General features: G+C 37.6%; 5 protein-coding genes across 15 annotated transcripts in view; 1 reads left to right on the forward strand and 4 right to left on the reverse strand.

Annotated features, from left to right (window-relative positions):
- Nucleotides 1-2137: 2137 nt before the first annotated feature.
- rad18 (RAD18 E3 ubiquitin protein ligase) lies at nucleotides 2138-64806 on the reverse strand. Of its 8 annotated transcripts, XR_014530221.1 has the most exons (15): nucleotides 64610-64806; nucleotides 62256-62334; nucleotides 61637-61698; nucleotides 61381-61451; nucleotides 47284-47621; nucleotides 45721-45820; nucleotides 45247-45291; nucleotides 43975-44156; nucleotides 40975-41045; nucleotides 40819-40879; nucleotides 31814-31936; nucleotides 31260-31398; nucleotides 11491-11537; nucleotides 10526-11126; nucleotides 10471-10495 (listed from the first exon to the last, which is right to left on the reverse strand). XR_014530221.1 is itself a non-coding variant. In XM_083521219.1 (14 exons), the coding sequence occupies exons 1-13, from the start codon at nucleotides 64658-64660 to the stop codon at nucleotides 11513-11515; spliced, it is 1347 nt and encodes a 448-aa protein (XP_083377345.1). In that variant the 5' UTR covers nucleotides 64661-64806; the 3' UTR covers nucleotides 2138-2362; nucleotides 11491-11512. The 8 variants fall into 8 exon arrangements, 6 of the variants coding, with proteins under 6 accessions (XP_083377345.1, XP_083377343.1, XP_083377347.1 ...); XM_083521219.1 differs by lacking the exons at nucleotides 10471-10495; nucleotides 10526-11126 and adding an exon at nucleotides 2138-2362; XM_083521218.1 differs by having other exon boundaries at nucleotides 10458-11126.
- A 49448-nt stretch (nucleotides 64807-114254) lies between these two features.
- On the reverse strand, nucleotides 114255-233550 carry srgap3 (SLIT-ROBO Rho GTPase activating protein 3). 2 transcript variants are annotated; one of them, XM_083570729.1, is made up of 22 exons: nucleotides 232889-233550; nucleotides 197072-197267; nucleotides 174864-175026; nucleotides 166509-166571; nucleotides 158506-158691; nucleotides 156396-156524; nucleotides 152487-152708; nucleotides 151420-151521; nucleotides 148210-148407; nucleotides 143414-143498; nucleotides 140951-140978; nucleotides 138499-138529; nucleotides 135634-135694; nucleotides 134353-134430; nucleotides 133411-133545; nucleotides 133187-133292; nucleotides 130485-130712; nucleotides 129044-129117; nucleotides 126760-126940; nucleotides 124886-125035; nucleotides 122401-122716; nucleotides 114255-119582 (listed from the first exon to the last, which is right to left on the reverse strand). In XM_083570729.1, exons 1-22 carry the CDS (start codon nucleotides 232953-232955, stop codon nucleotides 119142-119144), a joined length of 3240 nt encoding a protein of 1079 aa, XP_083426855.1. In that variant the 5' UTR covers nucleotides 232956-233550; the 3' UTR covers nucleotides 114255-119141. The 2 variants fall into 2 exon arrangements, with proteins under 2 accessions (XP_083426855.1, XP_083426854.1); XM_083570728.1 differs by lacking the exon at nucleotides 138499-138529 and adding an exon at nucleotides 138951-139053 and having other exon boundaries at nucleotides 232889-233548.
- An 8198-nt stretch (nucleotides 233551-241748) lies between these two features.
- On the forward strand, nucleotides 241749-262639 carry hemk1 (HemK methyltransferase family member 1). Of its 3 annotated transcripts, none has more exons than XR_014530256.1 (12): nucleotides 241749-241983; nucleotides 243777-243938; nucleotides 246004-246095; nucleotides 247482-247575; nucleotides 247768-247890; nucleotides 250060-250124; nucleotides 251938-251987; nucleotides 253888-253993; nucleotides 255023-255118; nucleotides 255754-255864; nucleotides 257373-257540; nucleotides 262412-262639. XR_014530256.1 is itself a non-coding variant. In XM_083521448.1 (11 exons), exons 1-11 carry the CDS (start codon nucleotides 241891-241893, stop codon nucleotides 257404-257406), a joined length of 1026 nt encoding a protein of 341 aa, XP_083377574.1. In that variant the 5' UTR covers nucleotides 241749-241890; the 3' UTR covers nucleotides 257407-257776. The 3 variants fall into 3 exon arrangements, 1 of the variants encoding a protein (XP_083377574.1); XR_014530257.1 differs by lacking the exon at nucleotides 262412-262639 and adding an exon at nucleotides 259754-259903 and having other exon boundaries at nucleotides 241773-241983; XM_083521448.1 differs by lacking the exon at nucleotides 262412-262639 and having other exon boundaries at nucleotides 257373-257776.
- cisha (cytokine inducible SH2-containing protein a) lies at nucleotides 259966-263993 on the reverse strand. The gene is made up of 3 exons (XM_083521625.1): nucleotides 263159-263993; nucleotides 262443-262606; nucleotides 259966-261908 (listed from the first exon to the last, which is right to left on the reverse strand). The coding sequence occupies exons 1-3, from the start codon at nucleotides 263176-263178 to the stop codon at nucleotides 261418-261420; spliced, it is 675 nt and encodes a 224-aa protein (XP_083377751.1). The 5' UTR covers nucleotides 263179-263993; the 3' UTR covers nucleotides 259966-261417.
- A 15775-nt stretch (nucleotides 263994-279768) lies between these two features.
- The window catches only part of LOC310736374 (G-protein coupled receptor 22-like), an 11170-nt gene continuing 2580 nt past the window's right edge, over nucleotides 279769-288358 (reverse strand). Inside the window, exon 2 of the mRNA XM_083559852.1 lies at nucleotides 279769-281527. Within this exon, the coding sequence (XP_083415978.1) occupies nucleotides 279914-281383 (1470 nt within the window). The 5' untranslated portion in view covers nucleotides 281384-281527 and the 3' untranslated portion in view covers nucleotides 279769-279913. The remainder of the gene's footprint in view (nucleotides 281528-288358) is intronic.

A 288358-nucleotide genomic window follows, 5' to 3' on the forward strand; every position in this document is an offset into this window, starting at 1 on the left:
ACTCTTACTCTTAGCACACCAATTTATTAATAGAATTATATTAATGAGTCAATTACTGATTAATATTCATAAAAATTATTATGAGCCCAAAACCTTCTTTTCAATGACTGCAAAAAAATTGTGTTGTGGCAAGTTAGTGTCGGGAGTTTCTTCCATCATTTATTCCACTCAAAAAAATCTGCTTGCTGTGAACTGATGCTGAACTGTATGTTGGTGATAAGTAGATACCGGCAAGCTGCAATCAAAACAAGTTCAAAACAGAGCGCACACTCTGGCTTAGTAGTAACTAAGCCAAAGCAAAGTCTAACATCAAGGTGAAATACAATTTAAACAGAATTTTGTAAATCATATATTGGGCTGTCAGCTATATATTTTATAACACTGTTTTGTTTTGTTGGTTTGATCTAGTAAAACAAGCAGAACAAACATACAAATAATATGAATATATAAACTTCAGTTCGTATGACTTTGTGCTTGCTAGTGTGGATGTAGAGTAAGAAAGTGTAAACAGTGTTTCCACACTGCTGTTCCTGATAACTGTTCACATAGCAACACCCTCTTCTATATGTTGCTGCTGTGTTGGGAATAAACTCTGGTCAACTTTGCTTGTTACAGTGATCCTTTTCTTTTAGTCGATGGTGTAAAGGAAATAAATGTTGCATGATAACTGATGGGCTTCATTCAGTTAATGATTACCAATAAAGTGCACCTGCCTTTTCCAGCTGTATGTGAATCTTCCCCTGTTAACACAAAATCAGAGGCACACAATTTTATAGGATGTCTTTGGAGGTGAAAGCATTTAATGTTTCTTTTATTTGATCCTGGAGACCCAAACCTGTTCCAGAATGATGACCCCCCTGTACACAAAGCTATCTCCATGAAAATTCTTTACATGGGTTGGAGTGAAAGAATCTTGAGTGGCCTGCTAAAGAGCTCTGACCTCAACCTTATTGAACACCTTTTAAGATGAATTGGAACACTGACTGCACCTCAGGCCTCCTCAAACTCAATCAGTATCTGACTAATAAAGGGGCTGAATGAGCACAAATCTCCACAAGCACTCTCCAAAATCTAGTGATACATGTTCTAGTCTCCAAAATCTAGTGATACAGAAAAGTGAAGGTTATTTTAACAGCAAATGGGGACTAATGAGTTGTTCAAAAAGCACACAATAAAATCTAATGGTCACAAACTTTTGATGGCAAGGCAGGTGTAATAAACAGGCCTGAAAACAATACCGGTCTCGAAGGACTAGGGAGTAGCTTTCTCTGCCTTCGTTCCGTTTTTCATTTAATTATTTCAAGGGCTACCATTTGGCTTTAATAAGAGACAGAAATTAGAAGCACAGATCAGGCAGTACCTCAAGGCCAAAAGTACCATGTTCCTCAAAGCAAACACGTCAATCATTTCTACAAGATGTCCTGTTAGAATGCTTACCTTTGCTTGTTGTCTTTCTAAATATTCACCTAAATGCAGGTCCAAAGCTGTGTACAGCCTTCAACTTTTTGCAGATGTCAAACGCAAGGGGAAATATGATTCTTTAAGACACAGGGTCATTACTGATGGGAAAGATGAAGAAAGAGAAAAACATTCACTGAGAATCCCCATATCCTCATATCTGAATCTTTGGCTGGATCAAGACCAGTTTCCTGCTTGTACTTACAAGAAGCATGGAGTTAATCTTGTTTATCCTATAGGGTCAATACAAGGACTGCTAATCCTTTTAGCACACACAGAAAAGTGCATCAAGCAGAAAAAGACAACGGTCTGATAAGCAAACAGTAAGAAGAGGCCAAGGGATTTGCAGGCTCAGCTAGAAATAAGCCAAACAATATGGGTATCCATGCTGTGTGAATTAATACTCTTTTAGATTTTTAAACTCAAATTGCAGTGTACAAGCAGATAAAAAGGTTTTGATGATAACCAGTAGCTGGTTATTCTGCACAAAATCATCTGTTCATATTTGTGCTTCTATGCACGGTGACATTTTGCTAATTTTTCTGTGTTTGTTCTATTTTAATTATATGCCTGGATGCTACCAAAATATTAAATTGAATAATTTCATTGTTAAAAGTAATAGTTTTAATAAGTAATGATTAATCATAAGTACAAAATTTACATGAAAACATCAGAAACATTTTTAATAGATTTTATTGTTCAAAATCTATGTACAAATCCCCCACTGAAATTAGAGGATTACAGGTAAAAGGTATAAAAGATCTATTTAGAGTTCATTTTAAATTGAACCCAGGTGTCACGCTGGTTCCGTTTCGCCTTGAGTGCAGTTTCCCTCGCAATAAGAGGATTCGACTCCCAGGAGCCTGGGGCTCTGTGCTAGCCTCTTGGACCGCTCTCTGGGACTCTGTGGAAAGAAAATCAGAGAGTTGACCTGTCTGGCCCAGCGGTAATACCCAGCTCTAGTGAGTAGAAGGAGATATAATCAAAGAAAAATGAGTGTTACAAAAAGGCAAAGAAACATCAAATGTCTAGACTTGAAAGGCTTTCACATCGACCAAAAGTATACTTCATATCGAGAAAAAAGTTAGTGTCCCCTTGAGTGGTTTCATTACACTGCCGTGCTCAATCGGTATCCTTTTTCCTGTGAAAGTCCGTCAATTATTTCACTACAGTCCCAGGCCAGAGGGCCAGGTTTTTCCATATCTCTTTAAAATTTAATTCAAGAGCGACATGATGGCTCAGTTGCTATCCTTGCATCCTCACAGCTCCAGGGTCTTTGGTTCGATCTTGATCTAAGGTTACTGTCTGTGCCTGGATTTTATGCATGTTTCGTCAGGGTTTTTCAGTTTCCACCCAGCTCATTGGTTACACTAAACTGTTCCAATGTGGTTGCGTTTCTAGATCCACCATGACTAAGAGAAATAAAGAAAGGTGCTTTTTTACTTCACATGTACTTTAGGACAAAGTGAAATTCTTTCTTCGCATATCCCAGAGATGTTAGGAAGCTGAGGTCAGAGCGCAGGTTTGGCCATGATGCAGCACCCCTGGAGCACAGAGGGTAAGGGCCTTTGCTAAAGGGCCTAAGAGTGGCAGCGTGGTGATACTAGGGTTGAACACCCAACTTTCAGATCATTAAATCCAGAGACTAATCCATTGAGCTCTTTATTAAAACACCTGTAGACCTACCGATTTCTACTAATTATCTAATCATCAGAAGTGCAAACTTCTGGCTAAGCAAAAAAAGACTGGGTTGTTCTCTCTGTAAAACTGTAATGACATGACAAGCATCTCAAAATACATGTCAAAATGTTCACCATCAGAAGATTAAAATACCAGAATCTGGCTTTACTTCTGTCAGCCAAGAAAAAAGCTGAGGCTGTAGTGGGCAAAGAACGCCTTGGGGATATTTCAAAGCATTTTACATAAATTTTTAATCAGTTACTAAAACCAGATCTCTTCATAAAAAAAATCCTCTACAAGTTTAGTTGCAGCCTGTTAATTTTTATTTTTTTCTTTATTTTTTACTCTTTAGCCTTCTCTCTGCTCAAGTGCTTCTGTGATCACTTGCAGAAATATTGAGCTGAATCACATGGCTCTCTTGAGAAAATTAATTGTGAAGGTAACACTACAACTAAGCGGCTTCGAGGTCAATAATCCATCTACATCATTTCCTGCAATCATTTCGAGCAAGACAACTCAAAGAGGCGTGATTGGAAAGGAAGTGGGATAAGAAGCAAGCGAGAGGCAGTCAAGTGAAAAAAACCTGCAGGAAGGCAATTTCAAAAGTAGATCAGCACACAGCACCTGTGGAAGATCACAACCTGTGAGGAGAGGTATTCTGGAGCAGAATTAACCAGCACATTCAAACATCAATTTACTAATTAATTCTGCGGTGTGTAGCAATATATGTGGATACACTTCATAACACTTTGCTGAAGATTAGATGTAAGGACTTGGCTGAGCTACCACATCCTCAGGGCTCAAGTGTTTGAAGTAAGGCTTCTGTCTCTAATAATCTGTGTGGATCAAGCCAGCTGTGAGCTACGTCTGCTTCTGGTCTCTTTTCTGAGGTTTGATTGTGTCTGACACATGCTAATACCTAATTTCATCAACTTATGCACTTTTACACTCTGTGACATTGAGCAGTGACTTTAATTCAGAGCTGTTTTTAAAATACACTACAACATGAGAACCAAGGCAGAAAAAAGTAGTGGCAATTCACCTTCCAATAAACTTGCTAATATTTAATGAGTGTTTAAGGATCCAGTCAGTGATTTATTATATACGTATGTATATCAAGTGTATTATATCACTAAGAAAACCTATATGTGCTAGTTTATGTTTAAACTGGTGTGTCAGTCATTTGAACACTTCTTAATGCCACATCTCGATTTAAAATTAGCAAGCACCCAGTGCAGCCAGATAATTCTCTTCTGAGAAAAAAACTAATAAAATAAAAAAAAATAAAAAAATAAACACAAAACCTATGTGGCATTTTAAAAACCCTACAGACATTAAAGTGGAATGAACACTGCTTGGGATTTTCCACAATGGAGTAAATGTATTGCAGACCTCTGGGAAAGGGTGGTAAACAAAATTGTTTTACAGCATTAAATTGTATGAATGGCTTGTTTTACACAGCAACAAAACATAGAAGCAAAAGCTCTTATAAATCAGGATGAGTCAAATGTCATACATTTAGTGCTGTAACTTGCCATTCAATGAGCCGAATAGCCTGCTGTTTAGATAAAAATGTAAAAGGGGTTAATACCAAACATTAGAAGCCTAACATTATTATAAACCACTGCACTTAGGACCATTCCCATTAATCAGAATTAGACAATTTGAGGATTGTGGAGAGAAGTGTTTTATTTAAAAAAATATATACATTTTCATGCAATTGCAATTATTGCACACCAAATCTGCACATCTAATAAACCTAAACCACCCATTCCAAAAAAATTGGGATGCTCTGTAAAAGTAACAAAAACAGAATGCAATTTTTTGCAAATCTCATAAACCCATGTTTTATTCACGATAAAACATTCTATTGTGGGAGAAAATGTACCTGCGAAGAATGATAATTGAATAACTGAAGTTTTAAAAACCTTTCAAGAAGATGGGATGCTAGTCTCACAGCTGGACAGAGTGGCAGTCTTCTTGGTAGCTGCACACGGGTAACAAGCTGCATAGTAAAAGCCACTAAAACCCACAGTGAGAAGGTGACTTCTCCTCTGCACCACACACCCTCTGACTGAGGACACTTTTATTACAACAGCTTTACTGCAGGGAAGCGAAGTGGCCTCACAAGTATGTTTTCATTACTCCTAGAATAGCTAAAGCTCTTTAAAGCCTCTCCTCAGGAAAACCAGGCAACTCGACTATTAATCAAAGTCGCCATGGAGGGCAACGTAACCGTTTGGAATATCATCTCTCTGTGGGCAATTTTCTGGGGAGATTTCTTTTAACAGATTAGCCAATAAGGTCAAATATTTTTCCAATCGGTTTGTAACAGTGGAACTAATCAATTTTGGCCATCTGAAATAGAACGTCTTTGAGCCGTGAGAGATAGCATGCCAAGGACTTTTCTCAGATGCTGCGATGGCAGAGTTAAGGAGACTGCAAATCTAAAGAGACGTGCATAAATTGAGCATGTCTGTGGATCGTCTATTTCCAAGCCTTTTATCAGACCAAAAGTCTCAAGACAGATGGGAAATTGGTTTGTAATCCACTGAATAAGTGAATAATGTTTTGAGATGATAATTTTCCTAAATACAATGCAATAGCATTTTATTTTTTATTCTAGTACATTTGAGGACCTTTAAAAGACAGCAAACAACATGTAAAACCCAAATGCAGTGACTTTACTTAATTTAAATCATCATCTTCTTTCGGCTTCTCCCATTAGGGGTCCCCACAGCAATCATCTGTCTCCATACCCCCCTGTCCACTACCTGCATGTCTTCCCTCTCCACATCCATTACCCTCCTCCTTGGCCTTCCTCTTTTCCTCCTTCCTGGCGGCTCTATTCTTAGCATTCCCCTACCAATATACCCCATGTCCCTCCCCTCTGCACATGTCCAAACCATCTCAATCGCACCTCCCTCACCTTATCTCCAAAACGTCCTACATTTGCCATTCTGTCGTTCCTACTGCACACTTTACTCCTGTCACACTGTCCTCATACATGTCCTGCACCACCCTCACATACTTCTCGGACACGCCTGACTTCCTCATACAATACCACAATTCCTCTCTCGGCACCCTGTCGTACGCTTTCTCTAAATCCACATTCTTCTGACCTTCTCTATACTTCTCCATCAACATTATCAAAGCAAATAATGCATCTGTGGTGCTCTTTCTCGGCATGAAACCATACTGTTGTCCACAGATGGTCACCTCTTCTCTCAGCCTGGCTTCCACTACTCTTTCCTATAACTTCATGGTGTGACTGATCAACTTAATTCCACTGTAGTTACTGCAGGTCTGCACATCTCCCTTATTCTTGAAGATCGGTACCAGCACACTCCTTCTCCATTCCTCAGGCATCTTTTCACCTTCCAGGATCTTGTTAAAAACTCCACTGCCATCTCTCCTAAACATCTCCATGCTTCTACCGGTATGTCATCTGGTCCAACCGACTTCCCACTCTTCATCCTCTTAAACCCAGCTCTCTTTTCCTCCCTACTAATCCTATCCACTTCCTTCTTCACCATCTCCACCTTCACCTCATCCAACCTTCTCTCTCTCTCTCTCTCTCTCTCTCTCTCTCTCTCTCTCTCTCTAATCAGTACAAATCCTTTTCTCCTTCCTTAGTGTCCAACTTCTCATACAGCTCCTCCATTACCTTTTTCTTGGCTTTTGCCACATCCCTCTTCACCTGCTGCTGCATCTCCTTGTACTCCTGCCTATTTTTCTCATCTCTCTGTCGATCCCAATTCTTTTTCGCCAACCTCTTTCTCCTTATGCTATCCTGCACTTCCTCATTCCACTACCACGTCTCTTTGTCTTTCTTTCTATTTCCAGATGTCACACCAAGTGCCTTTCTAGCTGTCTCCCTTATCACTTCTGCAGTAGTTACCCAATCATCCAGCACCTCTTCACCACCACCGAGCCCCTGTCTGAACTATTCCCTGAATCTCACACTACAGTCTTCAGTTTCCACCATATTATTCTTTTTTCAGTCCTCACTCTCGTCCTCTTATTCTTCACCTCCAAAGCCATCCTACAGACCACCATTCGATGCTGTCTAGCTACACTGTCCCCTGCCAACACCTTACAGTCCCCAATCTCCTTCAGGTTGCATCTCCTGCATAGCATATAATCCACCTGTGTGCACCTTCCACCACTCTTATACTTCACCCTATGCGCCTCCTTCTTTAAAATAAGTTTTCACCACTGCCATTTCCATCATTTTAGCAAAATCTACCACCATCTGCCCTTCCACATTCCTCTCCTTAAAGCCATACCTACCCATCACCTCCTCATCACCTCTGTTCCCTTCACCTACATGCCCATTAAAATCTGCCCCAATCACCAATCTTTCATTCCTAGGTACACCTTCTACCACTTCATCTAACTGAATCCAGAATTTTTCCTTCTCCTCCATCTCACTTTAAATATCTAAATTAAATTTGCGAGCAAAATACAGCAATAAATATATAAATCAAGTAAGGCTGAAATGATTCCTCAAGTATTTCGTATACAAAAAAACCCCTAAGACTTTGTTTAGTCCATTTAATTACACAAGTAGCATTGGGTTTCCCACCAGACCATAATTACTGATTCATCACCTGCTAAACTCTGAAATGCTCTGTACAGGTAAGACAGAAAACTCTGCAGAATGAAAATTGGAGAAACGGGAAGAAAACAGCGAGGGAAAGATTCATATGGAAGCGCGTTACCTCTAAATAAAAAAAAGTTTGCCTAATTACGAATTTTTTTCTCTCAATTCAGACTTAATTTCTCGCAATTCCGTATTTTTTTTAGCCAATCAGGCAGCGTCGGCCCCTCTGTAGTGCCAGTTAACTTTACACATTGAAAATGAAATGGGCTACAATCAACAGAATCGCATAGTATCAAACTAAGCCTGTGATCCCTGGAAAGATTGTCTAACAATCAACTCTGGGGAAGATGGAACAAGACAGATGAAGCAGAGGAGCCTCATTCATGCACCAACAGCTTCAGACTTCAGACCGACAACATGGTTACCGGTGGATGCACCAGAAATGTTGGATGTTTACCAGAAATAAAGTCTCAATTGCGAGAAATAAAAAAAGTTGAAATTAGGCAAACTATCCAAACAGAAAGTTTCCGAGGTCCCCTGGTGGTCTAGTGGTTAAGATGCAGCGCTCCCACCGCTGCGACCCGGGTTCGATTCCCGGTCAGGGAACCATCCCCAGCCACTCTTAGTGCCGGTCCCAAGCCCGGATAAATTGGGGAGGGTTGCGTTAGGAAGGGCATCCAGCGTAAAACATGTGCCAAATCAAACGTGCGGAGGATCCGCTGTGGCGACCCCTAACGGGAGAAGCCGAAAAGAAAGTTTTATCCAAACAGAAAGTTTCCAAAGTTTGGGATCATTTCAAACTAATAAATAAAGAAAACATTGTACAGTGCATTTTTTTTTTTTTTGTAATCTGAAATGTATTTTTAAATTTTAAATTCGTTTTTTTTTTTTATATACTTGTGTTTATATTTTATTGTAAGAGGATAATTAGATGCGTTTAGTTTTCACAGATATTCTTGTATGAAATTTCAGAAATAACGTTTTTTTTTAAATGATTTTCTATTGTATATTTAGCATTGAGCTTAAATAAAGAAAAACGTACTTCATATCTGATTACTTGATTATTCTTTGGAATAATTGGTAAAATACTCGATTACTAAAATAATCAATAGCTACAGCTCCTAATAAATAATATATAAATAAATAAATCTCTACAGGACTAAAATTCGTTTGTGTATTAAAGCTGAATCACAGCAGCTAGTTAACATTAGCTTCTGTTTAACACACATAATATTCAGGTTTTATGTAATGTGTTTTTATAGAAACAGCAATCATTTATCAGATCTCACCTAAGACATAAAATTCAGACATCAGTATCAGACTGAAAATAAAAGATCCTCAGATGAAAATTAACCCCAATATTGTGATGCTAATGTTGCCAACAAACCAGCAGAAATTGACCAAATTGAATAATTAATAGAAAAGACCAGTTACTTCAAGAAACAGAATTCGGCCTTCTTGTTTACTTTTAACTAAACGATGTATGAATTTGTGAACTTTCAGTAAATAAAACCATATGGCTTTTAGTCGCCATAGCAAAGTTCAAACACTGTAAATTTTACAGCTATATGATTACACATCTACCCCATCCATTGCCAAATCGAATGAGTAGAGTCCATTGATTGTGTGTAAAAACACGTATTTACTGTATGCACACACGTGTGAGCCTGTGTGCACACAATCAATGGACTCAATCTAACGCACGCATGCACTTATGCTTAATTTCTGCTTGGGTGGGGAAAATAAAATAGGTGATTATGAATAAGGACAATTACAAGAATGATTAAGCTCCTCCCACATGCACTCACTGGTTTAACTCCTCCACTGCCTTTTCCACCTCTCACCAGGCTGACGGTGTTCCAATTAACAGCTGTGTTAGAGGCTTTATGACACAAGCTGAAAGTAGCAGATAAGGTTCCTCAGTGAAGAAAAATTCGCCCAGGTGAAATCTCACCCAGAATGCGACACTAAGCGTTTCACATTTCACATTCACAACGCTTTCACATCCCCAGAGCAGACAGTTTAAAAGAAATCCTGACAATGCAGTTGACGTTCGGTCGCAGCAATGACTACATTAGCCTTTAGACTAATCTGAGATGGAGCAGGAAATATTTTACAAAAACAATGTTAGTCACCAGGAAGACAAATACATTCACATTGTAAAAAAAAATACAACATAAATTACAAATACAACACAAAAATAAAGATAATTAAAATCCAACCGAGGTAATAAAAATCGAGGTCTTAATACTGTAGAAGTGTCCGTCTCCATTGCCCCATGCATCATTAACAAAGGTCAAGATCTGCCTTCTGTTTTAAATTATGAATCTTTTTCTCAACACTCATCATTCTATTATATTAAGCAAAAAGTAAACTTGCAGCAATAATTAGGCCTGAGGTGATCACAGCAAAAATGTATACATAAAATTAATTTTATATACAAAATAATATAAATAACAAAAATGACAAATGAGTGCAACCTATGCTTTTGAGATAAGCAGCTTTTATTTGGCTAAAACATGCAGCCCAATAAAGTATATTGGTTTGTCAATATACATAACACTCATGGCAGTGCTTAGATTCACAGATTCAGGTAAAAAATTTGATGTGAGCAATTCTGTCAACAGATCTGCTTTATCTGAATCATGTTATGCAATTACTTTTTATGTGCTGAAAGAAATAACTGAAATGTAATACAAGTTAGTAGCAAAAATTCATGCTTCATGCAGTTCTCATAAAATGTTCTGTGACCTCAAATGATTAATAATATTAAATTAACACCTGGTAATACATTCAAATCAATGAATGAATAAACAAATAATTCCCTCAGTTCAGATTTACAAACTAACAAATTAGGTTTAAATGTGCAAAATTATATGTAGTTTCGTTACTAGGGCTTGTTAAGCAACAGAGTCGCAATTTTTTTTAAATTAACATTAAAAAGACATTAGATTCCAATTGACATTATTTATAAGAGTTTGAATTTGTTGGGTTGTCGGACACCAATGACCAATGTGAATATAAAGAAAGAAAGAAAAAAAGTGTTTGACATGACATCAGCAAAGAACCAGCGCTTTGTATAATTTAACATATAGAAACAATAGTGGGTGAAAATAAAAGTATAAACATGAAATTTCCTCTCACTGATAATCCTTGGTATGAATAGACTGTTTAAGTGAATATCAAGTGAATCCGTATTTTACTTTAGAAAAAACAAATCAAAATAATAATAAATATCTAAATAAATAAATCAAAGGTTAAGCATAAAAAAGCAGCCATGTTTTCCACAAGTTCAGCGCTTGAAAGCCCGGAGGTCGAAAGTCTAATGGCGCAAAATCCGAACCAAAGCATCGTATTTCTCCTGCTAGTGTACATGCAGTCACTTAATCAGAAAGAGAAAACAAAGATGTTAGCTAGACCTGCATAATTCTTAGCATATGATAGTGAGGACACTACAGCTCACAGCCAAAACATGTCAAGAGCATAATTACAATGTGCCACATCAAAACATTATTAGGAGAGCAGAATGATCCCCTTCATGGAATTTTCAATGCGTTTGCCTCCTTTAGCATATATTGATGCCTCGCCAAACATTTATGGTGATTACGACTACGCAACATTTACTTTGCTTGGGCTACTGAATAACTAATTAATCATCATTTATTCACCTCATTATTATTGAATAAAATTGCAAAAAAAAGAAATAAACAGGAAAAGTAGATTAGAAGTAGATAAGAATAACTTACACAAGTAGCTTCTTTATGGTCTTCAATTGAAAACGTCAGAAATGGAGCTACAACACAAAAAACATAAATGTTTATTTAGTATTTGTACAATGTGGAGGTTCAAACAGTGAGACAGGGCATCCTGCTGTATTAGAACTTCTAAACAGTGATCACCAGCCCTATTCCTAGAGATACAACCAGAATTCAGTTTTCGAAGCTAATCCGGCTAAGCCGATCCAAGTAATCAAGTAGAAGGATTTTGCTGGAGCAGGTGTGTGGAATAAGGGCTAAAAGCGATCTCTGCAGAACCAGAGTTTGGGTCACCGCCATAGGGAGCTACGAAAGGACAAAAATGCCATCATGAGACACAAAGTAAACACACATCGAAAGTGTTTGGAATGAAGCCGTCCGCTTAGATTAGTGTGTCTCAAGTGTTTTGTGGTTCTTCAAATGCTAATCTATAGTAACAAAGAAGGGGCAGGCGGAGCCATTATCCGAGACGGAGGAAGATGAAGGAGCTGCCGTAGCAGACAAAATTAGTCGATGATGGACTGCAGACATGAATGCTTTCCATTAGCACTTTCATCAATCAGTGCTCAAGCGATCAAGAGAAGTGCCTGTTTTCCACAAAGCGCTGCTCTATGCAATGCCATAAAAACACTAGTATAAAGATAGAAAAATATACTGAGCAGTGTTAAGGCACTTTCAAGTAATGCAAGAGTTACACAAACACAAGTTCGCAACAATCAATCACCTTCTGAATGTGGCACGATTGAAAAAAAGAACAAGGGGGCGGGTCTAACTCCAGGTCTGTGTGTGTGATGATTACAATATTGTGTTGCACTAATGAAAAGCACACAAATAGAACAAAGCCACTTTCAGGCCAGGTAAAGCGAGGAAATTGCAAAGCTGGAGGTGGGGTGGTGAGCGAGGAGGCATCGCCACCCCAGTAATGAAAAGCGAGTGAAAGCAAAATTGAGGCAGGGAAAGAAAAATTGAAAAAGTCTTCCTATAAAGATGCAGTCACTCTGAAAGCATCAAATGATAGAGTATACATATACTGTTACAATACATTTTTGTATAAGTCATGCTTTTCCTTATTCACATGCTACTCTATTATTCTGTCTTTTTGCACATTTTCTCTTTTTTTTTTATATTCACTCACCATCTCTCTTCCTCTCAGTAATTCAGCTCTGAAATCAGTGAGTGAATTCATTTTTGATGGCAAAAAAAAAACCCCACTTACAGACATATACAGTTGTAATAAAGTATCTCCCTTTTCTTTTTTTTTTCATTCAGAAATATACACCTACAAACGCACATAATTTTCCGATGTTAGATATTAGATATTACTAAGCACACACACCTGCCTGGTCATGACCCTGCAACATATAAGCCTACAGGAGTACTGCCTCACCATGGCCATGAAATGAAGATGCAGAACCAGACTTAATTAATCAGTGACAGTCTGCATTTATGATCTATTTACTTTTAGCACTTTCATGCCTCATACACCTATATATCCTATCCTATCCTGTAGGAGACATTCGTCTTCGAGAAATAGCGAGTCATCCAGACAACGCACACATACAAACGACATCAAAGAACATCCCATGACATCCAGATCTGCAGAAACAGCAGAACACAGAATACTTGTTAGGGAGCAAAACCTAGCATGGAGGATGATCAAAATAAAGCCAGGGGAAAAAAAATTATTTACAGACTGAGACTTGCAAGAAAACAGGAAATTAAAAGTCCACACATGAGCAGCTTCACACGGGTGCATCGGAAATGTGCCACGACCAGAACGCTGTAATACGCTAGCGGTCATGTTGTTAACAGCGTAACAGTGAAAACTTACAAACTGTGTAAGCAACATGTTAATTATGAATAGATCCCTGGGGAATGCCTGTGCTGATGAATACCAGAGAACTGTTGTCAGTCTGTCTCTCAGGAACATTTTAGATAAACACCAACATACACTGTTTAGGGAAGAAGAACTAAATCAGGACAGGCAACAGTCCAATCTAGTGGGTGAAAGTCCAAGTTAACACAAATCAGGAGTCTGATCGCAATACAGTACTAGTTTCAGCAAACAGATTATACAGTTCCAAGTAATTCACTCCTGCAAGTACTTTCCCAAAGTAAACAGACACAGTGAAAAACCTAAGATTAAATTAAGACAGTCACATTGTAGGTCTGGCCCAGGTGAATTTCAGTTTACGGGCACCTTCTGTGTAGTGAGAGAAAACAAAAATAAGTTGAATCCACCAACTCAACCTGGTGTAGTTATCAGAGATTTTTAAAGACAATTATGCCAAGGTTCATCTGTATAACCCCATTTTTATTTATTGCCTATAGACCCTAGTAACATAAAGGCACAGTTGCTTGCAGTCTGAGACAGCAATTGTAAACATTTCCTTATTACCTGACCAAGGAAAATGGATGGATTTTGAATGTAAAATAACTGATGCAGAGAATATGGTGATTTTAATAAATGGCCCGAAGCACAGGTTGATGTAACATTAAAATGAGAACTATAACGAGAAATATAACAACAGCACAATAATTTAACACCAATGCAATTACAATGCACTACACATCAGGTGGTTGTCCCCTGTTTTCAATCATGTAATGCCCACCTAGCTATGGATTAATTCGGCAACTTAAACTCAATCCTATTGGCCACCATTTACAGGACAATATATATACTAGCAACAATATATTGGACCTTTAACTTAAAATAAACTAAACTTTGGTAGAAAACTGTACACTCATTTATCAAACATCTTAAAAGCTGCTTTAACTCAAATTTTACATTTAACTCAACTCAAGCTTTGTCATCATTCTTTCACATACACAGTATACAAAAAAAGAAATGCCATTAATACAGACCAAGGTGAGAGTAACATTATACATAAATAAATAAAGAGTTGACATAGCAGAGTTAAGGTGCGATACATATGAGGTAGATGTGATTGATATGAGGTTGGGATGTAGGTAATGTAAAAACAGATTTAAGTAAAGTTCTAGTGCACAGTCAGTGACTGCGTGCAATGTCTAGTATGTACAAGTGTACACAATGTATAAGTGTGTAATGCTTAACAGAATGGACAGATGTCTAAGGTGCATTTTTAATGCTTAGTAAAGTGGCTGAATGCGAGTGTGTGTCAATGTCCATTCATATCCATAGTGCACAATTAAGGAGGAAAATGCAAGGTCATGGGTGGCACCAGGGTGTTTAGGGCTCTGACAGCTTGGGGGAAGAAGCTGTTGCAGAACCTTGTAGTGTCTGATGCTAGGGTCTTGAACAGACTGTGGAAAGGGGTGAGAGGGATCCTTCACAATGGTAGAGGCTCTGTGTACGCAGCATGTATTAAAGAGGTCCTCAATAGAGGGAAGGGAGACCCCTATGATCTTCTCATGACCGTCCTCACTATGCGCTGTAGGGTCTTGCGTTCTGAGGTTTAGCAGTTTCTGAACCATACAGTGATGCAGCTGGCCAGGCCGCGCTCCATAGTAAATCTGTAAATCGTTTAATCGTCATTGCAGATGAGGCCCACTACTGTGTTTGGATTCTGACTTTGCCATACAGTCGTGGGTGAGCAGAGTGAACAGCAGTGGGCTTAACCTGTGTTCAGTGTTATGGTGCCTGATGTTCTGCTGCCGATGCGCACTGACTGAGGTCTCTCTGTCAGGAGGTCTAGAATCCAGTTGCAGAGTGGAGTGTTGAGTACCAGGAGAGAAAAGTAGATAAAGTTTCCCTACCAGTTGCTGAGGGAGGATTGTATTAAATGCTGAGCTGAATTCTGATATATGTGTCCTTTGTGTCCAAATGTGAGAGGACAGAGTGCAGGGTGTAGAAGATCATGGGGGGAGTGGTTGGAACAGTATGCAAATTGGATTTAGTCCATTAAGGTGGGCAGAGCAGAGTGAATGTGCCTCTTGACTTGACGCTTAAAGCACTTCATCATAATGGGAGTCAGTGCTACTGGACATTAATCATTAAGCCACTTACTGTTGACTTCAATTCAAAAGCTGGATTTATAAAACATAGTTTTGGTTTTAAAATCGGATTAGCTGTGGTGGATTTAAAGTCGTAACAATAAATAAATAATTGAAACTAATCAAATCATTATCATAAAGCTCTGTTCTCCTGTTTCACGTTGTACCAAAGACCACTCTTACGCTCAATATATTCACTGCAATTTACTCATTTTAGGTGAACCAGGATCTACATAACCATCTCATAATATAAGCAGTATCCTATAATACTTTCTATTTAGTGATTATACATATACATTCTACCCAGAGTTTTGCAGAATTCTCCTATAAGCCTATCGTGTATTACTGGTCACATTCTACCATGCATAAATGTAAATAATTCATCTGAATTGCTTTTCTGATGTGCAAATATAAGAAGTTCTAATCTTAAGTCACAACACAACAACAGCAACAAAGCTTTTATTATTCAGGAGTCAGAGGTTTAGACAGCAAACTGAATTATGCATGAGGAGCTGAAGATCTTCTACTTTATTTTAGCTAAGGCCAAAAAGAAAGATTCCACTGGACGGCGCAGCGTCTCCTGCAGTTCAGAGCAACTTGAATTATTGCACTTTCAGGATTGGAACACGGTTCAGTTTGGAGCGTTTATGAAATGGCAACGAACCACATGGAAAACTTACACATGCTGAAATAATAATATATTAGTAACGAGATATATGACGGTTCAAGCCTACTAGTGTTCCAGTTTATTTATTTTTTTTAAGTGTTGCACAGAAAGTGCTGGATATAAGCAGTAGTTCTTAGTTGAAAGAATACTAATAAAAATCTTAATTATTGTATTAATATCTAATATCAAATAAGGGATATTGGATATTAAATCCAGTAACAAATGGCAAAGATTGAAATAAAATTAAATAAAAAATGGGTCTTTCTTTTATGGAAAATTTATATTTTTCCTTTTTTTTTTTACACTTTAAAATATTGACTTTGTAAGTGATTTTTATGTAAACACAATTTACTTGCTTTAGGTAAATAACATTTAATTGTGCTGAAACTGAAAATGTCAGTAGCAATACCTGTATAAGGCAGAAATGAGTTGTCTCGTTATATCTGAAGTAATTATATGCATTTTTATACTGCATCATACATGTATACAACTCAAGAACACATTCCAAAATCCAAAACAGAAATCAAGAGGTGCCATTGTGGCAAATATGTCTCACTGATAAAGCATTTAAGTAAACAGAACTGTGAATAAAAGGACACAATAGAGTTGGGAGGGAAAAAAAAGAATAAAATAAAAATAGGATTGCATGCAAACAAATGGCCATAGAAGGCAAAAAGGCAGGTGCGTGGTTACACAGGGTGGTTAATTAGATGCAAATTTATTGAAATAGAACTGAGTGAACAGATGTGGGCTTGGCTTTTCGTCCAGCAGAAATAGACCAAAGACGATTTTGAGGAAAGGATTTACAAAACTTGGGAGCTATAATGCTCTGCCACATACTAAAGCCCAATGAAAACAAAGCACCACAGTCAACCTAAAGGATTTAAGTGTGAGTGCAGGGTTACAGGGATGCAGATGGTCAGCAAATGTATAACGTGCAGACACAACTGTTGATGAAGGTTTGGAGAAAGAAGTCATAGTTAGTGAACTGTTGTGTTTATAATTAGAATTCAATACAAACTCTAGTCCTACTTGTTATTGAATCAGTACGCCTAAACTACCATTGAGACACTTTAACCCTGTCTGGAGCAATTCTAAAAACGTTATGATTATTGAAACAATGATAATTCCATATAAAAAAATATACATTTTCTCATTTTTGAGATATTGTGCGGATGAGGACCTCAGAATGCATTACACTTCCAGCACCTATTGGCAGAGGCATAACAATGACAAGAATACAAGCACTTTCAGACAATTTAAACTGGACTCCTTCAGGGTCAATACACAGATTAGGATGAGTAACTAACCAACAAATCAAATGTGATTTGTTTCGTCAGTGGAAAAAAACTGGATCTCTTCCAGATCCTAATAAACAGTTGTGGAAAAACAACATATCAGGGCTAAAACTGAAAATGAACGGAAAAATTACTTAACCAAAAACGGCATATTTGAATATCTTAATGGTTTCAACAACAAATCGTTGTTCAGGAAATTAGCAAGAATTAAACAAATACATTTATAGGGCTCATGTGCCACTATTTACTTGTTTTATTTTGCTGCAGTGAACTGTAAGGGGGAGAGCAAGAAAGATGAAAAATCACTACTATAATCTTTATGTCCACAAAGCCAAAATCATGATAATGATTTAAACGTTTTGACATAAATTGAACACACAACAAGCTAACATATCAGAGGAACAGAAAATATATTTTTTAAATATTGTCTGGATCTCTATTTTTCCATGATAAATCTATCAGTCACACCTGATGCAGCTCATCAACAAGCTCATAAATGAAACTAGGATTGATAAAGCAGGGAGAGATCTACAGTATGTGCTAAATTCTTGCTAATTTGATCATTAAGCTTAATGATTTGTCATTAAACGCTTGGACTTATTTAAATATTTATTTTGCCTTGAAATATAAATCCAACTGTGATCAGTATAACAGTGAAAGCTCAGGACACGATGGTGAACTATGTACCCAAGGAGCAGTTAAATGTAAATTATGAGTTCACAGAAGACATCTCCAAGAAGTTCTCCAAGTGACCAGAACAGTGGGGGATTTACTGTAGAATATCTATAAAAGGTTGTATATCTAAGTCTGGACATGAACCATTAAGGGTAATACAAGCCAAAAAAAGACAGACCAAATATGGTGCAAAGAGAACACAAGGCCAAAAGTCAAAAACAGGTAATGTGTTAAGGAGCCACAGATGATTAGTCTTAGTGCTGAAGTGGTGATGAAAATCTGATTGAAAGTGTTCAAAAAGATATCTGTTCCCTGCACTTGGGTGGCATTGCTTCTTTCCAAAAGGTTTAACGATCAGAAGTGAGTTCTAGATTGGCCGATAGATATTTAGATCAGCAGGATCTAAATCCGATTTGTTGTGACTGCAGCCGTTTTCAGCATTTAACAGCACAGAGCCTGAGGCAAACGATGTGTTAAGAGCCATTTTATAGAAGGTTTCTTTAAACAAAGCTATATTGGCATAGTCAGGGATTGCATCGCTTCTTATAGTCTCAATTCTGTGCCATTCATAAATCTAAATAATATGAATAATTGTTGTTTGTTTTTTAATTGGTGTGAGTTCCTGCAGGACATTTGTTATGTGTTGTGAAAAATTTAATGTATAATCAGAAACCGTGGGCTGAAGTGTTTACAAGGGAAAAAAAATTGGTGATAGGTTATTAATAAATAAAAAAAGGGTTCTGGTACTTTATTACATTAACTATGGTGGAACAACAAAGCGAGTAGGCGGCACAGATTGTGATGGACAAGTTATACCATGCATACCAGTAAGGTGTTTTGATTTTTTTTTTTCTTTCTTTCTTTTTTTTTTTTTTTTAAACACACTGCTGAATTGAAGGCTTGAAGCTCGGGAGTGAATAAATAAAATAAAAGATGATTACTGCATAATTTTGAGCAGGTGCAAAGCAAATCTATGAGTAGGGAAAAGAAAAAATCTGAGAGGCATAAACAGCGACACTGCTTAGACTAGGAGAAGAGACTGTGGAAGTATGTGACAAGGACAACAAGTCGAAAAATGTACATGTTGAAAATTACGATGGCCTTACATTCAAGCGTGGCCATGAAATTTGACAGTATAATCCTGAATAATAAAATCACTTAACTGTAACAGGGGAGGATAACGCAGACGAGAGTGAATAGTTTAACAAACCAGAGCATCCCAATGTTACATACTATATATTAGTACAACCCTAAAAGCCTGATGAGGCTTTAAACAGGTTTAGGTGTAATTAAGAAGCAGCATATCCATTTAAATGTTAAGGATTATGTATGGGATCTATGTATTATGTAAGTTTGTTTTTTTTGGTGAAACACAATTTAACAGAGCAGAACAGACATTGTGCTCGGTCTTCTCACAGTAGGAGAGATCGCTAGGGAGAGCAAGCTGCCCTTTCTGCATAAATGATACACAACAAACAAGAGAGAGATTGAGAGCTGTTAAACAACTGTGCAACTAAAGCTGGCAATCCAGTTTGCAAAAAACAGCAGCTGGTCAAGAGTATCTGTGAGTCCGATACACTTGAAAGTGGCCGAGTGTTTACACCTTGAAGTTGATGCTACAGAGTACAATTGAACGCTGTGACAATGATTTTGCAGGCCAGTAACTTTGCACAAGCACTCTATTATAGCCTAATTGTTTGTCCACTAAAAAGTGAACCGCGGGGGTTACGTTCTAAGACCCGCCACGAGTTCAGAAAATCTGAGAATTTTGGACGCACCCATATGGTACCTTAGTGAATTCATCTAGACATTATGTCACTTTAAAAATGTGTACAGAATTTGACCAAATACACAGTTTAAAATCTTATTCCTAACATTTCTGAACATTCGGACCCGCTGCGGATTCCCACGAATTTTAAGAAAATCCGGAACTTGCTGTTAGTTAGATTCCAAATGAGAACCAGTGAATTTTCCGAACCGCAAATTCAAAATATCAGGTGGTTGACTGTACACTATATGGACAAAAGTATTGGGACACCGGACTTTTTTCAGCCATATGTGGTTCTTCTCTAAACTGTGACAACCACAACACGCAATTGTATAGGATGTCTTTGGCTGCGGCAGCCTGTTCCAGCATAACAATGCGCCTGTGCATAACGTCAGCTCAATGAAGATATCGTTTACATGGGTTGGAGTGAAAGATGTTGAGTAACCTGCTATAGAGCTCTGATCTCAGCCATACGGAACACTTATGGGGTGAACTGGAACGCTGACCTCTAACTGAAAGCTGCACCCCGGGCCTCCTCACCACATCCCAGAGTGGAGATTATAAGCACAGCAAATGTAAACTAAATGTGGAATTGGATGTTTAAACTCCAGATATCTCACATACAATGCTAGAACACGGTACCTCACAGGAGCCGTAGTTACTAGTAGTGCTGTGACAGACCCACCCATCAGGAGACTGATATGGGAAAGACAAACCGCCACAAGAAACTGTCAAACGTTGCTGGAAAATTGGGAGGCTCATTCATCATCCGTGCTGAAAAGGTGTTGCAGCACATCGGGCGGCAGCTCGGCAGTGGATCGGCTTCAGAAAATAGTGATGGAACGACACAGAGTCGCTCAATCACATCCAGTTCAGACACAGAATATAAACATAAGTTAGAGCTGATAAAAAAAAGTGCTGATACTCTTAAAGAAGACCAATCCTGTTAAATAAACTCGTGCACATGTGTGTCTCCTGTGACAATTCTGGGATTTCGTGTGAAAACTCATTAAGTGCAATAAAAACACAAGCAGCAGAAATTCAACAAGCTGAAATAAGAACAAACACTTCTATTTTAATAGAAATTTCTTTAAAATAGTATTAGCATACAGTCACTGTTCAACTGAAGGTAATTAATTATATATTTCTACAGCAGTGCACACGGCCATCCAATAATAATACTTTTTGTTGCTGCTTTTAAAGAGTATCTTTAACAAACTCTTCTAAACCAGACTGTCCTCAACCCTAGAGATCTAAAATAGATAGAAAGCATGAAGAATTAAGGACTATATAGACAGCATGCTTATTATTGTTGAATAGACAGTGTATTCACTGACAGTGGTTGTGCAAACACTAATAACTGCCAATCATGTCATAAACACACATGCTAAATCTATATTAGCACTATATAACACCCTGTCTGAGCTGGGTGAAAAACAGATCAAATAAAAAGACAGAATGAACAGCAAATGTGTTAACTATGTCACAAACTGTATTTAAAGGATCCAAAGTCAGTGTACAGTTCATTATATATATATATAAAAAAAAGTTGATTTGGCATTGGAACAGAAGAATCCTTTTCAGCAATCACAGTAATTGGACAAATCCCATTGCATAATCCTGCTTAAAGCCAATGTGATTATTTCCAATGGCTAACAAGCACGATAAAGTGCAGGGTAAAGAGATAAACCTCACTGTTATGTGATTCCAAAGCCTGTTTTGTGGTCACTAACAAACTATTTAGTGTACAGCACTGAAACTCAAATACTGTAGACCACAACCACACAGCATTAAATGGATCCTCTGTGATTTTTTTATGCATTTTGATATGACCATAATAACTGATTAGTTAGCAGTATTGTAATAAAATGAAGCATGCGGCATTCAAATGCCAATGAGGCAGTTAAAGAAACAAAAATGCAACACTGGAGAATAAGAATAAAAATGGAAAGCAGGTAAAAACCTGGAAGTGTGAATGTGAATGAGGGAATATGCCAAATAATGATTTTAATAAAAGCACATACAACAAAGTTTCAAAATTCAAGTACATAAATATGAAATTCTAAAATGCAACATATACGCAGTGCCTGTCAAATGTTTGGAAACACCTATTCTTTTATCTACCGTATTTTCCAGACTATAAGCCGCTACTTTTTTCCCACGGTTCGAACCCCGCGGCTTAAAGAAGCAGCTTATTTATGGATTTTTCCTGGGTTTTTTCCGGGTTTCACAAACTTCACGCCAAAAAACTGAGCACCATAACATTAGACCAATAAAATTGCCGAACGGGTTCAGGTAAGCCAATGAAATTCTTTATATTAAATCAGATGCGCGCCCACTGAATCGGGCCGCAACACATCATAAATATGAACGATGTTCCTCTGACGTTTGATCTGCCGCTCACTCGGACTGTCAACAGAAAATGCGAATCATTCGTCACGCTGAAAACAACCGGGCATGAAAAAAAAAAACGCACTTCACCTCTGTCCTGAGCTGCACGGCATCAGGAGAAAAGCTTCACCGATGGTGATTTTTAAACGCACAACGATGCCAAAAAATAAACTCCCGAGAGAAATAGTTGTAAAAGGAAGGAGGAAGACAGTGAACAATGACTTTCTTGGTCGGCTACTGTTTAGATACAAGCCGTTGTAAAGTATTTGAGTCAGGTTGAAGGGAGAGCTCACTAACTCCAGTTGCAATAAAATCATATAAGCACAGACAGGTTTCCAAAACTCGTGCTTTATTTTTCTTGGCAACAGCGTTACGGGTTAGTCAAAGAAATGAGCATCCGAAAATAATAAGGACATATTCCTCAGTCTTGCACATATGCAGTGATACCGGAAAAAATGCGGTGGCAGGCTATTCCCAAAATACCGCTCTGCTCTTAAAGGAGCCACAAAATATTTCACCCGTTACACCGTATAACAGACACTGTCTTTCATTAAAGCCTGTGTAAAGTTCATTAGTTTCAGTGTAGACAGGTGCGGCTTATTTATGTTCAAAATAAAAATCTTTGTAAAATTCAGTGGGTGCGGCTTATATTTGAGTGCGCTTATAGTCCGGTAATTAAGGTAGTTGTTTTATCTTTTATATACAACAAATTAAGTAACTTAACCATTATTTTACATAAAAAAATCAACAAGAAGAGTAGGTTTAATAAGGATTTATTTATGTTATTAAATAAATACATGTAGCTACATTGCACTTTACAAGGTTCTGTTTGAAGAACATGCAAACTCATTACATAAAAGTTAACTGGTGAAAGGAATACTGAACCAACATGGCTACTATTCCAAACTTGAATGCATTCAATTCTGTCTGGCTTGCAGCTTATTGAACTATACAAAGCATATGTCCAAAATCAGCAAGCAGTATTTAGAGGTATATAAACAGGCAGCTAGAGTGTTAGCTATCACGGATTGGCCTGCCCAGTCACCAGACCTAAATCCTGTTGAACTGCTCTGGGATGAACTGGATCACAAACCCAGAAAGGAATATTCAACTAACAAAGAGCACCTCTGAAAAGTTTTACAAGAGACATGGCAAAGTATTTCAGCTGAGTGTTTGAAGAAAGGAACCATCCAGGTGCCAAGTGTGTGTAAAGCTCTTATTCATGCTGATGAGGGATTGTTTTATGAAAATAAAGTTTAACATTTTTTTTTATATTTGTTTGGTTAAAGTAAATAAACATACTGTTTAATTATGTAGTATGCTTCATATAAACCAAAAGAAGCATGCATGTTTTCTGAATTACTTAATTCTTCAAAAAGTTAGTTAAAGTCATAGTTTTAGGGTGATGCAGATCACAAGAACAGACTGGGCACGTGGCTGTTATTTGGGTTGTGTATCTTGAAAAACCCGTGCTTTATTAACGTTCGCACACGACACATTGCAGCCGTAATTGATGTGGTGGTTATAAACAAGATATCGACTGTGCGAAACACAAGCGCTGGTGCACGAGGAAAAGTCCATATGCACAAGCATCCGAAACTGCTTCTTAACTATTGCGCCTGCTTGCATGAACACTCTTTGTTTTCTTTATGCCGGCAGTGTGCAGGCCCAAACAGACTGACTGGAACTTCAAATATCATTAGCTGCCTGCCAGTGTTACTAAAGTTACATGTTCTCTTCTTTTTCATCACGCCTCTTTACCAGTTGTTACAGGCTAGCCTTCGCATTCCTGGGCTGTTAGCACATTGTCTTTTAGAAATCTGTGTTTTTTGTTGACATAGTTGTTTTTACATTAATTCAATGCTACAAAAAATAAGTTGCCATTCCCTTTTAAAACCATTAGTAATTCTTTCTTGTCATTCTAAAGAACAACAAATCATGCTGCCTAATTTTAGATATGTATATATCATTTTTTAGATAACATTTGTTACACTTTTGCATCACCATATCACATTATTTAGCAAGTTATGCTATTTTATTCAATCTTGTGTGTGCACACTGCTCGGGCAGAACATTAAATGCACCTGCCTTATATTGTCTAGTTCCCCCTGTACTGCCAAAACAGCTTTGATCCATTAGGGCATGAACTCCACAAGACCTCTGAAAGTGTGCTGCGGTATCTGGCACCAAGACGTCAGCAGATCCTTTAAAACCTGTTGCATAATGGAGCACTTATGGATTTGACTGGTTTGTCCAGCAAGTCCCACAGATGACTTGGCCTTCAAATGCCAGCTTTAAATCCCATAAAGCAACACTTGTCATGTTCCCTAAGCCATTCTCGAACAATTTTCACTGTGGCATATACTGAAAAACACCACTGCCATAAGGGAATACTGTTGCTAACTTGGGCTGCAACAATATTTAGGTAGGTGGTATGTGTCGCATACCATACAAATGCCAGGACCCAAGGTTTCCTAGCACAACATGGGAGAAAAGTGAGAGGGGACAATAAGAAAACGAGAGAAAGAATAAAAAAGAGGAAAACACTACACACACTTAATTCTATTCCCACTGACTAAAATACAACCATCACCAGCCTTGGGCTTTTATTTACAATCTATCCTATTATAGATCTCCCAAATCTTTACTATTGCACTTCTGGGTGTCAAACTGCATGTTTTCATCCAAATTCTTGTGAAAAAATGTTTCGGATCAGCACAGAGATGATGAGATCATATTTTCCTTTTTTCTGTACCGCTCTCTCTGCCTCTGCACTTTCTGTAAGAAAAAAGAAGTGTCTTTAGAAAACAGTGTTAGTAATAGTCAAAGAAAGCAGCCAATGTGTGGTACAAACAAACAAACAAACAAAAAAAATGACCTTATTTTTTTATTCATTAACCTCGGCTTTATCAGTCTACATCTTATAAAATACTGCACTTGTAAAACAACACAAATTCTAAAACCGAGTTAAACATCCAAGTGCTTCATAGAACACGAATGCAAATAGCATCAAATAAAGCCAAATTGATCTGCATAAAATTTCCACTTCTCCACTCCAATTTCCTTTGCCACTATAATGAAAACCCTGCAGAGTAAATTAAAAACGGATTTGACAATTATTTCCTTCAGAAATACAGCTGGAAAACTGGTTTTACTGAGAAAATGAGGCCAACTTAAAACTATTTTTAATGTGTGGAAAATAAGAGAGGGGGGAAAAAAAAAAACACTACTGAATGCACATATACGAAAAGAGCAGAATTTCAGTATGATTAGGTTCGACGACATCCCAAAAAACACAACTGTGGTGGCAATACTAGGTCTATTGATGTCTTAAGGTAGACAAAGCTCACAATCTATCAATCTGTCATTTCTAGGGATGCTGAAGAACAGCTCTAAAAATCCATCTAGTGTGTGTAAAGCTCTTATTCATGCTGAGGAGGTATTGTTTTTATTTTTTTTATATTTGTTTGGTTAAAGTAAATAAACATACTGTTTAATTATGTAGTATGCTTCATATAAACCAAAAGAAGCATGCATGTTTTCTGAATTACTTAATTCTTCAAAAAGTTAGTTAAAGTCATAGTTTTAGGGTGATGCAGATCACAAGAACAGACTGGGCACGTGGCTGTTATTTGGGTTGTGTATCTTGAAAAACCCGTGCTTTATTAACGTTCGCACACGACACATTGCAGCCGTAATTGATGTGGTGGTTATAAACAAGATATCGACTGTGCGAAACACAAGCGCTGGTGCACGAGGAAAAGTCCATATGCACAAGCAAAATCATTTCCCGCTCTCTATCTGTCATTTCTACGGATGCTGAAGAACATCTCTGAAAATCCATCTAACTGTCTGATTGCCTTTAAAAAGCCTTTAGCTTCACACCTACATAAACTGAAATATAGTTTTTTTCCACATCAATTAACCAAAACTATCCAGAAGATCTATTATTTACCTGCAAAAGTTTTTTTTTATTTTTTTTTTTTTTGAGAATTCGTTTTAATTCCACTCAACATACCTGATATACCTCTACATTAGCAAGATAGTCAATGAAAAAAAAAAAACATTACTGCCCAAATTGAAAGAACGATAGTAAAAAGTCCATCCGTGACAGGCTCTGTCTCACCACCGGCTCGATCTCATTTAGACATGAGAATCACCGTTGTTCTGACTAATACCTAGATCAATCAAGATCTGTGAGAAAGTCCTCAATGACTAATCCAGTCAGCCCTGTTGACTAGATTTCCTTTAATTAGTTTTATGATGCCATGTAAACATTATTAAAAGTATTAACGTGATGACTCGTTAGGGATTTAGTTGGGATTTAGACAGATTGTATTACCTCTGTGTTTATAAAACGCTCTCCTTATTATATATGATCCGTTATCTAAAAGCTAGTTAAATATATTACACCCCAAACAAATTCCAAAACAAAAAACAGCGATGTAGGTTACACACCATCCCAAAAGGGAAGCAATCCATCTTAGCTTGATGACTTTGATCAATTATGCAAAGATATTCCCTAAAGTAATTATGTCGTATAAACAGGTCGATGATTCCCACAGCAAGAGGAACTGTGTCCAAGGCTTACTTCCATTAAAGGGACTGCAGGTCACACATCTTCAGCTGCACAGTGCATTGTTTCCGAAACAGTGAATAAAATAATCAACATCAGTTCATCGTAAATGATGGCATTGACTGCTGCCATATCATTCACAAATTGTTCAAGAGTAATAGTCACATATTTTGAGCGTTTAAATAACAAACGGCACTATTAAGAATAAATAGTAAAAATCCTGGCAAAAGTATTCATAAATGCAGAAACACATTAATATCTGCAAAGAGATAATGGAGACATAAAAAAAAGGAAAAAAAAAAGAAAGATATGAGCAGTGAAAGTGGTGATGATTAAAGGATGACTATAAGCCATTTATTCTTTGTCAGGGAAAAAAAAAATTATATTGGAAATACAAATGAAATCATTTAATAAAAGATATTTAACAGCACAGTCAACATCATTTAAACTCTAATAGGATGTAATAACCATTTTGTGTGTATGCCAGTTTGATAAGCAATATTGGCATTGGCATTTCATGAGAAGGCATAAACTCCTCAGGACTGCTTCTGGACAAATTCAGATCAGTGTTTCTGATGTTCTTAATCCACAATGAGTTGTAAACATGTTAGTTCACAGTGGGGGCCCAGTATTCTGCAACCATTATTAAAAATGCTTTTATTTTGCATTGTTGGCTAATTGAATTCACTTTTTTCCCCATTATAAATTATATCATCAGCAACTACAGAAGTAAAAGGTAGAATCTCCGATATATTCACATGAATTTCCCAGCATGACTTGTCTCCCCTTTAGCTTTATTGACAGTGTGCACTCTAGCTGACAAAACCTGATAATCCATGGTAGATTAAATCCACCAGCGTCGCCTGAACACGCACATCAATAGAGGGGATAATCCGTGGGTTCGCGGGTGGCACAAATAATGCACATCATCTAAAGAGTGCACGATCAAACCTCAATGATAATGCTACCACATTACATCCTAATACTGATTTGATCATTTTAAGATGCTACAGTCATTTCAATGGAACGTTAATTGCTCCTCAGCACACTGTAAGCCAGTCCAAATGAGAGTGTGAGAGAAAGTGAGAAAGTGACTGACACGCTAAGGGAACACAGATCACCTCTTTCCTCTCACTTTTTTTTTTTTTTGGGGGGGGGGGGGGGATGCTAAAAAAAAACAATTAATCAGACTGTTCCCATACCTAACTGAGTTCTAGACCATGCAATTCAAAAGCTGTTAATATTCACTGCAGACAGAGATATAGGAGCCAATGCACTGCACAGAATGGGGAAAAAAAAAAAGATTACCCTCTTACTCTGAAAAAGACTAGGACATGAATACAGAGTGTATCGAACAAAACAGGCCCAGTTTCAATACTACAATTTGCTAAAATGTTTCTAAATTGTCACATCAGCTTTGATTGCGACAAGCTGCCAATTATGTTGCTGTGAAGACTTGCGTATGTCATGTATGTGCATCCCAACAATGGTGAACCGGTCAGTCATGTAAGCTACAGATGAAACACTCTTCTTACTAAAAAGTCATTAAGAAGTATTTTAAGACTTTAGTGCAGCACAGTGTAGCACGAAAAGAAAAAAGGTGCTATGGCATAAAATGCACTATGTTCCATTCATCATTTCACCATTTAAGGACACAAGGCTTCAAAGCTTAGAACCTGGAAATAGTACTGCTATTGAATAATTCAAAATGGTGCATTTAAAAGCATGGCGTGCAATACAGTCACTTTCCTTTCGCCTCTAACCTACAAATTCTTCAAAATACCAGTTAAAGAGAGAAATAGTCAAGTTAAAATATGCAACAGGTCAAGAAAACTCACATGCCAGATTGGGCTGTCAGGATACCAGAATTTTGGCTTCGATGTCAATGCCAGAGGTATTATCACACTGAAATAAATGCATACACCTAAAATCCTACGATTAATGCCAAAAATACAATGTTGTACTTTCTTTGAATACATTTTATATAAAATAAAAAAGTAACTAAATTTAAAAATGGTTTTATATAATTTGCTCTGGCCAAACTGAAATCAGAGCATGTCCCTGTGGTTGAGCTGCTAGATTCTCCCCAAAAAACATGGTCACTGTTATAGTCTAATAGCTAATGAGCTCAAACTAACTTAATAACAGCAACCTGAAGCAGAAGGTTTGGGTATGATGCTTATCTGTCCGATTTCTTACTTCTCTTGACCTTTTTTTTTTTTAAAGCAATTTATACAGGTCTTGCTAAAGGGCTCAACACTGGTAACTTGGTTGCACTGGGGCTTGAACACACAATCTTCTGATCAGTAGCCCAGGGCCTTGGGCCCTGAGCCCCCACTGCCTTGAAGGCAGAAAATCGATCGAACTACTGATACCTCAGGCAACTTGAATAGCAAAAAAAAAAAAAAACAGACTTTCTTAGAGAGTAAAGGCATGTCTGACATGGTCAATCATATTAAATCACCACTAACTGATGCAAAATTATTCAAAAATACACTGTATTCATTAATACCTGGTACACACACTGTTAATTGGAAAAATAAAAATAAGTATATCCGTTTAGGAAAACTATTGCTCAAAACTTCCAAAATCCGTTATACAGTAATGGATAGGGTTTTCTGGAAACTTTCCATGGGGACTTCATCTGTGGAATTTTGGAAATATTCCAAGTTGGAAACAACAGGAATTCATGGGGATTAATTATAAATATGAAGAAGAGAAAGGGGGTCTTAAACATACATTTGTGTAATGTTTTTGTAATTTATGTGAATACTCTCCAAGATGGACATTTTATTTTATTTAAAAAAAATTTTTACATTATTTGTATGCAAGATACAAGAACTGCCGTGTGCATGTGATTGATAAATGTGCAGGGTAGGACTGCATGGTTGCATGACATACGGCTGTTATCAATTAGGGTGTACTCACTTTTGTTGCCAGTTGTTTAGACAATAATATCCAAGTTTCATATAATATAAAATATAATAGAATGGTTGCTTAAATATGAGGGGTGTATTCACTTTTGAGAGATACTGTAGTCTTGTACAGTAATCAAGAGGTATTGTCAGCCTTTTCTCCATGGGCAATATACAGTTCTACAGCTTCTTCAGTATGTGAGTACTTGAGCTGTTCATTCTCTGAGATGTCTCAATCCCTGAGTTGTACGATATTTTTTGGTGCAAAGACAACATTCATTCTCTTCAGCTATAAATGATGCCTTAGTCAAAACTGAAGGGATGATGACTAGTTTCGAATATCAAGATGTTATCGTCTATCAGAAAGTTAAAGATGAAGTCTTCCAATATAATAACCCCAAAACTCACCTCTCAAGAAACCTCTGGGTCAGCCTTCAGAAAAGTGAGATTAGCCCAGACCTCAATCTAACTGAGAGCTTATGAAATGACCTATAAGGATCTCATAAAAATGACCCCTGAGATGGTATGCCATGAGATCTTCTGGCAAAGCACTTCAACCTACTGCTAGGGACAGAGGAATAATTGTGCAAAGTCCAGGTGTGTAAAAAAAATGTAAAGATTTACTAAGAAAATGACTTGAACTGATGTCAGGCCCAAAGGATATATAACAAGAACTCTAAGGTGGATTAAAACAAGCCATGTTCGTGTATGTTTCATGATATGACATGGAATATTGCTGGTCTATAGTCAGTAAGGATCCAGTTTGTGCTGTTAAAATCCACTCAACTGCTCTGTCTGTGCAATTCCTTCTAAATACTGACGTGCGTCAAGCTCAGGGTGGATTATTATGTCTAAGGGCTTCACACAAGGAAAGAAAGGCAGATGTACTAAAAACAATCAATCTGTTGGAATAGAGTTTAAATGATGCAGATGCTGCTGCTGGCCAAAGCCCTAGGCAACAGAAGCAAACTAAATAACAGAAATAAAATAAATAACCAAAGGACACAGAGCTGCCATTGCGATAAACAAGAATGGAGACTACCCATGTGCTGATTTCACCCATGAACTCCTTCGTTAGGGAACAATTACATGAATTGAGAATCGCTTAAAAACCAGTACATTTATTTTAGCCTTAACGGTAAATTACAAGTTTTTAATTAGAAAAAGAAAATAATGAAAATAATGAAACATCTCAGATGATTTTCCTAAAGTAACGGCCTGTTGTTTTAGCAACTGTATGTCTCTCTCTAGAAAGAGTATACTGTCCAGCATAACTACATTCCATTTCATTTAAATTCTTTACTTACCCAACGCACCTCAGACAAAGAAGCAAAATGGGGCACAGGGCCAAGACATACTTTCTAAAAAAGGAATTCAGCCATTTTCACCCATGTTTTCTTGCAGTCATGATGAACCTGAATCTAATTTTGAGAGTTTATTTATACTGTACTTCAGAGGGCACAGTTAGTGTCTGTGCCAAAAAAAGCAAGTTTACCTGCTGACAGAGACGTCGCTGAGAGTAGGGCTTGGTGACCTTGACCCAACTTCTATAACAGAAGTGTTCTCATAGTTGCCAACATCTAACGTCGAAGAAGCCGAGGGCTGGGTTGTGCTTGAGACTACCGTGTCTTCAGCTAAAAGACAAAGGCCTAGCAATATATATCAAACAAATACAAATGTACAGAATAATGAACAATGTGTGTGCCTGATCAACTATTTTAATAGTTCTTTAAAAATATAAAAAGTTTGTCAAAACTGATTTTTTTTTGCTCTGTTCTTTATTGTTGGTAATCTCATATATACACAAGCATAAACTAGTTCTTGTGACTCGGAATCCATTTACCTCCAACTATTTGAATGAGCATGAGGAAAGCCAATTTCTAGAATTAATTCATTTTAAAACAGTTCTTAAGTTTAGTCGACAAGCAACGTCCCCTCAGACCAACAGAACCTAATTTTCTTCACTTTTGTTTATTATCCACTCTTAGTCTGTAGTTCACTTGTTTTGTTTAGAAGGCCTACTCCTGAGAGAAGTAATGCGGTCCTTACCGCTGCAGCATGATGCCTCGGACGATTTCCCTCCTTCCTGCTTGATTTGTGTTCTCCTAGATTTTTCCAAACGACCTCTGACCTGAGCAATTAAACGGGAAAACTCACTGCTGTGCTGTTTTCCTAAGAAGAGCATGAAAAGAGACAAGTGTTGTTAATAAAGTTGTAACGTTGATTCATTCAAATTGAATACTGAATTACAGAGTTCAACATATTGGCAGAACAACTAATCGACACTGTTCAGATCTAAACGTGAATTAACGATAATTGAGCATGTCAAATAAAAACAAGGAATCAAATAAATCAGTGGGAAAATCAAGACCATCTGTTGTACAGATATCTAAAGATAAAGCAACGAGTTGGAGGTTAAAATCAGAGCAGATGTTGACTAGTGATCATGATGAATGTGATCCTGAGTTTCCTTAGCACATGGTGTTGATACATGAGAGTGTGACATGGCTAAGTAATGTTCTGCATATGGAATTAGTGGCACTGTGTTATGAGAAGCAAAGAAAAAAAAATAAAACTGATAACACTGTATGAGGTTAAAAAGTTAAAAGCTACCATACATGTGCAAACAGCTTCTCTGAAAGGCCTTTTTTTCCCCCTTCAAATACTAACTGCAGAGGGGCTGCGATGATGATGCAGTAAAAAAGAAATCAGAGTAACATTATGTAACACATTTATAGATGTAGCATAATGCGTGCAATACTATGCATGAGACAGGATGCAATACAACCAATAAAAATTTTTTATTGTATTTCTGCTTTGAAGCAATAAATAAATAAATAAATAATCAATCCTTGATAATTTAATGCAACAACAATTCAGGGTTTTCCCCAAAATGGTGGGCATTAAAACAGACACCAGAAAATGATCAAAACCCTGATCCAAGTTTAAACTACCACAAATTTTCATTGCTACTGCTGATGTTTTAGTTTGACCGTGCAGACTATAATCTCTCATTAAAAAATAGCCTCAAATGTTCCAGCTGAGGAATCTTACAATTACATTTCATCTTTCTCCTCATAATCAAAGATCTGGGGCTGGCTAGAAGTGAGAGGAGAGAAGGGTGAAGAATGGAGCGCAAATGTCGCATTGCCTACACTAAAGAACTGCCACATCTTCCTGCTGAAAATGGGTTCACACACATTTTCGGTGCAAGTTTTATTAAAAGTGACAGCTCCTTTACCTTTTATTTTGTAATTATATACAAAAATATTTAATATATAAAAAGTTGGACAGTAATATACTGTGATTTTAACGAAGAGTGGAATCGGAATCTCCTTGTTCAGGACGTGTGCATAAATGTTTTATGACAACAGGGAGTATAACGCTGTCATTGAAATTTTGATATTCTCAATGGTTTACATCAGGGGTCACCAACCTTTTTGACACCGAGAGCTACTTCATGGGTACTGATTAATGTGAAGGGCTACCAGTTTGATACACAATTCTGAAATAACAAATTTGCTCAATTTACCTTTAATTATTTGTTATTATTAATAATTAATTATATTTATCTACAGTGAGGAAAATAAGTATTTGAACACCCTGCTATTTTGCAAGTTCTCCCACTTAGAAATCATGGAGGGTCTGAAATTGTCATCGTAGGTGCATGTCCACTGTGAGAGACATAATCTAAAAAAAAAAATCCAGAAATCACAATATATGATTTTTAAACTATTTATTTGTATGATACAGCTGCAAATAAGTATTTGAACACCTGAGAAAGTCAATGTTAATATTTGCTACAGTAGCCTTTGTTTGCAATTACAGAGGTCAAATGTTTCCTGTAGTTTTTCACCAGGTTTGCACACACTGCAGGAGGGATTTTGGCCCACTCCTCCACACAGATCTTCTTTAGATCAGTCAGGTTTCTGGCCTGTCGCTGAGGAACACGGAGTTTGAGCTCCCTCCAAAGATTCTCTATTGGGTTTAGGTCTGGAGACTGGCTAGGCCACGCCAGAACCTTCATATGCTTCTTACAGAGCCACTCCTTGGTTATCCTGGCTGTGTGCTTCGGGTCATTGTCATGTTGGAAGACCCAGCCTCGACCAATCTTCAATGCTCTAACTGAGGGAAGGAGGTTGTTCCCCAAAATCTCGCAATACATGGCCCCGGTCATCCTCTCCTTAATACAGTGCAGTCGCCCTGTCCCATGTGCAGAAAAACACCCCCAAAGCATGATGCTACCACCCCCATGCTTCACAGTAGGGATGGTGTTCTTGGGATGGTATTCATCGTTCTTCTTCCTTCAAACACGTTTAGTGGAATTATGACCCAAAAGTTCTATTTTGATCTCATCTGACTACATGACTTTCTCCCATGACTCCTCTGGATCATCCAAATGGTCATTGGCAAACTTAAGACGTGCCTGGACATGTGCTGGTTTAAGCAGGGGAACCTTCCGTGCCATGCATGATTTCAAACCATGACGTCTTAGTGTATTACCAACAGTAACCTTGGAAACGGTGGTCCCAGCTCTTTTCAGGTCATTGACCAGCTCCTCCCGTGTAGTTCTGGGCTGATTTCTCCCCTTCCTTAGGATCATTGAGACCCCACGAGGTGAGATCTTGCATGGAGCCCCAGTCCGAGGGAAATTGACAGTCATGTTAAGCTTCTTCCATTTTCTAATGATTGCTCCAACAGTGTACCTTTTTTCACCAAGCTGCTTGGCAGTTTCCCCGTAGCCCTTTCCAGCCTTGTGGAGGTGTACAATTTTGTCTCTAGTGTCTTTGGACAGCTCTTTGGTCTTGGCCATGTTAGTAGTTGGATTCTTACTGATTGTATGGGGTGGACAGGTGTCTTTATGCAGCTAACGACCTCAAACAGGTGCATGTAATTTAGGATAATAAATGTAGTGGAGGTGGACATTTTAAAGGGAGACTAACAGGTCTTTGAGGGTCAGAATTCTAGCTGATAGACAGGTGTTCAAATACTTATTTGCAGCTGTATCATACAAATAAATAGTTTAAAAATCATACAATGAGATTTCTGGATTTATTTTTTTAGATTATGTCTCTCACAGTGGACATGCACCTACGATGACAATTTCAGACCCCTTCATGATTTCTAAGTGGGAGAACTTGCAAAATAGCAGGGTGTTCAAATACTTATTTTCCTCACTGTATGTCAAACTCAATTGCACAGGGGGCCAAAACTCAAAGCACACTTTAGGTCGTGGGCCGAACAGGATAAACATTTATTGAACACACTAAAACAATGTTTTTTGAACATAAATATGAATAAAAACAGACAGGAATATTATTCCAGAATAAATAAACTTAAAATTTAAATAATTTAAAATATTTAGCTTTCCATAAAAATATCTAACTCCAGTCAAACATCAGACGTCTCACAGCTTCATCATGCAGCTCTTCAGAAACTCTCACAGAAGCTTTCACACCAGCTTCACTTTGTGATTTTGCTCTGGTGCTCTCTGCATTCAGGTTTTTCAGCTTCTCCTGATGTTTTGTCTCGTAGTTCCGTCTTAGATTAATTTCCTTAATTACAGGTCACATTCATTCCACAAATAAGACACACGTGTTTACCGCCAGTGGCAGTAAACATCTACTCAGAATCCCATCGGTTTTGAAAGGCTCTGTTTTCAGAATCAACTTTTCTCTTCACCATTGTGAGAAGCTTCACAATAACTGTACAATAGGGTTAAATAGATCAACAGAAGCTCGACTTGATTGACGCTGGAATGTTCCCAGGTCGCCTAGCGTTCGGTAAGGCAGCTGAAGCGCTGCATTATGGGATCTGTAGTTTGTGTTATCAGTGCTTCATATCGCCGGGACATTAATAACAATAATAATAGATCTTTATAAAATCATCTCGCGGGCCAGATATAATTGTACGTCAGGCCGGATTTGACACTGAGTTTCACACCCCTGATCTATGTGAAGACACTGATCATGTAAAAAGATTTCTCACAATAATTATCAACAATGATTTAACAAGGTAGGAAAAACTTTTTAGCACCACGTTGGTGACCCCTGGTTTACATTAATATACTTATTTTATATGCATTAATTTCTGTAATAAGAACTCACTCACAGGGATGTGCATGGCATAATGTGTTCTTTAAAATTTACTTTGGTAAATTATGGTCAAACTTACAATTTATACATTTATTTAACAATTCTAGGGGGGAAAATAAATCTGTGCTTTGCTAGGGTTAATAGACTTTCCAACATAGGAAAATCTTCAAGCTAGAGGAATTTATGCGTTCCGGTTCCTTGGAAACAAGACGAGCTGCATTCTTTCAAGAAGACAAAAAAAAAAAAAAAGAAAGAAAGAGGCTGGTGACTGCTATTGCAACAGACATGATAGTAGGAACGAGCACTACATCTAAATGTTCTGTAACAGAACAAAAATAAATGGGTTACAAAGCAAAGTGTCACTGGTTAATAAAATATAAATGAATATGTATTAACTGATATGCAATTCTTGGCAAATTGCAATGGTAAAAGAGCAATAAAACTCTTTGGAATGCGCATCTTCAGAAGAATAATCCACTTTTCGGGATTCTTCATTACTGCACCTCAAAGTGAATATTTTCCTATTACGACATGCTTAGTCAGCTTTTGTTGCTTAGTTAGAATATGCCATAACTTTACTGTATTGCAGTGGTTCTATGTTCTATTCCTGGATTAGTTCTTGGGGCATCTATTTCTAAAATCAAGAACCACTGTTCTAAAGTTGAACTGAAAAAGATTAATAGCAATGCTTTTCGATTTCAAACTATGACCTATTAGCCTTAAAATGTGGGGAAAAAATGATGCAACTCAAAACAAAACCTGCTTTTATACCAGTGGATTTAAGTGTGAAAATCCACACAGCTCGAACTTGACAATTTTCGTAAGACAGGGTTTTAGACACGTGGAAACTCCATGTCAGCACAAAATCTATTGGAAATGACTGGCAGTTTTCTGCACTTTCTCTTTGCACTACTTTGCGTGTGTGACCTTCAGTTCAGCACATCTGCTCGTTATGTTTGACGCCACTGATTCCAGTTTATTGTAGACACCAGATGCCTCAAGCAGAGGATAAATGAAAAGCAGAAAAGAAATCGAACTGTTTTGGATATATGTTTGTTTTAGTATGATGCTTTCTACAGGGATGCTGTAATAAAATTCGGCATGGCTTTAAGCTCTGCGCGTAATCAACGAAAGAATGAGGAAAAAAGCCATTTAAGAAACATCAGGTATGCTGATATGATGTTAGGATGAAAATAAAAGTTTACTACAAATTTTGAAACTTGTGAATAATAAAGAAAAAAAATTAAAACTCACACATGACCTGCACCCTTATGTTAGCTCGGGTGCACTTTTTATTACTCGCTTGATTTAAAAAAAAGACTGGCACAGCCATCGGTTAGCGGTTTTTATGAAATCGCAATAATGTACAAACAAAAGCAATCGTGAATTTTCGGCTTGTGTGTATCCAAATCTCTAAACAGCAGTGAACATTCCCCCGCTGACAGCCGCTGTGTTTAATCTCCAGAGTAACGAGCACAGACAGCACTTGTTACACAAAACACACAGGCGAAGAAACCAAAGAGGGTTAATTCATTATCTGGCAACTTTTTTCTTCTTAAGGCATTTCAGAAAGGTTCAAATGTTCTGCATTTGAAGAAAGCATGTTTTTCTAAACACAACACACATTTCAGCCAAATAATTTAATGGTGATTAAAGCCGTATTCAGCCTAAAGGCTGACACCAAACACAAAGTTCATCATTAAATAAATGCTCATGACTGTTTTATGACTATTTAGATACATAGTTTAATGTCCATGCTCTTCACATTTTCAGCTACACTGACAGAGCACCACGAAGCAAATTCAGACAGAAAAATTGCCTAAATTGGCACCATTATGTTTGACCAGCAAAGATGAACTATGACTCATCAATAGCCTTAGCAATGTCAGTGTTTGTGTTCACTCCCTTTGCATTCATTCTTGAACTCATGTTCCTGTTCATCATCTCTTTCACCAGGTCAGTGAGTGAGTCATTATGCCTTTCGCTGATTATTCAAGATGTTATCTCGGCAGGTCTGCTATTTATAGAGACCCCTGATGCTGCGCATCAATTTTTCAACATTCTTCCTATCGTGATTCTCTTCCTGCAAGCCCGAAATCACAGGCCGAATACCAACGGACGACTTCTGTCCTGCAAAATAAATAAATAGCACACTGAAATAATCTTAAGCTAATTCATTCTTTTACTTCAGGAAGCAGAAAATCAGGGCAAGCTGCAAAGAGTGTAGCCTTCAGCTTAAAGACATGAACATGCTTTATATTTACAGCACTCTAAAGGGTGGAGTTTGGAGGAAGCTCATTTTAAGGTTCTGTACACACACAGTATATGGTAGTCTAGGGATTAAATATGACACACTCTTAAGGCACTCAACTTTTTTTGATTTTTTATTTTGATTTATTACTGCATTTTGTTAACATGCCTGAGTGTGATTCATATGAATACGGTAATGTTGTATCTTTTCGGATTGTTCAGCATCTTGCCGTGTTAAAATACTGTATTGGGGGATTTTTGCAAGGTGGTGAACAAGATAGGAATGAACACTGCAATACATTTACTTCATAAAAAAAATACAAAAATAAAATAAAAAAGGCAGTTAATTATGTACTTAAAATATGTGGAGATCTGTCCAGGAGTCAAAAATCAAAAAATTAAAAGCATAATAAAAAAATATATATAAATGGGTTACAAAGCAAAGTGTCACTGGTTAATAAAATATAAATAAATATGTATTAACTGATCTGCAATTTTTGGCAAATTGCAATGGTGAAAGAGGAATAAAACTCTTTGGAATGCGAATCTACAGAAGAATATTCCACTTTAGGGATTCTTCATTTAGGGGTCCCTTTACTGTAATTTCCGGACTATTAAACGCACCCAAATATAAGCCGCACCCACTGAATTTTACAAAGATTTTTATTTTGAACGTCTATAAGCCGCAGGTGTCTACACTGAAATTAATGAACTTTACACAGGCTTTAACGAAAGACAGTGTCTGTTACACGGCTTGTATCTAAACAGTAGCCTACCAAGAAAGTCATTGTTCACTCTCTTCCTCCTTCCTTTCACAACTATTTTTCTCGGGAGTTTATTTTTTGGCATCGTTGTGCGTTTAAAAATCACCATCAGTGAAGCTTTTCTCCTGATGCCGTGCAGCTCAGAACACAGGTGAAGTGTGTTTTTTCATGCCCGGTTGTTTTCAGCGTGATGAATGATTCGCATTTCCTGTTGACAGTCCGAGTGAGCAGCAGGTCAAACGTCAGAGGAACCTCATCCATATTTATGATGTGGTGCGGCCCGATTCAGTGGGAGAGCATCTGATTTAATATAAAGAGTTTCATTGGTTCACCTGAACCCGTTCGGCAATTTCATGGGTCTAATATGTTATGGGGTTCAGGTTTTTGGCTTGAAGTTTGTGAAACCGGGAAAAACCCAGGAAAAATCCATAGATTAGCAGTAGGGTTCAAAGAGTGGGAAAAAAGTAGCGGCTTATAGTCCGAAAAATACAGTATATAGTGTTTATTCTATTTGAATTGGACAATTCAAAAACAAATTATAGTGCAGTTTAGAACAGTTAAAAAGAAAAAAAACCAAACAAACAAACAAAGGATGCATGAAATGAAACAAATTTGGTATCTGTGGATTAAAGAAGACATTCTTATCATGAAGGTCTATAAAAATGATCAAGCCAGACAACAGAGCTGCAATGTGTTCTGGTGGTTTGTCTTGAACAAAATAGAAAAAAATATATACACTGTATGTGAACAGAGAATATTTATATTATTATTTTTCCCATTTCTATGATATATTTCAGTATATTTCAGTATATTTTAGTTCATACTCAGTTCTGAGCAAAAAAAAAAAAAAAAAAAAAAAAAAAAAAAAAAAAAGAGGCAAAACAAAAACTTTTCCAAGTCTTAAAAACCGACCACTGGTGCACTCCTGAAAGCCCCTGTGCCATAATTTAGCTCTTTTATTTTTGCTGCCATGAAAAAGCCAAAAACAGGGAAATATACTTATATAGATTTCTTGTACTCGAAGGGAAAATCTGAACACATGACTGTGAAAGTCAGGTGTCCCAATACTTTTGTCCATATAATGTATTTGCTCAGACTGACAAGAGTAGAAGAGAAAGAGGGAAAAGAGACTTTAACTCAACTTAATGTTACATAATCAAAAGTCTCAGCTATAAGCTTTAATTTTTCCCCTCACAATCCATGAAAATATATTGATTGAACCCATATTTGCTCCGTAGTTTATTTTGCACATAACCGTGTTTGCCTGAGTCTGAAAAGTCATCCATCGACTGAATGAATCGGTCTTTCTGGCAGACAGACTGCTCGGCTGATGTGTGCACGATGTAAAACGCGGCATGCGAAACACACTAATGAATATTCAGAAGTGAAGTACAAGTGCAGATGTGGGAGAAAATAAAAACGTTTAATGCTCACTAAGCGACTTGGCTGAACGGCTCTATTGCTTTTATATTTACACCAACCTTAAAAAAAAAAGCAGAAAGAAATGCTTTTCATTTAACAAATAATAACCGCTTATTTAAGAATTATGCCGCATACCGCTCTTTAAGAAACCGTGTCTAGACTCTATACATTTCTCTTTTATTTCCAATACACCTTTTATACCTAGGAGAAAACACCCAATGATTTTAAGGGAAAAATGACAAAACTAATGTGTGTTTCAGTCTCATTTCTGGAAGAATCACAACACAGAATCCTTGCCTGCATTGTTTAGTGTCCATCATATCTTAACTGCCCGACTTGGATTATATTCAATTAAACTACACAAATTCTCTCAGAGTTGAGTAAAAATGGTAAAAACTAAATTGAGAAGAAAGTGAAATCAAATCCCAAAACAAGTTATGAATCTTAGGCTGCTGGACAAACTTGCACCCTTTATTCATTTGTTTACAATATATTGAAAAATCTTGAAAATTGGCCGACTTACGATAATCTGAATGCAGTTGTTCGATTTCTTCAACTTTGTGGTTTTTATTGATGAGTATTACCTGCAAAAATAAAAGAAAACACTGGCTTGAGGCTTTGAGTAAACGAATTGAATTTACACGCTTCATGAAAAGTAGAAGCAAGACAATGCACTTACAGGTTTACTTTCACTCTTTAGCTGGTTCCTCGTCTTCTCGTTGTTTTCAACTTCTTTTGCAATGTCCTCACCTGTCAGAATAATAAAAAAAAAAGCCATATATTAAGTACAATGCTGTTGCTGACATTGTACTAACCATACTAATCTAGAATCCATCTAGAAGACTGCAGATGTATTTAATACTAAAATTTCACCTCCGCATTCCTCAAAAAATAAAAACATATGCTCAGTCTAAAAACAAAGGAGGGGAAAAGAGAAACTTTACTGGAAATAATAAATATACCATATAATATTTACACTAAGGCTGCAGCTATCAATTATTTTAATAAATCAAGTATTTTACGATTATTCCATTGAATAAGAAGTACTTTTTCTTGATTACAGAGCAATACTAAATATACAAGAGAAAATAAGACAGGTCCCTGAAAATAACCAAGTAATAGAATAAGAAACTTTTTACTTTTTACTACAAACTTTTCTTTTTAACATTTTATTGCTGAATATATGTGAAAACTACACCAATTTATTGCATTAATAATAATTGGCATAATACATCAAAATGCAAATACCAATATATAAATAAAATATGTTTTTTCTTTATATTTTAGTTTAAAATTATCCCAAATTTTGGAAACGTTGTCATTTCCTTTGGCCTGAATTTCCTGGAGTAGTTAAGACATTTTCCCTCCTCACGTTTCTTTTTTTTCTTTTTCTCTCAATTGACTTAATTCCCCGTAATTCTGCCTTTTTTTTATCTCGCAATTGTGATCCACTGGTAACCATGTTGTCGGTCTGAAGTTTGAAGCTGTTGGTGTATGAATGAGGCTCCTCTGCTTCATCTGTCTTGTTCCATCTTCCCCAGAGCTGATTGTTAGACTGTTAGATTGTTAGTTATCTCCAGGGATCAGAGTTTAATAGCTTATTTTAATACCATGTGATTCTACTAATTGTAGCCCATTTCATTTTCAATGTGTAAAGCTTTCTAGCACTACAGGGGTGACGTGATGTGAAAAATGTCGTAATTGCGAGAAATAAAGTCAGAAGCGAGAAAAAAACTAATTGCCAGAAATAACGATGGGAAAAAGTCAGAATTAGGCAAAAAAATTGCCTTTCGATTGACGAAAAAAAATTCGGAAAGAAAAGTCTATATTTTAGGAAATAAAATCAAAATTACAAGGGGGTGGGGTTAGGGTTAGGGTGCTTCAATAATATAAACATGTTCTGTGGGGAAACAGTGCTCCATGTGTTGCTAAATAGACTAAACAAAGCATCGAGGCAAATAATAATAATAACAACACAAAAAACTAGAAAATAATTACATACAAATTTTATACTGATGTTATAATATTTTACTATTTCTAACCTTTTATTATCATTTACTCATACCTGAAAATGGGGGACATACATACATACATACATATATATATATATATATATATATATACATATACATACACACACACACACACACACACAGTACAGACCAAAAGTTTGGACACACCTTCTCATTGTAGATTCACACTGAAGGCATCAAAACTATGAATTAACACATGTGGAATTATATATGGAATTATATACATAACAAAAAAGTGTGAAACAACTGAAAATATGTCATTGTATTCTTCAAAGTAGCCACCTTTTGCTTAGATTACTGCTTTGCACACTCTTGGCATGCTCTTGATGCCTACTTTGAAGAACCTACAATATGACATATTTTCAGTTCACCTTTTTTGTTATGTATATAATTCCATATATAAATCCACGTGTGCAATGACATATTTTCAGTTGTTTCACACTTTTTTGTTATGTATATAATTCCATATATAATTCCACATGTGTTAATTCATAGTTTTGATGCCTTCAAACTTTTGGTCTGTACTGTATGTATGTATGTATGTATGTATGTATGTATGTGTATATATATATATATATATATATATATATATATATATATATATATATATATATATATATATATATATATATATATATGAATGAATGGGTCTTACAACGATTTATGTGCTATCAAATGGTGAAAGAAGAAAGCAATGAAAGGAAGATGATTTCTCTGAGCTGTATACATTTAGTTCCCTGTTTTAACATTCTAATTTTTGCCCTGATTATCCTTGCTGAAAAAGAACTATAAAAATACATTGCACTTCTGGTTTAGTCAAAGGAACTTTTTTTTATTTATTTTTTTTTTTTTTTATTATTAAGCATCTAATGCGTTTGGCAGACATCCTTATCCTGAGCATTATCAACTAGGGGCAGACATGGTCTGCACACAAAACCATCTTTTACCTGAAGACAGTTTTGCCAATATACACCCCGTGACTTATTGCGGAGAGAATCAAACATTTAAAAACAATCCTAAATCTTGAACCTTGAACTCTTGAAATTTAAATTATACTGTCAGTTTTGACTGCAATTTATCATAGAAAAAAGTAGCAGCTATAATTTAAAAAACTTCACCATCCAAGCAAAAAATAAGTAAATATAAATACGTTTTGTTTGGTTTTGTTTTTTTTAAACAAAAAAACGCTCTATTTCACTCAATGCTAGACAGCAGGTCAAAACTAAGTTGGAAAGAGCACAAGCAGACAGTGGATTTTACAAGCTTCATTTCCCTCCACTGAATGACTAACTGCACATCTATAAATTACTCGCTTACACTTAAATAACTTATGTTTATTACTCTATATTTTAACACAACATGAAAAACACACAATGTTTATGTACAAACCTTTTTGCAGACATACTTTTTTTCACAGCATGCCCAACAGAGAAAGCTAAAATAGCTAGTAAATTTCCTACTTTTGTTCCCATATACAAAAACAAGACAGGCATTTAGGTTCGTCTCAATAACCTGTGTCTCAAGTGAAAATATATTTGGTCTAATACGGAGATAAGAAACCCAAAGCAGGAGGTAAATTTTTTGGCAAACACTTACTTATTTAAAAAAAAAATAATTAAAACTCTCATTGAACAGTGAATATGTACTTAATCTGGGGTTGAGCGCATCACACTGTGCGTTGTAGATGTGCGTGAACTCCTGATGCCGTCGAATGAGCTGATCTCTGGAGCCTTGTGTGGACAGATGGCACTCTCTCAGCCTTCTCTTTAGCTCGCCCATTGTCAGCAGGTTGTACACCAGCTTAGCCATCGGCCTGCGCTTCCGACAACTGACATGGCACACAAACAGAATAATTGTTGGCATTTCAACTAAACATTAATATTTAGAACATTTTCCAACCTGCAAAAAGGTTAAAAATCACACTAAACGCCACATAGCAACCGTGTAAGGCAAAGCCAAGCTTTTTGAATAAGACATAAAATGGCTTTTTACTACACTAAGTCACTCATCAAATCCCATTTAGGAACAGGGCCTGAAAAACACCACGCATTAATTTGATGCAGTAAAGCAATGCATCATGTTTCCATCCATCTGCCATCAATCTTTCCGTGTGCATGCGGAGTGCTGAGATGCGCTAAAGGCCATTAGAATGCTGAAGCACAACCGCATTCATCAGACCTTCCATGATATTCTGCCGCAAAGCCAATCAGGCTGACCTCAGCTGCCAGAGTGGAGAATAATTGGGCTGCACAGAAACACGTTTACATAAACAAAATCCCGAAACCTGACGATCGCCTTTTACGAATCTGAGGGCAAATTTCTGCCTTGACATGAGGCAAAGAAATATATAAATGGTTTATAGCTGGGATTTGGCCACAACGCTGACAAAAGGAGAAATCCAGGGACATAAAAATGTGCTATCGAAAAATGTAGCTGTGCTCACTGATGACAGAAACACAGTTACAAAATAAAATATATTAGTTAGATAAATCAAACATTTTTCATTAACAACAGATTAGACTGAAAAGGCAACACTGCCCTTTAGCAATTATTTTTTTTTTTTACCTTTCCATCCCTATGATTCACTAAGCACATATTTTACAATCGAGCACTGATGTAAGACTTTATACATCTCTCCCATCGATGCAGAGTTTCTCACATTACAAATACTGTCAATAAAACATATTTGTGTGGTAGTGCTTAGTAAGATTTCTACATGGTGGTTTTCAGTGCTGTTTTCTACAGCAGCAGTGAGTGATCTGTAGAGGGCAAAGCAGCAGTGTGCTGATCGCATCTTCAGACAGACAAATGAGTAATGATGCTTTTTTACATCATCTACCAAGATGTTTAACGTGAGGAAAGAAAAAGAAAAAGCAACCCGTTACTTGTATTACTGTACGATAGCCTTAGACACTCACTTGGGCTCTATAAATGCAGAACAGGAAAAGCCTAGTTGGTCAGACCTAAGAGGAAAATAATACATTTTGTCAATAAAACTCTTCTTATACAGCGCTACAAAAAAAAGCTTTATGTAGACTAATCAAATCATTCTGCCCATGTCACATTATTATGCTTCACAGTGTCTTCACAAGCATAACCCTCACTTCAAAATCATATCTCACATAACAGAAATGAAAGCTGCTGCTGTATTTTCCGACTCTGAACTGTAGCAGAAACGCACTGCTACATATAACCAAAGATACAGGAATTCCGCACTTTGATGGTTCCACTCTACTGGAAGATTATATGACCATAAAACAACAGCAATAAAAAAAGTCCTAATTCCTTTTACGCATAAAAGACGTAAGTAACTCTGCTGCCATTTCTGCTACAGCAGCTACATGAAGGTTTCGGTCCATTTTACAGCAATAATATTAACTTCATTCCCAAACCTTCTAAGACTGTCCTTCTTTTCCCCTCTAGCCAGACACGTATCCAGATGTTTGTTAATGTGTTGCTGAGACACTCCCACGCCACACACTGGACACTCCACTGTAAGATAAAACCAAAGCAGAAACACAGCTTTAGTGAACAGTTTTAGATACTTATTTGTGTATAAAAGACGATTACAAATCGTACAAGTCCTTATGTTTTTATGGTAAAAAGTGGAAAAAAGACAACAATACAAAAACTCATAAGGACAAGAGTTCAACAGCTTCAACATCCAAGTAAACACAAAGATGCTTTAATAAGTGAAGCATAATGTAAAGACTAATGAAGCAAAAGGTTTCAGCATGTGAAGTTTACTCACATAAGAAACAGGTAAAACAAATACCTTCAGGCATCAACAAGCCTGAACCCTTTGAATTAAATAGATTAGCGCTCACCTGTTTTCTGTGTTGATATACTACAGGGATTTTTTTTTTTTTTTTAGTTGTAGTTGTTTGATTGTTGCTTCAGTTGCGAGTTGTTAATTTTAAATAAACTTGTGTGTCTAATTGTTCTGAAGATGATTATTTCTATCCATCACAATCGTTTCACTTCAATAAAAACTCTAAGGACCGCTTGGCACAAAATGTAGCAATTTTGGAGGCGTTAAAGCAGAGGTGAAATGGCCACGGTTCGGTTCATATCCTGCAGTTATGAAAGATGCTTTCCAGAATGCAAATGACAGAGTAAACTTTTAAGTAAACCTTCAAAAGGTGGTTAGGAAAGACACTGCAAATTCAAAACTCTTCAGCACAAATATTACCATTTGAGGTCACTGAGAAATCTTCTCTTCTCAGAACCTCACAGCAATGGGTAATTAGATGGAGAAGAATACATTTACATAATAAGCTGTTTAAAATGTATGTAACCAGCAACAAGCAAGTAATTAGGTTTACTTTATGACCTCAACTGTATACTGTCTTTAGTGAAAACAACTTAAACCATAAAACATTTAATGAATGTACCAAAACCTGCCACCAATTTAGTGAATATATAATTTTCAACAATTTGTGCTATTAATTATATCCTGTCTGCCAAGGACACATTTTTCAGGTATCAGTATTTTATGTGTATTTTTATCGCAGGAAACTTTTACTTCATTGTATCTGAATGTGGAATATCTACATCTTTACCCACTCCACTACATTGCAGAAAAGCATGCCTTTCCTCGCTACTTTGTTGTATATACATAAATTACGTTAAATGGAAATCTGCTGAGGGAACTTTTTCTGGTGAGAGTTTGTATAAAGTAAGGGTCTCATTATGTGCCTATTACAACAGAAATCTCTTAGGACATTGAATTGCACCAACAAACATTCAGAAGCGAGTACTTTTACTCAAGTGAGCACACTACTGCTAAATATCATTCGGATTCCATACGGATCGAGTTTCCTCTTGACTTAATTGATGTTAGATAAGATTTTATTTTAGTGGCACATGTTGGCGTTGTATCTACAGAATAAAGGGATGTAATGGTTATGAACATGAGCAAATATGAGCATGAGAGAATATAAGTAATGCATCACCTTTGACTACAGGTTTAATATCCTGTGATGTGGAGGGAAAAACAGGCACATCCAGCTTCTCTTCCTTCACTGCTGTGGTCACAGTCATTGCACTGTCAGGCAGCAGGGCTTCCTGCACACACACCTCCATGGGCTCCAGTTTCACTGGGTGTAGACCCTTAGAGCCTGACCGTGCTCCTGTGGAAGAGTTGACTGGGGCTCGTTTTTGGAAAAAGCGAGTCAGAGTAGCGCTTTCTTTCTTAAGGGCTTTCTGCCTCGCTGCTTTTCCTCCGACAGCCGTTGTCGGGGTCTTGGGGGAGATCGGCGGGGACTCAAAATTCGCCTGAGACAGCTGTTGCCTGGAGACAACACAGAGAGAGAGAAAAAAACACTTCAAGTTAGTAAGGTCAATCAGAAAAAGGCTGACACATATCAAATCACAACCACAAAGACACAACACATTATATATAATATTATATATATGCATTTACAAAACTGCTATTTTGCAGAGTGGGTTTGTGACACTAATGACAAAGCGAAAGCAATAGATGACTATCGGCATTCGTAAGAAACGTAGTAGGACATCATGGCTTGTATTAGTAATATAGATGACATGGAAATTTGTATTGAATTTACATGTGATAAACATGCATCAACACAATGTTCAAATATGGCAGTGTACTGCATTTCTCAGCCATGAAAAGGCAAACCTAATCACAGAACTGAGTTAGGTCAGCAAAGGAAACTTAAACAATAACATGAGCCTCCACATTTGGATAAAATGGGTAAGCTTTTCTGTGTTGATTCATTATGGTTGTGTGTTTTGGTAAAAAAATAAATAAATAAATAAAAAAAATAAAGTAGGACAGCAGAATAAATGTCTAACGAAAGTTTTTTCCACATTGTCCATCACTAATGATGCAAAAGAGCAGCTTTCTTCAGCTAATGCTGGAGCTAGAAGCTACTTGAGGGGTGCTATAACAAAAACTAGCATTGAGGAGTGAGTGACAGAGCAAAGACAGACACCAGCCCAACTCAAAGATGTCTGAAAACTAATCTGGTTTTAATATTTAATATTTTGCATTCATATTGCTCCCATTCTGACAGTGATATTTTTCTTGTTCTTATTTGTGAGAGTTCTGTTTAATGCCACTGCCAAACAAAGGGAGAAAAGAAAAAGTGCTTTTCACTTTTTTTCAATCTATTTTAGAGAAAGTAATCATAATTGCATTTTTCATTACAAAACAAAGTTATCCACCTCGTGAAATAAGAATTTTGTCCACATCACCCAGCCCTAGTGCATCTGAGTGATGGAATAAGTACGGGCTACGAGTCCCACAAGCTTATCCGGTGCATTAAAATATTCTTTATTGTTTTGTGTTATCCAGTTACACCAGGCCGAGGAAAGGATGAAAACCAAAAGCAGCTCTTAGGGAGCATTTGCTATATCCACACAGTGTGGATTACAACTGACACATGATGACTATCATTAGAACGGGATGGCTCACCACCAGAAGCTGCAACCTCCCACCAGAACAGCTTCCCTCACAGATCAGATGTAATGCACTTACTACCAGTACCGACTATTTTTGAATTACGTGTTCATTTTCCTTTGAACACCTTAAAAGAGCTTCACTTGTGCTTTTTCATGTAGGAAAGTACAAACCATTCATATTAAATGCTTAGTCAGCTCGGCCCTTAATAACCAAACAAAAATAAGCTTGTAATTAAAGCCTGGCAATCATAGTATATAGAAGGTGTGGCAATCAAAAATAGAATAGAATAGAATAGAATAGAATAGAATAGAATAGAATAGAATAGAATAGAATAGAATAGAATAGAATAGAATAGCCTTTATGTCACATATACATTACAGCACAGTGAAATTTGTTCTTCGCATATCCCAGCTTGCTCAGAAGCTGGGCTCAGAGTGCAAGGTTGGCCATGATGCGGCGCCCCTGGAGCACAAAGGTTTAAGGGCCTTGCTCAGGGGGCCCAAGAGTGGCAGCTTGGTGATATATGGGCTTGAACCCCCGGCATTACGGTCAGTAACCCAACACATTAACCACTGAGATACTACTCATAGAGAAGACCTAGTACATTCACACTATCACAGACTGTAATTGATATATAACCAATGTACATTTATAACCTGCTGCATTATATGTATAAAGCGAAGTTTTCCAATTTGCAGCCCCTTAAAAAAAAAGAAACACCTTGGTGTTTGGCAGTGTTGGCTGTTTGAAACATGTCCTGCCATTTTTGTAATTTGCTTTAAATATATATTACTATATAATCATAGTTTAGTTAAAGGGGTGAGGAGAAAATTCAGGCCAAAGAAAACAACAAGTTTCCAATGTTCAAGTTAAAGTTTATTTCTATAGCGATTTTTACAATGAACACTGTCTCAAAGCAGCTTTACAGAACTTAAGAATTAAAGGGAATGATGTGTATTTACCCCTAATGAGCAGCCTGGGGCAAATGTGGCAAGGAAAAACTCCCTTAGATGGTATCAGGAACAACCCATGAGAGGAACCAGACTCACAACGGGAACCATCCTCATTTGGGTGACAAAGAGTGTTTTTAAGATTTATAAATCTTAAAAAAAAAAAAAAGAAAAAAAAAAAAAGAAAAAAAAAAGGGGAGTGAGAACTACCATGAGCACTGCAATGTGATGAGTAATGTCCTTTCTACAGTCTAATACAGTCAGTTAATACCGTGGAACCAGGAGCTACTGAGCAACTCGTAAAATAGTTAAACAACTGAGATCATCATAGATCCAACAGCAACTCCTCCATGCCAGAGCTTTTAAACACTTAAAGATCATTTCAAACTAAAACATAGAAAACACTGCACAGTGCGTTTACCTTTTTTAAAGTCATTCAAAAAATTTTTTTTATATCTTTAGTTATGATTTTCTTTATATTTGCATTTTGATGTAATATGGCAATTAAATGCACTAAATGGGTTTAGTTTTCACAGACATTCTTGTATTCTTGTATTTTTTTAAAGAACTTATCTGATTACTTGATTAATAGGTTGACTAAACGGTAGAATACTCGACTACTGAAATGATCACACTGGATACTCTGGGGCTGTTGACATCTAAATTATGTGAACAGTGAATAACAAAGTTTGTTTTGTGTTCCATTGCCTGAAGCAGCAAAATGTCATTCATTCTTATTGTTAATACAAAAAAAGATACATTTTAATTATAAAATGAATACTTAAATAGATAAATATTTGCTAAGGACTTGTTAAAGTTATACATGCGTAGTGGTTTTCAGCTCACACTCAATACCTCTTACTGTTAACATTGTGCTTTTCACCTGTACACATTTAAAAATCATTCAGGAAATTCATTTGTTAGACAAATGAAAATATGTAGGAATGTAGGTCACCTTGTATACATTCCAGTCTGGAGTTACTGATAGTTAATTACAGCAACACGAGAGGAATTCATTGCAACAGTGGGTCATAATCAGGTGTTGGACTACCACAAGATGCAATAATACTTCAGCAAAGAACACCATTCTTGCAAAGAAGAATGACCTATTCGGCAACGTGAAGCCTCTGGGTTATGAGTTTAACTCCACTGTTTAACATGATGAAATCACCTTCAGATTCTCAACTAGGCCATGATCTGATGACAAAAGAGTATAGCATAATTGACATAATTTGCATACTCATCAAGCGTCTGCTCCAACTAAAGTCATATTCACACATAGCCAGCCACTGTACTGTGAAGTCGACAGTAGACATTGCTATTCTTTTTTATTACTGGGTGGCACAACTATTAATCCACAGGTGCTCCTCTGTTTTTACTCCTATTGGTAGTCGCTGCAGCGAGTCACTCCATAACTGTTAAAGATTTCTCAATTTCCCGTAATTTCCGGACTATTAAGTGCACCCAAATATAAGCCGCACCCACTGAATTTTACAAAGATTTTTATTTCGAACATAAATATGCCTAAATTGAAACTAATAAACTTTACACAGGCTTTAATGAAAGACAGTGTCTGTAACACGACTTGTATCTAAACAGTAGCCTACCAAGAAAGTCATTGTTCACTCTCTTCCTCCTTCCTTTCACAACTATTTCTCTTAAGAGTTTTTCTTTTGGCGTCGGTGTGCGTTTAAAAATCACCATCAGTGAAGCTTTTCTCCTGATGCCGTGCAGCTCAGAACACAGGTGAAGTGTGTTTTTTCATGCCCGGTTGTTTTCAGCGTGATGAAGGATTCGCATTTCCTGTTGACAGTCCGAGTGAGCAGCAGGTCAAACGTCAGAGGATCCATATTTATGATGTGGTGCGGCCCGATTTAGTGGGAGCGCATCCGATTTATTATAAAGAATTTCATTGCTTTGGTAAATACAATTTCAATAAATATAAAACTAGTTTATTTGAAGTACGTTTTGCTGAGCATACAGATATTGATCAATTTGCTTAAATGGTAAAAATTTTGGATTTATTTGCTAAGTTGATTACAAGAATGTCAAATGGATATCCCATTTCCTTTCTCTCCCTCCAATCACTTGCTTTTCTACTCTTGGGGTCTCGGGTCAAATCAGATGTATTGTTAAGAAGCATAAGACCAAGGCACAAAATAACTAATTGGGCATTGTGTGCACACGTAAACTGTGCGAGTCACAGTAACCGCACTGCACACTACTGTTTGTAGAAAACTGCAGTTCATAGTGGATCAGATGAGAAATCTGGCACACATGCAATTTCCTGACTGCACACTACAACAACAAACTACAACAGTGGTTAAAGAAATAATAATAAAAAAAAACACCAGCCCCACTGTTAAACCTGACATCTTACTGTGTCTGAAAGTCATATCAATAAATCAGTCAGTTGGTGTTTTATACTTTTGGAATCAATTCAATAAGGAACTTATTTAAATCCACTAAATAGAAAAAAGTATTAAATGATTTCACTACACAAATGTAAAAAAAAAAAAATCTGAAAATCAGAAAAGATCTGTCATTAATAATCTAATTTAGACCAGAACTTTTCACTCTGTACACACAGATGTCTTTAGGAGTTCACTGGTCAGTCACAAGCTGTGGGAGAAAGAGGACAGAGCAGACGGGGCAAGCACAATGGCAGATCAGAGAGAAAATCGATACTAAGGCCAGAAGCCCAATTATATCCCCATGTCCCCTCGGACTCAATTTAACTTATTGATGAATAGAAATGTAAATATGCAACACCAACTGTCAGGAATTAAACATTTGGGTACCCACTGCATGATAGGTAACCTTTTTAAGCCAAAAACTTCCTATTAAATTAACTTTATTTATTGGAACATAAAATCTAAAAAAATACAACCATTTGCCAATTAGCCAAGCTCAGATCGGGAAAGCTGTGTTTTGGCATCAGCAACCAGAAAAATGCAAAGAACCAAGTCAGTTGAAGCTATTATTAGAAGATATTATAGTGAGAAAGAAAGCAGAGGATGCTGAACATTCTTGCTGCGGTTACGCCTCCATTCCAGAAATTGACTGTAGGACAAAACTGCTCACATTAAAAACAATCACAACTTTGCCAAAGAGTGGACTTCATAACAGCATTTCCCCTGGGGCCACAATGAAAATAACTAAATGCTGACATTTCCCAAACACCATAAACACTTCTAGAAAATCATGCAGACTAACAATAAAGAGAGGAATGAACACAGAAAACAAAAACTGCATTTAATGAGCAGCCAAATATGCCATGACAACAACAATAATGATGATAATGCTCCACTTTGACTTTGGACAAGCTGGAAAAGGTCTGGAGAACTCTCAGGATGGATGAGTCTGTAAGTGAAACTGAAGTTTTGTGTTTGGCAAAGAGCCAACACAGACCACCACCATAAAATCATTTCCTTACAGTCAAGCACTGTGGATTAACTGTATTTACATGTGGCTGTTTTTTTGTTTTGTTTTTTTTGCCAGTCCCAGACTTCACAGAGAAAGTCTGAATTAATTTTTTTTATTCTAGAAAGAATGTCAGTAAATCTGTTTGTTAAAGAAAAAGTAAAAAACTAGGCTTGAGAGATTACAATTCATGTTTTTGAAAAAATAAAAAAATAAATGGTAAACAATTGAATCTGCTAGAAGCTAATAAAAGGACCTGAAAGTTTTTGCTGGCAGAAGTGTCATCATGCAGTCGATTTATAGAAGAACTAAGGCGTTATTGTAACGTCAATTTTTATTGTTGAAGAAGAATGTCTACGCCATCTTCAACCATTCTAAAGCCCATTAAATGCAGCTATTACAGACCTTTCTAAACAAAATATATTATCAAAATTATCTTCTTAATTTGTTTCCTTTTTACAAAAATGAACATTTTATTTTTGAAAATGCAGACAAGAACATCTGTCAAATTTGGTGCATTTAATTGCCATATAACATCATAATGCAAATATATAAATAAAAATCATAAATAAAAAAGTTAATTTCAGACTACTCAAAAAAAATTTAAAAGAAAAGAAAAATGTAAACACACTGTACGGTGTTTTCTTTATGTTTTAGTTTTAAATTAGCATTTTGGAATCTTTGTTGTTTTCTATGGCCTGAATCATATGGTAGCTCGTTTCCACAACAGAAAAATCTCAAAATTCTCTCTAGGAATCAGACGCTTTGTTATGATACCATGCGATTCTAAGAATTGTAGCCCATTTTATTTTCTATGTGTAAAGTTTCTGATACTACAGAGACTTGCCCGATCGGCTAAAAAAAAAAAAAAAAAGTTGAAATTGCAAGTAAAAAAGTCAGAATTGCGAGATTCTGCCTGTTCCTCAGTTTTTAAATCAGTTTTTATCTTCTGTGTTTACCTGTCTAGCGCGTTCCAGAGTTTAGTGGGTGATGTGCAAGTAATAATGTTCCGCAAAGAAACAGTCCTACGTGTGTAGTACGTTTCCGCACTATATGAAATAATTATGTTTGAAAAAAATACATGAGAAATTATGCAGAAATGATTCCCTGTATTTACTGACCTGCCAAATTCTTAGACTGCAGAAAGACTACTTGTGTTTCTGCCATTCACAGTAACATTATTTGCACAGCTTACAAAAATATAATTTTTTATGGAGTATAATTTTTTCCCTTTCGTACAACCAAAACCTGTCTGCACTATAGGCCAGATTCTGAAGGTCTGTGGTAGTAGAAAGTCTGATTAGGTAGTGGTCAGTGCAAACCCAAAGTAGTGAAGCAAAACACCGTTAGATCTTGTGTTTGAGACTGTAATGTCAGACCCCAATAAGCAGGGGTTAGGATCATTCTGTTCCCATTATCTAGCTGCAAGTTTTCTGCTGTAACGTAAAGCTGATTTGGTCTATTGGTGCACTACCACACTGGGATGAAATAGTATGTTTTATATGCAATAAAATGTGTACAAACCCCTCTGTTTGGTTTATAATTTGACTACAGTGCATACTTGTCACATCAATGAGCTAAAACTAAAAGAAATCAATTTTTGAAATCAATAAAGCAAGTGAAAAAAATTTGTAACATTTGCATGTTTAGTAGGTACATATTAAGCAGTTCATTTTTTATTTTTTTTTGTGTAAAACTGTGTAGGAAAAACGGGATCATCATAACTGTACGGGCATGAAAAGGGCAAACTACCATAAACAAGTAATCAATTCCAATAAAAAGCTTTGAATCCATTGTAGCAGAAATCCCTGACTGAATCCTATTACTATGCTGTCAGGACATGGTGTTTATCCAACAGATCCTTCAAGACTCACAGAGCAGGCAGGGTTTTGTAAAGAGAAGGGGGAGAAATCCATTAAGAACGATGTCAGAGACTGCTAATTGGTTATAGCCGGCAACTGTGTTAATTTATTACTGCTACAGGATAAGCCACAAGTTGAATCACTACAAGGGATTAATTTACTTTGACTAAATAACATTTGTTAAATATGACAGATTATGAGCTCCTTGAATTGTAACGCAAAAATGACAATTTATCATGATCGGATTTATGTATGACAGCAGATGAAGATTATTTTATTTACCCCACTCCAAGCATACAAAAAATTAGGAGCATTACTGCCACTTCATTAACACAAGGATTTAACGCAAGTTAGTTAAGTCAAGTCAAGTCAAGTTTATTTGTATAGCGCTTTTCACAACAGACATTGTCTCAAAGCAGCTTTATAGAAATCAACAGTAAAGGTGAATGGTGTGCATTTATCCCTGATGAGCAGCCGTGGCGACTGTGGCAAGGAAAAACTCCCTTAGATGTAATGAGGAAGAAACCTTGAGAGGAACCAGACAAACGTACAAGAGTGAGTATCTCCTTTAGCCATAATTTATGGTTAAGACATCATACTGGGTAGTTCCTTTACTTTTAATAGTCCATCGCTATATAATACTAAAACGTAAAGATGTGCATCATGGAAATATGCTCTATCAGCATTCTGTTACTAATGCATGCAATAAAATTGAACTGTTTGAACACCAGAGGTCCCAATTTGTGCATTCTGTAAAATTTTAATGTATATAGACTTCACAATTGACATTCAATAAAATTTTGTTCTATAGCTCTTAACATTGAACATCAGAAGTTTTACAAAAATGTAAAGATTGCAAATATAAATTTTAGCCTCATAAGTTTATCCCTATAGGCAGTGGCAAGGAAAAAACTTACTTTGAGACTTTGCGCTAGCGCTATGAATTCTTTAGTGTTTTATGTTACTCTTAAAAGGAAAAAATCTTCACACATCGAGGGAGTAAATAAATAAAAGAATGAAGACTTTTGTTAAAGTATTCTGAAATAAGCAGAACAGATATTATCTTTATTACCCAATTGGGCTTTAACAAATGTAAAGAATTTAATTTAATTTTTGCATTTATTTAATGTTAGTGAACCAATTTAATCAATATAATAAAAAAAAGTGTATTGATTAATTTGATTCGTTTGGCTCTTAATGCCTTTTACTTTTTCCTACGTATGACACTTTTTTTGTTTAATTGTTGTTACACTTTACCATAATTATCAAAAACTATTTTAAAGTCATGATCAACCTGTAGAATGTTTACAACGTCAGATAAAATAAGAGCAAGAATGAACAGGTGTACAGATATTCCCAGTGAGTGGTCAGTGCATATAAAAGTCCAACATTCAGAACATTCCATACTATCGGCCCAATCAATTCTCTAAACACAAACACACACACACACACACGATCAGATAAGATAAAAAAAAAAAAAAAAGGATCACCTATATTGCCTGTAAGGTCCATGATGTACTTTGCCTTTCGCGTCAGCAGGCTACAACAGGAAATTAAGCAACTGAGAGGAACACATATCTAAGGTACTGCTCTCCCCAGACTGATGGCCATCTTTTGTTCCAGCACGTAGTAAATTATCCCTCACACACCAGACAGAGTTGGAAAGACTGATGTCTGCTAGCAAACTAGACTCAAAGCACAATGTAGAGGAAGTCAGTGTTCCATTAGTAACCCAACTTATATGAAGAAAATTAATTGATTTCTCATCATTCACTGCTGCCTTGCATTCTCAATCATCACGACAGATTTCCACTATATCAGTCTTTCCGAGGTCTTATTCGAGATCAACCTTTATTTGCAGGGCTTAAAGAATGAGGTGCATGTGAAGAAGGGTTGACATTAAAGCAGCAATTATAAAATTCATGTCCATGTTCCAGCACATGACAGAGAAACATCACAGAACTCATGAGTGGGAGTGTGCTTTATCATTGCTCTCTGATCTTAGAAAAGTGTCACACTTGTTTCTGGTTGAAATTCTGTCTCTGTTCAGACCGAGTTATTATCTTTTTTGGATAATCCTATGAGAAGTGGACAGCTGAGGCATTTAACTGTTCAAAGCTAAAAATTTTTATGTCTCAAATCATCTATAATGACCATGTGATCATGTTTCATCAGTAGTGTGGTGCCAAAATGCACCCACTGTCATTTTAAAAGCATCACAGACAATCCTGACCAACACAAACTCAAAGGAAATGTTTCTATTCAACCATTCGACAACTTTTTCAAATGAAACCATCAGGTGTTTAGACTGGCACCAACCTTAACTTATACTGGCATCTGGGTGCTTGTTTTTGTACTAATCACACCCCACGTGCTTTTAACAATCACATGAGTTTAATAATTATGAGTTTCATTTAACAAATAGTTTCCCATCACCTACTCTACGTGGCCACTGCAGAGGGACTTTTTGAACGCACCAGTATTTGTATTTACATGGCTATTATTCACCAATACTCTTGTATGTAATTTTAGCAATAAAAATAAAAAAAATTCTAAAAAGTAAAACAAATTACTTGTTCGTTTTAAGAGACTTTAAATGTCTTTTCTTCTCCCTTTTATTTCGTATTGGAATAATCGTTAGAATAAAGGTAGTCCTCAGTTTACGATGGAGATACGTTACAACGACCCCATCGTAAGTAAAAAAATTATCCTTAGTCGAAGATGGTGCTATGACTGTGACCGTCTTTCCTGCTTAATGCTGATTTATATATATAATTTTTTTTGCTCTAGACTGATGGCTTTCCTCTTCTTATTTTCACGACAAGCAGGAGACATACTTGGGTGCTTGGAAGGCATGCTTTTATTACTAAAATTGCTGTTTGAAACAGAACAAAATACACACTGTCAGTGTGTGAGGACTTTTTTTTGGAGGTTGGGGGGAGGGGGGGGTGGTTCACAGAGGTCTAACTAGCCTGGTCACAGCTCAGAAAGCTAAAAACTCAAATACAATACAGTCGCTGTAATCTAATTAAATGATTAAAAGACCAATTTTTTAACATTAAGAGTTGTAATATTTTAATGTCATAGGCTGCAGTATATTTTTTTTAAATGCAATTTTAGATCACTGATATAAAGAGATAGTGTACATAACACAACTAAGTTGCTAATTCAGGCTATAATGTGAAATAAATGGTATATTAATGAGGTCAGGGACACTGTTATTTAGTTTACAAATGTAATGTGGTCACAAACATCTCTTAACAGCAACAAAAGTGCCCTGAGGGACCAGATAAGACAAATAAATAAAATAAAGATAAAAAAAATAAATACATTTTAAAAAAATACACAAATGTCATACAGTGTGAAAACACACTGCTCGTTTCTTTGACATTAAACATTAGGTCTGCGATGGTGATGCACTATAATTAAAACCAAAATTCAGAGTTTAAGCACAGAATTCTGAAAACACCACACTTAGCACTTGGACATTTCCAAGATTTAGAAAAATGCACCCCCTCCCCTGCTCCGGGATCATAGACTTTGTTTGCAACAAAAAAATAATGCCCTGAGCACATGCTGTTTAAATCTCTTATCCTAGACATAACATAAAAGGTGAAGATAGAAAGGGGAAACATGAGGAGAACGAGGAGAATGAGAATGAGGAGATCAGGATCAAACTAAGGATGCTGAATCTATGAGTGGCAATGATCCCACACCACTAAAACCCTCTCACTGCTCTAAATCATGTGTCAAATACAAGTGCCAAATTCAGCCTTTGTTTCATTTGGCCCCTGTGAACCTAAATACCTTAAACAATAAAGAAAACTTTAAACAGCCCATTGTACCGCACTGCACAACGTTTTACAGCAGAACTACGGTAGTTACTGCAAAATGTTTTACACATGTACACTCTGTTTTCTATAGACTGCAGACCGAAACTCAAATTAAAATAATCAACTGTGTACTGGGCTTGATGCAAGTCACATTCAGGTTAAAAAGCTATTCAGAAGCATGTGTGTGCTGTGCTGGTAATAGTATAACTAGTTAATCTATTAATTGACATACAGAATAAAATGATATTTATTTGCACAATGAGTGATGTGTTTTTGCATTTCAGGTAGATGTAGTATACTGTCAAAAATAAAACTAAGACTACTACTTTACTTTAGTAAACTTTACTCCATTTTTTAAAAAATAATAAAATAACATGTATCGAGGGAAAAGGACACTTTTTTGGGGGGCAATTCCTGCCCTTTTGTTCGCAGTAAGCAGGATACTTCACCAGATCTCTGTGCTTATAGTGCAGCTCTCGACTGTGTAGTTTTCAAACGGAAACAGAAAAAGAAAAATTGCACTCTCCCAAATGTTTCTCATCACAGCAGCTGATGCCCAATAAAATGTGATTTAACAAAGTGTTCGAAATGTTTTACTACTGTATAATCAGTATAAAAAATGTTATTACCCAATAGAGCCTATGCTTTCTTAGCTCTCCTTTTTCTAATAGAAACTTCATATAAATCAAGATCATTGGATTTGCAGGTATTTTGCACATTCGGATTACATATTTTTAGCCTCAGTTGATTTGGGTTAAAAGTCTTTTATAGAACAATTATTATCACGAGATGAAGACTTGGCAAAGCTTTTATTCCCCCTCTTTCTGTCAATCAGTGATCGCAAAAGGGAAAAAGATTTATGAATTTTCTTATCTACAGAGGTGTTGATCTGTAAAAGCATTTGAAATTGATTTATTCAAAATCCATCATTACCTACTTTTATCTTAAAATGAAAAAGCCATGTCTGATGCAAGAGCAAAAACTATAATATTTAGATAGGAATTAAGTGAATCTAAATTATATTAATTAAAAAAAAAAAATCAATAACCTTGGCCAGATCTCTGTATATATCATTTGTAGCTGTTTATTCTCAAAACCATGACAATGTTTAAAATCATAAGTCATAAGTATTATGTATTTTTTGGGAACCCAATGGTGTGACAAGTGCATAAATATACACAGTAATACAGCAAGGACAAAAATAATAGTTTCTGTATATTAAACATTTTCTACAGTAATACCATTCTAATGCAATTTATCTTTTTTTTAATGCAACTAACAGTCGACTGTGTGTCGTTATATTAGTGATTAGGATGAGAGAATTTGCATATGAGAATCTCTAAGCCTTGAATGGAGATTTAAACTGATTCATTGATTTTTGTTTTTTAATCTATTTTTTTAACTTCATCCATATTTCTAGTGAATAGAACCTATGGATGCACACACGCTTATTTAGACTCAAACATATGCACTATGTGAACAAAATTATTGGGACACCTGACTTTTTCAGCTATATGTGACTCTTCTCTAAAGTCTTCTCTCAAAATTGGAAGCACACATTTAAATAGAAGGTCTTTGCATGTGATAGAATAAAATGTTCCCCTCACTTGATCTAGGAGACTCAAACCTGTTCCAGCATGACAATGTCCCTGTGCACAAAGCCATATCCATGAAGATGGTTTGGAGTGAAAGACCATGAGTGCCCTGCTACAGAGCTCTAACCCTAATGAAAACCTTGGGATGAATTAAAATACTGGCTGGACCACAGCCCTCCTCAACCTACATCAGTATCTGACTTTACTACTAACAATTTGAATGACCACAAATCTCCATCACCACACGCCAAAATCCAACCTCCAGAAGAGTGGAGGTTATTATAACAGCAAATGAGAACTAAATGTAAAATGGAATGTTCAAAAAGCAAAAGCGACTCTTATGGTCAGGTCTCCACAAACGTTTGCCCACATATTCATGCGTCATATTGAGTCTTTCACTCTTATGCACATTTTACAGGAATTTTTAAATCATGACAACTTATAAGAACCATGTACAGTGGTACCTTGACCTACAAGTGCATTAATGTACGAGTTTTTCAAGATACAAGTGGTCACTCGGTCGATTTTTTGCTTATTGCACGAGCAACCAAACCCCCCTCTCCCCACCACCCCCACCCTCAGCCACCAGCGTTTTCAATAGCTCAAGTCGTCTCATCTCCAAGGTAAATAAACTGAATAAAATCTTATTATATCTTTACATACTCTTTCTATTATGTATTTATACAAGATTTGTTATTTAGAAATGTATTTTCCTAATTTAATAAAATGAAACATAAAAACAGGGTGGCATTTTGAGGGTTGGAACTGATTAATGCCATTTTAAGTATTTTCAATGGGGAAAATTGATTTGATGTGCGAGCAAATTGAGATACGAGCTCGTCCACGGAACGAATTAAACTCGTAGGTCAAGGTTCCACTGTAATGTCATATAATGTCTTGCGATAAGAAGAAATGATACTTTTCTTGCTGCACATCCTAGTTGAAATCATGAACATTACCTCACAGCTTGGAAGCTCCGAACAAGGTCATCTAACAGTCTGTTGTTTCTCAGCTCTTGTTCTGTCAGGGGCTGAAATTGAAAGTTGTTATTAACTTTGATACATATTCAACTTAATATAGTTACACCTTTACTCAAGGCATGATTTACAACACTAGTATTCTAAACTAACAAATAAATGATTTTAAATTACCAATATTATGTTACAGAACAATGGAATAGGCTATAGAGAGCAAGTGCAGTTGGGTAATACCCACCGTGTTGCAAACTGGACACAGCAACTTGTAGGAAAGAAATTTGCGTATACAGAGGGAGCAAACTGTGGAAAAAAGCAAACAACAATCTAATCAAAATAATTCTTTTTCACCATATTAAATCACATGCATACTGTGGCAGACATTTGGAAATATTTCAGTCGTTCGAAAACATTTTCGAGAAAGAGAGAAATAATCTGGTGGGGAAGTCATTTTGTCAGTTTTTTTATATTAATCCATATTTCAATATTAAGCAGTGTAGGTAACATGACGGGGCCAAACTGGAAATTGTTGTACAAATGTACAGAACGACACACACACACACACACACACACACACACACACACACACACACACACACACACATCTACTCCATATTACACAACACACCTTTTTTTGGTTGTAATTGTTGCTTTGTTTGTTGTATTGCTGTCTTTTTATGAACAGTGTGTGTCATTAAATTAAATGATGATTAATAATAAAAAAAAAGAAATATAAAAACATTTTGAAACAGAATTAAAATGTATTTGCCAAAGCCTGCAACATCAGAACACAGGACAAAATCAGATACTCATAAATAAATACTACTGTGACCAACTGCTGGGTTACATGCTGTACTTACAGTTATGAGAGCACTGAGTCATCATGGATATATTCAAGAAGTCGAAGCAAATGGGGCATCGGAGCAAAGTGTCGAAATTCTGTTTTTTAAAAAACAAAATCAAAAGAGAACTGATACAGAACAACTCTAATTCATTCATATGTAATATTATACATTTCTTAAGATGTACACTTCTGTATTCTGTATAAAACAGTACAACAACGATCCAGACATATTACGCATATAAAACATACACTAGTGTTAATGTAGGACTGCGACAGATCCCTTATACAGGATAAGGAGGCATCAGAGACTATTAGGACATCTTTTTTTGTTTTGCTTTGCTTTGCTTGATTAAGCGCTCATGTCACACTCAAATTTAAATGTGTAGTGCAGATTTAATAAACAGGATTACCACACAGAGCAGAACTTCTCAAACCTAATGCAGCCTGGGACCTGGAATGTATCGGAAAAACTAATACTAATTCCACACAGCTCCCTAGTACTGATTACATTTATAAATATTTGATTTAAAAATAAGGCTCATTATTTAAATGTGTATGTGGTATTTATTTACACCACAGAGCTTTTTAAAGAACCCAAGTTACTGAGCTTTAACCAATTAAACCTGTATAGCAAACTATTACACAGTATAACAGAATGGACAGAAAACACAGAATAGTACTTATGTTATTTGAAAATTTAATCTTCTTGATGTCTTCCTCTGCACAATCTTGCACAGTTATACTGTATATTAACACTATATACACAACAGTACCTACTGCACCTTCTGTACATGTCACTCTCAACCCTGTACAGTACATATGGACCCAAACCCTCATTTAACATATTGCTATTTATTTCTAATAGGCCACTTATGCACATCCGGTTGGATGCTAAATGCATTTCATTGGCTCTGTATATGTACCTTTCCCAATGAGAATAAAGTTGAATCTAATCTAACTATACTAGATATCGAATAATTATTTAACTTTCTTTCTCTCAACTACTATACAATTTATAGACAAAGGATTCTGTGCTTTTTTTTGAACATCCCATTCCACATTTAGTTCCCATTTGCTGTTATAATAACCTTCACTACTTTGGGAAGTCGTTTCATTACATTTTGGAGTGTGATTGTTGAGATATGTGCTTATTCAGAAGCAAAGGGCATTAGTAGCTCAGTGGTTAAAGCTCAGGGTTACTGATTGGAAGCTACCACTGTTGGGCCTGTGAGTATGGCCCTTAACCCTCTCTGCACTCTGTCCCCAGCTTCCCTAACAAGCTGGAAAGAAAGAATTTCAGTATATTGTAAGGTATATGTGACAAGTAAAACTTTTAGTAACTCATAAGGACAGGTACTGATGTAGGGTGAGGAGGCCTGGGGTGCAGTCATCGTTCCAATTCATCCCAAAGAGTAAGGTTGAGATCAGAGCTCAATAACAGGTCACTCAAAATCTTTCAACTTGTGATGACTAGATGTTTATGGAGTTGGCTTTGTGTACAGGGGCATTGTCTTGATGGAACAGGCTTGGGTCTCCAAGTTCAAGTGAAGGGAAATTGTAATGTTACCACATCATCATCATCATCTTCTTCCACAGCAGATCATCCATCTCCATACCACCCTGTCCTCTACATCTGCCTGTTTCACACCAACTACCTGCATGTCTTGCCTCACCACATCCATAAACCTCCTCCTTGGCCTTCCTCTTTTCCTCTGTCCTGGCGGCTCCATCCTCAGCATTCTCCTACCAATATAACTCATGTCCCTCCTCTGCACATGTCCAAACCATCTCAATCTCGCCTCCCTCACCTTGTCACCAAAACGTCCTACATGCGCTGTCCCTCTAATAATGTCAACACATCTAAAGATCCTATACAACTGCTTTCAAGATGAGCCACATATAGACTGGAAAAGTCTGGTGTCCTCAGACATTTATCCATATATGTCCAATTTGTCACAAACGAGTGAGATATCTTTGGAAACTTTTCAAGCGTGCTGTGGTCATTTAAATGCATTTAAGGTAGAATAACTCAGTCAAAAAAACTATCCTTCGGGCTCGGACTAACTCGGGTGTTTCCGTAAAAGCCACTGAAAGATTCCATAAATGCCGGAATGTTATTGTTGTGGATTAGCATAGCAAGCCTACTAATCAGCAGTCCTATTGAACAGATGTTAAACCCGGTTGTATGAACACAGTGAAACATTGTTTTGTTCATTTTTACTGTTATTATGTTAGATTCACTGTAACCCGTGCAGGATAAAAACACTACTGCCTGTAACTCTAGTTGCTAGCTGCTTAGCTTGCTACATGTCTAGCAATGTTGCCCGGGTTGGGATTTTATCGAGCTGAATTTTTATTGTCAGAACTTACTTTCAGGCATGACAAGTTCGGTGGTAAATCCGCTTCGACAGAATGAGACATTTTATCCAACAACTTGCTTATTTAGTTTGTTGGTTTGTTTAAATATACGCTATACACTCCACTACCCAACTCTCTTACTGAAACAAATGAAGAAATTCCGCGCGCACTTTTTTTCCTCCTCCTGCACTGACGTCACTTCCGCTTACATTTTCTCGCCTTAGAGTTTATGGATGTGATATTGGATGTTTGTTTGTTCGTTTTTTACTTTACCTTGTGATTTTTGTCTTAACTTGAGGGATTGTTCGTAGTTGTTAAACGATTGGTCTTATATTAGTTTTTATATTGTAAATTGAAATTATGTTAATTATTGTTCGAGTTCAAATCACAGTTAAAAAGTCTTTATCTACACTTTTTGCTGTTCTTCTACTAATTATATATTTAAAAATGTTTTCATTGCCTATTGTAAAAACAAATTTTGACCTTTATCTTGTTTTCTTTCACAAGATTGTTTATATGATATGAAACACATTAACTATACATACCCAGTGTTAAGACAAAGATAATGGAATTGAGATGGTATAATATTAATACTGTGGCATAACCTTGGTTTTTGCCTCGATTACTATGATTTCTATTACATAATTACTGTTACTATTACAGCCTTAATAAAACCATAGTAATATAACTATGGTTAGCAAATAAAAACCATTATAAAGGTAAACGTGGTCCCTGGCAGTCTGAGGCAATCACTAAATTACAAGATAAGGTAAAGAAAAGTTCTGATTATGTTTGCACTGTTTAAAAGAGTAAAGGCTTCACATAATTGCATAAATATATAAGAGTTCTTGATAAAATGAATGATGAGTGTGTATATATACGGCATATAATTGTTAGGATGAAATAGGTTTGAGTGTCATACTTCCAGTGAAAGGAAATCTAAATTTATTTCACTTTCAAACACATTCTAGAAATGTTGGTGCCTCCAGCAGATTTGAGAAAAACTACATATGGGTGCAATGGTTGGGTGTCCACATACATGACAAATCATTATTTGCTACAAATTTAGAAATGAATAGCTTATTTTTTAATGTTTATGTTACTGGCATATTTTTTACTGTGATGTCTATTTGATGTTTGCTGATGAGATGGAGAGGAAGTGATAGTGTTCACGGTTCATTCATTCAACTATCTTTAGTAATCACTTTATACTGCCGGTGATGCAGTGGGTTAAACTAACCACAAAGTGGGACAATGCACACCAGTTGGGATGCCAGTCCTTCTTAGGACGCTTTTCACACACAATCCCACAAACCTTTATATCTTTGTGCACATACATGCATTTTTGGGGAAGTAAAAAAAAACAAACAAACAGGGAACCTCAAATGGAAGGTGAAAGCAACATTAGCTAAAATGAACATAAGCTGCCAAATGGATGTGAGATAATGTTGAGCAATCAGAAAGAACATTTCAAGAACAATAACTGAACTCTATGAGCACTGTATCCAAAAGTGTAGTTTGCCAAAGTATAAATTAAAACATTAAGAAAGTACTTGTGTTGCTTACGAAAGCAAGAGGGAGGGAGAGCGAGGACAAGAGAGAAAGTAAGAAAGAGAGAGAGAGAACAACAGTATCAGCAATCACCTCCTGCCTGCTATTTTTAATTATTTGTTATTTGTATTTGCTCATTTAATAGTAACAATATTTGTATAAGGAAAGAAGTAGTTTAGTGGTTAAAACATTGGACACTACATAAATAATTATACAGTAGGTAAACAACACCAGCAGTTCACATATTAAATAAATGACTAACTTTTTGGTTATGGGAAATTAGAAAAGACTCTCTAATGTGTAATGTCTCTCCTGTGCAGGATTTGGGTTAGGAAATGAAAATGACTTTTATCAAATGAAATTGCTTTCGATTGACAAAAAGCATTTCCGTTCGAACTCGTATAGCAACATGTGTGCTGTCAACTGCTCTGATTGCATTAGGGAACCTGGACATTGCTGGTAATTGCTCTTTGAACCGCTTGATTCTGTTCACCCACCCTGTAAGGAAATCTCATGTACTGACTTGCCAATTTAACAATGCCAACCAAAATGACTGACAGAATGGAGCTAAAGGATTTCTGTAAACGGATATCTAAAAACTAAGAGCTAATCCTCTGTACCATTTGCCAGGAATCTGTACTGTTAAGTCTTGTAAGTGGAAAGATTCTGCCTGAGATATGCAACATTATTCTCTTTTAACCCGGACTCAGTTTAGAACATAGTTCCCCTTATTACAAATTAGTCATCTTCATGATGTTTGCTAACTTTATCTACCCATAATTACAAATAGGTATCGCTACAGCCCGGAGACCTCCAAGTGGGAGGAACTTCTGCTGCAAGTAGGCGCCACTCATCCAAGAGAGAGGAACTTCTGCCGCATGTAGGTTGGATTTCACAAAGAGGCGGGGTTTATGCGGTGAATGACGATTCCAGAAAGTAGGAACACACGCAGATGAAATGGTATTTTTTTATTTAGTATTTGTAGGTTTTTTTTTTTTTTTTTATCTTTTTTTTTTTCTATTGCTATTTTCAACAGCAATTTTATTGCTCAATATAAAAATAAATGTATGTATAGAATAGTCTCCATAAACCTTTATTGCATATTTTCTCTCCTGCATTTTTATTTCTTTTTATGAAAGTGAATGGAAACACAACAACATTATTTCTTACTTGTTACACAATTTAATACAATAATCAAATCTGAGGGTGGGTAACTGATTTTATTTTCAGTAAAATTAGCAAAACATTTACAAGTCACTCACGCAAACGTATCATTTTTAAAGAGAACATAAAGAATAGTGCCATGTTTTTAATGTATAATTAAAACTCATTGTAAAATATTATAACTCATTGGAAAATGTGGACTGCATGCACGGCAGATTTATTCTTCAGATCCTTTAAGGAGGGCTTCAGAATGGATTCCTTGGAGCAGAGACCTGCACTCCCATGGGACCCGGGACAGACAGAGAGACAGACAGACAGACAGACAAACAAACAAACAAACAAACAAACAAGCAAGCAAGTAAGTAAGTAAGTACATACATAATCATTCGCAGGACTCCTGCAAAATTGTCTTAAATATTTTAAGAAATAATAATAAAAATCCTAAAAATAAATTAACTGTTATGTATCTTCTGAACAAAAGCAACAATAGCAACTAAAAGAGCTAGAGGCACAAGGTCTGAAGCACAAGACAGAGGATAATCTCTGAGTGCTACAGATATTAATATATTTAATAATATTTTTATTATTTTATTATTTATTATTATTATTAAAGAAAGGAACATACAACACAACAAAACCTTGGCCTGTTGTTTTATAAGACATCGTTCCAGTTGTTGTTCATGTCCATGTTCATTTACACAAAAAGTCAAACTCAAATAATTTATTATTATTTTTCATATTTAAAAGGGAAACAAGTGAAATTAGTAGCAGAAAAAAGCACTACTTATAAGTAAAACTACTTATACGTTTAACTCGCGGGCTTTTGGGGGCGCAAGCGGGATTGAAAAATCTGTCTACATTGGAGCTCAACTAATACCTCAAAAGTCATAATCCACATCAATGTACCCAACTAATCAAAAAAAGTTGTGTGGATATAACTCTCCGAGCCCTTACTCTCTAACATGAGTCACATGTCTTCAAGGACTATCAGAACCGCCATGTAGCTGGTTCACATCAATGTGTCCATTTTATATATTTGTTCTCAATTATTTTGGACATTACCAAATCAAATCCTACTACAGTATTTGGTATGTCTTTTCTAGCATCATGTGTGTATTCAAAATTAACCCTGTCAAAAAAAAAATACAATTGTGATGGCTAGAACAAATTGATTTCTGCCCTATTTGGAAGACTGGATTCTATGTGCCACCAATAAGAGGAAGACCATCCAGAAAACATTTATCCTTCTTGCATACAATACAGAACTTGACCTCAGTGTGAACTTAAAAAAATGTCCCTAGCATGTCATTTATTGGCATGAAGCTGGATTCACTCAGAATGTTAACCACACTAAACATAACCATAATGTGTGGCAAATATAATGGCGTGGTGATCAAATACTGGCAGGTCACTATTTGTGGTACCACGGCCACAGCTGTAGTAACTTTCAGAAGTGGTTTACTACTTTTAATGCTGCAGTCTCAAATCATTTGGTCATAACACTTCTTTAGGAGTTTAGAGTCTTGCTTCAATTGGGGAAGCTTTAACTTGGCAACAGGGAACCGTGAAAAACTGTACAACACAATGCTTTCCTTTCAGAAAATCAATTCGAGCACTGGATTAGATTAAACTTTATTGTCATTGTGCAGAATACAAGTACAGGGCAAATGAAATGCTGTTAGCATCTGACCAGAAGTACAAATAGCAATGTATAAATAAATCTTATATAAATATATAAATATACAAATATACAAATATACAATACATGTACTATGGGATTGCAAATGTGCAATATATAATTACTATATATACATATGGAGCTGACAGGGGTTACGTTCTAAGACCCCCGAAAATCCGCGAATTTTGGGCGCACTCCCACAGCCCCTCTGCTACCTTAGAGAATCCATCTAGACATTATGTCACTTCAATACAATAATGTGTTTAAAAATGTTCATGAAATTTGTTATTGTTATGTTGGAAAAAGTTATACATATAATGTTTTATATTTTTATATATATATATATATATATATATATATATATATATATATATATATATATATATATATATATATATATATATATATATATATATAGGATAAATAATATCTAAAATATTTGAAAAATAATATAAATGTAATTTAAATAATAAATAGAATAAATAAAATTTATGCAATACTTTTTATTATATTGGTTAAATTGAGTCATCAATAAAAATTGCCACAAATTAAATTCTTTAAATAAATGTTAGTGTGTATGTTTTACATTTAATATTACATTTTCTAAAGATTCTAACTGTTCTACTGATTTCTGCATACTTTAACAAATGTTAAACAATAAATAGAATTGTCAGGATTTTTTACTTTTAAGAAAAATTATTGAAGCTGGACATAAAATGTTAAAGAATACATAGCGTTAGCATTAGCCACCTGCCACTTCCTGGTTCGCGGCTAACGCCAGCGCTGTGAATTCTTTCACGTTATCATGCATGAGCAAAACAAATCTTATTTCCGGTACGCCATAAGTACCCACAGTGACACTGCTCTAACTCAAGTAACTTTTTTTTAACCCTTGCATTGCTGTTTTCATGCTTAATAATAATAGTTTTATATTATTAATAGCTTAATAATAATAGTTTTATATTATTAATAGCTTAATAATAATAGGTCCCCTGGTGGTCTAGTGGTTAAGATGCAGCGCTCTCACCGCTGCGACCCGGGTTCGATCCCGGGTGAGGGAACCAGCCCCAGCCACTGTCAGTGCCGGTCCCAAGCCCGGATAAATTGGGGAGGGTTGCGTTAGGAAGGGCATCCAGTGTAAAACATGTGCCAAATCAAACGTGTGGAGGATCCGCTGTATATATATATATATATATATATATATATATATATATATATATATATATATATATATATATATATATATATATATATATATACCTTGACCTATGAGCGAATTAATGTACGAGTTTTCCGAGATAAGAGTCGTCACTCGGTCGAATTTTTTTGCTTTGTTACGCGAGAACAAAATTGAGAGTGCTAGATGGCGAAGTGAAGCCAGAAAGCGAAGACTGTGACGAAAATTAAGATGAACAAAGAAGAAAAAGTAAAAAAATTTAAAGTTCAGGGATACATAGTGTACAGTAGTGATAGAGAGTAGCAAAAAACGAGTTTTCCCTCCTCCTCCGCCTATCTCCTCTACCTGCCAGCGTCTTCGTTAGCTCCAGTCGTTTCATCTCCAAGGTAAATACACTGTATAAAACCTTATTATATCTTTAGATACTCTTTCTATTATTTATTTTTTTACAAGATTTGTTATTTAGAAATTTATTTTCATTATTTAATAACCTGAAATATAAAAACAGGGTGGCATTTTGAGAGTTGGAACATTATTAATGCCATTTTAAGTATTTCTAATGGGGAAAATTGATTTGATGTGCGAGCAAATTGAGCTACGAGCTCGGCCACTGAACGAATTATACTCGTATGTCAAGGTACCACTGTATATGTGTGTGGGTGGGTGTGTATGTATATATATATATATATAATAGCTGAAAGTACCCGTGCTTCGCTACGGAAGGCAGAACGCTAAGCAATATGGCAGTAAGCACTGAGCAGGACTGGATGATCAGAGATCAGAACGTAATGTCAACAAATAACGTACTACCCCTTTGTAGTACCGATACAGGGCAAACTACTGTGAAAATAATTTTTATCGTGCATCTAACATCTAATAAGAAACAATGTACTAAGTTTCATTAGGATCCGTACTGATATTCCGAAGAATGTACAATGCGTGAGAAATCGGGTTTTTCGCGAGTTAGCCGTGATCCAGGGCGAATTTTTCAAAACCCTTTCTTAGTGAGCACCTAAGACCCAAGAGGAAGGTATGTTCCAAATTTCATTGCAATCCGTTGATTTTTGAGATTTCGTGATGAGTGAGTGAGTCAGTCAGTGGTATTTGAGCTTTATATATATATATATATATATATATATATATATATATATATATATATATACAGTTTTTACTGCATAGGATGCGATATGTTTTTTACAGCTTTTTGCCACTGAAAAAAGTAGGATGCATGTTATTATGCACAAGGCAACATCCCAAAATCCTTTTGCCTTATTCAGTAAGAATGCACTCTGTATCTGCTCTAACACAGCAATGCTTTGTGACTGTATCTATCTCCCTAATGCAGCTTTCCTCATGCTGTTCCAGCATAAAAATCCTGCCCATAATCCTGAAATAATGAAATCAAGTTGTTGTGTACTTATCACACCTTCATAATTCAAATGCTGCAATGTTAATTCCATTAGATCTATTAGATAGAAATATGTATATTTTCTTAGTGTTTCACTCTCACTGTTTTAGTGAAAAGCAGTAACAACAAACCCTGTTCATTTTAAAAGTATTATATTTGACCTGTTTTTCTAAATTAGTTCTTGCAATATAAATTACATACATTGCTTACAGAATATGCCAGGGGCCACAAGCATATATAACTGGTTTAAAAAGCACTTAGGGAACTGGAAAAAGAGAATGCTAAGCATGGAAAGTACACCACAGTTCTATACCATTATGTAGCCTGAGGAGCATTAGCATACCGTAATTTCCGGACTATAAAGCGCCTATATATATATATATGTATGTGTGTGTATATATATATATATATATATATATATATATATATATATATATATATATATATATATATATATATATATATATAAGCATATATAAGCCGCACCCACTGAATTTTACAAATATTTTTATTTTGAACATAAATAAGCTGCACCTGTCTACACTGAAACTAATGTACTTTACACAGGCTTTAACGAAAGACATGTTACACACGGTGTAACGGGTGAAATATGTTGCGCTTCCTTTAGGAGCATAGCGGTATTTTGGGAATAGCCTGGCACTGCATTTTCCCGCTATTACTGCGTGTGTTCAAGACGAGGATTATGTCCTTATTATTTTCTGTTGCTCATTTCTAAGTTTCTTTGACTAACCCTTAACGCTGTTGCCAAGAAAAATAAAAAAGCACGAGTTTTGGAAACCTCTCTGTGCTGATATGATTTCTGTTGCAGCTGGAGTTAGCGCACTATCCCATGACCCAGACTCAACGCGTTACAACAGCTTGTATCTAAACAGTAGCCTACCAAGAAAGTTATTGTTCACTGTCTTCCTCCTTCCTTTCACAACTATTTCTCTCGGGAGTTTTTCTTTTGGCATCATCGTGGGTTTAAGTTTTTTCTCCCGATGCCGTGCAGCTCAGAACACAGGTGAGGTGCGTTTTTTTGTTTCCGTTCGGAAATTTCATTGGTCTAATGTTATGGGGCTCAGTTTTTTGGCTTGAAGTTTGTGAAACCGGGAAAAACCCAGGAAAAATTCATAAATAAGCCGCTTCGTTGTTTAAGCCGCGGAGTTCAAAACATGGGAAAAAAGTAGCGGCTTATAGTCCGAAAAATACGGTAAATATAATGAAAAATTATACACAGTGATTACTGATATCATGTCAAGCTGCTGCAATAAGACTTTATTTGTAATACCATACATTAGTGATAGAGCAGATAATTTGGACTGAAGTACTAATAAGCAAAATAGTCACTAATGTGAAACACAAAAAGTACCATACTGTAAAACAATAATTGTATTTATGAGAAGGCTGCAGAACCCAAGTTCGCTTCAGCTTGAGGTCATGAACAGATGGCCGGACAGTCTCCTTCAGGATTTTTTGGTAAAAAAAGGAAGAATTTATGGTTCCATTTATGACAGCAAGTCTTCCCGGTCCTGAAGCAGCAAAACAGACCCAGACTATCACACACTATTATACCACCATATTTTACTGTAGGTATGATGTTCTTTTTCTGAAATGCGGTGTTACTTTTACGCCAGACGTAATGGGGACACACTTTCCAAAAGGTTTAACTTTTGTCTCATCAGTCCACAGAGTATTTTCCCAAAAGTCTTGGGGATCATCAAGATGATTCCCGGCAAAATTGAGACAAGCCTTTATGTTCTTTTTGCTCAGCAGCGGTTTTTGTTTTGGAACTCTGCCATGCAGACCATTTTTGCCCAGTCTCTTTCATATGCTGGAGTCATGAACACTGACCTTAACTGAGGCAAGTGAGGATTGCAGTTCTTTGGATGTTGTTGTGGGGTCTTTTGTGATGAGTCTTAATGAGTCGTCGCTGTGGTCTTGGGGTAATTTTGGTCGGCCGGCCACTCCTGGGAAGATTCTCCACTGTTTCATGTTTTTGCCATTTGTAAATAATGGCTCTCACTGTGGTTCACTGAAGTCCCAAAGCTTTAGAAATTTATATATTACTTTTTCCAAACTGATAGATATCAATTACTTTCTTTCTCATCTGTTTCTAAATTTCTTTGTATCTCAGCATGATTTCTAGCTTTTGAGGATCTTTTGTTCTACTTCACTTTGTCAGGCAGGTCATTTTAAGAGATTTCTTGATTGCGAACAGGTGTGGCAGTAATCAGGCCTGGGTGTGGCTGGAGAAAATTAAACATGTTGTGTTCTCTTGTGTTATCTTTTACTAATGTTAGTTTGATGATCTGAAACATTAAAATGTGACAAACATGCAAAAAGAAAAAAGAAATCAGGAAGGGGGCAGACACTTTTGCCACACCACTGTACATGATGGTAGTTAGAGAGACCCTGATAACCTTTTTTTAGCTTTTTTTTCACAATTTATTTCCATAGTTTTGGTGCAGTTCCTGTACATTGAGAGAGCTGGACACTCCAAAAGGGACACGCTTTATTTTCTTTATGTAGAAGGTGGTGAGGAAGGAAAAGGGGAGTTTTCTACCTTTAGCCTCAGCAAACAATGGTTGGCCTTCTTACAATGACAGGTAGTGTTAAGAGTCCTTAATCATGTGCAAGCCAAAAAAATCTTGAAGGTTTTCACTTGCTCTACACTTGTACTGTTTATTTATAGGGCTCTACTAAGGTCTTTCCGAAGTCAACACAAATTTTTTATGGTCCTATCAACTATGAGAGAGACATTTTTGTCTCTACACCATCCTGCGAACTGCTCAATCTCCTGCCTGTATGCTTGTCATTCATTCACTTACCCATCAAGCTCACAACCTGAGAGTCATCAGCAAATTTAATGTGAGTTGAATACTGTCCCTGAGTAGCAGGTGTGTTCAGTGTGGCTGTATACGGTGTTGCCGATCCTAACAGAAAGAGATCTCCAAGTTAATGTGGAGAATCTAGTTGCAGGGGGAGCTTCTTAAACCCAGCTTTCTGATATGTTATTGTGTGATAATTGTAGTGAATTCTTAATTAAAGTCTTTGGACAGCATCCTTACATAATTGACCTTTTTGTCCAGATATGAAAGAGAAAAAGATGGATGGTGGCAAATATGACATCCTCTGTTCAGCACTTTGCATGGTGGGCATGCGGAAATGGGTCCAGTGTGGTAGAAAGACTGGTGTTTATGTGTTACATAAATAGAAGCATAGATAGCCACTTAAAGCACTTCATGATGATGAACAGTCAATTTTGAGGAGACAACAACAGTAAATACTAACAGTAAATTTTACACCTGCTTGTTTTCTAGTACTGTGTGTGATATTGTATTTAGACTATTTGGCCTAATTTCATAGGAAAGCCAATGTATATAGAATTTTTATTTTTTTGAAAGTTGAAGGATTTTTTTTGATGATTTCTCACAGACTAGGAGAGTCTTAATGTTTGTTTGGGCAATCTGCTAAGAACAAGACATGACATTGAGAAATACACAGAGAAGTAGCTTTATTCCAAAGTCTGGCAATCCTGATATATAATTTGTCTTTCTGCAGCATGCTATAGCCCTCATTTAATTCTCCTACCATTTAATACATTAACTAATATACAGGAAACTGAGAGTGACATTGGTATTGCAGTGATTTTAGCTTTAAATGATGGTAGACTAAATTTTTTTTTTGTTTCACAGACCTGGTTAGGTAAAAATGGGCCAACTACCTAAAGATTTCTAGTTCCAGAATTTTTTTTTTTTGTTATTGAAATACCATGGCACAATATATTTGTTTGTTTAAAAATTCAGTGTTTAATTAACAATCTTAAAATTAAGTGCACACAGCCTGCTGAAAAATCTTTTTTATTAGTTCCAGGGATGTGTGAAATAAAACATGATTAAGACTAAAGTTAGAAGAATAAGCAGAATTAACAGATGACTAATGAAAAATAGCTAGGCATTTCATACATTTGGTGATCACTAATGGTGTCCTTTTGGTAAAAATGTGCCTCTTAGCTGACATCAATGATATTTATATTGGAAGTGATCCTGCACATAAGGATTTCTGTTAACAAACCGGAAAGCATTTAAAAACATTCAAGGTTATCCAGAGAGTGTTGGGAAATATATGAAGGAGAACTTCATTGTTTTCCAGGCTGTTCTTTGTCCATCACATTTTTAGCATGTAAGTGATTTGCACAAAGAGGAATTGCTCTGTATTTGATTACACATTTTAAATTTCCTGGATAAATCGAATGAAATGAGTCCAGTTAAAGTACTAGTACACAGTGAAGTTTTGCTTTCAGGAGGTAAAACAAATAAAAAGTCAGAAAAATGAATTCCATATTAACTGGAATATAATGTATAACGATTACACATAAAAATTTTAACATTTACTAAGTTTTTGCTATCCATTAAGTTCACATGCATCATGAACTTGTTGTGAGAAATGTTTAAAGGCAATAACTGCACAAGTATCGCTTCAGTATCACTGTTCATACTGATTAAACAAAATCGAGTTTATTTTCATTTACTGATCAATTTTTAAGTGCTAATGTAATTTAGATGTTTTCATTCATCTGCATTAACTGCTTAATTCTTAATTGCTTAATTATTGATGCACTGGATCTGAGTCTGCCATTAGAGCCCTGGGAATATGAATGGGACACCAGTTTTTTGCTGTAAAAGTACTATTTAAAAAGGCACATTAAAAACTGTCTGAATCAAAAGAAGCATTTTGATCAGCTACTGTATTTTTATTATACATGTACGTACATAGCTGTTTAGATGTGTTTTACAAATCAGCAGAATCTGTATTTTAAAAAGCAGCTATTTATTATATTATGGTTAAATATGTAATGTTCATTCCAAATATCTGATAGTACTTTGATGCAAAATTTACTTTTTATTTTGTTTGTTAAAATGCCTAAATGATTAAGCAATAAAAATATTTATAATGCAGATAAAAACAGATTTAATGCAAAACAAATGACTCATTAACTGAATTAAAAGACTATGTTAATAATGTAGTTTTGTTTTTAAAAATGTTTAATACAATAGCAAACAAATAAATTGCCTTCTTAACTCTATATACACTCATCAGCTAGTTTCGTGTATAAATGAGTGCTAGCTCAGTGGTTAAGGTGCTGGGTTACTGATTGAAAGGTTGGGGGGGTTAAGCCCCCATATTGCCAATCTGTCACTTTTGGGCCCCTGAGCAAGGCCCTTAATCCTCTGTGCTTCAGGGGCACTGTATCATGTCTGACCCTGGCTTCCAGCAAGCTGGCATATGTGAAGAGAGAATTTCAATGTGCTGTAATGTATATGTGACAAATAAAGGCTGTTCTTCTATTCTAATGTGCAAGTAAAGAGCTTCACAGAGTTAGTTTTCATGGCGTGGTTGCTGCTAATGTTTATTTGAAAAAATGCTGTTCTCCTATCATTTTTAAATAAAACATTATGTAGAGTTGATATAAAGTTGTGAAAAAAATCCACTCAGTGTCAATCCATGTGAGCAGAGACATCTTGTTGATGAGAGAGGTCATATGGGTTCTAATTGACAAGAAGGCCATGGTAACTCAAATGATCACTTATTACATCTCTGTAATATATCATCTTGGAATACACAACAATCAATCACTGAGGCAGATGAGCTACAAAACAGGTGACTAGATTTTAAATGAATTTTAAAAATTGGCTTTTTATTTAAATGTCACTTATAGCAATAAAAAAAAAATCAACATTATTTCTAAGAAGCATTTGTTTGTGGTTCAGTATAAAGGCATTTTATTGCTGTTAAAATTAGGTTATATATCTGAATTCAGCATAATAAATATAGGTAATTTCTCAACTCTGACTGATTTTAAGATGCTTTAACAATATATCATTACAAGACTGATCTACTGTAAATTAGTTTAATCATCAAAGTTAAAATTAAGAAGAAAAAAAAAGTTTGATAATTGCAGGTTTAGTACAGGTCATGCCAACTTGTGCCTGCTTGGCATTGGGTAGCCAATGTCATAGTCTTGGCGAAGCATGCAAATATCTTGCCCATAATTAAAAAATTATTTTGTATTTAACAAGTATAAACAACCATCATCTCATTGTCTGGCTTATTACAATACTCTCTCTCTCTCTCTCTCTCTCTCTCTCTCTCTTGCTCTCTCTCTCTCTCTCTCTCTCTCTCTCTCTCTCTCTCTCTCTCTCTCTCTCTCTCTCTCTCTCTCTCACTCACACACACACACACACACACACACACACAAAAAATTATGAGTAGACTCCTTGAGCTGCAAGCATATTTAACTTCATTTCCACATTTCCATCTGTACAAAAGCAGTAGTGGTGTTGTTAATTTGCTCTTTTCTGGTAGGAAGGGGAGTTGGAATGGTATGTTAATGAGCCTACAATCAAATGAGGAGCCATTTTGCTCTGTATCTGTCCATAGGAGATAAATTAATGAGCTTCCCTCATTAAAAGCAAAGGTGACTAAAAGCAAATAAAGCCATTCAGCCATGTCCTTGGCCATCAGCTTGTCTATTAATCTGCTGCTTTACAGCCAGTTTTGACAAGATGTATTTTATAAGGTATTAAAGAAATGGCACTTCCTCTTTTGGAAAGCACAGCTAAATCAAACATATAGACATTTGAAAGGTCCTTTTTTTTAGCTGACTATTTCTTTTCTTTTTTGCCTTGTTATTTAGTGCTGCATATTTACATTTTATCCTCATTTCTTAAATTTCTCCATTTACTGCAAATATTATTCTTATTTCCTGAATCATTCATTGCCATGTTTGTTTCCTTATTTCTTTTAATTTCTGTATGTATTTGTCATTCTGATAATGACTGGGCTTCCAATCAAATCAAGTCTAATAAATATTAGACTTCATAAATTAACTGCTTTTACTTGTTGCTTCTGGTGGCTCGAATTGCTTTTATTGACGCCTCCTCCGTCTCAGGTCCGACAGGCTTTGACCCAGTAATCGATTCATGTCCAGCATCATTAAGGATATATTAATGCTTTGAGTGCACTTAGAGAGTCTTTTTTATTACACCACATTTTGTTATCCTACAAGTCACGCATCACTGGCATGCAGAAAAGGAAGGTATATCAGTCTCATTACAAAGGAAGCAGATAAGGCCTCCAGATAGCTGTGGATTATAATGATTGACTGGTGGGCACATGCCACGTTTATAGGAATAAAATGTGTGCTGGTTTCATCTGCTTATGAATATATGGTTTTGGTTGTGATTAGTAGATATGTTTGTGTGGCCAAATCCATATGGAACCACTGACACTGAGCATGCATGTTATACCCGAATGGCATAAGTTAATGTGAGGAATCCATCCAGAACCTGTGGCACTGAGCATGCATATTAGGCAGACATATCTGTATGGCATCAGGGAAATGTAAGAACTCCATCCAGACCCAGTGGCACTAAGCATGTATTAACATTCCTAGTGGGACTTGGTATACCTCTACTCACTGGGGAGGCTCAAGTTGCATTAGTTGGCAAGACTAACACATGACTGAAGTAATTGGAGTAATGCCACAGAAACATAAAATAATCTACAGTATTTTCCTGACTTTAAGCCACTACTTTTTTCCCACGCTTTGAACCCCGTGGTTTTTCCAGGTTTCACAAGCTTCAAGCCAAAAAACTGAGCCCCATAACATTAGACCAATGAAATTGCCAAACGGTTTAAAGTGAACCAATGAAACTCTTTATATTAAATCAGATGCGCTCCCACTGAATCGGGCCGCACCACATCATAAATATGGATGGGGTTCCTCTGACTTTTGACCTGCTGCTCACTCGGACTGTCAACAGGAAATGCGAATCATTCATCACGCTGAAAACAACCGGGCATGAAAAAACACACTTCACCTGTGTTCTGAGCTGCACGGCATCAGGAGAAAAGCTTCACTGATGGTGATTTTTAAACGCACAACGATGCCAAAAGATAAACTCCTGCGAGAAATAGTTGTGAAAGGAAGGAGGAAGAGAGTGAACAATTAATTTCTTGGTAGGCTACTGTTTAGATACAAGCCGTGTAACAGACACTGTCTTTCGTTAAAGCCTGTGTAAAGTTTATTAGTTTTAATGTAGTCACCTGTGGCTTATAGACAGGTTCAGCTTATTTATTGTCAAAATAAAAATCTTTGTCAAATTCAGTGGGTGCTGCTTCTATTTTGGTGCACTTAATATTCCGAAAATTACGGTACTCATTTATATGATATTGATTTTAAGTGGTATTATAGTGAACAAAAATGTCCTATTTTGTCACAAATTTTTCGGCCCTCACATAACTTTACTTCATATAGATAGAAGTAAAAAGAGTAAGGAATGCTGAGAAATGCAATGGAAATAAATTATAAAAATGCAAGCATCACAGCAAGCTTACCTTTGGTGGAAAGGTATGTTTTTTAACTCCCAAAAAACAGGTTGATCCAAGTCCAGGTAAAAAAAAAATGTCCATCTCAAGTGTATGCTCTTTTCAGGCTCAAGGTTATGATAAAATATTGCAAGTGCAAACAAAATAAAGAAGGAGTGGAGGGGATTAGTAAAAAATTCTAAAGAAGATGGTGGGATTTATATGTGGAAGTGAGTTTTAAAAAATACATCACAGAGTACAGATTTGAAAGACCAGAGCAACTTCAAAATATGCTGTGTTTATTAAAAACAAATTAATACACTGATGCAGGAAATGAAGAACACTGACACCGGAAATTAGGAACACAACTAAAGGTAATCAAATACTGATATATCTTATATTCTGTTTTGCTTTTCTAATTGCAAGTATAAAGCAATAATAACTGGTATTATCACAGTATCAAAAAAATGTCAGACTGTTACAGCAATTAAAAAGACGAGAATTGTTGTCATACCTTTTCAAAAAGCATTTCATTAACTTATGTATATTGGTATGTTTCCTTTGTATGTACGTGGGTTATTTTATTAAAACATTATATGTACTGATATATAGTGGTATAATGCTGCTATAATATAATGTGGTAAAATATTTTTGCGAAATGTTGCCATTGGCTGCATACAGATTTGAGACTCTTGGCAGACTTGAATACAAATGCTAGTCCAGATCTTTTGTGTAGTCATGGTCTTTTGTGTGGAGAGTCTGGCTAACAATATGTTTCTGTTTGGTGCTCCTGCTGATAAAAAGGCTGGCTATCAATTTGCTTTTGTATTTCACTCTAAAATTCTGGATATTGGGATATTTTTCTCACATGCTGTCTGTAAAAGCTCGGGGGGAGTAATTTATTGGCGGTTTTATTGTTTGTCTCACAAAGTAAACCTTTTTTTCATTGATGAACAAAAACGTCCATGAGCTAATGTCCTGAGCCACATTACTTGCTATCCTCCCTTCCTGCTGTGATTGATAAAATACCTCTTAGCACCTCAAGTGAGTAGCACAATGCAGGTGAGCAGATATATCTGAAAATAAAAACAACAGATTTTTCCTGCCACCAGTACATAACCAGAGGGCATGACATTTGTGGCCAGGATTTAGCAATTTAGCCCACATTTTCCTTCAGTGGCAGGGCAAAAGGTATGGTTGATTTTTTCAGCTGGCTGATTTCCTGATTAATGCTGGAGATTTGCTGTTGTGTTCCTGCCAGTGTACTTATTATTATACTTATTAAATTATTATAAGTAGAGTAGTAGTGCAATAATATACAGTCTGATGTCGTACCAGTTGGTGCAATATTAGTAAAGCGCAAAATATGCAGTAAATAGAGTGGCAAGGTACATGACAACAACCCCAAACACACAGCAATGTCATTAAAACTATCTAAAACTAGCTTAGAGAAAAATAGTAGTCCTGAAAGTATTAGTTTTGCCCCCACAGAATCCTTATCTCAACTTCTTCGAGTCTGGGATTACAGTACATGCAGAGACAGAAGGATTTGATGTAGCCTACATCCACAGAAGCTCTGCAGCAAATTCTCCAAGATGTTAGATACAACCTACCTGCCACATTTAAAAACTGTACCTAGAAGAATGTAAGCTGTTTTGCAGGCACTGTGTATATATATATATATAGTGTATCTCATTATATATGGGTATATACTGGTTGTGTATACTACTGTGATGAATATCGACATTTATATAAAGAAATTTATATAAAAAATATGCAAATAAAATGTTTAAAAGAACTATGTACAGAAAAGTGGATGCGTACAGGGAAAAGTACAGCACAAATGCAAAATATGTGGGGAAAAAAATGTGTGTATTTGACAGTTCTGGGCTGATGAGTGTGCCGTCGATGAGTGTGGTTAATGAGTCATTTTGAAATGAACCATTGGTTTTGGATCTTGGCAGTTGATCTGTGATGGAACCAAGAGACTTTTATGATGGCTTTTTTTGTAATTAAATGGCAAAGAATATTACAGATGAATGAAACAGTCACAACAGGAGAAAGACTCTGGAATAGTTAATCTCCATGACAATCCTATCCAGTCAATGCCCTGCCTGCAGGATGAATAGCCAATACAATTAGGAAGGCTGTTATTATCCAGGGAGAAAAGTCAGCAAAGATTATGACAGGATAGGTATGTAAAGGTTCAAGTTATGTAAATTCTGCTTTAATTTATCTCCAAATTCCCTTGTCACAGTTTATTTAAACACATAAATACTTTTTCCATTCTTTTTTAAGTATTTTTGGGTTCTTGAGAACGACTACGCTCATGTACCAATGTAACTCCAATTAAAAAAATTGTGTCCACTCTAATGTTCAAGCCTTTGATGGTGACCCCATTAGCCAAGGCATCATTGGGTATTACTTACTAAACCAATGTTATGCAAACATTCAGAGAATTTTCATCTGTACTAACTTCACTAACTTTAATCCACATACTATTCTCTAAAACTAGGCTACTCCTGAGCCTTGAGCAAGGCTTTTAACCCTCAACTGCTCGGTTCTCATAAATAAATTGAAACATAAGGTCTCTAAAAGCAATTTGTTGCTTTCATTTGGTGGCATGTTACATCTAGTGGATACCACTGAGGAACAATATAGCACCTTGCAAAATTGTATATTGATTGATTGTATATTGTATGTTGGTATCTATTGGACACCAATAGGGGCCATAAGGACATCATTAAGCATCCATATTCCAATAAGGTTGTATAATGGTTTTGATTTGGTGAGAACTAAATAATAATTAATGATAGTTATAATTATGGTAATAATGATTGATTGTAATAATGATCTTCTTCTTTCGGCTTCTCCCATTAGGGGTCGCCACAGTTAATCATCAGTCTTCTTACCCCCCCTGTCCTCCACATCTGCCTTTTTCAAACCAACTACCTGCATGTCTTTCCTCACCACATCCATAAACCGCCTCCTTGGTCTTTCTCTTTTCCTCCTTCCTGGCGGCTCCATAATCAGAGTTCTCCTACCGATATACCCCATGTCCCTCTTCTGCACATGTCCAAACCATCTCAATCTCGCCTCCCTCACCTCCTGCACACTTAACTGCTGTCACACTGTCCTCATACATGTCCTGCACCACCCTCACATTCTTCTCTAACACACCTGACTTCCTCATACAATACCACAACTCCTCTCTCGGCACGCTGTAGTACACCTTCTCTAGATCCCCAAACACACAATCAACTCCTTCTGACCTACTCTATACTTCTCCATCAACATCTCTTTTATTCCTAAAGATCGGTACCTGCAAACTCCATCTCCATTCCTCAGACATCCTCTCACTTTCCAAAATATTGTTGAACAACCTGATTAAAAACTCCACTGCATCTCTCTTAAACATCTCCATGCTTCTACCGTATGTCATCTGGTTGAACCGACTTTCAACTCTTCATCCGCTTAATTGCTGCTCTCTCTTCCTTCTTACTAATGCTATCCATTTCCTGTTACAATAACTCCACAACATCCAACCCTCTCTTTCTCATTTTCCTTGTTCATCATCTGCTCAAAATACTCCCTCCATCGTCTCAACACACTCTCCTCACTAGTCAACACATTTCCATCTCCATCCTTTATTGCTCTGACTTGCAGCACATCCTTCCCTGCTCTGTCCCTCTGCCTGGCCAATCGGTACAAATCCTTTTCTCTTTCCTTAGTGTCTCATACAGCTCCTCGTATGCATTTTCCTTGGCTTTCATCACATCCCTCTTTACCTGCTGCAGCATCTCCTTGTACTCCTGTCTACTTTTCTTATCACTCTGTCGATCCCAATTCTGTTTTGCCAACCTTTTTCTCCTTATGCTTTCCTGCACTTTCTCATTCATGAATATTTAACATACTGAGCAGTTAAACCAGAGCAGAAAATAAATGCTTACACAGCATCACCACAGAGCACTCAAGGACAAGGACAAAGAGAGTTGGCCATTGATTGCCCACAATCAGCTATGACCAGGTTGTCCCAGTTTAAAGATCAGTTAAGATCATCCTTTTTTCCAATTATTAGTCATCTCAGGTTCCTCACTAGAGGCCAGTCTTGATTAGTATTTTTTGTAGTAACAATTTTATTGATGCATTATAACTTCTACTTATTCAAAGTACTGTATAATTATTTTTTACATTTAGTTCTTGTTACCAAACTGATAATTTATTTAATCCTGCTTTCTCACACAATATTAAAACACATGCATGCACCAAATGCATAAATACAACTGTGCAAGTTTCTAATTGTGTATTTATTGAATCTTAAATGCTAACCCAGCCATTATGGATGCACAAGCCAGTGCACTCTTAGTGCCGGTCCCAAGCCCGGGTAAATGGGGAGGGTTGCGTTAGAAAGGGCATCCAGTGTAAAACGTGCCAAATATGCGGAAATGAGAATTTCATACCGGATCGGTCGAGGCCCGGGTTAACAACGACCGCCACAGGTATCGTTAGCCGACGGGGTACCGGTGGAAATTGGGCTACTGTTGGCTGAAGGAGGAGAAGGAGAGGAGGAAGACGTCTACAAAAACGGCAGGGAAAGGAGCAGTGTAGGAGAGTGGAGGTTCAGGTTGGTACGTTAAATGTTGGTACTATGACAGGTAAAGGGAGAGAGATAGCTGATATGATGGAGAGGAGAAAGGTAGAGATGTTGTGTGTTCAGAAGACCAAGTGGAAAGGGAGTAAGGCCAGGAACATTGGAGGTGGATTTAAACTGTTTTATTATGGTGTGGATGGAAAGAGAAATGGTGTAGGGGTGATTCTGAAGGAAGAGTACAGTAAGAGTGTAGTGGAGATGAAGAGAGTTTCTGATAGGGTGATGATCGTGAAGGTGGAAGTTGAAGGGATGATGATAAATGTCATCAGTGCCTATGCTCCACAAGTTGGCTGTGAGATGGAGGAGAAGGAAAGATTCTGGAGTGAATTAGATGAAGTGGTAGATGGTGTACCTAGGAAAGAACGATTGGTTATTGGGGCAGACTTTGATGGGCATGTAGGTGAAGGGAACAGAGGTGATGAGGAGGTGATGGGTAGGTATGGTTTTAAAGAGAGAGATGTGGAAGGGCAGATGGTGGTAGATTTTGCTAAAAGGATGGAAATGGCAGTGGTGAACACTTATTTTAAGAAGAAGGAGGATCATAGGGTGACGTATAAGAGTGGAGGAAGGTGCACACAGGTGGACTATGTGCTATGCAGGAGATGCAACCTGAAGGAGATTGGAGACTGTAAGGTGTTGGCAGGGGACAGTGTAGCTAGACAGCATCGGATGGTGGTCTGTAGGATGGTTTTGGAGGCGAAGAAGAAGAGGAGAAGAGTGAGAAATTAAAGAATAAGATGGTGGAAACTGAAGGAGGAAGAGCGTAGTGTGAGGTTCAGGGAAGAGGTCAGACTGGGGCTTGGTGGTGGTGAAGAGGTGCTGGATGATTGGGCAACTACTGCAGGAGTGATGAGGGAGGCAGCACGAAAAGTACTTGGTGTGACATCTGGAAATAGAAAGCAAGACAAGGAGACGTGGTGGTGGAATGAGGAATTGCAAGAGAGCATGAGAAGAAAGAGGTTGGCAAAGCAGAAGTGGGATAGACAGAGTGATGAAAAGTAGGCAGGAGTACAAGGAGATGCGGCAGCAGGTAAAGAGCGATGTGGCGAAAGCCAAGGAAAAGGCATATGAGGAGCTGTATGAGAGGTTGGACACTAAGGAAGGAGAAAAGGATTTATACCGATTGGCCAGGCAGAGGGACCGAGCAGGGAAGGATGTACTGCAAGTTAGAGCAGTAAAGGATGGAAAAGGAAATGTGTTGACTAGAGAGGAGAGTGTGTTGAGAAGGTGGAGGGAGTATTTTAAGCAGCTGATGAATGAGGAAAATCAGAGAGAGAGAAGGTTGGATGATGTGGAGTTGGTGAAGCAGGATGTAGATAGGATTAGTAAGGAGGAAGTGAGAGCAGCGATTAAGAGGCTGAAGAGTGGAAAGTCGGTTGGACCAGATGTCATACCGGTAGAAGCATGGAGATGTTTAGGAGAGATGGCAGTGGAGTTTTTGACCAGATTGTTTAACAGGATTTTGGAAGGTGAGAAGATGCCTGAGGAATGGAGAAGAAGTGTGCTGGTACCTATCTTTAAGCATAAAGAAGATGTGCAGTCTTGCAGTAACTACAGGGGAATTAAGTTGATAAGTCACACCATGAAGTTATGGGAAAGAGTAGTGGAAGCCAGGCTGAGAGAAGAGGTGACCATCTGTGAGCAACAGTATGGTTTCATGCCGAGGAAGGGCACCACAGATGCCTTATTTGCTTTGAGAATTTTGATGGAGATATATAGAGAGGACAGAAGGAATTGCATTGTGTATTTGTGGATTTAGAGAAGGCGTATGACAGGGTGCCAAGAGAGGAGTTGTGGTATTGTATGAGGAAGTCAGGTGTGTCAGAGAAGTATGTACGAGGACAGTGTGACGGCAGTGAAGTGTGCAGTAGGTACGACAGACTGGTTCAGGGTGAAGGTTGGACTGCATCAAGGATCGGCCCTGAGCCCTTTTCTGTTTGCAGTGGTGATGGACAGGTTGACGGACGAGGTCAGACAGGAGTCTCTCTGGACTATGATGTTTGCAGATGATATTGTGATTTGTGGTGAGAGTAGTGAGCAGGTTGAGAAGAGCCTGGAGAGGTGGAGATATGCGCTGGAGAGAAGGGGAATGAAACTCAGTAGGAGTAAGACAGAATACATGTGTGTGAATGAGAGGGAGGGCAGTGGAGTGATGCGGTTGCAGGGAGAAGAGCTGGAGAAGGTGGAGGAGTTTAGGTACCTGGGGTCAACAGTGCAAAGTAATGGAGAGTGTGTTAGAGAAGTAAAGAAAAGAGTGCAGGCAGGGTGGAGTGGGTGGAGAAGAGTGTCAGGAGTGATTTGTGATAGTAGGGTATCTGCAAGAATGAAAGGGAAAGTTTATAGGACTATGGTGAGACCTGCGATGTTGTATGGATTAGAGACAGTGGCATTGAGTAAAAGACAGGAGGCGGAGCTGGAGGTAGCAGAGCTGAAGATGTTAAGGTTTTAGTTGGGAGTGACGAGGATGGACAAGATTAGAAATGAGTTTATTAGAGGGACAGCGCATGTAGGACGTTTTAGTGACAAGTTGAGGGAGGCGAGATTGAAATGGTTTGGACATGTGCAGAGGAGGGACATGAATTATATTGGTAGAAGAATGCTGAGGATGGAGCCACCAGGTAGGAGGAAACGAGGAAGGCCAAGGAGGAGGTTCATGGATGTGGTGAAGGAAGACATGCAGGTAGTTGGTGTGAAAGAGGCAGATGTAGAGGACAGGGTGGTATGGAGACGGATGATCCGCTGTGGCGACCCCTAATGGGAGCAGCCGAAAGAAGAAGAAGAATTGAATCTTAAATGCTACAGTGAGTAAATTGCTCTAAGACTGTCTGTACAACAGACAGAATGTTCTGGCTTTCGAACGCACATTACGGGGAATAACAGGATTGGCCTAATGACTTCAGAGAATTGTTAAATCTTTTAACATCTGAAGGTCGGTGTATACAGGAATTGGTAAATATGCATTACCTAAATCTTACCCAGATTTCTATTTTGGCAAATTGCTATTCATATGTATCTGTTGTTTTTTTTTTGTTTTTTACAATATATTGATATATGTTTCAGTGAAGGAAGTCCTTAGTATTTGTTACATTCAGAAATATCAGGTTCAGTAGCAACATGCTGCACAGGCCATATAATTATAATAAATAGAAACTGCCATAAAAAGGATCTACTGTTCTCCCACTAATAACTTAATCATAAGTAGTTATATGGATGAAATATATCTGGTGTTGTTTTTCTCCAGCATTCGTTTATGTGTCAGGAGGTTGTAAATCCATGTACAGAGGTTTTATTAAAAATGATGCAAACATGATCATAAAAGAACTGGAACAGGAGAGGTCAATGCACAAGCACAAGAAAAACACAGTATCCAAAAAAATCTTAAAATGAGAATTAAATGAGCAGACCAAAATCAATGATAAATAAACCCTAAAAAACAGGACCAAATGATTTGGATATACTGAGTTTAGCGAGGATTGTGACAGCAAAGCATTCTGAAATAGAGCTGGGAGGATAAACCATCTTTGAAGAGAGGGAAAGGATGAACCATCAATGTCAGCATATTTTTTGCATTCTTTTTGAATTCTATTTGAATTGAATTTCTAATTAGAATTAAATAATTCAAGTTTCTAAAATGCCCTATCAGAAATATGCATAATGATGAATATGCTGTAGAAATCAGGTTACAAATGACATTTCTTTGGATCTTATTGAAGCAATTTTGGGTATTTAAACAACTCGGTACAGTGGCTTCTACATTTAACAGTGTTTGTTGAAATTAGCCCAATGTGAGTTCTGTTATTCACTGATGTGGCCACAGTCATGGGAGTGACACAGATTAGTTTGCATTTTACCAGTGGCGTACCGTGCATTTGTTACCTGGGCCTTCAGTGAGGACTTACCTGACTTAATCCACCTCGTAATACCACCACTATTACGTTGCGATTATAGAAACCATCAATAGTAAACAACACATGGCATTACAGAGAGAGACATTTGACATATAGAGGGTGAATAATATTTTAGTAAAGCAAGAAACCCAGTTAAGACAACTCCAAACCTTTACACTACCACCGCAACTGTGCCACCTACATCATCTGGAGTAGTTCATAATCAATATTTGTCTAATAACATGACAAAAACATAAAAAATCTAAATAAAATACAACCTACTTACCAGACTTGCAGACTCATAATTTGCACCGCTCCTCAGAGGCTGTAAGCCAGTGGTACCGCTCGTATTCACTGGTCTGGAAGTGGAGAACAAACCTTTTCCCGGGCTGAGACAAGCTAGCTAGCTTCAGGGTTGGCCGACCTCCTCACGATGTCTAGCTTTTCTGGAAAATTTATTTTTATTTATGTCCGAGACCAAATCAATTTCTCTTCCTCCTTAGGCATAATGAAAAGTCTAACTCAGATGTATTAATGTGTGCATGCAATGAGTGCTACACGTTTTTTGCCAGTCAAATTTGGCTGTAACAGTTTCCCTCTGACCAACCAACCAGAGGACGGAAAAATGCTGACGCTATTCTGGGCCAGCTAGCTGTGAGGCAAATATGAAATCTAATTGTTTAAAAAAACAGACCCAATGATAATATTCTTTATGGTAAAAGGGCCAGAAAGACAGACTTTGAAGGCCCTGAGCAGAAAACCGTAGATTGCAAAGGCAGCACATAGAGACTGAAATCTGATTGGACAAAAAACTATCATCCACCTACACTACTTTTGATAGTGTTTTGGTCAGCAGAGAAGGCTTTGCTGGCCCTGACCGCCCACCACTGCATATTACCCAACATTTTTAAAGTGAGGTATTGACCACTATTAGGTCAATAAAACTGTTCAACTATTTGGAGCTTTGATTATTAGGAATGACAGTTAAATAAATAGAATTGCTTTACCAACACGTTTTGAGATAAGCGTGTTAGAGGAAAAGGAGAGATGTGCTGTTGAAGCTCCCACTGGTTTCCTCCCTACCTTTCAAACTGGCGATAGAGAGTTTAGGTTAATGCAAACTGAAACCAGGTGAACAGTATCCATCAACTTTGATGAGGGTTAAGACTTTTGGCTGAGGTTGTAGAGAATTAACAATAGCTTTTTTGCTCCCTCAAGCCAGTGTCTCCATTCCTCTATTTCTGCTTTAATAGCTCCTGACTGTTCTTGGCTTTTCATTGTAAGAGTTCAGCTTTCTCAAATAAAATACTATTAAAAGTTCGCCTAAACTGCTATGATGCTGAGGTAGAATTGCTCCAGTCCTTTTTTAGAAGCAGTCTGCATTATTATTATTTTTTTGTTTTAGCATGGGGCTCTGATGAACCTGTCACTAGTGCTAGAAAGACATTTTCACTCCCTTTGTTCCACTTCTATCAATAAAAGTTTGCTATACTATGAAGTTTTGACCTTTTCCTGAATGGGAAATTTGCTCTGAGGTGAGCACTCAGTGAACACTACAAGCAATGACCTTTGTTATAGACTTTTTGTTTCTTCACCAGTTAAAATTTTTTATCCATTCTGCCTCAATAAATCTTTCCTCTTGAATAAATGAATCTTGCCTTATATTTTGAAGTAAGATAGTTTTTTACAATTGAATGAACAATAAACAGTTGAATATAATGGGGTGGAGTAATTAGGTATCCTTAGACACCCTTTTATAAGAGTTTGGCTTGAACTAGTTCAAAAAGTCAATGACACTATTTTGGGATTCCAGTCAATGTTTGCAGCCAGGATGTGGAAGGTGAATGCATAAATTGCTTTGGGGTTGCTACCTTGTCATGGTATGTTTGAAAATCTTCCTCTTCAAATTCAAATTTAATGTTACATACATAAGCATTAACAATACAACATGCAGTGAAAAGCTCTTTGACCTGTATCCATGATAATCCGATATCAGTTTGGGAGTCAAGGAAATTTGGTAGAGATAAGAACACATTAGAGAAAGTTAAATAAAATGTGTACTCACACATAAAAATAACAAGCCAGTACCAGTTATCAGTCATCTATATAGCCAGCAATGTCCCAATGTATAGCCACATACAATCTAAACCTAATCATGGTGCAGAGTCATCTCACCCTGCTTCCCATTCATAAATCTAGAAAACGTTTGGCATGTACTGTTGATAGAGGGATATCATCAATCTTATGACCACATGCCTTGCCAATCTCAAAACAGTGCATATGTCAGAGATAAGGGAAATGTTGTGTGGAAGAAAGTGACTGAATTTGTTGTTTTCTTTTGTGCTTTTGTGCAGTGTAATATTGAAACTTTTTAGCAATTAAATAATTCAAATAAATGTCCAGTTTTACAAATGTATAGCACTAACAATGTTAAATAAAGTCTATTTAAGATTCAGATATAAACAGATCAGATTTGATTAAATCCTTGTGTAAAACACATCAGAGAAAAAGATTTCTGGGATTATATTACTCTAAAACAAAACTGTAAATTTAATATACCTTGCATGTCTATTATTACATGAAACATATGTGGTAGCAAACTTAATGTACTACATCTTTGCCAAAGAAGCTTCAGTTTTTTTATTCATTATGTAAAAAACACATTTCTGAATATATATATGACATTTTCATGATATTTTAATACAAAAGCTTCACAATTACAGTAACTAGCTAGCTTTTCTATGTGTATAGTTTTGTGAAGCAATTTAAGACTTTGCTATTTAACAACTTGTAAAAGCTGGTAAGCACACATACAATATGCATTGTGTATTTGTCCTCTAAGCTTGTAAAATATTACTTACGACCACGATTGGGAGTAGAGTAGGCTATATTTACAGTACTGTGAAATGATGCCGGAAGTTGGTACGCATTGTCGTATGCCGCAGCTAGCGGCGTAGCCGAGGCGAACGACAGTCGTAACACGATTTGGTCATAAGTAGAGTAGGCTATATGTACAGTACTGTGAAATTATGCCAGAAGCTGGTACGCACTGTCGTACGCTGTGGCTAGCGGCGTAGCCACGGCGTACGACAGTCGTAACACGATTTGGTCATAAGTAGAGTAGGCTATATGTACAGTACTGTAAAATTATGCCGGAAGCATGTACACACTGTTGTACGCCGCGGCTAGCGATTGTGGTCGTAAAGTCGACGTCATAAGTTGAATAGGTCGTAAGTCGACGATTACCTGTATAGTAAATACTCCCCCTAAAGCACAAACTTGGAATATCACATCATTCTATCACATCATTCTATCACATCAACTAAAATATTAATTTGCACCTGTAGCAATAATGAATACTCAGGACTTATTAGATATGCACTATAAATAAATTTTTAAATGTGAGCTATTTTATTAGAGTTATTTTTTCTTAAATTTTTTTGGAATACAATAGAATGCAGTATAAATTTATATAGCGCTCATATAATTTTATTTGTCATTAATTATTAATTTGACATTATGGCTTCTCAACAGGAAAAGGTAGTTAATGTACTTTATGAATGTTATATGCAAAGCTATTAAAATGATTAATCTCTAGCTGGCAGGTAAGCATTTCTACCTTTAGATTAAAGGCAACATATGCACTCAACTGCATTTTTTAAAGCATTTTAACGGTGAGCCAGGGACACACAACATAACAAGTCTGTGTCTGTAAGTAATCTTGCATTTACTCAGATGATTTAAATAGCACGTTTTTTAACACAATGTCTTAGACTTTGGTTGAATATGGACGTCATACTCTTACTCTGTTTTTTTCTTAGGAAACTCGTAAATGTCACAACCGATCACTCCTCTTGTAAGGCAGACTGAATAAATAGCTGTAACCTAGGACTGTATATCATCAGCACTCACTTTTTCTTTTCACCACATATGCAATTAAAGACCATGTGAAATAGCGAAGAGCATGTTTTCATTTGTTCTGGATTAATTTAGAAATAAGTGTTTATATGAAAACCGCCAAAGTTCCTCTTTACTATTTAAGTGAAGTCTGTGATGCGAAGCTCCAGGGGCTTTTTTAGAAATGAATCTGCCATTATCGATATTACAGGATAATATTGTAATGCAATTAATTAATCAAATATTTGAATAACTGGGTTTTGTTCATGAAAAAATTTATTGATGTGTTCTGAGGAGTTTATTTTACCATTAATGGGTACTTTGTTACCGAATATATAGGAACCCCTGTATTAAATTATCACTGTGGCTTGAAAGTAGTATTTGAGAAACTAGAAAGTAGGATTCACTCCCTATAGAGAACTATATTCTGAAATGGTATAACTAGCAGGCAGGCAACTTCAGTGCCCTTACTGTGAGTCTGTAGACTTTGGAGCCACATTTTCATATGTTATTGCTGTAATCTGCTTTCTCCCTTTTACCATGAGCTGTTGAAATCCCTGCCACACAGCTTCTTCACAAATGCTTCAGCTTTCAGCTAGCACACAGGAAAACTTTAAAACTAAAAATGTGGAGATTAAACAGCACACAATGAAACTGTCAGGACTGGGGGATAAAGCCTAATGATAGTAAAACTAATCATTGGTGTGTGAAAATCTGTGTTTTATTTATTTATTTATTTATTTATTTATTTATTTATTTATTTATTTATTTAAATGTATTGGATTTTTGTGCAATTAGTCCCCATTTGTTGTTGTGTTAATAACCTTCAATCTTTTTGGAAGATTTTCCACTAGAATTTTGTCAGAGAACCACCAGCCACGTCTCCTACCTGCACTCAGCCCACTTGCTCAGCCTCTTCATCCTACCATTCTACTAATCTCCCACACCTGTTTCCAATCTACACTCCCCTTTATAAGTCCCCTGTTTCCACTCACTCACCGTCCAATCTAAAGGTTACTCTATAGATCTACACAGGACTACCTTATGCTCTGGATTCTGCCTGTTCCCAGGCTTCGCTTCTCTGGAAGTACTCTGCTTTGTGTACTAAGGCAAATAAAGCATTCATTCCAGCCTCTACCAGCGGGGTTTTACCAGCCCAATGGCTCTTCCGGCTTCGTATTCTGGAGAAGCGGCCAAGTGCAACGGCTTCCTCCTGCAAGTCAACTTGCAAATGTAAATGTAAATGACATCCTCATCTTCTCCCAGGACCCTGCTGAACATCGCGGCCACGTCACTCAAGTCCTGGAACGACTCCGGGAACATCAACTTTACCTAAATCTAGAGAAATGTGAGTTTCAGCAGTCCAAGGTGCAGTTCCTGGGGTATAACATCAGTCTGTCAGGAGTATGAATGGACCAGGGGAAAGTAAAGGCAGTGCTGGACTGGCCATCCAAGGTCAACCAAGGAGCTCCAGTGCTTTCTAGGATTTTCGAACTTCTACCGAAGGTTCATCTGGGGCTTCAGCTTGGTCACTGCCCTGCTCACCTCTCTCCTGAAGAGGGGAAGTCAAAGACCATTGTGTGGACCACAATAGCCGAGAAAGCCTTCCTGGAATTAAAACAGAGGCTCAGTACCCCCCCTCTCCTGCGACCCCCGGATCCCCAGCTCCCTTTCATAGTAGAAGTGGATGCCTCCTTCACTGGCACAGGGGCCGCCCTGTCCCAACAGGTAACGGGTAACCCTCCATGGCTCCAACCCTGCACCTTCCCTTTAGAACAGAACTACGACATCGGTAATCAGGAAATGCTGGACATTAAATTGGCACTTGAGAATTGGGGCCACTGGTTGGAAGGGGCGGCACACCCGTTCACAGTGATCACGGACCACAAGAACCTCCAAAACCTTTGGAAAGCCAAACACCTAAACCCCTGGCAAGCCAGATGGGCTCTATTTTTTTTTACCCACTTTCATTTCATGATCACATATCATCCAGGCTCCAAAAATGTTAAAGCTGACGCCCTGTCCCGATTCATAGCCTATCCATATCGTTTCCCCAATTTAATGTTAAGCCCCATTGTATGGAATTTAGAGGAGGAAATCCGGACAGCGACACAGGGAGAACCAGCCCCGACTGAGTGACCGGAAGGGAATTTGGAAGGGGGATTTGTTCCCGGGACATGCTGTCAAACCCTGCTGAGGTCGATCCACAAAGCCCCAGGTTACAGCCACCTGGGTAGGAGACACACCCTCCTCATGGTCCAATCACGTACTAGTGGCAAGGGATTACTGGTTCCGAGTCGGCACATACACAGCTTCAAAGAGCCTTCAGGACCACCCGGAGGTTCGCAGATCCTCGGAGATCGGCGGCCCCCCCTTACCAACCAGGAGATCTGGTGTGGTTATCGACCCGAGATCTGCGTCTCCGATTGCCCTGTAGGAAGCTTAGTCCACGCTACATCGGGCCATTCAAGATCGTCAGGCAGATCGACGAGATAGCCTATAGGCTCGACCTCCCCCTCCGGTACCACATCCATCCTACTAGTGTACTATGTCTGAGAGATTCTGAATTCACGGCGTAGGCGCTCCACCCTGGAATACTTTGTCGACTGGGAGGGGTACAGACCGGAGAAACACTCTTGGGTCGCCAGACAGGATGTCTTGGACCCAGTGCTCCTGGAGGAGTTTCACGCCAGTCACCCTGACTGTCCCGCACCCTGTGGTCGCGGGCATCCCTGGTGCTGAGTTAGGGTGTCAAAAGCAGCCCCTGAAGGAGAGGGTAATGTCAGAGAACCACCAGCCACTCCTCCCTCCTGCACTCAGCCCACTCGCTCAGCCTTTCCCTCATACTAATCTCCCACACCTGTTTCCAATCTACACTTCCCTTTATAAGGCCCCAGTTTCCACTCACTCACTGTCTGATTTAAAGGTTACTCTATAGATCTACACAGGACTACCTTATGCTTTGTATTCTCGCTGTTTCCAGGCTTCGCTTCTCTTGAGGTACTTTGCTCTGTGTACTAAGGCAAATAAAGCATTATCTACCTTACTCTCGGTTTCCGACTCGTGATCTTTGCGTGACAAATTCGGAGTGTTATTGTAGCCTGAGCTGCAGTCACCATTGCAGTTCATGCCTAAAGGTGTTCAATAACAAATCTTCCTAAACACGTTTCAAATGGGGTAGCGCACTATAGCATGCCACTTAAGACCTTCCACTCCAACCTATGTAAACTATACTGTATCTTCAGGGATTTAACTATTTTGGCTAATGGTTAAATGAAGAGACCCTGTCTAAATTGTTTAACATTTCTGAATTTAGATCACTGTCCCTGCTGTGCAAAATATATTCACTGTAACATTAATATAGTTTTAAATTATTTCAAAAGTAGAATCGTAAAAATATTAGCATTAGTTCAGAATTACAAACTCCCCCCTTTTTATATTATAAATATAAATATATATATATTTATAAAAATAAATATATAAATATAAATGGGATTTCTATTTTTTTTTATTTAACACATGTATAACACATGATCCACTATCTATAAATATTAGGCTTATCTTTGGCTACAAGTCTCTGTCTCTACCAAAATAAGCAAAAGTCAGATTAGATGAGGTCCTTTGGTGAATAGGAATTTTTTATTGCATTGCAGTCTAAACTTTCACAAAGTGTTTCTACCACATTCAGGTTCTTGGTATTTTAACCACTGCAGTGTAGTGCTGGCAGTATGCTCAGCATTATCCTGTCTGAAGGTAAATAACCACCTCATTTTCAAGAATTCAACTTGCATTCAATCCTCACCAGCTTTTCAGTCCTGCTGCTAAATAGCAAAATGGGGCCACTTTATTTAACCTTAAACTTTAAAACATGATGATTCATGTCAGTGCTTGATTAGCAGGCCCAAAAAGTCTCACCTTTCCTAGAAAGAAGTTATCAGTTAACAAATTATAAATATATGACCAGTGTTGTGCTCGTTACTAAAAAATAGTAACTAGTTAGTTACTGGTTACTTCATTCAAAAAGTAACTCCGTTACTTTGTTGATTACTTACACCAAAAAGTAATGCGTTACTGTTAAAAGTAACTTTTTTAACTTTTTTAAAGAACCTTCTTTAATGTTCCCATTAATGCCCATTTATGCGTTATGGTCTATACAAACACAAAACTGACTTAAACACAAAGTAATTTTTAAACAGTATTTTATTGAAGTCAGACCAGCACAAACTAAATATATCACAAGGATTTCTGAAATAAACAACAAAACAAGCTGAATAATATATTCACAATCAAAATCTAAAGTGGCTTCTGCTGTTGTGTTGAGCTCTTAAAAATGTTCCTTTCACAGCTGAATTATGAAAACTATCAACAATGTAGAACAGAACACCGGGTTAGCTTCTAGCTTCTAGCTCCTCAGGCAAGGAGGTCCTGGAGCAGCTTCAACAGATTGGAGTTGGAGTTTATCGCAGTAGATACGAGCTTCGAACCAGAGACACAACTTACATTAGACTTAAAAGTTTTTGTCTTTATACTCAACTAAAGTGAAATAATGAGCATATTTCCACTTTGAGAAACTCGTCTTGCTCTCGCCTCGACTCGCCATTACTGCCGCACAGACCTGAATAAACAGAGACACCCCCACAGTGCGTCTTCTTCGTGTATACAGAGGTTCATCCACCAATCCTACAGTGCGTCTTCTTCGTGTTTACAGTGGTTTATCCACCAATCCTAAAATGCGCCGCTGCTGTAAGCAGGTTAGACTGTAGTCTACACTTCAGCCGAAATGAATTAATTAAAAAAAGTAACGAGTAACGCACCATACGGTAACGGTAACGGAGTTACTTTATTTTTAAAAGTAACACGTTACAGTATTAGTTACTGTAAAAAGTAATGCGTTACTAGTATTACTGCCCAACACTGTATATGACCATTATAACAAATTTGCTTATTTTAAATAATAATTCATAATAAAAATAAATTATAATAAATATTTTACATTTTGACCTAGAAAGAGTGCCACATCTTGAATACTGAATCATCAATTTGGCACTTTTTTTTAATTTTTATTTAACAACTGTCATTTCATTTCCAGTCTTTGTGAAAAATTTTGAACATTTTCAATGTGCTCTCAGACTTTTGGATACTACTGTGTTTGTACAGTATATAAACACACAAAAACTTATGCACTACTGATTGTCAACAGTCAAAGATTTTTTATGCATTTTACCGAGCATGTGTCCCTCAATAAAAACGAATAGCTGGTAGAAGCTGCCTTTCGAAATGCTGAACTAGGGTTTTCAGGGTTTTTTTCTCCCTCCATCTTTCTGCACTGCAATGCTGGTAATGATATTTCTGAACAATTTCTCATAACCTTAATAATAAAATTGTTCATTAACCAAGGAAACTTTAAAACTTAAAGCATAAATGCCTAGCAATAAATGAAAAAGTCTTTCACTATATATTATTCTATTATGAACAGTGTCATTGTTTCAAATGAAACACTAAACGCTTTTATTGCAATTGAAAATAGTGCTGATGAATGCCAATGGGCACTTTATTATACTTGTGAGTGTTGCTGAACCAGCTGTCTTGTAAAGACCTCATCAGTTATACATGGCCTTCTGTCAAAGTGCAATATTTAACTCAGCGGGAACCAAGTCTTTTTAAGAGAAGGAAAAAACGATGCGTAAAAAAGGATTCTGCAACAAAGGAAGTGAAGGAAGACGTTCTTTTTTTTTAGCCTTTAAAGGTTCTGGGTTTGAGAAGTACATGACACTAGGTGTGCTTGTAATTCTAAATTCATGTAAATGGCATAGCATTGCTCAGAGAAATTGTGCACTTTTATTGCAGGTATGTTACATCATACAGGTCTCATCCTGGACTCAAAGCAAATCAGAGGGACTTCTATCCATGAATATTAGCATGAACAGTTTGTAGCACACTAGAGAAAGTAAAAAAGTGTTTGGTATTAAAGCCACAGTGGGACCTCTTTTATATTCTGTTTACTGTACATGTGTCAAATCTAAATCCAATGAGCAATGCTATGATAAAAAACTAGCTCTCCTGGCTAACTAGAGTTGAGAGACACCACATATGGAAAAGTGGCTTCTCCTGACTTTTTGTTAAAAAAATAAATAAATAAATCATATATATATATATATATATATATATATATATATATATATATATATATATATATATATATATATATATATATATATATATATTGTCATTCGTAAGTGAGCGAGGCGGAAGCCGAGGCACAGCAAACTGTCTTTAATGCACAAAACTTAGAAAAGCCAGAGCCAGGAACACACACACAGAGTCCAAACATGAACAATAACGGACAATGGAGTGGGGTGAGTGAGGCATTTAAGTAGCTGCGAGGGTGATGAGGAACAGGTGTGTGGAATCAGTATGACGGCGAGGCGCTCCGAGCGGGCGGGGCGCGCACGGGAGAAGAAGCAGGGTGATCCCTGACATACATATATATATATATATATATATATATATATATATATATATATATATATATATATATATATATATATATATATATATATATATGTGTGTGTGTGTGTGTGTGTGTGTGTGTGTGTGTGTGTATTTTTTTTTCAGTCAGCCAATTTTCTATTTATGAGCAACCAGGAAATTCTCACTTTAAAGCTATTTAAAGTACTTAACATGGTGCAACTCTTTTATCCATTGATTTTATTTGTATTGTCCATCAACATATCCTTACTGATGCCTTTCAGTCAATCTAAATATGCTCTGGGCATATGGTCAGATAAATGCCTGAAGCAGATAATGTATTCATAGCCGAGAGGAAGTCATTTAAGTAGGTCACCATGCAATTATGTGAATGACTCGGGGAAGTCAAGTCAAAAATGTTTACTCTATGTTCTCCCACTGCATGGTGGGAAATTATGTTAGCATCTGTAGACACCACTGTGGCTAACATCTGGTCCAGCATTGACATAGACTGACATAACAGGACAGATGGTTCTGTATTTACCTCCCTATGTGTGCTGCAAATTGCAAGACTAATCACCTGGCTGTGTTCAACTAATCAAACAGTTTGTATTTCACAGTTGGTCCGTTTCTGTCTCACGTTACTTAAGCACTTCAACCTTTTATTAAAAATCAAATTACATTCAAATTTTGCTATTTCACCTTTACTGCTACTTAATTAACCTCATCAAAATTCCTTGCTGTCCCTCACAGCCAAAAAAGTTACCTAGAAATTACCTACTCTGTTTTTTCCCCTTTCTTGTGCCTGCTGTTTACTGCTGTCTGTGGTCCTGGAGCACGTCCCACTCTCTGATGCCTAGAGATGGCAGAGATAGCCACTGTGCTGTTTTTTGAGCCACAGAATTGCATGAAATCACCTGGCCCTTTTTTCAAGAGCAAATCTACAGACACAAACATGCACCCGGCAAAGCTTACTTACAACCACAGACCATGTTCCTTTCACTAGTAAACAAGCTCCAACACTATTCTATGCTGTGTGCTTCCCAAAGAGCAATTTGTATGGAGCCAAAACGCTTGAATTGATTTATTTTCAAGGCCATAAGGATTATGTCTGCGTCAACTAATTGGATTTAAATAATACATGGTGAACGGATATGTGCCAGTTGTGCATGCTTCGTGATAGCTCATCAAAAGCAGACAAAAAAAAAAAAAGACAGCATAGCATGGGGGAGAAAACTGGCAGCTGTCTATTAGTTTGTACATTCCAAAGAAAGTGGCATCCAGTTTTCCCTTAGATATTTTATGTGCTGACTTAAAGTAATATTTAAACAAGGAAAAAGCATCAATACCAACACTTCCCGTTTTTCAGCACCTTTATATTTATTCCCCTGCACTCATCTATGTTCAGACAAACAATACATCTTCTCACAGTCTTGTTAATACCCCATAACTTTTCCTGGCATTAGAGAGTGTGTTTTTCCTTTCACAGAGTCTTAGAATTAGGCACCTGTAATGATCTGTCGAATAATCTGTCCTTTAATTCAGACTGATTACAACAGCATCAGCACTTCAAAGCAGGTATGCGTGGAAGATGTATAGTTGCCATAGCAGCATAATTATAACATCACTAGAACTTTTAAAATGTTCAAATGAGAGCAGCATATATCAGTTATCAACAATATAAGCATGAAGTAATTTATAAATATAAATGGGATTTTTTGCATTAAACACATTATGTTTAGAACATCAATGCATACATTGTCAATACGTGGTAGAGTTATCTTTGGCTACAAGTCATCTGCGGCCTGTCTCTATTAGCATTACACATTTGAATCCTAATATTTTTCTCCTTTTTTTAGCCATTTTTCTTAGCAAAATTCGTCAAGCAAAAGTCATGATGGTGAATGCAGTGTTAAATTGGATTTCAGTCTGAACTTTCACAGTCATTCTACCACATTCAGGTTCTTGGTTTTAAACCACTCTAGTGTAGCACTGGCCATATGTCCAGCATTGTCCTGTCTGAAGGTAAATCACCACCTTTTTTTTCAAGACTCCAACTTGCAATTAATTCTTACCAGCTTTTTAGTCCTGCTAATAAATAGCAAATTATGGTCACTTTATTCAAACTTTTCAGTACTCTACCAAAAGCATAGTTTTGTAGAGTGTCCGTTCTTTGTTTTTCTGACTAAGTAACATCTGATTTGTGGATGTCTTGGATCCATTTTTGTTTGGATGACAATTTCATACATTTCTGGGGTACATAGTTCTGGAGTACATAAATCTGGGGGAATTCTTAGAGCATCTTCTAGTCTACTCTGTATATCATAATTGGTTTTCCAATTGACAGGAGCTGCAATGCATAAGCCATGATTCAGGCAGACTGGTTTCTGGGAAAATCTCTGATTGTGGATTTTCATGACTAAACAACTTGTATATTTTTGGATCTGTGTTAATATGTCAAGGTGAATATGGGTTAATCTTTTTGCTGAAATGTTCTAAGTTCAGATTTTTAGTGAGGATGTAAAACAGGTGTTTAGCTCCATCTATCTAATACCAGCCTCTTTTCCAGTACAGCTATAATGGTAAGCAGTGTATAACGTATAAGTGTTTATATGAGTGCAGTTTGGCAGGTTTAACCTAGGACTGAGATTATATCAATTTCATGCGATTTTTCAATATGTCAAAATCTGAATGGAAGTGGGGGACATGGATGATGAAGTACGGTAGCATCGACAGCTGGAACATCATTCCACCCTGTTTTTTTGTAGCTTCTAAATGAAATGCTGCAAAGGAATATCCAGTCAAAAAGTTTTTTTTGTTATTTTAACCATATATAGCTGTGTAGACAGTAAAATGAGACAATGTTTCTCTAGGACCCTGGTGCTACATAAAACAGCATAGAGATACATGACACAACATAGAGCTACATAACAGAACACAGTGCTAAGACTAAAGTAAGTCTAGCCACATAAAGTTTATCGTGTGCAACCTAGTGCAAACAGACAATACAAGACAGTGTAAGACAGCTACACAAAACACAAAATATTGCCGCCAGAAAACCTGCTGTACAATGTGCAAAAAAGAACTGTAAGCAAGAGTGTAAATGTGAATGTAACACAAAATGTAAACACAAAATGTTGTGCTAAACAGCAACGGTAACAATGAATTCTTCTTATTTCGTCTCCATACCCCTCTGTCCTCTACATCTGCCTCTTTCAACCCAACTACCTGCATATGTCTTCACCATATCCATAAACCGCCTCCTTGGTCTTCCTCTTTTCCTCCTTCCTGGTGGCTCCAGCCTCAACATTCTTCTACCGATATACCCCATGTCCCTTTTCTGAACATGTCTAAACCATCTCAATCTCGCCTCTCTCACCTTGTCTCCAAAACGTCCTACATGCGCTAATAAACTCTAATAAACTCATTTCTAATCCTGTCCATCCTCGTCACTCCCAACGAAAACCTCAACATCTTCAGCTCTGCTACCTCCAGCTCCACCTCCTGTCTTTTACTCAATGCCATTGTCTCTAAACCATACAACATCGCAGGTCTCACCACAGTCCTATAAACCCTCCTCATTCATTCTCACAGATACCCTTCTATCAGAAATTACTCCTGCCACTCTTTTCCACCCACTCCACCCTGCCTGCACTCTGTTCTTCACTTCTCTAACATTAAACTCTCCATTACATTGTACTGTTGACCCCAGGTACCTGAACTCCTCCACCTATTCCACCTCTTCTCTCTGCAACGGCACTACTCCACTGCCCTCCCTCTCATTTACACACATGTACTCTGTCTTACTCCTACTGATTTTCATTCCTCTTCTCTCCAGCGTGTACCTCCACTTCTCCAGGCTCTTTTCAACCGGCTCCCTACTCTCACCACAAATAACAATATCATCTGCAAACATCATAGTCTATGGAGACTCCTGTCTAAACTGTCCGTCAACCTATCCATCACCACTTCAAACAGGAAAGGGCTCAGAGCCGATCCTTGATGCAGTCCAACCTCCACCTTGAGCCAGTCTGTCGTTCATACTGCATACTTCACTGCTGTCACACTGTCCTCATACATGTCCTGCACCACCCTCACATACTTCTCTGACATGCCTGACTTCCTCATACAATACTATAACTCCTCTTTTGGCACCCTGTCGTACGCTTTCTCTAAATCCACAAACACACAATGCAACTCCTTCTGACCTTCTCTATACTTCTCCATCAACATTCTCAAAGCAAATATTGCATCTGTGGTGCTCTTCCTCGGCAAAAAACCATACTGTTGCTCACAGATGGTCATCTCTTCTCTCCGCTACTCTTTCCCATAACTATATGGCGTGACTGATCAACTTAATTCCCCTGTAGTTACTGCAGGTCTGCACATCTCCCTTCTTAAAGATCGGTATCAGCACACTCTTTCTTCATTCCTCAGGCATCCTTTCACCTTCCAAAATCCTGTTAAAAAATCTTGTTAAAAACTCCACTGCCATCTCACCTAAACATCTCCATGCTTCTACCGGTATGTCATCTGGTCCAACCGACTTTCCACTCTTCATCCTCTTAATTGCTGCTCTCACTTCCTCTTTACTAATCCTATCCACTTCCTGCTTCACCAACTCCACACTATCCAACCTTCTCTCTCTCTCATTTTTCTCAGCTGCTCTAAATACTCCCTCCATCTTCTCAACACACTCTCCTCACTAGTCAACATATTTCCATCTCCATCCTTTATTGCTCTAACTTGCAGCACATCCTTTTCAGCTCGGTTCCTCTGCCTGGCCAATCAGTATAAATCCTTTTCTCCTTCCTTATTGTCCAACTTCTAATACAGCTCCTGATATGCCTAATCCTTGGCTTTCATCACATCCCTCTTCACCTGCTGCCGCATCTCCTTGTACCCCTGTCTACTTTTCTCATCACTCTGTCGATCCCAATTCTGTTTTGCCGACCTCTTTCTCCACGCTCTCCTGCACTTCTTCATTCCACCACTACGTCTTTTTGCCTTCCTTTCTATTTCCAGATGTCACACCAAGTACCTTTCTAGCTGTCTCCATTATCACTTCTGCAGTAGTTGCCCAATCATACAGCACCTCCTCAACCCCACCGAGCCCTTGTCTGACCTCCTCCCTGAATCTCACACTACAGTCTTCCGCCTTCAGTTTCCACCATCTTATTCTTCTTTCAGTCTTCACTCTCCTTCTCTTCTTCTTCTTCTTCACCCTCATAAAATAATATAAAATGGATGGTGCTGACATGGATGTGTGTGAATCGAAATGAGTATGAGTTCAGATTTTTAGCAGCTCAGTAACACACAGTTGAGTGTGTTTGTGTGTGTCTGTGTGTGTGTCTATGTGTGAGAGTGTATGTCAATATGTCATGTTTACATTTATTATTATATCGTAACTTCTTTGCACTTTTACTCCACACTAGAACTGCATGCTGATCAGCGCTGCACTGTCTTTCACCTTGCCTATTGGTTATATTTTGTGTTAATTTATGTAGCCCCTTGGCCCTGGAGAACCAGTACCTGCTGTATATGGTTGAAATGACATTCATTGAAACTGTTCTCTCAGTATGTTTATACTTTGGAGTTCCACCCTTAGAAGTGGCATAAGAAGAGCTGTTACAGCGCTGAATCACCTGGCTGAATCGATTATGAATGCAAGCCATAGGAATCTTTTTGGTGGTTCAATGCTGTGGTCAGTAGGTGACTGCTTCTACTTTTGTTTTATCAATTTTTCAATCTCCACACCCAGCTTATTCAGGATGGAGCCTAGACACCTATTTGGGAGTTTATGAAACTCATATTTTTCCAACTTCACAACTAGATTGTTTTTGAGAGAGACAGAACCTGCAGAGCACATAAACAACAACAAAGAGAACATGACCTTAAACTTTTTTGTTCATTTGGGGAGAATATTGTAATATTCTTAAAACATTTTCTATTGCTGTTTAACAATCACCTCCTTAACTCACTAGAGCTACTTTGTTTCATTGTATTGTATTATTAAATGATTGACCAGTGGTACCTCATTACTATTTGATTAAGTGTGGCTTACATATCTTACTGAGCTAATACTGAAAACAAGCATTTGGACTGCTACATATGTTGTTTTATTAAAGACATATTCATTAAGCCTGCAATAAATTAGGTATAATTTCACTGTGCATCTCAGCAGGTCCATGCTGACAGAGCCATGCTGACAGACCCATGCTGACAGAGCCATGCTGACAGAGCCATGCTGACAGACCCATGCTGACAGTTATTCAGCATTTGAAGAAGCTGACTCACTTTTAAACGCATCTCAAAATTAGAATGTTCACCACCATCCTTTATCAGCAACATGCAGTGTATTAAATCATAATGGTTTGGTCCACAAGAAGATTTTACACAAGATTTTAAAGAACTATATATTGGTTCTCATTAGACAGATTAAACAAGCCACCACAACAGGATGCTCTACATGATAACAATGAAAATATTCTCCTTAAAAAAACTTTTTTTTCATCCTTTTTCTCCCGCTTATCCGTAATCCGGGTTCGGGGGGCAGCAGTCTAAGCAGGCCCCCGCCTTCGACTGCTGCTCAATCCTCACAGCACCGTCCCTTACGGTCCCTCCTGCAGGTGGTGAGCCCACGGGAAGGCGGCCCCACGTCACTCCGACGTCACGGACCTTGATATTTCCCTCGTAAGGGAACCCTGGAGCATAGAGGGTTAAGGGCCTTGCTCAAGGGCCCAAGAGTGGCAGCTTGGCGATACCGGGGCTTGAACCCCAGACCATCCGATCGGCAACCCAGCGCCTTAACCGCTGGAGCCACCACTCCCCCCTTAAAAAAACTTCCTAATGGTAATTTGTATAGGAGTAGCAAGGAATTGATGATCAGAATGACTTGAAATACTTACTGTGCAATGACTTCTCCTGCAAGTAATATTATACATGTAAACTCCTGAACAAAATCTTAAGACTGGGGGAAACATTCCAAGTATTCGCATTCGCTGGTGGATCATAACCAGGTTGTAAGTACTTCTTTAAAATGGCAAAAGAATAAACAAGAGCAAGAGACAAAAAAAGAGAGTAGGCAATTTATTGAAAACTGCATTTTAACTCAAACATACTGTTCATCAGCTGATCACAAGTTTAAGAAAATTGCCTTTAAAATAAAAAATCTGTGCAAAAATATGGCTTTAATGTCATTGTCCTTCAGACAGACACAATGTCATGATCTCCTGATGGCAAAAAGCAAAAAGCTTTCTGTTTTTGAACATGGCAGGAGGCTCCATCATGATCTGGGGTGCTTTTTCCCTTCAATGGGAAAATGGAGCTTAAGGTTGTGCAGGGGCCACAACCAGGGGCCTTGCTATGTGGACATGTTGCAGCAGGCATTCCTTAATGACTGAGGGCCCTCATCTGTGTGGTAATGACTGGGTTTTTCAACAGGACAATGCTGTAGTTCACAACGCCCGCCTGACGAAGGACTTCTACCGAGACAATAACGTTGCACTTCTGGACCATCCTGCATGTTCCCCTGTTCTAAATCCCCTTAAGAATGTTTGGGGATGAATGGCAAGGGAAGTTTGCAAAAAAGGACATCAGTTACAGACTGCCCTTCGTGAATCCATCTTCACCACATGAAGCAACGTTCCCACCAGCCTTCGGAAACATTTGCACCTAGCATGTCGAAATGAGTGTTTGAAGTTATGAACAAGAACAGTGGGGCTACTCACTACTGAGTCCTTTTTTGACACTTTTAGTTCTGTTGTGGGGATTTTTGGGCCGTGTTCTTAAACTTTTGATCAGCTGTTGAACTGCTTGTTTGAGTTTAAATGCAATGTTTAATAAATTACCAATCTCTGCCAATTCCCTTGCTCCTTTTTCTTCTTTTGACATTTTGAAGCAGTTCTTACAACCTGGTTATGATCCACCTGTGTGAAATGCGAATACTTGGAATGTTTTCCCTAGTCTTAAGATTTTGTTCAGGAGTGTATACTGTATGTAGTCCAGTCCAAACACTCAGTTCTGTCTGGCAACCATAGAAAGACACAATACTAGACAGATTGAGACACTTATTGGAGACATTTCCTTCTGCCCTTATAAGCTAAATAGATAATTTTATGCTTATTTAACTTAACAACATGGATTAAAGAAGATAATTTTAAAATGTGGAAAAAATGCCATACAAATGCAGGTAATTTATATACACACATGCACACTCTTACAGCTAGAATTGTAGAACTAATGACCAGTATAGAATATACTGTATATTTTTAAATAATGAAGCATTATGTTTAATCTTTCTGTTAGTTTTGCACCACAAATGACTTTAGCTTGTCAGAGCTGTCAAATGACAGTGCTATAAGCATGTTTGTGTGTTACACAATATTAATGTTTAGCTTTAAGGTGGTTATTTGCTTTTTTGTTTTTGCTTTTTGTTGTTTAAAATCCCACACCAACCTATGGATTATAGGTATTGGTGAAACATATCAGTCACTATGATGTGCTTACACATCTTCTGTCAGTTTTGAAATAGATCAAACAAAAATTTAGCTTTTCAAATAAAAGCTGTTTGTTACAACTAGTAGATCTTTATTTCATCCACTCCAGCTCTGACTTTAATCATTTTACACAAAGCCACCATCCCTGCCACACACAAATTACATTCAAATGCACAACTGCTGTTATTCAGCTAACAGTCATGACTAAAGGCAAATATGACCAATATATTTTTACTAGGGCTGTCAAAATGAACACGTAAATAACGCGCTAACGCAAATTCATTTTAACAGCCCTAATTTTATTAACGTGCAATTAATGCAGCGCGCATTTCTGTTAAACCATTTTTATAAATAAATATAAAAAAGGTGAAATTTAAACTTTTAACGCAACACACGTTAATTCACAACGTCCTTTCTTTAATCAGATATCAAATAAATAAATAAATAAATAAATAAATAAATAAATAAATAAATAAATAAACTAATTTTTAATCACTAAACAAGCACCAAAACCCACCATGATGCACACATCCGGCAATTAAAACCGTCCTTGTAGAAACATAGCTAAAGATCAGTTTGGTGTCACTGTAAACACTGTAATTACTTTAAACGATTTAAAAGAATATTTTGTCTTCATGCTCTATGTTGAGTCTGGTTTCAATAAAAACAAAGATACATTTGCATAAAGCATCCACATTTTCTATGCCCATGTTGAATAGAGTATTAAAACCTTAAAAAGTATTAATTTAAGGTACATTTAGAACAGATAAATTAATTGGGAGTTAACTCATGACAATCATGCGATTAATTATGATTAAATATTTTAAATGATTCACAGCCCCAATTTTTACACATATTTGGAGTATTTTTATGATTCATCTGAAATTAGTTGATTCTCCATTAGAAGATCAGCTGCCACATTTATAAGATTTCAATAAAAGTTGTTGTTTTTAATTAGTCCAAATGTTTTTACTTTGCTATATTTTTTTTTTTTTGCAGGCCACGTGCTGTTTTTGAAAACGCTATGCTACTTCTGAGTGAGCATGCTGTCTTTAAGAGCCTGAAACATTCCCATGTCTCTGATAACAGCGCAGAATGTGCACTTTTAGATCGGCAAGATTTAGTTTCTCAATATTTCCATTGTTAAACACAGTCCTCCTCTTCTAACTGAGATTGTTAATGTTGCACAAGGGCTTTTTTCATAAGTAATTGCTTGGCAGTTCATTTGTCCAATTAAAGTAAAAATGAGATAGAATAAAAAAGTGGGCAAATTATCATAATAATTCCTTGTTCAGACATAAACAATTACAATTAAACTTAATTAAGCAGTGTGCACATTTGGTACAAGTCTGTTGTTAATTGCTGCTGAGGAAAAGTCAAATCAGACCAACCGAGATTTCTAACCCAGAATGCATTCAACAAATGTTCACATGTCTCCAGTATGCGTCATGTCCTTGCTGTTCCTGCTTTCAACCCCTATACAAGGTTTAAGTGGGACACAGAAATGCTGATGCAGGACTACCGGATTGTTCTCAGCTTGTGTGTTGAAAGACAACTAATTGTCCAGGGAAAAAAAATTTAATCAATCTCATTTTATTTCTAAGCCCTTTATTGTGAACCTTTACTGTGTACTCATTATGTAGCCACATACTGGCCAATTTATATGAAATAGTTTTAGGCTTGTGATTCACGGTATGACAGTAAGGACGCAGAGGGATTGCAAAAATAGAACGGGTATGCACTCATTTTTTCTGCAAGTTGTTAATAGTTAGCTTGCTGAAAGGTGTGACCTTTTTACTTATAAAACCTGCCTTAATGAGATTACTTGGAAAGAAAATGTTTTTGTAAACTGTAGCATAAACGCGGCGGTGAACATTTTACAGAAGAACACTAGATAAATTCCAAGTAAAAGCCCATCTGTTATTCTCGGAAGTTTCTTTGCTTTATTTTCATGGGCTTTTATATTTATTTTCTTGCAACATTATTTTCTTGCAACATTATAACAAGATGTGAAAAATGAATAATGTCTATGCAATCCAGTGTAGGAGACTCGTTACTAGAACATTGGCATTTCGTGGAAATTCTGTAAAAATGCAGGGAAAGCGTGTGTGCACTATTTAACATCGAATTTGCTGGCTTTCTCTACTTAATGACTACAAATAGATTCGGTTGACGCATTTATGCAAGAGGTATGTAGCTACTTTTGTATATATAATAGTGTCCCACTGTAATCAGGCCAAAATATTATTGGCACTACATATAAGATTACTATTGTTATTAAATCAAAAAGTCTGAACTGTTGTCATGTGTCCAGTTTTAAAACTTTTGACATTGTCTTGTTACACCCTTTGAATAAGTTATATTACAAGGTTAAAAAGTATGACTTAATAGGAAGTTATGGTCAAAGAAACTGCTAATGCTTTGCATTATACTCTTCCACCTGTATTATGACCTCCATCTACCAAATCTATAAAACTTCTGCAGATTTAAGAGACAGACGGCCCATCAGGTGGCTAATCTATCACCTACTCAGCTGGTCCTTTGTCCAAGTCCTGTCACACTCTGTTCATCATCACAGAACAAGAGGTAAAAAGAGAAGTGAAAAAAAGTGTAAAGAAAACAGCTGACCCTCACACCAAGAATCCTTAAAAATGTTCCGGTCCCACATCTTTACAGACTTATTCGACTTATCTTTGGAGCTGAATGCTGTTCCAGCATGCTTAAAGACATCAGTCATTTCCCAAATCCCCCCAAAAAACAAGATAAACTATACATAGGCTTAGTAAATACCGAGTGGTAGACATCATCTCTCTTATTTTGAAGACCGTAGAAAGATAATGAGATTTCTTAAATCTAATACTTCTATCTAGATTTCCCTTTAGAACAACATATCTGTATATGAGGAACAGTTAATATTGAGCTTTATAAAATACCAAAACACCAAAACTCTCTAAACGAAAATGCCTGGATTCTTCTTGTTGATTTTTGCTTGCCATTTAATACCATCGTCTCTGAGCTCCTACAAGAAAACCTCATTTGTTTAATTTAAAACTCATTACAAGGCTCCACCTGTACATGGATCACAATCTTCCTCTCTGACAGGAAACAGTTTGTGAGATTCGGCCCCTAATTTTGTGAGTCGAAAATCAATGGCTGCAGTCTGTCATGACTGGAAGACCTGTTCATCAGCAGGGCAAAGAGGCGACCAGAACAAATCATCTGCCCTATATCAAAAACTGGATTCCACTTCCTGATACCAAATGCCATTGAAACAGCTTCTTTCCACTGGCAATTTCTTTTATTAACCAAGCTGGCGAGAAAGCAATCCATAATCACTACAGTGCTAATCTACCAGTAACAAGCCATCACACACTAAATGATTTTTCCAATAACTGCATTTATGGCTCCTGCTCTAAATACATCATTATTACATAAATGATGTATTAATATGATTAATTATTAGATATTATTTATATTACAATTGTTCCATTTTGTGTAATGCACTCTGACCTGCTACCAGCTCTTATCTCTACCTCCACTGTAATGAAAATTACAACTGAGCCTACTATTTTTGGTTGAGGTGTAATACTTGTATATTAGGATAGTAATTGTGTTTTGGGAGTGGTGAATGTATCATATTGTGATTAAACACCAAGGAACAAACTTCTAATAAATTTAAATGTACATTATATGGTTAATAACAGTGGCTTTGATATAACAGAGGTTGGAGAAATGAAAGGTTATTCTTTATGTCCTTCCCACGTACAGTCAGCTCTCTCTTCATTTCCTATTTGTTTTCTATCCAAATTCAGCCCATATTCACCAGCAAATTTAGACCAGATGCCAAAGTAGTGGTATATAAAAGGGGTATATATCTTTTTCCCACTTTATATCTGACAATTAAAATATTTTCTCAAGCATTAGCCTTCTGTCCGAGTCCTGAGGGAGCCCTGCTCAGCTCTAGTGTTAAAAAGCGGAACCTGGTTTTCTGATGCTTGGCAGTGGAGATCTGAGCTGCTCCAGTGTTCAGTCATGGTACAGCAGTTCTCCTCGTTTAACATTACATCTACAGGTCATATTAAAACAAGCCCCAGAGCTACAAACTGCAACCCACAGATCACTATTATTTCTCTAAGGCAATGACTTTTGCAATAATATAATGGTTGATTAATAAATATAATTAATATAATAAAAAAATTAATCTAACATTTAGTAATTACAGGTTACAGAACTGTCATTTTCATCAACCTTTTTAAATTGTATACTGATAATGCTAAAGATTTTACAGTGAGTAATACACACATGAATTTAAAAATGAAAAACAAACAAAATAGATCATTGGTCAAATTAATTGTCTATTTAGAATAAATACAGAGTCTCAGAGACATAGCAATATTTTTCATGTTACCTTTTTTAATATTATAAGTCTCTTGGGTGGGACAATGGGATTCTGTTTACCTTCACTTAGTGGACAGCTGTATTTCAATGAAAAAACAGAACAATGCTTTCCTATACTTCATTACCTCAAATAACTGGCCACGGTTTTAATATCTTAGTCTGACACACTACTGCCACCATGTGGATCACTATTGAAGTTTCACATAATGATGAATTACTACAATGATTATTCAGTGGATCAGGTTGGAGCTCGTAACTCAGTCAAAAATAAAGCCAAAATGTTTCTGAGATCCTCGGGTCTATATCTTCTAAATACCTAAAAATCCTCACATGATAGGAGTTTAATGATGATGATGATGATGATGATGATGATGATGATGATGACTGGACAGTGTTTATAGCTTCAAATCAAGCAAGGTTTCTTGGAAGTCAGGTCAAGTTTATTTCTATAGCACTTTTCACAACATACATTGTATTAAAGCAGCTTTACCGCAGTTTTCTTGGAAGCACAAGAATGACTGAATGCCTCCTATCGAACTCTACTTTGGCATGCTCATAAGTTTATCACTTATTCACTGCTGTGAAGAAAGCTATGAATGAGTTCCTCACTTAGGCCATTAAACAAGAGGTATAGAGTATATTTACTTCACCTGCATAATCTCTTCATGCAGAAGTGAATGGGTTTTGGTTAATGCAATGATTCACAATAAAGTACAAATATTTGTTACATTAAGTCATGAGCACTTAAACATGGATGAAATGTCAGAATTTCCACCAAGCATTTCACTAGTGCCAACAAATGAATACACATTTGAAGGAGACAAATGAAAAAGTGACCTATTCATCAAGGCTATTTTAAGATGCTATATTAAATGGATGCCTCCTCCATATTTCAGGGATTCATTAATACTTCAAACTAAGAGTTTTTGAAAATTAATCATCACAGAGATTGAAAGCCTCTTGATTTATTGCCCCCTCTGTTAAAATCCATGCCGACAACACCTGAACTGATTCTATATTGAATCTGAACCTGAAAAATGAATGTGCCTAAGGTGACTTCCCTGGGGTATGATATCAGTAAGATGTGGATTTTCATGAAGTTAAGAGCAGCTGACACCAAATGGCCAATCCTTAAAACTGTCAAAGATTTTCTGATATTCCTGATAACTTTTGACATCCGCTACATGGGATTAATCTCCATTACCCTGCTAGAACCATGTATACACAATCTCAACTGGAATTTACAATGACTACAAAGGCTTGTCAAATTGGTTCAAATTGGGAATAGCAGTGAATATTGAAATGAGCTCTGGAAGTAGAAAATCACATATTTCCTATCATTACAGGGAATGATACCTAGTTTGATTCCCCTCCTTAAAAAACTATACTAGACCATTACTACTGAGAAATGGGATGTTGAATGGGCCATCACCTAGGATATTGTGGTGGTTCAAATGTGGGTATCCCAACCTTCCACCATTTCCAGCTACAAAAACCTACCACTTTGAGAGATGCTAATCGCTTGGGCATTTTTCCTCCTCTAACAGAAGCAAATCACGGTTTCATAAAACCTATGAGATAAACTTTTTGTTTAACTACAAAGTCACATTTTGATGTAAGTGAGTAATAAGTGAGTTTGTTGGTGTAATAACAGTACAATTGAGTTGGAAAATCAGAAGATATTTTCAAAAGCTTGCGAATTGCAACTAAGAGAATTAGTTCGGTTTCCTGGCCTGTCTTGAATATGGTATCTTGCATCACTCTGCTTCCCCGGCTAATTCCCCTCCACACCCTATCGATCTTGAAGGTCAGGCAGCTTACACCATTAAGGAAGGGTGACTCATCTAACAGGCTGACAGGTGAAGAATGACTCATCTGACCGTATCACATTTCCCACATCTCTGTAGACCAGTGTCTGCCTTTTTTGCACCACTGAACTCCAATTATACCTATGATATCCCTCTCTATGTGTGTGCTGTTAGGCTGTTCTTGCTGACAGTCTGGCCACATGCTACATTGTTTTTTTCTTATATATCTCTCTATCTCTCTATATATCTTTCTATCTCTCACAAACATCACAGCATCAAATTTACGTGCAGTCAGTGTTTCTTTTGAAACTCTGCCCCTAATGCATTATGCTTTTTGAAATTATGCTCTTGAATCCCTGCCCATTAATAATCCTCCTCTTTTAATGTCACTTCAAATGTTTCCTCTTGCTATTTTGATCTAAAAATGTTATTCACCTGGACCTGCTGAGCTACAGACCATGGGAGGATATTACTAACTTATTTCTATCATGCACCAAATCTGTGTGAAAGCATTTGCATCATTATGTTTCTTCACTCGTTTATTTAGTTTTTCACCTACCTGTGATTTTATATACCAATCATTAAAAGTATAGCACTGCATATCAGCAGATGCTTCTGTCACAATATATAATTAGCAATAGGCTTCTTCAATCAACTTAATTATTCACACAAAACAATCACAACATGAAAATGCCAAAGAAAAGTTCATTTGTTTTTTTTATTTTGGATTTGAGAATTCTTCACATCCAAACAGTGGCATGGTGTACAGTTAACCTACATCATAGGGAGGAATCAACCAGCCAAACACTCATGAATAAACAGCATCATTAGACAAAAGGGTTAATAGGAAGGCGAAAAACAGTATGTCAATATTCACAACCCACTAGTACAGACAGACGCAAGTTTGGTTTTATGAATGCTGTGTCTAAAGAAGGAGGAAGTCTGTTACCTTAGCATACATACAATCAAGCATACATACATACAATACACACCCATTAAGAGCATACGTTCTCAAACTGACAGAAAAAAATTAAAATAAAGAATTCATGGTCTACTTACAGTCCATAACGGACAGGAGTGCACAGAGTGCCTCAGTAATCGTGCAAGTACCGTAAAAGATTTGATTAGGCCTTAAATACTGCAATGCAATAGCTAAAAGGATAGGTAGAAGGGTTATACAAGGAGCAGAAAGTCAAAGCTCTTGTGCAGCACAGTCTCAGGTCGTACGGAAAGGAGATGGGAATGATAGGACTTCTATAATGCACATACTGAAAGAAAACAGATGGCAATTATAAAAACATTAGAATGTGATATAGGTTGCAGCCTTCATACATCTGTCATTAATCTCTAGCAACAAGTTCAACAGTTCCTACTCATGAGCACTTTCCAAGAATTCAGTGCAGACCAACAAGTCATCTATTGATAGCTGAGCAGAGTTCCTGACAGTCCAAATTATAATATGATAAACTTCATGAGCCATGATCATAAAAACAAGACAACAAAAATGCATGTGCCACAAAATTGTACATGTGCTGTGTAAAAATGTGCTGTTTGTGCTCATATCTGAAGTTGTGTTTAAAGTTTCTTATGAGATCGATAACCCCCTTATTATTATTATCCTATTATTGATTTAATGTCACAACCCATGTCAGGCTGGAGGGCAGTGTGTCCATAGACATTCTTTAGTTGATTTCTTTATTAAGAGATGATACATTGTGCGATTTGTTGTAATGGTGCACAACTGTTTAGTGCTCGTTTGAATTAAACGCTTTGTTCTGCACACATTGCATTGCATTGTTTTATATGTGACAGTTTTCCGATTAAACATAATAAATCCAGCATTCTCCAGTAGAGGGAGATGAAGAGCACGAAGAGAACTCCCTCACCTTTCCTCTGGAGGGCAGTGCAGGACCTGCTGCAGGACTTAAGACACAGTGTCGGGGCTTTCAGAACAGAAACCACAGGAGTCACCAGTCGGAACTGGAACTAACTTATGGTAACTGATCAGAGCACCACTACATTCAGGCATGCATGCTCATCTGTAAAAGTATTAAACCATACCGTTCCTCACTAAAGTGGGACCCCCAAGACTACATCTTTTGTACCTGTATTATTATTATTAAAATTATTATCAAGAGGCTATCCTGGAAGCACTGGATGTGAAGCATGAATGGAATGCTAGTCCCATGCACCCACACACATACAAACACACACCCACACATACATACACACACAAACATATTCATACACTTTTTCACACCTATTGCCTACATGCTTCTTGGAGGAGGGAGAAAACCAAAGAACCTAAAGGAGACCCATGTGGATACTGAGCTCGAATGTACTCCAAACTCATGGATAAAAGACGTTAAAAATGGGTAAAAGAAGGTAACAATACAGGAGGCACCACCACACCATCCATTATTTACTTACATGTAAAAACTAATTAAGGTACGTAGTTAAAGAAGGTTAAACCTTCAGGACGGTTGTGGTGTTGTGCAAGTTTGTGATTAAGTTTAAAAGGTACATGGCATACACCTTTTCCAGGTAAAATGGACAAAATAATAGTACAAAAGATGAGCCCTTAAAAGTCGCATCCACCGCATGAAGGAATGGTAGAGTTTATTACAGTTTTGTTTGAGGGTTGCTGTTTCTTTTTGTTGGTGGTGCTTTTTTTACCGAGGCAATCTTAAAAAGGCCACACTGCACATGTATAATTGGAAAAATCGTGAATGAGAATGCCACATTCTCTGGCTTTGACATGACATTTCATATGTATGAATCAGTGCGTGAAGTGTCACAGGAATGCAATGCTGAGACTGATAAATGACTCTCCTTGTCTCCTTGTAAAGGGCCGCGTGATAGATCTGAGAAAGGCACAACTGCATCGTCTCAGAAGCACATGCACATCTGTCACCCTCCCATGCGCAATGGAAGTCCATGCAGAAGGTGAGGCCGAGCTAGCCGAACTGTAATTAGCGACTGTCCAGAAATTACTGATTGCTAACACAACTCGGGTATAAAATGCTGACAGTAAGATAAAGGCCAAGTCATTGTCAATAAAACATTTTTAAAAAAAAGGGCGCATTGTGTAGGGGCTCCAACTTAGACACAGTCACCAGTGTGTGTTTAAACTAAAACTAAATAACGAGCCAGATAAGGACGTCTGTGCTGTTGATACATTAAGACAAGGGCTTCACTTTCTAAACATCATCACATTGCAAACCAAGCAAAGTGTGCAGTAACAGTACTTTTTTCTTTTCCCAGCAGAATTATTCTTGCAACTATACAAGCATTTACATACTGTCAGTTTGAGCAGAACAGGCAAGAGTTGGCAAATAAGAAAGCAAAAAAAAAAAAAAAAAAAACAAGTGGACATGTTTGATTATCTGCAGTGGGGATGAGATTAGAGACTGACTGAAGCAGATAATTGGTTCAGTCGGGCAATCATCATGCCTGAGTAAGAATTCCTCCTCCAAGTGCACTGAGCAGAAGGAGGGGGAGAACTGGAAACCAGTTGAAGATGAACTGGAATCGAAGTGACAGAATGAGGGTGAGTGAGACGATCCCTGCAGGATCTGCTTTGCAATGAAGTGGGAATTATTAATCTGGGATTAGCATGAATCTCCATGCCTCTATATAAACCCATGTGTTAGAAATATGGCGTACTCAAGCCCTTTAAGATCAAATTAATAATGATATAAATAAGAACATTATTGTAAGTAAGTAACATGTAAAATAAGTTGTACAAATTGTAGACAAACGTAGCTAGAAGGGGTTTGTAGGTTTGTGGCAGGAGATTAATTGTCACTATGATTGTTATCCTCATGTACTAGTGGTAATTTTCTTTCCATAGATTTTTCAATAAGCTACAGCACCACCTACAAAAGTTGAGGAAATATGGGTACACCCTGCCCTAGCGAAGTAAAGCTATATTTATATATTATATGTCTTTGTTGGATACATTCAATAATAATATTATCCTTAGGTGGATTTGGTTTCCTTATTAATGATAATTAACATTTACATCTAATGAGTGTGGTTTAATTTTTTTTTTTTTTAAAAAGATCAGGAGTTCATTAGCATTTCCTTTGTTCTGCTAGAGTTTCCAAACAAATAAATTTTGGGATGCTAAGCACCCATAAATATCCTGTTGAGGGACCATTTTGCACCCCAAGAACCTGAAGGCTCCTTATGAAAAGAAGGGATTGTTCAAACAGGAATAAATGTCTTGGTCCAAGTGTGTTTCATATGTATGAGTTGGAGAAATGCTTTTCTGATGAAGCCAGAATAAAGTGGAATATATTTAGCAGTAACGGCTCAGACGGCAAACATAAAGTACCCATATTTATAAATGCAATCTTTGTTTGCTGGTTGTGACTGGTTGCTGTGAAATGCCATTTATTCTTGCCTGTTCTGTCCCTAAATATACATGTTTGACATTTAAAAAAAAAAAAATACCCTACTTAAAAATTATATACAAAGTAAACTATATCTTTACCACAGGTTTCTTACAATTAGTTGGCAATGGATATTGGTTTCAGTTTCTGCATCTCATATATGATTACAATTTGGCTATGTTGTTACTTAACTGAACATCCCTTATACTACAAAAACAAAAGGCATTACCAGTTCAAGTACAGTATATCTCTATTTACAACAACCCATGTGGGTGGTCCTGAAGTCACAGGCTGCTTTGAATGACAGTCAGATTCTAGGGAAGGGGAGGGGCTGTTTAGGACCTCCGCTAAGAAAGAGAAAGAGAGAAAGTGCTCCAACCCTCTCAATAACAACACCTCTAGCCGAGCATTGCAGAGACAAACAAACAAACAGCAAATTTGTTTAGTATTGCTCTACTGTGTGTGACTGACCAACTAGGGTAACCCATCATTAACAATTTTGATCAAGATGTTGATGTAATCTATATTTAAATACACATATAGATAGTGATATGTGTGTGTGCACGTGCATGTGTGTGTATGTGTATATATTCACACAGACACACCTCTGCTATATAGTAATATATATACTGCAGGGTCGAAATCTCCAAGACTCCACTTCTAAAACGTTGCTCCATTTGTTAAAAGCAAACACACAATTCCACTATGTGAATATCTATTATTTCTTGTGAATATGTTTCAAATTATTTTATACGGAATTTTCGCTGGAAATCCAGTTTGTTTCTTTTTTAAACGGTTGTGCTGCCATATATTACAATTTAATGGTAACACGTTTATACAATACATTTTTTTGACTAAACTTGATATTGATTTCATTATTCTGTGTCTCATTATCATAGCTACAGTTTTATTATCAAAGCTACTTCGGTTTTTAGTAGTGGACTTTTAGACCACTTTTATATGTGGTACAGAGCTGTTATTATTTTCCAGTACATTTTTACACCCCATGTTTTACCACACAGAGTGCTCTTAGAGTAAACCTTGCTACTTTCTCTGCCTCATTGCCTTAAATGCCACTGCTCATTTTTGGAGAGTTTTGAGGCTCAAAAAAATAAAATAAAATTTTGCCTTTCAGTTGAGGCTGGCTGTATTACAAATCAGAGAGCCAACCCTGACCCTGTCTCCTGAGCTACATGCTGCCTCCATGTTTATCGGCTGTGTTAGAGGAGGGGCTGCTGGGAAAGCTCTTGTCAGTGGGGGTGATGGCAGGGCTGCCAACTCCGGATGAGCCAGAGCTGCTTGAGCGCTGCTGCTGAGAGGGCACTGGGCGTAAGGGCCTTATAGCTGGAGGTCGCAGCTGGGCACTGGGCACCCTGGCACACAGTGCTGGTTTGAATGTGCTCATCATCATGGTCTCAGAAGCACTGGAGGAGGAGCTGCTGCCACGTCTCAGAGCCGCCTCGGGGTCGCGGATGGCAATTGTGTGTGAGGGGCTGGCTGGCTCTGAGCTTATAGGATTTTTCAGTGGCTCCAGTGTGTCCAGCACCACGTCAGGGGCCTGCTTGGCTGTGTTCTGACGTTCCAGCTCGCGCAGCTCATGCAGAGCTGTGCTCATCGTCTTCTCTATATCCTGCACGATAAACAATTCACAAAGACATTCATTCTCACAAAAATAGTATGTATTACCATAATAACCAGTGTAATTTACCAAATACGTTTAAAAATATCCAGCCTCTGTCATACAGGTCAGTCACTTTATCTGCATAATTAGTTTATTACTGCTGCATGTAGTAGCTTCTGTGATAAAGAGCCTCTCATTCAACTGTGGCACAGCTGAAACCATATTTAGTAGACATGACATCAGATTTGCCAAAGTACCAATCAGAATTTGCCATCTGTTTACATGAGCTCTTAAACTTACAACCACAGTACCAAGAATTTACTTCTATATGATGGATGCAACTTATTTTTCTAGAGCAAAAATTTTCATATGTTATAAAAGTAAACATTCAGACAAGAAAAAAAAACCCTATATGACCAAAAGTCTGTAGACACCTGACCATAACATTCATATGTGCGTTCTGAAAATCCCATTTACTGCTATAATAATAGAATAAAAGTGTGCTTGTGGAGATTTATATTCATTCAGCCTCAAGAGCATAAGTAGATTCAGGTACTAATGTAGGATGAGGAAGCCTGGAGTGCAGTCAGCGTTTCAATTCATCCCTAAAGTGTTCAGTAGGGTTGAGTTCAGAGCTCTATAGCCAGAAGTGGGAAGTGATGAAGTACAAATACTTCGTTACTGTACTTCAGTAGATTTTTCTGGTATATTTACTTTACTTCACTACTACTTTTTACTTTCACTCATTAAATTTTTCACACAAACATCCGTACTTTATACTTCTTACATTTTCAAACCAGACTCATTATTTTAGTTTTAATCTATTTGGTGACATGATCAATATTTTTTCTTCTCATGATCAATACCAATTCTTAAAAAAGGGCATTTTTGTGACTTATTATACTTGGTTTATTAAAGACTCAAGAGTTTCCGGGTTTTGTAATTAAATTTCTTGAACACAAAAACAAAATTAAAATCTGAAATAGCCAAGCATCACTGGCAAAACTCATAACGATAAATAGTTACTAAGCAAGTTGTCATGTGATACTAGGCAATTAAATTAGAGTACAGTAAATTTCACATTTTTCTTGTGGTATCACTATTGTAAGCATTGGTTACATTGGTTTGTTACCAAGTTTGTTTGCATTTAATTATAATTATTGTAAGAAATGTATATTTGTTAAATGCTAACTATGTTTATTGACAAGTATTTAGTATAACAAGGGTTATTTAAACAGTTGAGACAGTGTTATAAGGGGCTTTAAGCCTGGAATACTATCTTTAGTTGCAGAACAGATTTATAGTCAAGGTTTGAGCTTTGGCTTTACAGAGCACCAGGCTTAGCCATAAGTTTATCTCAGGGTCCCATATGTCACTGCCGTACTTTATCTATGACATTTATACAGCGCCTCAGCCCGGACTAGCGTGCTATAAAACTCACTGCTCAGCTTCTCTCATTCAAACCAATGGGCCTGGCTTATGATTCTACAAGCTGTATGAAAGCTGTACTGATAAGCGGTGTTAAACCACACAACTGTGCATATACAGACAGTCAAGATAACAGAGATTAGGCACACATAGACACTCACTCAGGCCCTGATAAGCTATACATTAATCTATACATAAACTATAAAAAAAGGAAACATCATGCCACATAAACTGAGAATAATGAATAATCATGTACATGATTTCTCTCTCAAAATGTAAGATCACCAAAAATAGCATACTATTTAGGTTTATACCTTTATGCCATAAACTCTGTCCTTGTGTAGCTCATTTGTTTCCCATTATCTTAAGTGCAAACACACACTGAGTTGCTGGAATATCATTAGCTGAGCACTGTGCCTTGGTGCTCATTATTAATCTCCCGCTCAACCAAATGGATGACTATGCAAAAGACTATTCTTGGTCAGCCGTTTCGCCTCAGGGTCACATGTGCACAGACTTTCTTATGGTAATTGATGCACATATATATATAATAGCTAATTACAGCCCAGAGGAAACTTTCATCTAGAGGTCAAATAGACATGACCTAGCATTTATTAACAGGTGAAATATTATGGCAATAATATAGCTTGTCACATTTCACACATTTTGCACTGTAAAAAAAAAAAAAAAAAAAATTATATATATATATATATATATATATATATATATATATATATATATATATATATATATATATATATATATATATACAGTACAGACCAAAAGTTTATATATATTATATATACAGTATAGACCAAAAGTTTATATATATTATATATATAGTACAGACCAAAAGTTTGGACACACCTTCTCATTCAAAGAGTTTTCTTTATTTTCATGACTATGAAAATTGTAGAGTCAAACTGAAGGCATCAAAACTATTAATTAACACATGTGGAATTATATATGGAATTATATACATAACAAAAAAGTGAACTGAAAATATGTCATATTGTAGGTTCTTCAAAGTAGGCATCAAGAGAATGCCAAGAGTGTGCAAAGCAGTAATCTAAGCAAAAGGTGGCTACTTTGAAGAATACAATATGACATTTTCAGTTGTTTCACACTTTTTTGTTATGTATATAATTCCATATATAATTCCACGTGTTAATTCATAGTTTTGATGCCTTCAGTGTGAATCTACAATTTTCATAGTCATGAAAATAAAGAAAACTCTTTGAATGAGAAGGTGTGTCCAAACTTTTGGTCTGTACTGTATATATATATATATATATATATATATATATATATATATATATATATATATATATATATATATATATATATATATATATATATATATTAGTATAGTATATTTTATTTTCTGAAAGTTCCTGACCTCAGCTAAGGCCTCGGCTTCCAGGCTCTTGTGGTCTCCCAGGCTGCTGTGGCGTGTGCCAGTGTTCGGTCTCAGTGGATGGCCCTCTCCATACACTTTTCTCTCAGGGTAGTTTATCGTGCCAGCGCTACCAAATGTGCCCAGGCGTCTCTTATCAGGACTCTCCATGCGGCTCCTACTGCTCAGCATGGCTTTGTGAGGGCTGCTGGGACATGCAGCTGCACGAGGAGGCGTGTCTGAACTGCGTGGAGGACTGTGGCTCTCTGTGGCACTGCGACGCCGTGGGATAGCAGCACCATCCGAACGCAAGCGTACCCTCAAAACAACAACACATGCACAGTTAATTACACTGTGACAAAACACTAATTTACTCCAAGGCTTCTAAAAAATATCCTGGGTGGCACAGTGATGCAGAGAATATTTATACAGCTCTAGGGTCTTTAGGGTTGCTTTCAAAACAATGAAGTTTAGTTTTTTTCTTTAATTTGTCACCTATCAGTATTTACGACATTCACATTAACTGCAGCAACGAGTGGAGAAAAATGATACAGGTAGTCTCCGATTTACAATAGGTCAACTTACAATTTTTTGATCTTACAAAGACAATAGCGATTTGAAATAAATTTTAAAAAGTACAAATTTCCAGCACCATTTTATTTTTCTTATGATACACTGGGACACTGCCAGGATGATCTCCGGCCTTGTGGGATGCTTTACTCTCGCCAGCTGTCAACAGAGTTCAGGTGTCTCTGTGTTAGAGCGTGTATTATTTTTCTGTGTTTTTGGGGTTTCAAAGCCCAATTTTAGCTCTTGCCTCTCTTCTTTTTTAATGCCATCGCCGGACACAAAAACAGAGCATGTCTGGCTCCGGCCTTCACTCACGAACCGGCGCTTGTGCACTGGCCTGTTGCCACGTACAGTACACTATCACTGACTTAATCCTCATGGGTATGGAATTCACCAGAGCTGCACTGGTTGTTGTTGAGATCCTCTTCATCTCATAATGACATCACGGAGCTGCTGAATTTTAGACACATGGCGCTTCTCCACTTTCCGCTTGAGGATTCCCCACAGGTGCTCAATAGAGTAAAGGTCTGGAGACATACTTGGCCACTCTATCACCTTCACCTTTAGCATTGCAGTTGTCATCAGTTGTCATCTTGGTGGTGTGTTTGGGTCATTTGCATGCAAGAAAACTGCCTTTTGACCCAGTTTCTGAAAGGAGGACATTACATTCTGCTTTTCGAATGTCACAGTACATGTTGGAATCCATGTTTCTCTCAATAAACTGCAGTTCCCCAGTACCAGCAGCACTCATGCCCCAGACCATGATGCTACCACCACCATGCTTGACTGGAGGCAAGACACAATTTTCTTGGTTCTCCTCACCAGGGTGTCGCCGGACCCTATCTGAGCCAAACAAGTTTATATTAGTCTCATCAGACCACAGGACATGGTTCCAATAATTCATGGTCTTCGACAGGTTGTCTTCAGCAAACTGTTTTGTGGGATTTCTTGTGAGCCAATTTCAAAAGAGGCTCCCTTCTGGGATGACAGATATGCAAACTGCCTTGTTGCAGTGTGCTACGTACGATCTGAGCACTGACAAGCGGACTTTCCAATTTTGCAACCTCTACAGCAATCCTGGCAGCACGCATTTGCCTGTTTTTTTGAAGCCAGCTTTAGCACCTGACGCACTGCACAAAGAATCTACTTCTTAGATTAACCCTTACAAGATACACAAATTTGTATGGTCCTGACAAGCAGATAAAAACATGAACATGATGAATAGGATATGTGGCTTTACATGGTTACACGACATACAGCTGTTACCACTTAGGGTGTACTTACATTTGTTGCCAGCTATTTTGACAATAATTGGCTGTATGTTGAGTTGTTTTCAGAGGACAGCAAATATATACTGCTATACAAAGTGTACACTGACTACTCTTTCATTTCTACAGTATTGTCCCTTGAGAAGATATATTAAAATGGTTGCTGAAATGTGAGGGGTTCACTCACTTTTGTGAGATACCTTTAATTGTCCCACAGTGGGGAAATTTCTAATATATATATATATATATATATATATATATATATATATATATATATATATATATATATATATATATATATATATAGTAAAGTTTATACATTACTGTAGTGTAAATTGCTCTGTTTTGCTAAATTATGTTATGTCATTTGTTAAATTATTAACAAATTACAGTATACTACTCATAATGATCAGCACTCTTTAGGAGAGTGGCTAGGCCATGTTTTGAATTATGATATTTTCAAGTTAGTTAGTTTCAAGTTTTTCATCTCCATCATAACTTGTTGATTACCTGTACATTTGTATTTCTGTATAATAATAATAATAATAATAAAATCCACTATGGTAATATCCTGTTTCAAGTATCAGTAGTAAAAGAAATATGAGCAACACTGCAGGAATTAAGTAAGGCAATGTGTTACTATGTCTCACCTGCCCATCATTGCACTGAAGTTATACTCCGGCGCTGTCTCACATGGAGAATGGAGGTCATTTTTGGACGAGGCCTTGTCGTCTAGTAGTGGCCCGCTGCTCGCTTCGCTGTCCGCCTTCTGGCTCAGATTATCAGAAAAGGCGTCGTCTCTGAGACAGGAGGGCAAAAGCAGAGCAATAGGTTTGAGATGACTGAAAGTGAATACTGTAAGGAAGTCAGTTCAGAGTTTCATTGAGGTTCAGTAAAGCCCATATTGATTAGACATCCATGCTCTTTCTACGTTCATTGTCCTAAGGAAAAAAGTGCCTTTGTACAGAAAAAATAGCTGAACCTAAAGTAGCAGCACCGAGCAAGTTGGTAAAAAGCACCTCATTTTTCGAAACTTACCAAAACATCAGTAATTTATATTAGCATTTTAGAGCACTGAACTGATTCCAATATGAAAGCTTTCACTTACTATTACTTGCCTATCGTTTTTCTTTATCTGGGTTCTGAATTCAGGCTTGATTGGCTCTATTCAACACCATGGCAAGCAGATAACAAGACCAAAAGCACACTCTGATCGGCACAATCGTTGTTTCACACGGCTAGCCTTCAATTGCCATTCAGTGGCAGCAGGAAAGGAAAGCGATTAAAAAATGTTATTAGAGAAATTGCAGGCATGACTGGCTACCCTTCTGAGACAGTGAACTTTTTAACCCACAATATAAAAGACAGATGATTAGACAGTGCTTTTATTAATGCTTTACGCTAAAGAACAAAGTTTTACCGAACAAAATCATGTAATTATGACATGACTTACTGAATAGTTCTGCAACAGTGCTTTTTCACTGAGTGTACTGAAATTACTGCTTTAGAAAATTGCTCTCTGGATCACAAACAGATAAACGGTGCATTACTAAGTGTTTCCCAAGTTGTCGTCAAACATTCCTTTTTTCAAATCAAACCATTTTTATGAAACGTGCCATAGATATTAACACTACACTGTATCTTAGATAAACCATTTCTAGTACATTACCTGTTTGAGTACAATGCTTTATGGTAAAAGGACAAAAGATTGCATTAAATTTGAACTTTTTGCTATTGAATTCAAATTCAATTCACTTGCATTTGTATAGCAACTTCATTGAAACTTGGATGCAGCTCTATTAGAGGTGCCAGCATTGCGAAAAAAAACCCATCCCAGTAGGCAGAGAACAAATCTGAGCATTGTAACACCAACAACATTGGTGGGAAAATTGGACAGCTAAATACAATTAACACGAGCAAAACTATGTCTCAATAGCATGCAGTTTCTCCATATTTTCCACCAAAGAGTCCACAGTTCCACCCACTTCTTCTGGCTTATAAGACGAAGGCATGTGAACTTGCAGACCATTGTGTGCAAAGAGGAATGAACTCCCAGAAGTAAATGCAATGGTTTCATGTCCTGTGTCCTTTTTCCTTCAGTGACTTGGCTTTTTTTATTGTGTGAATTTTACTTACATTTAGTCTGACTATTGCTTTCACATTTGACAGTTTCCAATTGGCTCCTGTTTCATTATAGCATGAAGTCAAATACTGGAAACATAAAAAATGTCAAATGTAAAAACCTTTGACCAGAAAACTTTGTATATAGATGTGACCACCTTTCGAGGTAACAGTTGCAAGGAAAAATTAGAGAAGGAAACGTAAGAGCAACAAGACGCAAACAGGAATTTCCATAATTGCCCCTTTTTTCAACGGACAGCCTGCAAATAACCAAGAACCTTTCTAGATTACAATTCTAGATGTTCTAGATTTATCTCTCTGGTGCACAAAATCTATTCAGTACCAATCTGAACTTCTGAATGTTTTGGCTTAATGTAGGGTGTTGGGCTATGTATGTACTTACAGGTCTTGCACTACGATGTACTGATGAGGGATAAGTCCATCCACTCCGTTGTGTCTGCCTTCCCACCAGTCCTCTGATGCTCTGTGATATAGCAGCAACGAGGCTCCTTTCTTAAAGGAGAGTTCTCGCGGTGTGCGCCCTGAATAGTCAAATTTAGCTATTGCTTCTATTTGTTCCACCTCTGAGGGAAGAGTGAAAAAAAAAAAGTCAAATTTAGATGAATAGGAACAAATAGATAATATAAGTTAAAAAAAAATGTACAAAGAAAAGCAAATGAAAAAGTAGAAATTAGATATAAATAATTATATGTAACAAAATACTGTCTTTTTCTTTTTTAAATACACATACACACCAAACAAAATACACCTGGGGATGCGATTTCAATCTCAGCAAGGTGCTCAAAATGCAAAGTGGAAAACAGACTCTATCCAAACCCTTACAAATTGCCACCTCAATCTGTATGCATATCATTATTCTGAATAGACAGCAGGCTGGCCCTTCTACCTCTTCAGCTCTGTGTCTCTTTTAGACATGGAGGGAGAGCTGGGTCAGGAGCGGTTAAATATATGCATAAAAATAAATAGTTTCCCAGTAGGGAATATCCCCTTCAACCAGCAAAGCCAATCATTTCCATTAAGGGCTTCAGCCAGGGGTGAAATTACCTACAGACAGAGCATGGGTGGATAGAGGTGTGGCGAGCTCTGCTGCTTTATCCTCAGTGCAGTTGAGCAGAAGCTAATACTTTGACAGTAATCTCTGTCTGTTTCGTAAGTACACACACTTTTATAAAAGTAAAAAGTTTTAAAGAAAATATAGCTTAAAGTGGAAGATATAACTATGGATTCATCGAGCCTGATAATGGCGTTCAATATCATTCTCATTTAACAGCACTCGTAAAAATTCCGGTATGCTAAATGATATGCTATATGCGATGTAATAACCTAGAATGTGTCATAGTGTTAATGTACTGTATAAGCGATCAAAGTAAAGCAAAGCAAAATGTAAACTGTCCAAATATCAAGTTGTGTTAATTATCTGTCCTTGGCTTTTGAGTACAATCATAAATTATGGGTATTTCTCTTACACATCAACACACCCATGTTATAAAGAACAAGCCTAGTAGCCTATATGCACACACACATACTTTTCATGGCCACTATATTAGATAAACCAAATATTAAAAAGTTTTTTATTATAAAATCATTTTCAATACCAATATACCAGTACCTTGAATAACTAATATGTCAATATCAGTACTAAGATTCACCTCAGTATTAGTACTGGTATAAATAGATACCAAAAAAAAAAAAAGCTCACGAGCATACACTTCCTGAAATCTGACATTGATGCATTCCTACCGAGAATTGCTTTCCAAATAAAGATAGCAGCAAAAGAGGAAGGAAGCAGGAGCAGAGAGATATGAGACAGAACAATAAAAAGCAGATTAAGAGGGCAGAAAGAGAACCTGCAATGTAAAAAACTGGCAAGAACTTTCCCTCTCTCCTCACTGTTCATTGATTAAAATGCTGGAAAAAAACATTGGGCAAGGATCTTGCCAGAAGATTAGCATTAAGGAGGAGTTTGCAAAGCAGACACAGAGATACAGTAGTGGGAGGTTGAGAGTACGAGTGAAATCCACCCCTGGTTCATCTAAGGCTCTTTCCAAAAACCCAGTAGTCAAAATCTGTTTGAGGTCTGGCTTGATATCGACTCACTGCCTGCCAGCCAATAAGACATCTCGCTTGTGCTCTGCTGATGGAACAGCCATCTTAATGGCTAAAAGGCAAGCAGTCAAACGTGATAACATTATGGACTGCATCTACAGAATATATACAATTCATGTACGATGAATATTAAATTAATGTTATATTTTCAGTTTTTTTAATTAGTAAAACAAATAAGCATTTCCATTAATTATCATTCTGAATTAAAAAACAAAACATAAACACTAATTTGAAAAATAAACAACAACAAAAAAGATAAAATGTTGTTTTTTTTTTAGAAAAGTAAATTTCCTGTAAAGCTCTCAAGTGATTTGGGGTTGAACTGTAATAATTTATCAAAATATATAAAAATAGCATTAAAACTATTGTTCATAAGCATAGACTGTACATGAAAATGAAAGAGGGGAAAGGTAGTTTTCAAGTGTCTTTCTTTTTTTAATAATTGTACACATTTATTGTACAAGTCAAATGAATACTCAAGATAGGCTTTAACTGTCTGACTGTATGGAGGGATGAAGGAACAAATGGGCAGATAAATAAATAAAAAGTTTCCGATGTACCATCATCACTGGTGTGTGGCTCGGTTCCGTTGTCCACCTCATCAAGGGTGCCTGGTTCACTGTGCGGGCTATCACTACACACACACACACACACACACACACACACACACACACACACACACACACACACACACACACACAGAGCGCTGTCAATATAAAGAAATTCCTACTATAAAATAAATAAATTATTTCCATTTTCAGTAAAACCACACTGACAGGCAAAAATCCATATTTAAATATTTATTCTCTGCATTTAAACTTTTAATACTATTTGGTGTATGCTTGTGCCACTGCTATAAACAATGTGGTCACACAAGCAAATGTGACTCCAGACTTCACACAAATCAGATTGTTTAGTTTTCCTTTGCAATATAGGTGTCAGTCTAATGCTCAGATTCAGGAATTGAATTTAATTTGCCCTGCTGTCTGTCTGACCTCAGTGTTCAGTGAGCGCTTGTTCACCAGCACTCTGAAAAGGGCTTGAGTTTCACATCCACTACCATCAGGGTTCCTTGAGCATTTTTATAACACAAGCTAATAAAGTCACCGTTTCATTTGGAACATAAAATTCAGTCAATTTACTAGTGCTGGATGTGTACAAGCATAAATAAACCCCGGATAGTGAGGTTCAAAGAACTCTTCTACTGCACTTGAGAAAAGCTTCAAAAGCGATTGATGTATTTACGTAAATAGGGATATATGAACACCTGGGATCCCTGTGAACAAAAAGAGGCTTGACATTTTTATGCACAGTGCAATAAACCTGCACCCTTGGGCGGCATACAACAATCGAAATAATACAGATTTCACCATTCTGACTGTGAGCATGCTCACTATAGTGCGCATCCATCGAGTGCTAATTAGCGTTATTACTTTAGCTTTATTTACTATACTGTAAAGCATGTTAAAATAATATTGTATTACTGTTTATCCTTTTTTTGTTATGTGACAATTAAAAAAATTGCTTAAAAAATTCCCAAATACTCTTTGAACTTGGTTACTAGTTACAGTCTCGTTAGCATGCTAAATGTGGTAGTATGCACTAATTGATACACACAAAATATAAATGGAGGGGAGAATTCTTTGCGGTTAGAGTCAATATTCTCTTCTAACAGTATGTTTTTTGATGTAGAAACTCTGTTTGCATTTTGAGTTGTAGTGTTCTCTAATCAAATATTATTTCAAATGTAATGTCTGCCCAGCAGCTTGTTTTCCTTTTCAATATTTTAATTACAAGAAGACTTCAAATTTGTGCCAACAAATTTTATATGATTTATAAGACAGCTTTTTGATTGTGTTCCGTTTAAGTTGCTATAAGTAGGACATCAAGGTGCATCTGATATTGTTTAAACACACATACCATAATTACTATCAAGATCACGATGCATGAATCTAAAACACACTCAGCATCATGCTGAATTATTTGAAGCCCATTGCTTACCAGTACTCCTCTCCTCCAGTCATGCACTTCTCATATACCGGACCCTCGAGTTCCCGGTGACCTGGAAAGATGGCCTCACTGTGAATGATGATGGTTTTGATGACTTCGTTCACGTGGGCCTGACAAGCCACAGGGTCCTGTCCATCCGGGATGGGCATCAGAGTGGGGCCGAAGCAGATGGCCAGGTTGTAGGGGTCCATCATATTCTCATCGCTGTACTGTGACAGACTGGTGGAGGTGGAGTGAGAGAACAGATACATGCAGTGATTCAGTCTATAAATAGTGTTTTCGGTCATACAGGGCATTTTGAAAACTCAAATAGTAGCATGAAATTACCGAGTCATAAGGTTTGAAGTATCAGTTTAACTGTTAATGTTGAGAATTCTACAGCATTTGTAAAAAATGTGATGCCTAGAAACTGACCACAGAAATGATAAACCTTTAATTATAATGATATACTTCTCATAAGAGTCTGCCTGTGCAAAGCAGAAAATAGTATTGTGAAAAGTGGCACATGGCTTATCTTCAGGTTATACTGCCATTCTACTTGTTTGTCAGATTTATGCATGTACTCTATGTATTTGGGCAAATGCTTGTGGACACCTGACCATAAGATTTGTATCTGCTTTTTGAAAACACCAGATACAAATAATTATAGTAATAATTATCTCCACTCTACTGGGAAAATGTTAAACTATACTTTGGAGTGTTTTGTGCAGACTTTTGCTCAATTAGTGAGAAAGTCATGTGCTGATGTCGGGTGAGGAGGCCTGGGGTGCGCTCAGTAAACCAATTCATTCAGAGGTGTTCATTAGGGTTCAGGTCAGAGCTCTATAGCAAGCCACTCAAACATCTTCCACTCCAACCCATGTAAACTGTATCCAGAACTTAATCACATTTGTATCTGTTCTAAATGTAAATCTAAATATAAGTTATTATGGTGTTTAAAATTATGTAAAACATCAGAACACCAAACGGAACTTTTGCTATGTTTCCACATGGACGGTTTCAATTGACGGATGTGTGCATCATGGTGGATTTCGGTGCGTGTTAAATTTGCCAGCCCTAATATATATATATATATGTATGTTCTCAAGGGACAGTAGTATAGAAATAAAACTGAATTTCCTATTCATTATGTTCATGTTTTTGTCTGCTTGACAGAACAATAAAAATTTGTGTATCTTGTTTTAGAGCAGTTAAAATTTGGTGCTTTGAGTACAATACTCACATACTGACCACTGAATGTTCAATATGGCACTTTATCGCAAAATAAATCTCCCGGGATTTGAGAATTAGAATTGTTGCTCTCCACAAAGATGGCCTAAGCTATAAGAAGATCAGTAACACTCAGTTACAGAAACTGAGTTACAGTGGACAGGGTCATACAAAGGTTTTCTAAGACAGGCTCCACTTTGAACAAGGGTTGATATATATATATATATATATATATATATATATATATATATATATATATATATATATATATATATATATATATATATATATATATATATATATAGCTTAAAGTAAAGATAGGATTGTTTCAGTTTCTGTCAAACTGACACCACAAAGTCATTTGGATTTAACATGTAACTACATATGAAATCTATGCATGTACATTTTTATAAAAATTTCTCTCATTTCATTCTTTATGTCATTATTAGAATAAAATTCTTGTAAATTTACTGACAAAGTTCAAGAACTGCCATTAGTCTTCTGTTAAAAGTTCGTTTTAAAGATTATTCCTTTAAACAAACATGATGAAATTCATGTACTGTAAATGCTACAGATACAACTGATAGAGACTACAGTAAAAATGCTTGATTGCCCTTTAACCTCTGGACCTGTCTTCAGTAATTTATCCAGTTTTTCTACGATCTGCACTTGACATGTATGATTTACGAACCTTTCCTTCTAATGTTGTGTGTGTCAAGTTCTTATTACATCAACCGGACGAGTACATTTCCTCTGACAGACAAGTTAATAGCATGCACTTAGCCACAATTTCCAGGTGATAATTTTGCCAAGATTTAATGCACACTTGTGCTGAAATCCCACGCTCACACTTTGGGTGTATGAGCACACAGATAGGTGTTCATACACCTAACTCATGATTCCTGGTGAGGCAGGATGTTTTCAACATCAATCATTCCATTTTCTGGCATTCAAGGTGTACCAGCAATTGGATTTAGTCAATTCTATTCCACTGTGACATTATACTGCATCCAGACACCATTGTAACTAAACACTACTGAAAAAAGTCTTAAGTGTAAGAGAGCTGAATATGCTTGGAGGCCCAGTGAAGTAAAAAAGCACATAAAAATAGAAGCTGTCCGGATACAAATTCAGGATGTAAAAAGGATTTTTTTTTTGTTCTGCAGGGGAAAGGGTGCAGAAGAAGCATTAATAATGGTATAATAAAAGAAGACAGGTATAGTTCAGCAGAGAGCAATGGCTTTTCGCTGGCATAAATAAGTTCTAAGTGCTGCAGACAACCAGACAGGGCAATGAATAGGACATAAACAGTAGAGGCTGTTCAATAACTCTGTATATAATGAATTACTGTGTGTTTGAATGTAGTTATTCATGGACCTGCTGATTTACTACGCAACCAAGTCCTTTACATACAGAACACAACACAGAGACATGTGCCACACTAATCACATATTTAGTTAAGTCAAGAAACTGAAAAGACTCACTGATTGAGGAATGCAAACAGGTATCTCATGACGATGATGATGGTACGTGAAAGAGTGACTATGATCTGCTGAAGGTGATGGACTCTTTCAGCAGATGACTCAAGCTCTGAAACAAACACCCAAGTGAATATATTTTAGACATCATGTTCACCTGACCAAATCACTTTTTCAATGAGGATGTATAAGGTGCAATACATTTTATTTATCATTGAATTATTACTTACTAATGGTGGAGATGAAATCCAGAAAGCGTTCCTTAGGGAAGAGTGGATTCTCCAAACCTCTGAAATACAACTTTAGCACCCCTGCCACTGAGTTTATGTCATGATCGTTCTGATCGTCGATAAGTGGATCTTCGCCTAAAAGAGGAAACACTCTGTGCGTTCATAATTCATAAAGCTATACATGTGCAGAAGTTGCTCAACAGCAATTTCCTGCTGTTTATCCATTTATGTTGGGCAAACATGAAGGGGTTGAGTGCTCTGAATAAATAAATGCATAATTCACAACAAGACACCACTGAAACGTATCTGAAACGCGGCCAAGAAAACAGAACCATGACTGAAAATCTTTTTTTTTTTAAAGAAAACTACAAGGATTTATAAATGTCTTTCTTTGTCTGTTTTTGTAACGATACACATGATACAAGTTGATATATTTTTTTTTATGCAGCATTTGTAAACATTGCCTGTATACAGTATATGTCTTATGCTCTGCTATTCATTGGCTGTCAGTGTCATCAGAAACTTACCAGGAAGTGCTCCCTTACAGCAGAAACTTAATGATTTGCTTGTTTTCTGCAGCCTTTGTTAACACACTAGTATGTAAGTATGTTAGTATGTGGCCTATTAGCTTGTAAAGGAGAAAATAGTTTTTTAGCCCCCTCTAGATACAAAGAAGTGTGTGCTGATGAAATTTGATTATACTTTACATAAGCAGTATTTTATGGCAAATAGCCTACTTTATTGTCAATCCATTCATATTCTGTGAATTCACAGAGGTATCAACTCCAGAGCTTTGAATCAATATGCTAACTGTTACTCCTCTACAGTTTACTTCTTTATTAAGAAAGCATATTCTTATCTAACCTAGGCTACCACGTTAAAGAAAAGAAAAGCAATCTAAAAAAAAAACAATTACGTGCACTTCCTCCCCTGCATACCCACCTCTCTCGAATGAATTTTTTATATCGTTGACTTCCACCTGAGAGCCAGGAACGCGGAATATGCCTTGCTGCTGCAGACCTAAAATAGAATGCAAAAAAAAAAGAAGAAGACATCAGAAAGAGTCAGGGCATAACACTTTCTTTCCAAAACACCAAGCAGGCAAATGCAATATGGTTGTAAGGTGTATTTCTTTTTGGATGAGGCAGACTCCCCACTTAATTTTGAGGGACATGAGGCTTCTAAAAAAGATTCTCTGATCAGTTTCTAAGATTTCATTAGATATGGAATGCCAACCGGCAAGGCAGGCATGATTTGTCAGGTAGCGTGGACAGACGATGTAATTGGATAAAGGAAAGGAAAGGAAATAAGAATGGTTATCTGACTTATAAGCCTACGTCACAAGAGAGAGGAGTTTGAAATGAAACTCTGTGAGACTGTGTTGGCCTGCTTATGTTGTTATTTGTTGAAACATATGGATGTGCTGTCCTGGGAGAAGTAAGCATTGCACACTTGCTGATATAAAGCTCGGTCAAGGTTATTTTGCAACTGGGAGTTAGCAGATATGCAATAAATTGGACAGCTGGCCAGCTTTACTGCTGCCTAGTGTTCACAATAATATGCCATCTAATTTACTTAATACTGCCTTCCTTTTTATTGCCCAAAGGACACAGATTACTAAAAAATAAAACCCCAACTTTACCAACATCAGAAATTAGCAGTGGCAATGAATCTTGGAGACACTAATAAAAATGTCCTTACTTGTCCAATCATAACTCTACACTCTTCAGCCAGCAGTGCTCAGAAACACTGCTGGCTGAAATTGTTTGTTGACAGAAAACCCTTTCTTAAAAATACTATATTCCAGAAACAAAAATCAATAACTACACAAAGTGTCTCATAGAAACCAAATACAGCTTCTTGTATCTTTATCAATCAATATCGCTGAATCCATCCATTTCACTGCAACTGTCAATAATAAAAAGGCTTCTACTTCTGACTTTACCTTAGTCACAATCCAACAGATGGCATACTGGGAGAACTGTCCTACAAAACCTTCAATAATCATAAAACTTTCAGCAGCTGCATCTACACAGATGAGCATTTAAATTAGCATCTGTGATAAATCTACATATCTTTCACCCTGCTGTTCAGTGTGCATAGCACTCTCCATGAATAATAAGAAGGAGCAGTTACACTAAGAAAAATAAGAGCCCACTTATAGCCAATAAGAGCTTCTGAGCAGCGCAAACAAAACCTGAAACCTAGATCTGGACAGCTTACCATACAGATTGATGTATCTAATGCAGCTTTCCACCACAAGAGGAATAGGCTGGCCTGAATCCTGAAAACAGAGATAAAAAAAAAAAACATATGGTTTATAATGATCTAATAATAGTTTTTCTTTACCTGAAATAGTTGCTTAAAAGAAGAAATATATATATATATATATATATATATATATATATATATATATATATAAGTCTATTCATGCCTATTGAAATTGCAGATTCTTGTGATTAGGAAATAAAATAATAAATTAACCCACAATAATTCAAATCAGACTTTTCCCATCTTAATGTGATCAACAAAATTCACATGAAACCTAATTATCAGAAAAAAACTCCAGAACTCCGGAATCATTTCATCATAAAACCATGAGAAAGAAAAAAAAAATCAGCTGAACACAAACCTATAGCGTGATGCTTCACTATTCGTTGAGTGATTAGCTGGTTTTATCTTATTTTCTTTTTGCACAAAACATACATTACAGAACTATTACCCAAAAAAATCTACCCTGACCACAGCACACTTTTTTCATGGTGATCCATGCTACATCTACATGTTTTGAAAATTCACTTATTCACCTATCCTGTACATGTTTCGAAGAAAACATCTGATCTTCATTCTGTGTTAACCAGAGTCACTTTACTAATGAGGGGTACAAAAAAAGCACATGACCCTTTATAAAAGGGTGTAATGATGCATGAAACCTGGTTGTTGTATTTTTATTTCCCTAAAAAGGTTTCTATTGGATTTTGTTGGTAACTATATCACATTATTGGTAGAAAGAAATCTGACACAAATAATTTCTATTCATTTTTCCATCACAAAAACCTGCAATTATCACAGATTTATACACATTTTCTATCCACTGTTTGTAGGAGTGCATATATATATATATATATATATATATATATATTTATGTATATAAGAAGGTATGTATGCATGCACCTATATATGTATTTATGTGTGTAGGTAGGAGGGTAGTATGTACCTAAATACACTGTATGGGCAAAAGTTGGACACCTGATCACAAGGTAGGTATGTGATTTTTTTTTAACATCACACTCCACATTTAGTCCCCAATTACTGTTATAATTACTGCATGAGCATGTGGAGATTTGTGCTTATTCATGCACAAGGGTGTAGTCAGGTATTGATGTAGGGTGAGAAGAACTAGAGTGCATGTACTCTATGTATTTAGACAAAAGCTTGTGGACACCTGATCATAAGATTTGTATCGGCTTTTTTTTTTAACACCTATTTTACATTTACACCCAATTCACTGTAAAATTATCTCCACTTTACACTCTGGTAAAATGTTTCAATATATTTTGGAATGTTTTGTGCAGACTTTTGCTCAATTAGTGAGAAAGTCAAGTGTTGCTGTAGGGTGAAAAGGACTGGAGTGCATTCAGTGTTCAAAGTAATCTCAAAGATGTTTAATAGGATTGAGATCAATGCTTTAAAGCAGGCCACTTCCACTCCAACCAGTGTAAACCATATATTCATGAAGCTCGCTTTGTGAACGGGAGCAATGTAATGCTGGAACAAGTTTGTGTCTTCTAGTATAAGTGATGTGAAAATTAAATGCAACCACATCCAAAGACAATTGTTTGCTTCGAACCTTCTGGTAATAGTTTGGGAAAGAACCACATATGGCTGGAAAAGACAAGTCTTCCAATACCTTTGTCCATATAGTATATGTATGCATGCATGGATTTTTGTATGTAGTTGCAGTATGCATGTAGGTAGGTATGTACCTCTCTCTCTCTCTCTCTCTCTCGCTCTCTCTCTCTCTCTCTCTCTCTCTCTCTCTCTCTCTCTCTCTCGCTCTCTCTCTCTCTCTCTCTCTCTCTCTCTCTCTCTCTCTATATATATATATATATATATATATATATACACACACATATACACACATGTATATATGAATGTATTTATGCATAAACTAAGGCTTTGAGTTCTGTAAGTTTGTTTATTTGAATGCACTCACATGTACATGTATAAAGCTATGATATAACCAAATTTAAAGTTTTGGGGTTAAAGCATGCAAAGTAATTACAGAAAAGAAGAGCACATTAGGCACATCTGTTCCCCAACAAATGTTCATTTCCAATTAAAATGGATTAAATGTATTAAAACATATATTATAACTGAAAGGCCATTGTGTTTGTTGTTTATTCTATTTCTGTGTCTGTCATCAAAATAAACAACAGTGAATTGTTATTTGATAAATATTATAAAAATCCAGATTGGACAAATAGAAGACAGATAGAAATAGCAAAAGACTTTTGTTTTGTGTTAATTGTGTCACTGCTAGTTTGTAAATTATCTTTATTTAATAAGTTGCTTTTTTTAAAATAAAGAATTAACTTAATGTATTTTAATACAAATCAAACAAATATATTGCTAAATGAACTAAACTGAAAAAAGGGTCTGCTTTTCAATAAACTAGGCTAGGAATCACTTAAGACATTTACAGCATTTGGCAGATGCCCTTATCCAGGGTGACTGACAACTGAGCACTTAAGGGTTGAAGGTGGGATTTAAACTCATGATTTTCTGATCAGAATTCCAACATTTTAACCACTGAGCTAGCACTTCTCAGGAACTGGGAAAACTGGGAGTCCAACAGCGCCTTGGTTTGCTTTTCATTTTTCTTGTCTGGATTTTAAAACATTGATCGAATAACCATTCAAGTTTTTATTTTTACAATTCTTTTTTTGACACCGAATAGAATGAACAAAAACAATACTCAGACCACAGAACTCACTTTTGATTAGACAAGTCAGTTTCTCCATTTGTTCCACAGATGCATGAAAAAACCAAAATTACACTTTGTTTTTTTGCTCTGTGCTAATGTACCTGGTGGCGAATACGGGTATTCCTTCTTCCCCTAGGACAGAAAGCAGTGGCAAGAGGAGCAGAGGGGTGAGAAAAGCAAGACAATCACAGATTAGGAAGAAAACGACAGGATCGCCATGGAGACGACACTGTCGTCCTGAATCTCGGAGCGATTGCTAGAACGGTTCAGGATGCAGCACAGGGTGGCTTAGTTATAATATAAACACAGCTAGTCCTGCTTGTTTAAAAAAAGAAAAAAAAAAAGCCCATTTCTGTATGTCTACTGGTGTTCATGTGTGAAACGCCACCCTTACAATCTGCATCATAACTGCCAGGAGAAGAAGGAGGCATGAGTTACAGGAAGGCACAGAGGGAGGGAGCTAGCGAGCGCTAAGAAAAAAAGGATGAACAGCCTGCGTGCCACAGTCAGCCCTCCATTCCAGCAGAGAGTGCTGTCTATAACAACATGGTACCTTAATGAAGGTCTCCATATTTCCGTTAAACAGCTTATGATTATAGACGGAGCGTGGCCGGGGTTTCCGTAGTTTCTGTGGTTTTGGGGGTAGGGTAGGCGGTCTGGGAAATGGATATGGCAAAAAGGAACAAAAACACACACACACATTCACATAACAGCATACGCAGAGACATGTAACACCATGCAGTTTACCTTAAACCTAACATCTACCTCAAATCTAAAGTTCACCTCAAATTTAAAATCTACCTCAAATCTACAAATCTCATGAAAATGGTTTAGTAGCTAATAATGTTTAAATATGTAACATTGTTGTTATGTTTTACCTTAATGAAGAATAATTATCTTGTTAATGACTCCTAATTAGATTCATACCAACTGTAAAGAAGGTTTGTGTTGCCCAAGTGAAATAGCTTTTACAGCAGCCTGCTACAGAAACACACGCTGCGCATTGAACACTCGATTGCTTCCTAGATTTGCAACAGCCCACACAACCTGATACAATAACACACCGAGCTGCACTTAGCTGTAAATGCCAGGAAAACTACAGTGCCAGAGCTTCCGTTTAGCTCGAGTTGTTCAACTGTGATAGTGTTGATCATCAAAGTTATACATGGGTCAATCCTTCTGAGCTCTGACCTTTTTTTTCCTCCCTGAAGAAAACCTGTCACACTAACTACAAAATATCGTTTTAGACTGCATTCATCCATGCGCATCCGGAAGTTTTTAAGCTTAACAACAAATACTTTGAACTTTTGAAAAATCAAATGCACAAATTTCATGCTGGAGAACATCCTGAAAAGGAATTCATGTTATTTATCTTGATGCTTTCATAAAAGCAGCTATAAACAGTGGTTTGCTCACAAGCATCTCTCATTTCTTATTTAAGTTTATATGAAGGAAAAAAAAAAAGGCTTGTCATTTTACTAAGAAAATGTAAAGTGCTAAGTTGTCTATCCTGAAGACCTTCAAGTATTGGCTTCACCTGTGACTTTTAAAGCTCTGGCACTGAAGACTACACATCTAATTGGATCCTAAACATCTCCTTAAAGCTTCACCATATTGCACACGATCACCATACAAGACCCTTAAATGCAAGTTGTCACTATACAGTAATGTATTAGAACAAGTGCGGTGAATACAGCATATAAAATGAATGACTGCCATTAATTCTTTTTAAAAGATTGACAGCTGTAAAAACATTAACAGAAGTTCACAATACAATGTAAACTTTTCAGAATTGGCTATCTGTCTATAGTCATAGCCGCTGAACAGTAAATGTGCGCCGTTGAGCAATGGTATGTGCTGCAGCACTTTGCTCAGCAGTTTAAGCAGGTTTTAGTGAGCACGTGCACAGATGGCGGTTGACATCTGCTTGTCAGCGGATGCTCTTTTCACTCTCTCCCACTATCTCTCTCAAACTTTCGTAAAAACTGGCACAGCTTTTCTAACCCTACTCAGGGAGAGTACTGAACCTGCCAATGACAGCTTGGGGAAAAGACCTCTTTGACGGCTGGGCAATAACTCAGCCAGGGAGATGAGAAAATAAATATTTCCAATCCTTTCATTTCTTTCTCTTTATCACTGTCTTATTTGGGATTCTTTGTGCAGCTGAATAAAATGCAGATGCAAATTGATTAAGACATTTTTAAAATAAAAACAAAAAACACCACTAATCGTACTGCATGCTTTAAAATTTTAAAGCATTAATTCTTCTCATTCCTTATTAATTCCAAAAACATTATAATACTACTGTAATGCTAAGTACTTATATGAATTTATATGAATTTTAATAAGCTATTATCATCAAATAGTGAACAATGCACTGTGTATACTGTTGGTTAGGCATTAAGGGGAATGTCATCATTAGCGCTGTGATTATTCATGAAAAAGGAAGGACGGAAAATAGGAGTAATCATTTAACCATGAAAAACTTGATTATTTAGCGTTTTCTCACATGAAACCTTATTTCAATCAGGAAAACTGCTTGAAAGAACTTACCTCGTCGTTCCACACTCGGCCCTTTCTCCTGCACAAAAAGGGAAAAGAACTATTATAAGACCTTGTGCTCTCAGCTGTAGTGTTTTGATGAATTGGGTGTGGGGCTTTAGTGATAGTGAGCCAGTCTATAGAGGGAAAGATGAATGGGTGAACGGCAACCCTGAGATTCAGACAAAAGAGTGGTGTGGTCGCTGTAGAAACCTTCACGGATCCCTGTGGGGTGCTAGACGGCTTGCAGGGGTGAGAAACGGGAACGTCTGCATGTGTATGTATGTGGTCAATTAACTGTGTTGCATGTGACAGCACATTGAGTTATTTGTGTGAGACATGGTAATGTGACAGACTTAAAAAACAGGGTTTTGAGGAAACCGACAGACAAACACACAGTGCGTCTGTCACATACAGTTCCCGCAGCTATTACTGGACAAAAATTATGCAAATAGACAAAGAGGATGCTTCGCCTAACTGAACAGTGGTACACAAGGGACTTATCTCTGAATGAATCCAACAGCCATACAATGAATCAAAGATTTTGAATAAACTGTTGAGATTTAGCTTTAAATAAGAATAATCTAGGACATTATATTTATTTTAGAACTTACAGTATAACCAGCATTAACTTGTGTGACATAAGACAAAATGGAATGTATCTTTGTCTATTTATTCTACTACCAAATGTGTTTTTTTTTTTTATTATTATTTTTTATACTCTGAGTGCTATGAAGCATTCATGTGAAGAACGAGTGCATTTCCTGTCTGTTATTTCCCAGAGAAGTAGCTTGGCTGAAGCACCGAACTAATACTTCCTTTATACTGTGTCCAGCCACATTCACCACTTAATGTTCTCTTCATGTAATTCCATTACCATGAAAGCTCCAAGAGACCGACTTGGATAATTGTAGTCTAAATAATTCTACTTCTGGGATTTTGCGTATCTGCTGTGAATTTCATTGAAGTGATTTTCTTAATATCTAGCCAAGAAAGAAAAAAAAAATCAGTAGTTGCTGGTTAAGAAGGAAGCTAATTTTAAACATCAATTTACTTTTCTTTTTAGATCGCTGGAGCTTGTCCAAGGTAGCTTTCCACTTTTGGCCATGTCCATAAACATGGTGGTGACACCAGCTGGCATGTACCTCATCAACCGTGAGGACATCACTACAGATGAGTGCACCTAGTAAGCCAGATCATCTAATGCATCTAGGATCAATTAGGTGAATAATTAAAAACAGGGGTTGTACCTGCAGCCACCATATGTCACTCAAACACACACACACACACACACACACACACACACACACACACACACACACACACACACACACACACACACACTTAGCTTGTGGCCAAATCAGAACCCAGACGTCTAGCCCTCCCTGTCTGGTCTGATTTGGTGTAATTGAGTGCTGGGGCTGCTGGGTAGCAGGGGGGCATATTTGTCTGGGAACATCCATACGCATAGGAGGTCTCAGCTGGGTTCTCCCACACTGCGCCGCCATTAGATTAAGACACTGTGCACCAGCAGCTGCCCGACCGCTCATGCTGATTGATTGGGTGCAAACTGCCCATAATAGAGCTGCCAAAAAGCAAGATGATGGTTTCTCTCTAAGGGCACCTACATCCTTAAACTACAATGGCCTGTAAAATAGTCAAAATAGTAAAAAAAAAAAAACAAGGAAAGAAAATTTTGAAAATGCAAACCAAAACTTAACACACAACAACAAAATTAAGCAAATATTTAAAATAATATTTAAAATAAACCCACTACAGCATTCATGTAAGCATTAAAAACACATTGGCACCCATTCCTGAATCATATTCTGTAAATAGGGTTTCATTAAAAACTGTTTGATAAATTTTCCTTTTTTTTTTTATTGAAAATTAAAAATGTTGAAAAAATGAAAATAAGAGAAAAAAATTACATTTTAAAATTTTAAACATTAAATACTAAATGTTATCTTATAACCTGCGTCCAGACCATTTTTACAATTACATTTAATTAAAAAAATACAATATTCATTAAGTGTATGTTGGATAAGGACCTACACGTTCTGTTTTCAGTTTAAATCAGTTCATGCTCATTTGTTTGTTGTGTTTTAGGTTTTGTTGGTGTATCATCTCATTTGCTCTTAGATTTTTGTTTTATTTACATGTTTTGCACTTACACCGTATTACCCAAATTAATGTATTAACCCTTTTCTAACACCCACTTGATTAGACTTAAGACATGGAGAAAAGAGCTATCACTCTGTTCTTATCACCACCATTTTTTGAACAACAAACAGTCTTTTAAAAAAATCAGGCCGGAGAGGAAGCCATTTAACAACAGCCTTCATTAACGCGCTTGCTCTCTCGGAATGATGTGATCTTAATTTGACGTGATCCTGCAGCGACCAAAGTCACAATGAGAGACCTTTGCTCGAGGTCTGACATTTGGCATTTAGCGTTCGTTACGCAAGTGCTCACCTTCCCCCAGTGTCTGCTTCAGGAGGTCGTGCTTGGCCTGCAGTTTAATGATGAGGTTGCTTCCGTTCAGGTACTCTTTAAATTTCTGCACACAAAGGAGAAGACATTAGGGAGCTAGTAGTTATAATGCAACCTGACAGCGAGTGTCAGAATGAAGTCGCTCGCTGACAGAAGGTTTTTTTTTTTGTATTTTGCACACCGATAATTAAATTTGTTCTCTAAGAAGTTTTATTTCCGTTCTTTGTTGTTGTTGCAGCGCATCGTACTGAGAGCTTTATGATTTCATTTACGATATGAGTACAGTGGATAGACTTTCATTTTCAACATGTGGGCTCAAGATACTATGTACATGATTAGATTACAAAAGTGATACTACATAGTAAATGAAAAAAGCCTCAAGTTATTTATAGTTATCATTTATATTATATACAGAACATGTGGTCCTCAAAGTGTAGCATCTAAAATGTTTATACTTTAGTATAACCGATTAGTATAGTATAGTATAGTATAGTATAGTATAGTATAGTATAGTATAGTATAGTATAGTATAGTATAGTATAGTATAGTTTTTTTTCCTGTTTAACTAGTTAGTTGGATTGAATGACTTACAAGCAGGGCTGATAAATAAAATGGGGCTGATAAATTTAATGAAATACAATGTAATATAGATAATTATGAATCAAATAAAAATTGTAATTAAAAAAATAAAAGACAGAATTATATGTTCAGTAATGGGAAGATCTATTCTCTATTCATACCTGAACATACAGCATAACACAAAACATATAAATAATTAGCAGACTATATAAAAAGTTAGTTAATGGACATAAATGAAATCAGTGCTGAGGAGACCAAATAAGGGAATGCAAAAATGGTTTGAGAACCCTGCTGTATACTAAACTCCCTGAACTAAATAATACTCATTTTGAACATCTGGAAGAAAATGTATTCAAATGTTGGCCAGACTCTGTTCAACACTATCAACACTGTCCCTCACACACTTTTGAAATATCTGTCCTGAAATATCAGGGCCAGAGGTGAGAATTAATGAAGTACAAATGTTATTGTGCTAAAGTAGATTTTTCTAGTATCAGTACTTTACTTCACTAACCCAGCCATTATGGATGCACAAGCCAGTGCACTCTTCGTGCCGGTCCCAAGCCCGGGTAAATGGGGAGGGTTGCGCTAGGAAGGGCATCCAGCGTAAAACATGTGCCAAATCAAATATGCGGATCACAAATGAGAATTTCATACCGGATCGGTCGAGGCCCGGGTTAACAATGACCGCCACAGTTATCGTTAGCCGACAGGGTACCTGTGGAAATTGGGCTACTGTTGGCCGAAGGAGGAGAAGGAGAGGAGGAAGACGTCTACAGAGACGGCAGGGAAAGGAGCAGTGCAGGAGAGTGGAGGTTCGGGTTGGTACTTTAAATGTTGGTACTATGACGGGTAAAGGGACAGAGGTAGCTGATATGATGGAGAGGAGAAAGGTAGATATGCTGTGTGTTCAGGAGACCAAGTGGAAAGGGAGTAAGGCCAGGAACATTGGAGGTGGATTTAAACTGTTTTATCATGGTGTGGATGGAAAGAGAAATGGTGTAGGGGTGATTCTGAAGGAAGAGTACAGTAAGAGTGTAGTGGAGGTGAAGAGAGTTTCTGATAGGGTGATGATCATGAAGGTGGAAGTTGAAGGGAAGATGATAAATGTCATCAGTGCCTATGCTCCACAAGTTGGCTGTGAGATGGAGGAGAAGGAAAGATTCTGGAATGAATTAGATGAAGTGGTAGATGGTGTACCTAGGAAAGAACGATTGGTGATTGGGGCAGACTTTAATGGGCATGTAGGTGAAGGGAACAGAGGTGATGAGGAGGTGATGGGTAGGTATGGTTTTAAGGAGAGGAATGTGGAAGGGCAGATGGTGGTAGATTTTACTAAAAGGATGGAAATGGCAGTGGTGAAAACTTATTTTAAGAAGAAGGAGGATCATAGGGTGACGTATAAGAGTGGAGGAAGGTGCACACAGGTGGACTATGTGCTATGCAGGAGATGCAACCTAAAGGAGATTGGAGACTGTAAGGTGTTGGCAGGGGACAGTGTAGCTAGACAGCATCGGATGGTGGTCTGTAGGATGGTTTTGGAGGCAAAGAAGAAGAGGAGGAGAGTGAGGACTGAAAGAAGAATAAGATGGTGGAAACTGAAGGAGGAAGAGTGTAGTGTGAGGTTCAGGGAAGAGGTCAGACAGAGGCTCATTGGTGTTAAGGAGGTGTTGGATGATTGGGCAACTACTGCAGGAGTGATGAGGGAGGCATATGAGGAGCTGTATGAGAGGTTGGACACTAAGGAAGGAGAAAAGGATTTGTACCGGTTGGCCAGGCAGAGGGACTGAGCAGGGAAGGATGTACTGCAAGTTAGAGCAGTAAAGGATGGAGAGGGAAATGTGTTGACTAGTGAGGAAAGTGTGTTGAGAAGGTGGCGGGAGTATTTTGAGCAGGTTGGATGATGTGGAGTTGGTGAAGCAGGAAGTTGATAGGATTAGTAAGGAGGAAGTGAGAGCAGCGATTAAGAGGATGAAGAGTGGAAAGTCGGTTGGACCAGATGACATACCGGTAGAAGCGTGGAGAAGTTTAGGAGAGATGGCAGTGGAGTTTTTGACCAGATTGTTTAACAGGATTTTGGAAGGTGAGAAGATTCCTGAGGAATGGAGAAGAAGTGTGCTGGTACCGATCTTTAAGCATAAAGGAGATGTGCAGTCTTGCAGTAACTACAGGGGAATTAAATTGATCAGTCAAACCATGAAGTTATGGGAAAGAGTAGTGGAAGCCAGGCTGAGAGAAGAGGTGACCATCTGTGAGCAACAGTATGGTTTCATGCCGAGGAAGAGCACCACAGATGCCTTATTTGCTTTGAGAATGTTGATGGAGAAGTATAGAGAAGGACAGAAGGAATTGCATTGTGTATTTGTGGATTTAGAGAAGGCGTACGACAGAGTGCCAAGAGAGGAGTTGTGGTATTGTATGAGGAAGTCAGGTGTGTCAGAGAAGTATGTGAGGGTGGTGCAGGACATGTATGAGGACAGTGTGACGGCAGTGAATTGTGCAGTAGGAACGACAGACTGGTTCAGGGTGAAGGTTGGACTGCATCAAGGATCGGCCCTGAGCCCTTTCCTGTTTGCAGTGGTGATGGACAGGTTGACGGACAAGGTCAGACAGGAGTCTCCCTGGACTATGATGTTTGCGGATGATATTGTGATTTGTTGTGAGAGTAGGGAGCAGGTTGAGAAGAGCCTGGAGAGGTGGAGATATGCGCTGGAGAGAAGGGGAATGAAACTCAGTAGGAGTAAGACAGAATACATGTGTGTGGATGAGAGGGAGGGCAGTGGAGTTGTGCGGTTGCAGGGAGAAAAGCTGGAGAAGGTGGAGTAATTCAGGTACCTGGGGTCAACAGTGCAAAGTAATGGAGAGTGTGTTAGAGAAGTGAAGAAAAGAGTGCAGGCAAGGTGGAGTGGGTGGAGAAGAGTGACAGGAGTGATGTGTGATAGTAGGGTATCTGCAAAAATGAAAGGGAAAGTTTATAGGTCTGTGGTGAGACCTGCGATGTTGTATGGATTAGAGACAGTGGCATTGAGTAAAAGACAGGAGGTGGAGCTGGAGGTAGCAGAGCTGAAGATGTTGAGGTTTTCGTTGGGAGTGACGAGGATGGATAAGATTAGAAATGAGTTTATTAGAGGGACAGCGCATGTAGGATGTTTTGGTGACAAGGTGAGGGAGGCGAGATTGAGATGGTTTGGACATGTGCAGAGGAGGGACATGAATTATATTGGTAGAAGAATGCTGAGGATGGAGCCACCAGGTAGGGGGAAAAGAGGAAGGCCAAGGAGGAGGTTCATGGATGTGGTGAGGGAAGACATGCAGGTAGTTGGTGTAAAAGAGGCAGATGTAGAGGACAGGGTGGTATGGAGACAGATGATCGGCTGTGGCGACCTCTAATGGGAGCAGCCGAAAGAAGAAGAAGAACTTTACTTCATTATTTATTTTTCTGACAACTTTTTACTTTTTCTCATGCATTTTTAATTAATTTTAAAAAGAAATATCTGTATTTTTTTACTTCTTACATTTTTAAACCAGGCTTGAAACTTTAGTTTTATTCTATTTGCTGACATGATCAATATTTTTTCTTCTTATTGTGCACTGTTTTCAGTCCATCAACCTATTTCTTGTAATTTTTTAATCTACCACTTGTGTCATTTCCTGGCTATTACACACCGCAGATGTAGGCTAGCCTGCAAAGCGAACAACAAGTAAGGCAGAAGGCAACAAAAAGTATGAGGATGATACAGAGGGAGACAGCGATGTAAACATGACTGAGAACAGAAACATTCCTGATCACCGGATCATCATCATCTTTGCTCTGCTTGTGTTCTATATAGTGGTTGTTCAGCCTGCATACATTCATTAGATAACAACATTAAAAATTTTGTATTTAATATGATGTAAGGTCTAGTTACCAGCGTGACACTTTAACAGGTAGTAGTAATGGCTACTTTATATGTCAGTGCCTGTCTGACCTCTGATCAGGGGCATGGGGAAGACTTTCTAGAATTAATGAATGTAAAAGAAAAAGAAAGCAAAGAAATTAAACATACTGTAATATATATATATATATATATATATATATATATATATATATATATATATATATATATATAAATATATATATATAAACACTAGTTAAGGGAACCCCGCTGGAAATCATTATCAATAAAACTACTTTGAAGTAGATCAGGTGTCTGACTCACTGTGAAATAGAAGAGCTCGGTCTCCTGCTGGTTGGAGCGTCTTTTAGCGATATTCAGTTTGCTCATGTAGCCTTCAGACGCCACTGATTTAACAGACTCTGTGGAACGGCTGTGTTGGAAAGCATCAGACACGTCAAAGTCCTCCACGGTCAGCATGTCCTGCAGTGTCTGCATCGTTGCATCCAGAGTCTTGCGTACCTGAGCAGCATAAAAACACATAATTTAACAGCAACAATGTCACTCTTGAATCTGTTCTGTAACAATAAATATATCCTGTCTATAAGTTAAGCCTGATATGAAATTATATTACATTTATATAGCTTACTTTATATACTTGTGCAATTATCATTAACACATAATCTAGATGTGATCTGTGTAACCCTGTGAAAATTAGCTATCACTTTAGGGGTCACAGAGCTCCTTACCATTTGCACATCTTTTGGTTAACAATTCAAATAAATAAACTTGCTACTGGAAAACCACTACATGTACTGGCACTACTAAAAGATACAGGATTCTGCAGGTATCTACACTAATGTACTTTACACAGGCTTTAACGAAAGACACGTTACACATGGTGTAACGGGTGAAATATGCTGCGCTTCCTTTAGCAGCATAGCGGTATTTTGGGAATAGCATCCCGCCGCATTTTTCCGCTATTACTGCGTGTGTGGAGACCGAGGATTATGTCCTTATTATTTTCCAAATGTGGAATATAGTTAAAACCTGAGTTCTCTCGTATAAAGTAGTGGACCACAAATTCGTTTAGTCTCTGCCTCACACGTTGAGAGCATTAAAAATATATTTTTAAACTTGAAAACATACACAACAATGCCATGGGGTATAAAAAAATAGAGTTAGTGCAGAGTCATTCTGTACCGGAAATAACATAACGTTTGTTTTGCTCATGCACGAAAACGCTTAAAAATCAATAGTGCTAGCCTTAGCCGCTAACCAGGAAGTGGCTAGCGGCTAATGCTAGCGCTTGGGATTCAAGATTTTATTTTTATTTTTTTACTTTTCATTTCACTGCAAGATGTATCCTGCACAGAAGTATGTTTGTGATAAAAATATTAAATCTTGAATCCTAGCGCTAATGATTCTTTAACGTTTTATGTCCAGCTTCATAAATTTCTCTTAATCCTGACATTCCACACATCGATGGAAAGAATAAATGAAGGGTGGAAGGAATGAAGACATTTATTAAAGTCTGCTGAAATAAGCAGAACAGTTAAGTATATCATATATTTAGAAAATTAAATATATTAAATGTAACACACACACACATCTGTATTACCCAAATTGGGGGGAACAAATGTAAACTATTTATTACTATTTTTCCATTTATTTAATTTTATTTATTTTATTTATTTTATTGCTAAATTTAATCAATATAAAATCAATAAAAAAGTATATTGCCTTAATTTAATAAAAATTTATATAAAATATAACTTTATATATAATTTAACCGAGCAGACATTTTATTCAATATTGTTTTAAAAATGTAAACTGTTCAAATGTTGATTATTACAAATATTAATAATAACAAATGGTGTTAAAAAAAATGTTTATGTTTTGCGTTTCTTCCCCACCTCGCCATGAATTTTGTGTACCGTTACAAAGCTAACCTCAAAAAACATTGTTAATATCTTGCATGTCTTGATATTATTATTATTATTATTATTATTATTATTATTATTATTATTATTATCATTTCATAATTAAAAAAGTAAATAATTACAGCTAGTGCACGCTATATGTCATAATTCCTAATGCAAAATTTTACATGTGTGAATCTGGTCATTTTTCTATCATAAATATGACAAGCATTCCAAATTTGAATTTAAAAGTCTGAAAGAAGACAAGAGGACAGTAGTAGAGCAAATGGCAAAAATTATCAGGGTCATGCCCAAATATTGCATGTATATTTATTTATTACACTGTCACAGCATATATACTAAGAATGTGAGCAAGAAAAAGAGTGAGGCCTTGTCCAGTCTTCGTTTTATTTCTCACTTTTAATGTTACCCTGGCAGCTACAGCTTTTTACATCCACCTAGAAAATTCCAACATCACAACCATAAGCCTAGCTCTCTAAAACAGCCTCCCAAATGACCCTGGGGTGAAACATCACTCATGTGATTTGCTAAAAATGAGCCCTGTCTGAGTAGAACACAGATGATATGTAAAACTGCCGCAGGACACTATTGTGAAGCTCACAGATTAATGTGGCATATTCCCCTCCTGACACAGATCGTCCATTATGGCCTGGTTACGAGACACACAGCGATAAGGGCCGGATGGAGCCATCAATACATGCAGGTTGGGCTATTATAGAGTCGATTAGCATCTGCGTACACTTTGCAGGAAATCACAGCATGTCGCCTTCAAATACCCTTCCGCAAAGAAGCACTTTTACGAATTCAACTCTTGCATTTGGAAAAAACAACGTTAATATCAGAAAGAGAAAGCCAAAAATACACCATGTTCCCACAGACAACGAACTGAATCTTGGAAATTAAATCAGTGTGTCTGGTAGTGTGATGCATCCTCCTGAGTTCTTCAGAAATGATACAGCCTGAGAAACTTTTCCTGAGTAAAGCTAAGGGGTTTCAAAAGCAAAATCTTGCTCAAAGGAACTGTCAAAAAACAAGTATCTCCACAGTGAGCAGTCTTAATTGAAAGCCACAGCCTGGATGTTTTTGTCACCAATGTAAGCTTATTCAGTATACTGTGAGTACAAAAGAAAAAATAAATAAGCTCTCTTAGGTAACTTATTCTTTTAGGCTATACAAATGGGGCTTCAATTTAAAACTGGATTTCATAAAGACACTGAACATCTGAACAGTGTCTCAGCTTGCCTTGGCCTTTTATTTAGACTTGATTGCCAAGCATCTTGCAAAACCTTTCCTTTAAGTTTGAGATGCCATTTATTTCATGGAGCTATCCTGTGCATCCTGGTTGCTGATTCAAAGGTCAACCGATGTTCGGCTCGATTTATCCACATCATGTATTCTCTAATGGATCTAATCCATACGGTGCATGACACCAATTAGACTACAGTTAATAACAAAATCAAAATCCCTCACTAGTTAATTGATGCATGCTAATTAGATTGCTTAAGCTGTACATGGTGAAGTGTAAGGGTACAGCGTAAAAAAAGATGTAGATTTTTGTGAATATGGTATACGGCTAAGAAATAAGGCTCACCTCCTCGTTCTCGATCTTTAATGTAGCCAGGCGGGACTGCAGTTGATGGTAGCGCATCAGAAGCTCTGTCTGGACCGGCTGCTGAGCACTCACCTGGCACACCTAACACACACACACACACACACACACACACACACACACACACACACACACACACACACACACACACACACACTTGTTTTACGATAGGCTTTACTACTGCATGTACAGTAAACACTGTGGCATGAAGTGGCAGCTTATATGTCACTTTTACTCTCTAATTTAAGCCAATCTAAGGTATAACTGTGCTCCCTAGACCTACTATGTACCTTAAATAATTTTAAATGCTTAACTTTATTCATGATTCAAAGGTAAAAGATACATACTAAAGATACAAATGTACCGTTCAGGATAGTGACAAGCAGAAGTTCAATTGGAGATTGCACTTCTTTATACATACCAATAGTCTGTTTAATATTACATGTGTCGAGGTCTCAATATTATATTGCTTGCATTTGTAATAAAAAAATTAAAAGCATGACACCTGTACTTTAACACAAGAAGTGTTTTTTGTATTTATATATACAATTTATGATTATTATTTAGACATTTTTTTGTTCACAAATCTACTGTACTGGTTGGTACTGCAGTGTCACTGTGTGCTGTTTTGCACAAAATGCTGTTTACGTGCAATTTCAAAAGCGTCCTGGTTATTTTTGTGTTTTCTATTGTTAATTTATGTTGTCTGTGCACCTTAGTCCTGAGAGAAAGCTGTTGCATCTATCTATATATATATATATATATATATATATATATATATATATATATATATATATATATATATATATATATATATATATATATATATATATATATATATATACACATACAATTTATATAATTTATTTAATATATTTATATTTATATTAAGCTGTCTATTTATTTGTGTTTGAAATATGCTGTACTAGATTGAATTCAGGAAAGCCCTTTACAAATGTCAATTTATAAATGATTCTTTCTTTTGGCTGCCGCACAAACACACAGTGAAACTTCTGGGTAGATGGAGTTGTTATGTCCACCTCACTCACCTCGTCTCCCATGTGAGGCAGATACTCAAAGCGCATAGGAGGACAGAACACCTGGTTGTACATGTCCATGATCTTGTGCTTGTCACTGCGGGAGTCTAGGTTGTCAACGGCGCTCTCAATCAGATCCAGGCCTTCATGGCGAGAAGTCTCCAGGTTATACTCGGCAGAGAGATAAGTCCTAAATGTTCGTGCCAGGCTGGCATGATAACCAAGGTCACAGCACTGAAAAAGAACAGAGGACAAAAAGAGGGATGTTTCAAAGACCAGGCAAAGCCTTAGCATGTACACCAGCTCATTTCTGTTCTCCATGGTAACAAGTTCCGAACAAATCAATTTTAGATCTAGTCAAAAAAGCTGAAATGGGAAAATTGGTGGCATTATCATCAATTTGTAGGGCATTCTGCAATTAAATTTTTTATTCACTGTTACATACAAACACTTGACTTTGGATAAAAGAACATGTCTAAAAACATGAAATGGCTTGAGGAAGGAAAAAGAGCAAAATGAGGCCTTTAACACAAATTTAGAAGTACATGCACAGTGGGATATCCAGTCTAATTAGTTTCTGTGTTAAAAAATAGCATTAGCTAACCTCAATTAGAAGAACACTTTGCACGTTTTAAGCATGCTGCAGGGAAACAAACATGTCTGTGAAACTTTTATATGGGTGTTTTAATAAAGAGGAGTCAGCAAGCTCTCTTGAGCCATAAATCCATCCATTAGGCATAATTAGTTGTTTAAGTAAAGTCATTTGTAAAATACCAAATGAGCTCATTTAAATAACCTGATTACAAAATGCTTTAGAGATTTACTCTTGTGTATTTTCATATAACTGTAACACAGTGTCATTGATTGTGTACTTAGATACACCAAAACTGAAACTGTGTATTAGGACTGATATTGGCATCACAAGTTTGCTGAGAATGGATAGATAGGCAGAAAGACAGACAGACAGACAGACAGACAGACAGACAGACAGACAGACAGACAGACAGAGAGGAAAGCAGGCAGACAGATGGATAGACAAACAGACAGACAGACAGACAGACAGACAGACAGACAGACAGACAGACAGACAGACAGACAGACAGACAGATCATGCTAAGTGGCTATAATTGTAATTCACAGCTCAAGTCACAACTAAATGAATGTTATACCAATTTATTATACCAAGCAGCGCTGATGGTCGTGGGGCTCGCAGGCCGACCTAGCAGAAGGCATGGAGTCAGATGAGTCCTCTCCAACCTCCCCTGCTGGGCCGAGCTCCTGTTCCCCTGGTAAAGCTCTCTCTGCTGCGAGAGTTGGACAAGGGATTTAACTCTGGGGCTGACAATATCAAGGAGTTACGTCGTGCTGCCGACCTAACCCTTAGAGCCACCAAGGAAACGGTGCGGGCCATCGGTTGCTCCATGTCAGCCTTAGTAGCCACAGAAAGGCATCTGTGGCTCACCCTGTCAGAAATTCCTGACAGGGACAGGGTTTTTCTGCTAAATGCCCCGATAGCTTCGAGCCTGTTCTGCGACGCGGTAGGCACAGTAGTCAACTGGTTCCAGGAGTCTAAAACGTAGTTGGCTGCGTTTTAGCATGCTGCTAAATGGCATCTGTTCACCACGTAGTGTGAGCACCACCAGTTGGACCCAATTAACTGCCCGGTTGGGTCAGTTCTGGAGTTCCTGCAGGAACAGTTTGCTGCAGGGTTGTCCCCGTCTTATTGTACCCCGCCAGGGGGCCAGTCGCTGGGGAAACACCCCCTTATGACACGTTTCCTACGGGCACCCGAAGGCTGAGGCCTGGGACACAACCCAGAGTGCCTGTGTGGAACTTGGCCGTTGTGCCTAAGGTGCCTGCGGCTTCCTCAGGACCTGTCATTTTGCAGGCATTCTGCCCTCCTCCTTTCCTAGCCCCTAACCAGGAGAAGCAAAATCTGTGGAGGAAGTCGGAACAGCTGTCTGCTATGGCCCTCACAGAAAAGGTTTCCCGGCTAATAAGCAGACGCTCAGTAGATGGATTGTGGACGTCATTTGTCTGTGTTATGAGTCTTCTGTTCTTTTCACTCCTTTCGGCGTTAAGGCTCATTCCACCCACTGGAGTGTCTCTCCAGGACATTTGTAAAGCTGCTGGTTGGTCCACCCCGCTGAGCTTTGTCAAGTTCTACGGCCTCAAAATCAGAGTCATTCTCGGCTCCTCTGTCTTGCATGCAGGTTGTGCTCAGACACACTAGGCAGGGACCGGTCAGTATGGCATTATTGGACACTCGTTCCCGAAGCGTTTTTGACGTAGCTCAATTTACTGAAAGGGAACGTCACTAGGTTTTGTGGTACCCATAGTTCCCTGAGGAAACGAGAGCTGCGTCAACGTGCCATACTCCCTGCATCCCTGCAGTGCTTACCTTCTCCTTTTCCAGAAGCTGATGTCACTTCCATCGCGCTCCCATTTTGTAGCTTCCTGGTGATGTCGCCCGCTAATGAGCTGCCACTTTTGGGCCCTTTAGCAAGGCCCTTAACTCTCTGTGCTCTAGAGGCACTGTATCATGTTGGACCCTGCACTCTAACCCCAACTTCTGAGCAAGCTGGGATATGTGGAGAAAATACTTTCACTGTGCTGTAATGTACATGACTTGCTCTAAACATTTGATGCTGGAATTGTAATGCAAACAAATATCCCCTTCTGTTATGCATTAATGAGAGGAGAAGCCAACGTGTAAACGATATCATAAATATTCATGTAAATTAATTATTTTCCTGTAAAATAAATAAACAGCTTTCAGGCAGCACGATGTGCTAGGGAGTGTTGCTGATTCACAACTCCTGGGTCTCCGCTTTAATCCAAAGCTCTGTTTACCGTCTTTCAAAGCTCTGGTTACCGAGTTTGTGTTTATGTGCGTCTTGTGTAATGTGTGGACTGCCTATGCTTAACTGTCTCTAAATGTGGATGGCAGTGTTAAGTTTGGTATTGCTGCACACAAATAGACTTGTGTTCCCAGGATTAAATCTGTATCCCCTGCTACTCTGAGATAAATGAATTAAAGGTAAAAAAAATAAATGAGACACAACTTATCTTTGGCAATATTACAAGCGGAAACTCACTTTTGTTTAGGTGTATCACTACACCAAACTATGCTCTCAAAAGTTCATGTGCAAATGGTTTCAATTTCCTCCCCACCTTTTTTCCTGTAACAGGAAAAACACAAGAGAAAGAAAGCCGTAACCTGAAATCCGTGTCACCTTTGTGTGTGTGTGTGTGTGTGTGTGTGTGTGTGTGTGTGTGTGTGTGTGTGTGTGTGTGTGTGTGTGTGTGTGTGTGTGTGCCCTTTTGCCCTTTGCCATCTCATAGGATGCATGTGTTAAGAAAAAAACAGCAATACACTGCTGAACCCCCGCTGTCTCTCATTAGAATTCCAGGTGGATAAATTTGTCTGTCACACTCACACTCACACACACACCCACACCCACACCCACACCCTCACACACACACGCACACACAGAGCAAGCAAGTGGTCAGTATGTTTTTCAGTGTCACTGAGAGAAAAAACATTTACTTATGACAAAACAATCACTGCATTAACTCTAGTGGCAAAATTATGAGCTTAAAAAAACAATTCAACTGGTTTTCAATTAAAGTAAACATCTGCTCTGCTAGAATAAATAATCCTGGAATGATATCATGATGCAGCAGTGGCGGGTGCCAGAATTACACTTCCAGAAAGGCTATAATTATGCAAATCAGAAAAAAAAAATAAAGTCTGTGAGAAACATTTGGAGGATATAACATCAATGGGCTTTAGTGAGACCCAGTACCCACAATGCATTGGGGAAACAGATGGAGTTCCCTGCAGTTTCACTGTGTCAAATAAACACATACACATCCATGCCAACGTACACAAACACATGTCTCATGTGGCATACTCACGTCAATCATGTCGGAGACGTCGTGAATGTAGTATTTTGCCACTACTGCGTTGGTTGCTGCCAAATTCAATAAATAGTCGTTGCGAGCTTTTGTGCATTTCAGCTTGTTTTCCGAATACTTGGCTTGTCTCTAAAGAAGGAAGAAAGAAAACAACATACGATAAATGCATTCATTTGGGGAAAGTACACACAAGTATTAGTATATAGGTTTTATTTTTCAACAGTTCTGGTTAGCTAATTTGATTAATTAAGCAGCATTTTCTAAGATTAACTATCATTTTTACAACCCGAAATGAGCTCACTGTGTGAATCACTCCAATTTCCTAATTTGAAACATCATCAATGTTCAAGTAAGAAAAAACTTTTCCGTTATATAACTTATGCCTTGAAAGCTCATGAGCTGATGGAATAGGAGACACCAATTTGAACAGAAGCACCTTTAACCTGTAATGTACAAATCATCTTGTGCTATAGTGAGCTGCCAGATTGGCTATAAAGTGAGTATGGCTACTTCAATTGCCACTAGCCAGGAAAAAATAAAAAGAACATCTAGCCATATTGTGTCTGAATATCAGGCATTTGATATCAATGTCTTGTTTATAGAACTGTTATAAAAAGCAATATCACACAAACTATTTTCGAAGATGGTCATGGCTGTGATTAGATTCATGTCTACAGCTGAATCACATATATGCCATAATTCGGTATAATTGCACTATTGCTCCTGCATTACTGCCTAAATAAACCTTTCCTTTTACTGCTACAATATTTGTGACACTTACCATCACTTGAACTTGGAAAACGAAACCTGTTTCAGCATGACAATGCCCCTGTGCACAAAGTGAGCTCAGCTCCATGAAGATACAGTATGGCTTACATGGGTTGGCTGGACAATCTTAAGTGGACTGCTATAGAGCTCTGACCTTAACCTGAGAACATCTTTGAAATTAATTGGAACACTGATTCCACCCCAGGCCTCCTCACTCCACCTATCTCTATAGCTTAACTAATGCCGTTGTGGCTGAATAAGCACAAATCTCCACAACCACACTTTAAAAACTAGTGAAACATCTTCCCAAAAGAGTAGAGGTTATTTTAGCAGCAAACGGGGAATACATTTAGAAAGTACATCCGAATCTTATGGTGTATTGTACTATATATAATGTGTGTGTTTATTATGACTATATTCAGTGTATGATACATAGTGATAATTTTAAACAACATAAATCTTTCTTACGGTCAAAAACTGTAGAAATATTTATCTACATTTCTGATAGTAAACAGATTTCGTGACTACACAATGCACAAGATGCAAGTTTTTCTTTTCAAAGAGCCTATACAGAGCTCCATGCACACTGAAGCTCATCTGTTAAACAGCTCCAGCTGGGACATGTTGAATTTTTTATCAAACAGAATCAGGGCTCAGATCTGACAGCTGCTTTAATGGCATGAAACATAAAGTCATAAAATGATACTAGCACTAAATTCTTAAATGATGTACAAATTGCGGCCACGTCGTTCGAATGCTAATGCTCATGCTAATCACGTGCCATTTTACATGTAAACATGTGTATTTTTAATGAACACAAATAACTAGAATTGTGACCAACAGGTGACTTTAAGGCTATTTGATAATTATTATTATTGAAATTGTAATTGATCGTAATATGGATTGGTGCAGCTCTGCAATGTGTGCATGAGAAAAAAAGAGAGAGTGAGGGGATTTTTGATTTTGATTTTAAACACTTAAAATCCTAGTCTTTGTTGAGAAATTACAACTCAGGTCATTTTGCTGAACTGGCCCGTGCTAGTATGTGTGTGAGTCCACACATGAAGTCTGGGCAGTATACATCCTCACTGCAATTCATGTAAACTAGCTCCTCTCTTACAGGGCCTTTTATCAAGTCTAATCAGGCTTTCAGGGTCTGATGGAAGCACAACAGGAAATAGCATGGTGGATGAAGGGCAGCTCCACGGTGGCGAAGGAGCTCGTTTCGATATGTCACCTACTTAAGCAGCCATTAAATCTGTGAACAGACAAACCTTATCTCAAGACAATTAAACTGTCATGAAGCGACACTGAAAGCGGTTCGCATTTGGCCTTTTCTCACCTTCTCCTTCATCTTCTCGATCTTCCTGACAGAGCTGCGACGCTGTGCGCGCTCCTCATGCCGCAGGAGATTTACGTTCAGGTCCCCGGACTTGCTGTACTGTTTCTCCTCCTGCTTCTCGGCGTCCTTCAGCTTGCTCTCGGCACTGATGCTCTCTGTGTGGTACATGTGGTAGGTCTTCATCACCTACAGGGGGCAGTAAGGAAGCAGCAGGGGAACAAAGAAAGCATTTAATTCAAAAATCATATGACAATGTGCTCGTACGTAGAAAAACTCAACAACATTTATACTCTATGCTACAATCAAAATGACTATGTTCTAAGTGCAGTCTCAGAATCTCATGTGATTGAAAAGAACAGTTTGGTGGCACAGCTGTCACCCCCAGGACAAAGAAAGCAATTTGAAATGCTGATGATAATGAATGAACAATGCAAGTGAACACCCGCTCTCTCTGTGGGCATTCAATAGCTAAAATTTGGGTTTCCCAGCTGTAATATTGTTGCAAGGCATGTTTATAATTAGATAACTGCTATTCTACAAAGACTTCCACTACTGCACGGTTAAAGATGATCTTGAGTGCGTCTCAATCAGCTCCCTGATTCAAGAGTTAGAGCACAGATCAGAGAGTCTGCCTGTTTTAATCACAAAATCCTTTCAGTGCACTGGAAAAAATTCCCTCTAAAAAATCCCACAATGCACAGCAAAAATACAGGGAGTATCAATCCTCTTACTAGAAATGACAAATTTTTTTTGAAACCTCACATCTTGGGGGAAGGGGGATTGGGGGACGGAAGGGTGGAAATCTCTTAGCCAACTTTGTCTACATATGTAGCTTGTCATCATTGTTTTTTTTCCTGTACTGAAAGATGAAAGCATATCTTCTGCGCAACTTCATTCCTCAAGTGCAGCACAAGGCTCCGTTACAGAACAGTAACAACTTGGAGTTGAAACGTCTGTACTTATAAGAGGATTAGATATGAGAACATTAATGATGATGTTCTAGTTAAGGGTTAGACATCTGTTGGCTAATTTCCAACTCATTAAGAATTTAGCATTAGCATGAACGGACAACTAATAATTCTATTAGTAACCTCACCAGGCACACAAAGTCCTGTGATTTGTGTTACCAAAAACCTTATTAAATTGGTTAACCTAGTTAAATTGTAGATAGCATATTGTAATATCATGCAATCTAGTTAATTAAGTGTATTCATTATCTTTTGTGTCATTGTTCGAACACTTGACAAAAGTCAAAAAGTCACTGAACAAAAGAGATTTATGCTATACTTGCTATTTTGCTCAGCTTTGTTCCAATATACATGCATATGCATGTTAGAAAATGCTGTATATTACCTGTAAAAATGTAAATGACAGAAAGACTAATATAAAAAATGAGATGCAGTGCACTGCCATCGCCAAATTCTGTTTTAAAATAATCTTTTCTGCTGCAGTGGAGGTTTGTTCTTTCCGTGGATGAGCAAGCAAACAAATGAAACAGCCTAGACACATAATCTTAATGTCTTAGGCACCCTGTCTCATGAACTGCCCATGCCTGGTTTCCTAATGAGAAGAAAATGTAATTTAATCAATATGGCAACTTACAGGTCTCTGTCAAAGCAAAAAGCTGTGTAATTTAAAAATAACTGCAACAATCATGGATCGTAATGAAGTCTTATTCTGTCAAGCTTAATATAATGTACGTTGGGGTTTTATTGTATCTTGGCAACTATCTCCACATATACAGTAGTGTTCTATTATATATTAAATGAGCACTGAGTTTAGGTGAATGTTTGTTAGTAAAACTGTTGAATTTTTTTATAGTTTTTTTGCCAGACATTAAAGGTCCTGCTTTTCCTTAATTCAGAAACTAACACCACATACTTGCACTAATGCAGGTGGCTTTTTCTGTTTGCTTTTTTTTTTCTTAAAGCCTGCTAAAAACCCAGTCATTAAACAAGTCCATGGCTTCTGGTCACCGTTTCCTGCTGGATAAAGCTGTTTCCTGTGGCTCATTAGGAGGAGGATGAGCAGAGTTTGAGCCTCTGGACATCCAAAAAAATAATAATCCACAGACAACACGATCGGTGTGTTAAAATGTGCACAATCATCCTTTATAAGAACGTTCTCATTAGAGTAGAAACGAGAAAGCAAGAAAATCTATTTTTAATGTTGCAGTCCTAATTAAATATTATGGATGGTCCTGCAACAGCTTTCAGCATTCAAATGAAGAACTGATGCATCTGTATTTTCTTTATGCTGCGGTTTTAATGGTTGCTGCTGCACAGTTTTATGAATGCCCGCACCTGGCTCTTTTATGGAACACGGCTTCCTGGAACATACAGCTGCTGTCCTTTGCATAGGAACTTTTACAGCTCTAACACTCATCATTTGATCAGGGGAAAGTCAGAAAACATAAGTAAACATTATAATGCAGAAGATCATAACACTGTGTCCCCTAGTTAAAAGGAATGACAGATATCTTACTACATAAACTGCATCAACAAGCAAAGACGGCATCTTATTTACTACTGAGGAGAAAACAGGAGGCGTGGATAGAAGCAGGCCAGATCTATATATAAGTCCCAGAAAAGCAGAATCTCAAAATCAGCAAATCCGAGGTTCTCATGCAAAAACATAGATTTATTCTGCTTGACTTTTGAAAAAAAAACAACAGCAGCACCACCAGAATAAATGTGGACCAACAATTAACCCCACAACAGAATCGAATACACTAAAATATAAATAGCTTTTTTAATGATGCATGTAATGTAATTCTCGGGTTATAAGACACACTGATAAACAAGGTAACAGTTCAATCAGCTGATTGTGTAACAGATGATACAGTGAGAAGATGTATGAAACCTGAGTATATGATGTCAGAGTTATTTGTGAAGTATACCATAATGTTTGGATATAACATCATATTAGTGCTGGTGAGTAATGTTGCCATCTTACTGTCTTTGTGTAGTTTTTATGTGTTCTTTTTGTGGGTTCTCTAGTTTTCTCCCACCTCTGTTAAGCCTTGCATGGAAATACTCTAGTTTTGAATGTACGTGTGTGTGTGTGTGTGTGTGTGTGTGTGTGTGTGTGTGTGTGTGTGTGTGTGTGTGTGTGTGTGGGGTGTGTGTGTATGCATAATCTTTTGTTCAGAGTAAAATCCTTGCTTGTGCATCTAGCTCATTCCTCAGGCCCTGATGAGGTTAAGTTAGTAAATAATAAATACAAAAATTATAAATTGTATTAAATATTAAAGGTGTGCCAAGAAATAGTCCACACTATCTTTTTGTTAGACAATATGTAGTTTCAGTTGTTAAAGTTCTTTTTTAATAAAAAATGTTTGCACATTCTTCAAAAGGGTACACATGGAGTTGATGTCTTGATATACAATGATTATTGAGGAATAGTGTGTGACTTGAGAGACATTTCACACAATTAAACTTGATATGAAAAATGATTTGTATGAAAACCTTTTCATAAATTCATTCATAAATTCATAAATGTTTTCATAAAATCATACATTTTCATAAATTCATTCATAAAATCACCAGTATTCTTTTGAATGTACTCATTCTTTCATCCTCAGTAACCATTTCATCCTGGTCCAGGTGGTGGTGGTTATGTAGCCTACACCCTTAATGGAATGCAATTATAGAAACCAATTCATGCCATGTTTTTTAGGCTGGTGGGGGGAAAACCTGGAGAAATACCAAGATTTAACATGCAGAAAAACTAGACCTAGACAGTAACTTGAATTTAAGAAGGAACCAGAGATCTTGTAGCTGTGAGGTGGAAACGCAACCCACTATATCACTATATCAAAATCTACATCTTTATCCTGCTTTTGAGTCTGGTTCCTCTTTTTCTTTGCCACTGCTGCCACTGGCTTTCTCATTAGGGATACATTTATAAGTTTAACCACAAACTTGTCCATATATAGTGTTTAGTCACTAATAACAGTCACATATGTTGTCAATAAATACCACTTCTATTTTCTATTAAGATTCCAGTAATCTCTGACTGGAAAGAACTTTTGGGAATATGTGGACCCTTTTGGCAGGACATTTAACTCTAACTTTACTCCAATATCATTTGCACAGAAATGCTAATACTTCTTACAATTCACCAGCCACAGTTAACCTGTAAAAAATCTGCTTTGCTGTTACAGATAAATGTACCAAGCAGGACCAGTGAAACGAACAATCTATACAAACAGCTCAAGGTGCTAAATGCATTGCTACTGTTTTATTTATTTACATTTATGCTTGTAAGAGTAACTACCGGCTCTACTGCAGGAGCAGTACTGCAGTCTTTCTGCACTACTGGGTCTCATTGCTAATTCCCTGCACATACTTCCACCATCAGGAAAGAGGTCTGGTCAATAACTTAGTCTCTGTGTGAAGGTGTGTTTTTTTTCTTTTTTAATTAATATTGAATTATTTGTTTTTTAAATTTTTGATTATGAAGCCATTAAAAAAACACTAAATGACATCATCGTCTTGTTGATGTATAAGTTTTGAGCTTGTACATGAAAATGCAGAATAATTTAGCATTGGAGATGAGCCACATTCAATCATTCATGAATATGCGCACACACACACACACACACACACACACACACACACTGACACACACACTTCTTCTCTTCTTCTTCTGGCTGCTCCTATTAGGGGTCTCCACAGCAGCTCATCTGTCTCCATACCCCCTGTCCTCTACATCTGCCTCTTTCAAACCAACTACCTGCAGGTCTTCCTTCACCACATCCATAAACCTCCTCCTTGGCCTTTCTCTTTTCTTCCTGCCTGGTGGCTCAATCCTAAGCATTCCTTTTCCTATATACCCCATGTCCTTCCTCTGCACATGTAAAAAACATTGTCTCCAACATTGTCTCCTCACCTTGTTTCCAAACGTCCATCATGCGCTGTCCCTCTAATAAACTAATTTCTAATCCTGTCCATCCTTAAAACTATCAATGAAAACCTCAACATCTTCAGCTCTGCTACCTCCAGCTCCACCTCCTGTCTTTTACTCAATGGCACTGTCTCTAATCCATACAACATCTCAGGTCTCACCACAGTCCTATTAACTTTTCCTTTCACTCTTGCAGATACTCTTCTATCACAAATCACTCCTGCCACTCTTCTCCACCCACTCCAACCTGCCTGCACTCTTTTCTTCACTTCTCTAACACACACTCCATTACTTTGCACTGTTGATGCCAGATACCTGAACTCCTCCACCTTCTCCACCTCTTCTTCCTGCAACCGCACCACTGCCCTCCCTCTCATTCACACACATGGAGACTCCTGTCTGACCTCATCTGTCAACCTGTCCATCACCACTGCAAACAGGAAACGGCCGATCCTTGATGCAATCCAACCTCCACCTTGAACCAGTCTGTCGTTCCTACTGCACACTTTACTGCTGTCACACTGTCCTCATACATGTCCTTTACTCACAAACACACACACACACCACATACACAAAATAAATAAATAAATAAATGCACATTGACATCCAGAATGAAAGTCTGTTGTAAACAAATAAACTCTGCTTATCTTATGACTGATTCATCACTCTCTAAGGCTGTAAGCTTACAACACACAACAATAATCAAGCTTTAGTCCTCTGTGTGTTTGTTATGCCAACTGTTTAACAAGATAAACAGCAATCACTGCATTTAGGAGGAATTGAATGTGTGTGAATTGACAGAGTGAGAGAGAGCGGTTCTTTTTTCCCATGTTCAGTTAATAATCAGCAACATCATATCTTTGTGTGGGTTTCCTTTGGGTTACTTGGTTTCCTCCCTCACCTTAAAAATAGACCTGTAGTGTGACTGGATCCTCTCAAGGTGCCTGAATAAGTGTGTGAATGAGTGTGTGAGTGAGTGTGTGAGTGTGTGAGTGAGTGAGTGAGTGAGTGTGTGTGTGAGTGAGTGAGTGAGTGTGTGAGTGAGTGAGTGAGTGAGTGTGTGAGTGAGTGAGTGAGTGAGTGAGTGAGTGAGTGAGTGAGTGAGTGAGTGTATGTGTGTATGTGTGTGTAGTACTTTGCACTAGACTGTTGTGTAATTCTGTAATGCACACTGCACACACTGATGAGATGGCAACTAAAGGTGAATGAATGAATGTATATTCTTTGCAATAATATCTTAAAAGCAGGACAAGAAAAGTAATTTGGCTGTTCCTAAAACATATCCATTCCAAACACAATCCACACACCTCTTACAATGTGTGTGATAGATCAATGTAAATTAAATAAAATTCAGGTAACATGTTGTTCAGCAGCAGGTCAGGAATAAACTTTATTAGAACGTGTGTAAATACTACTTAAAAACAGCATTTAGATACACTTTAGAGTGTATCTGTAGATATTTGGGTCACTAAAGCATTAGCAAGGGGAGGCTCTGATGTTGAGTGTGGAGCCTGTTGTGTAATCTGTGTTCAAGGTCATCCCAAAGGTGCTCAGTGGGGTTGAGGTCAGGTCCCTGAGCAGGACAATCAAATTCTTCCACACCAACCATGTCTTTATAGAGCTCGCTTTGTACACAGAAAATCTGCCTTGCTCAAACAGGACCCTCTTAGTTCAAGTAAAAGAAAAATGTTTTTGCAAGTTGTGTGCTAAACAGGTGTCAGCTGTCACATGCACACATTGGCCTAACAGTGATAATTAGCTAGACATGCCACCACACAGATCATTTCATTACCTCCCTTTTCTTTTTAGCACTAAAGCATGCTAAGAATGTACTAGATAGAGCTGTATAAAACAGAAACAACCTACATTATAAAATAAAATATTTCTAAATGTTCCTCTAAGTAAGGAATTGTACAAATCCAAACTATGATGACCTTTTACTGTCTGTATAATGTAGAGATTTTATACAGGTTACGAGTTACACATCAGGTAGCCACTCGCTTTACATGTAAGTCTGCTGAAAATCGCCTTTTCACATTCTTGTGAAAGCATCATTCTTCTCAAAGAGAGTGAGAGAGAGCGGTTCTTTTTTCCCATGTTCAGTTAATAATCAGCAACATCATATCTTTGTGTGGGTTTCCTTTGGGTTACTTGGTTTCCTCCCTCACCTTAAAAATAGACCTCAATGTTCACAAAGCACATTCTTCTCAAAGCATCGGATAATAAAATTGGTTAATTTATTTGCTCTTTAAAATGGGTATACATATTGTTTGTTTGTTTTTTTGCGAGAATTAGGAAGAGAGTTGTTTTTCTTTGACACCTTTACATTCAAAAATAGCACCACAGGAAGAGTTTTAAACTTCACCAGACATGCGCTGTAGCTTATTTTAACTTTCCAACAAAGTTCAAGAGTAAGAATTACAACACTAAATACACTGCAAAAATTTGCAGTAAAACTGTTTGGTTTTTACCATGGAAAACACTCCTGAACTGGCAGTGAAAGATTTCAGTCAGGCAGCTGCTCAGAGATTATTTTCTGATAAAGTCTCATTTGTGAGTAATCTCACAAAAAGTAGATGATAAAAAAAAAAAGCTGAGACAGCAAGGTACTCATCAAGATAGAGATAATGAGAAAACCAGGTAAAAGAGCGAAAGAGAGCTAGAGAGAATGAAAGATAAAGAAAGAAAGAGGGAGATGGTTTCAGATGTCTTTTGTTTCATACTGATTGATAAGGACAGGTTACAGTACTGCATGATTAGTCAAATATGAGAGCATCAAGAATGAAACCGAAGAGGGAAAATACTCGTGTAAAAGAAGCCCAAAATGTGCCATTTCATCGGTAAATTCTGGCAGCATTACGGTCATTTGTACAGATATCATTATTGTTATGTGACTGAATGTGTCATGTTTGTGTCAGGCAGGTCACTCGACAGCGAGTTCTCCTTCTTCACCTAACACTGGACAAGAATACAAACAGACAAGACAGCAAAAGCAAAAGGCCATGTTGCCATGGTGAAGAATGTGCTGAATGTGTGTGAGCTATAATGTGGAAAAAAGAAGCGAGATAGGCGTGTGCGAGAGACAGATTACTCACCGTGTATAGCTCATTTGTCACTTTAACCAACTCCTCATGCATCTGAATGCCAATTTCTTTGCTCTGAAAAAAAAAAATTAATATTCATTAGTATCAACATATCAACAGTGAAATGCTTTCAAGAAAAAACTAATGCTGAATGGACAAAGACACCTGGTTTGTCTCTTCATACCTGAGCTAATGCACAGAAAAGCAAACAGTCTAATGCCATTATCTACAAGCCTGCTGTATTTTCTAGACAAGACACTCCACTGCAGTCAAAATCAACATACAGTACTCATACCACAAAATAAGATGCCTGTCAATGAGGATACAATACAATATGTGTGGAGATGCTCTATGTTTATCTTTGTCTTGTTATTTCTATTTATTTATTTTTTATTTTTTATTTCTTACATATTTATTTTACATCAATACATTTTATTTTAAGGTTCTGCATTCTTACAAATATAATTTCAATTATTTTACTGCTATTATTACTGTTAATACAAATACATTGGATTACACAAAAAAGTACTTGTACATTAAATGGAAAAATATACTGAGACACCTGACTTTTCAAACAATATGTGGTTTGTTGAAGGCACACAATTGTATTGTAGCATTAAATGTTTCCTTCGTTTTAACTAAGAGTCCCAAACCTGTTCCAGCCTGACAATACCCCTGTGCACAAATCAAGCTCCATGAACATATGGTTGGAATTGAAGATCTTGAGTGACCTGTTATAGAGTTCTGATCCCAACCCCTGTTGAATACCTTAGGATTCATTAAAAGTCTTGAATATAGTTTTGTTTATACTTACCAAAAACATCATTATTAAAGCTTTTTCAAGCCTTTTCATTGATTTCTTTTTGTAAATTCCATGAAATAGTAGTATTGTTCTATTGGGGGATTATTTTTAAAATTCAAGCAATTTATATATATATATATATATATATATATATATATATATATATATATATATATATATATATATATATATATATACTTTGATTGGGAAATAGAAAGCAAGACAAGGAGACGTGGTGGTGGAATGAGGAAGTGCAGGAGAGCATTAGGGGGAAAGAGATTGGCAAAACAGAAGTGGGATCGACAGAGTGATGAGAAAAGTAGGCAGGAGTACAAGGAGATGCGGCAGCAGGTTAAAAGGGATGTGGCGAAAGCCAAGGAAAAGGCATATGAGGAACTGTATAAGAGGTTGGACACTAAGGAAGGAGAAAAGGATTTATACCGATTGGCCAAGCAGAGGGAGCGAGCTGGGAAGGATGTACTGCAAGTTAGAGCAATAAAGGATGGAGAGGGAAATGTGTTGACTAGTGAGGAGAGTGTGTCGAGAAGATGGAGGGAGTATTTTGAGCAGCTGATGAATGAGGAAAATCAGAGAGAGAGAAGGTTGGAGGATGTGGAGTTGGTGAAGCAGGATGTAGATAGGATTAGTAAGGAGGAAGTGAGAGCAGCGATTAAGAGGATGAAGAATGGAAAGTCGGTTGGACCAGATGACATACCGGTAGAAGCGTGGAGATGTTTAGGAGAGATGGCAGTGGAGTTTTTAACCAGATTGTTTAACAGGATTCTGGAAGGGGAGAGGATGCCTGAGGAATGGAGAAGGAGTGTGCTGGTACCGATCTTTAAGCATAAGGGAGATGTGCAGACCTGCAGTAACTACAGGGGAATTAAGTTGATCAGTCACACCATGAAGTTATGGGAAAGAGTAGTGGAAGCCAGGCTGAGAGAAGAGGTGACCATCTGTGAGCAACAGTATGGTTTCATGCCGAGGAAGAGCACCACAGATGCCTTATTTGCTTTGAGGATGTTGATGGAGAAGTATAGAGAAGGACAGAAGGAGCTGCATTGTGTATTTGTGCATTTAGAGAAAGCGTACGACAGGGTGCCGAGAGAGGAGTTGTGGTATTGTATGAGGAAGTCAGGTGTGTCAGAGAAGTATGTGAGGGTGGTGCAGGACATGTATGAGGACAGTGTGACGGCAGTAAAGTGTGCAGTAGGTACGACAGACTGGTTCAGGGTGAAGGTTGGACTGCATCAAGGATCGGCCCTGAGCCCTTTCCTGTTTGCAGTGGTGATGGACAGGTTGACGGACGAGGTCAGACAGGAGTCTCCCTGGACTATGATGTTTGCAGATGATATTGTGATTTGTGGTGAGAGTAGAGAGCAGGTTGAGAAGAGCCTGGAGAGGTGGAGATATGCGCTGGAGAGAAGGGGAATGAAAGTCAGTAGGAGTAAGACAGAGTACATGTGTGTGAATGAGAGGGAGGGCAGTGGAGTGATGCGGTTGCAGGGAAAAGAGGTGGAGAAGGTGGAGGAGTTCAGGTACCTGGGGTCAACAGTGCAAAGTAATGGAGAGTGTGTTAGGGAAGTAAAGAAAAGAGTGCAGGCAGGGTGGAGTGGGTGGAGAAGAGTGACAGGAGTGATTTGTGATAGAAGAGTATCTGCAAGAATGAAAGGGAAAGTTTATAGGACTGTGGTGAGACCTGCGATGTTGTATGGATTAGAGACAGTGGCATTGAGTAAAAGACAGGAGGTGGAGCTGGAGGTAGCAGAGAAGATGTTGAGGTTTTCGTTGGGAGTGACGAGGATGGACAAGATTAGAAATGAGTTTATTAGAGGGACAGCCCATGTAGGATGTTTTGGTGACAAGGTGAGGGAGGCGAGATTGAGATGGTTTGGACATGTGCAGAGAAGGGACATGAATTATAGTGGTAGAAAAATGCTGAAGATGGAGCCACCAGGTAGGAGGAAAAGAGGAAGGCCAAGGAGGAGGTTCATGGATGTGGTGAGGGAAGACATGCAGGTAGTTGGTGTAAAAGAGGCAGATATAGAGGACAGGGTGGTATGGAGACGGATGATCCGCTGTGGCGACCCCTAATGGGAGCAGCCGAAAGAAGAAGAAGAAGAAGAAGATATATACTTTGATTTATATTAATATCATATTAAGAAATATTAGCTACAACCTATTAAGATATAATTTTTGCAGTGTTGCTGTGGTTAAACCTCACATCACCACAGGCTGTGCTGTTATTAGAAAATAATCAACACGTCACAACATACCATTCTATAGTTAATTCTTTTCTGGCCACACTAAAACCCATCAAATGCCGTTTCACCGCAATGTTAATACTGACATTTCAGAAATCACTTCATAAACAGGTGAGAACTCTTACAGTTCTTTAAAGTTATATAGTTTTAGGGCCTGTACGATTCTCACAACAACAGTAATCATATAACACAGCAAGCTGGAGGTATTTATTTGGTTACTATGTTTAATGAATAATATCAAACTATTTATTAAAGTGCCTGATTTTACTTTTTATTGTTTACTTTTGCCTAAAATATATATAAAAAAAAAACTCCAACCTATATTTCACTTTGAATTATAAACCACTGCACTGTCGAAAATAAAAGGAATTGTGATCATTATTCTACTTCTTTAGATGATCATAGCGTTAGCATTTCTAGTTCCATCATCCAGTCATTCCTCCTTCTGTACCTATTGTTATCTTTACCAGGAGAAAAAAATTGGGTCATATAATTAATCACTCCCAAGACTCACTTATACATCATGAATCACCTAAAATGTCAGATTAGAGCAGATGGGAGTAAACTTTTGAAGGAAGTGATTCAAATATAGGACCTAATATTCAATCATTCACTTTTTAATAACTGTGGTCTGTCATGTCCATTTTATGTCTAATTAGTTTTCTCTTGAAGGACCACAAATGAAGGTTAGCACAGGATATTAGTCAAATTCAGCTGCTGTCCAGATGTTTAATTTGAATTTCATAGTTTTAAAAGAAAATCATGTTGTTGTAAATTCTGAAAAAGAGAAATGTGCAGACCAGACCTTTAAAAAAAATCTGATCCAAAAGCAATGTCGAAAAACAGGCAAAGGTCAAGCGATAAGCAAACAGCATTAATTAGACCAGGCAAGAACAAAACCGAGAAAACCTGAACAAATTCACTAATCAGAGGGACTAGCAAGAACTACAAACACTATAAACAGAACATTTACTTTACAGTGTATGTGTGACCTGAGAGTCCTGTGAGTGTTGCTGTAAACGAAAGTGAATCCAGGTATGTGGGTTATATGAGAAGCATAAATGTGATAGTCTGCATGCTGTAGTCTCCAGCAGCCATGTGTGTAAGCCATGCTAAACTCTGGAAAGTGGAAACTGTTTCCATGGTTGATGTGACATAATAATTGTGAGACGTTTTGTGCTGCAGCATGAGTTTACGAATTCTATTTGATTAAATTGCATTTCCTATATTGCTTAGTATAAGTATAGTAATGGCAAAATGCAAATTGAATTATGTTCATAAATATGACAAAATCCCACTCCCAACAGACCCTTTTGCGAAAACGTTCCGCCATTCCAATATATTGGTCATTGCGACAGAAAATCTATTTCTCATTTCTTCAACTTTTACTGCTTAGTGTTTAATCAGTGCATACCTCCAGTATAGTTTACTTCCCTGGAGCATATGCAGAACTGCATTTATCTTCCCCTCAACCCTAACCTTACAATCAATGTGCTTGTTATGAAAACTAGCTTGATTAAATAATCCACTGACATAATTTTACTTCACAAAATTCTTAAAGAAAAAAACAGGGGTCCAAACACTTAATCAAAACTAACACTTTGCTTCTGTTAGAAATTTTTCAAGATTTCTTTTGAGCTATTTTATTGCTTTGTCTTCACATACTTTGGTGCTTGCTTCCTTAACATGAAATACAGTGAAACCTCGGAGCTCGCGGCCTCAGCGCTCGCGACCTCGCATGCTCGCGACTTTCATTCCGACCGGCGACTCTCATTCAGATCGGCTCGTGAGCAACCGCGAGCTGCTCAAAACGCTAGTTTTAACATTTCTAATCAAGGTTTATCTCATTAAAATTGTCTAAAAAATGCTTTAAAACTATTTTTATTATGTATTATTATACTGTACTTCTCTACTGCATACTTTACTGTACCTGTACTTAATTTATTTTTTTTAATTAAGCGTTGTAATTGCTGTTAATTTTTTATAAAAGTTTTGTTAAAATAGTCTAATAATTAAGTGTTATGGAGTGAAATAGTGTTATTTACTCATTTAAATCGATTTCGTATAGTTTTCTTTGGGTTTTTACTGGGTTGGAAGGGGCGTATCAAAAGGTCGCGAAAATTCGGAACTCGCGACCGGTCTTGGTCCCTAACCCTCGCTAAAGCTCCGAGGTTCCACTGTACTCCTGATTTATTTCTGCTTCCCCATAGCTGCTTCATGATCATAAATCACAGAGAGCTATAATCCCCTACAATCAATAATGCCTGAAGTATCAATGCAGCAAACAACAAAATATGAACAATGTATTACATCGAGCTGTGTAATTCAATTGCAAAATGCCATACAATATACTGAAAACATATGAGTGACCTCTGGATGTGACACAGTAAATGATTGGATATATTAGTTTCACCAAGCTGTACTTTGAAATTTTTATTGAAACAGTGACAGAAACACGTGTGCCGGACGTCAAAAAGAGGTCCGTGTGCAATGCGCAATACAGCGCGATTAAGTGCTCCCAACCATATTGCAGCTTTCAATATATTGTGCAACCTTTAGGAATCAATACTCACACTATGGCTGTGACACACACCACATCTAAAATCCAACCTTCCACCAGCAGCATGAGTTATGTGTTATAGGCAACACTAGATACCTTGACACATACATCACATCCTGTCAGCTCAAACACACACACACACAAACTTACACTCACACACACATATCCTTGAAGCTACTATTATTATCCTGCAAAACTAAGATTTTATTTTAACACATCTTAGCCAACAGCAAGTCTCATTTATCAAACTGCACACAAACAAATTCATTTATAAATTTTGCGAATTAGAATTTATACACAAGATATGTGGAATATTCTGGATTCCCCTAAGTTTGTGTAAATTTAATGTAATTGCAAATTGCATTATATGGATTATGATGTTAGGTTTAAATAGCATATTCATTTAATTGAATACAGAAGTCTGGGAAACTATCACTTTACATGAATCTGAGGGAAAGCAATCTGAAAAAAATCAAGATAAATAGCTATTTATCTTAAGATAAATTTGTATAGCTATTCATTTGCAACAGAAAGAAATGGCAATATATATAAAAGGAAATAAAGTTAGTCTGTGCCTGTGGTAGCCGTCACACTGCAAAGGCTGATCTGGGAGATTTACTACCCTCTATGCCAAGGGAATTACTCTTTCGGTTGTTTGGTCATCGTTTTGACGGTTTCAGCTCTCTGTAAGCCTGGCCTTTTAAGGGGTTTTGTGGGAGTCGCCAAATGCAAATGAGCTGTGCTAGTGGTGTACTTGATCATTTTCCGTTGGCTCGTGAATTTTATAATCATTCTTTCTGTGAGTACAAAGAAATCTGGTAGGAATTTTCAGTTCGGTGTGCCCTACACCAAACCTTTTACTCACTGCTGAATTGATCAATGTTGCCCATTTAGAACATACTCAGTTTATTCAGTTGTTTCAGTGTTCAGTGTATTATTGTATAGTGTTTCATTTGTATAGTGTATCATGTGCATAACTTAGGTAAAACATGCAAAGATAATGCATGCTAGATTTTTAAGAATGTACAGTAAAATAACATTTTACATTTTGTAGTGCTCTAAAATGAATTTTAGCTGCTTTAAAATTGCTGTGTGGTTAGATTTACTATTGTGACTGCAATGTCAAACATAAAACATGAAGATGGTCATAGTTGTTCTGATGCAACACAGTGAAAGAATCAGACCAGTCACTCTTCATCAGAGAAAACACTGCTTTGACTAGCAGCTTACTGCCAATGTGCGATGACTTTCTTTTCCTCCCAACTCCTGCTAACCTTTCTGGGCACATCTTAAGCCCTGAGCACCAGTATATGCCTAATTATTACAGTGTAAATATAATTGGTGGATCAATTCACTGACTGTATTACAGTGATACACAGAGCCTTTCCACAATAAATTTTTGATAGAAGTGCTAATCATCAAAAGAGATGAGTAGTTACACTTAAACTTAACATGGTGCAATTCTACAGAGATCATTGTTTAGCCCTAAGCTAGCAGAGCATCCAGCTGAGACACCAGTTTGAGTTCTCAGCATGGGGGTGTTTTCCACCTAAAAAATAAAGATGCAAAAAATATAATCCTTCAATTCCCCGCAAATCACACACAACAGTAGTGACAGTAAACTGCATCAGGGAACAGTTGCAGATTTCTTATTCTCAGCTAATCTGTTTTCAAAAAACCCTAGGGCAGTAAGGCATTATCATAGATTTAATTACCATGAATTTAATCCAAATCGCATCCAAATAAATCTTAAGGACAGCGCTATGCATACACCTGCACTCCTCTAAGCTAAAACAGAGTACAGAAAAATGCTTATTACAGTAGGCTCACACTGAGGTGCACCAGTTTACTGCTTTCATTTATATTTTCAGTCTGTTTAAGGACTAAGTCAGATTTCTGACCAACACAAGCTGCCACTAACCCCTTGGGCTCTTTCGCTGCTCTACATTGGCTTATTCATGCTCTCCACTTCCATCTTCTCTTGTGAATGTTAACTGAGACCGAGTGCACACACCTAGGGGAAGTGCAGCCAGGTGTAAACATGCGGCTGCTGTTTGCTTTAGACCTCAGGAATCTGAGTTATGTGCTGACACCATTTCATATAGAGAGCCCTGAGCTATCGAGTTATAAACCATGTGTGTGCTGTCCTTCATTAATGCACTGAACATTTTTGAATGTGACTGCTTCTGCTGCTTAAGTTGGCCAAATGCTAGAGCTTGTTCTAAAGCAACTGCATCATGAACAATAGTAAATAATTAGATAATATTATAAGTGGTACTTTGTTAGCACTTGCCTGTTAATAGAACGAAGATTTCAAATGCCATAGGTAAGGAGTCTGCTGTTCTAATACAGTCTGCAAAGCTAAATTAAGTAGATGCAGCAGTTTTCCAGCTGTTTTTCCCCCTCTAGCTGCCAAACCCTATCTCTCAAAGTTTTAAAGGTAGTCTTTTCAAAGTCCCATTTGTATTGTTTAATAAAACCTTGATATAAATGACTACTGTTATACTTCTTTTATTTCATTAACCATTTTATTATTAGGTCTTCTTATGAATCAACACCATACCCCGTTGCATTGTGGGATTGATTTATCTAATGATGACATTTTACAGACGCTAATTTTCACTATAGAAAGCATTAATGTTTCATAAGCGTCTGCATTATGATGGATGTTCCACAGGCACTACAGATTGAAACCACATTCCTTTCCCTTTACATTACAGAGGAGGCTGGTAGACACAGACCTTTTTAAATAGGCGAATGACATCCTCGCTGATCTGCGCCAGACGGACAATAACGTTGTTGATGTAGATGTCGTTGAGTGTGGCGTGGTCTCGGCTTTCTCGGCGAGTTTGGTTTAAAACCAGGTACCAGCAGTTCACTGAAGACAGGAGGTGCTGGTCTTTCCTAAACAAGAAAAACAGAGAGAGAAAGCTCAGGAAAGTTAATATGGCCATGGGATGAAAGCTAGCTCTAGTATCACAGACTGCCTGAAATATTGAGGTTCAGACAGTAATGTTAGACAAAAAATAACGATTTAAATCATTGTTCCTTTTATTGACTTAAACAAACATAAAAAAAAAATCACTCACACAGCTAGCTCCCCCAGGGCACACTAAAATAAACATAGTTAGTTTGCCTTTTCAAAAGTAAAACATAATGGGCAAAAAAATAATTTAATTGTGATTATACATGCATGGGACCATTAATAAAACAATTGGTGATTTGCTAGGGGCTATTGTAGTTAGTGCTCTAGTCAGTATATTATGTTTTTACAGTGTGGAAAGAATCTGTTACACCTTTATGTGATTATCTGGGCTAATTAAAGTCAAAAACTGTCAAAACAACAACGACCCTACGAAGCGATACGCAATCTGTATGTGCAGCTCAGGAATCTGTTTATTGTCTCGAGCAGTCAGAGAACGGAACAAGCAGTCGCTTTTAATTAACTTTGTTTGGCCAGATCATGGTCTCTATGCCTGGTCCCATTTTTTTTTTTAAAAGGTCTCTTATAGACTGCTATTATTTTCTTACAGCAGAAACAAAGGCTGAAGATGACATTTCTCAGCGTCCTTGAATACCTATGTCACACAACACACTCGAGAACACGCATTTGCATGCAAACATGATGTCCGGCAGCTCATCGATCACCTAATACCTTAATGCTGGTAATTATAATGACCCTGAACCAGAGAAAGAGTAAAAGTGTCCTGGTATGATCCTAATCTGCTTTCGTGGCTTAAGCTTTCACTAACCTTCACCATCACCAACACCCCCAGGCCCCCACCTCCTGTTCCCATCCTCCATCTCAACCCTATCTCCTTCCCTAATCAATCAACAAGCCTGAGGATGAAGGGGAAAAAAGCTTGGATGAGAGGAGATAACTGGATGAGGTTTTAGATAAGGTGAGCAGGAGAAGAAATTACATTGCATAGTAAGACCACAGAGAAATCTGTAGCATCACCCCCTTTTGAGAGTAGCAAAAGTTTTTCTTTCTTCTGGGCTATAATATTTAAATAAATAAAAAAAAAATTTAAGAGTTCCATTATATGATGACAGATATTCTGTCCTTTAATCAACAAACCAGCCACCAGTTATTATAACGTAGGTATATGTGACAGGACCTTAGTGTGAAAATGTCTATAGTTTAGCAGGCAGAGCACATAATATGAGGATAAGCTATAGTTAAACCTAAAAATATAAAAACAAGGATTTTGACCTTGCATTGCAAAAAGCTAAACAAGATCAATAATGCAAAAAGACTTCAAACAGGAGAAACAGAAACAGCAGGACAGTCAAGTGAGACAAAGAACAGGTGAACACATTATCATCATAAGAATAGAGGTTCAAACACAGACCGAATTTAAGTTTAAGTCTAAATTTAACACTTTACAGGATAGTCTGGGAAGATAATGAGTTAAGATCAGATATAATATATTTTTTATATATATAATATATATATATATATATATATATATATATATATATATATATATATATATATATATATATATATATATATATATATGTAGAGGACGGGGGGTATGGAGACGGATGATCTGCTGTGGTGACCCCTAATGGGAGAAGCTTAAAGGAGAAGAAGAAGAAGAAGAAGAAGAAGGAGAAGAGAAAAAGAAGAAGATATATATATTATATATACATATATTTCAAATTATGTCTTCTCAAATATCTGCAAAAAAAAAAAAAAAAAACACACTAAAGACAGCTATATGACACATTGACATTCAAAAATCAGACAAATGTTAATTAAAATCAAGGACAGAATTATACCCTAAATATGTCATTTTTATCTATTTTATTATTCCATTGATTAGGACTCTACTGGTTTATTTTTTTGCCTTGCATATTTACAACCCCCCAAAAAAATTATTCAGTGTGACATTGTGGCTGCTATTACATGCTCAGAAAGTGTCCCTGGAGTTAATATTGCTTCTCACTTATGCCATAAATGCCTTTAAGTTAAAGGTCAAAATCCTGCATAACTGAGACACGCCATAGTTAAAGCAAGTCTGTAGTTAAATCTGATATTTGAATATATATATTTATGTGTGCAAGATCCATGAAAAATCCTCAACTATAAATACAACCTTTTACACATGACTGCAGTGCAACGCTTGTTAACTCTGTGTCACTCTGTCTATATTCATGATTGACATTCTGCATGTCTTCTCTTCATTGCCTTTCGATTTCACTATTAGCCTGACGTCTGCACACTTAACCCCTTCCATGGTTTAATGAATTTTGAATAAAGTGTATTTTGGATTGCTGCATTCGAAGCGATCTGTGATACAGCCACTAAAATCCTGACTTTGGGCAAGCAGAATTCTAATTGATGTCAGTCAGACAGAAAAAAAAAAAAAAAATTTTATCTGTAAGTTAACATTAACTATATGTAATTATGAAAAATCAGTGTTGCACTGCATATACTCGCTTCTTAAACAACACCTCTAATTAACGTCAAACACATTTTTGCCACTCCATGCTATGTTACGCGTATGTCAGTGCTTCGAAAAAAATATACCAAAAATACACAATGGTGTTATGTTTTTTTCTGTTACAAGCCAGCGTTAAGTACAGCATAATACATAGGAGTGTCTCAGAGGCAGACAATAGAGTCAGGTGCATTTATCTGATGTGCAGAAGATTTCCTCCCAATCATAATGGATAATAAAGAGTCAAAACGTAGCAACAAAAGAGAGCAGACAACAGCCAGCCTACACAGCATTACTCATGTGCCGATAAACAGACAACGTGTAAAAGATTTCGTTCCTCCTCTCCGAATGATATGAAACTAGTATCTTTATCTTTTTATTCCCATTAGCTTATATAAATTACATTTTTACTGCTGGAACAAATATGATGTGGTGTAAATTGAGCAAGTAAACAGAGTTACAATTTGGAAAACTTACATGGCTTGTATCTCACCTTTTATTCATGCACTATAGATGCAAGAAAAAAAATCATATGCAGATGATTGTGTGAGTGAGAGTGGTGTGTAACTGGCAATAAGAATGGGGAAAAAACTAATTGAGATATTCTAAACTAGCAAATGAGAAAGAATCATTGAAGGACAGCAGCCAATCAGGCTGCTGAATGCTCCATGTGACTGGATGTCATGTTTTATAATCCAGTATACAAAAACCCAAAACAAAAAAACACTAAAACAAGCAGGACATTTTCATTCTGCTCTATAAATGTAGTTTATTCAATACATAAATGCACAATAAGCAGTGACTGCTCCAGCTATTTCAGACTGAAACTGCATGGCTTAATTATAAATCTCTCTACATCACACTATGGCTGCATTCCTGCTTTTGGCTTCCTGTAGCCATGGCGATCAGATTTATAATGGTGAAGCTTGTGGTGCAACTAGACTTGCCATTGTGGTACAAGAAAGACAAGACGTCAAGCATCAAGACACTTGGCACTTGCTGTCTGAAAAACTGAATCACTATCTGTCTTTACATAGAGACAAAAAGTCTTTTTCTTTACCAAACATTTGAATGCACATTAATAAAATATACAATAAAGAAAAACATGACATGTGCTATTTTTCAATTTGTTCAAACTTATTTTCTATGAACTAGAACAAGAATGTTTCTTCTGAAGACTGCAATGCATTTCTGGAAAGTTTCAAAAGGAAATACATCATTATGCTGACAAATACACTTGGATAAAAAGATGTAATGTAAAATAAATTTTTATATACTGTATAGAAAAATGCATAACTCCATCAAGTTTGCAGATGACACCACCATGGTCCAATCGGCTTACAGGGAAGAGATTTGAAGCCTGACAGTGTGGTGTGCCACCAACAACCTGACCCTCAACGCCATGAAGATTAAAGAGCTCATTGTGGACTTTTATAAATCTAACAGCGAGTGACAATCCCCAGTCTACATCAATGGAACTGCGGTAGAGAGGGTCTCCAGCTTTAAGTTCTTGGCAGTTCACATCTCTGATGATCTGTCCTGGCACCAATACACCTCAGCTCTGGTTAGGAAGGCACAACAGCGGCTGTACTTCTTGAAGAGTCTTAGAAAAGCTCATCTGTCCCCAGAAATTCTAACGAGTTTTTATCCTGACCAACTCCATCACTGTATGGTACAGAGACTCCACTGTGTGTGAACCAAAAGCCCTGCAAAGGGTGATTAAAACTTCCTGCCACAAAGCACCTTCACCACAGCAGATGTCTGCGCAGAGCTCACAACATCATCAAGGACTCCTCACATGCCAGTCATAAGCTGTTTAACCTACTTCCCTCAAGAAAGAGATACAAGAACACATGCACCAGAAACAGCAGGTTAAGGGCCAGCCAGCTTTTATCCATCCACCATCACCCTACTGAACTCTAAACTACAGTGTTAGAACACTGTATAATTACTGTGTACATACAATGTAAATTACAGTTGTAAATGTATACCCCTCTTTTTTTACACATATTGTGCCTTGCACTAATCTATTATTTATATGTATATGTATCTATATATACACGTTACATACTGTACATCCTGTCTAATATATCACATATACGTATACATATACATTTTTTGAAGCCTTAGCCTTGTCAACTTTTTAACAGTGTCTGTAGATTTTTTTTACTGCTATAACCTTTATATTTATCTGCTGCACACACACACACACACACACACACGCACACACGCACACACACACACACACACACACACACACACACACACACACACACACACATATATATAAAATACACATATATAAAATACATGCTGTACATACACTTACATATTTACCTGCACGTGTCAATTGGCACAATTGCTTCTATTTGCACTTCTGGTGGATGCTAAACTGCATTTTGTTGCTGTGTAGCTGTACTGTCTGTCTGTCTGACTGTATGTCTGTCTTTCCGTCCGTACCTCCAGAACTACAACGCTGTATGTACACCATATGGGTAGACCCTTGCAACCTGAAAGTTACATCCATGTGCTTAACATCCCATTTTCAAAACCAAATATATTTGATCACTCTTTACTTCTTTAATAGCCTCAAGTCCAGTTAGGGCTTTTCACTTGATACTGAAGTGTATCTATCTGGTTTTGTGCTCTTTCAATCACAAGAGCATTATAGAGATCAGACACGAATGGTGAGCGAGAAGTGCAAGTGCAAAGTCGACGTTCAAGTTCATTCCAGACCACTTGTATTCTTCCAATCCAAACATGGCAAACCATGTGCTCATAGACCTTGCTTTGTGTACAGGGGTATTGACTGAAACAGGTTCAGGCCTTTAATCTCTTCTGGGCCTAAATGCAGTGAAGGAAAATCTTAAAGTTACAGCATCCAAATACATTCTAGGTAATTTGTGTGTTTATAAGGTCCAGATTTGGATGTTGAAGTCAGGTGTCCACATAATTCTGGCCATACAATTAGCTGTAAGATGAATGTAACTTCAAGTTTCTATGTATTTAACATTACAAACTATAAAAAAAAAAGCAAAGCATCATATATGGTTTAGATTGTTCACTTAATACTTACATTTCCTATATGTTCAATCTTGTCTGACACCAGTTTAAGGCCCACATATGGATGTGATGCGGCAAATTGGTGGACACTTGACTATAAAAACCAGAAACAGGAATATTAAGAATGATCTTTTTAACTTATCCTGTTCTAATAGGTTCCACTTTTCTTGGAAGTTTTTTTCACTAGAGTTTGGAGTGTGGCTGTGGGGATTTATGCTCATTCAGCCACAAGACCATTAGTTTAGTCAGGTACTGCTCACATATTTTTAGCCATAGTGAACCTGTCACTGGATAGTTTAAGTTTTTTAATTTGTATTTTATTGACATGTAAATGCTGGTTAAGGAAATGCTTCCCTAAAATTCTAATCTCTAAACAATAATTTTCTCTAGGATACTTAACTTTATAGGGGCAATGCTATAAATGATAAATTCCATGATAATTAGCAAATATACAGTGGGTACGGAAAGTATTCAGACCCCCTTAAATTTTTCACTCTTTTTATCTTGCAGCCATTTGCTAAAATCATTTAGGTTCATTTCTTTTCCTCATGAATGTACACACAGCACCCTATATTGACAGAAAAACACAGAATTGTTGACACTGTTGCAGATTTATTAAAAAAGAAAAACTAAAATATCACATGGTCCTAAGTATTCAGACCCTTTGCTCAGTATTTAGTAGAAGCCCCCTTTTGATCTAATACAGCCAGGAGTCTTTTTGGGAAGGATGCAACAAGTTTTTCACACCTGGATTCAGGGATCCTCTGCCATTCCTCCTTGCAGATCCTCTCCAGTTCTGTCAGGTTGGACGGTAAACGTTGGTGGACAGCTATTTTTAGGTCTCTCCAGGGATGCTCAATTGGGTTTAAGTCATTGCTCTGGCTGGGCCATTCAAGAACAGTCACAGAGTTGTTGTGAAGCCACTCCATCGTTATTTTAGCTGTGTGCTTAGGGTCATTGTCTTGTTGGAAGGTAAACCTTCAGCCCAGTCTGAGGTCCAAAGCACTCTGGAGAAGGTTTTTGTCCAGGATATCCCTGTGCTTGGCCGCATTCATCTTTCCCTTGATTGCAACCAGTCGTCCTGTCCCTGCAGCTGAAAAACACCCCCACAGCATGATGCTGCCACCACCATGCTTCATTGTTGAGACTGTACTGGACAGGTGATGAGCAGTGCCTGGTTTTCTCCACACATACCGCTTAGAATTAAGGCCAAAAAGTTCTATCTTGGTCTCATCAGACCAGAGAATCTTATTTCTCACCATCTTGGAGAACTCCATGCGGGTTTTCATGTGTCCTGCACTGAGGAGAGGCTTCCGTCGGGCCACTCTGCTATAAAGCCCCACTGGTGAAGGGCTGCAGTGATAGTTGACTTTCTACAACTTTCTCCCATCTCCCGACTGCATCTCTGGAGCTCAGCCACAGTGATCTTTGGGTTCTTCTTTACCTCTCTCACCAAGGCTCTTCTCCCCCGATAGCTCAGTTTGGCCGGTCGGCCAGCTCTAGGAATGGTTCTGGTCGTCCCAAACGTCTTCCATTTGAGGATTATGGAGGCCACTGTGCTCTTAGGAACCTTAAGTGCAGCAAAAAATTTTTTGGAACCATGGCCAGATCTGTGCCTTGCCACAATTCTGTCTCTGAGCTCTTCAGGCAGTTCCTTTGACCTTAATGATTCTCATTTGCTCTGACATGCATTGTGATCTGTAAGGTCTTATATAAACAGGTGTGTGGCTTTCCTAATCAAGTCCAATCAGTATAATCAAAAATTTCTGGACTCAAATGAAGGTGTAGAACCATCTCAAGGATGATCAGAAGAAATGGAGAGCACCTGAGTTAAATATATGAGTGTCACAGCAAAGGGTCTGAATACTTAGGACCATGTGATATTTCAGTTTTTCTTTTTTAATAAATCTGCAAAAAGGTCAACAATTCTGTGTTTTTCTGTCAGTATGGGGTGCTATGTGTACATTCATGAGGAAAAGAAATGAACTTAAATGATTTTAGCAAATGGCTGCAATATAACAAAGAGTGAAAAATTTAAGGGGGTCTGAATACTTTCCGTACCCACTGTATACTGATGTGAAAGATATATGTCAGTCACTCACACACACACACACACACACACACACACACACACACACACACACACACACACACACACACACACTACAGATAAGTCATAACTGAACACAAAACTCTAAAGCTTAAGCAACAAAGGTTTGTATCGGAAGTTATCACAAATAAGCACAAGATGAGATTTTTTTCTTTCCTGTGAACGTGTAGTTCAGTTCAGAACTAGGTCACTCTCAGTTCTGAGCCTCAGGCTAAACCTCAAATCAAAAGAGTTTTTTCTTTTTTTTAGTATTGTGCAGTGACATTCTCTGTCTACTTCCCACTTCTCACTTTAACTCCTTCTACATTTCGAGAATGTGATACACACGATACTCCAGTGGAGGGAAAAATTTAGAGTTCGATGGAGAATATTTCCCTTAGTGAATAATGTACGGATAAGAAGTGAGGCAAAGCAGAAAAAAGTATTGGTAAATCTGAGAATACTCCAAACATTAACAATTGTATACACACTATACTATATATACTAATACAGTGGTACCTCGACATAAGAGTGCCCTAACATACGAGTGGGATACGAGCGGTCACTCGGTCGATTTTTTGCTTTGATACGCGAGCAAAAACTTGAGATACGAGCTCGAGACACCGCTGCTAGATGGCGAATCGAAGCCAGAAAGCGAAGATTGTGACGAAAATTAAGATAAGCAAAGAAGAAAAAGTAAAAATGTTTAAAGTTTAGGGATACGTAGTGTGCAGGAGTGATAGTAAAAAAAAACGCTCCGCCTCTGCTTATCGCGTCTAACACCACCCCCCCCCTCCGCACACTCTCACACCCCACCAGCGTTTTCGTTAGCTCAAGTCGTCTCATCTCCAAGGAAAATATACTGAATAAAACCTTATTATATCTTTACATTCTCTTTTATTATGTTTTTATACAATATTTGTAATTTATAAATAAATTTTTCTCATTCAAAAACACATAAAAACAACTGGGGTGGCATTTTGGGGGCTGGAACGGATTAATGGCATTTCAATTAATTTCAATGGGGAAATTTGCTTTGAAATACGAGCAATTTGACATACGAGCAAGGTTACTGAACGAATTAAACTCGTATGTCAAGGTACCACTGTATATTGTATCAATCTTTCCAAACTGTTGCTTAAGCTTTGGAAGTGCACAACAGTATAGGTATAGTAAAGTATATAATATTATATGTCTAAGTATGCTGTAATAATACAATTTTCTTTACTGGAACTGGAAGGGGCCCAAACCTGTTCCAGTATGACAATGCTCTTGTACACACAGCAAACTTGATCAAACAGTGGTTTACCATGGCTGGATCCTTGACCTCAACCTAACTGAAAACATTTGCGATAAACTAAAATACGATGAGCTCTGACTTTTAGATGAGCAGGAATGCGGACTGCACCCCAGGCCTCCACACCCAACATCAGTACCTGACTTCACTAATGGTCTTGTGGCTGAATGAGCATAAATCCCCACAGCCACTCTCCAAAATCTAGTGAAAAAACTTCTAAGAAAAGTGGAAGCTATTAGAACAGGATAAGTTAAAAAGATCATTCTTAATATTCCTGTTTCTGGTTTTTATAGTCAAGTGTCCACCTACAGTTGTCTACATAATGTACATTATGCTGTACACTGACCTTAATTATATCATGTTTTGTATTCTTTTTTTTTATTGGATAGGATTGATTTGGAATGTCCAATTTGCTGCATAATTCTGTATATATGAGTGCGTTCAGATGCTTAATCAACTTTCTGATGATAATTATAAATATATGACCCATTTCCCCAAACACCATCAGGCACATTTAGATATACACAACACTTGGTTCCATAGTAAAATACATGAACAGATGTACTGCAGAACAAACCAGATCTCTAGACACATATACATTCCACATGTACTTCCATCTAAAACATGTGTACATGTGAAAATAATTTTTCCCCCCAAAATATCAACTCAAAGATACACAAAACAGCTTAAAAGCAGCTAAAGAGTTATTTTCTATATGTAGACATATTTTCTTTCGAAACAGGAAGTCAAAGTTAATGTTCTTAAACACTAATCACTAATTTCACTAAATTCAACCAAAGAACAATTGGAAACGTGAATAGTTTATGTGCAGAAAGACACATGAACTACATGTAAAACATAATTTCACTTTTTTTTTCCTATTTTACTTGATGTAGTGAAAAGAAAAGACATTCTTAACATTTTATTATTTTTTCTAAAACTTTTGAAAGTGTATAATTACAAGTTTGAAAATTTTTTTTATATATTAAGTTAGAAAAACCAAGATTTCTAAAAAAAAGTATTTCACAAGGATTTGTCTAAATACACCAGACCATAAAATATGCTCAGGCTTTTAAACATCCTATTCCACATGTAGCCCTCGTTTGCTGTTATAATAACCTCCACTCTTCTGGGTAGTAATTCCTCTAGATTTTAAAATGTGTTTGTGGAGATTTGTGCACATTTAGCCACAAGGGTGTTCGTAAAGTCAGGTAATGATATAGGGTGAGGAGGCCCGGGGTGCAGCCAGCATTCCAATTCATCCCAATGGTGTTTTTAGTTCTGAGGTCAGAGCTCTGTACCCTGCTACTTAAGATCTTCCACTCATCCTTTATAATTGTGTACTTTGTGGTAACATTTGGGGAAGAACTACATATGGCTGGAAAGTCAGGTGCTCCAGTACTTTTGTCCATATACTGCATGTAAAGCCTAGCTAAATATAAATGATGTGAAAATATCACTATAGGTAAATAAATAAAAAGAAATATGTTTTATTAGAATTGGAATTTTTGCAAAAAAAAAAAAAAAAAAAAAAAAGGTTTAATTTAATTAAAGGATAAAAGTACATAAAGTCATGTTTGTTTTATAGGCCATTGACTATTTTATATACAATCTTAATTGTTAATCAAGAAATTAAACATTTTTTATGTATATATCGATCACTATTCATGTACCTGTCACTGGTGTCTGACAATTCAGCCAGACAGAATAATAAGTAATACATGTTCCAGTTTAAAATTCCCAGAATTCCTCTATTGTTGTTAATCTAATTTTGCACAGTAAAACAAAGGACAGCAATTATCTGTTTTTAGCCCAGACCTGTCCTGGTTTAGAATTATTAAACTCTGGTGGAACTGCTTATTTGAACAGGTCAGGTGATTTCCTCAAGTGTCCCCCATACTAATGCACAGATGTTAGACAGATGTTGTTCCTTCACACATATGAGCACACATGTATGCACACAGACACAAGCACACATACCCACTTAAGCCAGGGGATCACATGTATGAGTATGAGTGCTCTCTTTCCTCCCATCTTTTATTTCCTAATTACAGGTGCCGTTTCCACTCATTGGCTCGGTCATAGGAAATTGATTTTCTAAGAAAGGCAGGGCTTCCAGTATTTAAGCACCATTGCAGAAGCGGGTTGGGGAAACAAGAGAAGTGTTGTGGTTGTTGCACTGTGGTGTGAAAACTGTTGGTATGTGAGACCTTTGTTTGTTTAAATGCTAGGTAGAAGTTTGACAAACTATCTTTTTTATATTCCTCGCCTCTCACCAATGTTCACCTCTGCTGTTAGCCTGTTGCGCATACGTAACGTACTGTATGGCAGGTTATATACAAATGATACATGTGTGAAATGAAACAGAGTAAACGGTATTATTGGGTCTTGTTCATGTCCTTTCTTCCAGTCACCATCAACACACACCACATGTTACTACAATATATCTTAGACTTTAATAGGGGAACGTAACATACACCCAACTACTGCTTCCTTAAGCTGACAGCCATTATAGTGCAGACCAGCAGCTTATGGGAATATGATGACCACCAGAGCACACGGTTTAACACCCCTAATGTGTGTGTGCATGTGTGTGTGTGTGTGTGTGTGTGTGTGTGTGTGTGTGTGTGTGTGTGTGTGTGTGTGTGTGTGTGTGTAATTTGAGTCAGGTGTCTTCAGAATGGAGGAGAACAGGCAGATGAATCTGCTTAGGGACATGCCTTACTGCTGAAACAAACAGAGCAATAATCCAGCATCTGTCTGCCTTATACTCACATTCACACACACACACACACACACACACACACACACACACACACACACACACACACACACAACACATCTTACAAGTAATGAAATAAATCATAGATGGGATGTGCTGTTACAGGAAAACGATCAATGCTATATTCAACAACAGCATGCCGAATGTCTTTTACATTTATACTTCGAATCATCTAATATCCTTATCTTTGCTATAATCAGTCACTGCCTCAGCAGCCACTTCATTTTTTCTCTTTCAGGAAGTTAGTAAGACAAACAACACAACTTTGCGTGTTACCGAAAAACCTTAAATCTGTCCATCTTGAAGATGGCGAAAAAGCTCTGTCACTGGAGACTCCTTTCAAAAGTGCTAAAGAAATTAAATAATAAATCCTCTCAAAGAAACTTGCATTATTACAACAAATTACATACTTTCTAAATCCAATTATATAGAAGTAAGTCTTATAGGCCACTGGGAACGCTGTGGAAAAAATAACGTATTCAAACAAGTGCATGGACAAGAGCATAAGCTACAACAAATGTCAGAGATGTCAAATTTTAAGAATGGAATCAACACTATCGTTTAAAATGTGAAATTTAACAGTGCTTTATTTTTATTTTATTAAACTTTAACTATCAAGGAAAAGGAGGGGAAAATAGATTACTTGTTACTGAGTAACATTGTTATAAAATACAGCCCCAACATCATATGCCTATTAATTTTTTATATTGAACTCTTTCACATCATACTCTTTTCCTGTTAAGTAGTTAATATGCAGACTTGGTTTTAAACAAAAATAAAGCATGTTCATGTGAACATTATTATGCAAATATACACCTGTCCCAGAGAAGACAGGCACAGATGTACAGACGTCTAATCCGATTCTACAAGGATGCTTGACGACAAGCTTTATTTCCCCCTGACTTCATTCAAATGCACCAGCAGCTAGACTGCACCCGGATCAAACGCGTCTTCCGCAAACCACACCAAAGGACAATCCCATCATATAATCATGTCCTTTCGCCAACAATTCGGAGGGTTTTAAAGAGCTTTGCCATAAGGCAGCTAATCCAGTCTCGTGTAGCTTGCTCAAGCTTATCCGCTTAAAGTGAAGGGAAACAAAGGCCGAATCAGTGACATGAGCGCATACACATGACGTTACTGAATGTCCAGCCGTTTAACTTAGCTTGGAACGCTAGGGCTGTTGTTTGCTTATCTTACATAGTTTCCCTCCCCCCCCCCCACACACACACACACACGCACACACACACACACACACACACACACACACACACACACACACACAGAGAAAATTAGGCCAGAAATGTTTGATAGCTCCCAGCTGTAGACACAGAGTCTAGTCCAGACAGGTTTAAAGATGAGATGATGGAGCAGAGGATGGACATTTACCAAATAACATTATATTCGGTCTGATGTTCACAGCACAATCAGTCTGCTCCAGCAAACACACACACACAATATTGCTTTTAAAAACAATTTTGGCACATGCTCTGTAGGCCTGGCAGTATGTATGAAGTTGGGAGACCCAAGGCTTGTGCCAGTGACAAACAAAAGAAAAGGATGCTAGCAGAGGCGTGCCATAGTTCAAACAATGTTTCTGTGTGGTTTCGATTCAGAGTGCAGATTAAATGCTGCTTCTTTGATTTAGGGTCAGATTGTAGATGAAACACGGATGTGATTCAAATTCATATTGCCGATTAAACACTGATGATGTGATTTGAATTCGGACAGCAGATAAAACACTAACGCAGTGTTCTAAATCTAAACTGTAGATTAGTTCACACGTGACATTTTAACTTGTTTGCATTGGGGTTTTTATATTTTGAAGCGCTTATATTCAATAATTGTTGTTAGCTTTGAGTTCTGAAATGTTTTGGAATGTAGTTATCTGCTTGAATAACTCATGCGTGTACCTGCTTGTGTTAAATAGTCATACTGGACTCTCCTAGCTTATCAAGCTTGGGTTAGGGCTCTTCATAGAGACAGGCATAATTGCAAACTCCCATTGTTTAATAAAGAGCTCAACCTTCCTGTGTGAGCACGCTAATAAAATATGACATGAAAACACACACAAACACAAACACACACACACAAACACACACGCACACACACACACACACACACACACACACACACACACACACACACACACACACACACACACACACACTCTGCCCCCCAGCACTTCTGAACTGTAGGTAGCTCATTACTGTGTGCAGCAGTAACAGTGGAGTTGCAAACTTTACTGTCATTCCAGCGATATACATGTACACAATAGAATGATAACATTATCCACCAGTGTGGTGCAGTATATTAGAAGAAATTGACAACAGTCTGCCGCAAGATAAACCCCAAACAATATGTAGTGCAATTTAGGAAATCTCACACTGCAAATAGACAGCAAGATGCAATATGAAGACAATACCATAATACCATAATACCACTGCATCACATGATATAGGTTCATATGATACAGGTTTTACAGACAGAACAAACATTAGCATTAGTTGAGGAGGTGGTGTGTAGCTTAGTCTTAAAGGCATTAGAGTTTGCCTCTGAAGGTCATGAGTTCAAATCCCAGCCCCATCAAGCTGCCACTGCCGGTTGTATTATTGAGACCAATGTGAGTCACTGTGGATAAAAGTGTCAGCCAAATGCCGTAAATGTTGTGGGTTCATTCAGCATACAACACCATAAACCCATCTGTAATCTTTTATCATATTATATATCTTGCAATAGTCTTAAGATTATCATTACATTATTATGGTTTGTTCTACAATATGCATAAATTCCTTTAAATCCTTTAATGTTAAGTTGCATAAGGACTGTATTGTTTATTATACAGTACCCCAGGTGTTCAGTGGTTAAGATGTTGACCTAGAATGTCATAAGTTCAAATCCCTGCAACCACCAAGCTGCCAAGGCCCAACAGGTCTCACATCTTACTTAAAATTACTGATAACTGTAAGTCGGTCTGGATAAGGGCGTCTCCCAAATGCCATCAATGTATTGTGTGTCTGTGCAAGCTTCGATTTCTCCCTTCTTCATGCCTGTGTACATCTTGCCCTCTGAGTCACTGCCTCTCTCTCTGTGTGTTTGTGTGTGTGTGTGTGTGTGTGTGTGTGTGTGTGTGTGTGTGTTGGTGCAGCAGTGAAGGCTTCACAGTTCAATGAAACCTGTTCTCTGTCATGTAGGAATCAGCTACACAGGAATGTGCTGCCTGTATACCTAGTTCACCTCACTGTCCACCAAGAAAGTTTTTTTTTTCAACTTCAGGCACAATTAAAGCAGCTCATCTAATTAGACTATTATCTAATTACAGCTGGATGAAACATTTTGATTATATGATGTTTTCAGCTTAATTTATTTAAGTAGTACATAATGCCATCGGATAAAAATGTTTTAAATTGTGTCTTAAGAATAAATGCATATTTAAATCATACAAATAAACCAAAAACAATCTAACAAATATTGTCATAAAATTCGTGTTTTAAATATTTGCATTAAATTGTTCTGCTATAAAGCTTGTAGTTTTTCTAGCTTAAATCCTCCACAGCACAATTTTAACAGCAAATGATTCTTAACACTACATATCATTCAGGATTTAGACATGTTGCTCTGTTAAAAGAGAACAGTAGAGTAGGAAAATGCCTTCTGCCTGACTCAAAGGAACAGAACTCTCATTCCCCATTTATTGTTTGGCATGAAGTCTATAAAGTTTGTGTATTAGACAAACCAGGAAAAAACAACATCAGTTAGATCTGTATACTGTAATACTTTACTCCGGTTCAGCCATAAGCAGTACCAGAAGGTGCAAATAAACTGCTGTAAGTAATTTATCAGACACAAAGACCTAGAATGACACAAATAAACAAGGAGGACAGACTGGAAACTGGAAATATGAAAACTGCACAATTGTTGAGGGTTCAAGCTTAGGGCTGTAGAGACTGGCCAAGTTTCCCTTGTTGTTGAGTTCAGGTCTACAGGCGAGCTAAGGGTGCATACAACTCTCTTACAGCTGGCCTTAATTACACACAACAAGCCTGCTGCTATTGCAATGGGCCTCAGTAGGCTCTCTCTCTCTCTCTCTCTCTCTCTCTCTCTCTCTCTCTCTCTCTCTGTCTCTCTCTCTCTCTCTCTCTTTCTCACACACACACACACACCACACACACACACACACACACACACAGCCTGAAGAAATCATACTTTTAAGCACACGTGTGCTCATAGCTGCTGGATTTACTGACCAACTCTCTTATCTATACAATCTTTACTCCCCAGCACATGTACACCCAACTGCATACTGCTCCTTACAGAACCACAGAATTATATTTAAGAATAGAATAAGATAGAACTAGAATAGAATAGAATAGAATAGATTAGAGATCTTATCAAAACAGTGTAGAATAGAATAGAACTTTTGCCACCATAAAATAGAAATTCGCACAACAAAAAAGGCAGTGGAAATGCTAATCAATAATTGTTTTTTAGGAAATAACAGTGATCAGTGACTGAAATAAACAATAATTGATTGAATGATTGATTAATAGTAAACAATTGTGATCAGTGATTGGTTATTAGGATACAATGGAGACCAGTGATTGGCGAATGGAAAACAATTGTGATTAGTGATTGGTCGAAGGGAAACAACAATGATCAGTAATTGATTGACAGGAAACCACTATGATCAATGATTAGTTAATGTGAATCAACAGAGATCGGTAATTAAGCTAGGGACATACTACCAGGTTCAAAGTCGGTCTGCTTAGCATCCATCTACACCTGGTCTCCACGCTGCACATCTACAAGTCATGTGACCACAAACGGCACACGTGCACTGCCTAAATGCTACTGAGACTGTTCTCAGAAAGCATGTGTCCACACATGCACTTTTTTATTTCATTGTATCGCACAAGCTGACATCGCGATTGCGATACAATTGATTACAAATACAATTACAACTAGCGAGGAGTCAGTCAAACCTGCTCTTTATCAATCTAAATAAACAGCAGGTGGAATATTACATCAATCAAATAACCAAAAGTTATTTGGTTGGTCAATTGGCTTGCCATATTTTTGCAAAAAAATTTACTTATTCAGCAACATTGTAATTTATGTTAAATCAGTGCATATTCTCCTCATTCACAGATAAGAGCTCGCAATTTATTAGCATGATCCTACATACAAAGCCGAATGAGCTGCTGCAGGGTAAAACTCCGGTGCTGGCTGAATGCCACTGAGCAAATAATTGCCTATTGATTAAATATGCAGAAGCAGCAGCTCACATGCAAACTGAAGTGCTCCAGTCTTTTGGTTTTTAACCAGCTGCTTTGATGAAGCACTTCTTTGGCAGTGAGGAAAACAGGAAAGAGAGCCTGTTCATTTAACAGTCCCATTTCTGTTTCTAAAATGACATGAAGATAAAATCCAGCTTGTGAATATGTTACAGCTTCTTACAAGCTTGCCTAGTAGTGTGCAGGTGGATGGACATCTGTATCCAGTGGCAAAGCTCAACAAATTTCCAGCAGCTACTTCTGTTCAGACAACAACAGCAAAGACAATGGACATAGCACCGACAGAACAGAGGAGAAAATATATTTTGAAGTGAACAGCAAAGGAAACCCCTACACATACAGATGCTAAACACACCCACTGGCACGCAAATGCACCACAGTATCTACTTACAAAATCAACCACATGTGCAGCAAAAAAAAAGCATGCTCCCAAAGCATTACAACTAAGGTGTAAGCTTATCACCTATTCAGCAATAATGTGATACATTTTCACAATTTTTGTTTTTTGTTCTAAAAACTGTTATTTAATCTGTATAACATGCTTTTCAATAATTGTACAAACTGACTAAAAACTTTATTTATTTATTTATTTTTTTATTTATTTTTAACAGTGAGAGCTAAACCTGTAAGCCCAGAGGAAATCTATGTAAAGACGGGGTGAATCGCTGTATCGACAGAAACCCGAGCTCAGGATCAAACCACGAAGTTTATGAAGGTTATGGCAGCTGCACCACCTCCTCAAGTGTACTGTTTAATAAGTTGAAAAACCCTGCAAGCCAATCGTTAACTAGCCTATGGGAGCCTGTGCCCACTATAGCCTCAGCTTCCTTCTCTTTACAGATAGAATTAAAGCGTGTTGAGATCTGTTTTGTAGACCACCTGCGTCAAGGTTTAACATGTAGTGCATTCGAAAAACGCTTTTCTGCTCACAACAGGGTGCTTATTGAATTCATGTCTTCTCAGTTTAAACTAGTCTGGCCATTCTATTCTGACCTCTTGCATCAACAAGATGTGTTCCCAGGCAATTCAATAAAGGAGTCTGTAAAGAGCTCATATATCCAGCTTGCAAAAATGATGCTCTCCAACATTTCATAACTGTAAATCCAGTGTTGGTATCCTCACTCAATGCTATTGGTATTGCATTACAATACAGAAAAAAATCATTAGCATTTTACCTGTCAATATAGAATGTGATCCATTGCACATGTTGCTTGGGATACAGGGTAGATTTATTAGAGATATGTATAAAGGGAACCTTACATAAAGAGAATTGCTTACAAAATGCATTCTTCTAAAAACTGGAGCTTTTTTTCCTGCCACAGAGTCTTCACGAGAGCGCCGCGCCGCCACAGAGTCTTCACGAGAGCGCCGCGCCGCCACAGAGTCTTCACGAGAGCGCCGCGCCGCCACAGAGTCTTCACGAGAGCGCCGCGCCGCCACAGAGTCTCCAGGAGCATGCTTTCCCGCCACAGAGTCGTCACGAGAGCGCCGCGCCGCCACAGAGTCTCCAGGAGCATGCTTTCCCGCCACAGAGTCGTCACGAGAGCGCCGCGCCGCCACAGAGTCTCCAGGAGCATGCTTTCCCGCCACAGAGTCGTCACGAGAGCGCCGCGCCGCCACAGAGTCTCCAGGAGCATGCTTTCCCGCCACAGAGTCGTCACGAGAGCGCCGCGCCGCCACAGAGTCTCCAGGAGCATGCTTTCCCGCCACAGAGTCGTCACGAGAGCGCCGCGCCGCCACAGAGTCTCCAGGAGCATGCTTTCCCGCCACAGAGTCGTCACGAGAGCGCCGCGCCGCCACAGAGCCTCCAGGAGCATGCTTTCCCGCCACAGAGTCGTCACGAGAGCGCCGCGCCGCCACAGAGTCTCCAGGAGCATGCTTTCCCGCCACAGAGTCGTCACGAGAGCGCCGCGCCGCCACAGAGTCTCCAGGAGCATGCTTTCCCGCCACAGAGTCGTCACGAGTGCGCCGCGCCGCCACAGAGTCTCCAGGAGCATGCTTTCCCGCCACAGAGTCGTCACGAGAGCGCCGCGCCGACACCTCCGGTCACAGAAGGCGAAGTGACTCCTCCGAGTCCCTCTCCAGACGACGCCCCATCCCAGAGCCCCTTCCAAGGCGACATCTCACCCACGGATAGCTCGGCTCCGCCCCAGGACCTCCAAGAGAGCTCCGCCCAGCTCCAGGTCCCTCCAGAGAGCTCCGCCCAGCTCCAGGTCCCTCCAGAGAGCTCCGCCCAGCTCCAGGTCCCTCCAGAGAGCTCCGCCCAGCTCCAGGTCCCTCCAGAGAGCTCCGCCCAGCTCCAGGTCCCTCCAGAGAGCTCCGCCCAGCTCCAGGCTCCTCCCGAGAGCTCGTCTCCGCTCCAGGCTCCTCCCGAGAGCTCGTCTCCGCTCCAGGCTCCTCCCGAGAGCTCGTCTCCGCTCCAGGCTCCTCCCGAGAGCTCGTCTCCGCCTCCGAGCAACCCCACGAGCTCGTCTTCACTTCAGTGTCCCAAAGAGAGCTCCACTGATGTCGTGGACCTACAGGCGAGCCCTTCTCCGCTCGTGGATCTCCAGGCAGGCTTCACCTCATTTCCAGGCTGCTCAGTAGGCTCCGATCTGCTCCTAAGGGTCCCAAGGAGCGCCCCTACGCCCAGGGGTTTCCCTGTGCACTCACCCCGGCTCCAGGACTGCGAAAGGGAGGTTGAACCGCTGCCCCCGGGTTCCACCGACGGCGACGGCTCACCCCACAGTCCCGCAGAAGGTGACGGCTCGTCTCCAGCGCCCGCAGAAGGCGACGGCTCGTCTCCAGCGCCCGCAGAAGGCGACGGCTCGTCTCCAGCGCCCGCAGAAGGCGACGGCTCGTCTCCAGCGCCCGCAGAAGGCGACGGCTCGTCTCCAGCGCCCGCAGAAGGCGACGGCTCGTCTCCAGCGCCCGCAGAAGGCGACGGCTCGTCTCCAGCGCCCGCAGAAGGCGACGTCTCGCCCCCGGGCTCCGCAGAAGGCGACGTCTCGCCCCCGGGCTCCGCAGAAGGCGACGTCTCGCCCCCGGGCTCCGCAGAAGGCGACGTCTCGCCCCCGGGCTCCGCAGAAGGCGACGTCTCTCCCCCGGGTCCTCTTCAGGGCGAAGGATCGCATCCAAGCTCCACGCAGGGCGAAGGATCGCATCCAAGCTCCACGCAGGGCGAAGGATCGCATCCAAGCTCCACGCAGGGCGAAGGATCGCATCCAAGCTCCACAGAGGGCGACTTCTCGCCCCCAGGTCCTCTTCAGGACGACGGATCGCCCACAGGATCCCCGCATGGCGACGTCGGTCCTCCAGGTCCCTCTGACGGCGACGTCGGTCCTCCAGGTCCCTCTGACGGCGACGGCGGTCCTCCAGGTCCCTCTGACGGCGACGTCGGTCCTCCTGGTCCCTCTGACGGCGACGTCGGTCCTCCAGGTCCCTCAGAGGGTGGTACGACGTTCCTAGTCTCCGCCCGGGACGTCCTCCACTCCCCGGTCATTGTCATGGTTGGCGTCCAGTTCCGGTTCCCCGCCATGGAGGTCGCTCCGGCTCAAATCCCCGCCAGGGGCTTTACTCAGCCTCCCATCAGCACCGAGGGCGTGGCTCCGTTCCGGATCCTCCTGCAAGGTGTTGTTCCATTCAGGCTCTCCTCAGAGAATGCTCACCAGGCCTCCGTTGCTCCCAGGCATCTAAGGAGGCCTTCCTCGGAGTGCCCTGGCCCGCCTGGCATAGGTGGGTTTTGGGGCGTCAGGTGTCGCCCCTGGAGGGGGGGGTACTGTCAGGGATTTACCCTGCCACGCCCCCCTCTGTAGCTGTCAGGGATTCACCCTGCCACGCCCCCGTCTGTAGCTGTCAGAGATTCACCCTGCCACGCCCCCCTCGATAGCAGTCACGCTGCTTCCCAAGATTACCGACAGCTGTGGCTCATGAAAGATCAGACTACATAAACTCACGTTCTTGAGTCACAGGCTGTCGGTCGTTATATTGTCAAGCTGGACAATCGCGTGGCTGCTCGACCGCCGGCTGTATATGCAAATTCCACTTCCGACTTGGATTACTCATTGCCGAAGGCTTTATGGATTATGCTTGGGACATTCGAACTCATAGCGGACAACGCGTATCGAGCGGATGTCTTTGTTTGTTGTTTTCAACGGCTTATGAGTGTTTTTGTGTTGTACGGTTGTTGAAATAAAAGGACAATGATCGGACTATATCGGCTTCCGCGTCTGCAGCCTGACACATGCATTCCTAATGTAAATAATTTGTAAGCACAAAACATGGGAAAAGCAAGATTAACACACACCCCCATACACCCCAGCGCTAAGCCTGTCACAGTTATAAAGTCGTGTCTGATGAATAACCATACACATAATTATAATTAACAATAAACTGACTCTTTATACCTGACGTGAAGCAGCTATTTATCTACACCGAACATGTACTTTCACACTTTAATACCTCTGGCTGCTTCTCAGTTTCTACAAAAGTGCCAAAATGGAAGACAGAAGGCAATAATTGAAATTTGTAAACCTATTATTATGTTACACTAAAAGAAACAGTGTACTGAAAGAAAAATTATATCAAAAACGGTCCATAATGTCGTCTTTTGTTGTTTTAATAACAGTGACTCAATAGTGGGCTATGTTACATGGCAATACATCAATATATGTAAAATATAAAACTTATGGTACATAATTACAAATATATTAAAGAAAAAAGTACAATACATGCAGCAATTTAAATGTATTCTTATGTTAAGTGAAGCCTTCATTCTTGATAATCTGTATAAATCATGTGACTAATGTTTTATAAAGATCAGCTTAGATATGTGCACTTATATAATAATTGTAAGAGCTCCATTCTCTGCAGAGTATCATAATCCTCATAAAACCCACAGACATACACATATATCAGCACAATTAAAGAACACACACGCACACGCACACGCACACACACACACACACACACACACACACACACCCTTAGGCTTACTTGAACTGCTGGTGTTCTCTGGAGGAGCGAATCTTGGACGAGAACCTTTCAGCTAGTTTCTCCAGGCTACGCGAATACTCCAACTGAATCTCGGCTTTACGGCGGAAAAACTCCTGTAGGTCCTGCAGCAGCTGAATCCGAGATTCTGACTGCTGCTCCAGACACTTGAACTGTTCCACCAGTTGATTACGGATCTCTAAAACACAGACCATTAAAAACGTTAGAAAGGATGAACTCCTTAACATGAACTACATGTTTGGACCGATATCCAGAAAAGCATCTCAGAATGATCAGTCTAGCTGCGATTTGAAAAAAATAATTATTGTGTTAAAAAAATAATAATAATTTTGTTACTCCAGGAGTGGATAAATCACTTTTTAATGTCTAGACTAAAATTTCCTTTTTTAAATAAAGTTTGTACAGCAAAGCTCACAGCCAAAGTTACAAACACTATATCCAAGCTGCATCAGGAGATAATAAAAAAAAAAGACTATCCCAACACAAAGAATTTATAATCTCATTTGTTTCTCTTTGTCTGCATTAATGTACTAACTTCCCAAATTAATAATCTGCATTCACTATAAATTCTAAGTCCAATCAGGTTTTTACGCAGACAATGAGCAATAGAAATGGCATTTTTACTTGCCCAATAGGATAGTTAATACATTTTTCATTGATCGACCCTTGAGCTGTTTTTTCATGAGGAAAGTCTTGAATGTGAATTATAGTCCTTTAGAGGGAGCACTGTGTCTAGACAGCTATGTTGGAATCAGCAGGCTGAAAATCTTCCTTAATGGCTTAAAATGCAAGGAAGCTTATAGGTATTGCTCACTAATTTCAAATTCTTATTGTGGCATTTTATTGCTATATACTGAAATAAAAATTTGTCTTTGTGGACGTGGGAGTGCCATCAATCGCATGATCAAGCACCACTTACACAGTCTTGTAAGAAAGTAAAACCCTTTGGTGAACCAGTGATTAAATGTTCCATATATGATGTTTTGCTTGTCCCAGGTACTCTTAAAAAGAAAATTTGGGCATGATGTGACTTCTTACTTAAGCTTTATAAAAAATATAAATATAAGGCTAGAAATTTATAATAGCATTTATCCAACATGTGGTATTTTTCAAATGATTGCTGATTTTGCTAAGCTTTTGCTTTATCAGCTGATAGTTGCTACAGTACACTGCTGCATCAATAATGATTTCTATTAAATGAAACGTTTCAAATACTTCAAATAGAAAAACCTGTTGTAAATAAATGACACTGTTATTGCTCTCATCAGCATTTTTTTAAGCACTACGAAAGAAAAGTTCTGCGCTTTTAATATTTATGCACCTATTGTTGCCTTCCTGTTTGATTGTTGTTTGAAGGTATGGATCTCTGAAACTCGTTTAAATACCTCTTTCAAATTATGGATTATATCATTATTTCTTTTTTTTTATTATTCCACGTTTTCTAGAGTTTTGTTTTACTAACACAACTTTACTTTGTTTTACTTTTGTTTTTTAAAAAAATCTGGTTTAAAAAAGCCTGTGCATGTAACATTGAAACAATAATCCTTTATACAAGCATAACGAAAGCAAAGTCAATCACTTGTGTGACTTTTTAATGAATTTATTTCTGTGCTTATATTGCTGACCTTGTCATATACAACCTGTCACAACAAAAACAGCAGGGTTTTTAATTAATCATGCCTGATTGTTCTCTAGGGCTGATCAATTTCAAGCACTGCCCTAGATGTTACCCAAATAGAGCTAGCCAGTAATGTATTCTTTATTTTGTATTTTTTTGGTGGGCATGGTAAAATCATCACGCTACCTACAGATAAGATGAGATTTGTCATGAATCTCACAACAAAGAACACAGTTACGCCTTGATGACAACCATTCTGCAGTCCTATACTGTGCAGCTTTGTGTTTATTATTTAAGACTAACATGGCCACAGAGAAATCCAACATCACTATATTCTATAAAAGAAAGTCACGTCACTGTTGCTGCTTTCAAAGAATAAAAACTCATTCATGATTCATTTTTAAAGTGGCTTTGTCATACAGCTTCAAAAAGCACTCTATATTTCATTGCTCTGCTTCTAAGGTTGAAGCTAAATAAAGCAAATTCACCTAGCATAATACATAAGTCCATCTTTTAGAGCATATTTTGTAAGAAGATTCTTTATTCACTCATCATTAGTAACAATTTTGTCCTAGGCACTGCCATGCTGGAGCTAGATCCCAGCAACACTGGGCATGAGGCAGGGACATACCCTGGATGCCATCACCAAGCACATTCACATGTAGCATGTACTCTAGGAGATGGAAGGATTCCAGTGGAGTACCCAGTAAAAGCCTACTGGGACACTGTAAACATGTAAAAAGGAGTAATAATATAAAGTATTCCAAGCTCAGGATTGAACTAGGGGCCCTGGAGTTGTGTGTCACAACACTACCCACTGCACCACCATGCTGACCTAGAAGTTCTTCTTCAAGAAGAATCTACCAAAAAGTCAACTACAATACTGTGCTTATATAGTTGTACTGTAAAATGACAAAACTATATCAAATGTTATATTACCTGGGAAAATGGCTACATGATTGACATACAATAGTTCCCTTTTGGGGGGGAAATATGAGAATGGTAAGTGCAATGATATGTCATGTACTGTAGCTGGAATACATGTGACTTGCTTGAGTGAACTCATGTTACACAAACAGTGTACTGCTAAACAGAGCTTTCAGTAAAAAAAAGTCTTTGCTCAGGCTGAAAGATATGAAGAGCTTCAAAATCTACTTTTACTTGTGATAAGTGCAAAAGGTCCAATAATTACTCATCAAATGTGTTTATTAATTTTATCTAAGAATTCATTATAATAGACAAGTTTTTTTTTTTTTTATAAAAAATTTTTTAATTTTATTTTAATTTTGCCCACTGAGGTTTCAGTGTTGGTGTGTATTACCATTTTATTTCCAAAACTGCACAAAAACACAGCTTCTCCCTTAATCTGTTAACAGAATGTTATTCAAGAGGAACACCCAGGTGGTCTTTTTCAAAATGTAAACATGCATTAGAACAGCTTTTATTATTTGGAAAGCTTTTTTTTTTCTTTTTTTAATAATGTCCTTGCATTACAAATATATAAACCTTTTGCCCAGCTGTGACATATGATTGAGATTCTTTACATGGCCAAAGGTTTGTTGACACCTGAAGCATGACACCCATAAGCAAGCTTAGCCCAAACTATATAGTGTCATTGTATGTTCTGGCATTTCAATTTCCTATGTAGCTGGAACTAAGGGGGCTGAACCTGTTCAATGGCAATGCCTGTGTGCACAAAGAAAGATCAATAAAACACAGTTGGCTAAGGCTAGCACTGAAGAACTCAAGCGGCCTGCACAAAGCCCTGACCTCAACCGCAACAAGGTTTTGGTGTCTCTTAGCCTGGACACCTTGCATCCACTGAAGACTCAATGAACCAGGAGTAACCAGAAAACTTTTGCTTTATTATCCTTTATACTTATTATTACAAGCTTTATATGTATTATACAGATTAAGTTCAAAATTCTGATGACTATACAATTACTTATGGCTGAGAGTCCAAAAGTGTAAAACTGGCCATGTTCTATGATCTGGAAGAAGGGATTTCCCCTTTCAATCAAGGCAGCACAACCCAGTCATGGGTGACTATCAGCACATGCATGCACAAGAGGGCAGATGGAGCCTTTCTTCAAGTGTGTTACAGTTCCTGTGATGTTACATGAGCAGTTTACTTTATTGGTCTCAGAGGCAGCAGCTGGCTGTTCCAAAAAAATAAAAAAATGTTGGCCAAGATCAAATTAAAATAAATAAGGATTCATTGAGATTAGCGTCAAGACCTTATTGTGATCTTGCAATATGGCCCTGTAGAAGCTGCTCATACATTTTTTTTTTCAAAAATCCAGAAATAATAATGAAAACGTTTTTTCAGCAAGTCAAGCATTTCCCCTCACTGTTGAGCTAGTCAATCGGCAGCTACAGAAAATGTTTGGCTTAGGTCTAGGCTGCTAAAGAATGTTCTGCTGGTTTTACTAATGATTCTCTGATTAACTAGAATGGATTCTATACTTAAGAGTGAATGTGTATGTATTTTATTATATCTATTATATCTAGAATGAAGATCAGATTAAAGCAAAAATCCAGAAAATTCAAAAAAGATTCACAAACTTGTCTTACAACTGCATACTAGACATTCAGGCACTGTAGAAATGAGTGCTATTTGTGATGACAGGGAACTAGACATTTGGCTCAAAGGTAAACACAGCCCTGAAGCTGAGAGGGATAGAGTGTTTTATATTTCTTTGTTTCTTTGTGCTGGCTAGCCATTGCTTATGTAGCACACCCCAATCTTGGGTTAACCACTGAAACCTAGCCCATTCCATTAGACACAGAGAGATATAGCCTTTGAGACTTAGAAACATTTGGCCCCTTTTCAGACACCACACATACTGCAAAACTGAAGCACAGCTCAGGAGATGCCATTCTTTTAAACATTCCATGGCTTCTTGTACGGTTTATCTGGGGTTTTTTTTTCTCTCACCATTTCTTTCACTGTTCTCTGCATGTATTCGATGACAAAAAAGAGCACAGCCCAGGGGAACGCCCCTGAACCATCTGACATAGATTCGCATGAATGGCAGGCAAGACTTGCTCTTATAAAGAGAGGACTTCAAAACCACCAGCAGCACGAGAACTCGCGGGCGGGCTTGAAAAAATTAGGTCACGTTGTAAGTGAGCCCTGAAAGTCTTGCAGAGACCATGTGCATGAGCAATCAGTTATTCAGAACACAATCACATGCACACTACACTTACAGTACTCTTTTCCATACCAGGAACTCGTACCATTTCTAGTTTTTTGAAGATAAGATCCAATACCGCTCATTTTAGATTACAAAAAACGTTTCCGCATTCGGGGTAGAACTATAATTTTGTTGCAGTATAATTGTAGCATTGTATAGTGTCTCAAACTATAAACAGAAAATAAATAATTATTAAAAATGTGTATATGTTTATATGTATAGATATCATACAAAAAGGATGACTAATTTCAAAAATAGAAAATGTATGTCTTGTTCTTTTAGAATGTTTGCTTATGAATAAGACATGACTCTATATATAGTGCAAGGTAAGAAAGTGGAGCCAATAAAAGCCAAAAATGCATAAAAGCTTAATTAGACATAAGCTTAACCTTTAATAGAAGGGATTTCCACCTCATACTGTGGTCTGATTAAGCAAAGCTCTAATTATACCGTGTGTACCTCCCCCTACAACATTTCAGCTCAGAGAAATAGTGGTACTGGCAGGAGGATACAGAACCACAGTATGTCACCATTGTATGCCTTGTAAATTTGTGTTAGGAAGCCTTTAGAATATTATATATATATATATATATGTTCTTTACCATTTGTATTGACCTGGAAGATCAAGACTACTGCAATCTGATGTCACAGCTGTTTCAACAAACTGGCTGAAGATCGACACTGACTCTCTTGTTGACACCTGTCTATTTACTATCTATTTACTGTTACCATATACTTGAACGCTATAATTTTATAGAATATAGTTGCATTCTGTAGATTTAAGATTTTCTTTTACAGGAACCAAGTGTCCCATACATGCTCCAGTGTGACAATGTCCCCAAAGCCTGACTTGTCAAGTTAAGTCATATCAAGTGGCTGTATTGTCATGTCTTCACCATATACAGTTAGTAAATTCCACAGTTGTTACAAAAAACAACACAGTTATACGAGACAACACAGAATTAACTTCCACATTAGCATACCTCCACACAGGACTATATAAAGTGGAAGGGTCGAAACCTGTGCAAACAATGCAACACAGCACAATAAATGCCAAAAAAGGAGAACAAGGGAAGAATAAAACAACAGCACACTGAATTACAGTGCATTGCCGACCAGTACGCAAAGCCACTGTGAAATAAAGTACAAAGGCATTGTCCAAATACTAATACAACATATATAAAAGAATGTATATGTCAAGGTTGCTTTGGAAGAACTTGAGAGGCCTGCACAGAACCTTGACCTCAACTGCACTGAACATCATGTGCCTGGCATCACGAATGCTCCTGTCACTGAATGATGCCAAATCCACACATATATGCTCTGAAATCTAGTCTAAAGCCTTTCACAGAAGAATAGAGGAAAAAAAATTTCTTTCGGCTTCTCCCGTTAGGGGTCGCCACAGCAGATGTTTGATTTGGCACGTTTTTACGCTGGATGCCCTTCCTAACGCAACGCTTCCCATTTATCTGGGCTTGGGACCGGCACTACGAGTGGCTGGGGTTGGTTCCCTGACCGGGGATCGAACCCAGGCCGCAGCGGCGAGAGCGCCGCATCCTAACCACCAAACTACCAGGGAACCATGACAGAAGAATAGAGGATATTCTAAACTAAATCTCAAGTCAAGTCAAGTTTATTTTTATAGCGCTTTTCACAACAGACATTGTCTCAAAGCAGCTTTACAGAATTTTAAGAGTTAAGGTGAGCGATGTGTATTTACCCCTGATGAGCAGCCATGGTGACTATGGCAAGGAAAAACTCCCTCAGATGTTATGAGGAAGAAACCTTGAGAGGAACCAGACTCAAAAGGGGAACCCATCCTCATTTGGGTAATATCAAGAGTATGATTATAAATCATTAAACAATACAAAACACTGGAGAGTGAGAACAAACATGAGCACCGGAGTGTGTGGTTATGAGTAATGTCCTTTTTACAGTCTTATACAGTCATTTGGGATTATGGAACCAGGAGCTATTGATCTACTCAAAAAACAGTTCAACATTTGCGGTCATCATAGATCCAACACCAGCTTCTCTATTCAAGAGCCTTTAACCACTCAAAAAGGTCCAATGTGCAAACCACATGAAGTGGGATCCAAATGGCGCTGGTACATCTCTAGATGGTTCGGGATGTTTGTGGGGTCGGCATCTACTTCTTTAAAGGTCTATAATCTTCATGAGGTGGGACGTGACTGGGGCTGGAGCAACCTCAGGATGCTTTGGGATGAGTAAAGAAAGAGAAGCAGTGGAGAGGAATTAGCGTAGCAGCTGTTCATGATATCAACAAGCACAAGTTGATAATGTGCATGTGATCAGATGTACTGGAGCACAAGTTTATGATGTGATGTGGGTTATGAGTAGGACTCGCTAAAAAGATACATCTTTAATCTACACTTTAACTGGGAGAGTGTGTCTGAGCCTCGAACACTGTCAGGAAGTCTATTCCAAAGTTTAGGAGCTGAATGTGAGAATGCTCTACTGCCTTTAGTGGACTTTGCTATTCTAGGAACTACTAGAAGTCCAGAGTTTTGAGATCTCAAGGAACATGACCGATTGTAGCGTGTTAGAAGACTAGAAAGATAAATAGGAGCTAAACCATTTAGTGTTTTGTAAGTAAGTAAGAGTAGTTTGTAGACGATTTGAAACTTAACAGGTAGCAAGTGTAGGGATGATAAGATTGGGGTTAATTTATCATATTTTCTCGACTTTGTGAGAACTATCTATGTCTATCTATGAAATGAAATGTCCAACTAGTACGTGTGTGTGAGAGGCAGGTGTCAACAAACATTTGGCTGTATATTGTACATAATCAGGGAGCTTTTCTCTTATTGAAATTGTTGTTTCACAAGCCAAAATGTCTATCAGGAGTTCCCGAAATAAGGGTTATAACCCCATGTGGAGTTTTATTCTAACTATTAAGATGTGCTGTTTTTAGTTTTGTGTCTTACTGAAAGCCACATGTAAATTAAAAGGATATGGTCTACATTATATAGACAAAAGTATTGGGACAAGTACTTTTCCAGTCATATGTGCTTCTTCTAAAAACTGTCCCAAAACACAATTGTATAAGATGTCTATGGATGTGTTGGCATTCAAATCTCCCTTCACCCGTACTAGTTCACCGATTTTTTTTTTCTGAGCTGAAACAAAACATCTAAGCACTTGATATGAAATGATCCCATCCTAGTGTAACCTAATACGACATACTTCACCTGCCAAATCTATACCAACACTCAAGGAGTTGTTCACCTTTTCTGGAAAGAGATGATGTGTCTAGACAGTGGTTGATGATCCCCTGAGAACAATGATCTAATCAGACAATCTTACCGATGGAGAAGATAAAGTGGAAGAATGGATTTACAGCTAATAACATGCATTAATGGTTTCTCGTTTGCTGCATGTCCAAAGTCTATTTAAACCCATTCAGTGTCTTATAGCACTGTTCTTGTATCATATTTTTTTTATTTAACATTTATTTACAAACTTTGACATTTATCTTGACAAATCGTCAATGTTGTGATGTTATAATATTCATGATTCTGCACTGTTCCTCTGTCCAAATTTTTAATGTAAGTCATTTTGTGAACAAATACAAAACAAATAGACAGATTTCACTCATGCCTAATCTTTTCTATTAAAGCATGTGATCAGATGATATTCCATTGGATTAGATGTATAATGGATTATAAATCTACACATGGATAATAAAATATTTAAAAACTCTTAAATTCATTTCAGTATTACAAAGATTCTACTTTCTCAAGTTGTTGTCAAATCAATATTTTGTAATAGAAATTGCTGTAGTAAATTAGAAAAAAAAAAATGTTTTACTAGTTTTTACTAGTGCTCTCACAGGTAGAAACTAAGTGTGCTTCACGAAGGGCAAGCAAGCTCTGTATAAATCTGTATACTTTTTATTTAATTATATTTTTTATGATACAACTGCAATTTTCCTCTGAATAATAAATATATATAGAAAATATATAATATATAATATAAATGTGGAAAAACACAAAGAAATACAGCAATAATAATTACCGCTCTATCAAATCACATCTGACTGATGTGTTTGTTTGCTATTTTTGAGCATGATGTGGTGATGTACTAGCAACAGGATTAAATGCCCACTGAAGTGGTGATGGCACACCAGTATTAATCAAAGCTTATATACCAATCAAACAAATATTATATAACACACATTTGTACATGCAGCAAGTACATTGTGTTTATCTAGTAAACTTAATACAGTGCATCCGGAAAGTATTCGCTGTGAAGTACAGCGCTTCACATTTTCCACATTTTTTTTATCTTACTTCCTTATTCCAAAATCGATTAAATGTATTAGTTTCCTCAAAATTCTACAAGCAAATTTTGCCCCCATTATGCCAACATTAAAGAAGTGTTTTGAAAGTCCATTAAGTCCAAGGAATTGCCTGTAGACCTCTAAAACAGGATTGTATCAAGGCACAGAAGGGTACAGAAAAGTTTCTGCAGCATTCAAAGGCCCCAGTGAGCACAGTGGCCTCAATCATTCATAAATGGAAGACATTTGGAACCACCAGGACTTTTCCTCGAGCTCGCCGCCTGGCAAAACTGAGCAATCTGGATGAAGGGCCTTAGTCAGGAAGATGACCAAGAACCCAATGGTCACTCTAAAAGAGCTCCAGCATTTCTCAGTGGAGAGAGTACAACCTTCCAGAAGAACAGCCATCTCTGCAGCACTCCACCAATCAAGTATGTATGGTAGCGTGACCAGATGGAAGCCACTTCTCAGAAAAAGGAACCTGACAGCCTGCCTGGAGTTTGCCAAAAGGCATATGAAGGACTTAGACAATGAGAAACAAAGATTGAACTCTTTGGCCTAAATGACAACTGTTATGTCTGGAGGAAACCAGGCACCACTCATCACCTGGCCAAAACCATCTCTACAGTGAAGCATGGTGGTGGCAGTATCATGCTGTGGGGATGTTTTTTCAGTGGTAGGAACTGGGAGTCTAGTCAGGCTAGAGGGGAAAGATGAATGCAGCAATGTACAAAGACGTCCTTATGACGTTCATCTTCCAACAGGACAACGACCCTAAGCCCACAGCCGAGTTAAAAGCAAGGCTACGGGACGACTCTGTGAATGTGCTTGGGAGGCCCAGCCAGAGCCCAGACTTTAACACATTTGAACATCTCTGGAGAAATCTGAAAATGGCTGTGCACTGATGCTCCCCATCCAACCTGATGGTGCTTGAAATGTTCTGCAAAGAAGAATGGGAGAAACTGCCCAAAAATAAGTGTGACAAGCTTGTAGCATGAAATTCAAAAAGACTTGAGGCTGTAATTGGTGCCAAAGGTGCTTCAATAAATCTTTTTTTATTTTTTATATTTAATACATTTGCAAAGATTTTATCCATTACATTAAATAACAATATGTCTTAAGTTCTAGAAGATTTTATGCTTTGTTAATGAGGGCTGACATTAATTGATGTAACATCCTTCATTTATCAATCATTGCTAACATTTTCCTATTACTGATGCTCACAAGAAAAGCTGTGCTGCTTGAGTCAGCATCACATGTCCACAGCACTTGATAGACTGGAAAATACAGCAAATATGATCTGACATCCAACACCCATCTAAGGTTTCTGGCCTTTATAAGCTCACAGATTTGATTTGGAGAACCTGCTTCATAAAAACAGATAACTATAGAAACATAAGGTGTCCAAGTGATTACTAAATTATGCATAATAATGAATAAGTCATATTGTCACTCTACAGCAGAGTCCTCAAACACATAGTAGTTATGGAAGAGCTATGGAAGTGTTTTTACCAAGTCACAAGAAAGTTGTGACCTGGTTACTAGGGAAAATTGTCTATAGAGATGACACTCTATAGACATTTATAGTGTTTTGCCATTTTAGGAGACATTAAAATCAACCTAGCATTGAAACACACCCAACCAGGAAGTCCACAAGAATATTTTCAAAATGGAACTGGTCTGTTGTCTGCAAAAGAATGGAGAGCCCTGGCTAACAGAATGAAGTGAACAAAGAGACACTACATCTACTATTATGTCATTTGACAGATGCCCTATTTCAGAGACACTTACATTTATCTCATTTATACAACTGAGCACCTATAGGGTTTGGAGCCTTGCTTAGGCACCCATAAGTTAAAATCGTGACTTTCAGATCAAAAATCTTATAATATGAATTCATTGTACCCTATATGATTGATCAAACATTGTCTTTGTAGCAATGGTATAAAAGTGTCCTACACACACATGAACTTATCTACACGCCACAAAAAGCACAAATTTCGGGGGCAGAAATAAAAACTGACATGAATTTAAAATTAAATAATGAAAGGGATGTACAAGGATAGATTCTGACTTGATCAAACATAGAACTAATCACACTGGTCGGATGATAAGTTCCCAGGTGGTGGCGCTGAACTGAGTCAGACTTTTCTGGTAAGATGACTGAGATCAGATGGTAATTTCTCAATTATTTCCACTATCAATCAATAAACAGAAGTACAGCTCCTGCTCCTATCATGCTTAATCAATGTAGATGGTCATTGTTCATTGCTCATTAAAGTTTATCTAAATTCTGATAGGATGATGGAGAAAAAGAAGTGCTCTACATTGACCTTGAGACAATATCGTTTAATCCATGCAGCTGCATAGCAGGACACAGGATGTCAGAACGCTGTAAACATGCTCGGTGCAAGACGAGAGATTAGGCTATAAAATATGAATGGCATGGTGTGAAGAAAATGGAAGGAATAGTGCGAAGGACAGATAAGGTGAGATAAGAGAAAAGTCTAGTGTGCTGGAATATTTATGTTGGTTATCATGTCTGTACATCTCACCTGAGACTGAGATCTTATCTTGTATCAAGGTTTAGTAATGACCCATAGATAAAGCTGAAGTTACAATATAATGTAATGCACTCTTGGGTTGACATTTGTAACCATTGCTTTAGATGACTTTGTAAATGCGCTTTAACTTTAGAAGTGTTCAAATGTCAAGAATTACAAAGTGCTTTTAAATATATGCACTTTATTTGTCTTTACATATTTTTGCTAACTGTAAAAATGTTTATTAAATAAAATTTTTAGATGGCTACTAACGGCCGTGTACTTCACCAGAATTGCCCTTTGTTTCTTACAATTTGGCTGCATGAGCAAACACAAATACAAAGTATGAAATAAAAGTAAAGAGAGACTTAGCACTTCTTTATCTTGCTGACATCTCACTGATATACAACAGCCTCATACATCAACAACCAAAAAAATAAATCAACCATCAACGAAATGGAAGAACAGAGACATGCAGTTGGGGAAAAAAAACATTCATTGCCTTCTGTTTTCAATAGAATGTTACACTTGAACACACCACAACGATGACAGCTGATGGCTGGTACACACACATACAGCCAGTGCCTGTGTAAAAGGAAACAACTCAAATAATATCACTCTGTATTTGTAATGAATAAAAAGGCACACAGGCTTATGTCTTATGAGCATAAGACTGTGTCTAAAATTGCTTTCATATATGTTGAGGATAGTCTATTTCAAAGGAAATCTACCTCGGTCTGCCCGTAGTGCGGTTTGGTTTTGGCATCTCAGACAGCTGTGGACAAAAACAGCTGACTTGAAAGCATCTGAGAGTGGTAGTCCAGTTCCAAGTGTACCATAATGCAGTTTTAAATGCTGTCTGAAAGTGATTCCACCCTGAACTGATCCAACTGCAGGCTGAATTAAATGAATTAAACATACCGAGTATGGAATGCGGCACTCCTGAACTGACTGCAAGAATCAAATGGTTTAAAAAATGTGGAAAATAATTATTTACCTTTTTCTGATGCCATCATTCAGACCTATAAATGAATTAATTTTTCTTTTGGATGCATTTTATTTTTCACTTTCTTTTGGTGTGTTTTTTTATGTGCAGCAAGTGAAACTAAACCAAACTAATAGCAAACATATTGATTTTAATTCAAACTTTAAACATTGGTGTAAAAACACTATTCAATTGCACACAACTGCATTAATAGAGAACTCAATAGTACACATACGTTCCCTTCTGTCTAATTAAGCACAAGTGAGAAAAATGGAAAAAAACAACAAATCATTTCAATCTACACATAAGCAGAGGTTGAAAAATAATGGTTCGCCTAATGATCTCTCCTGCCGCACTCTAAACAGGTCAATTGCTAAAACTACAGATGACACTGATTTTCAGGCTAAAAACAACAAAGATGCTTAGAAAGAGTAAACGAGTAACACAGCAATTGTGTCACAGCTCCAGAGGTCAAACCGTCACCTCGTGTTTTTGTCCATGCAGAGTCTCACATATTCTCCCCATATCCACTTAAGCTTTCTCTCCTTTGGTGTTCCTCTCACCTCCCAAGTTGACATATAGTCCCATCTCACTTCAGGTGCTTCTGGGATAGACTCCAGACCAGAACTGAAGAGGTGAGTGACTATAAAGTACATAGTCTGTGCTCAGGACAGTGTGCATAATGGAAAACGAGTCACAAATTGCTCAATACAGAAGGCTAGTTTCATTGACTGAAGCAGTCTTTTAAACTAGAGCAATGATGCATGCTGTAAAATGTATACTAACAGAGACAATCACAAACAAAAGCAGACCACTTTGGGTGCTGTTTCATCACAATGTAACAGGAACATCAAGCTTCTGTGCAATTACAGTGAGTGTAAATAATTGAAACACTGTGCAGAGTGGAGCAATGCTAACATGAACCTGAACAACAATGAACTAAAACTAAGAAACAAGCAAACACAAGTGTATAAGTTTACAGATTACAGTATTGTGTTTCTCCAAACAGCACTACAACGAATAACCGAAATGCTGTATTACCAGTTGTTCCAAGAGACAAAAATAAACATTATAAAACAATAATTTACATTATATTAGATAAAACCCTCTCTCTCACTCTCTCTCTCTCTCTCTCTCTCTCGATCTTTATCTTTTATTCAGTTAACTCTTTATTCAGGTTAGGGTCATAATGGCTAAGAAGCTATGTTTGGAACAGTGGATTTGAGGCAGGAATACAGTATATCCTGAATGGAACACCTTCAGGTACCCATTCAGACAACTACATTTAATAAAAAAGCAAATTAAATAACAAGCTGAGTATGTTCTAAAGTTATTTTGCTGGAAAGGCTGCTATGTCCCAAAATCTATTATTTGTCATCTTTTTTAAATATTGTTATTTCATCAAAGAAAATCTTCCTTCTGCATAGTCAGTGTTAACCTACCTACACCTACAGTGAGCATACAGAGTCTCTCTCTCTCTCTCTCATTCATTCTCTCTCTCACACACAGGCAAGTACCTGCCTCACTGCAGCAGCTTTGCAGTGTTTAGACAGAAGGCTACACGGTGCACATTGCAGACAATTAATCTCAAACCGAAAGTGTTCAACCCCCACAGGCTCCATTACCGCTTGCTCATTATGCTCAGCAATCGAGGCCCAGGGTATCTATTAGTAGACCTTCTACCCCAAAACCAAGAGGAAGTGAGAATAGAGCAGGCACGTTTTCAGATCCATAAACATTTAAAATGAGTCAAAAAGATTAATGTCTCCTACACTGAATAAAAGTCAACCTTTTAGCAGAAATCTTTAACATCAAGAAAGTCCTCTTAATTTTCTGCTCTTGAGCTTATCATTATGAATACTATCAAAAGCGACAGATTCGTGTTTTACTGGTTGTAATAGACAAGGATTCTTAGGTTAGTGTTTCCCTTTTTAAATAACAATTTGTTCCACACAAGCACAAAGTGCCATTATAATCTTTTAGTGGCATCAGTTCCTCAGTGTGACTACAGTGTTGACTGGCAGTCATATGATATCACTATTCCATAACCTAATTTTTTACTGACGCTGCACCGAGACAGAAACTTCCATTATGGAGAAAATATGCTCAGAGTGATCCGTGTTTGCTCCATTACAGCCATTAGATACTGAAGAATTGCCACTGCACTCGCAGTTCAAGGAGCAAATTCAATTCTCGGAGCAGAGCCGACACAGTGTAGCACCAGGTGAAAGTTGTGTAATACAGGATGCAGTTGTTTTGAAATTGGTCAGAAAATGGCCTTGACCTTAAACTCTTCCTACTTACTAAAATTTGTCTAAAAAGCTTCCTGATAATTATTTTTTTTTTACAGCATCCATACCAAGTGTTTGTGAATTCATTAGAATTGTCAGAAGCTGAAACTTTGCTAAGAAGAAAGTCCTAACAGTTTGACTTCAAACAACAAATCATCTTTGTTCTGGATGACCTTAAATATAACTAAATGAATTAGTGTGTAGTGCACTAGTTTACCACAAAGCACATGCGAGGAGAAGTAGTAGAAGAAGAAGCATTACAGCACACTGAAGATCCTTTCTTTACATATTAGGAAGTTGGTGTCAGGAGAGTAGGGCCAACAATGATATGGCATTTGTGACGCAGAAAAGGTTAAGTACCTTGCTCACATGCACAACTGTACAAACCTTATTACATCTATCATGTTATGTTTATTTACAGTCTGACTTCATTTTTGCAAGCAATCTTGTCCTTGTTAATGTTCAATTGTGCAAAAAAGTGCCTTAGCACTGGAAATTGTAGCTACAGCTGACTTATAAACAGCTTCCAATGTTTTGGCCACACCCCTTTCTGGGTGCGCCATGTGGTAAAGCTACATGTATTGATATAATCTGTCAGTAATAGGTAGGGGGGAAAAAAGGACAATGGTTAATCACACATTATATCATAAGCCTAGTGGATGGATTGGCAACGTTAATAAAACTTTCTTTTCGGCTTCTCCCGTTAGGGGTCGCCACAGCGGATCCTCCGCACGTTTGATTTGGCACATGTTTTACGCTGGATGCCCTTCCTAACGCAACCCTCCCCAATTTATCCGGGCTTGGGACCGGCACTAAGAGTGGCTGGGGATAGTTCCCTGACCGGGAATCGAACCCGGGTCGCAGCGGTGGGAGCGCTGCATCTTAACCACTAGACCACCAGGGGACCATTGGCAACGTTAATAATATTTTAATATAATTCACAAGCAATCACGTGGGTCTAAGCTTATTTTAAATGATTGTTACATAATTAACATAAGTGCAGGTTCATTCTAAAGTCAGGTCAGATGTCAGAGGCCGCACATCATACATTATTTAACTATAATGTATAATATAACAAGTATGCAGACTAAGAAAAGCCATGACCCATTTTCATTGTTATAGCAAAGTAAAATGCATCTACCACAACAAAAAAAATTGGAAAAACTCCTTAAGTTTAGTAGTAGATAAGCTACAAAACCACTGCGGGAGCGAGCAAGATTGATCCAGGGTGTCTGTAAAAGCAGGCAGGATTGAGCAAAATTCATTCAGCAGTGTGTGGGATTAAAACATAGAACTGTGCACACTTTTATCGCAAAGACACGATGACAGAGCATGCTTCACTGTGAAAATGTCTAATGCAGGTTTAAAGAAATGGTGTAAAGCAAAAATAACAATAATTGAAATAAAAAATGGGGGAGTGGTGGCTCCAGCAGTTAAGGCGCTGGGTTGCCGATCGGAAGGTCTGGGGTTCAAGCCCCGGTATCGCCAAGCTGCCACTCGTGGGCCCTTGAGCAAGGCCCTTAACCTTCTATGCTCCGGGGGTCCCTTACGAGGGAAATATCAAGGTCCGTGACGTCGGAGTGACGTGGGGCCGCCTTCCCGTGGGCTCACCACCTGCAGGAGGGACCGTAAGGAACGGTGCTGTGAGGATTGGGCAGCAGTCGAAGGCGGGGGCGAATTACAGATAAGCGGGAGAAAATGAATGAAATTAAAAATTATTTCATATATGTTTTTTAAATATGGATTAGTAGTTACAGGGACAGTTTGTAAAAATGTTTAAGGAAATTAGCTCATTAACTTTACCTTGCACCTTGGAGAACCACAGTTTTGGAGACTTTGATTGGCATAGTTGTTTCTAGTATTAACCCAATACACTACAGAGCCTCGCTAAAACAAAATGTTGATTTTGGACATGAACAGGACACAAACAGCAAGTCACCACTCGCCACCTGTTAACGTCTGAGTCATAATCTAGTTTTGACTTTTCGCTCAGATCCAGTCTCCAAGCTTGTTGGAAGTAAATAAAGCGCTTCGACTGAAGTAAATGCAGTAGAGGGTTTTTAAGACAATTAGTAGAATGGCCAATGTTAAATGGCAGCAGGGACTGATAACTGTGAAACTCTTATCTTTACTGCAGCAAGAGCTGAACCGAAACTTGAAAGCTCAGAGTATTCAGATGAAATAAAGTGGCATGAGAAGCACCCTTTGTAAGATGAGAGAGAAGCTGAGGCAGCACATTTTATTGATTTATCTAAGTGCAATTGACTGTGGTCAGGCCTTGCCATCTCTGTAGCACAGATTATTCTCTCTCTCTCTTTCTCTCTCTCTCCCTTTACCATCTCTCCATACCTAGGTCTCATTATTTTGGGTTTAAGAATAAAAAAAGAATAGAATAGCTGACTACAGTCATTTTGTCTGCTCCAGTGTTTAACCCAGCTTAATAGCCACAAACACACACACTCACAAACACACACCATTTCAGGAGTCAAGTATAAGACTGTGAAACTCTATATCAGAGTGACCATGACCCAAACTTGGCTAAAATTAGTGAGTACCACTGTGTAACAACACACACACACACACACACACACACACACACACACACACACATACACACACACACACCCACAAGCACACACATGGCAGCAGTGTTATTTCTAGCCTTTTGTCTGGTCTTCTTTTTCCCTCTGCAACTGGAGCATCATGAGCATATCTGTTTGTGTGTTACATGACCCCCATCAGGGAACAAGAGCCACGCCCGTTTGGCACCAAAACCATCAGTCATGGCTGTCTCCACGCTGACTGTCTCTACGGCAACACAGGCTGTGCTCTCTGAGGAAAAAATGCCTGGTGTGATGTGAGTAAAGAAGTGAGAGAGTGATGTGAGGACAGCGAGACGTTCCCACCCACAACACTGCAGCGCTTTGTGTTTTCTAATGCTGCATGTATAATATAATGTATAAGCAAGTGTCTTAATATGTAGATATAAAACATACAAAGAAATAAATGTAAGAATGTACAAACAGGTGTAGTAAATTTTTTTGTCATTTTTAAAATAGCAACTGTACATTTTGGGGGGTATTTCATTCTGGATAGCCATTGAAGGCTACTTGCAGAAGAACATTTCTTTGGCTGTGAGTGTCAAGTAGATACACATAGAGAGAGAATTCAAAACTGCATTCAGAACCACATAATGTGCACTAAGTAATAAGCCTAATAGTAAAGCCACGCCTACGTCTAAGGGTAAAATTATCCAGTGTCATTAACCCCATTATCCTTAATATTATAATAGCATCTCTGTAAAAAAAGTTAAGCACAGACAACACTACTGAAAAACAGTTAAGCACAGACAACACTACTGTAAGTGAATGAACAAGCAGTGTGCCTGTGCATGCATGCAGCAAATATATTAATATAGTTAACTCATATTACCTACACTTTATGGCCAAAGGTATATGGAAACATGACCATTAAACAGATATACAGTTCTTCCCCAAACTGTTAAAACAAAGATTGTAGCAAATATTTGCATTTTGTATGTCTTTGTATAATGCTGCATGGCAATGTCTCTGTTCTATCATGATAATGCCCTTGTGCACGAGGTAATGTCCATAAAGTCAGAAGGCATTAGTCAGATGGTTGTAAGTTCAAATCCCACCACCACTAAGGTGCCACTGCTTGGCCCTTGAGAAAGGCCCTCAACTGCTCAGTTGTATAAATGAGATAATTGTAAGTTGCGCTGGATAAGGGCGTCTGCCAAAAAGCCGTGAATCCATCAGTAATGCTTTTTTGCCACTGATGTTGGGTGAGAAAATGTAGTAGAAATTGAAAGCCCTCCCAGCAGAGTTGATTTTATTATAACAGCAAAAGAAGAAGAATGCTATACTATATGGACAAAAGTATTAAGATGCCTGATGTTTTCAGACATATTTTAGTTTATCCCTGAACTACTACAACATAATTGAAGGCACCCTATTGTATTGAAAATGCAAACCAGTTCCAGCATGACAAGGCCCATGTTCATAAAGCAAGCTCCATGAAGATATGTTTCACATGGGCTGGCCTGGATCTTGAGTGGCCTGCCATATAGCACTGCCCTTAATTCAACTAAACACCTTTGGGATGAACTGGAATGCTGTCTGCACCCCTAGGCCTGCTCACCAGTACTGGAGGCTATTATGACTGCAAATAGGGACTAAATGTGGAATGAAATATACAAAAAACACATACAAATCTAATTATCATGTGTCCACAAACTTTTGTTTATGTAGTGTATTATTAATGTGATACAGTGCAGGAGGAGCATTTTATTCAGATTAGGTGCAATTCATAATTCTTCCAAATGCTCCTTGCCACATTTTTGTATGATACATTGTACTAGAGTGCTCCAATGTTAAAACATGAAGTGTCAAAGTCAAATTTTTAGTGTTCACCAATAGCCCCTGTACCTAATTCTAATACACTGGAATAATGAACCAGTGACTATACTGCTGAGCTGCACATTCTTTAATGAATGAGCGGAGTTGTCAAGGTCCACAGAGAATCTAGGCTTTACTTCACTAGTTTCATCTTTTTAATATTTTTTCTAAGTCAGTCCTTTTTATCATCCAGGTTCCTGCACCAGAGTACAGCTGCAAAAAACTGCACAGCCATTACTGTGAACTGAATGAGAGCTACAACAATTAACAGCACTTCTTAAATAAAGGTCTGCATGAATAGGGTTCAAGTTGTCCTCCTAGTTCATAATATCATCAATGTGTTCTCCAAGCAAGTGGTATGATTACACCAACACTGCATGTGCCTTATGAATGAAAAACAGAGTTGGTGATGTGTTATTACTCCTGAAGTTCACCCACAGCTATTTTGTCTTGCTGCCACAGAGATGGAGATTATTCTGTTCACACTGCTGGTGTCGGGTACGCTTCCCCTTTTCTTTATTACTTCAACCTATCATAACAGATTTGTCAAAGAATTTCTAAAGGTAGCATAACTATCAGACTGATGTGTACAGTAAACTAGAAAAGTGGCAGAACAGTTCTTTGCTACATAATGCAGTGTCTACGGAACAATCAACTGCAGTGTCACAGTGTGATAAGCCAGCAGGCCTCGATCTGAACTTCTCGTCAAACAAAGTGAGATGTCAAAGAATAGAATTCTTACCCTACTCCTAATGAAAGTAGTCCATACTATAGAAATGCCTCAAAAGTCTCAAGGTAGGATAGACCCAAACTTTTTATAGTCTCACAAGCCAAAAGTCTGGCAGCTTTCATCACTGAATTCCACCAAGAACAGTATTTACAGTAAAAGGCCATTTTACTGACAATAAATATCACCAAAAAAAAGACATTTTTCTTTAATTTGTGTAAACTGTTTTAATTTTCCTTTTCCTGTATGTCATACACTACACAAAAAGACAAAGAGCCAATCACATTGCATCCTGATTATTAAGCTTGTGCAATAGGTATCACTCTGTGGACAAAAAATTAAGGATCTCAGGCTATAGTTTCAAAGCCACACGCCTGTACGATCAACAGATGTTGTGATTAAAACAGGGAGCTTTAAAAACTGTCTCATTCACCTTAAGTTTCCTTAAATTCTTTCTTACCTGGGAGGTTATGGTGGGAAGAGTGGCCATGTTTGGTGATTGGTCCTGGCCATGTTCTTGTTCATTCAAAACTACTATAATTTACTTGTATACTCTAACTTATTAGAATATGAAAGGTGAGATATGCTAAGATAAAATAAAATCAGTGACGCTACAAAACAGCCTATTTCCAAAGATTAGCTCTATCTCCCTTCAGCACACATTACCAGTGACTGGGGGAAAATATCCTAATAGCTTCATAAATTATTAATGAAGATTAGCCCACTCTCACTGCCCAAAGTACAGCAAGGAGGTGGAGAGAATGTAGCACAGCTACAGTACAGCTGAGCTAACAACCATTTCTAAGGCAAACCTTTAGCACACTGCCTTATATAATTTCTCTAATTTAGTCATGGATTAACACATCATTATGCTAATGGAAATATTTAGTGTAATGGAACAAACTGTATCTAAATAACAACGGTGCTGTAAATTAAAATTATTGATTAACTAACAGCAGCTCTGAAAATGTTGGTGATTGTAATTCAAATTATTTCTATTAATGTGCTTGGTTTAATATGTATTATTTAAAACAGAAAATGTCTCTAAAGTCTGGAATGAATTGGAACATAGAGATATATGCTAAATCTAAATCTGCTGAGCGAAATCTATAAGTAAAACAGCTGTAGGAAAATTGATATAGTGTGGAGATGTAGATGTATAACTTCTTTTTCTTCTTCTTTTGGCTTCTCCCATTAGGGGTCGCCACAGCGGATCATCCGCCTCCATAACCCCCTGTCCTTTACATCTGCCTCTTTTAAACCAACTACCTGCATGTCTTCCCTCACCACATCCATGAACCTCCTCCTTGGCCTTCCTCTTTTCCTCCTTCCTGGTGGCTCCATCCTCAGCATTCTCCTACTGATATACCCCATGTCCCTCCTCTGCACATGTCCAAACCATCTCAGCCTCCCTCACCTTGTCTCCAAAACGTCCTACGTGCGCTGTCCCTCTAATAATCTAAGATGCAGAGCATAGGTTGTAATTGCTTTGTTTCTGACTTTTTAGACCCCCTGTTGTGATTAGTAATTCACTACACTTATAGGACAGATGTGCAACATAATGTAAAGCTAAAAGTAAACATGAAAAACACAAAATAATTGTATTTAATGTTAATAGAAGAGATATTTTATAACGTTTGTTCATTTTCCACCATTAGAGAGTCTTCAGAACAGAAACGTTTGAGTTTTCTGGTTCCTCAGTAATGTGGAAGGCATTTTTTTGTAACTGAAAGACAGATTAAAAAGAAAGGTTGGTGAGAGATGGACAAAGGAATTTATTTATATGGTGGACATTAAATGGAACTATACACAGTTAAAAAGCATCATGTATAATCCAATGATAAATCATAAATAAACTCTACTTCACATCAGACCAAATCACTGCATATTCAAGAAATAGAAACTTTATATACAATTCTTAAATCATATAAAGGAAAATGTTTCTGCCAAAAGTTCCATGAACAAAATTCAAATATCCTTTGTCAATAAGCATATTTGTCAGTGGCTACTTTGGCTAAATGTACACCACATGCAGAAAAAATCGGATCTACAGGAGAGCAGATATACCAGTGAAAGTCTTCAGTGATTGAGGTCGTCTTGAAAGTCTCAGTAGTAGTATAGTCTGGGCAGGTTACTTACACATCCAGATGACAAGTGTGATTCACACCTGTAATATCACAAGAATAACTGACACTGTGGTGCAGAGGTGTAAACTACTGTGAAAACACAGTAGGAAACATGTTAGGACATTGTACATAGTAGGTGGTAGAAAGGTGGGTTGCAGACAATCCCCAGTTCAGAGACAGTTGTTTTAGTATGTGCATGTGTGTACTCAATAAAATCACGTTAAAACACATAGCACAAGAATACAGACCATCCAAACACTTAGCACATTTCAACATGGAAATTTCACCAAGAGCTACACTACTGACTTTGCCCTTTAACATATTTGGAGTGGTGTTATTTATTTAAGTAATGTTTATTTTATTTTTAGCATATCTTTAATAAATGAATTAATTATACAAACAGAAAAAACAGAGTAGCTGTTTGTCAGTTGACAGCATGTTCCTTCATGCCAATTAATCAATTACTCAAGAACCATAAGACATATAATAATAATTATTATTTTATGATTATTATAAGTATTAGTAGAATTTTAATATACAATTGAAAAAGAACTAAATAAATAAATACAAATAATAAAAAAAAAACATGGCAGCTGTAAGTAACACTACAAAGAATTAAAGATTTCCACATTATTAACAGTCAGAACAAAAGATTTGTATTAAAACATTTTTTTTTTAAAACTCATAGCCCAGTGTGTGTCTTAGATCTGAAGCCGTCTTGCCATCAAACCACAAAGCCGACCAACCCAATACAGTCTTACACTCATTTCTGCTTCTGCAGATGCACACTCTCCCAAATCTCCCAAACAAGTGATCTGTCTCAGCTCACTCAGCCTACATGATGCAAAGTGACATGGCATCCTTTAATACCTTCATTTAGAGCGCCATTCCTGCAAAAGGTATGTTTGTAATTTAGTAACACAACAACTGTGAGATGACACGACTTGCTCAAGCACATGCTATGTACGTTTCAGTTACTATGTTTCAAAATGGTGCCTGCCAATACACACTGTTGCTGAGCTGACACTGTTCGAGAGGAAGCCTAAATCCTGATCAGCAAGTCTGCAAAGTAACCATTGCATTACATTAGCAGGAAAAGAATGCTTTCTTTTGTTTTCCGTACCAACCCTTTTTTAATGAAAGGCTTCAGTGTGTTTACATACAGTCCTTATTTCAATGCCTTTCAATTCTCAAGATTTCATTGCATCAAACAAACTGACAAATAAAATGAAGATGCTTTTGTTTTTCTTTTATGGCTTTTGGTTCTCTATGAAATCTTGCTTCATGTAAATCGTTAAAACAATCAATAATAACAGTCTACAAGATCATATGTATGCAAAATAGAGCAGAAATTATTATAAATGTTATAAAAGAAGGAAAATGCTAGGTGGTCTTCAGTTATCTCTTGAGGAATGATATTTTAGTGGTACCTGTCTGCACTATTTTGAGATCTTATATCTTACTCTGATTGTGTCACTTGGCAATTATGACATTCCTGTTGAACCGATTTCAAATTCGCAGGTGAAAAGAACTTTATAAAACACTGATCTCTGCATTTGGCCTGCATAACTCTGAAAATCACTGTTTTTGTCCCAGAAGCACACATTCTGATAATTCAAAACAGAACAGCATGAGAATGGCATGAAACAAAGTCTGCAAATGGCTGGATTAAAGCCACTGTTTATATGCAGGCTTTTAAGCACCAGCTAAACCAGTAAACATCATTATTTGGTATCAAATCTGCCACAGTTGGGGATTATTAACAAGCAGGGATAAGCAGCTCAGAGGCCCATGGGACGAGGCAGCATGAACCCACACCAACCACAACACCCAACCTACCACCAATTTTTCAGGGTTGCAAAGATATTTCGAGAAAAACAACACCAGCTCACTTTTATGAGTAAAAGGTGCATGCAGCAGGACTAATGCATTTGTATTTATTTATTTAGGGGTGCCATGAAACGGGCAGCTCTGAAGACATCTTCAATATAGCGGCCTAGTCATTTAATTCATCTTCAGAAAATTTAAAGTTAGAAATGTGATAACCTTAACACACTCACACTAAGTCACAATGTACTGGTTAACTGGTACATTTATCCAAAGTTTCATTTTCATTCAGCTGCTTGTGAAATAGAATCATTCAAGCTTTAATACAGAACACATTCACAAGCAAAACCAAAATGATAATCACCTAATTTTGAACTTAGATCTTTCTTTTGTACTCTTATCCGACCACAAGCTTTAAAACACGTAAGGTTACAGTCTGACTGGATATCTGCACATCTGTGCACATGCACTTTTATACACTTTTGAACATCAAACATGTTTATTTTTTCAAGAGCAAAGTATAGTCAATGGATAAATGCTTCACACAATCAAATCTTTAAAAGTTTTTAGAGTTTTGTTTGAAGTACAGACCGGTGAGCAAACAACAATCTCACATCAAAAGAGGTCTATGGCTGGTCATGTCAGACAAACAAAGTAGGTTGCTCTTGTTCATACTGTGTTGACTTGCTAAATATTTTTTACCAATGCTTATTGGTTAAAAAAATTATTTACTATTTGGTAAAATGCCAATGTTAATCTGCAAATCTCATATCAGCAAGATGTCTAGGCTGAGAGACAAATCACATAGGACACAAATGAAACCCTGGACTAGTAAGAAACCAACATCATATGCTGTGCCACTATTTCAGCCTATGTTCTACAGGGCCCTTCCTATAAAGTCTGTCTACATGGCAGCCTCCCTTGCAATGCTCTGTTTGGTCATACATGAACATGTTCCTATTTATTTAAATAATTACCGAACAGAATACCAGAACAAAAGAGCATTGATTTGAAAAGACTGGTAAATCTGACAAAATAACAAATGTTTATTTCTCACACACGATACAGCACAATGAAATTCTTTTTTTTTACATATCCCAGTTTGTCAAAAACAGCACACGGTCAGCCATCCCTGAAACAGAGAGGGATCAAGTGCCTTGCTCAAGGTTTGCCAGGTTATTAAATAGTGGCAACTTGGCAATATTGGGGCTTCAACGATCAAGCAATGACCGTGTCTCTATTCATAACATATAATATCAATAAAAAAAAAAAAACACAATCACAAGACAGTGGATGTTTACACAGTTCAGATTTCATTCTTAACACTCTGCTATGATTTTTTTATTATTATTCTTTTGTTAAATAACTACCATACTGCTTTATGCAACCTAGGCTCAGATGTCCATAAGCCTAATTAGCCAAGTCCAATACTTGAGTTTGAATTACAGATCATTTTATATTATTTTAATACAAATGTACCATAAAGTCTACTGATGGTTAATGTCAATGCACAAGCTCAAAATGATGTCAGGAATGGAGCAGGCGTTTTTCCTTTTCACAAGCAAAATTCTTATAAACTCATTGTACACTGTAGATGAAAGGACAGTGAGATTGATTTGTTCATGGAGGCATCAACTTGACTTCATAAAAAATCTACTTGCATTAAATAAACTCTTGTAACATAAAAATAGAGTTCCCCAGTTCAGATACAAAACATATTGGCTGCCCCTGTGCTGTGAATCATAGTCCGAATTCACAAAGTTACAAACTCTCAAGTTATTCTGATGGTCTACATGACTCCAAGGAGAACCAAGTGTGTCTTGTGTGCTAGTAAACGAAAAAAGAAAATGCAAACAAGGCAAACCAGCCTTCCCCTGGCCTGAAGAAAACAGTACCATTTTAACGAGGTCCTTCAGGCACCACCTCTTTTAACACACTTCCCTTTATAAACTACAGACCAGGAAAGATGCTCTGTACTTTTCCTCTATCACAAAAGCATGTTATAGTTACTCTATATGTGCACAGGGAACTAACATTTATTTAACAATTCTAACAAGAAAGTTTAGCTCCTACAGCAAGACAAGCAAATCAAAAAGCAAGTATACTCTCAGGAGCTTAGAGGTATTAAGGCGACAGTGAGAGGCAGTCATGGCTCTGGTTGTAAAAAGGGCTGTCCGGCTCCAAGGCACAATGCCAAAAGCACAGATGACCTCTTCCATGCTGCAGAGAACCACAAAGAACAATGGGGGATAAATAAGAGGCAAAATCTAATAGAACTCAGTTGCTCAAAGAGGCAACATCACTATGTGATCTACACCATATGGCCACAGACACGAGTAGTTTATGTCAGATTAAGCAAAAGCAAAGGGCCTTTATCTCTGGTGTGGGCTTAGAGAAAAAGATCTCTACACACTCATATACTGTGATCTCACTAATAATGAATATATTAAATTAAAATACCTAGTTAAGCCATGTTTGATGATTAATCTGTATATTGGATGAAAAAATAAATACTGTGCTATATAAAAGTCCCCAAGATAACGGCAAATCCCCAACTATAAGCACAAAACATTGGTAATGGCAGAAGCGCCGCCAGCCGGGGAGCCTCCCTGCCTGTTCTAACACTGATCGCAGGAGGCCGGCAGTGCTCATGGCCAAATCCTGACCCATTACATAATGCAGTCCTTTCACTGCCTCTGAATATGACAAGGAGAATGAAAAGGAGAATGCAGACAAGCAGGAAGCAGCTCTCTCCAAGCCTGCCCTTCTCTCACTGTGCAGCAAAGGAGCAAAGGCTAAACCCAGTCCAATTCTAAAGGCCTGGCTCATTTTCCACGCAGAGCCCCTCTATTTAAATGCAAATGAAGTTGTGTAGCAGCTGAACAGCTTGGACAGAGGTGAGGCACACACACCCCCAATTCTCGAGAGGCCCATGTTCTGGCACTCATCTGCTGGGTTCATAAACCATTAGCTCATCAGATTTCCGGCTTTTCCTCCCTGATGACACCTCCATAAAGTTTAGCAAAAGTAACAGAGGGTCATGACTTTGTGCCTTATTTTTTTTTTCCAAATCTAACTTTGTGGAGTTAAGGTTTCTGCATTTGTTACATCATAGCTGATGGTGCAGGATGATTCAAATTCGCTCTGATCACTGTTTACATGCATTTACATTTATCATTTGGCAGATGATTTAAACCAAAATGACCCATGAATGAAGCAAAATACAATCCAAGCATGTTGCATAAAACAGCCGACAGTCACGCAGTTGCCAAAAGTCCAAGACATTTGGAAGAAGACCAGAAATTTGCACATTCATTCACTTACACATTTCAGACAGACTGAAATCTTACATCTGTGCATATTAATTATATTTTAATCATCTCATTATTTCTGAATAATAGCTTCCAGTATTGGACTGTATTTGTAGTTATTCTTTTAATGAATCGAGAAAAAAAAAAAAACCTTTTCATTATATTTTTCCATCTTGCTCACGTTTATAATTATTAACCTATAAAGCACGTGAATCACGTATTAGGAGGGGCTTTATTTGTCAAATGTGGTTAGACCACCTGAAGTGGTTTGAGTAATCACATCTCATTTTCAAAACAGGAGCTCAAGTTGATTTTCTGGGCAGCCCTTTCAGATTATATAAAAAAAAAAAGTGTGTGTTTTGTTCACGCGGACAATGCTGCCAGATTATTTTTCAAGAGTAGGTCTATATCCAGTATCCAGCACTCTTTTTTTTTAAGAGACACTGGCGGAAAGTGTAAGGCGTAGGCAGAGGTGAAACTAACATAAACTGTTGAGATTTGAAACAAGTAACTGAACTGGCAATAAAATAATACATTTAATTGATTGTTTATATTGTGCCTTTAACATGAAATCTGCCATGGCTGGCTATAAGTCCTGAGAAACTCCTTACCTTTGGTGTTTCCATGTGAATGAATGTGGAAAACAAAAGATGTAAAACCCAAATGTTGAAGTGAATTCCATTTCATAAGCGGACAGTAAAATTCAATTTATGAATAATAAAAAGAAAAGCATTGTAATATTATTATCTGAGTGGTGCATGTGTACCTTAAGGTAATTATGTACTACAGAAGATATCAGATGTAAGATGTAAATAAGTGGTGATTAGATTCACATTGTGAATTATAAGTCAATCATAAGAATCATGGCTGAAGCACACGGTTTTGCAAATAATGGCACTGCAAATCCATGTATCTGATGGAAGCAAAGTGTCGTCATGGTCGAAATTGTGCTTAAATACTTATATATGTATATGTGTATGTATGTTGTTTGTGCCACCAGCATTTCAATGAATACTGCTCAGCACATTAGGTGATATTGTGTCAATCTCCTGTATACCTTAACCTCAAAATAGAAAAATTTTTGGCCAGGAAGCCCATTCTCTGTACATCATGGCAATGTTTGTGGCTGTGAATCCTAAGCACCTTTTTTGGCAGTTTGTCAGATGCTCGGGTTCCCAAGTGGGGACAAAAATGGGTAAAATAAATCACAAGACTATAAAATAAGCGTACATCAGACTTAAAATTTTTATTTTACACTATATGCATCCTAAAATCAAGACTTTGTAATGCAATTTCTTTTTGTAAATAGCTATATTTTAAACTTTATACCACCTTACTGACTGAAAGTATTACCAAAAAAATGTATTGAAAAAGAATCTCCATTGACCTCATGGAGGGTGTTTTCTTAATATCACAGATTTGTCAGCTAGATCATGAGAGTATATGCTAATATTATCAGTATAATGAGATCGCAAAAACTTCTTCTTCTTCTTCTTCCGGCTGCTCCCAATAGGGGTCGCCACAGCGGAACACCCGTCTCCATACCCCCGTCCTCTACGTCTGCCTCTTTCAAACCAACTACCTGCATGTCTTCCATCACCACATCCATAAACTAGATTGCAAAAACCTAGAGATTTCTAAAAAAAAACATGTCTATTTTATACAGGGAAGAAAATAAGAAATTTACAATGTATGTATGTTACATCCATATTTTAATGTATGATATTTAATTATAATTATATTTGTAAATATGATGCTGTGATTTGATCATTGCAAATTGGCCAGCCCTATTCACTAGTGAGACGATTTTTTTTACTTCATCGTTAGTAAATCTGATAATTCTATAACCATCCACAGCTAAGAAGCATCTCTGTCTACCAGTTGTCCCAATAACTAATCGACTGCAGTCATCTGTGAGCTTACATATGGAAACCCGAAGGTAGTGTTTTCCTCTCCATGCATGTTCAGCTGCCCTGTGTCAAAGCAGTTGATGCAGTGTCTCAGAGGGTTGTGTGTTTATTGTACCAAATAGAGACCTAGCTTTTAGCAACAACTATACACAAGCTTCAAATTGTTTTTCTTTTTTATTTAATATACGTCAACCTTAAGAATCTAGAATGTTTTGTCTAGAAGCGCATTTAATTAAATTAAAATGTTTGGTTTCATTCTTAACAGAAAGAAACAGAATCGTATGGAGTTATTTATGTAAACTTATGATGCCTCTTAAATCATGAATCTGTTTCCATTTAAAGCTAAAAGTAAGCAGAAAAATGTATGCTGCACAAGCCTATAAAATGATTTAAATGACCTTAAATCTTCCACTACTAACACACAGAAGCAAAGCTTTTCACTCAGTGTTTCAGCAATCTAAGCTAATGACTGTATACACTGATTAAACTAAATCTAACTGTCGCAATGCAGAAATGCTGTCATGGCTTCAAATTAGATTCTTCCACTCAGAGTTCTGGCTACCTGTATATTGAAGAATTCCTGAGAAACTGCTACAGCAGGACAGACAGGAAATCCAGCTGCTGAATCACTAACGTGTGCGGAAAAGCATTCATTATTACAATAGCGATTGTGTCTATACAACCTTTAAAAACATAAGCTTCCAGCTTCCCAAAATATTTTGTTAAAATTTAAGCGCCGAAGGTAATTAATGATTAAAGAGCACTGTTTTGTGATAAATATATATTCAGCAGTTACAGTTCAATCTCTGTGCATTGCAGAGCTGAATCTCTGTGTGAATAACAGAGTTGGGAATACTTCATCATTTAGACAGGCGAGATACGATGAGCTCTACTGCTGACTCTTGCACATGCAAACCCAGCAAATCCACAATCGCTCTGTGTGATAAGTCGTTTCAAGCTGTATCTCATTATAAGCTGGAGTAAGAAAAAACCACAGCTCACACACAAGCAAAACCTTCATTCACACTTACCAAGGACAGTCCCTGACTCTCATCAGCTCTCACAAAATGAAACATCGGTACTTCATACATTTACATGCTCATACTTCTTGTTAATTTCAGACGCAAAGCCTCTGTATAACTCTGCACGTTTAGTAAACTCGCTCCATTTAAGGTTGGCCAGTACGCTGTGATTAAAAAAGCCGAGCCTGATTCTACATTGCATTGCCATTAACAGATTGCTCCCTTATCTTCCCCCCTGTCTCATGTGGAACATTGCTTAATTAAGCAGGAACTGTGCACCATTTGCGAGCACTGATGCTAACTGCATAATTTAATGTTCATATGCCCAACAACGCATGCAACTTAATTGACAGGCAGAAGATAAATAGTACTATCAGAGTTGCATTACATACAAAACCACCATCAGAAAGAAAGACTGAGAACAGATGTCTTCCATTTCGAGAAGGACATGTTAACAGTGGAGATTAGGCAATGATTTAGCACAAATTTGTATGTAAAAAAAACCCCATATATTTAAGATTGAAGGGGTCTAACATTGCTGCTCATTATTTTATTGCAATATTGTGCTTTAAAACAGTCCACATTAGATAGTGTGATTTGCTTTATTGGATCTGATGAATATTCCTTATTGACTTTCATAAACCAAATGATTTCATCTGATATGTAGATATGTTTGAAGCTCTTCACGGTTATTCGACACGCTGTAGGAACTACATTACACACATCAACCAAAGTGCGATCTGGCTGTAAAAAAGGATTACTACATGGATTCATTAGCATTTACACATGATAAATGATCTTTTTAGAATCAGGAACACACAGGTATTCAAAAGGCTAAAAAAACGAATCAAAATAAAAGTGCAACACATTTTTATTACCGTAATTTCTGGACTATCAAGCGCACACAAATATAAGCCGCACCCACTAAATTTTACAAAGATTTTTATTTTGAACATAAATACGCCGCACCTGTCTATAAGCCACAGGTGCCTACATTGAAACTAATGAACTTTACACAGGCTTTAACGAAAGACAGTGTCTGTTACACGGCTTGTATCTAAACAGTAGCCTACCAAGAAATTAATTGTTCACTCTCTTCCTCCTTCCTTTCACAACTATTTCTCTCGGGAGTTTTTCTTTTGGCATCATCGTGCGTTTAAAAATCACAATCGGTGAAGCTTTTCTCCTGATGGCGTGCAGCTCAGAACACAGGTGAAGTGTGTTTTTTCATGCCCGGTTGTTTTCAGCGTGATGAATGATTCGCATTTCCTGATGACAGTCCGAGTGAGCGGCAGGTCAAACGTCAGAGGAACCTCATCCATATTTATGATGTGGTGCGGCCCGATTTAGTGGGGGAGCATCTGATTTAATATAAAGAGTTTCATTGGTTCACCTGAACCCGTTCGGCAATTTCATCGGCCTAATGTTATGGAGCTCAGTTTGTCATAAAGTTTGTGAAACCGGGAAAAACCCAGGGAAAGTCCATATATTAGCCGCTTCGTTGTTTAAGCGTGGAAAAAAAAAAAGCGGCTTATAGTCCGGAAAATACGGTATATAACTCTTTATATAAACATCAGGAAAGAAAGTGTATTGGATGTTTTACTTGCCCAGGCTAGCAAACACATTTCACATTCATACATGGCAGGTTGATATTCCCAACCTGTACATGATTTTTATCCATTATCAACTTTTGCAATTGTGAAGACCCCCAACCCCTTCAGTGGCTTTACTCTCCTTCATCATATACCCCATTTCAATGGCTTATACTATTCACAACTAATTCCAGAAAATCCACAGTTAACATGTGCAACCTGACTCGTTTATGTGGGAGAACTGGTGCAATGATTATAGGTGAAGCACTGTATGTCACACCTATTGTCAGTGATCTCGTTGGACTGGTGCTACTGCTTTGAGAAATTTAAACCAACTTCGAAGGCTGAACACAGCAGGTGCTCCACTGCAGTCTCTCTAAACCTTTGTAGAGAATGTACGATGAAACTGTGACCGTCTGAAATCCAATGTGTTATATTAATAAGCTGTTCGTGTCAAGCATGGGATAGGAAGGTATTAGAAAGAAAGTCGTGTAAATCAAGATGCCTCCTATCTTTTTCCTTACTTAAAGAAAGTAATGTACTGGGCACAGCCACAATTCAGTAGTTTTATGTAAGAGAGGGATTTAAATTAGATTTGATTATTTTAGTACTAACTGAAACATGGTCCAGCAGTACAAGTGTTAATGGTGCGATAAGTGTACAACCTAATATTGCACTTTTTGCTGAATTACTATCTGCAGTCAACATAGAAATTTGTAACATTTTTCGATGTATAGATCACACATTTTGTCATTTTGCTGGTTTAATTAAGAAACTGTTCATTTCAAGCATATGACGTAAATAAAGATGTCTGTGTTCTCAAAGCATCCATCACACTTGTTTAAAGAAGGTGATGAGAGCCTGGCAGATGAAAGTCCTTGGCAACAACAAGCAAAGGAATGCTAAAGGAAATTCACAGGGGTCCCTTCATAACAGCAAGGAACTGACGAACAAATCAAAGTTTTTCATATCGCGTGAAATGTCCATAAAGAGAACGTGTCGTTTTCACAACTACAGACTGCTCTCAGACTGCTTTTCTTTGGTTCTGCTACTCTAGTTAACTCTAAACAACCATGCCATGCTGATTTAGCAGTCAGTAGCCCATGACAGCCTGGCTCTGTTGATCAGAGGACGTCAAAGACACTGCCTCATTTAACCACATAAAGGATATTGGCATCAGGGGGCTCTATTGAGACAAACAGACTTCTTTTTTGACCTGCACAGTTGACTGCAGCCTATGCTGCCTATCATACTAACAAGTAGTATTCCTTGTCTATGTTTATGCATTACAATACAGAACTTTACTCTCATGGTCACAGCTGATTTTGCAGATTCTGGAGACTTTCTGTCAAAATGGTAACAATAAAATATATGAATATCATATTTACTGTACATTTTGTCTTTTTTTTTTGGGTGTCTCACTGTTACAATATAATTGACTAAATATTTTTCAGACATATTTGCATGAACAGGAATGCAATTTTGAACATGGTTTACGTCCGCCTGTGTATTATACCTTGACACGCATGCTGTCCCATAGGGAAAAAAAGAGTCATTTACCAATGCTTCTTACACTAAAATCCAATTGGAAAGCTTCATAATACTTAGAACATGTCTAGTCAGTGTGTATTGCAGTGTAGCCTTTAGCGCAGTCAGCTCCCTTTTCTGATCTGTCTGGGTTTTAGTTCATTCACAAAACAGAAAGGCTGAATTGAGAATTGCTCCAATGGCCGGCAACACTTTATTAGAAGATGGTTTTGGAAGATAATTAAATACTAACTAGATAAATATATAAATATGTAATAATGCATATATAAATGTATATAATGTAATGTAATGAGGTCTGTTCTTAAAGCATCCACCACACACACTTAAAGAGCCTGGCAGATAAAAGACCTTGGCAAAGACAAGCAGAATGAAAATTGCTGCAACCAGAGGCCATATTTTCAGAACTGTATTAAAGGATGGTTTTATATGGTAATTAAATACTGCCTGAAAGGGGTAGATTTAATATAAGAACAGTATAACAACAGTATGTACAGCATAAAATTTGCTTTTTGGGGCATTACTGTAATTGTAGACCACATGAAATGTATATTAATGGTATTGCATGCATACTGTTTAGGGGAATGTAAAAAAATATATATAATGAACTTAGATATATCATTCAATAATGTTGTTGCATTCTGAAATCTGATTGGGTAGAAGGTGCTGAATCATTTTCTGTAACAGGCCTCTCAGGCAATAGCGTTCAGATTTTCTTAAACAATTGGGTTTATATTAAAATGTTCATTCTAACACATTACTCGTTTCATAGTAACAGAAAATCGGCACTTAACAACAACAAAAACAATATATGTGTTATTATTTTAGAAATGTACTAGATGTTTATACATGTTTATTAAACATTTAAGGAAATAATCTTGCTGTCTGAGTTTTGTAACAGTCAGTGAACTTTCCGCCACAGGAAAGTCTTCACGACTATGCTATCTGGATTTCCTGGTAACGTGACATGGCAAGGGTGGGGTGACGGAACGACTTTTTAGAACTAGCTTCCTAGATTTAATGTTCCACCATGTTACATCATAAAGGTTTAAAAAATTTGATCTCACAAAATAATAAATTAATAATTGCTATTGTTGCCAAGTAAAAATGGCCCTCTGCTTGGTGTTGGAATACATCACACCACTATGAAAACAATATCCGTAGCGCTTATTGCTTACCTTGTATATAATATTCTAATGCTCTTTACAAAATGTGGTTTTCTCGTGTGAGAAAAATCTTTTCGTTTTCTATTATTGTTATATAGAAATCATATTGTTGTCTATAGCATCACATAACAATAGTGTTACAATTTTAAATTTCCATGTCGCTTTGTCACAGACAATATACTGTGCATTCGCTGTTGGCTGATTGGCGCTCAGGCACTAAGCAAATTCAGGACTGATATAAACTGGTGAAAGCAATGAAAATTGGTGATTGAATTGAGTGAGGTTGTTGCTTTCAAAAGATGTATCAAATTAAGACAGTAAGCTAAGGTTTCCAATTGCTAACTAGGGAGTGTATTGAGTGTTTTCGCAAAACACAATTGGTTTAAGGTTTTTGTTGTTTGGTTTTTGTTGAGGAAAAAGAAAACCACAAGGCTTAACAGTCATCAGTACCACAATTAACTGAAAATTCTGTTCCACATTCAGTGTGTCCATCTACAGTAGCCTATTTGTGTGTGTACGGAATGTATATGTTGACAGGCTATTAGGTTTGTTTCCTATCAGCCCATTGCAGTGTCTGCTGCATAAACAATAAGGAGAGTACCATTTTCTACACTTTCCACCCATTTGTGTGGAAGGAGCTTGAAATACTCCATTCTACCCAGCAACAATACCTTCACTTGGGCTTCTTCTGAACCTTTCATCGACACCAATTTGCAAAGAAAAATGGACATTTGGTCAGAGGTTCAGCTTTGTGCTCGTGAAGCGAGCGCGAGCCCAGTATGCACCATTACTGCTCCTCTGCACAAGAAGCAGAGCCTCCTCGATTTTTCTTTACTTGCATTAGATATATGTATAAAAAAAAACTTGGATCTTGCTCTATTTGTTTTTATGTTTGCCCGATTGCACTCTATTGCATTGCAATTCTTTGCAATGCTTAAGATGTGCGATTCAAATGCAGTGCCACTTCAATCACAAGGGGGGAAAAGTGTAGGGGGTGGCGGATTTGCAAGCAGAGATGAGGCGTTACCCGGGTTCAGGTTCAATGCAGAGAGCACCACATCAAGGCTGGAGATTATCCTAGTCACCATTAATGTAGAGTCGAATTGAATTCATGATCACTGATTTTTGCAAATATCCGTATAAATTCCCAGTATCACGCAACCCATTTTCCATGCAAATGACACTGGTGGGTGCAACTTCAATTCGACTGACACGTACCTTTAACTTGCGTCTCATATTCCCCAATGATCTCCTTGTCCTTCTTGTATTTCGTGTGCGATGACATTTTGATGGCTTCCTGAGATATTTAACGGAGGATCCCGTGAGATGGGAGATGGTGCACCAAAAGCTCTCTGCCCCTTGTCACAGCTTGCAGTGGTTTGCTTGCTCTTTTGATTTTTTACAAGAGTTTAATAAAAAGTCTCGCCTGTTACACCGAGTCTCTTTTATTATTTCAGTTTCTTTTGTCCAATGTGCTTTAAACTCACCCTTCTGCACACCTGCCTTTTCTCATTCCTTCAGCTAGCTAAAGCGCCAAACCCAGGAGCTGGGAGAATGAAGCACACACACACACACACACACACACACACACACACTCTCTTACACTCTTAACGCACACTCGCGCACACGCACACGGCGGCTCCTCCTCGCTCAGGATGCCATCCAAAGTAGCAAAAGCAACGCAAATTCCACTGCTCATATAAAGACCCGAGTGATGCACAGGCGCATGTCGCTTGCAGCCATGCTGCAGAACCGATCGCAATTTCCAGATAGTGGAGGGCACGAACGCATTTCACTTGCCCGCCGTGAACAAACACGCCTCGCGCTCCTGCTGCAGCCTCACAAGAATGGACTCGCGCCGAGCGCCGCTGGAAACCACGCCCACTGCTAAGCGCCCGCCCCCCATCTCTCTCAGCCAATCAGCGGCAGCCTCAGGCCATTGAACTGATCGCTTTCGGAAAGAAAGCAAAAAAAAGATGCTTTCCAGCAATGTGTTTGTTTTGGCCTGATCCTTCGCATTGTGACAGGAACACAGAAGGTTTTTCTTGCACAAAGACATCAAATACGGTGCACAGTACAAGGCAGTAACGCCGTGTTCCAGCTCAGTCGTTTGATCTCATTTATGCAATCAATCCAAAAGTATTGGCACCCGTGTATAGAATATAAGTGGTGCAACGATTGGCATATAGCATACAAAATAAATATTAAATCTTCTTTTTTTGTAATTATTATTATTATTATTAGGATAGATAGATAGATAGATAGATAGATAGATAGATAGATAGATAGATAGATAGATAGATAGATAGATAGATAGATAGATAGATAGATAGATAGATAGATAGATAGAACTTGTCATTGCATTCTACAGGCACACTGCATGGAAACGCAGTTAAAAAGTGGCAGATTATGATTATACGATTATGGTTATTATTATTATTATTATTATTATTATTATTATTATTATTATTATTATTATTATTATTGTTGTTGTGGTTGTTTTCATCGTTGTTGTTCTTGTTCTTGTTGCTAGTACAACCAGAATTCAGGAGATGTTGGGACATTTAAAAAAAAATTGAATAAAATGGAAACTAAAGACTTTCAAATGACATGAGACAATATTTTATTCACAATAGAACATATAGAGCATAACACATGTTTAACCCGAGAAATACACTCTACACATTTATGCACAAAATAGGCTCATTTTAAATGTAATGCCTGCTACAGGTCTCAAAAAAGTTGGCACATGGACAACAAAGGGCTAAAAAGGCCAGAAATTTTGAAAATATTTAGCTGGAAGAACATCTAGCAACCAATCAAGTTAATTGACATCAGGTCTGTAACATGATTACCTATAAAAGAGATGTCTTAGATAGGCAGAGTCTCTCAGAAGTAAAGATGGGCAGAGTCTCTCCAATCTGTGAACGAGTGCATAAAAGATTGTGTAATACTTTAAAAACATTGTTCCTCAATGTCAAATTGCAACAGCTTTTTGCGAATCTCATCATCTACAGTACATAACATCATCAAAAGATTCAGATGCGTAAGGGACAAGGCCAAAGATCTTTGTTGGATACCCGTGGTCTTCAGGCCCTCAGAAGACACTGTATCACTCATCGACATGATTGTGTCATTGATATTACTAAATGGGCCCAGGAATACTTTCAGAAACCTCTGTCGTTAAACACAACCCGCCATGCCATCTGCAGATGCCAACTAAACTCTTTATCATGCAAAAAGGAAGCCATATGTGAACATGGTCCAGAAGCGGCGTCATGTCCTTGCGGCAAGGCCCATTTAAAATGGACTGTTTCAATGTGGAAAAGTGTTTTATGGTCAGACAAGTCCAAATTTGACATTCTTCTTGGAAATCATGGAGGCCGTGTCCTCCAGGCTAAAGAGAAGAGAGACCTTCAAGCATGTTATCAGCGCTTGGTTTAAATGCCAGCCTCTCTGATGGTATGTGGTGCATAAGTGCATACAGTATTGGCAGCTTGCATGTTTTGGAAGGCACTATGAATGCTGAAAGGTATATAAAGGTTTTAGAGCAACATATGCTCCCCTCAAGACGACGTCTATTTCAGGAAAAGCCTTGTGTATTTTAGCAGGACAATGCAAAACCACATATAGAAGCTTTTACAACAACATGGCTTTGTAGTAGAAGAGTCCGGGTGCTGAATTGGCCTGCCTGCAGTCCAGATCTTACATCTATAGAGAACATTTGGCGCATCATTAAACAAAACATTTCCGGAATTCAAATTGTAGTAGTAGTAATAATAATAACAGTAACAGTAATAATAATAATAATAATAATAATAATAATAATAATAATAATAATAATAATAACAATTCTATAACATATGTTATACTATATTTTACACATTTCATATTAGCATTATCATCGTTTTATTTTTCAAGAGTGTTGACACCGTTCAATAGAGCAGTGATAGTTGATTGCATAAAATAAACATTACACACACTGTCCACTCAAATGACTAAGGAAATTATGTACTTACTTAAAAGTTTATGTTTAAATGTCATTGGTTGTGAAAATTTAAGTTATTTTCAAGATACTAGACAAATTCTGTCTTTGCAGGAGAAAATAATTAGTTTGTAGGGGAAATATGTTACTGCATGCTAATAATGATGTTTTTAAAATCCCAAAGCAGTATAATAATAGTTGTGTATGTATTTATTTAGGTTATTGTTAATATATGTTTTATATTAATCAGTTTTAAGGTTAGACAACATCGTTCCTTGTTGACTGACATTTCAGCACATCTTCTGGTGATTTGTGGTCAGCTTGTTCCATTGACAGCTTTTGTAAAAATGGAGTTTAGTGCTAATAGGTTGCCAAGACAAGCATCTCTCATAGGTTTGTCACCACAGCACTGGTGATAACAGGAGCAAAGAAAAATAGTAAAAAGCTCTTAGTGAAACGAACCATGAGACAACTGCCCCTGTAAAACAAATGAGTCAAAGCACTTATGGTAAACTGTGTTAATGTCTACAAAGAGATGAGTGACTGATTTTCACACATACACACATTGTGTGTAAGCTTAGCTCCTGGATCAATTCAAATCAGCCACTCTTACTGAAAGACATTCCTCCCAGACTACAAATAATGAGTCATCTTATGAATAGTATTCAAAACAATTATAGAGCATCCCTTTTTAGAATGCCCCAACATGTTATAATACATTTTCACAATGTCATCTTAGAACATTTTGTTTTGTTCTACCTGCACAATTATTTCTAATATCAAGCATTAGGCATTTGTCACTAATTTACGGGATTTGTTTTATAGTATATGTTAAATGTTTCCTGATATTTAGTCCTAAGGAGTCCTATGCCAAAAATCTAAAAATAAAAATATGTAAAGCCCAAACTTGTCATTAATCCCTATGAAAAAAATGTGTAATGCTTTACATATATTGTCTACATATATTGACATTCAGCACTCTAGAGGTTCGACAGAGGTCCTGCTAAAGCTTGAGCTTTAGGTGGATCTATGTTATTGCATAATCATAGATCAGCTCGACTGCTCTGTCCACTACAGCTACTCTCTGCTTGCCTTCTTCATTCTGCACACATCTTTGTCCTGCAGCATTAAAAAAAAAGGTTTCTACTACAAGAGCTGACCTGCCGATTGCATGAGTGAAAATGACAGACCAGATGAATGCATAGCTCAGGAATTATGCAGCAGGGAGCAGCCCTTTCATCTTCTGCTTGAAGATTGCCCTGAAGACTTCCACTATAAATCCAGTAAATGATTTATGCTTTTTGAAGTATGATTTATTATAAAATTATTAAATAATTATGTTGGCTAGGTTGAGGTCTGCTTGTGAGTCATGGCCTAGACCTATAATCAGCTCAAGTTTATGTGAATAGAGCTGTAACTTTAATAATTATTCAGTTATAAACCAAGCACAAGAATACACTGTATCTTTATCATTTCCTAATGGAAATTGGTTGCCAAGTCCTCTTTCCTGCACTCTTCTGCTCATTGCTGGAAATCTTGAAGAGAAGGAGCCTGGGAAACTATGACTTCAGTGTTTTCAACGGACAAAGCCCCATTGTAAAGTCCCTTTCAGTCCTTTAAGTCTGAATAGAATGAGAGAGAGAGAGAGAGAGAGAGAGAGAGAGAGAGAGAGAGAGAGAGAGAGAGAGAGAGAGAGAGAAAATGGCAGTGAATTAGAAAGAAAGTGTCCACTGAGTGTGTCCATCCACATAACCAAAGCACTGGGGACACCAAGTTAGCTAGAGAGTCCAGACCATCTGGAGCACTGCTAGAATAATAGTGTTGCTGTAAATAAATGCAGTTTACATATAATGAGTATTTGGGAGGAAGATAACATTAATGAAATGTTTAGTGAAAGCAGCAGTAAAAAGCTTTTCCAGAAATGTTGGAATTTGTACTCTTTTTGTGACTTTTGAGAAGCTTATCCTTTTCAGCATGCAACTAAAATTAAAAGTGTCACATTAGGATTCCAGCCATGGCCGAACCATTTTCTTCATTGCACCTTTTTTAGTTATGGTCAGCATCTGGGATTTAGCCATATCAACCATAATTTTAAAATAAAATAATGTTAATTTATATATAAATGTTTGCACTGAACAACCTACAGTTTATTATTGAAAAGAAATCATAGGCACATGAGTAAAATATGCTCACAGTTCATATCATTTTATTATAGTTAGATATTTTATATCTAGTTGCTCTTAGTAAAGTGGAAATGCTTCAAACTAGACATAAAATAGTCTGGGAACTAACATAAAATAACAAGCAGAATAATAGTACACAACAGAAAGGGAGAACGAACATCTGGTGAACTCATTGCTGCACCTTTCCTGACCACATGGAGCAGATCAAGCTGAGCTCTGCGATTTTTATTTTGTCACATGTTTTTGTTATGCCTATTTTTTTTTTAATGATGCTTGGTCTTGGCACACTCATAGCTTGTTGAGGAAGATTTCTTTGACTCATTGTATTTTGGGGTCATGTCTCATTAAGACCTTAAACAAATCTATATTTTTACGAGTGTAAGATGCATCAGTAATTGTTTATTGTGGCAGAAAAATGGCAGATTTGAACTGGAGCGTTTAATGAAAATGTGTTTATTAAGGCAATCTTTTTGGTTTTCATTAAAAAGAACACCCACTCAAACAACGTTACATAATATTAACTTGCTAAAATAAATAATCAACTGGTAAATGAAATGATTGCATAATATCAAACTTGCTAATATGAAACATGTGAACCAGAAGGGTAAGATCAGTGGGCTACAGTCCTGAAAAGTTAAAGAAGAAAAGCAATGGCCTGCCATAAAAAACTGTCAGAAAACAGACAAACCTATTAAACAGAATCTTATTACTGAAATGCAAGAATGTGTCCATACTTTTTTAAGAGTTCTTCAGAGAGTTTGCACTACCTAAATGTGAGCTCATTTTGATAAAGGAACACTGTAGAGTCTAGAGAAACCCTAGAGGAACTGTGAACCTTTATATATATATATATATATATATATATATATATATATATATATATATATATATATATATATTTATTTTATTTTTTTTAAGTTAAACCTTCTCTCTAAGACTGTAGACAAATCCCATTGAAATTGACAAATTTGCAAAACCCTGAGGACGTGCCAAAGGAGGAATTCTGTATTTGTTTTGCAGTGTTCTATATAAAGTCCTCAGTTCACTCTCAGAGAAAGAAAGGTTAAACACTAAACTACTTTTTTTTTTTTAATCATCATGCAAGAAAAGTTTTTTAGGAGGAAGAACTGATTTTAAAATAGTTTACAATTTCAGATTACTTACAGTTTTGGGGATTGACATTGAGGACAAGCAGAAATATAGAGTAGGCTTTACTACTAAAAAAGGGCATTAAAATGTAAATTAATTTAAATTTCTGCACAGGAATCCACTGCCAATAATGTTTAAAAAGACTGCACATGGGTCTGATGACATACCTAAGTAATATTAGTCTTTAAGTCGGCATGATCTTTTTCTGCATTTTTACTTTAATGTATTTTCTTTCTATCACACAGTCATGCATTATGTATTTAGTTTTAGGACATCATGCAGTCATATCAAGTAGTTCAAAATCTATCGGCTTTTTATTCACAGTAGTAAATTGTTGGCTTGGGGACCGTGTTCAGTAATCGAGTTCTGCCCAGCATTTCAGTGAACATTTATATGAGAGCATCAGCAGGTTCTCTCAATGTAATTACAAACACAATACGAATTAAATCCAGCCACGCCTCTGAGAGAGATGCATATCGAATAAACCCCACGCTTGATTAGCATTCTTTCCTCAAATCATCATTTGCATGCTGCTCTTTCAACATCAGTATTGTCTTCAGTCTTTCCTTTTTCTTCCTTCCTTCCTTTTTCCCCTTTTCTTCCTTTACTGTGTTGCTCATTTCCTTTGTGTTTTTGCTTTCTGTGCTGTCTATTTCTCTGTCACACATTCCCTCTGTGTGTGTGTGTGTGTGTGTGTGTGTGTGTGTGCTTGTGTGTGAGTGTGTTCCGTCTGGCTGGCTGCTCCAGTATGTGATGTGTTTGGAGTAAACACTAGAACTATAGTAGGACTCTGACAGACCCGCACTGTACTTTCCAGTTCACAGCAACAATCAGTACCATCTGGCCTCAAAGCCCTTTCTCTCACATGCACCATCAGCACAGTCATGACAGTCACAGTTTTTCTCCACAAAGGCAAAGCTTCCCAGACTCCCATTTTATTGCAGGGTGCAATGCAATACTACACGCATGTTTTCACATTTGCAGTGACGCTCTGCCTGATTTCAGGTTTGTGTTTTTACAGATGTTTTTTTTTTACTGCATTAACAGTCCAAAGCATGCAACTGAAATGTTATTGTTCATCTGGGCTCAACGCAATGGGCCCCAGTTCCTCAGAATGAAATGTCATGTCATTTAGATTACTAATTGCTTCTCATCATTATTTCATTTGGCACAGTCCCTCAGTCTATATTTTTGTAGTAAAAGGTTAAGTTTGTCGGATGGGTTCATGCTTCCTATTATTAAATGAAATCATTTATCATGTCAGTTTAGTTATAGTTCTATTTTCTTGTGAGAACCTATTATTGGCAACAATATTGATGAAACATAATCTAAACCGAGCCTCAGAAGCAAAAAAAAAAATCATTTGGTTCTTTTAGCTTTTCAAATAGTGTGTTTTCGTTGGTGGTGCAGTGTCTCTTTATAGCTCCAAGACTATGGTTCAATCTTCAGCTCAGGTTACTGTCTGTGCAGAGTGTTGCATTTTCAGCCCATGCTTGTGTGGGTTTCCTCCAGGTTCTCCAGTTTCCTCCCAATGTTTTATAACATGCCATCAGCCTACACGAAATCCATATTAATTTGAGTTCAGATGGTGTACAAAGACGGATTTATATCCCAACCTGGAAAAAATCTCTTGCCTAGAGAGAATTTAATGCCCAAAGTCTGGCTCCAAATCTACTGTATACTGTAAATGAAGCTAACTGCATCACTACAGATAAAGATAAATGAATTATGAGTTTTCCTTGTGGGAATCAAGGTTAAAATAATATTCCTCTCCTTGTGGATTCTCTCTCTCTCTCTCTCTCTTTCACACACACACACACACACACACACACACACACACACACACACACACACACACACACACACACACACACACACACACACACACACACACACACACACACACACACACACACACACACACACACACACACACACACACACACACACACACTTTCTATACCCATGCACTTACAGAGCCTGAAGGAAAAGCAGAGAAAATAGATGCAGTGACGTTTTGGCGCCACTTGGCGTTCAATCGTATTTAAGGATTTCGGTTGAGGGTCTTCCATCCATCCATCTATCTATCTACCTAAAATACTACTTTGATCTGGAGGAGGAAACCGGTGTACCCAGAGCAAACTCACAAAGCAATGCATTACCATTTCACTTAATTGTATTTAAGTCATGGGCGTAAATTTCATTTAACAGTAGGGGGGGGACAATAAATATAAAGTTTCTCATGAGCAACTAATACAGTCAAATTGTACTTATAAAGACACAATGTCAAGCTGTTAAGTTAACATTATGCCAAATCGTCCCAAATAAAAAACTGCATGGGAAACGGCTTTTGGCGTGTTAGTTGCAGTGCACTATGCTACAAGCTATTGTAAACAAGCTACAAATTACATCGGTAATCAGCATTTTTGCCACAACTAATTTATGAATGAGTCTGCATCAACTATATTAAAAAGAATCGCTTTTTTTTAAAGTGAATAAAATACCCTACTTAATGGAGTTGAACATTAATTGAGTCGCAGCCACAAACCTGACTCGTGTGTGCAGAGTAGGTGAGATAAACTGGGAAAGCAGGCAGTGGGTCAACCCACTGTGAGGAAAGGGAGGGGGAACTCAACTGTTTTTATATATATATTATATTATTATATTATAATGTTCCATCATTACACGATTTTAGTGTGTCGCTCGTGCATTTCTCGGTTAGACCTTCTTCGTTGTGTTTAAAAGTCTTAGACTTTAATTTTGAAACTTGGCGGAGTACAGCTTCCGTGTTTGAACTTGACCCTGGGAACAGCATGGGCAGCGTTAATCTGGAGTGAGCTCTTCATGCTGATGCTTTTGGCTTTTACAACTACTATGTTAAGATGCTGTTTTATAAATAATAAATGATGGCAGGGTTGATGGCAGTAAGCAGCAGATCCGCCTGGATTCAGAGAAGCTTTGAAGGGTGGATAAGAGGAGGAATAATTCAGCAGCAGGTGAGACACAGGACAACTACAGGCACACTGAGAGTTATACATAATATAAATAATGAATCCCTGCTGATTGATAATTACGATAAATGGGCAGTTCTCCAGAGGATCAATCATATTACTGGGTTTTATTATTATTATTAGTAGTAGTATGTAAATGCACTAATACACATCATGTATTTTGTGCAGACAAAAAATGGTCACAATCCACTTAAAACAATTAAATAATTTAGACATTTGTAACAATAAAATACAGTGACAGAATATGCATGTGTGCTACAGTTAATAAAAAAGATTATCTTGCTTTATATTAGAATCTCAGATTTTCATGACTCATTACATAAACATTTACCTTTCATACATACAGTACTGTATAAAACTATCAGGCACTTGTACACAAAAATGCTGTAAAATATGAATTATTTCAAAAACAGATGTTTTAATAGTTGGTTATCAATTAATAAAATGAAAATGGAAGTTAAATGAACAGAGAGAGATCCAAATCAAATCAATATTTGGTGTGTTCACCCTTTGCCTGCAGAACAGCCTCAATTCTTTTGGGTGTTCTTGCACCTAGTATTAGAAGCAGCACCGCAGGTAGGTTCTTCCAAATATCTTGGTTTGCATATAAACCAGAGACAACGAGGTGTCTTACCTGGGCAAAAGACAAAAAGTACTGGACTGTCAAGAGGAAAATAAGTCTATATACAGTGGAACCCGGTTATGTCGCCGGCCTAGGGGACGCCAAAAAGCGTCGAGATAACCGATGATCGAGATAAACGAAAACCAATATGGCGGCAATATATTAACGTGCTTGAAATTTCTTTATGTACATGATGTGCGTTAATAAATGAGAATGTGCATGCACGTGTTTTTGGAGGTTTTTTTACACAACAGCGTTGCCGCGATTTGTTTGATGAAGGCGTGCTATAAAAATTTACATATACATGTTTGTTTACACCAAAAGGCATATGTACACCAACTAACAGCAGAGATTTACCAGTATACAATACAAACCACCGTCGATTCTCAAAACAAACCTTTATTATATTCTCCAACATTGCAAACACAAAGATCGCTCACAAAATCGCAAAAAAATGTGTGGGGTGCAATTAGTTTTTACAAAAAGCTAACAAGTGTCAAAATTAAATTCTCGAGTCATTTCACTCTGACACACAGCTCTGAAAAGTATCCTACACCTGTAGCATCTGTAAGGCTTGATTTTTCCACCACTTCCGCGAGTTCTTCTGCGGCTGCACAGTGCCGTCTCACTACCATGTTTTCGCGTATATGAGATGCACCCTGGGTGAGGGGTATGTAAAACTTTCTATAAGCCGCGCCTTATATACGCGAAAATACGATAGTGAGATGGTGACGTGGCAAAAGCCGGCGATTGGTCATGCGGATCGAGATAACTGACGTTAAGTGGCAAATTTGACCCCCCCTTGTGCTCGAGATATTAGGGTTCGATGACATAAAAGAATCGACATAAGCGATTAGAAAATGCTAAGGCAAAGCGAGAATTTGGCGGTTCCACTTCAAAAAACGTCGACTTAATAGGGTTGTCGAGTTAACCGAGGTCAAGATAAGTGGGTTCGACTGTACATACATCCTGCCACAGACATAAAGAGTGTAATTAGCAGCCAGGTGCTGCTAATGAAATACACAAGATTCATTGTAATATAAGTAGTTAATATTCTTTTAATTATTTTTGGGTTTATTTAAAATAATTTCATTTCTTTGCTGCATAAGAACAAAAATGAAATAAAAGTATGGATAATGGCCATCTGTATGTTTAGGCTCTGTTGTGTGTAGGTGGCGCTCTCGCTCCTCCTGGAGACTGCATTGTAACGGTGGAGCAGGCGGTGAGTGTGTGGACACAACGTTTCCAGCAACATGGTATCTCTGAAGCACTGCTCTCCTCAGACTACATCATAGCTCACGTCCTGGGAAAGAAAACTGTGAGTCACGCTTGCTGTCTCTGCCTCTGTCTTTTTTTGTGCCACTGTCTCCATTGTTTAGTCTGTAAGAAAAATAAAGACAGTGAATAATTGCACACTTTGTTATATATTTGTTTTGTATTAATGAATTAAGTATAAAGTTCAGAATATCAGAATTTTGTGAAAAATAAAGGAATCGCAAAGGGATATATACCCAGACAATATACATATTAGAAGAATGATAAAAGTTTTTTTTTTCTTTAAAGAATGGTACAAAAAAGCTAGACATCAATGTGTACTTATAACAGCTGATAATCTGATATATTAATATAGTTTAATCTTTTTTCTGCTTTTTTTTGTGCGTGTTTGTCTATTATCACAGTGGTGTCAGTTCAGTTGCTTATAAAGTCATCAATTACTGTCATATTTTTTAAATTAAAGCCTATAGTCTTATATATATATATATATATATATATATATATATATATATATATATATATATATATATATATATATATATATATATATATATACCTTCCATGTCCCTTCTATAGTGTCATAGATGATGTTATATACTTTAACTTTATAAATATTTTATGTATGGATGTTTGTATAGAATCTATGGAAGAGCTTAAAATGGTATACAAATGAAGTATGTGGTGTACTATGAGTCGTCGTCTTCTTTTGAATGCTTATGTTGAGGTCGCCACAGCGGATCATCCATCTCCATACCACCCTGTCCTCTACATCTGCCTCTTTCAAACCAACTACCTGCATATTGTCCCTCACCACATCCATAAACCTCCTCCTTGGTCTTCTTCTTTTTCTCCTTTCTGGTGGCTCCATCCTCAGCATTCTCCTACTGATATACCCCATGTCCCTCTTCTGCACATGTCCAAACCATCTCAATCTCGCCTCCCTCACCTTGTCTTCGAAACGTCCTACATGCGCTGTCCCTCTAAACTCATTTCTAATCCTGTCCATCCTCGTCAATGCGAATGAAAATCTCAACATCTTCAGCTCTGCTACCTCCAGCTCCATCTCCTGTCTTTTACTCAATTTCACTGTCTCTAATCCATACAACATCACATGACTCACCACAGTCCTATACATTTTCCCTTTCACTCTTGCAGATACTCTTCTATCACAAATCACTCCTGCCACTCTTCTCCACCCACTCCACCCTGCCTGCACTCTTTTCTTCACTTCTCTAACACACTCTCCATTACTTTGTACTGTTGACCTCAGGTACCTAAACTCATCCACTTTCTCAACCTCTTCTCCCTGCAACCTCACAACCAGGATTGAGGCAAATGTTGTGCAGTGATGTACTTTTCTTTCTTGTCAGCAAAACAGTATATCAGTAGAGCCCTCTGGTGGCTGGTTTCAATGCACTTCATAGCGGAGATTGTGACCGCAAAAAGTATCCTGTGTGATTATTACATCCTCCTGGCCTAGATTGTCCACTTTTAGTCTATTTCATTTTTACATGCAGCTTTTGGTCTTCTTTAAGTCCTTGCTGGTTCTATAAAGGTTTCACTGGTTTAGAAAGTGTGTATTCGGGAATTTGACAGAATATCAGCACAGCCTTCATGCGTCATTGCTTAGCCAAACAGTGAACTCATGAGCAAAAACAATTTAAATCAATTTAAAATAAGGAACTTATTGCTTTTCTGGTAGCTCGATATTGAATGACCTGTATTATTGGATTGCACCAAAATGAGAAACAGGGCATGGTATGACCGTGTGGGCTTTGTGGACATGGGTAAATTCAGGACTGCATATCTAAAAAATCCTCTATTTTTAAACTTCAATAGCCTCCTTTTGTAAGGCACTAGCCTGTTTTTATTTGCCACAGTTTTAGTCATTTCTTGGTTTGTGCGTGTTTGTGAATGTGTGTCAGAGAGTGTGGTAAACAGCGACAGAGGTTCATTCTCTTCAACAAACATACTGTGACCTTTTCCAGCACAATTACTGCATGTTTGTGCAGGAACTTCTAAGAATTAAATTATGTTTTCAGCCACAACCACCTCCATGTTTTTCCAGATAAAAAAAAAAAAAAAAACTTTTTCCCTATCTGTTAAAGCTGCAAAGTTTGGAGAAGAGGAGGCTCCAAGAAAAACTGAGTGACAAACAGAGAGAAGAAGTTTGGGCATTGTGTTCCAAACGTCTGACAAGGTACAACTTCTCGAGTCTCCTTTTTTAAGATTTAAAAACCAATAATGTGGTTTTAAAGTATCATATTTAGATTTTTGCCAGCTGCCTGTTCAGCCTAATGTTCACTTTAGAGGACACATTATGATCTTTTACTCAGATTAGAGCTGTTATCTGATAGGCGCACTTAGATTTTGGCACAACAATTGGGTCATTCAGTAAGTCCATTGGATACTTCCCATGTGTGTAAACTCACCAGGGAGAAAAGAGCAACACACAGTCTGTCTGCAGTAAACACCACAGACTTAACAGCTTCAAGGTGTTATTTATCATATCCTTTTTCTATGGGTTTATTAATGGGTTACATTGTGTTGTTTAAAGCGTATTATGACTATTGCCTGACCACTAACAACGTTTTCCCATTATCAGTTTACTCCAGTGTACATAACCATGTCGACAAATTACTGAGAAACACCTAAACATAAGATTCTTATTTGATTTTGAACATTCCATTCCACAGTTAGTCCCCAATTGCAGTTATAATAATCTCCACTCTTCTGGGAAGATGTTTCACTATATTTTATAGTGTGCTTGTGTTTATTCAGCCACAAGGGCTTTAATAAAATTAGGTACTGAATTAGGGTAAGGATGCCTGGTGTGTAGCCTACCAATTGATCAAAGATTTTTAATAAAGCTGAGGTCAGAGTTCTATTGCAGACCACTCATGCCTAAGCAGGTTTGAGTATTCTAATTTCAGGTCCAAAGACATCCTGTACACTTGTGTGCCTCTCACTTTGTGGTAACAGTTTTATGAAGAACCACATATATCTGGTGTCATAAACATATATTTGGTATATAAAAGTAGTATATATACCTGGTAGGTGGTGTTATTTTTACTAATCTAGACTGGTCTATAGACAAAACATTATTTGTCTAGCTAGTGTTTTCTGCAGTGTTGATTTTTTTTTTTTTCAGTTTGCTGCTAGCAAAAAATTCCACCTATTGTGTTTTATGTTATTTTTTTGTAACAATATTTTGTGTGAAACATTGTGAAGACCATAAAGCATATACAGTAATTAATATATTTTATATTTATTACAACTTAGTATCAATAATTATTGTTGCTGTGTGCTGTTACCAGAGAATTACTCCTCCTGAGTTTATAGTAGTTAGGATTTTTCTTTTCAATCCTAAAAAATCATTGTAAAATGTATCAATAAATCTTTAATTTGATCAGTTTTTTGCAGGCATGTATCGTTGTATTTTAGCAAGGTGCCAGTACATAAAATGTTATGGAGGTTTAAACAGGATTGCAGATGTTGGGCTTTGAACCAGTGTTTATTGTGATGCTTTAAACACTTTGTAAAGGACATAACCATAACGTCTTTGTTTGTGTGTTGTGTGGTTCAGTATGCCGGTGCAATATGTGATTGAGGAGTGGGACTTCAGAGATCTGACCCTGAAAATGAGACCTCCAGTGTTTATTCCTCGCCCGGAGACAGAGGTAAAGCATATACACACTTTTCACACACGTGCAAACATATCCTGGCAGGACGCAGTGTCCTTTACAGTGTTTGCAAACTTGAGGAGTGTCACTTCTAATCATCTAGAAACTTAGGAAACTGTGAGTTATGGAATAAACATAATCTCCATGTGGGCATACAGGCACGAGTGATCATTTTGCGTGTGCTTACAGGAACTGGTTAGTTTGGTGTTGAAGGATCTACAGTCACTGTGGAAAAGAAGTAGTTTGCGATGCCTGGAGGTGGGCTGTGGATCAGGTGCCATCTCTCTGAGCTTACTGCATAGTGTACCACAGGTTAGCCTATGATCACTTTATTCATATCTCTAGTTGTACATACACTGTTACAGAGGTGTCAGTGCTTATTATTTAGCCAAAGTCCAATGTTTGTCTCCCTAGCAAGATGGAAGACACCTCAAATGTTGTTTTTCATCATTTTTATTTGTTTGTTTGTTTGTTTGTATATAATTTTTTTTTTTTTACAAGAATAAGCTATTGCCTAGGCCAAACGACATGAATAGTCAATACTTTTGTTGTGCATGGGCTACATTTACACTTCTGGGTAAAAGAAGGTGCCAGCATGGCAAAATATTAAGCTTTTTAAACAATAAATCAGTGGTCCTGAAATGGTCAAGATTAAAACAAATAATCTAGACTTCTCCCTGCTCTATCAGGAAGGCTCTATCAATACTGCTCTGTTAATCCAGGTTTTATTTATAAGCTTGTTGGCAGACACTTGATGAGATGCAGCAGGTGTGGCAGATACATGTTCATCTTTTAAGATAAAAATAAAAACCCAAAAATTAACCAAAAGATGTATTTGGAAAATGTTGTATATCCAGATGCGTCACATGTGTGGTAATTGTACATTAATCCTTTAAATCATCAGGATTTTAGCTTTAGAAGACTATAAAAATTAATTCCCCAGTTTCTAGGTTTTCCCCAAATTCAGGGAGTCCCTGAATTACAATGGTTCAGGAGTGATCATTTCGATCTTGATATGATGAGAGCGATACAACAAAATTGTACAAATATTTAAAGTTTCATTTAGCAGGCAAACGTAGCAGTGTATGTGGTTAGATACTTTGGGATGCTGCCAAGATGTACGCATCTCCTGCCTTACTCTCGCCAGTGGTCGACATAGTTTTGTTGTCTTGGTGTTAGAGCGCATATTTCTTAGTGTTGTTGTAATTTTAAAACCATTTTGAGCTCTCTTTTCTCTCTCTTCTGTTTATTGGCATCACTAAACAGAGAACACTGATTAGTCTTATCGTTTGGCTTCACCCTCTAACCGGTGCTCCTCCGCACGCCCACACTGGCACTTGTTCACGTGCCCGCTGCCACATACAATATATAAGTTTATACAGTAGGTTTTGTAAATTGCTCTGTTTTGCTAAATTATGTACTGTAATTTATTGTTATTAACAAAGTACAGTATATTACCCATACTGATCACCATCCTTTAAAACTCCTAGGTAGGCTAGGCCGTATCTTGACTCGATTTTCAAGTTACGATGGGGTCATTGGAAGGCATCTCCAATGTAAGTCAGAGACTACCTGTAATTCCCTACATGAAAAGTAGACAAGCAATTACTGGCACAAGAGCTCTCAGGAGTGCATTTGTTTAATTCTTGCCTATTTTTCTGAGCAACGATTTGCTGTTAAGGCCAATGGGAACTTTTCCTATATTTTTGCCCAGAAATGTAGGTAAAATCTGACCTATAACTTCACAAGCCTTTATCTTGTCACTGTGGTCTCAGATACAATTATAGTTCATTTTATTTCCTTTTATTCACAGCACCTTCATAGTTTCTTTCTAGACTCTATGCATTCAGCCGCCTCAGTTTATAGCAACTGTTTCTGAACTTTCTTAGAAGGTTTTTTTTTTTTGCGTTGCAGTTTGCACACAGACACGTGTTTTTATATCCTGTCTCTATTTATGTCTCATTATTGCTGCTTCATTGTATGTTACACAGCCTGTATAATGTTGCACGCTGGCACCAAACCAAAACCATTTCCTGTCAGGGCTCATGTGCAATAAATGGTTTCTGATTCAGTATTTCTTTTATTAAGTACATTTTTGGACAGACATTTCTGCAGACAATTTTTTTGTTTATGTACATAATAAACTTAGAAAATTAACAAAAATGCTTTTTATTTAAAAAAAAAAAAAGGAAATAATTAAATAATATGGACATGGACCCAGAGAAGACTGGACCTGAAGTAATGTTAATTGTGTAACAGCTGAAACCCTCAGCTGGCTGCTTATTTACAGAATTCAATTTCAGTTCAGCCGATATGTTAAATAATTTATGCTTTTAGCATGAAGCTGTTTTCTCCAGCTAGGTTAAAACTTTGTGGCAGCCAAATTGAGCTAAATGACTACAACTTATTTCAATTATTATTATTTATACTATGTTAATATTAGTGTGTCTTTTAATAAGCTGTGTTGGATGTTTTCCTAAGCTCCAGGCAGTTGCATTGGACCAAAGCCAGGAAGCAGTTTCTCTCACTAAGGAAAATGCAGAGAGGTGAGTGAGATTCTTTTGGAACTTCTAATATCTTTACTTAGTGCACTGATTCAGAATTAGGGTGTGTACAGTGTGACAGAGACTTTAATCCAACATCGATCTGGACCTAAAACAAATTTGAAACATGACATATTGTTAACAGCTAAACATTAATGGCACCATAATTGGGGTTCTAGACATTTATAGTTGTAGTTTTTTTACATTCTGTAAGAATCACATACTTGAGACAGTCATTTTGATTGAACAGTCCTTGACCATGATAAGCACCAAGGCTGCTGCTGATAGTTAGTGGAGGGGGAAAAAAAAAAAAAGTTTTTTACAAACGGAGAAGGTCAATTCTTGGGTATACTGTACTTGCCGTTAGCCGGCTCTTTTGTTCTAATCAAGATACACAAAAACCTCTTTCATGTTTATTCTACTGCTTGTATTTAAAACATGCCAGCTCGAACACTGCCTATGTTATGGATGTATCAGTGAAGCGGTTACTTCTACCGTTATTGTTGTTGGTTCAACAAAATTTCAAGGCGTTTGCTAACAGCAGATAAGCTGATATGGACAGCAGAATGAAACATTGTATTGAAGTGTTGTCTTCTTGAAAGGCAGCAAGCACGTTGATGCTAGCCAACCCTAAGGGTAACTGAACAGTTTTTCATAAATACAGTGGTGAACAGAAACCGTAATTAATTAATTTATTTATTTATTTTCTCTCTTTATTATTGAAAATTTTTTAAGTATCAAGAATATTTTCAATTTGGCAAACCTTTGCTGCATTTTAGTGCATAATATATATTTTTACTTCATTTTAAAAAAGCATGCCTTTCCTCTCTATTTTGATGTGAACACATAAACTGTGTTAAATGCTCTGTCGGAAGACCATACCCATAGGTTCTCGCCTGAGCAGCCCATGATTCTCACGAAATTTCCAGGGGCGTTCTCTATTCTTAAAAAAGTATAATTATGCAGAAGAAAGAAACATCGAATTGCATAGATTGTTAAAATATATCTTTCCTAGATCAGTACATTTTAGGGTTTTTTTTTGCACTTTTACTCTAGTACAGGAATGGAGTAGGAGTGTGCTGGTACCGATCTTTAAGAATAAGGGAGATGTGCAGACCTGCAGTAACTACAGGGAAATAAAGTTGATCAGTCACACCATGAAGTTATGGGAAAGAGTAGTGGAAGCCAGGCTGAGAGAAGAGGTGACCATCTGTGAGCAACAGTATGATTTTATGCCGAGGAAGAGCACCAAATTATTTGCTTTGAGAATGTGGATGGAGAAGTATAGAGAAGGTCAGAAAGAGTTGCATTGTGTGTTTGTGGATTAAGAGAAAGTGTACGACAGGGTGCGGAGAGAGGAGTTGTGGTATTGTATGAGGAAGTCAGGCGTGTCAGAGAAGTATGTGAGGGTGGTGCAAGACATGTTTGAGGACAGTGTGGCAGCAGTGAAGTGTGCAGTTGGAATCATAGACTGGTTCAAGGCGAAGGTTGTACTGCATCAAGGATCGGCTCTGAACCCTTTCCTGTTTGCAGTGGTGATAGACAGGTTGAAGGACAGGTTGAAGGACGAGGTCAGACAGGATTCTCCCTGGACTATGATGTTTGCATCAAATCATGTCTTTTATCCTGCCTATGGTAAGAGTAACATAACTGTCAGCATAAATACCACAGTGACCCCATGCTAATGTCAGGATACCACAATGTACAACAGTAAACCCATAGTGAACGTTAGTGAACAAAATAATCTGATTGGATTCTATGTAAGAGGAAATGTTTCATTTATGCAAATAATATTCATGATTTTTTCTTCTGATAGACTGGGGTTCTTGGACAGACTGGACATTTATCATTTGGATATTATGAAAGGTGAGTGATTGGCTGTAATAAAAAAATAAAAATAAAAAACCCCTGCATTTTAATTGTTAAAAAGGTTTAAATAATTGTTTGTTTTTGCCACGATATTGAAGTTTCTTTCCTCCTACAGAGAAATGCAACCCATAGGACAGACGCAATCAGTTTCCATTTGCAAATCAGCTTGACCTGTGACTGTTTGCATGGAAAATAAATGAATATTTTCTGTTCATAATTATTTGCATCAACATTCTGTATATGACTATATTTAGAGTTCAGAGGTTAGCTAGCATGGCTAGCTGTGTGCTGAAGAGTTTACCTATAATTCTTGATGCAAACATTACAATCATGCCATTCATTCTTTCCAAAAACCTGCCGTAAATTATATTTATTAAATAACATGAAAAACACAGGCCTTTCCATTTAGCAGAAAGATTCTCAACCCCATGTTTTTGATAGCAGGCTGCAATGCTTTCTTTGATAGCAGGTGAGGAAAGAAATAGGACACTGCCAATGTAGTAAATTATGCAGATAAATTATTCTTATGTCTAGCCAATGCACAAATATTACAACTTTTTTGCACCACACAGGCACAAAATGTAACTATACTCCTTTAACTTTCAAATAAAAAAAATCCTTTTGGTTATTTATTTTTTTGCTTTTTGATTATTATCTCTGACCTTGTTTATAAAGTAAGACATACTGTATAAAGAAAACTAGTATTTTCTTTTTGTTTAGTTTTTCATTGCAAAAATGTGTGAAATCTTAAATGAATACATTATACAGTCCCCACCAAAAGTATCAGAACATCAAGGCCAATCCCTTTGTTTTTTTGGTATACTCTAAAACTCTATAGTTTGATTTGAAACTAAATAAATACATAAATACATAAATAAATAAATAATGTGACAGAATGAATTTAAATTTCTCCATTCACTTCTGAGTGAAATGCTGTGGAAGTTTAAGCAGATTTAGAGTAGGCTGTGTATACTGTAAGCAATAATACTGTACGCCTGACGTGTTGCTTATATGAATTATTGTGCTTTAAAAAGAGGGTGACGACATTGTCAACTGCTGCAATTTAATAATTTTTGTATCAACTAAAATGTATTGTGTGCAGTTGTTAAAGGCTGTGTGTGGGCTGTTGTCTCAGTAAACATGGGCGGCTGGTAAGAGGATCAGTAATTATAGCTTAACAGCACAGTTGCAGCAAGATGTTGGTCGAAATTTGTCTGGTAAAATCTGTTCATTCTAAAATTGTTTATAAATTTTAGAATTTAAAGAAATAAAATTTTAAAAAATGGAAAGACTAGTCAATGTTTTTTAATTGAAAAAAGTTTATTAGGTATTTATGTCTGTTGAAGAAATTCAACTAAACTAAAAAAAGGAATTTCTATTCATTTTTAAATGAAAAATTCATTATCGTTCATTAAGCAAAAACCCTACACTTGCGTGTTAACAGTTTTTCATTTTGTTTAAAACAAATGTAGTCTATTTAAATAAATGCAATATCTGCTAAAATTATACATGTATAATTTATGTCTCTGTGGAAGAACAGAGTCTCTGTATTTAGGTCTTCCTACAGTTTTTGGCTGCAGTTCAGCTAAATTCAGTGTGTTTCATTGCAGTGGCAGTTATAGCAGTTACATTATTGCCAAAGCAGTGAAATGACTTCTGTTATTGCATATTGTTCCTGCAGACTCTGTTCTTTCACTGTTAATGCCCTTATTACTAGGAAGCTCAGGCTGATTGTGTTGTCAGGGCTTCCAAGGTCAGTTGGCATGTTAGTGAGGTGCTTTAGTTCTACGAGCTTTGCCACTTTGAACTGACTGTGTGTGTGTGTGTGTGTGTGTGTGTCTGTGTCTGTGTCTGTGTCTGGTCTGTCTGTCTGTCTGTCTGTCTGTCTTATTCTTAGACACTGATTTGACAGTGAGAAGCTGTAGTCCTGTTGATGTGATCGTTAGCAACCCTCCTTACCTGTTTTCTGACGATATGGAGTCTCTGCAGTCAGAGATACTCAGGTACCCAAAGCAGACACATACATTCAACATACTGTTCAACAACTTTACACCTGTGCATTCATGCAATTATCTAGTCAGCTATTTATGTGCTGGCAGTGACTTTGACCTCGCCAAGGTTGTTGATGCCAGACAGGCTGTTATTTCTGCTGATCTCCGGGGATTTTAACACACCGCAGTCTATAAAGTTTCACACAGAAATGTGTGAAAAGAAAAAGAAAAAGCGAGCACCAGTGAGCAGCAGTTCTGCGGGTGGAACCACCTTGTTGATGAGAGAGGTCGACTGGATTATTGCACACGAAGTGTTTATTGTCGTACATCCCATTCTGACCTCTTTAGGGGTGGCAATGTTTTATTTAAAAATAAGAATTATAGTAAATTTTATGCAAATGTGATTCTCATATAGTGTATTTGAAAGTGCCTTTTTTACGTTTGGGGATAATTTGTGGTTCGGAACTCGTGGCTCGGGAAATTCGCGGGTTCTCATTTGGAACCTAACTAACAGCAAATTGTGGATTCACCTAAAATTCATGGGGATCAGCCACGGACCCGAATGTTCGGGAGCGTTGGGAATAACATTTTAAACTATGTTTTCACTAACAAATTTTACGAAAAAAAATTTCAAACACATTATTGTATTAACGTGATATAATGTCTAGATGAATTCACTAAGGTACCAGGGGGGCTGCGGGGGTGCGTCTAAAATTTTCGGATTTTCGGACCTCGCCGGGGTTACATTCTTAGACCACTGTATATAGCCTATATTATGTAACATAATTTATAATATTTGTAATATTAAAATTTAAATATTATATTGTATGTATTATAATATTTTATAATATGTTATTAAAAAGGTAATAAATATTTTTTTGTAAGTATTAAAAAAATATTTTGAAGGGAGATAATCACTATGACACTATATACAGTGTGTGTGTATGTATATATATATATATATATATATATATATATATATATATATATATATATATATATATATATATATATATATATATATAATCTTCATCTCTGTAGGTTTGAAGATCACTCAGCATTGGATGGAGGTTTGGATGGCATGTCAGTAATCAGACAGATTCTAACTCTAGCACCGAGACTGTTAAAAGACGAAGGGTAAGATGAGGGGTGTGTGCGTGTGTGTGCGTGCGTGCTTGCTTTAAGGATCCCCTGCAGTATGTTTATTGCTCAGTGAATTTGATTTCATGTCTGGGGAATAGAAGACCGAGTACACTCCAACAGATTATAAATAGAATGCTCTAATCTCACTAAGGAGCTTCACCAGCACTTTTTAAGTGCTTCAGGGAATCCGCTCCTGGTCACGTTCCTCCACACCTTCGTGAAAGCGGATACTGGTGTTCCCAGGATTATAGGGCTCCTTTCCAGTAATTCACCCCATAATTCATACACTGGTGGACTGTGTCACTTGCACTTCAGGGTATCGTTGCCTGTCTTGCTGTCTTTTTTGTTTCAGGAAATTTAACACACAACATACTTAGAGATAATAGTGTGAGGAAGCGAGAGCATGTACACGTGTCAGCTCTGTCTAAGTCGCCAAATCTGTAGTCTGCATTCCTTTCCTAGAAATGCTGCTTTTTTTCTGCGAACTCCAAATTCCATCCAGTCTCCTGTTCATTTGTGACTAAAATGTTTTATGGTATTATCTGTTACTGTGATAAGATCTTCCTACTATTAGATATCCTTTCATCTCAGCTTCCTGCAGTTGTTCATTTGATCTACTTGCATTTCAGTCGACTGTATCTAGAGGTGGATCCACGTCATCCTCCACGCATAAAGGGTTTGGTTGAGGAACGCATGCTGGGGTTGCAGTATTTGGGATCACACTGTGATTTCACTAACAGGTCAGAATAAAGTCAGAACTTTACATGAATAATGTTTTCAGAGCTTATATGAGCTTTATTTTAATGTGTGGACTTTAATGTTCTTTCAGTGGTCTGACTGCTGTATATGATGTACAGTGGTGTGAAAAAGTGTTTGCTGATTTCTTTTTCTTTTTTTTTTGCATGTTTAAAAAGAGAAAGTTAAACTCTCTATGATGATCGCTATTTTATGAGTTGCTCAGTAGCTCCTAGTTTTATGACCACAAATGACTGTAGAAAGAACAATACTCATAATATTACATTCCAGGGCTCATGTTAGTTCTCACTCTCTAGTGTTCTGTATTGTTTAAAGATTCATAATCACACTCTTGATGTCACCTAAATGAGGATGGGTTTCCATTTTGAGTCTGGTTCCTCTCAAGGTTTCTTCCTCATAATATCTAAGGGGGATTTTCCTTGCCACAGTCACAGGCTTGCTCACCAGGGATAAATACACACCATTCACCTTAACTCTTAAAATTCTGTAAAGCTGCTTTGAGACAATGTCTTTTGTGAAAAGCGCTATAGAAATAGACTTGACTTGTCTTAAATAGGACCTGCCTGACAAAGTGAAGTAGACCAAAAGTTCCTCAAAAGCTGGTCTAGCTTTAGAAATGGCTTTATAACCGTTTCCAGACTGATAGATCTCGATTACTTTCTTTCTCATTTATTTCTGAATTTCTTTGGATCTTGGCATAATGTCTAGCTTTTGAGGCTCTTTTGATCTACTTCACTTTGTCAGGCAGGTCCTATTTAAGAGATTTCACACCACTGTATGTTTTAGTCCTAGAGTTTCCTTCTGAGCTTTCACTAATGTTTAGTAGCAAATTTTAGTGCATGATTTCACTTGCCAATTACTGTATAATCAATGTTTGTCCACCTTGACCACATTTGACATCTTTAATTAATGAATTCGTTTACTGGGAATTAAATAGAATTAGTTTAATTAATTCAAAAACTTCTAGTGATCTGAGTAACAGTACTAAGATAATATTCCTGTGTTGACTAAATGGATGGACAGATAATGTAAAAAAAAATTTTTATTACATTCTTTTAGCAAAAAAAAAAAGCTAATACAGTGCATTAATAAGCAACAGTACAAGTAGCAGCCAACTAGGAAATAAATCATGGCAATCAATATCAAGAGAATAATGAAACCGGAGAAAATAAAGTGAAATAAATGAATGTGATACATTATATGGACAAAAATATAGATCTACCCAGACTTTTTTCCATTGTATTTGGTTCTTCCCAAAACTGTTCCCAAAAAGTTGGAAGCACACATTTTTATAGGATGTCTTTGGATGCAGTAGCAATGAATAAATAAATAAATAAATAAATGTTTGTATGTATATATATGTGTGTGTGTATGTATGTGTGTGTGTGTATATATATATATATATAAAACAAACATTAGGAATAGGCAAATTACAGATGATGCTTGTTAATGAGCACCAGCACCTTTTCCTGTTTGTCTGTTGCTTTTCCAGGTTGCGGTTCTGCATTCTACAGAAGAGGGGATGAACTAAAAGAGGAACACACATAGCACGAGAGAAAGCTGATATGGAAGTGGTGGCTTAAGCGGCACATGTGAAGAAGCATATTCTACACTGTTCTGCCAAAGTCATAGCCTGCAAGGTTTCTGTGGGGTGTTTAAGGTGTGATTTATTTATTTATTTTTATCCTAAAAAGGATTAGAATTAAAGGCAGACCTGCCAGAGCAATGCGCTTGAGTCTTCTGACCAGTTTATAATTCATACAATATTCCAGATTGAAGAACTGACCATAACTGATAGTTAAAATAGCACAGTGTGAATTGTTCTGCATTTGTAACTATTTTGATGGTCTTACTGTGCACATAGAATTATTTGTTTAATAAAAATAATATTTTGGGGGTGTGTTCATGTCATGGCTTCAAAGTTTACACCAGGAACTGGAGCTGCTGGTCTAAATTCCAGTCCAGTATTAGTATCAGGTGACAGGAGATTCTAGAGTTTTGCCATTTCTTCTGACCACTGCAGTCATGCACAGTGACAGTAAAAAAAAAAAGAAAAGAAAAATAAATAAATGGTACTGAGCTTCAGCTGTAGTTTGTGTCAGAATATAATTACTAATATAAATACTTTGTGGTATATTATATAATATAACTATTAGTATTAGTTCAATAAAGGAAATTTTTTTCTTTTTTCAATGAATTCCTTAAGATATCTTTTTTAGATTAAAAAAAATATCTACTCCGATTTTCTGTTGGCCAAAAATCCTAGTTTTCCAGATAACAGCTGCACTGAAGAAGAAAATTATTTTATTTATCCATATTTATTCTCTAAAGGATATTATGTGGTTTGGTGCACTTCCTACTCAATGCTTGGTCTGAGTAATACCATATATATACGATAGGATTATCAGGCCTGTATTGAGGTCAGGCTGCTCCTCCCAAATGATCTCAATAGGCTGTTCTTTTTTCAAGTTTCTTTCTCGACTATTTTGTGGTGTGTGAAATCCAGTCGTCTCCAATCTACACACACTGTTGATTTCAACTTGCAACTCTTAAACAGGTTTGCAAGAACCCTAAATGTCTCATGTAGCAAAAAAAATGTAATCCTGAAATCATTCATTACATTTTATAATCAGTGACTGTCAAACTGAACTCGTCTGACGTGTGTTTTGACCTGAAGTCACATTTTTTTCCACGGGAAAATTCTGAGAAATCCCCGCTTCTAATAGTCACTGATTTAGACCTTGAGTTTGCGATGCTTCATCCCGGCTGGATCTTGTAGTGTTGAGTGTGATGACTGAGAGACAGAGAACTGTGAAGTATGTAATTGTCAGTAATCTTGTTATGTGTAATTAAGATAAATAGCCACAACCCCTGGGAAACTCAAACCCTCCATCGTGTTAAATACCTGGCAACTTAGATAAACAAGCATGTTTGTTTTAAGTATTGTTTGTTTTCTCTTCTTCCTTTTAAAACTACTTGTGCACTGCTTCTCACACTTGTTGATGGTTCTTGCATGTGGTTATGGTTTATTGTGGTGGGCCTGTGTTCTGTGAGCTTGTGTATGTGTGTGGAAGGGTGCAGTAGGCTGAAGGTAATTATTGTAGCAGTTTCTGAGAACTCCCCCTCCCGATGCTGCGCTAGCCTTTCCCTAGAAGCACTGCGCACATTCTGCGAAACAGCTGGCAGCCTGCCGCATGCTCACTCGCTCCTGAACAAACGCGCACGCACGCACACACACACACTGTATATATACACACAAAGGCAGAAAGACATATTCCTTGCAATACTGTTTCATATGTACACCATGTTTTGTCTACCTTTCTGACTCACAGACATGCAGGTTAATCGCTTTTATGGCTTGTAGAAGGTTTGAACAAAGCAGTTTAAAACCTATTTTAGCTGTTTTTTTCCGATGTAAATACACTCATGTTTACATCAGATACTTGTAATATAACACATCAAGCATCAGCAGTTTCAGTTCAATTTTTTTATAAAACAAAGCCAAAGCATGCTTTCAGAGAAAACAGATGACTATTTGACCTTTATGACCAATAAGTGTTTCCATTCAGTTCAGTTTTTAATGGACAAAATGCAATTAGACTACAGGCTAGCTTCAGGTTGTTGTTTTTTTTATTTTGGCTAAAATAGCAATTCCTGTAACCGCTGTTTTCAGCTTCGTCAAGCCGGTTCTGCTTTTAGTTCTATGTGGATGAAAGTAATCCGATTGCGAATTTGCGGAAAACCAATTTGAACATCCCTGCAGGCGCTTACTGAGAATCCAGTACCCAGAAGACAAGTGCTTTGGCAGCGATTCTGTTATTTATTAATGCATTTCAGCTCATCCTCTTTCCGAGATTTGCTTTGTTTTCCTAGAGCTCTGCTGGGTCTAGGAACAAAAACACAGACTAGTTTGTCACTGTGCAGCTCTTCATGCTACAGTCCTCCAGCCCAGAGCCACTGTTTTGTCAACTGAACTACAAAGAAAAACTCTACTACAATAAACATACAGAATCTTAACATCTCCCATTGTTAATGCATCTTTATAATCATTAAACATTACATTAAATAATTTCCAGAGTCAAATGAAAGTAAATTAATAAATATTTATTAACAGATGTATTTAATAAGATCACATGAACAAGCTTAAATGGTTCAGTATTTTTCTTTTATTACAAAATAAAAAGGATCTTTGTCCATAAATATATACAATCACCCACATTGTGGGGATAGGAAAAAAAATAAATTATTCTGGACTGATTATATAGTAGTATGTACCAGAACGAAATTCGCATAGAAAAGTGAAAAAGAAAGAAAGCAAGACAACACAAGGCTTTCTGTAAGCTGTGGAGCTCACTGGCAGCTCCTTATTGTCTCAGTTAAGAAATTAAGAAACAGGTCAAAAACTGAAATTTACACAAATTTCCCTAACCAAATTGCAGTTAGTCCTCCAAAATTGGGTGTTTGCTCCATAAGTTTTGTGTAACAAGTATGGGAGGCTTCAAGTCGCTAGTTTAGCACTGTGCAAACAGAACTCCAAAATAATCACACGCTTGTCATAAAGGCTATCATCTGACTGTTACAGTTTAAAAAAATCTTTTCATAACTTGAAAGAAGAAAAAAAAAAATCTAAACTAAAATGATGAAAAATTAATATTATTTAAAACTTTGTGTGACCGCTATACTTTAGGCATATTGCTAATGTAAACAATAACTAGCTAAGTGAACTAGCTACAATAGCTGTAGGACACAAAAACCAAGTACATTTTTCTTCTTAAAGACTTTCACAGACTTCAGGGTTTCACAGGCTTGTGATCACAATCACAAATCTGAAATATTGATCATAAAATAAACACCTAAATCTGCTGGGTTTTTATTTTGTATAAAATTTACCTCTGAGCAGTGAACCTGAAGTAAATGTTTTTACTTTAGCTATTAAGGATTGTCCTTAACCGATATTAATTAATCCTATAATGTCAGAAACCACAATGCAGATTATTTCAGATAACCATAGTTCCAGGAAAAGTGTGTGATAATTAAGGCATGGAGTTTTATCTATGCTAAAAACAGCACTATATGCGTATTTTACTTAGCCTTTACATTACAGGGTAGGGTTTTTTTATTATTGTTTTTTTTTTAGCAAACAGTCACAGTAGATAAATGATGTGATGTTAGGGAAAGGCTATGTTGTAGGGAGAATCAAACCCACAGTAGTCTTCAAGTCTTTCAAGGTTCATCCAAAGACTGTGGAGTAATGAATCTAGTTACACCTTGTCCTATAAACATCATTACAATGCTTACACCGATAAGCGTAAAACTTCTTGCTATTTGTCATTACGTGAGGTTTCAGTGAATTTCTGATTCAGTCTGTATTTGGGAACCTGAAATCAAATTTACCCCACAGGAGAAAATTTGTCATAACAGGCAAAAGAAAAAAAAAGTGTTCTAGAGCTTTAAATATAGCCACCGTTGATGAGTGATGTCATTAATGACATCAGTGTCCTCGCTTTTAAGTTCAAGTTGATGTTTCCATGGTGATGTCAGAGCTGGAAAGGGTACTCCTGTAGGTACTGCAGTAATGGCTTTGGTAATGGCAGCTTTGCTGGGCAGGTTGTGTACTGATTAATGGCCAGGCGTGCAAGATGCTGTAGGGATGGAAAAGCCTGAGGCTGGCGGAGTGGACGTTTCAGCTTGAGCAGCACAGCACACTCCTTCTGTACCGGGGGTGTTACAGGATCACACGCGTCCTCCTGAGACACTTCACGTCCCTTTGCTGAGGTAGCATAGTGCTGCACCAGACTTAGCACGTCAGGGAAAGAGAGCAGACGTGCTCGTGCTGGCGAACTTGAGTCGAGCTGGAAGCGCCCGTGACTGTACTCAATGCGTACATTAGTTGGGCCGCGTCCTGTTTTGACTGATAGAGTCAGCATGTAGTGAGGGTGACTGCTGTCCCGAATGAGGAACGTGCCCTCTGGGGCTGCCTCGAGGAGTGAATGGGCCTCACTGGCTGTGATGGTCCCCCAGTACCACCCTAAAAAAGAAGGGGAAAAACTTACATAAAATTTGAGGTTTCCTCTCAATTAACTTTGTGTTTAAGGAGGCAATCATTTGTTAAAATTCCAGAACTGCCAGATACACTTCTAGTCTACTGTGTAAGACGTGTTGGTGCTTAGACTTGTACTTGAATTGTGTCCAGCCATGCTTGTAAGATATAAAGCAGAAGCCAAACAAATAAGTATGGTAAATGTACATTTTTGCTAGAAATCCTTAAATCTAAGACAAATAATTTTTTTTTTCTCGATTTAACAGGCCTACATCAGATCCGAGCTGTGTGCTACAAGCCGGGTCCTATGCAGTTGCCATTTTGTCTATTTCCCATGAGTAACACTCCTTAGGCTGAACGAACACGTAGCTCTCATTCCAAAGCCATGACCAATAGTCGTCAGACTTGCGCTCTAAATGAGATCTTGGTTTCTTTGAATACGTCAGATCACAATCACAACAATGTAATGTACTTTTCCACTCGATTTCCAGGAAAAAACACCTGAAACCTTGTTAAGGTTACCTGATGCATCGAGGTAACATAAGTTGCTGGTAATGGCGCACAGGTCTTTGCTGGGGTCCGAGAACTTGGGGGTGCTGTGAAGACAACGTGCTGATGAGGAAGAGAGGACTGAAACCCCGAGAGGAACCACCTGAGACTGAGAATCTCCTAACAGAGATCTGGGACTAGACACAAACAAAACACAAGAAAGGTTTTTTTTTTTTTTTTTAAAGAGCCAGTGAGCTACTAGTTTCTTTGAAAATAACACAGAGATGCATGTGTGTTATTTACAAGTGTATCCGCTGCTTTTTTTATACATGGAAAGATTTCAATTTGGCAGACGATCACAGAGGCAGAGAAGCCTTTTGTTCTGGATGTGTGTCTATTGGTTTACTGCGTCGATTAGCTGAATGGCTTGAATGCAGCATATAATAATGAATAAATCTGATTCTTTATATAATCTACTATATAAAATTAAGTTATGGTGGAAAACACGTAATAATGGAAACAGTAGTGGCATTAAAAAAATTGCAAATATACCGTGTGTTTTTAAATTGTTATAAGTGAGTTCTCGATCACTGTTTTTTGTAAAAAAAAAAAAACTAAACAAAAAATCTAAAGACCAATAAATCGACCCATACATCCTCTGATCTCGCAAAGAATTGGTGCTGGGAATAAATAGAACCAGCTAAGGAGTGCGAGTCGAACAAATGCACGGTTGATCTGTCGGGACTCACCCTTGAACGCAGAGGATCATCGTCTGAGTGAAGGCTTCAATCAGGTTCCTCAAAGCGCCTACTGAAAGTTTCTCAGCCGCTCCTGGGCTTGTTGTCGCCGAGATCCGGGGAAAGAAAAACCCTCCACTAAGAGTACCGCGGTTCTTTGTGAAAACGTTACAAATCAAATACCGCAGAGCAGGGGATGGGGGTGAAACGACATCAGGTCAGATGTGCGCCAATGAACAGTGTTTCAGCCGGTTCCCAGCCTAAAAGTGTGCCGCCGAAGCCACTGCGGGCTTTGGTGTGCTGATTCCGCCTGAGTTCCAGGAACGACCTTTCTCCGAATCAGCGCGCGTGTCTCTGCGCCTCTGACGCCATCAGTGACTTTCTCTCAGAGTCGCCCCCAATCATTCCCGGTATAACTCACATTCTTAGCCAGTTTTAACAAACACATGGCTCAAACTGGTTTTTTACCATATTTCATAAGAGGCTCAGTTGCAATGTGGGCTGTGTTTAGTCATAAAAAGGTTTATTGCAAAATGTAATTCGTGTTTCCATTTATTTCCCTCAAACACTGCATAGCGACAAGCCTTTCCTTGGAGCTTCTCGTAAAACCATTCTAAGAACTTTCCAGGAAAAACCGAGCGTTCTAGGGACTCCGACCAATCGCAACTCTTATCGGTTCTCTGAAGCTCCGCCTCTGTGTTGACAATCAGCCAATAAGCGGTGCGCGTCCCGCCTCCGCAGCTCAGGCGCTCTTTGCTGTTTACTGGTGACGAGTCTCAACCAAATAGCTCAGAGTTGGTGTTTTTTCTTTTCTTCTAAAAATTCTGGTTTCATGATGTTTTATACATTCATCTGACGAAGAAAATAGAAATTATTAACTAAACGTTTTTCCCCCTATTTTTCCCTGTTTTGAATAAACAAAACCAAAATTTGCATTCAGAAACACACTTCCTGACCACTTTATTAATAAAACTAGGAAGTGCCTCAATTTTGCATTTAAACAGCATCAAATGTTGGTGGTATGGATTCCACCGGTTGTTGGAAACTACTTTAATACAAACAGGTTTATAAATATATGCTATATACACTGTGTGTGTGTGTGTGTGTGTGTGTGTGTGTGTGTGTGTGTGTGTGTGTGTATATATATATATATATATATATATATATATATATATATATATATATATATATATATATATATATATATACAGTGAGGAAAATAAGTATTTGAACACCCTGCTATTTTGCAAGTTCTCCCACTTAGAAATCATGGAGGGGTCTGAAATTGTCATCGTAGGTGCATGTCCACTGTGAGAGACATAATCTAAAAAAAAAATCCAGAAATCACAATGTATGATTTTTAAACTATTTATTTGTATGATACAGCTGCAAATAAGTATTTGAACACCTGTCTATCAGCTAGAATTCTGACCCTCAAAGACCTGTTAGTCTGCCTTTAAAATGTCCACCTTCACTACATTTATTATCCTAAATTAGATGCACCTGTTTGAGGTCGTTAGCTGCATAAAGACACCTGTCCACCCCGTACAATCAGTAAGAATCCAACTACTAACATGGCCAAGACCAAAGAGCTGTCCAAAGACACTAGAGACAAAATTGTACACCTCCACAAGGCTGGAAAGGGCTACGGGGAAATTGCCAAGCAGCTTGGTGAAAAAAGGTCCACTGTTGGAGCAATCATTAGAAAATGGAAGAAGCTAAACATGACTGTCAATCTCCCTCGGACTGGGGCTCCATGCAAGATCTCACCTCGTGGGGTCTCAATGATCCTAAGGAAGGTGAGAAATCAGCCCAGAACTACACGGGAGGAGCTGGTCAATGACCTGAAAAGAGCTGGGACAACCATTTCCAAGGTTACTGTTGGTAATACACTGATGTAGAGGACAGGGTGGTATGGAGACGGATGATCCGCTGTGGCGACCCATAATGGGAGCAGCCAAAAGAAGAAGAAGAAGAAGAAGACTGTTGGTAATACACTAAGACGTCATGGTTTGAAATCATGCATGGCACGGAAGGTTCCCCTGCTTAAACCAGCACATGTCCAGGCACGTCTTAAGTTTGCCAATGACCATTTGGATGATCCAGAGGAGTCATGGGAGAAAGTCATGTGGTCAGATGAGACCAAAATAGAACTTTTGGGTCATAATTCCACTAAACCTGTTTGGAGAAAGAAGAATGATGAGTACCATCCCAAGAACACCATCCCTACTGTGAAGCATGGGGGTGGTAGCATCATGCTTTGGGGGTGTTTTTCTGCACATGGGACAGGGCGACTGCACTGTATTAAGGAGAGGATGACCGGGGCCATGTATTGCGAGATTTTGGGGAACAACCTCCTTCCCTCAGTTAGAGCATTGAAGATGGGTCGAGGCTGGGTCTTCCAACATGACAATGACCCGAAGCACACAGCCAGGATAACCAAGGTGTGGCTCTGTAAGAAGCATATCAAGGTTCTGGCATGGCCTGGCCAGTCTCCAGACCTAAACCCAATAGAGAATCTTTGATGGGAGCTCAAACTCCGTGTTTCTTAGCGACAGGCCAGAAACCTGACTGATCTAAAGAAGATCTGTGTGGAGGAGTGGGCCAAAATCCCTCCTGCAGTGTGTGCAAACCTGGTGAAAAACTACAGGAAACGTTTGACGTCTGTAATTACAAACAAAGGCTACTGTACCAAATATTAACATTGACTTTCTCAGGTGTTCAAATACTTATTTGCAGCTGTATCATACAAATAAATAGTTAAAAAAATCATACATTGTGATTTCTGGATTTTTTTTTTTTTTAGATTATGTCTCTCACAGTGGACATGCACCTACGATGACAATTTCAGACCCCTCCATGATTTCTAAGTGGAAGAACTTGCAAAATAGCAGCGTGTTCAAATACTTATTTTCCTCACTGTATATACAAATTTCAGTTACAATTTGATGCTTTGAGTAATTCTCTCATACTCTCATTCTCAATTATCTTATACTGACCACTGGATATTCAGCATGGCACTTCATGGCAAAGAACTTTCTCTGGATTCAAGAATTAGAATTGTTGCTCTCCACAAAGATGGGCTAGGCTAGAAGATGATCGCTAACACCCTAAAACTAAGTTACAGTACAGTGGTAAGGGTTATACAGAGGTTTTCCATGAAGGGTTTCACTAGGAACAAGCCCTGCAATGGTCAAGGGTCCTTGTGCTGTGTGCAGGTGCTGAAGCTGGCTTTAAAAATTAGATGCATGAGTGCTGCCAGCATTGCTTTAGAGGTTGCAGAAGTGAAACGTCCACTTGTCAGTGCTCAGGCCATATGCCACACACTGCAACAAGTTGGTTTTCCTCATCCCAGACGGAAGCTTCTTCTGAAGTTTGCTCACAAGAAAGCCTGCAAGAAAGTTTGCTGAAGACAACCTGTCCAAGAACATGAATTACTGGAACCATGTCCTGTGGACTGATGAGACTAAAATCTTGTTTGGCTCGGATTTGTCAGTTTTTTTTTGACAACAATGACTGTATGTTGAGTTATTTTTAAAGCACAGTAAATCTATACTGCTATACTGCTACACATTGACTACTCCATATATATATATATATATATATATATATATATATATATATATATATATATATATATATATATATATAAACCCTATTGTACGAGCAACTAATACTGTGTATATATATATATATATATATATATATATATATATATATATATATATATATATATATATATATATATATATATATATATTCATTCATTCATTCATTCATTTTCTCCCGCTTATCCGTAATCCGGGTCGCGGGGCAGCAGTCTAAGCAGGCCCCCGCCTTCGACTGCTGCCTAATCCTCACAGCACCGTCCCTTACGGTCCCTCCTGCAGGTGGTGAGCCCACGGGAAGAATATGTCATATTGTATTCTTCAAAGTAGCCACCTTTTGCTTAGATTACTGCTTTGCACACTCTTGGCATTCTCTTGATGCCTACTTTGAAGAACCTACAATATGACATATTTTTAGTTCACTTTTTTGTTATGTATATAATTCCATATATAATTCCACATGTGTTATTTCATAGTTTTGATGCCTTCAGTGTGACTCTACAATTTTCATAGTCATGAAAATAAAGAAAACTCTTTGAATGAGAAGGTGTGTCCAAACTTTTGGTCTGTACTGTATATATAATATATATAAACGTTTGGTCTGTACTGTGTATATATATATATATATATATATATATATATATATATATATATATATATATATATATATATATATATACATATATATATATATATATATATACATATATATATATATATATATATACATATATATATATATATATATATATATATATATATATATATATATATATATATATACATATATATATATATATATATATACATATATATATATATATATATACATATATATATATATATATATATATATATATATATATATATATATATATATATACATATACATACATACACATACACACTATATATATTATACACACTATATACACACACTGAGTATACTTTATATATTTTATATATACAATATATGTTGCCATATCTTGCATAACTGCATTAACCCTTGTTGAAATGCAATTCAATAAATTTATGGTCACTCCCTTACTCTGATGACTTGTACTGATTGCAGTAGGTCTTACGCATGTGACCCATGTGTTAGAATTGAAGAGATGTCAGACTGGCTGCCATACGTCTATCAAGTGACAAATGCCATATGGAGAATAGATGATAGAATAACATTAAAAACATTTTTAAGGCCACGCAATCTACCCATACAACCTTTGTGATCTACTAGTTGATCAAGCTGTGAAATTCCCAGTAAAACGCTCTCAAAAGATATGAGAGGATATAAATCTGAGTGACTGAAAAACACAGTCATGTTCATGAAACCAATTTAAAAAGATTATTTTTTTGCGGATCATGAATACGGATGATCCGCTGTGGCGACCCCTAAAGGAAGAAGCCAAAAGAAAGTATTTTTTCTTTTTTAATTTACTGCATTATTTTACAGAAAGTAACCATTAGATGATGGTAAAGTGTAGCCATGATTGGGTGCACATAGTAAGTAACAATATTCAAACAGATTGTAGCATTTCATCAAATGTTGCTTGGTAGTATCAGGCCCAAAGTTTGTCAAGAAAACACTCCCCACACCATAATACCAACCACTCCAGCCTGAACCACTGGCACCGGGCAGACTGGGTAATTGGATTCATGCTTGTGCTATATTTATGTTATCAGTGTGCCTCAACAAAACATCTCTATTCATCAGACTAGACTACTTTAGATGCAGCTTAAGATTTTGTTTTCCGCTGACCAAACTGGAATGCGACATGGTCTTCTTTTATTGTAAACCCCTTCTACCTCAAAAGTTTGAAATGTTGCATTCCAAGAGCTTTTATGCACACCATCTCTGGTAAATCCAGGTTACCGAAATACTCAAACCAGCCTGTCTGGCACAATCAACCACACAACAGTCCAAATCAATAGGATCACATTATTTCTCCATTTGGATGGTTAAACATTAACTGGGCAGCCCTTATCTGCCTGATTTATGAATGGCATCATGTTTAATTAGAAACTTAATGTTTAATTAGAAACTTAAAAGAGCATTAATGAAGGGTGTACAGGTGTTCCTAATAAAGTCCTCAGTGAATGTACAGTAAGAATAACCACATTAACTTGACATGCCTGTTGTGCATGCACTCATCTTCTGGAGTAGAATTTGAATCTCTTATTTCTATATTTCTATATCTTCTTTTCCATGTATCTTCAATTACCAAATTACACACACACACAAATAGGGAAAGAGATAGAATCAGAGGGACGTTTCATTCTCACTGGATCTCATTCTCCTATCATCAAAGAATAAAGCAATTAAAATAAACGCATTCGATATGTGATTCAACCGTAAACGTTTACTTTTGCAGCCTCACAGCGCCTGCTTGCAGTGCTGAACCTCCAATTGCGGTTTCGTTAAATCTTGAGATTTTATGCCCCCTAGCGTCAAAAGTTTAGAATCTACACGAGACAACGTGCAGCAGCAGGTTCAAAATATACTAGACGTTTTATGCGCCCCCTGGCGATAGTAATCGACGAGCAAAAAGATTTCTATTGTTTAAAAGAAATGACATGAAATCTAGAACTGCAACTAGTGCTCCAGTTTTGTCAATAGAGGATTGTTTGGTTGGTTGAAAGATTAAGCTGATTTACAACGGACTCTATTGTTTTTCCGACCATAGAGAGATCAGTACGAGTGGTGAACGAACAGTAACAGCACCAATTAATTGAACACTGTCCTTTTACTGTCCACTTTATTTAGAACACATGTACAGTTGCACATTAATGAGTTATCTACTCAGCCATTCATAAGGCAGGGTCGTGTGTTCAAATCCCAGCACCATCAAGCTACCATTGTTGGGCCTTTGAGCAAGGCCCTTAATGCTCAACTGCTCATTTGTATCAAAAGTACATAATTTTAATTTGCACTATATAATGGCTAACGCCATACATGTAAATGCTGAATATAAAACGTTCTGTCTAAAAGGTATGAAGGAAACACCAGAGAAACACAAGTCACCTACCCATGTTTGTGTGCATATACTGCTCATTTTTACCAAGGTACAAATTACTTGTGTATTTCTGGTGATTTCCTTCATAATTTTCAGCAAAATGTATAATACAGGGAATCTCAAAGGGGGTCTGTTGACACATATCGTATTGACGACTGTATTTGCACTAGTACATTTTCTAGTTAAAATGTAGGCCTACTTCAAAAGCATGTGGTGTGAAAATGTGTTTTTTTTTTATGTTTAAAATGCTTATTTTTTTTATGAACTCTTCTCAATATATGGTTTAAGAGCAACTGCACTTTCATTTAGTATCAAAATAAAGTTTGCAAATACAACCTTTTTTATTTACCAAAATGACAGGAGTAGTAAACAAACGTTATTCGACACCTTACACCTTAAGTGATAAAAAAGGTGCGTTGAAAAATATTGGCATATAAAGGAGAAGAGAAACATCAATAGAAATATCTAAATAATTATTGATAAGCATAAATCTGTATATTAATCATAATATATATAATATAAATATATATATATAATATCAAAATATAGGTAAAACTACTAAAAGTCATAGTTTATATAATATAATATAATATTATATAATATAATATAATATTATATAATATAATATAAGATTGGTTGAGTATATATATCGGTTAAAGAATGCTGAGGATGGAGCCAGCAGGCAGGAGGCAAAGGGGAAGGCCAAGGAGCTTTATGGATGTGATGAGGGAAGACATGCTGGTGATTGGTTTGGAAGAGGCAGATGTAGAGGACAGAGTGATATGGAGGCAGATAATCCACTGAGGTGACCCCTAATGGGAGCAGCCAAAAGAAGAATAGAATAGAATAGAATAGAATAGAATAGAATAGAATAGAATAGAATAGAATAGAATAGAATAGATTATGAGTGATTCAGTGATGAAGCATGTGCCATTGATCGCTGTGACGTCACAGCCCAGAGCAGCAGAATAAACGGGAAACTTTATAACTTAATGTCTCCATATGATAACTAAAATGGAATATATCATGGATTTATGGTTTAAAACCCACAAGTTGGTGGTCAACACTGAAATAAATATAGAAATATTTTATTTGTTAGAAACATTTTATTTGTTATTTGCATATTATTATTTATATAACATATATCATGTCCTCATCGTCAGTCCTTTTATTCTGCAATAATAATAATTGATTCTGATTTTGGACTTCAAGTATTTGGACAGTGTTACAATGAGTCACTGTCCAAATACCTATGGACTTTACTGTATATAATGCATCATAGACCGTGGGGCAAATAAGTATTTATTTATATACTGCCGATTTTTCAAGTTTTCCCACTTACAAAGAACGGAGAGATCTGTAGATGAAAATGACAGATCTCTCCGTTCTTTGTAGGTGGGAAAACTTGAAAAATCTTCAGTGTATCAAATAATTCTTTGCCCCACTGTATATGTATATAGACGGTAAAAGGAATTCTGGTCTATTCCTAGAATTCAATTAGTATTTGGTATAACATAACGTACATAACACAACGGTATAACATAACGTACATAATATATGAGGGGTGGCTCCAGTGGTTAAGGCGCTGGGTTGCCGATCGGAAGGTCTGGGGTTCAAGCCCCGGTATCGCCAAGCTGCCACTCTTGGGCCCTTGAGCAAGGCCCTTAACCCTCTATGCTCCGGGGGTCCCTTACGAGGGAAATATCAAGGTCCGTGACGTCGGAGTGACGTGGGGCCGCCTTCCCGTGGGCTCACCACCTGCAGGAGGGACCGTAAGGCACGGTGCTGTGAGGATTGGGCAGCAGTCGAAGGCGGGGGCCTGCTTAGACTGCTGCTCCCGCGACCCGAATTACGAATAAGCGGGAGAAAATGAATGAATGAAAGGATATATGCATAAATTATCAGATTAGTATTAAATGAGTAGGCATATTATTGTGTGTATGTGAGGGTTTATTATATTAAGATGTATTTATTTTCTTGAGAAGCACTAATGTGGTTAATAAACAGTTAAACATAAATGACAGCTTTATTGCATATTTTTTGTTCTGAAATAAACCATATATTACTATTCTTTACTATGTTTTAAGCGTCATTCTTTAATTGCACTATAAGCAATTCTCATTGGTTTCACATATTATTATACAGACCCTCCCCACTTTACGAACATTCACTTTACGAACTTTTGCGAATACGAACAAACCTGCCCTCAAAGTGAAATTAGTTTGGAGTCGAAAAACAGAGGAAAGCCGCCGCTAGCTAGTCGTCGACCGTAACGAGTCTACATGATGCACACTAGAGTAGGGAATGAATTTTTTTTAAGTGAATTCTTTTTTATTATTCATTTTTATTATTTTTGTATTACTTAATACAAAATATTGTATACAGTATTATTATTATATTTTATTGTTAATTTGATAGTATTTATAGCACTTACATAATTAGGAGATATGCGTAGTCAATAACGAACACAGTAACAACTTATGAACAAATTCATGGTACAAACGGTCATTCGGAACGTAACTCGTTCGGAAGGTGGGGAGCGTCTGTAATGTCGAAATACAGGTTCAGTTAAAACATTCTTGTTTAGGATAAATTGCTCTGTTTTTCTTTAATAATCTGGTAGTTCTAGGGCTGCACGGTTTGGGAAGAATATCATGTTGGGATTATTTTGGTGAATATCGTGGTTGCAATATAATAAATGGTTTCATGAAAAATCGCACACAGATTAGTGATAATGCTGAAATGTGTATTTGATTCTAGGCATTCGGTGGCCTAGTTGAGTGCTGGAAGGTCAGACGGAGATCTAATTAATGTTGATTCGAACTCCTGAAGATTATTGAAAAATCTCGCTGCAGTAGTTGACGTGAATGTACGCTTAACACTGTAACGTGGCGAGGTACTTATGACTGAGGCAAATTTTAAAAGAGATAAGGTAATGATTTTTAAATAGCTGCAGACTGTGGCAATATGACTATATTGTTTCTTATCATTAAATTGATTATTATTGATAATTAAAACTAATATCGAGGTCACCAACAATTAATGCTTTGTCTAAATAAGTAGCTAGATTTGTGATGAAATCTGCAATTTCCATGAGAAAATCAGAGTAGAGCCCTGGGAGTCTATAAATAAAAATTATAGAATTGATTGGACTAAATATTTTATGTTGATGTAAAGAACTTTAAATGTGTTACATTTGTGTTTAGTTTTTTTGTGTGATGATTCGATTATTATTATTATAAATAGCTGTGACACCGCCTCCTCTGCCATTTAGACGGGGCTGGTGAATGTAACTATAGCCAGGAAGACTCGCTTCATTTATTACTAGATATTCATTCGGTATAATCCACGATTCTGTCATTTATAGTCAGCGCTTTTGACATGAGATCTAATATTCAACAGACCTATCTTAAGATCAGAATTGCTGGCTGTGCATTCAGTCATTTAATTTAATGTTAATCAAGTTACTTAAACAGATTTTCTGAGAAATTCTACATTTTGGTTTTGCTCAGGAGACAGAAACAGTCTCAATTTGGTGAACCCTGAGCAACGACTCTGTGCAGTTATTATGATAAATGTTGTCAGTGTGTATGCTCCACAAGTGGGTTGTGAGATGGAGGAGAAGGAAAAATTCAGGAGTGGTAGAAGTGGTAGAAGGTGTTCCTAGGAATTAACGATTGGTATTTGGGGCATACTTCCATGGATATGTTGGTAAAGGGAACAGAGGTGATAAGGAGGTGATGGGTAGGTATGGTATTAGGGAGAGGGATGTGCAGATGGTGGTAGATTTTGCTAAAAGGATGGAAATGGCAGTGGTGAACACGTATTTTAAGAAGAAGGAGGATCATAGGGTGACGTATAAGAGTGGAGGAAGGTGCACACATTTGGACTATGTTCTATGTAGGAGATGCAACCTGAAAGAGATTGGAAACTGTAAGGTGTTGGCAGGGGACAGTGTAGAAAGACTGTAGTGTAAGGTTCAGGGGTTCAGTGGTGAAGAGGTGCTGGATGATTGGGCAACTACTGCAGAAGTAATAAGGGAGACAGCTAGGAAGGAACTTGGTGTGACATCTGGAAATAGAAAGGAAGACAAAGAGATGTGGTGGTAGAATGAGGAAGAAAGAGGTTGGCAAAACAGAATTGGGATTGGCAGAGAGATGAGAAAAGTTGTACAAAGGAGTACAAGCAGATGTGGCAGCAGGTAAAGAGGGCAAAAGCAAAGGAAAAGGCATATGAGGAGCTGTATGAGAAGTTAGACACTAAGAAAGGAGAACAGGAATTGTATCGATTGGCCAGGCAGAAAGACCGAGCTGGGAAGTTTGTGCAATAAAGGGTGGCGATGGAAAGGTGTTGACTAGTGAGGAGAGTGTGTTGAAAAGGTGAAGGGAGATGAGCAGCTGATGAATGAGGAAAATGAGAGAGAGAGAGAAGGTTGGGTGGTGTGTAGATGGTGAAGCAGGAAGTAATTAGGATTAGTAAGGGGGAATTGGGAGCAGCGATTAAGAGGATGAAGCGTGGAAAGTCGATTTGACCAGATGACATACCAGTAGAAGCATGGAGATGTTTAGGAGAGATGGCAGTGGAGTTTTTAGGCAGGATGTTCAACAAAATTTTGGAAGGTGAAAAGATGCCTCAGGAATGGAGTAGGAGTTTGCTGATACCGGTTTTTAAGAATAGGGGTGATGTGCAGACCTGCAGTAACTACAGGGGAATAAAGTTGATCAGTCACACCATGAAGTTATGGGAAAGAGTAGTGGAAGCCAGGCTGAGAGAAGAGGTGACCATCTGTGGGCAACAGTATGGTTTCATTTCAAGGAAGAGCACCACAGATGCATTATTTGCTTTGAGAATGTGGATGGAGAAGTAAAGAGAAGGTCAGAAGGAATTGCATTGTGTATTTGTGGATTTAGAGAAAGCGTATGACAGGGTGCCAAGAGAGGAATTCTGGTATTGTATGAGGTAGTCAGGTGTGCCAAAAAAGTATGTGAGGGTGGTGCAGAACATGTATGAGGACAGTGTGACAGCAGTGAAGATTGCAGTAGGAACGGCAGACTGGTTTAAGGTGGAGGTTGGATTGCACCAAGGATTGGCTCTGAGCCATTTATTGTTTGCATTGGTGGTGGACAGGTTTGTTTGATGTTTGCAGATGATATTGTGATTTGTGTTGAGAGCAGGGAGCAGGCTGAGAAAAGGTGGAGGTACAAGCTGGAGAGAACGAGAATGACAGTCAGTAGGAGTGAGACAGAGTACGTGTGTAAATGAGAGGGAGGGCAGTGGAGTGGTGCGGTTGCAGGGAGAAGAGGTGAAGAAGGTGGAGGAGTTCAGGTACCTGGGGTCAACAGTGCAAGTAATGGTAACAGGCAGGGTGGAGTGGGTGGAGAAGAGTGGCAGGAGTGATTTGTGATAGAAGGGTATCTGCAAGGGTATCTTATAAGAGGGACAGTGCATATAGGACATTTTGGGGACAAAGTGAGAGAGGCCCGTTTAAGATGGTTTGGACATGTGCAGAGGAGGGACATGGGATATATTAGTAGGAGAATGCTGAGGATGGAGCCACCAGGACGGAGGAAAAGAGGAAGGCCAAGGAGGAGGTTTATGGATGTGGTGAGGGAAGATATGCAGGTAGTTTGTGTGAAAGAGACAGCTGTAGAAGACAGATTGGTATGGAGATGATTAATCCGTTGTGGCGACCCCTATGGGAGAAGCCAAAAGAAAAAGTAGTTAGATACTAGACAACATTGTCTGTTCTTTAATTATTCTAAGCTAATTTATTCATTTTTCTACCAAAATACATTTTAGGAAATATCAAGGCTTTTACCATATATTAGATATTAGAAACTAAAGCGAATTTAAAACTAAATCCACACTGTAAGTAATAATTGTCGAAATATAAACAAGGAAATCATATATATGCATAATTAGAACTTACTAAAATTGAAAGTGCAAGTGCAATACGAAAGAAAAAAAAAAAAAAAAAAAAAAGGTTTAATTTTAAAAGTGATGCTCAAAAAAAGCACATAGAAGAGTATCAATAAACTGAGGGGAAAAAAGGACCGCAATCCCCTGCCGAAACCCGGGATCGAACCAGGGACCTTTAGATCTTCAGTCTAACGCTCTCCCAACTGAGCTATTTCGGCGTGCAAGAGGCAAACTCTACGTTATTTATAACTGTTACTATATATGTACATGTACGATTATACAAGAACTAAGCTACGATAAATGTGTATATATGTTTGTAGTAGTAAATGAAAGGGACATTTTCCGCTATTCAGTAGTGGAGTTGGGCAACGTTTCCAGATTACACCAAAAGAGGGCGTAATTTTCTAACACGTGAGTTTAAGCTGTGTTTTAAAATCTTAAAGCTTTTATTTACTAAACTCCTATAATCGTTTCCTATTATATTACACCATATAATCAACGTAAAATGCAATTGTCTGCCTTTGATCACAAATAATTTTATTAAATGATAGCGCCATGGTTAGTATTGTAGATCCAGGGTGTAGGGTTCAAGCCTGAAGTTATTACCTGCATGCAGTAATGTTCTTTTTCAGGGTCTCCAGCTCCCCTCCACCTTTTAATACCATCACAGTAGGTGGATTGTTTATTCTTCTTGTTTATCACTGAATTTAGAAATCAGAGCAATTAAGCTACAAAGTTGGGAAAACCATGAAGCCCTCCATTCTTGGTAGCAATCCATGTTTTTACTGAATGTTAAAAGGTAAGTACACCTCAAGGCTCTTCTCTGTTCTGACACCAAAGTGGTGGAATGAACTTCAACAGAACTTGAACTGATTTATCTTACGTTTGTAATCTACCGTACCAGTGTAGATTTATTGACTAATAAAGACTCAAAACACTTTTGTATGTCACTCTGAACAAGAGCATCTGCTAAATGCCACAAATGTAAATGGATCAAACAACAAGCTGTATGCTCTTAATGGGTTGTGTCTGTATGTTGACTGATCCAAAGCAAATACTATCAAATAGAGTATAACTCAATTAAACGCTAATGAAGTGTTATTTGTTTACTGCTGATGCTGTGGGCAGCCATGTTGATTAAATGTGAATTAAACTTTGATTTGAAAACTACCTCATTTTCTAGGATACTTTGACACTATTCAAAGCAAAGTTACATCTAAACTTTGCCTAGGATTACAAGAATAAATTAATCCATGCAATGAAGTAGAATCCCATTCAGGGTGCTTTCCTTCATTGCTCATGCCCTCAATCACTGCAATAACAATCGGAAAAGTAGAAAATACTCAAGATGAAGGGATGATGATATCTTAGATTAGGTAATTGGTAGGCTTTCTATATTTTAATGTTGTAATGTATTTTAAAACTGGGAACACATGCCTGTAGGAGGAAACTGCAAATATGACAGAATTTAGCAATGAGTCTGATGTTACATTATACCCCTGAGAAACCTGTACGTGTGGTTTTACACGCCTGTGCCATTACATCATTGTGTGTGTGTGTGTGTGTGTGTGTGTGTGTGTGTGTGTGTGTGTGTGTGTGTGTGTGTGTGTGTGTATCTCCCTAGTGCTACATCCTACACACTGCTTTCATGCTATCTTACTGAAACATAGACCGATGTCCCACATAGTCAAACTCACAAAATACTCAAGCTTTGCAGGAGAAGGCAGAGGAAATATTTAATATCTGAGAATTGCTGCTTTTTCTTCTTCTTGTCATTAGGATGTTAGATGAAAATTTCACACTGTATGAAGATACATGTTTATACAACAGGCTATGACAAAATCTCAGCTAAATGAAACCAGGAAATTTATTGATAGACACATTTTTAACATACATTAAAACAGCACAATGACATTATTGTACAACAATTACATTACAGAACATGCAGTGCATGGTCAACAAATGTGCATCTGACTCAACACAAACAGTGTATGTGTTGAAAAAAAAAACTTTGTAAATACCCAGCAATATTATACTGTGATCCTGTAGAGCTTGTGCCACTGACACTTAATAATGGAAAATAAAACCTCCTTCTGATCTTCTTATCTCCATATGGACTCCAAAGAAACCAGCTAATGTGTGATCAGTCTAGGGAGGTGTACAGTGGCATCATGGGAATTTTTTTCTCAAGCGTCAGAGCTTTTTATTATGTTGCTCGGAAACAAATGAGGCCCCATTCAGTAACATATTCTTAGTGAAAGCTCAGGAAACTAATCTAGTCTTATGCACCAATTATCATATATAATGATCATATATATCCCATGTATAACAATTAGAACAATAATATACAAAGTTTGAATTTGTTGACAATTTATTGATATTCACTGAGTCCACTGGAAAGTTCACAATTTTCCACAGAGTTTATGTTTAAACGGCCATGTTATGTATTTTAAATGTAGAGGTTAATATTTTCAGCTCATTTAGACTTGTTTTATTTTCTGTTTTCTGATATTAACACTGTAAACATGGTACTGTCTTCATAGACTTACCACATACTACACTGTGGCTATAAACATTTATGTCTGTACAGTGATTAGCATCTATACACTTACCGACTCAATCAGTTTATAAATAAATATGCTAATGCATCTCCCACTCAGCAACACGCTGACTAAAACTAGACTGGATACACAAACATAAACCCAGCATTAGCAAGAAGTATACCTTAATTCTAAGGTTTCAGTATTTCATTAACAGCCAAAAATAAATCAGCAGAGGAACTTAACATCTCCTAAGGAATCCGGCTTCCCTTTGCAGAACAGTCATTTTCTATGCAGAACTAATTATATATATATATATATATATATATATATATATATATATATATATATATATATATATATATATATATATATATATATATATATAAAATGTGTTTTTTATAAACACTTTCTTTCCCTGTGGAATGTCCATATGGAAAATTAAAAGCACATTCAACACCACAATACTCTTGTGAGAAGATATAAGGCATAGTCCGGAACGTATTTGCCCTTATAGTAGAGAATGCTTTCACATGCATCTAACTGACAAACTATAATTATTGTGCATTTAGTTTTACTGTAAGCTGCTATTGAAGATTAGTGCCCCAGTGAGTACTCTCAAAGAGCAAGTTTACCATTATGTAAACATGGACTTAAGTCCACACTATGCTCCTAGGCTATTGAACATTTAAAGTCCATATCTAACTCAGTGTGAACAAATGTGTAGGTGTATTAGAGGAGGCCGGGGTCGAATCCAGATAACTGAGCGCTTGAGATTTTGCATCAGCCCTTTCCTCATGCTCTCCTCATGGTTCGCTGGTGATAGTAAAATTTCCCAAACAACAGTTGCTAAGGAGGCCCAGAGGTGGCTTCTGTGAATTATTTCTAACAAGAATGCTAGTTAACAAAAAATTAGCTGCTTAATTGGCACACCTGTGCAATTCTCTGTTCAACTTCAAGTTGCAAATATTGCAGATTACCTTATTACTGACTATCATTTTTGTAAAATATCTTATGATATGCACAGTTATGCCTGAAGAAATAAAATTCATATTCCACAATTACATTTGTATATTACATTATATTACATTAATAAATAAATACTTAAATAAATAGGCCCTGGTTTTTACACCAAAAGTGTATACTACAAATTAAAACATTTTCAAAATAGATCTTTCATTAATATCCAGCTTATCTCTATCACTTTCACATTAAAAATAATGCTTTAAATATGATTTAAATGGTAAATAAGTGAACATTGTTAACATAGTAAGTCAGCACACAACTTGCAAAAAATACGCATTAAAACATTTTTTAGCTCACTGATTATTATGAGTCCACTGATTGTGTTCGTTGTGACCGCCTTATTAATTTGGACATCACACTTCAAACTCTGCCTAACAAGGCCAAAGAACATTTCCTTTTCTTAATGTGCTGACATACAGGACAAATATACAAACCAAAGGTCTTGTTGCTTGATTTCAAAGTGGTTCTGTTAGACACCTATCTGTAGCATTTTTTAGCTCACTGATTATTATGAGTCCACTGATTGTGTTCGTTGTGACCGCCTTATTAATTTGGACATCACACTTCAAACTCTGCCTAACAAGGCCAAAGAACATTTCCTTTTCTTAATGTGCTGACATAAAGGACAAATATACAAACCAAAGGTCTTGTAGCTTGATTTCAAAGTGGTTCTGTTAGACACCTATCTGTAGCATCACTGCCTTCTAAACGAATCTTACGTCCCTGTCGTGGCTCTACCCAGGAATTGTGAATGACGGTTCCACCTGGGGAAGGGTCCACTTGCAACAAGGACACCACACGCTTCTTTACTTTGGCTTTGAGAGCCCGGCGGAGCTTCTGCCTTGTGAAGGCATACAGCATTGGATGGGATATTGTGGTGCCATAGGCCATGGCCAAGAACCAAAGCCTCACACGAACAAGAGTATCGCTAGGACCTAGAGTCAGGATGAGAATGTTTGCCACAGATATAGGTGCCCAGCAGCCTAAGAAGCTGCAGATAATAATGAGGGACATCCTGAAGACCCGTCGCTGACGCTCTCGCCGATCTCTGTGCCGCCTTACGGCTCTGCGAAGAGCAATGATGGCCGAAACTGAAGCCTGAACACCTACTGTGGGTGCAGGGTGTGTCAGAGTGCTGGCACTAACCAGTGGGGTGGAAGACAGTGGTGGCGGTGAGGTGGCTGTAGGGGTTGGAACTGGTGAGGAGATGAGAGGAGGATGTGTCAGTTGCTTGGTCTGGCTTGTTGTTTGGGCTCCTCCTTCAATATCTGCAGAGCCTCCCTTTTTTTTCCGTCTTCTCTGGCGCCCTCTGCAGTTTGCTCCACTACGCCGCTGACTCCTCCTCATATGGGATCCAATACGAATATTGAGTGCTCGTAGAATTCTTGAGTAAGTAAAAAGCATGACCACTACTGTGACAAAGAAAATTGGCACCTGCAGAAGGATGTGGTAGTACATTCCGAGGGCTGTGTTATAACCTTGTCCTCCCACACACAGGAGTGTCCTGTTACGCCAAGCTGGTGCCAAGGAGCTGCTGGCCAACCCATTCTCTGGCTCTGATGAGAAAAAGTCTACCTCTATGAATGGGATGAAAAAAACTGCAAGGGACACGGCCCATACAGCTGCCAACAGAAGCGCTGCCCATCGAGGGGTGAGAAACCGGTTAGCAGGCCGCACAGAGATGTCATAGCGATCCAGACTGATGACTAGCACATTAATGGCTGTGGAAATGCTTGCAAATGTCACACAGGCTTCATGAAAGCAGCAGATAAGTTCCAGATTGTGACCAGTTGGCAGCAGCACCACAACAATTGTTAGCGGCAGACAAAGTACACACACAGCAATGTCAAGGACGTGAAGGTTGACTGTTACCATGTTACTTACTGAATCAACCAGGTTGGACTGGGAGCAGTAAAGTACTAGCACTGTTAAGTTGCTGCTAAATCCCAGAACCAGCTCTAGTAAGAGAAAGCAGGTAAGTGACACCTGGAATCCAATTGGATACGGCATGTACCATCCTGTGTCAACACTTTCTTCAATTGGTCCCTTAACACTGGTGATGCTGGCCAGTGTTCCAGCCCCATCACTGGTCTCCAGCTGGAGCTGCTGAGTGTAACTTTCTGTCCCCATTTTTTTGTCTGGGTGCTAACCTCATGCACTTTGACAAGTCCTGTTGCCCCTTAGGCAGGACCATGATGACTGGCCCACAGCATATTGGGATCTCGTTGCCAGAGCACCACGCAGTCAAGGCAGTCAAGGAAGGGGAAGGAAGTTCTAAAATAATAAGAGACAAAAGATTTATACAGATGAAGCACATCATATGCAGACAATAAGGAGCTATTCATAATAAACCCTGATCTTGGAGGAGGAGGGAAAAAATCTCTAATTAATGTAGTTCTTGTACTTTAGAGTAAGAAGTCTGATTAGCAGTTTTGTTCCTGTCTGTAAAAGAACTGCTGCTGTGTCAGGATGTAATCTTCACACTAGCAATCTATTCTTTCTGGGTCTCGCGCTATTCTTGCCTTGGTTATCAAAGTAAGATTTGTGCTGATGTTAGTGTGCACATGCGTAGCCTTACAAAAACAGACCCTGCTGCCTCAGTAAATTGCTGCATCACTGAATTACTCTGAATGCACATAATTGCTAAGGTATCCACCAATTTCAGTATTTAGTATTTTTCTGTAGAGACGATGTACAGTAGTGTTCATGTCTTGCAGTGCTACTCTGACATTATTCCAGCTGCTACATAACTCCAAACTGCCACACACCAACGGAATAATGAGCATCAGATGTTGCAGCTTATGAAAGAAGATTGCCATGGTTGGCCACAGAACCTGCCGAACTTTCACACCATGTAGCCTCTAACTGCAGAGACAAGCCAAATGATGCAAAAACATGAAATATGTAAATGGAAAATGATATGCTTTGGGAAATTGACGCATTGTATTGCATAAGTTAACGAATATACAAATTAATGTCGCAGACCTAGGCAGTTTTAAAGCTATATTGAAAACTGTGCATTTAATATATTTATAAGCCCTAAATAAATGTTAAGAACAACATGCTAATTATATCCTTGCAGTCCAAAAGCTGCTAATAAAAGTAACTAATGCAGAAGGCTGCTGTAATAGAGGTTTGGTTTAAAATATAATATAAATCATCATTATATTTTTATTAAATTATATAATTTACAGATTCAGATAAATTATTATTTACTCAAAAATCTGTTCAGAATTGAAAATTCTATGAAATCCAAGGCAGCATGTGAACTTAACATTACTACATGTGAGTAAAATGTCTTTGTTGATCCAAAGACACAAAGTTTCTGAACGATTTAGTAAAGAGCAACTGCACTCTTTTTTTAGATCCTTATTGTTGTTTCATTTAGTGAGCCTAGAAAATTACATACTACGAAGCTCATACAGTCACTTGCCCCAGCACCAAAACTAATATTTTGCACTTATGTATGCATAAACCAAATAAACATTTTCTCAAACTGATAGCCTACTATTCACTCCTTTAATCGTTGCCATAGCAACAGGGCTAGGGGGTGATCTTAACAGGAGGCCAGATGTGGTCGAATGTTGCTGATGTGTTCTGCTTTTATTGTTTGTATCATATTACCAAAGTATCATTGCATGGCTAAAAAGGATTAAAAACAGTTTAGCCCTGGTCGCCTCAGACCTTGAAAAAAAAAAAGTATTCCTTTCTTCGGATATAGCAGGACAGTGCAAATGAATCAGGCAAAATAATATTGCAGCACAAATGGCCAGGATAATGGGGAAGTAAAATAGGTCTAAATGGGAACAGTGAGGTTAAAAGCAGTGTCATATGGGTTTCTCTCTCGCTTCTGGTCCGTTATCCCTCTCTTTCCCCTCTATCCTCATCTGTGTCTTTCTTTGTTTCTTATTCCCATTCTCCTTGTATCCATTCCTGTTTCTGTCCCTATCCATTTCTCTCTCTCTCTCTGTCTCCTTTCCTATCATCACCCGTTGATCCTCTTCTGGCTTGTAGTGCAGATTTTCAAGCTGGTTGAGAGCGTGAGTGGACTGCCTGATGTTTGCGGTGTCAGAGATGAGGATACAGACAATAACTGACAAGCAAAAAGGGCCCGATGTTTAGTTTTTACTCTCCTCTCATACTGCGGCTAGTGACAAAGCACATTTGATGGGTTAAGTGTAGATATTTCCATTATTGATGCCTTCTGACTGCAGAATTGGCTTTGTGGTTTTTAGTCTCAAAACAGGACAATTTAAAGGAAAGTGTGTGTGTGTGGGTTTGTGTGTGTAAGGGGGTTATAGATGTAGTGAGGATGATGGGATAGCAATCTCATTTAACAGGTAAACATGTCGCTCCAGGAGTAAAAATGTTGCTGTTGCTTTCTCCCTCAGAATGAAGGCACAGGTTTCCCAAAGGCTATACACTCTCCCCCTCCTTAATCTGCTCTGTTGTGATAAAGCAGCATTATTGTCGGTGCCACTGTGTAGGTCAAACCCAAATCGAGCCAGCCAATATACTCCAGAGCATCTAGAAAAAGATACAATTTGATAGCACCCAAGCCAAAGATTGGCCAGAGGGATTGTGGCTAAGTGTTGAAATCACAAGGTTAATTGCAAAGAGGGTGCATATTTTACATAAATCTTTAAGGCAGGACCTACTACAAACCTCAACTGATAAAAAGCATTCAGGCTTGTAATGTAGGGTCATGCATTTACACCAGTGAAGTAAATAAAAAAAGGGAAAGGACACAGAAAAGCAGAGGTGAAGATTTAAACTTCTGACATTAAAATGCTTGAGGCTATAGACACAAATTAGACAATGTGTCCAGGGATTTCTGATACAGTTCCATGTATCCATGTATGTAATCTTGAGAAACTTGCAATTTTTTTACGACAGCAGAACACAGGATCTCACAGGTTCTCAAGATTACACAGAAAATATAATCAGAAAACAGTGCACACATTGTCTAATTTGTGGCAACAGCCTTAAGTGATTTACTGTCAGATGTTTTAAGGTATAAATTGCTGGCAGTTTTATTCTGCATGATGCTGTCGAATGAGAGATAAGAGAAAAGCAGGCATTGATTTTCTGATGAGTTAAAGATCTGGAGACTGTGTCTGTGACTAAGTGAGAATCCAATTAAAGCTTCCTTTGACCCCCTACCTATTCTAGAGCCAAGCACTGACTGCGAATTAATACAGATAAAGGTGGCAGAAAATGATGTGAGTAAATAGACTGCTACATACAGTTAATAGAGCTATTTTTAAGACAATGAGGTCCTACTTTAGAAATCTCACAGCAACTAAAATGTCTGCTTTGTAATTTATGATGGCTTTAAATTCCAGTCTGCACTTACAATAAATGTAAAACTGTTCTGGCTAATATGTTCTTTTTGCATGAATTTGCTCTTTTAAAAAATAAGAAGAATTAAAAAAATAATAATTGATATATTATTTTCTTCGTGCTTGTTCCCCCAACTAACAGTATGCACATGAAATAGTCACATTAAAGCAATCAAATAAGTGGGGAATTATACACATAACATAACATTTGCAAAATTTTTTACTTTGCATAATGTCATTGCTAAAACTGTGTATATGTACATAAAATAAGATTTTAGGGTGTTAGTGTCCTCATTTTGGACACTGCAGTTAGTTACTTTGTGTGTCCTTGATTATGCACATTGTCTGATCGATTTTAAACTCTATCAGTGGGCATGAGTTAAAAATTTCTTAGCAACTAAACTTAAGATCTCACAGTTAAAGCTCTAAATTCTTTATTATTTTTGACAAAGACAACCCTCTTCCCAGCGATAGAAAATTGGATATACAGGAACTGTGTTGTGTGTGTGAGTTTGTGTTTGTGTTTTTGTACGTGTGTGTGTGTGTGTGTGTGTGTGTGTGTGTGTGTGTGTGTGTGTGTGTGTGTGTGTGTGTGTGTGTGTGTGTATGTGGGGGGCGGGGAGGCCCAGGTGGTGTTACAGCTAACACACAATTCCTAATGTAAAGGAATTGTGTCCCCAGATATAGAGGTACACTCCAGGCCAAAAGTACTGCAAACTGCAACATGCCTTACAATTCATCTGCCAAAACCATCTCAGCACATGTTTATTGACATCTGGTCAAGTTGATGTCAAATGTTCAGCATAAAAGTCTAAATTTCTCATCAATCAAATCCTTTAGTCGTAAGAATGAATTAAGAAATACCAGTAACACACCCACTGAAACTTTATTAATGGATTGCTCAAATATGTCAACCTGTTAAAACTAAATATAAATGTTTTCTGTAGTAAGAATCTGGTGTGCACTACAGCTGCAGATATTTAGTGGAACAGTATCCTATGTCCTAGCGTAGATTAGGAAAGTCTGTTTTAATCACTTCCTTCTGTTCCTAGCACAATGGATTTACTGCAGGAGGCTAGTCATAAGTCTGGCCATAACCACTGACAGAATCAATCACTTAATTTATTTTACAACCAGTTATGTTAAAAGTCGAAGAATCAATGACAATGACTGAAGGCTCAAGTGAAAGGTTAAATATCCTTCTCATGTATAAGGAACACAGGCATGTGTGTTGTGTTTTATAATACACAAATTGCAACATATTAAAGTACAATGAGGCAAACTCCCTGAGGTATTATCTCAGTTTCTGTTCTATTGTATCCTGACCCTGAAGAGTCTTTTACTAACCGCATGCAAAACATCACTTCCTAAGAGTGTCAATGCATTATACTCAAATTACAAGCCAAATACTCACTTTGCTTCTCTGCTGTTTGTTAAATGAATACCACTTTAAAGAAATGTTAAGACAACGGCATTCTTTTTGACCTACTGCGGTTTGCCTCCTCATAAAAGAATGACCTCCCGCCTTTCAAACTGCCTGAGAGTGCTGATCATTTTGACATGCTGTGTTTTTCGATGCCTATTTTGTTCACTTAACCAGATAGTGAGAGAGCCGCAGACATGTGTAACGCATTCTTTAGACACTTGTGAATTAAAAAGTAGCATTGGGACCTCGGCTTCCAGGAAGGCACAGTCTCATTAAAGGTTTCTTAGAAATCCAAATCGTTCACCTGTACACACACAGACACACAGACACACACACACACACACACACACACACACACACACACACACACACACACACAATTCTTTACAATTAAGATCCACAGAGTGTGTTTGTCAAAAAAGAAAGAAATTTTCTTGATTTACCCTATAGTGTAATGACATTTTAATTAAGAAACAGATGTAGATTCATTAGGAGATGACAAAATGTGTTGCTTTTCAAATTAGAGAGAATACTGGTACTTCTTGCCGACTGGTGCGTTCTTAACCTTTCAACAACACGTCTCAATTTCCATTGTGCATGAAGCGGCAGTTGAATGACAGAATAATAAAGAACGATGAAGATGAGACAAATATATTTTTTTTAAATATATGTAAGTACGGTGTTATGCTGAACTCATCTGCCCTCTGCTCCTCCACATACCTCCTACTCAGAAATCTCTCCCAGAAAGAGAGAACGAGAGATAGAGATGGCAGCCCACACAGAGGAGTAGGCACAATATTTTATTACAGCTGAAACAATCCGATATAAAACGTGACACTATTCTGCATCCTCAATCTACAAAATAACAATGCCATAAAACACTAGGCTTGATGAGGGCATGAAGTATAGTACATCATATTTGTAATTATGTGACTTGCCTAAATGACTGCTACAACTTCATAAAATGTATCACAGTTAATCAGTGTGCAAACTAAAACGCATCAGGCCAATATGTATCCAGAACCAATTACAGAAACATCACCGATTATAGAAACACCACCATAAACCACCGCAGCATAATTCTGTACACAATCTGCCGCTACTGAGTTCCTCTTTCATCAGTGACACACAGATGACTGCTCTCACAACCACTTGTGATGGCACTGCCCTATAGTCACTCACCCTAATGAGTTATTAAGATCTGCATTTATTGGCAAACCATGTGACCTGTAGACAAGTCTGTGTTTCATTTGTAAAGCTCCAAATTGAATTTACATATGATTTGGTATCACAGCTAGGAAGAATAAATCTCTGGACATATTGAGAAAGCGTATTGTGTGGCTCAGATCAAATGCATGGCAGATGGCTGATTGCACTCAATTTACTTTCAAGGGAGAGACAGCTATTTTTGGTGCATTGGATAAATCTGGGCAAAAAAAAAAAAAAAAAAAAAAAAAACATTTTTACCCTAAGTCTTCACATTCTCCTATTACTAATACCATTTATTCTTTCTACTGAGAACAGTAATTTGAACTCATCCCTTTACACTATGATGATGATAATATCTGGTGATGGTCAATAAAGCATGGTTATTAATACTTTCAAATCCATACAATTCCCCTACCGGGTGAAGGCCACAGATAAGATCTGACATTCCGATCTGCCCGTAATGGCCTATTTTTTAGAACCGAAATAGCCGTTTAATGAGACGCATTCTTGAAAGGATAGGTGCATTCTAGCCATTTCAGGCCATCTCCGATTCCATTTAGAGAGCGTAGTATGAACTTACACACAGTGTGGCTGGGAATGGTCACGACCTTTTCATCCAAAGTGTGAAAAAACAGACAAGCCAATTACACACGTCTGTGCTGACTGTGAACAGATGAATGCACTGAGAAAAGTTTAATTCCATTGTCAAGAAAAGAGTTTATTTTCTTGACAATGCAATTAAAGTCATTAATTAATGCATTGTATTAGTACGTTATTTGAGTTTATTATTTGCCTCACAATGATTACATACAGTAAACAGAGAGCAAAACATTAGCTGCACTGACAGTGACCTTTAGATGATCATTGTACAAGTCGGAAAATGTCTTTTGCTTCCAAATGGGAAACAATGAACATAGCATTTTTTTCAAGCAACCATTTAGCATCTTTATATAATTAATATGGTTGGAACAATACAACTTTTATGTTCTAATAACAATACTGAAACCTTGATATCAGCGGATAACAATAATGGGTATTATTAAGACGTATGGTGAAAGTAAGGAAAAAAAAACGTAACTAACCCATAACTAAAATCAAAATTCTTTTAGAACAAAATATCGGTCTGTG

The sequence above is a fragment of the Silurus aristotelis genome (genome assembly GCF_946808225.1).
Source record: "Silurus aristotelis genome assembly, chromosome: 2".
NCBI lineage: Eukaryota > Metazoa > Chordata > Actinopteri > Siluriformes > Siluridae > Silurus > Silurus aristotelis.

Excerpts from the sequence above, each read along its gene's own strand:
- rad18 (XM_083521216.1), bottom strand. The coding sequence starts at position 64,660 with ATGTCTCATTCTGTCGAAGCGGATTTACCACCGAACTTGTCATGCCTG. Across the intron at positions 45,821-47,283 it reads TATTAAACCTGTAGTCAAAG|TGGAGTGTCCAGTGTGTGGC; the intron begins GTGATGCATTAC and ends TTTATCTTACAG. Across the intron at positions 31,937-40,818 it reads ACAACTGCATTCAGATTATC|GAAAACAGCACAGCAGTGAG; the intron begins GTAAGTCGGCCA and ends TGCTCTTCTTAG.
- srgap3 (XM_083570728.1), bottom strand. The coding sequence starts at position 232,955 with ATGTCATCGCACACGAAATACAAGAAGGACAAGGAGATCATTGGGGAA. Across the intron at positions 175,027-197,071 it reads AGAGAACACCAGCAGTTCAA|GAAAGACCAGCACCTCCTGT; the intron begins GTAAGCCTAAGG and ends TTTCTTGTTTAG. Across the intron at positions 148,408-151,419 it reads TAAAGATCGAGAACGAGGAG|GTACGCAAGACTCTGGATGC; the intron begins GTGAGCCTTATT and ends TATGCTGCTCAG.
- hemk1 (XM_083521448.1), top strand. The coding sequence starts at position 241,891 with ATGATGGCAGGGTTGATGGCAGTAAGCAGCAGATCCGCCTGGATTCAG. Across the intron at positions 246,096-247,481 it reads TGTTCCAAACGTCTGACAAG|TATGCCGGTGCAATATGTGA; the intron begins GTACAACTTCTC and ends TGTGTGGTTCAG. Across the intron at positions 247,576-247,767 it reads TTCCTCGCCCGGAGACAGAG|GAACTGGTTAGTTTGGTGTT; the intron begins GTAAAGCATATA and ends GTGTGCTTACAG.
- cisha (XM_083521625.1), bottom strand. The coding sequence starts at position 263,178 with ATGATCCTCTGCGTTCAAGG. Across the intron at positions 262,607-263,158 it reads ATGATCCTCTGCGTTCAAGG|TCCCAGATCTCTGTTAGGAG; the intron begins GTGAGTCCCGAC and ends GTTTGTGTCTAG. Across the intron at positions 261,909-262,442 it reads ATGTTACCTCGATGCATCAG|GGTGGTACTGGGGGACCATC; the intron begins GTAACCTTAACA and ends CTTCTTTTTTAG.